This window comes from Phyllostomus discolor, chromosome 6 (assembly GCF_004126475.2).
Source record: "Phyllostomus discolor isolate MPI-MPIP mPhyDis1 chromosome 6, mPhyDis1.pri.v3, whole genome shotgun sequence".
In the NCBI taxonomy this organism is placed as follows: domain Eukaryota; kingdom Metazoa; phylum Chordata; class Mammalia; order Chiroptera; family Phyllostomidae; genus Phyllostomus; species Phyllostomus discolor.
Window position 1 is genome coordinate 126,415,488 of NC_040908.2, and position 288,358 is coordinate 126,703,845.

Consider the following 288,358-nt stretch of genomic DNA (forward strand, 5'->3'; position numbering starts at 1 on the left):
CACCAGAAAGCCAGAATATAAAGTATTTAAACTAGGGTTTTAAAATTATTTATTTTCATTATTATACCTATTTATTACTGGAGTTGCCTTCAAGTGAAGTTTAGTAATATGTCTTTCATACCTTCCTAAATTTTCAACAATTTTTCAGACTCCAAAGGGAAAAGGTGCCATATGATAACAGCCGGGATTACAGAACGTGGATACAGGCTGCTTTGTGGTTGGGTAGGACACATGAAGTTGAGTCATTTTTTATCGTAAAGCTTTTCTTGTTACATCACGAGACTTTCCATTCTCCATCTGCTATATTGATACCAATTATTTTTTATCCTCAAAGACATTTTTTTCATTGTTTTTATTTATTTTTCTGTTTTTTTTTATTGTATCTTTCCTGTTACCATTTATCCCCCTAATACCTTCTTCTGCCTCAACTCCGTTTTCCCCACCCTTCATTACTTTTAGAGAGAGAGGAAGGGAGAGACAGAAACATTGATGCGAGAGAGAAACATTGATTAGTTTCCCCCCATGTATGCTCCCAACCAGGGTTTGAACCTGCAACCTAGGTATGTGCCCTGACCAGGAATTGAACCTACAACCTTTCAGTTTGCGGGATGTTTCAACTAACTGAGCCGCACCGACCAGGGCAATACTAATTTTTGACACTTGATATCTTTTCCAGAAACAACTTACTCTTTACATTTTAGATAACAGTATTTGACCAGTGTTCATGATACATAATACAGGTCTAGTCTAAGATTTTCTATTTTCTTTACAATTGTAAATGTAAGGTATGAAGATACTGTTATATTGACCAAGGAATCAGAATCAAAAGCCCACAAATAGATCCAAGCAAGTATGGAAACTTAATTCATTGCAGAACTGGCTTTACTAATCAGTGGGGGGAAATGAGGGGTGACTGAATATATTAAGCAAGGATAATTGGTTACCCATATAAAAGTGAGCTCATTATCTCACATATACATAAAATAAGTAAGTTCCTGGTGCATTAAATTCTAACTGTTAAAAACAAAACTTTGAAATTTTGAAAAAACAAATATAACATTGGATAGGAAAGGATTTCTCAATATATGGCACAAATACACACATAATAAATATTACTGACATATTTATGTGTATTAAAATTTAAAAATGTCCACAACATTAAACCCTATGGGCAAACTTAACTTTTGTTGAATGAGTTGGACTCCACAGAATGAAAATAGAAGCAATCTTACACAAGTACACTTTCAAACCTGTATTTTAACTGATTTCCACGTCTCTGAATAAAATTTCAATGAGTTCTCATAGTTTTTGTTCACTATATAATAATTTTTTTCTTATTCTTGGCATTTAAAATTCTAGTTCTTTACACTGTAAAACTTTAAATTCAATTAAATGTAATATTTTAAGTATAGTTGGTGTAGTTGGTATACAATCTTCTATTGGTTGTACTAGTTTTGGGTGTACAATACAGTGATTTGACATTTTATACATTACAATGTGATCACCCCACTAATTCTAGTAATCATATGGCATTGTGTAAACTTAACACAATACTATAGACTAAATTCCTCTTCCCATTTCCACCCATTCTCAACCTCCACCCCTCCCTTCTTGTAAGCATCCCTTTGGTCTCTGTTTCTATGAGTTTGTTTTGTTTTGTTTTTACATTTCACATATAAATCAAACCATATCATATTTGTCTTTCTCTGCCTGGCTTATTTCACTTAGCGTAATAGCCTCTAGGTCTATCTATGTTGTTCCAAATGGCAGAGTTCATCTTTTTTTATTGCTGTGTAATATTCCATTGTGTATATATACCACAGTTTTTTTATCCATTCATCTATGGATGAACACCTAGGTTGTGTTTATAAATGCAATTACTTTTCTTTCCCAAACTGAGTTTTGTTTCCAACTAAGAAGTCTGTGTTGGTGGAGGGTGCATACTTGATTTCTCATTTTTCCTGTCTCCTCCATCTCCTTTGTTGATTCTCAGATGATATTTCTGGTCTCTCCAGAGCAAAGTGTGGAGAAAAGTGGGGTGGATAAAGGCCCAATGTTTTAATTTGACTTGCAAAGTTAGAGCTGAAGTTAGTGCTTCTAAGTGTGGCAGATATCTGAAGCTGACTCCTCATGGGACTTTCAGAGGCTACCTTATCCCCCTCCCCTTGGGAAACACCTGCTTCCTTGTTGTAATCCATACCCAGGTTGGCTCTTTTGATTCTTTCTTGCAGCCTCTAGGCCTCTGGCAGTCACACTTATTTTTGGATCAGAAGTGCATGCATTAATGTTTATTGATTTATTATACTTATAGGGCAGAAACCTGGAGTAGTATTACAAATATTGAGTACAACTATGTGAGAGTTTTTAATTTTTATTATTTTTACTTCCCAATTCATCAGATCTCATTTTAATGGACCTGACAGATTTTGTCATGCAGTAAATCCAATGAAATGGCACACAGAATTTCTACTGACATTTTGAGTGGTGTGAGAAATGGCCTGAAGGAACAAGTACTTTCATGATTAAACTCCTACATCTTTTCATCAATAAGTTGATGTGATCAGTATAGGAAAATAAACTAATTTTACAATTATATAGCTCAACACAGCAGAGCAGCAACTTAAAAACCTTTTGAATTGACCTGTGTATCTTAATTTTAGAATGATTTTGTATGATTTTTTTTCAGAATAATTGATCATACAGATTTCAGTTATAATAGGAAGTATAATGGGAAGAGAAGCCAAAACTATATAATTTGATTGAAAGAGAGAGGAAACTTTATAATGTCTAAATTATCAACTATAATTTATAAATACAAAACAAATGTTGATAACCATGCTGAATGGTTATAATGAAAACATGGAAATACTGAACCATTTTCCCTAAATCTGGGGCTCACTACTCTTTTACCCAAAGCACAAAGACACAGTGTGGGAGAAAGTATTATCACATAGACAACTGACAAGTGTAATACACAGAGCATGTATAAATGCCTAGAAAATCTGTGTTCTCAAAGCCATCATAGGAATACAATAAAACTTTTTTTCTGTTTCCAGTATGTCAGTAATAAAACATAGAACAATATTTTAGAATATTTTCTTGAAACTGTTCCCAATGCTAATTAATTATATATACTGTTAAAAAGGCTAGTTAAATGTATGTTCAGATAATGTAGTCCATGCAAAAAATAGTGACAGATTTCTAGTCTTTGAGTTGTATATAAGATGCCAGAAAAATACATACATTTCATTATTAGGCATCAGAGTAAAAAGTAGTGGTGAATGATTGGTAATAAATCAATGTAATTTACCAGATAAAAAACACTCATATGTTAGGGCACCAACTCTTCTCAAAAATAAAACTGGGTAAGAATCACCAAAAGAAGAATCCTTGCAATGTCTAAATCTTCAAACTTCTAAGCAAAAAATAGGGGTTGCCCCAGAGGTGCTACTAAAAAAATCTGAAATAAGCACAGTCCCCCGAATACAGATAATCCTTAGCTAATTTGTTGAAAATCTAAGAGGTGCGTTTTAAGGAAATCCAGACAAGACCCCATATAGAGTTAACTTGGTATAGCAGTGCCCCCTTGTCCACAGTTTCCCTTCTGCAGTTTCAGTTACCCACAGTCAACCATGGACCGAAAACATTACATGGAAAATCCCAGAAATAATTTATAAGTTTTAAATTGTTTGCCATTTTGAGTAGTGTGGTGAAATCTTGCGCCATTTTGATCCATCCTGCAGGGGACGTGAGTCTTCCTTTTGTCCAACATACATGTTCCTGCTTGTTAGTCACCTACGAGCCATCTGGGTTGTCAGGTTGACTGTTACAGTATCTCAGTGCTTATTCAAATTGTCCTTATTTATTTAAGAATGGCCCCAACACACAAGAGTAGCAATGCTAGCAATTCAGATAAGCCAAAGATAAGGCATAACCTGCTCTCTTTAAGTGAAAAGGTACACACGTTTAGGAAAAAACAATATACATAGGATTCTGTACTATTCGCAGTTTCAGGTGTCCACTGGGGTTCATGAAATGTATTCCCTGCAAATAGGGGGTACTGCTGTAACTCAGTTCTAGTTAGTGAGATATAAGCAGACTTTGTTGAGTGTAGCTTCTGAGAAAACTCCTCAAGGTTGGCATGTTCAGCTGAAACACACCTTCCATGCCTTTTGCCCTGCCCACTGTCCAGTCTGCAGTACAGTAGAGATAACCAGTGATAGAGCAATTGTTGTGTGCCCATGAGTTGATACACTCATGCTAAGGATGTCTGAGTAGACAGAAGGAGCAGGGGCTTGATGTACTTGAGGCGACACTGAATGAGCCTGGGATTAGCCATTGTAGCAGAAAGAAATGTTTAAGCCACGTTTGTTTTCAGAGACAGGAGGGGAGAGAAGGAGGGGAGAGAAGGAGGGAAAAAGGAAGAGTGGGAAGGAAAGAGGGAGAGCTTTATGATTCTTCCTTTTCCATATATGTTTGTACCCATAAAACATGCAATATTGCTTTAGATAATTTAACATTTTATATTAGATATTCTTTTTTGGCAATTTTGGTGCTTATTTGGCAGTTTTTAAAAAATTCAGTATTATGATTTCAAAATTAATCCACAATGATACATGTAGACCTAGATCACTCATTTAAACTACTGTATCACAGTCTATTGTTTGAAAGTGTTATAGTTCGGTGGTTATTTCATACATTTTCCCTACTGATGGACATGTAGATCACTTACTGTTTTTCATTTTACAGTGCTGCAGTTAAGATCCTGTCATATGTCTCCTTGTGCATGTTTGCTAGAGTAGGAAAGGACATAATTTACTGTAACAACTGAAAAACCACCAGTTGTTTATAACACAAATAATGAAATGTATAACATTATAAGGTTTTACCAAGGACTGTAACTAAATAGGCCTGTGTTGTTTTAGGATCGAAAGACTTTGTATGTAAAGAAAGAGGTCCTAGCCTGTGTCTTTGTACATATTCAGTGCAGTTCCAACAGAAAGTCCAACAGAACTTGCTTCAGCTTCACAATTAAAATAATAAACAAGTGAAAATACTAAAAAATTCTGAGAAAGACTAATGAGAGCAGATTGCTTTAGTGGATATTAAAGTGCATTATAAAGTTAAAACAATTAAAATTTATATGTTACTGATACAAAAACAGAACTATGAAAAGAACTATGTGTATATGGGGAGTTTATGTCTGGAGAGGTATCTTTTACAATTACATTAGTTTATGAGGTTAAAGCAATTAGCTAGCCATTTGAAAATAGAAAGACCTGCTTACTTACTATACCAAAATAAATTCTTGCTAAAACTATAAAATACTAAACCATTGGTGATTATATAATCTTGGCTTGGGGGAGACATTTCTAAGTTTCTGTCAGCATCAAAAAAACACAATAGGAAAGATTGGTAAACTTGACTATTAAAAAATAAAAACTCTATGTAAAAATAAACACCATAAAATGTTGAAGTCAAATTAGAAAATTATTTTCAAAATATTAGACAAAGAATTAATAACCCAGATAGAGAAGAACTCTTGAAAATCTATAGGGGAAATTTTCAATGTTTTAATGAAGAATTGGCAAACTACTTTAAGGCAAGTTACTAAAGAAACACAAAGACATCTGAAAAATGTTTAGCCTCACAAATAATAAAGGAAATACTAGTAAAATGTGAATAATCTTTTTCCCTTCATCAAGCCAGCAAAGATTAAAATGACTTCTGACCTCAAATTTGCAATTGTGAGGGGCAGAGAGTCTTCTGAACGATTGTTGAGAGTAGAAAACAGTTGCATCACCTTAAGAAAAAAGGGCAGCAGTATATGCTAAAATGTAAAATATTTCCTTCTGCAGCACACTTCTGGGAATTTACCCTAAGAAGATGAATGCACATTACTGCTCTATTTACAATATTGAAAATGTGAAACAGTCTTAATGTCCATCAGTAATGGACTGGTAAAGTAAATTATGAGGTAGGAATTTCATAGAGCTCTTGAAAGTGAATGCTATATTTATTGACTGGAAAGAGCTTATTGAATGAAAAATGAAAGTTTCAGAATACAGGTTATATAAAATTGTGATAATAGATTTGTGTGTCTATTGATGAATAGAGAGATGCTGGAAAGGATGCTCACCCTCTGCCCCAGAAGAAAAGTAATGAAAAATAATGCATGTTTCGTGATAAACAAATTAAGTGCTACAAAAATATAAAAAGTAAAAGGTGAAAGTTCTTCTGTCACTTTTATCGTGGACTCCCCACAACATATGTCCCCAGGGAGAAGCAGTGTTAACAAATTGAGTTCTAAACCTAAGATCTTAAAATCCATATATATACATCATATCCTTATATAGAATGAACTAGCCAAATCAACTTTCTGTGGCCTGACTGCCCTCCTCTTCATTTGTTTTGTTTGTTTGTTTGTTTGTTAGTATGACTCTATGATCTCTTCACTGGTGGTTTAATTCAAAGAATATGTCCTCTTTCATTTCTCTGAAAAGGCAGAGAAAGTTTTGATTTCAAGTTTTTCCTTTTTGTGGTTTCTATCCATGTGTCTCATGTTATTTTCTTTATGCTAATTGTGTCATCTAGAATGGGAGAACAGGGCCACCTGTATGATTCTGCACTCTACAACTCTCAGGGGCATCCTTTACATAGTTGTAGTACAGATTTTGCCAAACTGTTATACGGGAAGCCTAGAGCTCAGTTATATGGGAACTGGTATTTACTCAAGGATAGCATGCATTAATTCTCCTTGATTCTTCTCTCTGATAACCTGAACACTATTTTAATTGTGCTAGTATACATTGAGTGAAAGAATCATTTATATCACAGTTTATAATTCCTGTACAATATTTCAGATACTGTCAGGGGACAGCAAGCAAGGATGGGAGCAAACAGTATACTAAGGCAACATTAAATGAGAAAAGTTGTGTCAGGGCACTGAAGCAGAGACTCCTACCTGAGCACACACCTGCCCTATACTGTTCAGCTCCCATTGCCCTTAGGTGTGACCACATGGCAAGTTCTCACCAAGGGAATGTAAGCTCAGGTCATGGAGTGGTTAAGTGGCAGAAATGCCTTCCCCACAGTGGTTTAATGAAATTATATATTTAGTCTTTGTCTTAGGTTCCTGACACAGAAGTCCTAAAACCCTTGGAATCTCTAGAGTGAAGAATGTCTCGATTCCTGGCCAGAGAGGGTAGAGGCAGGCAGGGATAGTTTAGCTTCAGGATGAGGGCTGGTGGCTTCAAAAACCAAACCAGGATTAGAAGGTTTGGGTTTTTAGCTCTATCTCCTGATCTCTAGGGAGAGGAGGGCTGGAGATTGAGTTAATCACCAATGACCAGTCAGTTACTCAATCATGTCTTGGTAATGAAACTTTCATAAAAACCCTTAAAGGAAAGGGTTCAGAGAGCATCTGGTTTGGTGAACACACTGAGGTGCTGAGAGGGTGATGTACCTGGAGAAGGCATGGGTGTGGATGGTGTGGACCTGCAGGGGCATGGGAGTCAGAGACCACGTGGGGTGGGGAGGGCATCATCCACACCAAGGGGCTTCCTGACCTGAGATTATGGAACTAGAGTAAGTACAGGTAGGTGAGCATCCATGTAGGGAAAAAGGTAAGCAGAGAGATGGAAGATTGGTTCCTTACCATGGAGTTGATAAAAATAAATAAATACATTAAAGGTACTTTCTATTATATTTCACACTGTCACAGATGAGAGATACAATCATGGATGAACCTGTGGTGTCAGATGGGAATTAGAAATATCAGTGTGAGCTAATGGACTTCTATAAATATAGAAAGATATGGAAATAAATGTAGATGTAAATGGTGTGAATGTTCGGTTGACTGAGAGGGCTTCAAAACTTTGCCTCAATAGCACACACAGCACCCAGATTTTGGCTTCTAGATAGCATTTTCCAATAGAAGAAGCCAGTGCTCCTTGGAGAAATGGCAGGTCCCAAGGCTGGGGCAGGGAAACTGCAAAATGAGCCCAGAACATCTTTTATACCAGAAAGCAAGAAAGCACTAAAAGAATGACAAGCCTGTCAAAAGTACATCAGAGCCATCTTTAAAGCCATCACCTTTGAGCAACAACATAAGTCACGAGAGTGAAGGATTACAGTTGACCCTTGAACAACACAGGTGTGAACTGCATGGCTGCACTTACATGTGGATGTTTTCCTGTTGACCTGCTCAGTTCAGTTGACCCACACCATTCAAACCCTCCTTGTGCAGGGTCACCTGGAGGTTGGGAGTCTCTGTATTTGGGGGATGGACCTAGATTAATCACAGATTTTTTACTGTGGGCGGTAGGCACTACAAACCCCAGAGTTGTTTAAGGGTCAACTGAATAAGCCATGAAATAAAATAGGAAACAATAGTCCATTCTGATATATCTAAATTATTAAGAAATTTTGATGAACAATGGGATATATTCATAGTTTCAAAGAACTCCCTCACAAAACACTTAATTTCAAAGGGATAAAAGGTGACCTCATGGTAAAGAAGTGTGGCATAAGGGACCTTAAACAAATAGTGAAAATGAACATCATCAATGATGGGAAAAATTGAAATCTTCTGTCACCTAATAGGATGCATGACAAGAACACAGCATTATTCTCTGGTGTACCTGCTAAACTGCATAACCTGATTGTAGTCACAAGGAAACACCAGACACCACCAAATGGAGAAGTGGTGCAAAATAACTGGCCTGTAATCTTCAGAAGTCACAAATACAACACGTAATTCCTACTACTAAAATACAACGCATAACTATAAACTGGATCTTCTTGTTATGAAGAACATTATTGGGAAAAGTGTAAAAATTTAAATGGGGTCTGAGGCTTAGATATATTAATATGCCACATTTGTTTGCTGATTTTGATGTCCATATTATGATTATTAAGACAATGTCCTTGCTTGTAGGAAACACACACTAAGGTATTGAAGGAGTAATGGGCACCAGGTCAGCAATTTACACTCAAAATGGTTTTTTTTTGTACTATACATACTACTATTCTGTAAGTTTGAGATTGTTTCAAAACAAAATTTATGCCAAAGAAAGAATAAGATGGTTTGTGGGATTTCCTATTATCCTAAATTCAGCAACAGAACTTCCATACCCAGTCCCAAATATGTTTTCCTGCAGGGCGTGATCACCTCCACAGCCTGAGCAGCCTCTTTTCCCCAATGGCTCACATGTCACTGGCCATGCCCATCACTCCTGTTGCCTCATCACTGGACCTTCTCTGGACTTAGGATGTGCTTATTTTTAGGATCTAGATTTTAACCACCAGAAGGGAGGTGTAAATGCCTTAGGCCCATTTCCACACATCCAGTGTTCATGTGGAATGAAATGTGAGGTTAGGTTGTCCGAGCTCTTAGTAGATAGCATATTATAACTTTTTTTGTCCCAGTGCCTTAGATTTGATTCTCATGAAAACTTCTATCTATGATAAAAAACCAAATTACATTATACTAGGTAATTTCCTCACAAATACACAGCTATAAAAGTTTACATATATAAGAATATATTTTACCTTATTTTGATCATCAAAACTTGAAAATTATCAATAATATCTTTAAAGTTTACAAAATATATTTATCCTTGAGAGATAAAATACAAATTGCAATGTATTGGTATAAACATAGTCAATTCTGTGTGTAGGAAACTAAATAATCTGTCAGGGAAAACACAATATGTTTACTGCCATCTGCCTAGATAAGTAGAAAATATATAAGTCAAGTAACTGAAGGAAAATAAAAAATCAAAGATATTCCCTCATATGCATTGGAAAAAATAATATGATTGCTCAACCATTTGAGTATTTCTTTTGGAATGAAGGGACTTATTAATTTAAATATGTACCTTATAACTCAACTTCAACTAAATGTAATATTATTAGTATTGCTGTGGTTGTTTAATACAGGAGCTAGAGAGATACATTCTGGGCCACTTGAAATCTCCCTCAAAATGTCTCAGAGGCACCTTAAGTCAACACATGCATCTCCTAGAAATCAAGAAATTGCCTGAATTCCTCCTCTCTCTCCCTGCTACACCTGCTCACACATCCAGTTCTCCCTTTAATGCAGGGTGGGGCAAAAGTGGGTTTGTAGAAGTGAGTATGTGAAACAGAGTTTATTGTATTAATTTTTATTGTTTTTTTTAATTTTCCATATGAACAACTGTAAACCAATTTTTGCCCCACTTGGGATGTATTGTCCTTGCCAATTCCTTAGGTCAGTGATTACTTTTTCACCTGAGTTATTGCTAATGTCTCATCCTTTGTTTCCTTATTTCAGATTTGTTTCCCTTTCATCAGAATGGTTTTTCTAAAGTACTGATCTAATCAGATTATGATGTGGACGCCGGCCAGTGGAGTCTGTGTGTTGTGGCTGCAACGAACAAATTCACATGGACTACAGAAGTCCTGTGGATAAAAAGGGACAGCATGTCCACTCTCTGAGAGAGGGCTCTGACTGTTGCCTGGACAGGCTTTTCTTGCTTCTCTGGGCACATTACATCAAGGAGGGTCCTCATTTACTATGCACAGGTTCACTGTAGGTGATTACCTTTTACAGATGACAAAGGAGTATATGTTGCTAATTACTTCAAAGAAAAGAATGTTGCAGATGCAAGGGGAAAAGTGGTTAAACTGGTTACACTCCATACTTGGGAGGTTTAGCAGAGACTTTAGGAAGTTAAAGACATGCAATAAACATTTGCTGCCTCAATTCAGAGTAAGGGAGTTTTAGCAAAAAGCAAGCCTCAAAGCAGTCTAGGTACAATGCAGGCTTGATTCCCCACAGGAAAACGGATCCATGGGACTGGGTCCTGTGTGCCGACTCACTCTGCCGGTTTTCCCAAATCAGGGACTGGGCTACATTTGCCACTGGCACGTGGCCCAGTTCCCTATAAGATTACATCTCTTAAAGTTCTAAAACTATATCTTAAGGATATAGTGTAATATTTAGTAGAAACACAAATGCATTATGAATATGTTAATCATAGTGTAATATTAGTGAAAAATGAAAATAACATAAATTTTCAACAATAAGAGAATGGGTAAGTTGGCCATAATGTATCCATTCAATGGAGTTTCCTGAAGCCCATAGTAATAATTTTCTAGGAAACTAGAACAGACTAAATCTGAGGCATGCATATTGGAACTAGTGCAAGTTTATGTTCCTGTTTTTTCTACAACCTACTCAGACTTATGCTGACATAATACTCCAAGAAAATTGTTTCATGCTCATGGAAGCCAGAAGAAGCTTCAGTAGATTTCAGAAACCCTGCAAGGTTTATCCCAATTAAACTGTAAGCAGTCTCATAATAGCAATCACCAACTTCAATAACTACTACTCTTGCTTTCTTTATCCCTGACTTTTGTCTCCAGGATGCACACCCCAAATTTAACATGTGACACTAGTCCCATTGTATTCGAACAAATTTAGGACAAATCCTTCTGCTTCTCTTCAGAGTTTGTGTCTGCACCTGGGCTTTATGCATGCTTTTGTTTTTGGTGCCCTAAGCCTCTACTTAAAAAAAAAATTTAAATCACTTTATTTTTCAATCACAGTTGATATACAATATTGTATTAGTTTGAGGTGTATATCCCAGTGTTTAGACATTATATAACTTACTGTCAATCATCCTGACAAATCTAATACCCATCTGACACCATACATAGTCATTAGAATATTATTGACTGCATTTCCTAAGCTGTACTTTACCTCCCTGTGACTATTCTGTAACAACCAATTTGTACTTCTTAATTCCTTCACCCTTTTTTACCCATCCTCTCAACTCCCCTCCGATCTGGCAACCATCAAAATGCTCTCTGTATCTGTGAGTCTGTTTCTGTTCTTCTTCTTCATTTATTTTTTTAAATTCACTTGTTTATAGATATGTATTTATTGTCATTTTATTGTTCATATTTTTCTCTTTTTTTCTTCTTTTTGGAGAAGACCCTTTAGCATTTCATTTAATACTGATTTGGTGGTGATGAACTTCTTTAGCTTTTCCTTGTCTGAAAAGCTCTTTATCTGTCCTTCAATTTGAAATAATATCTTAGAAAAGGACATTGAAACCATAAAAAAGAACCAGTCAGAAATGAAGAATACAGTAACTGAAATGAAGATTAATTTACAGGAAATCAACAGTAAAGTAGATGAGCTCAAGAATCAAAACAGTGATTTGGAATATAAGGAACCAAAACGACCCAATCAAAACAGCAAAAAGAAAAAGAATCCTCCCCCCACCCCCCACAAAAATGGAGATAGTGTAAGGAGCCTTTAGGACAACTTCAAATGTACCAATATTTGCATCATGGGGGTGCCAGAAGGAGAATAGAGAGTGTCCCTACTTTTTTGAATAAAGATTTCCTTGCTCTTTTCTGTAGTCCTATAACATAGTCCATCTTCAGAATTTATGTGTGGAATTCTGAATTCCCAGTCTCCCATCAGTCACTCAAGGCAATTGATGAAAAATGCTCATTCTGCTTCCCAACAAAAGGAAATACAACACAGTTGTATGAAAATGTGAAGTTACACAGACAGGAAACTGCTACCAGTACACAACCAACAACTATGAAGCTTGAATTTGTGGTATAATATTCACAAGAACTGTGAGAAAAGGTATTACCTGAACCTTCCTTAATCTCCTTCCTAACATTGATTTGAGATGGATTGGGTGGTGGGAGGGGAACGGATGTCCAAAACAAGTGCCCAGTCTGTCTCCTGCATAAGTCACCTGTAGTTTGTAGGGATCCCTGAAAAATAGGCTGTTCTTCCTGTCTACTTATCTAAGAAGAATGAAATATAAGTGGGTGCTCTTCATCTCCAGTTAAAGGGAGTGAGCCCCTTTTAATGGGATGCACAAGATTCTGGGGCTTAAAGAATAATATAGTTGACAGTCTATATCCCATACATATTTTAAATATCCTATATTCAGGGCATACTGAATACTGATGAAAATGTAGTTTCCTCAAAAAACTAAAAATGGAACTGCCATTTGACCCAGTGATCCCACTCCTGCGATTATGTCCTGAGAATCCAGAAACACCAATCAGAAAGAATACATGCACCCCTATGTTCATAGCAGCATTACTTAGAGTAGCCAAAATCTGGAAACAGCCCAAATGCCCATGAACAGATGAGTAGATATAAAAGATGTGGTATATTTATACAATGGAATACTATGTGGCTATGAAATGAAGAAACTCTTCCTTTGCGATACCATGGGCAGACCTAGAAAATATTATGCTAAGCAAAATATGCCCATTGGAGAAAGACAAATACCATATGATTTCACTCATGTGGAATCTAATGAACAGTATAAAGAGGGGAAGGGGATATGGGGAATTGGAAAGAAATTAGCCAAAGAACATATATGCATGTATGCATAGCCCATGGACACAGACAACAATGTGTTGAAGGCCAGGTGTGGGGGCAGGGGCTGGGTGGAGGAGGACAAAGGGGGGGAATGGGGAACATCTGTAATACTGTCAGTAATAAAAAAAAAAGAAAAGGAAAAGGAATGTCTCTCTCTGGCAAGGTAAAGAAAGGAGCTGGAGCCTCCTGGTATCCCAGCATTTATCTAGCTGATTTAACATGTTGAAAGAAGCCCCTTCTTTCAACCTGACTCTTGTGGGTTGAGGAAAGACTTAATTTTTTTTCATGGCTGTGGACTGTATCCCCAGAGTCTAGCACAGCATCTGGCACATAGGTGTCAAATAGATATGAATGAAATGATGACTGCCTCTTTGCCTCAGGGCCTGCATTCTGGTCCTAGAATATGATTTCATGTGTGAAGGTTTCTACTTCTGCACAGACACAGGTATATTCTTCTCTGAGTGTAGCATTTCCCAGTTAGTGTGATTAAATCTAACCATCTGATTCTGCCTGTTGCCAGGCACCAATTACCTCTTCAGTCTGCTGTGGTCAGGGTAGTTCTCACCAAGTTACCAGTGAGCTCCTGGTGGCCAAATCAAACTATTTCATCAGACCTTTCTGCCACACATTATCTTAGTCTCCCTCCTTGAAATCCTCTCATGTTTTAATTACATCTGTAAATTCTATTTTCAAAAATATATGCCCCTGATCCATACCTCTCTCTTAAATTGAGTTCCAGATGTTCAATTAACCTGTCAAAGAAGAATCTCAAAATGTGTTGTGTCCAAAATTGGATTCATCATAATTCCCTCAGAGTAGCTACTGGTCCTGTATTTGTCATCTTGACTAATTAGCTGGATTAATCAGATTGTGTTTGTTCCCTTTTCAATTGATGTAGAAGTTCTATAACCTCTTTCAAGTTTTCTATTGATTTTCTTAATTTAAATAAACATTTGAACCTTTGCTTTTTTCTAGGTGTAAGAATAAAAGAGCAAGTATGTTTCTACCCTCTCAAAGATATGCTACTAATAATAGCAATGGTGATGATGATGAAGAAAGATGATGTTTAGTAAGCACTTACCAAATGCTGAATATGCACTCTTCTAAGCCTTTCTTATGTACTGATTTATTTATTCTTCAAGAGAACCCTATGAAGCAGATGCTATTATCAATCTCATTATATTAAGCAGGAAACCAAGGCTCAAGAGGTTAAATAATTTGCTCTTGATTATAATAGCTAGAAAATGATAACAGTAGCAGTTAAGTTTGAGAATTTGCACTCTTGGACTTATTCTTACACTGTTATTCATATTTTTCTTACATTATTTCAAGAATTCTTCCTTAATAGTTCCCACATATTTTAGGACTATAGTACCAACTGTTATTTAGATTGAACCACCAGTACTCTCATTGATTGCCATCGTTTCTTGTATATTAAATTTTCACCATCTTGAGATCTTTATGCTAATGAAATTTTCATTTGGCTAGAGTACTTTTATGGGGATCTGTATTCAGAAAGGAAATATGGACGAGTTACTTTCTAAGCACTTGCATGTCTAAAAATTTCTTGCCATCCCAAAAGAACAAAATTTGACTGTATACAGTCATGCAGACTTACTTTTTCTTAAAACTCCACAGATATTGCTCCATTGATACTGTATATTCAGTATTCACTTGAAGATATTGGCATCAATCTGATTATGATTTTTTTCTTAGGTAACTGCTGTTTTCTATGTGGAAGCATTTAGGACTTTATCTTTTGATCCCAAAATGTCACTAAATGCATATATATAGATATTTTAAAATAATCTTGACCAGTATTTGGTTTCTTAACTCAGAGACATTTTCTTCCAGTTCAACTTTTATTGCCATTTCTCCTCCATCAGCTCTTTCCTCTCCTTTCAACTCTCTCATTTTTCAGATAGGAGCACCTGGATTTATCCTCCAATATTTTCTCATATTTTCTATCTCTTTGTCTTCTTGCTCTACATTCTGGGAGGATTATTTGTTTCAATAATTGAACTCTTTAATTCAGTGTTTGGTAGCATACATTCTTCTGTTCATTGCTTCTATTGAATTTTTATTTTGGTAAATATGATTTTTACATAGAAAAATAGCTTCTTACTATCAAATGGCTCCTTAGCATAGCAGCCTGCTGTGTTTTTATCAATGCATTATCCCATTAACAGAGAACAGGATTTAGAATTCTTTCAAGTCTTCTCTTACTTTTTATATTAATTCTTATGTAAAATGCTGGCCTATTTGCCCTGGTTACTCTGTTTTGACATGCTAATTTGTTTTGTTTGCTATGTGATTTTTTTTTCCCCCTTGAAGAGTTACACTGGGGTGGGTTCCTTCAAATCCTATGTAATTCTGGCATCTGTAGGCCTAGAGAAGCAGCAGCTGGATCTATTTCCTAAAAGATCATAGATGGGAGGTAGGCAGGCCCTCCCGTGCAAGGCAGATGGATGGATATGTCTTCACTTTGGGTAGACTTCTTCTTAGAGGTAAATTACTGTAAAATCCTTAGATGATACAAGTGACTATGAGAATTCCATCCATGTTAATTCCTTGGAAGGTTACAGGATGGAAGTGCCAGAAATAGGACTGCCAAGTAGAACCCTTTGATGTGGGCAGGCAGCTATGGGCAGTTTTGGCTCACAGCTTTTTCCAGGAAGGCCCAGTGACTACAGTTAGGGAGCATAGACCTGCCACCTGGCCAGCTTCTACTTGCATGTAGTGACTACTGGTAGATAGTAGGAACATGGATGTCCTTTAATCCATCTTCTTATGAACTTTTTTTTTATGAACCTAAAGTTGCCAGTATGTTGGTCTGGTCTCTATTTTCCAGTAATAATAATTTGGCTGCATTTTCTTGGTAGCAAATAGAATTTACAGAATTGCAAACATCCTTTATACTTTATTTTTTTCCTAGCTTCATTTTTGCAGTGAGGGAGGTACATTTCTTTATCTCTAGGAATTGACCATAGTTTCCATTCATCTCCAGTCTTCAATTGTAGGTGCCATAGGATGCTCAGGTAAAACTTACCAACTGGCCCTCACCCCATAATTCTTGTCCTGGACAATGTGGTTGGAAGAGAAATGCCGTGAAAACATAACTCACTTCTGAAAAGTCTCCTTACATGGAGAATGATATTGCAAATGAGTCAGCAGAAGTAAGACATGGTGATATGAGAAGCATAATAGATTCTGGAAATTACAAAAGGTCTGGCATGTTTGTAGTGAAGTGTAGAAGAGGTAAGACTAAGGAGCTGGGTAAGAGCCAGATTGAGTCTTATTTTTTTAATGCCCTACAAAGAGTTTGAACATTATCCAGAAGGCAATAGAAGTTGAAGGCTTTTAAGGAAGAGAGAAACAAGATAAGATGAGTGTTTTAAGTAGATCATTCTGGTAGCAGTGTGAAAATGAATTGGATGAGAGGAGAATGGAGTGAAGAAACCCATTAGGAAGCTATTAAAGAGGTTTAGGTGAGAATTTATGAAGCGTCTACCAGGGCAAGTAGCAATATGGAGAATTGCGGAGAAATTAAAAGCTACTTAGCAAGCAGGAGAAACAGACTTGATGTTTGAATATATGTGGAGTGAGGAGAAGCCAGAACCTAGAATGCCTTGGTGATGGTTGTGTCTCATGATACCTTACTTGAGGCAGAGAATACAGGAGGAGAATTGTGTTTAGGGAAAAAGGGGACATATTGTTTATAACTTGTCTAAGATATTTGAATGTAAATGTCCAAATATGTCCAGTATGTACACTCACATATCACACATACACAGCAAAATTGTTCAGTCAGGACATATGAGCCAGCCAGATTTCTAGATACTGGTATTAACAGCATGTGGCTGATGTGTAAAGGAAAAATAATAAAAGTAAATACAATTCTTGGGTTATTAGTGGGGTCTAGATGGCATACTGGTGCTTTAAGGATGGACAGAAGAGAGAAGCCTAGAATCTCAGAGATTAAAGCCAGAGGAGTAAACTGAGTATGAAGAGAATGTGAGGTAAAAAAACAAACAAACAAACAAACAAACCATGGGGGAGGGAGAGAAGGGAGTTTCAAAGTCATATTTTAGAAATGTCAAACAAGTTGATGGTTTAAAAAATGTCCTTTGACTTTGACAATTAGGAACTCAGTGAAATTCTAATAAAAGGGTATGGAAGAGTTCCAGTATCTTTCCCTAGAATTGCATTTGATTTTGATGGGTTACCTTTCGAACAAGTTGTAAAGGAAGTGCCCAAGATTACAAGGAAGTCTCAGAAGAAGTATGGTTGTGTTTGCTTATTGTTGGGAGTGAATGGAGCCAAATTCCTGGAGAGGGAGAGAAAGGATGAAACAAATCCCACCCCCACAGAGCAGGTTAAGGCAAATGAACAAAATCACCTCAGCATTCCAAGAATCCCACCATACCTATGCTTCAGAAGGGATGGGCAAGGCTCCGGCAACTGAATAGGCTTGAGTAAGGTGACTTGGAGGAAGGATGACTATACTAGATGCAGGGGCCTGTCCTCTAAATCCCTCTTCAAGGAAGGGTTCATTCCAGGAGGCACTCATTCTTCCAGTTGTCAGGCAGGTTGACTGCTGGTTGGCAATTCCCTGTGCAGAAATTGTCCTATTGAAAGCTATGCTGTCTCCCCAGGGGCAGCTCACATTCAATGATGGTTGATGCAGGGATATTAGAACTCAATCCCCCCACCCCAGCTGGCGTAGCTCAGTGGATTGAGCTTGGGCTGCGAACCAAAGTGTCGCAGGTTCGATTCCCAGTCAGGGTACATGCCTGGGTTGAAGGCCATGACCCCCAGCAACCACACATTGATGTTTCTCTCTCTCTCTCTATCTCCCTCCCTTCCCTCTCTAAAAATAAATAAATAAAATCTTAAAAAAAAAAACAAAACAAAACTCAATCCCCTTGCTTTAATTCAGGACATCTCTGAAGGGCCATCGCAGCTCCAGAGCTCCCATGAGATTGGCTGAAACCTTAGTGCAGCCACATACCACTTTAACCTCTTTCTTACCAGAATCCAATTTCTCTAACTCATTCATACACACTGTGCTTAAGAACAGTCTTTTTTTTTTTTTCTTCAACAACACTACACTAATTTTTTTTTTATTTCAATCATTGTTCAAGTACAGTTTTCTCCCCCTACTCCCGTTCCAGCCCCTCCCCCCAACCCTCCCCCCTTCCCCCCATTACCCCCCACCCTTAGTTTTTGTCCATGTGTCCTCCAAATTTGTTCCTGTAATCCCTACCCATTCCCCCCTGAAATTCCCTCTTCTCTCCCCTCTGAATAACAGTCTTCAGTAAACCTTCTGCATCAAATCTTGGTTGAAGTGTCTGTTCTGGGGAACCCAACCTAAGGGAGTGAGCATAAGTTTATAGTCAGCTTTATGTCTCCTAGATTTGGATCTAACAGGAACAGCGTTTTCATTTCATCATGCAAAGGACTGGCTGATCAAAGGACCCCGAAATGAGAAATTAATGTGACATAATTCTAAAGCAAAAGTTCTCAACTGGGAGAGAGGATAAAGGCAGAGAGGATAAAGTTAAGGAGGGATATCCTGTGGCTTTGCCCATACTTGATAATTTTCTTCCCCAAGTTCTGAACCCCACACTGATCCCACCACCTCCTTGAGAAACGTTCTAGCACAGTAGAACTGTGTGCACATTGGGGTGGGCCTGAACCCAGGGAGGGGGGCAGCACTGCAGATAGAAAGCCTGTGGGTGACATAGGTGGTCACTAGAGCAGAAGGGAAGAGCAGAGAGTTGATTTTGTTTTTTAAAAGATTTTATTTATTTATTTTTAGACAGAGGGGAAGGGAGGGAGGAAGAAAGGGAGAGAAACATCAGTGTGTGGTTGCCTCTTGTACACCCCCTACTGGGGATCTGGCCTGCAACCCAGGCATGTGCCCTGACTGGAAATCAAACGAGTGACCATTTGGTTTTCAGGCTGGCACTCAATCCATTGAGCCACACCAGCCAGGACTATTTTGTTTTGTTTTTTAATGGAGATACGTTAGTATGTTTATATTCTGGATGAAAAAGACCAATGGAGAAGCAAGAAGTGAATACAGGAGAAAGAAGAAAAAATTAGTAGAATTTTCCTGATAGGATTCTATACCAACCAGTCCCTGTAAGTTTTTCTCCAGTAGTCTCATTTCCACATTCATAATGCTGAATGAACTCTTATTCTGCATACTTACAGTTCCCATCTCCAAATTCCCAAGCCCCTAACATTGTAGGTGGGTAGTATTTGATAGAAACTTTCAATGATGTTTTTCTTTTTTTTATAACAAAGAGAAAACAGCCTTAGGTATTGCCCTATTTTGTGTGTGTTGGGGGGGGGGGGTTGTCTTGTGTTTTTATTGAAGTATAATTGACCTATAAATTTATATTAGTTCCAGGTATACATATAATGATTTGATATTTGTATACAATGTGACATGATCACCGCAATAAGTGTAGTTAACATCCATCACCTCACATAGTCACACATTTCTTTTTTTCTTGTGATGAGAACTTTTATGGTCTATTCTCTTAGCAACTTTCAAATATGCGATGCAGTGGTATTGACTAGTTACCATAGTATGCGTTATATACCCATGCCACATTTACTTTGTAACCGGATGCTCGTACCTTTTGACCCCCTTTACCCATTTTGCCCACTCAATGTTCTTCTGACTCATTTCTAAATGACTTGGTCACAGTGCCTCTCAACTGCTGGGGGTCATCATGAGAACAGCAAGTTTCAGCCTTTGGAGATCTATTTATGACTTTGCTTTTTGCTTATATCTCTTCTGATGGGCTGGGTAATTATGCAGTGGCCATCCTTCCCCTTGAATTAAAACCCAAAGGTTAATCAGTCCCTTCATATCTAACAGCTAATAGAAGCTATAATTATAATGAAACAAAACTGGGAGTCCAGGTAAATGTCTTACCACTGAAGGAAGTGTGTGTTTAGGAGCAGTCATGCGATAAGGCTTCACAGCAATTAGAAATCACTCCTAGATGTTGACACCTCCCTCTGAGTTTCAGCAGGAGAATAAATTGGGTAAGAGGAAGGCACAAGGCATGCGAGAGGAGAAAAGGATTTTAAAAGATGTCCGACAAATTACAGCTTGAAGGGTGAACTTATTTTTTTTAACTGCTTCAGGGTATGAAAGCAAATTTCTCTGGTAAGAAACTAGCTTTACAGGATGGCTTGGGGGTATTAACAAGATATGATCTGAGTGCAGTGCTTCCCGTGGGTCATAAAGATGACTGTATTCAGGAGTCGATCATTAGAAAAATGATAAAGGCTATTATTAACCTATTACTCAATTACTTATTAATTACTCTAAAATGTGGCTAGAAATGAGGCAATTAGGAGTTTGCAATTCTAATTGGTATTTGAAGTCACAGAGGGTGAATTGATGGGCACCAGCTGCTCTGACATTTTGCCTGGTGATGGGCTGCAGAGGAGGAGCAGGCTGTGGAACAATCCTCTATAATCTCTCTCTTCACAGCGTGACCACTCTCAGGGAGGGCAGATGTTTCCCCTGGGAGGGTAGAAAAGCACTAACACTTCCATTTGACTAGAGAGATGGGCAGTCAGGATCAGGCTAACGCATGCAGCCCTCATAGAAAGTAGAAGGAAATCTGTGCCCTGGTTTCTCCCATAATGGACGTTGGAACTAAAGCTGCCTCCAGGAAATGTGGGGTACCTGTGGCATGGCTGAGTTCAAAATTAAAGTTCTGACACAAGTGGCTTCTTAGCCAGCCAGCCACAGTATAAATAGCAGTGCTGTAGCCTTCAGAGTCCTCTTGCTTGGTGAGAGTGGGTGGGCTAATCACTCAAAATACTCTGTTCTTCATTCTCCATCACATTTATCCTGCTACTACCATGCTGACCCCAATACAAGCATGATTCAGAAAAGGTCATGTTCTTCAGAATTCCATCTAAATTCTTCAGAGAGCCACCAATGGAATGAAGTTTTATGTAACTGAAAGTTTAAGGGTAAGTAGAAAGAATTTTAGTGGCCTTGTGGTACCAAAAAGTTTTGCTGCCCAGAATCATTTCCTCTTTGTCTGGTTGTAGCACCCTTCCTTTGGGAAACCCCTCCAGTTCCATTCCACTGGGTTTCTGGTAGGGTGTCGTCACAGTGCCCACACGTCATCACAACACTAATTGGTCCAAATGAGGAAATTGGAACCCTTCCTTCGGACTGATACATGGACTCTGAGAAAAACCATTTATCTTTTCACTAGGGTTACCAAGGTCAGACAGAGGGAGCCTGGAGCTGCTGGCAATCATCTTCCCTAACTGCATGGGAAAAGGTCATCTACAGTAAGAGAAATGGCAAACAACAGAATTAAAAAAAATTAGGAGGGACACAAGGAAGAGGAAGAATCAGATTATTTAAGTCCCTTAGTCCAGGTGGGTGAGCCAGTATGTTTCATTTGACTTGAGGTTCTGTTATTTGCAATCTAAAGTCGTTGGATTAATACCAGCATTGGTGCCGAGGTTGGAGGGTTACAACCGACAGACTTCTAATTACAGAATGAGCAGCAAATTTGCATGTTGGATAGTGAGGCCCGTTGCTGAGAAGATGACAGTCTTGGTGGAGTAGTTGTCAAACACCTGGTTAAAATGCCTTCTATTGACACTTAGTTTTCAAGTCCCATTCTGTGCCGACTGTAATACTGGGATTTCAGGGACCTTGTGCAAAAATGGAGGGTGCTGAAGTATTTTTGCTACTTCTGATGCCCTTCATAAATATCCTCTAATAAAAGAAATAAGCTTTGGTTCAAGATGGTCCATCTGAAAATAGTAAATAAAAAAATAAAACTGCATATGGCTTTGTAAAGAGATTCCTTCAGCCCTAGAACCAACAATCCAAGCCCATGGAGGGCAGGAGAGGTGTCAAATGATATCAATCTTTTGAAAATGCAAAAGCTTGATTATATGTCTCTATACAATCAGGGAGTGGCAAAAAATAGGAAATAGTATTGGAATCTGAGAAACTTAGGGCATCTTGTGGGATTTGTGCTTTCTTTCTCAAGATAGGAAGAACTGTCCTTTCCTTTTTTCTAAGAAATTTTAAAGATCGGGAGAACACAAAGAATAATTAGGACAAACCTTTTCTCCCACCACCCAGAATTAACAGTGGTTAATGGCTTATAGATGTAGATAAACCATATGTAGCTCAAAATTTTTATTCACTGTAAAGTATTTTATAATATGACTATAAACATAAGTTTTGTGTATTCCCTTTGTAATAGACGTTTTGGTGGTTGTCAGCTTTACACTATGACAAAAATAGATTAATTACTTTCATTATACATGTTTTGTGGTGCATACATATGAGAATTTTTTCTAGTTTGTATATCTAGAAGTGGACTGCTGGATCAGACAGTATGCATAGTTTTAATTTTGCTAGTGCCACCAATTACTCTCAAAAATTGCTATGCCATTTTATATTCTTCCCACTAATGTATGAATAAGTATTTGGTTTTCCCCAAATCCTTAAAAATAATTGATATTGTCAGACTTTTCATTACTTGCCTAGTTAATGAGAGAAAATGGCATCAGGGTGTTGCTTTACTCTCTGTTTGGCAAAATCCAAATGAGATTGACATCTTTTTGCATATTTATTGCTCATTCAGATTCCTTCTTCTATGAACTTTATAACCGGTGACTATTTTTCTGTGTTTTCTCTTCTTTTGTATATTCTGCATATGCATCCTTTGTTTGCCTAGTAATTGTAGAATATAGGCTTTGACCTAATTTGCCTCTGCAAATTCTGGCTTATTACTAACCAGCAAGTTGATGATCCACTATGCGCTTCAGTTTTCTTACCTGTAAACTAGAAATGATAGTAGTTCCTCCTTCATACTGTTTTCCTGAGGATTTATTGAATTAGTAACTATAAAAAGGATATAGCACAGTGTTTGATAATGTGCCAGAATGGGAAGCAGAGAAAATACAGCGAGAAAAACACAAGGAGCTCACATTCTTTCCAGTTCTTTTACAGCAGCAGAAACAAAACAACCATTAGTAGTCAATAAAGTATCCTGGTACACACTACTGTATAGAGCCTTTGCCAGTTTCCTTAAATTTTCACATGCCCTTTCTTTGCTTGTCCCATTCTGTGTGCCATTCAAGCTTCTACACATCTTTGCAAATTTAGCATAAATATCATATGTTTAACAGAATGTGTTAGATGGTCTCTCCTTTGGTTCTCAAAGCTTCTTCAACATACCTTGCACATAGCCGTTAGGTCATTGTATCATAGTATTTTCTACACCCCTGCTCAACCTTGCTGGAGAGTTAAGGGTAAAAGACTGCTTCATTCTTCTCACTATCCTCAGTGGCAGGGTCATTACTGCCACTTAGAAAGGAATGTTGAACAACTGCCTGACAGAAGCTGTTTCCAACTAGAATAGTAATATTGCTTTAAAATTTGTGCCTAGCTAATCAGTAATTAAAAGTGCTGTACCATTAGTGAAGGTTAACTTTAGAATTATTTATTAAATGCAGTTTTTAGAAATTTTAAAGTTTTTGTTTGGGAAATCTAGTACATGTGTTATGTATGTAGCACCTATCACTAGCATACCATGAGCATATACCCCCCACACACACATACCCACACACACTATATTGTAGAAATAACAGCAAAATCTTGGAGAAAATGCAGCTTACCATATTGCTCTTCCTAAAGCTCATCTTAGAGCATATTAAAAAAAATATATTCCTTTTGGGACCCCAGCATGGAACTCTGCTAAACTGAGTTTCTGGGCTGCTAACACATCAGAGAGAAAGGAAGGTGTCATTTGGCAATTTGGCTGCTGCTAATGACACAGTCATCTTTCAGGAAAAAGAGTTAGCTCCAGGGGAGGGCTGCCTATTAAAGCAAAAGGATAGTAAGTTAAGAGAATTGGTTGCTAGGTTTTCTTTGTGGAAAAGCAAGCCTATTTTTATTTGCTGAGTATGAGAAAAATGCAATGTATTTATTCTGATGGAGATAATACTAGAAAAAGGCAAGCCAAAAATCAGGAATACAGATCATGAGAAGCACAGGGACTATAAAATCCCTGGGGGAAGGAAACTTGCCTGTTTTGTTCACCCTTAGTGTTACAAGGACTTAACACAGTATCTAGCACTAGTAGACACATGATGAATATTTGTTACATGAGTGTATGAATGTCTACCAAGATTTTAGAAGTACCCCACTATTTTTTCTCAACAATTCTTGAGTTATTGTAAAAATATAATATTCTCAGTATATTCAAAATTACAAAAAATAAGGAATAAAAGAAAACAAATATATAATCCACCCATAAAGACAGATTAGGTTTTGGGTATTTCCCTGTCATCTTTATATGTGCACATGTTGGTATTTGCACGTTGCATGCATGGAGATGCACACATTTATGATCATGTCATGCAAACAATTTTCCATCCTAATATTTTATTCATATTATGAATCTTTTCCAATTCTGTTATGTAATTTCTTTCAGAATATTATTTATAATTGCTACAAATATATTATTAATCTATTAACATTTAACTATTCTTTCATATTATTAGAAAATTAAACTATTTTTAAAGTTTCAATTTTAAAAACATAAATTCTGATTAACAAGGAGACTTTAGCCAAATGATATTAATACTTAACTACTTTGATATACTTTTCAAAAATTATTTCCAGACAGGATTATACTTAATGCTAGTATTCATTCACCCCGAATATCATAGCTTTTAAAGATTTCTTTTACATTTAGAATCAGGAAAATATTACTTCATTGTTATTTTAACACACATGTCTTTCATAACTAAAAAGATGAAACTTTTTAAAAAATATTTTTTTATTCTTTATGTTTCTTTTTCAAATTATCTGTCCACGAGGTAATAGAGTGTTTCTTCCTGATTTGACAACAGTTTTTAAAAATATTTTAAGAAGACCAAGCCTTGCAGGATGATAGCTGTGAGGGTGGGGAGTGGAGGGATTGAGTGAAAAGGAAAAAGGACTCATGGACGTGGACCACAGGATTGCTGCATGGACCCCAGCATGGTGATTGCTGGGGGGTGGGGGTACAAGGGGACTAAATGGTAATGGAAGAAAATACAATAAAGATTAAATAAAAAAAGAAATTAAAAGTTTTGTGGGCCCTGGGGGGGAAAAGTCTAAGACTTTATTTACTAATAATTTCCCAGTTTGTCAAATTTCTTAGAACATTATTTTATGGTAACTTAAGAATGGGTTTTAGATTTTTGAGTAATTAAACTACTTTTTTGTTTGTTTATTCTTTGTGATTTCTTCTATGTCATTCATTTGTAGTAAAAATTTTTCCTCCCTGAAGTCTACAATGCTCATTTACAATTTTTCTAGTTTACTTTGGTTTAGTTTTATTTTGTCTTAATTTTAAGCACATCACTAAGTCATTTCAATGTACCTTTATTTTTTTCTAAATACCTAACCAATTGTTCCAGCATCATTTATTGAATACCCCTTCCTTTACACATTGATTTATGATGGAAACTTAGCTATATATTAAATTCTTACATATAAGAGTATTGGTTTCTAAAATGTTTATATTGCCCCATTGATCAAACTGTCAATTCTTGCCCTAGATACACAGCATTTTAATAATTCAAAGTTTATTGTAGGCTTTGTTATCTTGTAAGACAAATCTCTCTTCATTGCTCTTTTTATCTTATTTTATTTTATCTTTTTGGAAATTTTTCACTAAACAAAACTACATACTGTTAAAATGAACTATATTGGCACTCTATCAAGAAAAATTAGAACTTTTTTAGAAAATTTTTATTGGAATCACATTAAACCTTTAAATTATTTAAGAAGAATTAAATAGTTACCATTATAATGTTTAGTATTCTCACTGAGGAACATGGGTGTATCTCTTTAATTTCCTGTTATATCTTTGCTTATGTTTTCCAATTCTCTCAATATAGATGACACAATTTTCTAAATCATTTCTTACAGATTTGTTATTAGAGTTATTTGTAAGTTAGCTTTATTATTTTTGATGATATAGAATAAAAAAGTTCACCATTCTGATTTTGACTAGATTATTGCTGGCAAAAAGAAAGCAACCATCAATATTTTATATTTAAGTTTGCATCTGATCATTTTCCTAACTTTTCTAATTTGTTTCAATAATTTTTGTTATACTTCCTTGGGTCTTCTAGATCAACAAATCAATAGTTTGTAAAATGTTTTTCTTCTTGTGTTAATTGCTATATCTTATTTCCCATATGGCAAGGAACTGCAAGAGGTCTCCAACTAATAGTTAGTAAAACCTCAGGCCCTCAGTTCAACAGACTGTGAGGAACTGAAGCAGCAGACAACCATGTGAGTGATGTTAGAAGAGGATTCTCTGCCAGTCAAGCCTTCAGATGAGACCACAGGCCTGACTTACGGCTTAACTACAACCTCTTGACAAACCTTGAGTCAGAGTCTAGCTAAGCACACCTGAATTCCTGACCCACAGAGACTTTGTGAAAATACATGTTTGTCACTTGAAGTTTCTAAGTTTTAGGGTAGTTTGTTAGGCAACAGCAGATCATTAATTCCGGAGGGAAATAATCAATTGTATGTTACAGATAGTTGATAAATTTGGGATTCTGAATGGAATGAATGGAATCAACTATGTAATAGAGTCAGAGTGTAGGAAATATAATAATAGATGTTCAAGGATGCATCATCATATAAAGCAACATGCCTCAGGAGATACCAAACTGTCCATTTTCATAATTCCACTTGATTCATATTTAAATCTGTTTTAGAAGAGATAACACAAAGGCTCAGGTGGAGCCTAGTGAGGCACCTGACTTGTCTTCCCTTCTTTTCCAATGAAAATAAAAAGTTACATGGGAATATTGGTCAAAAATCTGGTAGAGCCCAAGGGAAAAAACACCCACCAGAGTGTAGAGGGGACCTTCAGTGAGGAGAATGCTGAGAGGTCCAGTCCAGGACTTTCAACTACCCAAGGCTGCAGGGAGAGCCACTCTCCTGGTGCCCCCCCCCCCCCCCCCCCCCCCCCCCGCCTGCAACCCCCCCCCCCCCAAACACACACAGTCTCTTCATTAGTAAGTCTCTTCCTGTGAGCTTTTAGGGAGTTCAATTCCCAGGATTCAACATAGCTGAGGGCATATATAGGCAGATGGTAAAACAAGCTGATGGTATAAAAGAATAGAAGCAGAGAAAGCTTTGAAGCCTCCTTGCTCTTGTCAGTACATTTTTTATCACACCCATGGGCTGTTACAAATTCTCAGTGTTTCCCATCCTTATATTTGCCTTATTATAATCCTACAAATGGATCAAGTCTAAATACATAATTGCCAAAGTTCTGTTCTATTTTAAACTGTGATTTTATTTAATATACACATTATGAGTCCATTTCTAAACCTGTCTACAACAGGGGCCTGGCCAGCCAAGTAATGTGGTCTGGTGGTTAGTAAAACTGTTTCCAGGCAGATTGCCTGGGTCCGAACCCCAACTCCTCCACCTTTCTGGCTGTGTCACCGTGTGCAAGTGACTTAACCTCCCCAGGCTTCAACTTCCTTACTTATATGATAATAACACCTACCAGATAGTATTGTTTTGAAGATTCAATAAATTAATGCTTGCAAAGTGCTTAGAACAGCAACAGCTCCACAAATGGGTTTTCTCTGTGTTAGCCATTAGTTTTGCAATAGAACAGCAAATGCAGGGGAGGAGGGGATGGCTATTGGTGGAAAAGAAAAGAAACCTTAAAGCTTCTCCAGTACAGAGAAGTTCCTTTTGCCTCAGGAGTCATCCTGACCCAGAAACAGTGTTAGTGATGTGACATAGGCTGTTTTGTGTTCCCTGAAAATCCCAGATTAGTATTAATACTCATGGGATAGTCTCAGGAGGCCTGGACTTGGACTTGCTTATACCTTATCCCTGTTGGGCCTTTACTCCTACATATTTACTCAGACAAGTTTGGCTTAAACTGAGGAAAAAATCAGCTTATTGGGCCTTTGCTTTTTATTTTATGGTTCTACCTTTTCTTTTGGAAAACAAATGATTTATTCTCTTACCCCTCTGGGGGCAGAGCAGGTCATAAGCTGAAAACAGCTATCTGTGGAAAAAAGTTTGCAGACAACATTTCTTCTAACAGACAGAACATCATCCATTCAGTAGAGAAAGCCAAGCTTGCTTGCTTGCTCTTTTTTAATACTGTGGGGAAAAAAAAACATCACCAAAACTGTGAGACTGGTAGCTTTTCCATGGTCATCTCTATCTAAAACTTCACTGTGAACAGAATTCTCCACTCAGGATTAGGAAATGGAGGCCCACGGATTAACAGGCAAGAGGCACGAGGCTCCTCGGGTTCATTCTCTGGAATAAACTCTAACTTGGAGGATGTCTTCTGGTTTAAGGTTGTGCTGGGAACTCTGTGGGGCATAAAAGAAGCCCCTTCCTGTCACTGGACTAATCAAGGCAAACAAGTGCTCACTCAGAGAGTCTCTCCCATACATCTTTCAGGCCCATGCTACTAAATTCCACATTTGCCCTCTTACATTTTGTGCGTGTGTATGCGTGTGCACAGGGGCACACACACACACTACTCACCTATAAATGCTCACATCTCAAGACACATCTGCATATATGGGCACATGGTGGTCATGACCTGAGGTGTTAAGAGTTCGAGGGGATCCTGGAAGGGTGAGGGCCTTACCTCAGTTCAGGAACAGGAGCTTTTTGATAGATTACTAGCAAAGTGAACTGAGATATAGAGCCCTTCTGAAGCCCTTCAGTGGGATTCCTGAGGGTAAGATTCTAGTCCAGCAACAGCTCCTTGCAGATATTTAATATTTAACTTTGAAGTCAGTTATTTGAAGTCTCTGTTTCAGGCAAGGAATTCCACCTGATTCTGAGAAGTTAGAAAAAAAGAGAAAAATGAATCTCAGTAATCAACTCATCAACATGTACTTAACTAATGCCCATGATAGGCCAGGCAGTGCCCTGCACTCTGGGACAGAGGGACATTGGGGACGTGATTCCTACCCCATTGAAGTCTAACAGTGAAGATGAGACTAACATTCATGAAACAGACAATTTCAAGATCAGTGTTACACTGTCAACATCAAAAAGGACCTTGTCTTGTCAAACGTGTTCATTTTGGCAATGGGACACCGATAGCTAGAGAGTTACTTTCTTATGGCCACACAACCACATACTAGACAGATGCTTCTTTTTTATTGATTTGAGGGGGTGGGGAGAGAGAGAGAGAGAGAGAGAGAGAGGGAGAGAGAAACATCACCTTGCTGTTCCACTTATTTAAGCACTCATTGGTTGATTTTTGTATGTACCTTAATTGGGGATTGAACCCACAACCTTGGTGTATTGGGACAATAACCAACTTCTTGATAGAATTACTCTCTCCATCCCCCTGCAATTTTTTTTAAATTTTATAAAAAATGTTAAGGGCCTGTGATTTAATTAGGTACCACCCTTCCATCTTTACTTCAGGATTGTGTTGTCCTGCAAGGCAAGAACCTGATCTTATACATTTTCAAAGCCCATGGTGATCAACACAGTCCTAATTATCCAGGAAATGCTCATTTCATTAGCCTGAACTGACCTGTAATAGTCCAGGTAACTTTGCTCAGGGCTCTATTCATTATACAAGGAAGCAGCACAAGTAGTGAAGGACTAAATCTTGAATATAAATATAAATAAAATATTTCACACTTGGCATAAAAATTACAGATACATTTTAAGCCCTTCTGTTTTCTTATCCATTTTGACCTCAGCTCTTGTATAATTTTACAGACAAAGGTAATGCATTTTCATTTCAGCAGCAGGAAAAGGTCAGGTTACTCTGGTGCTTTGGACTCTGCATAGTCACAGTCAGAGTCACTGAAACATTTTGATATATTTCTCCTAAGGGTTTTTATGAAATCATACTGGGTCACCCAATCATCAAACATTTATTACAACAAGAATTTTAAAACTCATCTCCTCTGTGCCAAATACAGGACAGGTTGTTGGCTACAAACTTGCCTGGCTTAATACTTGCTTCATGCCCAGAAAAAAAAAATGATAGATAACAGCATAGCTGTTATATTATTTACTGAGGGCTGCTATAACAAGTTACCATAACCTTGGTGGCTTAAAACAACAGAAGTGTATTTTCTCACAATTCTGGGGGCTGGAAGTGTGAAATCAAGGTGTTGCAGGGCTACACTCTTTCTGGAGGCCCTAGGGAGGAATCCCTCCATGCCTTTTCCTAGCTTCTGGTGGCCCCTAGCAGTTCCTGGCATTCCCTGGGCTGTAGGTGCATTACTCCAATCTCCGCTTCAGTCTTCTTCTCTGTGTATCTGTCTATATCCCCTCCTCTTCTTAGAAGAAACCCACCCTAAATCTAGGATGATATTATCTCTAGATCCTTAGCAAACACCATGTTTCCAAGTAAGGTCACATTCTTGAGGTTCCAGGTATATATGAATTTTTTGAGGGGGGGACACTATTCAATAGCTGTCAGTGCATTTGCACTTGACTGGCTTGGATCTGTGATGATAAGACTGACAGTAAAAGAGGTGAGACTGGAGGGAAGCTTACCTTTGTTTCCATGAATGAGTTCCTCCCACATTGCTTGTGGTCTTACTCCCTGTCCTGCATATATCCCCATCCAGATTGCTCACCTGGATTCTGAACTCCTGATCCACATGACTCTCTGACACTGGACTCTGGTTCTTAAGTATTTGTCAAGTTACTGATGCCATGCTGTCACAAGTACCCTGGCCCATCCAGATTTCAGTGCTGCCCTTCATTATCTACCGTCTTTCATTCAACAAATACTGGACACTTCCTACATGTCAGATACTGTACTGGATGTTCGATTGTCAGCAATGACAGACAAGGTCCCTTCCCTCATGGGGAAAGATGTGAGGGAATAAGTAAAAAATAAGCAGAGACATGTTTGGCTCCTGAACAGCTTCTGACTCATAGTAAGTGCTTACTGAATATTTGTGATCTGAAATAATAAGCAAGATCATTTCTGATAGTGATAAGTGATACAAAGGAAATGGATTAACATTAAATAGAGCATTTAATAGGGGCAGTAAGGGAAGACCTTTCTAAGAAGGTGACATTTAGGCAAATATGAAGGAAAGGAAGGAGCCAGCAGAAGGTGTGTGTCTAAGGTAGAGGAACAGAGTGGGTAAAACATCAGCGAATGGGGAACACACTGTATTTGGGTACAGAATGAGAACAATGCAACTGAGACAAATTGAGCAAGTACAAGTTGGTGTCAGAAAGGTAGAGGGAAGCTCAATTATGCTGGACACTATAGATCAAACAAAGGAGTTTGGGCTTCATTTCTAGTGTAATTGGAAGCCATCTGAGGTTTAAGCAGTGAACCAATGTGATTTAACTCGTTAATTAAAAGATCACTATAGCAGCTCTTAGGAGCAAAGATTATAGGAGGCAAGGATAAAGAAGGAAGACTGTTTCGGAAATGCATCAGTTAGAATGGTTTAGCACATAAATAAGTTATAGGTGTAAAAGTCATTAATTCCTTCGGTCCTTGTGTAACCAAGAGAGGACTGGGCTGGCCAAAGCCATAGGGTTGGTTTGTCTCCAAATAGACTCATCCTTTAACATGAGCCTGCTGAATAAAGAGCATAATTTTCCATGTCTGCCACAAGGTGAATAAGATGGGAAAGCACTGTGCTAATGAATGTTTTTCATGCTTTCTGGTCATTCAGCTCCTTTCACACCTCTTCCTACATCTGGCAAATTTCTCACTGTGGAAACCAGCCTCCAAGATGGTTTCCACCAATCCCCACACCCTGGTATTCACACCCTTGAGTAGTCCCCTCTCACACTGTGCCAGGATTTAGTCTGCATGACTAATAGAACCCAGCCAAAGTGATGGTACATCACTTCTAAGATTAGGTTATAAAAGACGGTGGCTTATGTCTGGGGCTCTTATCTCTCTTTAGTATCACTCACTCTAGTAGCCAGCTGTCATGTCTTGAACATCCAAGTATCCCTGTGGAAAGGCCCACAGGGCAAGGAACTGATGCTTCTAGCATCAGCCAGCCACAAGCCTTCTTGAAAGCATCCCCAGTCAAGCCTTCAGATGATGTGGCCCTGGCTCACAACTCCACAACTTGACTCATGAGAGCCCTGAACCAGAACCACACACTAAGCTGCTCTCAGATTCCTGATGGTCAGAAACTGTGAAATAACAAATGTTTGTTGGTTTAAGTTGCTGAGTTTAGGGTAATTTTTCATATGGCAGTAGATGACTAACACATCCCATTTTTTAAAAAGATTATTTATTTATTTTAGAAAGAGGGGACGTTGAGGAGAAAGAGAGGAAGAGAAACATTGGTATGTGAGAGAAACATTGACCAGCCACCCCAGTGGGGACCAGGCCTGCAACCCAGGCATGTGCCCTGACCAGGAATTGAACCAGCAACGTCCAACCAACTGAGCCATGCTGGCGAGGTCACTGAAGCATCCCATTTTGAGCCCTGCCACCTCAAAGTGGAAGCAGGAAGAAACTCTGCCTGTTAGCTTCCCTTGCAGCTAGGGTAAAGTCAAATGGCCTAAGCTTTGCCAATTGAACCCATGTGCCTGGGACTTCAATTCAGGAAATAAGGCCACAAAGAAGGGGGTGCTTCAGAGAACTGATCCTGGAGAAGGTGGTGCAGGGAGATTCAGCTTTCACAGGAGACAGAGGTTAAGTGGCTAGTGGTGACTCTCATGCCCAACCTGAACCTCTGCTGGTGGTGGGAGTGGTAATGTCTTTGGCTCTGTCTACTGATGCAACATGATATTGTTCCTAGATTCCAAACCTGATTCACTCCAGGGCAGTCTTTCAAAATTTGCTTAAACTATCTAGTAGGCTTTATCGTTGGCAACTAGGAATTTAAGACTGACAAAGAAGCCTTTGAAAGAAAGTAACAGAAAACACTGCCTCAAAGTGGCTTAAGTAATATGGAAATGAACCCCTCCCATAACAAGAAGCACAGAGGAAGGAGCCTGCGAGGCTGCTTTGCCATCAAGACTCTTGACTCTGCTTTCCTAGAGCTTTCAAGGCTGTGTCCTTCTCTGTGGGTTTGTCCCCTCCTCTCTGGCTGGATTCAGTTTAGCCATGACAGTTCCAGGTATCAGATTAGATATGACAATGTGCAGAGGTGGGAGGTCTATATTCTGTGTATTCCTTTGTAAGAGTGAGGAGACTTACTCAAGAGCCCTACATAAACTTTCCCTCATGTCTCGGCCATAATTTGGTCAGAAGTTCCTTCCTAAGCAGTCACTAGGAAGGAGAATGGTATTGGCATAGTTGCCTTGTACCAGTTAGGTACTCACCTCTGGGATCTGGGGTTGGAGCCAGACTCCTCTGAAACACCTGACCAGGTGGAAGAAGGTGGCTATAAGAAAAAATTAGGGTTCTCCTAGAAATGAATAGATGCTGTGTAAATAACAAAATACAGTCTACTATAGTAGGTAATTGCAGGACCCAGGCAGAAGATAATAGTTGTTTTTATTGAGGTAATGGAGTGGGAACAGAGAAGGAAACAGATTGCAAATATACTGCACATCTAAAAACAAGATTTGTTGGTGGATTGAATTAGGAGGGAGAGAAAAAAGAACAGGACAAAGGGAATGATGCATTAGTGTAGACCTGAGCATTTAAACCACTAATTTACTTAAATCGGGAGGGTTGGGAACAAACAGGTTGCAGTGAAGGTGAAGTTTCACTTTTAAATGGTTATCAAGCAGGCAGTTTAACATGAGTTTAGAGGGAAATTATGATTGGAGATATAGACTTGAAAGTCATCAGTATGTAGAGGGAATTTAAAATCCTAGCACTGAATGAAATGCCTTAGGGAAAAGTATAGCAAGACAGGAGCAGAGGTCCGAAAACCAAGCTCAGGACATCCACCAATTAGAGGTCAGATCGAAGAGAAGTCAGCAAAGGAGAACAAGGGAGGATGCCTGTTATAAAAGAAAACCAGGACCTCAGAGGGCAAGAGATGGTTGTTCTCCAACCCCTCCGGTCCTAATTTCTCTCCATGTCCCCCACTCCATCACTAGGTGTCTGTGAAGGTAACCATCTCTGGCATTTTAAGTCAAATCTGTGTTTGAAGTTGCACATAACAGATTTGCTTCAAGTGATTTCACCCTCTGTTGACCCTAAATACCACCGGTGACTGAAGACAAGTAGGAACATAATTGAGGAGGGAAAACACTTTAGAAAACTTGTCTACATTTTCTTTCTTAAATAATATATGCAAGACATTTCCCTCATAAATGTCATATTAAAAGGCTTTAAAAAATCCCTCAAGCCAAGCTTTGGTTATATCTTTTAGTATCCCAAACATCTTAAAACAAGAAGTGAACAAGACCACGTGTTCCTGTTTTATTGAGGCTGTCCCCTTAAAGCAGTTCACAGATAACATTGTGTTGTTTTAAATAGAACTATTTCAAGTAGGACAGCTGAAATATAATCTCTTATTTGAAGATCTAAAAGAAAATTAAGGGATGTGCTTTTATTTTAATCGATGGGAGTTCAAGTTATAGTTTAAAAGGTACACCTCTTCTTATTATTAAACTCTCAAAGTAAGACAGTTGTCTACAGTTTATTGAAGTTCAGATGTTGCATAAAACCTTCATTATCTAAACTTGATGAGTTAGTTTCCCTTCCTTTCAGTACCTGCACTCTCTCAGAAGAGGCCAGAACTCAAAAGACCCTCCAAAAAGAGTGAAGTAAGCCCTCAGCCTGGCTCACTGCTGTGCCCTGAGGAACCCCAGAAAACTCTAACTCTCCTTGGAAACAGTTATTCTTCCACAGGGAATAAAATGATTCAGAGAAGAGTAATTGCTCACGTGCTACATCCATGTGAGCCCAGGGAAGTTGTGTTGTATTGCAAGAGACAGACTCCATCATTGCTTCCTACACTGGCCAAAAGTGTGGTTTTTTTTCCAACAAAAAGGCAGAGGTTATTCAAAACACACACACGTACACATACACACAGAGTAAAAGAATATTGTGTGGTAAAGGGCAGCAGTTGTCTAGTTAGTGGAAACTCTGTATGTAAAATCTGAACTTTGATAAGTAGTCGATGGAGAAATTGAGGTCTCTGGATGGGAGGAAGGCAATTCCAATGCCCATGCCAAAGGCAGGAGAGCAGAAGAGGGCACGCTAGGAGAAACCAGCCGAGAGGATCCAGACCACAGCGGGATTGCCAGGCTTTTAGTCAGGTGGGACTGGGTTAGCAGAATAATAGGAACATAGAGTGTTTTGCTTGTAGTTTATTGTATAACTGCCTAGGCTTTAATAAATTTTTCAGTAAGCTGTATATAATTCATTTTAGAGTGTGGATTTGGTTTTCCTGTGATTGTCCAGGGGGATCATAAGAGTCTCCAAGAATGCATATAAAACTTGAAAAGTCCTGCCAGGCAACTCATATGAAATTTATGGGGAGGCATACTGTGGAACAGTTAGATTTCAGACTCTAGAGTCTCCACAACATGGATTTGAGTCTGTTCCATTGCACGCTGGATGACCTTGGGCAGGTGACTTAGGACTCAGAGTTTCAGCGTTCTCATCTATAAAGTCAGGATGATAATAACATTATCTATTTCAGACTGTTGTGGTAATGAATCACTTAAGCCAAGCACAGCATACAGTACGTGGTACAGAGAAATTGCTCAGTAAATGTCGGTTACAAATGAACACTTAGGCCAGTCTGGAAAGACCACACAGGACTTAAATGCACATTGGTCAGACCCTACCCATCTTCAAATGCAGAAAACAAAATTAAAGCTTAGATATTATTTCATCCACTAGAGTTGGTGAAGGCACAATGCCGGTGCTGCTCTTTGGACCATTTGGGCTCATTTGGCTTTGGCTTCAGGGTGTGGGGTCTCTGCTTTCGCCTGGACCCACGATACCCACCTACAAAGGAGGGCAGGGCTCAGGAGTCACACAAGCCATTACAACCTCTGACTAGCTGTGTGACCTGGGGCAGGCTATTTAAATTCTGTGCTTATGTTTCCTCAATTGGAAAGTAGAGATAATTAATAGCAACATGCTCTTCATAGGGTTGATATGGAGATAATGTGAGCTAATATATGTAGAGCATTTTTAGAGTGTCTGGCACATTGCATGAGCTAAAAAAACTATAATAAAAATAATAGAAACATAATAATTATGATAATAAGTTTGAGAAAGACCTCTAGGATTCCAAATTCTACTCTGCTTCTAACAAAAGCTTTGCAGAATGGATTTATGGAAAGAAAATCAGAAAGAAGGAAGTTAGGAAGCAGGTTGGTTAAAGGTGGGAATGAAAAGTCAAGAAGATTTGCAATAGGGGTAATTCAAAATATAAGCAATAATGAGCAGATAAAGTTTTGAATAACGAATGCAAGATATAAGAAGAAGAAAGCTTAAGTATTGAAATTTCATATTCAACCCAGAAGTTACATAAAAAAATCCTCATCTAGTGAACACTCAATAGTGTTGGGGAGGGGGAATTCCCCCCCTCCATCCCTCCCAAATTCTTATGAGTGAATGAATAATAAAATTGGCACAAGGCCAGATTAATAGGAGAAAAAACAAATTTAATATGTGCATATGGGAGATCATGAATGATGCTCAGAGAAATGATTGAGCCAGCCCAGCTTTTCACACTTTTTAGACAAACAATACATTTCTGAAGATTTGACAGGACAAAGAAATTTAGGTTTGGGTGCTCATCAGTGAGGAATCTAAGCAAAGTTAGGGCTTGGGTAAAAAATTAGTACAGTCGTTACAAGGTTGGTTTATACAGGCTGATCCTTCTGAGTAAGGCTAGAGGGCAATAAAAGGGATGCCTCTCTGTCTGTCTCTGTCTATACCCAGAGATTTCGGTCAAAGCCATTTGTTGCCAAACAAAAGATTAAAAAAAGAGATTATTGAAATTCTTTTTTTTAAATTTTATTTTAATCATTGTTCAAGTACAGTTTTCTCCCTTTACTCCCAATCCAGCCCACAGATTATTGAAATTCTCATTTAAGTACTTAATACCTAAATATCCTTACCCAATAGCGTGCATTCTGACCTCTTCTCTTAATAAGCAAGCACCTGAGGGCAGATCAAGCTGCTCTACACCCATTTTTAGCCTTGAGGATAGAGGGCAGCTTGCTCTGGAAGCTGAGGAAAGGTGTTGGTTATTTGGAATCTTCAAGATGCTCTTTAGCTAGTTGAATATTCCATGACCACTGTGACACAGTCTAGCAATTTGGGACTTCATCATCCTTTCTCTTTCCAGCAGCCAGAGTGACATCAGCAGTTTCCCAAACCTATCCCAGGCCAGGGACATGACCTGCTTTGAAAGGAAGCTCCAGGGATATCAAAAGTATCTTAAAAAAAAAAACAACAACAAATAAAGCTGCTGTGGCTGCTGTGGCTCAGTTGGTTCCAGTGGTGTTCTGTACACTGAAGGGTTGCAGGTTCAATTCCCAGTCAGGGAACATGCCTGGGTTGTGGGTTCTGTCCCTGTTGGGGTACGTATGAGAGGCAACCAATTGATGTCTGTCTGTATGTCTGTCTGTCTGTCTCTCTTTCCCTCCCTCCCTCCCTCCACAGCTTCCCTCTAAAAGCAGTAAGCATGTCCTCTGGTGAGGATTAAAAAAAGTTACTTGGTAGCAGAGCTTCTGGAGTTCCAGGTTTTTCTCAGTCAGCAGAAATCTGACCTCTGCTCTCTCCTCTGGCCTCATTCTGAAAAGATGAGCAAATGTGGAATCATGAGTGTCTTCTAAGAAGAGACAGTGGAGGAGTGCCAGGCCTTCTGACCTGGAACATCGCCTTCTGTTCCTCTCAGTATACTTCTTTTATTGGGGTATCTTTTAAATATTAAAGTTAATAAATCCTACTCTTTAAAGTCAAAGAAATTGGAGTTATAACCTTGTAATTGGCAATGATGAAACTTGGGAGTGACACAGCCCAGGAAGGAAGAATAAAGATTTTGAACATCCCAGAACAATTTGCTGCCTGGTATCATAACAGACACCTGGGAAAAGTGGAGCTATCCAATCCCAAATCTGCCTTTATTTTATCTCTCAAAAAACTACTCCAAACAGGGAAGGCCAAGCTAGTCTTCTGGTCCAGGTGAATTATGTTCAAGGCTCTAAATCAAGTGTGAGGTTGAAAACCTGATTGGGATAATGAGGCAGGAGGCTTATGGGTATTCGTCAGAGTGCCAATCACTGGGAGATAGTTTGAGCTCATGAAAAACAAGTCATGTGAGTTGAACCTTTCTTTTGTTAAAGGCATCTGGCAAGGAACTGAATCAAGCAAAATGCCAATACAAAGTTCTGCCATTAGGAATCTCGAACCATCTCTGAAGGATGGAATCAGGGTCTTGGGACCAGGAGTGAGGATATGATCTAAGAGCAGCATGAAAGACTCAAGGGATTCCTTTTATTATTTTTCTATTTTTCAGCTTTACTGAGGAATAATTGGCAAAATTGTATATATTTAAAGTGCCTTTTGACCTACATCTCACCATTTCCCCCACCCTCAGCCCTTGGCAGCCACTGTTTCTATGAGATCAGCTCTTAAATTTTTTTTTAAGTTTCTGCACATAAATGATATTATGGATTATTCCATTGTTTCACTTCGCATAATGCCCTCCATGTTCACCCATGTTGTCTCAAACACTAGCATTTCCTTCTTTTTGTGTCTGTATGTGTATAGCATACCCCCCCAACACATTTTCCCTCTCCACTGTCTGTAAATGGGCACCTAGGTTGTGAGCAGTGCTGCAGTGAATGTGGTGCAGGGTTTTTTTGATATATTGATTTCATTTGCTTTAGATATAGACTGAGATGTGGGGTAGCTGGACCAAATAAAAATAGTTCTATTTTTAATTGTGTAAGAAATCTCCATCCTGTTTTCCATAGAGGCTGTACAAATTTACATTTCCAACAGTACGCCTGGATTCCCTTTTCTCCACATCCTAGCCAACCACCATTCTGACACCAGAATATCACTTCCACACATCGTGTTGGTTAAAGTAAGCTGCAGGGCCAGCCCAGAGTTAGGGGGAAGGGAGACAGACTTGACTTCTTGGTGGAAGGAGTAGTAAAGTCACATTGCAAAAGGACATGCGGGACGGGAGGGACGGTTGTGGCTGTCTCTGGAAACAATCTACCAATTTGTCCTTGGGGAAGTTACTTAAACACATGATTTCACTTTCTTCTCCTGTAAAATAGAAAAGAATGACATTGACCACTCAGGGAAGTTGTGTTTAGCACCTAGCACACTGTAGTAGACACACAACAGCAACAACAAAAAATATATTGATTGAGCCCATGCTGTGTGGCAGTCCTGTGCTAGCTCCTTTATGTAATCTTATAACAACCCAGTGACGCACATATTAGTATGATCTAATGAAAACCTTAGGCACAAAAATGTTAAGTAACTTCCACAGAGTATGTTGCACAGTAACTATTCTCTGTAAATTTTGTGTGTCTTATTGTCTGCTACATCCAAAGGACAGTTTTGGGTTTATTTTAAAGATTTTATTTATTTATTTTTAAACAGAGAAGGGGAGAGAAACATTGGTACAAGAGAGAAACATCGATCAGTTGCCTCTCCTAAGCACTCCCCACACACCCCAACCAGGAACCAAACCTGCAACCCAGGCATGTGCCCTGACTGGGAATCGAGGTGGTGACCTCTTGCTTTGTAGGCTGATGCCCAACTAACTGAGTCACATCAGTTAGCGAAAAGGACAGCTTTTTTCTCTTTTAAACTCCAGTGACAGCTGATGCTGTTGATCACTCCTCTATCCACTCTGCTCCTCTTCCTTTGGCCCCCATGACTCCCCTCTGAGTTCTCCTTCTTTGATTGCTGCTTATCATTCTTGTCCTTGTTAAGCCACGTTTTACATGACAACGTTATCTCCCATTTTTCCAGCCCTTCTTTCCTGGAGGAAGTTACACAATGTGGTAACTCAATCTCTACCTTTCTATGGATGATTGCCAGTCTCCCTCATGAACCCTGAGAAGGAATGTATCTGCCATAAAGGACTCTTGGTGGTTAATTAGGCCCCCAAATCATAGCCAGAGTCTAGCAGCCATTGCTGACCAAGTCCTGTCACACACACTGAATTTCAGGGGAAAGCCACAAACTGAGCTTCTAAGCCCCCTGCATTATGTTCCTGCCATCTGAACCTTATAAAGGAGTTCCTAGAGCCGGCTGGTTTCCGTCAGTGGATTGAGTGCTGGCCTGCAAACCAAAGTGTCCCTGATTTGACTCCCAGATCAGGTCACATGCCTGGGTTGCAGGCCAGGTCCCTAGTAGGGGGTAGGTGAGAGGCAACCACACATTGATGTTTCTCTCTTTCTCTTTATCCCTCCCTTTCTCTCAGTCTTAAAAATAAATAAATCTAAATCTGGAATCATCTTTCAACCAGTGGGCTCAGACCTCCCCCAACCAATTGGAACTAAGCAGCTATATCCTCATTTGCATCTATATTGACCAATCAGAGAGGCTCCATAACAACCAATCAAAACACTCAAAGCTGACCAGTCAGGAGAACTGCTATTCCAGCCAATCAAACTGTGCAAATTTGGATTTCTCATTTGCATAAAAATGGACCAATCAGGCCCCCAAGTTGCAACTTCCTCTATAAAAGCAGGCCTCCCCTTCCTCTTTATGGAGTGCACATTTTCTCTCTTCTAGGCTGTGTTTTCTTGTTTTCAAACTGTTCATTTGAATAAACTTTCTCCCTTTACCACACCCAGGGTGGGGACTCTTGTGGGCAGTAGATTGGTAGCAGTCACCTTTTGTTGACACCCATCTCTCCTAAATCCTAGGCATGCCATTCAGGGTATCATCTGGGACCAACCACATATGACCCCAGTTTCTGAAACTTTGTCTTTTCTTTCTCATTCCATTGGTCACAATTTTGTCAAATAATATTTGAAATATTTTTCAAATGCAGATGTTTCTGGAAATCGGCCAATGCCTTTAGCCCAATCTAGACCCTCATTCATATCTTGCCTGAATTAGCAAAGTAATTTCTTAATTTTTAAAATTAAAGTGACAGTTGACATAAAATATTGCATTTGTTTCAGGTATACCATATAGTGATTACAGATTTATATGCCTTATAATGTGATCACTATAAGTCTAGTAACCACCTGTCATTATACAATTATTGATATTATAGACTATATTCTGTATACTGTACATGATAGCCTCATGACTTATTTATTGATTTGAGACAGAGGGAGAAAGAGAAAGAGAAAGAGGCAGAAACATTGATTTGTTGTTCCACTTATTTATGCATTCATTGGTTGCTTCTTGTATGTGCCCTGACCAGGGATGGAACGCATAACCTTGGAATATCAAGACGACACTCTAACCAACTGAGTATCCCACCAGGGCTTATTTATTTTATAACTGGAAGTTTATACCTGTTATTCTCCTTCACCTTTTCACCCATCCTCTCATACCCCACCCATTTGGCAACCATCAGTTCTTTATATCTATGGGTTTCTTTGTTTTGTTTTGTTTGTTCATTTGTTTTTTTCAGCTTCCACATACATATAAGTGAAATCATGGTACTTGTCTTTTTCTGTCTGGCTTACTTCACTTAACATAATGGCCTCTAGGTCCATCCCTGTTGTCACTCAAACCAATTTCTTACTGTCTTCAGTTTCTCTCTGACAAAATCACATCAGTATTGGACTTCTACATGCTTTAACACAGCTCCTTCCCACCATTACTACACCAGCCCTAGCACCACTCTCTCTGATTCGCTTTCCACCTTTTGTGTCTTTCCCTCCTTTCAAGGGCCTGCTTCTGTTCTACCTCCTCCACAAGCTCCCTCTCAGCACTTTCTCCCTCGCCCCTGCCATAATTTCTTGGGGCAGAGAGTCTACTTGCCTTTTCACAACTCTCTGGAGTTATCTTTACCTTTACAATTCCTCATTTTCTCTGCTATTCCAATGGAACAGTGATTTTCATCTGGTGTGCTGCAAGAATTTTTAAAACATGCAATACCTGACTATTTAGTCAGGGGTACTGACCTCTTTTCTTTTCTCTTAGACTATCAAGTAAAAAAAAATGACAACAGCCAACACAACAATAGGCAATGGTGTGAATAAATCAAAATTATACCTGTTTTTGTCAGATGGGCAAAAAATGTATTTTTGGTGTGCTGCAAAATTTTAGTAACAAGTTTATGTGTGCCACAAGATGAAAAGGTTGAAAATCACTGCAACAGGAGGTCTTTCAGGCCCTAGCAGAATTCACAGCAGAATTTCAAAACTTGTCCTGAAGTACCTTTTTGCACAGCATGGTTTTTTATGAGATGTCCCTAGCAACAATACACCTTATGGCTAAGATGCCAGTTGTAGAGCTTCTACTCTAATTGTTGTAGAGTGGGGGTGGGGCCCAGATACTAGTATGTAAAAGCAAAAAAAAAAAAAAAAAGAGTCAAGGTTACTTTGCCTCCCTACATATGAACTTGGGCAGGTGACATTTTTCTGAGTCTCAGATATTTCATTGGTAAAACAGGGATAACAGTTATACAGACCTTGCTGGGCTATCCAGGGAATTAAATGAGATTATGTATCTAAAAGGTTTGTGGCACGGTGCCCACACATATAAACAAAAGAGCTCAGTACTCCGTAGTTGTTTCTGGGCTTATTGCCTGAAAGGCTGAGGAGGTGGGTGTATGAGACGTGCCCTGTGTTCCCTTCCAAAAATTCAGAATTTAGTAATACTCTCCTTTCGTGGGTGCTGGAAACACGTTGGCAATCTTCGGGTTTCCAATCAGTTGCTTAGAAAACGAGCTAGGACCTACGAAGTTCCAGGTGCGTCCCATTGTTTTTCTCAGGTGCCAGTTATTTGACCTTAGTTCTGATAGGAAAGCCTCGACCTTCTCCCAATCACCAGGGTGGTGGAAAAGGCCCTGCGCTTGGGAAATCTTTCCTTTGATGGCGAATCTTGACCCCAAATCCCACATTTGGGCATCTAGCACTCTTAGGCCCGTGGTTTAGGGACAGACGGTGCTTTTCAAGTTTGAAGCCGGCGCTCTGTTCTCCAGTTCTGGCGGGTGTGGTCCAGATTGCACCTTTTCCGCAACGCACCCCAAAATGTGCTTTGGACGTACGAGGCTGAGGTTGATTTTCCTCAGGTCGGAGGGGTGCGGTGGCGAGAACGCTCGGAGCGCGCGTCCGCTCACACTCTCCAAGCCTGGGCACGACCGCTCCGAGCGCAAGGTCCGGAGCCGAGTTCCGCGCTCCCCTAGGAGCCGGCAAGCGCCCCGTTTCCCACTGACGCCCAAGTAGGGACCACTGAGATCCCACTCTACCGCGCGCACCCCTGACCCGGCCCCGCCCCGGGCGGCCGCCAGTGGCGGGCGGAGCGCTAGGAGCGAGGCGCGCTGGGCTTTGCGGCACCGCCTCTCCTGGTGCCGGGGGAGGGACGGAGGGGCCGGAAGGGAGAGAGAGAGAGAAAGCGCGAACGACCGACGACCGGCTGGCAAAGAGCTGCATGCAACCGGTGGGAGGCCGGGCCGGCTGGGGCTGGGGCTCGGGCCGGTTCTCGGCTTGTCCCTGGTGGCGAGCGCGGACGGCCCGGAGGCGGCGGCTCTGAGCTGGCAGGCGGAGGGTTGTCTCCCGCGCCCGCCTGCCCGGAGCGGTCCGAGGATGCGGGGGGGCGATGCCCGGGGCCAGGGACGCGCTCTGTCACCAGGCGCTGCAGCTGCTGGCCGAGCTCTGTGCCCGTGGGGCCCTGGAGCACGACAGCTGCCAGGATTTTATCTACCACCTGCGGGACCGCGCCAGACCTCGTCTCCGCGACCCAGGTGAGTGCCACTGACACTGCCCAGCCCGACCGGTGGGCCCTGGGCTGGGAGTTGGGGCCGCGCGGGGCCCTGAAGCAGAAGAGCAACGCGGACTGGAGGAAAGAGGTGCGGGGTGGGGGTGGGGGCTTGCCACCGAGCTAGGGGAGGGGATAGGAAACCAGCGCACCGGGGCCTGATGCTGGAACCGGGCGAGGAGCCCGGTGGAGGATGCTGCGCGGAGGCCGTTTCCGGGTGGGCTGGGTTAAGGTTGGAGGGACCACGCCCGCCACCTGCGCTACCTACGCTTTGGCTCCTTGGGGAGGCTCGGGAGCTCAGAGCTCCGCGCTCCACTTCCCAGGTTCTGCGCTCCGGGCGAGGGGAGGCCTCGGCGGCCTTAGGAGCGGTGGGAAAGGGGAGGAGGCTGGAGGAAAACTCCGGGAAGTTGGGAGTTGGGGACGGCTCCGGGCTGCAACTGAATCCCACTGGGCACGCCTCATCCTCGCGCCGGAGCGCCTATTTCCCTTCCTAGGTCTGGGGTGGGAAGGGCGGGAAGGGATGTGGTGTTGGGCCGGGGGAGGGAGCCCCGGGCCCTGGGCAGCCGGGCCTGAACCTGTTCCCTGCGGGTCCTTTGGCGTGGAGGCGGCCTGGGCCTGGCACGACCAGCTGCCACCCCTGGGCACACCTTTGTCAGTGGTCTCACTGGTCATGGCTTGTGCACCTGCAGTTATTCCTAGTGAAAGTTGCGAAGCTCCTAACTTTGGAAAGTTCATTTATTTTGGCATTTGTCCAACTAAGGTTGGTGGAAGCAGTTTTGGTGGAGTCATTTGCTTTCCTATAGGGCCCTGGGTCTCCCACTTCCGTCTTCTCATCCACTACTGGTTGCTAGAAGACAAGTTCCTTTTAAATATTTACTTGGGAGTCTGCTCACCTGGAGAAATTATTTTTTTCGAATATTCTCTTAGCCTTAGTGCTAAAAAAAAAGAGAAAAGTGTATTGTGGTTGGATTGTTAAAGATGGGGTGAAAAAATGGCCTTCCCCTGGCATTCCTGTGTGTAAATACTGGAAATGAGCCACTGCTGTGCAAATTATCCAGCACGAATCTACCTCATTTTAAAGCAATCTATTATGTAAAAATCTATTTACCCAGAGGATAAATTAGAGAATTATTTGGTTCATAAAGCGGTACACACTAAGCCTGTCTAAAACAGCATTTCCTTGATAGTATGTCCACAATGGGTCTGTAGGGTGAAGAGAATTCATCTGTTAAAAGTTTACAGCAGATTTTCTCTACTCAAAGGTTTTTTTTCTATTGAAGAAGGAAGATGATTGTTCCCCATTGCCTGTGGTTATGTTAATTAAGTTTATCAGATGATCAGTAATGTGTTACTCATAGTGGAGAATTAAGCCAAGAAATACTGTTGGTCCCAAATGATTTCCCCAGAGTTTTAATGTCCAGCCTTTGTGAGTCTTGTTGCTGAATGTGATGGCTGCACAGACTGCAGACTCAAGTGAGCGTGCTTCATTTCATGAATTAATTGGGGGCCCAGGATGATGTCCCAAGTGCAGAGAGTTCTGTCTTTTAGCAGCGGGAACAAGAAAATTATTAACATGCTTCCTCCAAAGCAAACGTTAGTGTTGTTGAGTCCCACTTTCTTCCTGTGACTGTGCCACAGTTCCCATTGTTGTCCCCAATAAGCAGTCGCCTTTGACTTTTGTACAAGAGAAGATGGATGAGGTCTCTTGCTGAGTTGCATGTTTAACGTCTTTTTGGCCGATTTTATGTCTCCGTTCTTTGTAAGCCACAAGCTGGCTCCCATGTTCTTAGGTCTTGGTCAGCCCCTGTACTGGGCAGACTTTGAGAAAGAATCACAGAGGAGGCTCCTTACGAAAGACGAATCTTATTCCTTGGCTAAGAAAGTCATAGATAAGAATGTGCCTTGATACTCGGAGTTCCTGAAAGCACTGCTCTGCTTTCTTAAACTAGGGCATAGGGGTTTTGAGGCAGCCCCCTACAATTGTAGGTTTGCATCCAGAAGTATTCTGCTTTTGAGGAAGGAGCTGTGGGGAGGCTGTGAATGCAAGATGAGAGGAACTGAGGCTGAAGCTGACATCCAGCGTGCACCCTCTCTTCCAGGACACTTCAGCTCAGGCCAGAATTCATCTTCACTTTCCTCTTTCACCTCCTTGCCCATATTAATTCTTATATCAGATGCATTTATCTCCATCCCTCTGAAGCTGTTTGTGCAAGCCAAGAGTGGCTTTAATTTCTGAGCCCTAAAAGCTGAGGGGCTGGAGGAGCTGCAGAGCAAAATTGCGAAGGGTGCCTGTGCTGTTATGTAGTATGAACTGGAACCACCATGCACAGCAGCCCTGGACACGAGTCCCTAGAGAGAGTTGGCTCTCTAAAAGTGTGACTTCCTTTTCTTAAAAAAACAAAAACAAAAACCACCTGGATGGCATGCTCCAATTTTCTCTATCCATTGTCCATCCATGGCTACCTAGGGGTGGCTAGGTTTTCTCCAGCTCAGTTGAGGAACTTTGGTTTTAAAAGGAGAAAACATATATAATTCCTTGTGGACAGCAGAATGACATTGAATCTAGGATATCTGTTCATTTTGTTAGTGGTGGGATAAGCCTGGGTTACAGACCAGAGGGCCTCAGAAGGGTGATTCTTTGCCCAGGTAGTTGGCAGTACTCTGATGTAGGAACATAGCACCTCATCTTCCTTAACTTGGTGTTAAGACAGGATTTTCTAAAGTGTGATTTGCCTCACCTAGTCCTTTATCTGTACCAACTATGGAAAGTAAAATGCTGACCTTTAAGCTAAGTGCGAGCATTTTTTCCCCCATGGAAAGTAATCAAAATATTTCTGCTAAATGTTTTTAGGTTGTTTCACATACAGAGTGGGGTAAAAGTAGGTTTACAGTTGTGAGTACATGAAACACAGAGTCTATTCTTGTATGTATTAATTGTATTATTTATTAATTGTTGTATTATTTTCCATGAACATAACTGTAAACCTACTTTTGCTCCACACTGTATTGGCAATGTGGGGCATAAACTTGCAAATCCCAGAGAATAACCTTCATGGCCAAGGGAAGAGCAAGTGCAAAGATCCTGAGGTAGAAGCATCCTTAATGTGATTCAAGGAACTGTGAGTTCAAAGGCATCTGAAGCAGAGTGAAAAAGACAGAGAATAACAAGAAATCTGATCAAGAATTTGAGGAGGAAGATCATGTTGGACTTGTAAACTATTATATAGTCTTTGATTTTTACTCTGAATGAGATATGAAACCATCGGAATGAGTTGAACAGAGAAGTGGCCATACACTGGCTGCTGTGTTGAGAAAAGATCATAGCTGAAGAGGCAGAGAGACTTGTAGGAGGTTATTGTAGTAACTCAAACAGAAATCATGGCTTGGACCAGGTTGGTTTTAATGCAGGTGATGAGAAGTAATTGGACTACGGACAGTTTGAAGGTACAACATTAGGATTTGTTGATGGAAAGGATGTGAGGCATGAGAGAACAGAAGTTAAGGTTGACTCCAAAGCTTTTTGACTTAAGCATCTCAATTCACTATAAAGGAGAAGACTTCAGGGGGAGTTGAGCTGGGGTGAGGAGAGGAATAAGGAAGTTTCTGTTTTATTTTTTTTTAACTGTATTAATTGTGTAGTGTCCCTTAGATATTCACAGTGACCCAAATCATGTCTTTAATGTCATCAGATGGTCTGTGCTCATTCTGGGGCTTCCTTCTTATTCCTAACGAGGGCCCGTTGATTATAGGACAGCACTTACTGTTAAAACGTGTTTCCTTGTATGGCGTGAAAACCTCTTTAACTTCTACTCGTTGATCTTGATTGTACTTTCTGCCATCAAAGAGAATGTCTCTTCTCATTACACACCTTTGGCTATTAGGAACTGGAGATTTTAGCTTTTCTCAACCTGTTGTTTCCCCATCTAGAAAAGAAAAGAGGATTAGATCATGGGACTTCTAGGTTTTCACCATGTTTTATTATTTCCCTCACAAGTCTTTTCTTCTGTAGGGTGCCAGCCATGTCTGTGCCAAGGGTTTTATGTAGGTCATTTAATTTAATCATCATAATGTTTTCTAAGACCTTGCTGCTCAAAATGCTTGTCTGTGGATAAGCACTGTGAGCATCATCTGGGAGATTTTTGGAAATGCAGACTCTCAGGCCTCACCCTGGACCTACTGCATATGATTCTGTGTATTAATAGGAGCCTCAGGTGATTCATAGAGACGTTAAGGCTTGAGGAGCATTGCTAGAAAATTGGTGAACAAAAGCTCGGAAAGCCAAATTAGCCCAAGGCCATGGGTTCCATTTAAGAAAAGGGTCGAGTCTAAATTAAAGTAAATCTGAGGCAAACACATCACATGTACCAAGACTATAGGTGTTGTGAGTGAAAACTTCCTAGGTACTTTCCATCAGAGCCATCTTCAGACCTACTTTCTTCATTCGGTACTTCTATATTGGATTTAATCTCTAAGCGTAGGTTAAATTCTATGCAGTTTTAAGGATTCAGCTCAGTTTCTTGGTATGAATTTTTGAATTACATGAATTTGAATGATATGAAATCGTTGAGTTTTATGAATTATTCAGGATACTGGTTTTCCATTGACATTCTAGCTTTGTATTTCTAGAGACTTTTCCTCATTTTCTGCTTTACCTGGTCAGCAGGTGAAGCAGGGCCTCATGACACGTCACTGATGACTCCTCTTTCTAGGTGGATGTTAACCCTACTCAGGAAAAGCTTTTTCTAGACCAGTGGCTTTCACCATTAGAAACAATTTAGGGAGCTTGAACAAACAAACAAAATTAAAACATTAAATTGGAACCTCTGGGGCCAGGGCCTAGTTTCAGTATTGTTTGAGTTCCTCGGCTGACGGCAGTGTGCAGCCATGTGGAGGACAGCCGTTACGGCCCTCGGTGAAGAATGAATCCACAGGACTCTGCTCAGCTCCCATGTCTTTCTTGCAAAATCAGGAGAGTTGGTATCAGATGTCTGGGGTTTTGACTGTTACTCTTATACTGTTACTACCTAAGTCAACTGATTCTTAACTTTCTTTGACATTATTACCCCAAGCTTTTATTTCATGAGCTCTTTAAAAATATCATGAGAATCTATTATGTTCATTCAATGCGGGGGGTGGAGGGGGACAAATTGAGAAAATCATGTCCAACTGCTATTTCATTAAAAGGCCAGAATGTGGAAATTTTATTAATGTCACATTATATTGAATTAGAGTGAAGTAACTCATTAGAAGAGTACATGTAAAATAATAATTGAATATAGTTTCTAAGGAAAAGTTCCCAAAATAATCAAGATTAAATATTATCCTTAGATCACATTTTCAAAGATAGTCAAATGAGAACCAACCTGAAAACACTGGATTTTTACGCACAGACATTGATGTGATTATGCACAATGGGATTAATTTTAAAAATTAATGTTAATTGCAATCAGAAAATAGTCTCTTAAGGAATGAGTGACATATTGGATGCATAATATGTGAAGATCTAATTTGCATTTACTTCAGTGACATTTTGGGACTTCTTCATAAATGTTTTATTTAAACAAGTGTGTTTTCATCTCTGTAGGATTTCTCTACATGGACCAGTGAGTGGTTTAGTCATGAGGTAATTATCAAGAGGGAAAAACAAAAGCAAACTGTGGTAAAGGCATCACAGGCAGCCCTGTGGCCAGCTGCCTCTTCGAGAATAAACAATCAAAAGCACCAACTTTTTGATGTGGGCTTAAACTCGAGTGGAAAAATTAAGCTGACACCTCAGGGAAACCACCCTGAAATTTGCTATTCTGTGGAGAGGATGGGCGTTGCTTTCACTGTAAAAGCATACTGGCATTTCTGTGTCTGCATGTGTACATGTGCTTTCCCATATGTTTGGCTTAGAAAAAATTCCTAGTCCCTTTTTAACTGATTTCCTTGAAGGCTCAAGCCATTTCACATGCTGATGAGTTAGAGAAAGGGGAGGAGCTTAGTGAGAGGCAGAAATGGGAGAGCAGCCTCATTTTTTAATGAGTAAGTTAGAGTATGTATTTCTCCTTTCAAAATGAAATCACAGTTTCTGCCATAAAAGTGCATCGTGGCTTTTTCTTTTAAGTGTTTTATTGGTTGGATGTAGCAATGGCTTTAAACGAAAGTAATTCCCAACGACAGGGTTTTTCAGGTCTCTTGAAATATTCATCCTGTGCTTGTATTTTATCACACGAAAACTTTTATATCAACATTGATAGAACTGCAGCGAAAAGAAAAATAAATGAACTCACCCAGGAAAACCAAAAGGACAAAGTGGAATAGGCGAGAGCTCTGTAGTCAGAATCTGAACCTGTACCTACTTAGCTTTATGACCTTGAGGAAAACGTTTAACTCTTCACTGTATTCATCTGTAAAAAGGGAGTGGGAAGCTGTTGCAGCACTGTGCCTGGGTGATGCGCTCAGTAAATGGATTTTGGTGGTAGTAGCATCCCCTGTCCCTGTGTCCTCTCAGCCATGTCCATGAGCATGCCTGCTGCACCTGTTTGTAATCATTCATGGACAAATATTTCTATTCTGCCTTTTTGTAAACTTAACCATTTTACTACAACTTTTTGCTTAATGTCCCTGGGTAACAATCCTTGTATTCTTGTTTTCTCATCAGTAAAGTGGATTGCTATTATCCAGATAAAATACAGGATGCCCAGTTCAATTTGAATTTCAGATAAGCAACAGATGTTACTACATGAGACATACTTACCCTAACCAATTATAGTTGTTTATCTGAAATCCAAATTGTACTGTGCATCTTTTATTTCTATTTGCTAAATCTGGTAACCCTCTATTGGTACCTATCTCATAATGCATGTGAAATACCATAGTACCCAGCACATAGCAAATGCTCACTAAATATTAGCTATTATTCCTATTATTACTATAATTTTTCCATAGTGAACAATCATTATTGTGCAATTATTGTGATGACAATGTATGTTCCATAGAGTAGACACACCTTTTTAACTTAAATATTCTTTCTGGGCATTTCTAGATTCTAATTTTTCATTGTTATAAATAATATATATAGTATCCCACTCCCTTTTGGGAAAATTTCTTAATGATAAATTATTGGCAGTGTGCTCAAATTGCTTTCCAAGAGATCTATTCCATTAAGCCCTGATACATGCCAACAGTGAATCTACTAGCATTAGGTGGTATAATGTGAACTCAAGGTTGCTAATTTAACAGGGTGTACAGATGCCCGTTTAACTGTATTTCTCAAAGTAGCTAGCTCGTCATTTCAATTTGTACTTCTTGTTAGTAGAGTTCAATATTTTAAATCTACTTATATTTCCTCTTATATAAATTTCCGGTATTTATTCTTTACCATGTGACAGTTTATTTTTTGAGAATCTTAATGTTTTTCTTACCAATTTGCATTATTTAAAAAATAAATATCCTGTTAAGGTAGCTCATAGAAGGAGCACCATATAGTGAGTGAACTCAGGTTATCTGACTATAATCAATCCATTACACTAACGAGACTACCTTTAAAAATTATGTTGTAACATTCATTTTGGGGGGGTAGTGGCTAAGCTTTAATTGAACAGAATTTTTCATTTTCTGTCTACAATGGCAAAGAGATGAAAACAGACATGTTGTAAGATCCTTTCCAATACAAAGGGCTGCTTTTCTTTATGAGGAACATGGAAACAATTGGTTGTTACGTAACTTGGGTATCTTTTTCTTCATGTTTTCCTTCACTCTTTCCAAATTCCCTACCCTCCCAGTACTTATGTAGCCTTTACTCAAGCCATACGGATATAATCAGTCTTTTGTAATTATAATTAAGTTAAATTTTTTTAAAAATTGAATGCTTCTTAAGGGCCAGTACTAGATTAGGCATCAGTAATTCAGAGATACATGAGATATGGTTATTGCCTCTATGGAACTGAGATAAAACAATAATTACAACAAATGAAATAAAGACAAGAAGGGAGATATGTGCTGGATACAGTGCAGGAAAGGAGAGAAATAATTAGCTGACTTGAGCTGGTCTGCAGAGGATTCCCAGAAAAATTGATTTTTGGGTGGAGCACTTTGCCTAGAAAGGACCACCTAGGAATTTACAAAAGTCCTAAGACAGTAGAGAGTGAATCTTTGGTAAAAGTAAATGGAATGTGTATTGGAAATGTTGTCCGTTTCTAGTAAACACTGTTAGTTCACGCAAGTTCTTGTATGCCATTGTCCAAGTCCCACAGAGAACTTTGGCTAGAGTACTCTGAATCAGAAATCTTGAAAGAAGTGCAGTGTACAGTAACAAGCCCAAAGGACCCATTCTCAGCCAAGTACTGCAGGAGATATCAGGATGGGGGAAGTTCTGTGAGTGCACTCAAGTCTTTCTGGTTCTTCATGGGAAAGAAGCTCAAGGGGATGGCAAGGATGTTCTTCTCGTCCAAGGTATGGTCCCGGCAGATTGAAATCACTGAATGGAGGCTTACCTATTTTAGATTACCCAATCATGTCACCCTGAAATGCAACTATAATACCTCATGCAGTTGTGAAAACTGCCTTTAGCAACTTTAGTCATCTGGTTCACATGTGTGGGCTCCAGATAATAATTTCAGACTATGCCAACAGTGACACGTTGCTTCCTTGCCTGGTTATTTAATAATGACAAAGCAGTGTGTTCAGCTGCATTGTAACTGCTCAGTTTGTGGATATGCAGAGTCTGTATTTTTCTGATTTTATAGGGCCCAGGAGGGAGAAAGCATGGCAAGTCTGCCTAGTGCCTACCAAGCTATGCTGTGGAGATGGTGCTTTATTTTGTATACAAGGGGTGCCAAGTAGCCAGCAAAAGTAATTGAACTGAATGTTTTTAGGTGGATCATGCACTCTCCATTTTTCATATCTACCCCACCACCATATCCCACACACACAAACTCTACTTAACCACATTTATGGGGTATGCCTGCAATAGAGACAGTTCACTTTGTATCAACTATAGCCCTGAAGACCCATTGAAGAGTTTTAAGGTGAAAATTGAGGTGAACAGATTTATCTCTTAATTAGATCACTTGGGAGGCAGGATGAAGTCGGTTGGATAGATTATGACTTAGTGATGTATTTCATTTACTCATCAAATATTTATTGAGGGCTTCTGGTCAAGATGGAGGTGTAGGTAGACACTCTTCACTTCCTTACACAACCACAAAAAGAATTACAACTAACTCTCAAAACAAATAACACCCAGAACTGTCAGAAAATCGAACTGTATGGAAGTTCAAAAACCAAGGATTTAAAGAAGCCACATTCATCCAGACTGGTAGGAGGGGAAGAGACACAGAGATAGGCAGAGAGGTGTGGTGTAGCATGGAGAGGTGGAGGCTGCTGAATAGGTAGGTGCAGGTGGTCCCACATTCACATATGATGGATAAAAATGAAGAGGCGTACCTTGGGAACAAGCGATCGCAGACTGCACTGCACAGCCCAGGGTTCCAGCACTGGGAAGATAAATCCCCATAAATTCTGGTTGTAAAAAACCACTGGGGGTTGGGGTAGCGGAAGGAACTGCTGGATTTTCAGGAAATTCCACTGCTGGAATTATAACCTAAGAACCCTGAAATACCAATTCAGAAGATCCTATGAACCCCAATGTTCAAAGCAGCACAATTTACAGTGGTCACATGCTGGAAGCAAACTAAATGTCCATCAGTAAATGAATGTATCAAAAAACTGGGGTACATTTACACAGTGGAATACTATGTAGCAGAAAGAAAGAAGGAGCTCCTACCCTCTGCAACAGCATGGATGGAGCTGGAGAGCATTATGCTAAGTGAAATAAGCCAGGCGATGAAAAACAAATATCATATGATCTCACCTGTAAGTGAAACCTAATCAACAAAACAAACAAGCAAGCAAAATATAACCAGAGACACTGAAATTAAGAAAAAGACTGACAGTAACCAGAGGGAAGGAAGGGGGGAAATAAGGGGAAAGAAGGGAAAGGGTGATCAAAGAACATGTATAAAGGACCCATGGACAAAGCCAAAGGGGGTAGGATTGAAGGTAGAGGGATGGTGCAAAGTGGTGGTGGGAAAATGGAGACAACTGTACTTGAAAAACAATAAAAGAAAGAAAAAAGTGCCAAAGATGAAAGATGAAGAGAGAACCTTAAAAACAGCAAGAGAAAAGCGAAGAGTTACCTACAAAGGAGTACCCATAAAACTATGAGCTGATTTCTAAAAAGAAACTGCCAGCAAGAAGTATTCAAAGTGATGAAAAGCAAGGACCTACATCTTAGATTACTCTGTCCAGCAAAGTTATCATTTAGAATAGAAGGGCAGATCAAATGTTTCCCAGACAAGATAAAGCTAGAGGAATTCATCATCACCAAGCCATATTACATGAAATATTAAAGGAACTTATTTAAGAAAAAGAAGATCAAAACTATGAACATTAAAAGAGGCAACAAATTCACAACTATCAAAAACTGCAAATTAAAAAAAAAAAAGAAACCCTACACAAACCATAACAGGAACAGAATCATAGTTATGGAGACCATTTGGAGGGTTATCAACTGGGAGGGATAAGGGGAATGGGGGAGAATGTGCAGGGATTGAAAAGCATAATTGCTAGGTACAGCATAGACAGGAGGAGGTTAAGAACAGTATAGAAAATGGAGAAACCAAGAACTTAGAGGCATGACCCATGGACGTGAACTAAGCTGGGGGGAGATTGTTAGTGGGAAGAGAGGTACCAGGTGGAGGAGGGCAAAAGGGGAAAAATTGGGACAACTGTAATAACATAATCAAGAAAATATACTTAAAAATGTTTATTGAGCATCTCCTTTGTGCAAGGCTCTGTTCTAGGTATTGTACATACCATAGACCTAGATACGGTGTTATACATACAGTAGGGAATCAAACAAAATGCTTGCCCTCATGAAATGTACATGTTGGTGAGAAGAAAATGATAATACATAAATAAGTGAACTAAATACATAGTATATTAGACAGTAATAAAAAAATGAAGCCTGGGAAGAGATGTGTGGGAAATAAAATGGCATCACTGAAAAGTTTATGTGTGAATAGAGGTCAAAGGGAGATGCAGTAACAGGCATGCACATATGAAGAGGAAGAGCGTTCCAGGCAGGGCAATAGCAGGTATAAAGGTCCTGAGGCAGGAACATGCCTGCCATGTTCATGTATTAGCCAAGGACGGTGGTACTGTAGTGGAATTGACAAGAGAGAGAGAAGTAGTAGGTGAGGTCAAAGCGGTGATGGAAGGCTGATCTTAGGGCCCTATAAGTTGTCTTACTCAGAGTAAGATGGGAAGCTGCTAGAAAGTTTTAAGCAGAGAAATGAAAATACCCAGATTGGGAAGAGTAAGGATCACTCTGGCCAGCATACAGAAAACAGACTCTAGGAGTGTACGGGTGGAGTCAAGACAAGCAGTGATGTGGCTGGTGTGGGAGATGGTGACTTGGCTCAGAGTGAGGGCAGCAGCAGAAGTGAGAAGTGGTCAGATTCCAGGTAGCTTGAAGGTAGAGCTGACAGGATTTATTGACGGATGGATGGATGGATGTAGGGTGTAAAAGACAGAGAGGGGTCAATAATGACTGCAAGATTTTGGCACGAGCAAGAACATAGAGTTGTAAGAGAGGTAAGTTTGAGGAAAATGGTTAGGTGCTTAGTTTTAGATGTGTTATGTTGGAGATGCTTATTAGTTAGTGAGCCAAGTGGGGAACAGATTGGGAGGCTGGATATATGAGAGTCTGGAGTTTGGGAAACATGGCTGGACAAGAGATACAAATGTGAGAGTTGCAGGCATAGAGCTAATTTAAAATGAGTCTGGCTGAAGTCATTTAAGAAGGCGGTGTGATTAGAGGAGAGAAAAAGACCAGGACTGAGTTCTAGAACTCACCAACACTAAACAGTGGAGAGAAGTTGAAGAACCAGTGAGAGAAGACTATTATAATAAAAGAGGGACCAGAAAATTCAAGCCAGACCTTTGACCTGAAAGCCAAGATGAAGAAAGTGTATCAAAGATGAAAGAATAAACAACTGTGTCAGATGCTACCATGAGAGCTGGTACAATAAGAATGAGCACTGAGTACTGACCCCTACAGTTGATAATGTAGGGGCCACTGGAAGTGATGTTGACGGGCAGTTTTGGGAAAGAGGTGGGAACAACAGCTTGACTGGAGTGGCCTTAAGAGAAATTGACCGAAGGGGCATTGGGGGCAATGAGTACAGACTACTCTAAGCTTTTCGGCAAGCAAGTAGAAAAGTGCATTAGTAGTTGCAGGTGAGATCAAGGGTTTTGGTTTTTGCTTTAAATTGTAAGAGATAACAGCACTAATGTGATGGGAGTGATATAGTAGAGAACAAAAACGCATGATGTAGGATAAGGAGAGAGGATTGCTGGAGCAATATCCTTGAGTGACTATTGGGATATCCTTCATTGGCATTCAAGAAACAAGTCTAGTCTGCACATGTACATTTAGGAAGCATCAGCATAAAGATGACATTTAAAGCTGAGAAACTAGATCACCAACAGGCAAATGAAGATTTAAAAGAAGAGAAGTCAAACAACTAATTAGAGGTTCCGGAGCAACAAAGGAAAGAGAAAAGATCATCAGCAAGTACAGTGGATGGAAGATCGGGATTGTGGTGTCCCAGATGTGAAGAAAGTATTCCTGGAAGAATGAGGGAGCCCTTGTGTGAAATGCAGCTGATGATCAAGTAAGAATGAGGACCAAGAACTGCCTGTTGCATTTAGCAACACAGAGGTTCATTGGTGACCTTGAACTGAGTGATTTTGGAGGAGTGTTGGGTGAGTTGAGTTAATGAAAGTCTGACTAGAATCTCTTTAAAAGAGAACAAGAGAAGTTGAAGAGAGAATTACATTGCTTTTCTTGTTGTAAAAGAAAAGAATAATTCAAAAGATGGTTTTCAAAGAAAGGAAAAAAACTGCAAATGTTTGTATGCTAGAGAGAACTTAAAAACGATACAGAAGATTGAACTGCCTGAGTGACATGCTTGAGTGGGTGGGTTTTTCAACAGCTTGTTCATTGTCAGGGAGTCAGTCAGTGCAGAGTATATGGGCCCAGGTGCGTGGATGTGGTTTGAGGATGTTACAGAAGTTTGTCTTCTGATTGCTCTTCCATTATGGGTGAAAAAGGAAGCAGCAAGGTATCAGCTGAAAGTGAGGATGAAGTAGGAAGTGATGGAGGCTTAAAAAGCAGGAAAGGTATAAATGATAGTCCAGGAGATGGGACAGTAAATGGATTGGGAAGGTGGAGTATGCTTGCCAGGCAACATGAAGAGCCCACTTGAGGTTGATGATCATGAATGGAAAGTGATATCCACCACCATTGGTGTGAAATTGTCTTCCATGCAGCTCTGTTTGTGCAGGCATGAAGAGACAGGTGTTTGTATTTGAGCAGGGTCGTGCTTATCTGTGACAATCAAAGAGTGACAGAATTGAGGGTCTGTAGAATGGGGTGATTGACTGAAATTTCATCTGAGTAAGGAGAGTCAAGTGGACATGTGAGAGGTTAAGGACTGAAGAGGTGAAAGGGTTAGGAGATTGTAGGTGCTCTGGGGTGGGAGGCTTACTGAGAGTGCAGTGAAGGGGAGGGAGCCAGAGGTTGCAGAGGGGCTGCAGTGGCTGGGTGGCTAATCTTGGGTGTGATCCTGGGAGTGAGGTCCTAAGGTCAGGTGGAGGACAAATTATTGTAGGAGACAAGGAGAAGAATGGAAATACCACTGTTTTGGAGGTATTGAATAAACCAAAAATTAAGACAAAAGTAGTGATGGAGAGAGTGACAACCAGCCAGAAATGGGGGGGGGCATGACCCGAAGACTGGTGGGTGTCCATGACAAGGATGGGTAGCTGTGGTGCAGTAGTGCACAGGCAACCAGAGATTCAGAGCTGGGGTGTTTAGAGAAAACACCAGAAGTAGTAGACTCTTAGTGTTTATTAGGCAGCAGTGTTGAAGAAATGCTCTTAAAAAATGGAGTTGAAGAAGAGGGGATAGATTTGAAAAATATTCAAAGGTAAAGTTGTCAGTACACTGAAAGGAAGTAGAGGGATCCTGATTCCCATATTTTTGGCATAAGTGCCTGGGAAGGATGGTCATGTGATTTGTCAGGTTTACTGCGGGATCTCAAGCATGTTTTGTGGGAAAGTAATAAAATTAATTTTGAATGCTTTATGTGTGAGGATGTGTATGAGATCTGATGCAGATGTTCAGGGAAGTTAACTGGTAGAGCCCTTGGAAAGAAGTTACTGGAAATCAAAGAGAGTGAGAACTGGCTGAATTCTGAGGCCACTTTTAAATTGAAGGGTTTTGAAAAGTGACTCTCAGTTCTGGTTATGCATCAGAATCACTTGAGGAACTTTTGAAGATGCAACTGCCCTATCCCTAGATGGACTAAATCAGAATCTTCTGGGCTGACACCTAAAACACCTCAACACATGAGTCCCGTGTGCAGCCCTGGCTGCAGAGGATATGCATTCATGGCCTTAATGATTGAAATCGCTTTTTACAACCCCATTGTCAAAATAAATGCTCTAACCATTTGTATAAAATGGTTATAAAATATTAGGCAAGGGAATCCAAGCACAAAAGTGCATTTACTATCTGTCATTGATACTTTTTTTTTCTTACCACAGTGGGAGTTATCTCAAAGTATTGTAAGTATGACTGCTGTTGGTGCAGCTAATAATAAATTCTGTGTACAATTTAGCTGTAGGATGTAACTATAGCATTCTGGCAGTAAACTCATGGTCTTCTCTATTTCTAGGCATGTAGTACTATGATTATCATTTATTTTTAATTCAGGAAAACCATGCTGTAAATGAACTCTGTAAAAATCCTAAGTAGGCTGTGAACTTAGAAAAGAACATGGTTTCTTGATTCCTGTAGACTGTCACTCATGCTTGCCAGCATGTTCACTTCCTGTCAGAAAAACCTGGAAAACAAAGAGGGGCCACATTAGAACCACACTTAACACTTTTCAGAAAGTCATAAGGTCGAACATATTTTCAGTTCTGAATTTCTCAGATAACAGAGGTGCCAATGGATGGCATAGATGTGCTGGCTCTGAAGGCTTCCCAAATTACTTCAGAGGGAAAGAGAAAACTGTTGTTTGGTTTTCTTTAATCTGCTGCACTGTGGCTGCTACTTTAGATTTAATGTCACTGTAATATCCTGATTTTATAGGTCATCCTTCTTCTAGGGCTTTAAAGTGCTTCGTGTGAATTACTTTAATTTCCAAAGAGCTAAAATTCATCATATTACAGAATGTATTTCAGAGAGAGTGTACAAAGTGTTTCTTTTTTCCTTTCCACTCCTATTGGTAGGTTATTGATTCTAACTCCACATTGCTTTGAAGCCCATTTTTGTGTGGATTACTGTAGGCTTCTCTAGGGGGAATATAATCCCCGTAGGTTCAATTTGAGAGGATCCACTCTGCAGGCCGATAAAGATTAAAATAGCAGCTCTTTTCCATTACATTGGCTTTATGATCTTTTAATTTTTATATTGTCTAATGCTTCAGCGACTCAATCACAAGTGTCCTACCAGTGCCTTAGTACGTGGGAATTGGGAAGTTCCATTGGACAAATTCATAAAACAAGAGCTCTCTGTAATGCATGCCTTTATGGTAAGGGGTGATGGTTGAGAGCTGTGGACACGGGGCTATGACGGTCAGATTTAATCGGGGAAGCTCCTGGAGAGCAGTAGGTATTAAACGGTGGCCTTAATAATGCAGCTGAGAACATGGGGGAAATGTCAGGAGGATTAGAGTTGGCTTTACACTACTTGATTCTTTAAATGTTCAGGAAATAGTTTCATTAAATATATTAAAATAACAAGTGCAAAATATCTGTGGATTTTATATTGTCTTTATCTGCTCTTTTTGCAAAGCCTCATGCTAATTAAACTAACATTTCTATAATAAACATACTGAAATGACATAGAAGTGATTAAGTAAAACTTATTTTATGCTGATAAGTAGGACAATGAACAATGAAGACTTAGCAGCTTTAAACTTTTATTTTTAAGGAACAGAGCAATATTTAAATATATAGAAACAAGTTTGTTAAGACTTCAGAAGTTAGAAAAATCAGAATTATAGTGGGAGACTACCGTACTTCACTAATAATGTGACACTTCAAATAGATAAAATAAATGCATAAACAGAGAATAGAAAAATGTGGTTAAAAGTTTGATTTATACGAAATGCTTATGGAATTTTCTACTCACCAAAAGAAAAATAATGTTCATAGAATATTTCATTAAAAGGAAACTGGTCAGGCCATAAAAAGGGACATTAGGCCCAAGGGATCAGAAGTGTATGGGCCATATTTACTGACTGTGATGCAGTAAAATGATCAGTGAAGGAGCAACAAGAAACAATAACACCAAAACCCTAAACACCTAAAAATCAAACTCAGAGATACTTCAGGGAAAAAAAAAGGTCAGAAATGGAAACTAAAATTATAGACATAAAAAATACAATGGAAATATTAGTACATATATCAAAACTGGAGTCCAGCCAAAGCTATATTCAGATGAAAATTCATAACTTTAGCTTGTTATAGTAAATAAATAGAACAATAGAAAAGAAATAAACCAACCATTAAATTGTAGAACCTAGAAATGGAAAATTATAGTAAACCAAAAAAAAAAAAATGGAGCAAAGCATTAGTGAAACTAAAAAAGAAAAAGAAAAAAGAAATTAATGAATTAGAAAGAGGGAGGGGGAGGGAATTTCAGGGGAGAATGGGAAGGGTTTACAGGAACAAATAAATATAAAGGACACATGGACAAAAACTAGGTGGGATGGAAATGGGAGGGAGGTGGGGAGGGATCAGTGGGTGGGCTGGAATGGGAGTAAAGGACAGAAAAATGTACTTGAACAATGATTAAAATAAAATTAAAAAAAGAAAGTGGGAAAAAGAAACAAAGAAAAAGTCATATTAATAAACAAAAGCAAGGTTTGTTTCTTTGAATTAAAAATAAGTAAATATTTTGCTATTCTGACCAAAAATATATATGAGAAAACAGAAATATAAAGCAAAAGGAATGAGGAAAGGGAGTTGATAACTGATGTAGAAGAGATTAAAAAACTTATGTAAGAAAATGCCATATATGCAATAATGTAGAAATACAAATTAGGTGCAAGTTATAAACATCTCAAGCATGTATAAAAATATCTAGAGGCCATTATAAGAACTACTACCCATAAAAAGCTATAGGCCCAGGTATTTGTATAGGTTAGTCTATCAAAATATCAAGTAATATGTTTTTCTTTTGTTGGAACCATAATAGTTATTGCAAATTTGTTTTAAATTCTCATTGAAAAAAAAACAACTAACATTTTAAATTAGCACAGGAAATAAGGAAAGGTCACAAGCACTTCCATTATCCAGAAAGAATCACTGTTATTTACTTAAAAAAAAAAAATCAAACTAGCATTGGAATTGCTACATGTAGACTTGTATACATTGACTATGTGGATACAAAATTATCAAGTTTTTCTCTGGAGAGGCTTAACAAAACTATTCCAGAGTGGAGTCATGTGAGTTCTTTATATATTTTGGAGATCAAACCCTTGTCCAATGTATCATTGACAAAATATATTTTCCCATAAGGTTGGTCCCCTTTTCATTTTGCTGATGTTTTCTTTAGCTATGCAAAAGCTTTTTATTTCGATGAAGTCCCATTTGTTTATTTTTTCCTTTATGTCCCTTGCTCTAGGGGACATATTGGTGAAAATATTGCTATGTGGGATATCTGAGATTTTCCTGCCTATGTTCTCCCCTAGGACTTTTATGGTGTGGTGACTTAAATATAAAGTTTTATCCAATCTGAGTTCATCTCTGGTGTATAGTGTAAATTGGTAGTCGAGTTTCATTTTTTTTGCATATATCTGTCCAGCTCTCCCAACACCATTTGTTGAAGAGGCTATTTTTGCTCCATTTTATGCTTCTGCCCCCTTTGTCAAATATTAATTGACCACAGAGACATGGGTTTATTTCTGGGCTTTCTATTCTGTTCCATTGATATATGTGCCTGTTCTTAAGCCGGTACCAGACTGTTTTGTTTACAGTGGTCTTGTAATGTAGTTTGATATCAGGTATTGTGATCCCTCCTACTTTTATGAGGCTAATATCATAGCAATATTAAATCTGACAAAGTCAGTAGGAAAAATATTTTTTAAAAATACTTATGCACATAAAAAATTCTCAGGCACATAAATACCCAAATTATTTTTTTATAGCAGAAAGAGGGAGAGCAGATTTATTAAGTGACAGCACACTCCACAAAACATGGGAGCAGGTCACCTCTGAGTAGAGATTATCTCTCAGTGGCTGGAAGAATTCTATTCTTTAAAAAAAAAACTTTTTTATTGATATTCCATCATAGTGTCCCCATTTTCCCCCATTACTCTCCCCTATCCTCCTACCTTCCCCACAGTCAGTCCTCCCCACCATTGTCTTTGTCCATGGGTCTTGTATACATGTTCTTTGATCCTTCTCCTTCTTTCCCCCATTATCTCCGTCCCCTCCACTTTAGTCACTGTTAGTTTATTCTTTGTTTCCATGTCTCTGGTTATATTTTGCTTGCTTCTTTGTTTTGTTGATTAGGTTCCACTTATAGGTGAGATCATTTGTCTTTCACCACCTGGCTAATGCTTAGCATAATGCTCTCCAGTTCCATCCATGCTGTTTCAAATCGTAGGAGCTCCTTGTTTCTGCTGCATAGTATTCCATTGTGTTAATGTACCACAGTTTTTTGATCCATTCATTTATTGATGGGTACTTAGGTTGCTTCTAGCACTTGGCAGTTGTAAATTGTGCTGCTATGAACATTGGGGTGCATAATTTATTATGGATTGGTGTTTCAGTGTTATTAGGGTATAATCCCAGAAGTGGAATTGCCAGGTCAAAAGGCAGTTACGTTTTTAGTTTTATGAGAAAATTCCATACTGTTTTTCATAGTGGTTATACCAGTCTGCATTCCCACCAACAGTGCACTAGGGTCCCCTTTTCTCCACATCCTCTCCAACTCTTGTTGTTTGTTGATTCGGTTATGATGGCCATTCTGACCAGTGTGAAGTAGAAATACCCAAATTTATGGTAAATAATAGTAAAGTAAATGTCTTTCTATTAAAATAATGATATTCTGTAACCTAGTAGGGTTTATTTCAATAATACAAGAATGATAAAGTCCTAGGAAACCTATTATTACAATGATAAGTTTTGTTTTGTTGTTGATATATGTGTTTTAATTTAAGTTTTACCATGTTTATACAAAATAACATAAGCTTTGAACAATTTCCTTAATCTCCAGGCACTCCCTTATTTTTCACAAAAGAACACTTCAAGGCATATTTTATGTCATATAATCCACCCACTGTAAGTGCATAGTGTAGTGGTTGTTTAGTGAATCTGTGAAGTTGCACCAGCATCACTGTAATTCAGCTTTAGGACTTTGGGTTCCTTGTGCTCATTTGCTGTTAATCCTGGTTCCAGAAGGCCACTAGTCTACTTTCTGTCTCCATAGATTTGCCTTTTCTGGTCATTGCATACAGCTGCCATCATACGACATGTGATCTCTCTTGCGACCATCTTCTTTCACTTCGCATACAGTTTTTGAGGCCCGGCCATGTTGTAGCATGTGTTGTTAGTTCTTTTCTTTTTAATACTGATTGGTGTTTCATCATGTGGGTATGTCACATTATTTATCCATTCACCAGTTCATGAATATTTGAGTTTTCATTTTTGGGCCATTATGAAAAATTGCTTCTAAGAGCATTCAGGTGCAAGTTTTCGAATGGATATAGGTTTTAATTTCTTTTGGGTTCATACCTATATGTGGAATTGCTCAGTCAAATGGTAACTATAATTTGGACATTTTGATGAACTGCCAAACTGTTTTCTCCAATGGCTACACTATTTTACATTCCCATCAGTAGTGTATGAGGGTTCCTATTTCTCTGTATCCTCACTGACATTTGTTATTACCTGCCTTTTGTATTATAGCCCTTCTAGTGGGTGTAAAATGGAGTCTCATTCAAAATATTAGGTTTTTAGAGAAACAAACATCATCATCTCAGGTGATGCCCAAAAATCATCTGATAAAATTTAACATTATTCTTGATAATACCATATGAAACAAAACACTTGTCACCTTAATAGTAAGAATGCTGGTGTAGTGATGATGATGACAATGATGATATTGGCAATGACAGTAACAGTTACATTATAACTATTAATAATGATGATGGTTCATAATAGAACTTAATGCCAAATACTGTTCTAAGCTTTTAATATAATAACACATTTAACACAGCAACCTTAAGGTAGGTTCTAAAACAGGGGTGTCAAACTCATTTTCACTGGGGGCCACATCAGCCTCACAGTTGCCTTCCAAGGGTCAAATGTATTTTTAGAGCTGTATAAATGTAACTACTCCTTAACTAGGGACAAGGAGCTCCAAAGTGGAGAGCCGGATTCGGCCCACAGGCCTTGTGTTTGCCACCTGTGTTCTAAAGGGTTATCTCAATTTTATCAAGGAGGAATCTAAAGTGTACATGGATAAAGTGATTTGTCTGACTCACAGCTAGTAAATCATGGAGGCAGAACCTGAATGCAGGCAGTGGGGGTGCAGAGTCCAGCCTGGAGAGTTAACCCTTCTGCTGTAACCTGGAGACGCTCATCTCAGCTGAGCCCTCAGTGCTCCTTGAACGTTCCCTTCTCCCACTTCTCTTTAGCTCTTCTTCCACTTTCAGCTTTCTGCAGATAACTGGACTTCTCATTTTTTAGAGAAAATAAAGACTATACCTATTCCCCCCCACACACTCAATGCTAATGGAACAAAAACAAAGTGACATGGTGGTATAGTATTTGGAAAAGGCAGCATGTCAAATCAGTGGGGGAGAAAGTGGGTTATTCAGTGAATGGTGTTGGGATAATTGGCTAACTGACTAATTATTGCATTTCTGCTCCACTTGCCAAAATTTTCATGTGTTTTGAATTTTACAAAAAATAAAACTATTAAAATTCTAAAAGACATAATAAGATAATTTACAAGCAGCATTCTCTATGTGTGACAGAAAAACATTAATAACAGTGGCTTAATACAGAAGGCACATTTTTAAAATTCTCTCATGTAAGTACAAGATCTAGAGATAGTCTGTCCAGGTCTGGGAGGCTCCAGGTAGTCATAAGACCCTGGTTCCTGCAACTTTCCAGTTTGCCTTCTTGAATGCATGGCTTCTAATTCAAAGTCACCCCATGGGCTGGGATGGCTGCTGGGTTCCAGCACTCACATTTACATTTCTGAGAAAGACAAAAGGCCCGCCTCCAACCTGAGTCGGCTCTTAAGTAACCTTTCTGGAAGTCCTAGTCGACACATTAATCAGAATTTAATCACATGACCATACGCATATAAAAAGAAAGTTGGGAAACATCTTTTGGCTTGATATCTTGTCATTCCAAACACAACTAAAATTTCAGGTGTGTTTTTTTTTAAATTTGGAAAAAGGACAATGTAGATATTGGGTGGCAACTCCCTGTTTCTGTCATATTTCAGGTAGGTGAAGCATTCTTTGGCATGACCCCAAAGCCAAAAACCATAATAGACAAGCGTGATGGATTTTGACAAACACAATAGTTCTTCTTTTTCCTTTTTCAAAAGGCATTATAAGCAAAATGAAGGCAAACCACAAATGGAACAGAATAGTTGCCACAAATGACATATAATTAATATTCTTAAAGTGCAAAGAAATACACTAATCAGTAAGAAACTTGATTATGCCTTTTGAAGAGAAAGTATCAATTCTTTGTTTTTTCCTTAAATGTATACAATATGGACAATACTTAACCTTATATGTACTTTTAAAAGAAAAACCATGTTGACCTTTTAGCAAGGGGGAGCATTTTTTGTTTTGGGTGTACACACTGTAGGCTCCTCTGTTTAATGCTACCCTATATTAATGCAGGTACCGTGGTGGGCTGTTTGATTTAGGAGAGATTCAGCTAGATTACCTGAATGCTCAGTTAACTGCCATGCTGAGAATCATCTGCTTTCAGATTGATAAGAAGATCAAATCAGTAGCCATTCTCAGTTCAGTGCTTTATCAGGAAGTGAATTAAAGTGAAACCATTAGCGGTCATTTTTCTAAATACTAATCACTGAATTTCAAATCCTAGAAAAAGCTTTGCATGTTTTTAGTGGTTATTATAGCCTGGGATGTTTTTAATGAGTTCAGGACTTGGGGATATTGGGTTGGGGGGAGCATTGTTTCTGGCCTGATTACTTAGACAGCAGTAATTCTTCACAGCTTTTTGTTAGTATCTTTTGATTAACAAGCAAGTTGGAGCCAAATGATTTTAGCTATTTGGTATCCTTGGTAACCACTGTTAGATGATGAATCGGATCAGTTAAAATTAATTTCTTGTGAAAATCTGTTTCCATAAGAAAGTCTTGGCTTTGATATTTAGACGCACAAGAAGTGTATGTATGTGTATATCATCATATGTGGAGAATATTTGTAGATTTAAAACCACAAAGCCCAGTAAATTAAAAAAATGGGGATGCATGTAGGCTGCAGGGGCTCTGCCTTTAAGGACCCTATTTCTACCTGAAAAGGGAGGACTTCTATAACCGAAGGAACCTGAGGCACAATAGCCACTGTGTGAGCTTTTGTTCAGCCAGAGGAGCAGCTGTTCCTCCCTTGCATCTGTGAAAGTGGTCACAACAAAGCTATTTTATTGTTGTAGAAGTTTGAAAAAAGACAGACAACAGTTTTTTTCCCCATTACAAAAAATTACAAAATTTTTAATTTCCCCATTGTAAAATTTCCAGTATATATTTTAGCTTCAAGAACATTTTTGATGTCAGTTTAGGAGCATTTTCCTTATGGTCCTTAGATGAGGCCCACAACTACTACAAACTATGCACTTCTGGAAATTTACACTTTGGGGGTATTGCTAGGACCTGCCTGTGTAGCATGGGCTAGGGCTGCAGTTGGTGAGATGGCAGTACTCCCATCCCCACATTTGGAGCCTGTGGCAAAGTGTAAAAATAACCCCATTGTACACAGGTGCCCTGGGTCCCTGCAACCACAAATTTCCCTAGAGGGGGCCAGTGAGGTGCTGATTTCAGTTGCATGTAGGATTTTGGCTATTGCTGACTTCAAGATATTCTCTGTGCTCTCAGAGCAGCTATAATATAGAAATTAAAACTGAGCATCATCCTGATATGCTAAGGTTGTGGGTTCAATCCCTGGTCAGGACATATAAAAGAAGCAACCAATGAATGCCTAAATAAGCGGAACAACAAAATTAATGTTCTCTTTCTCTCCTTCGCCCCTCTCCCTTTCTCTCCCTCTAAAGTGAATCAATATTTTTAAAAAGAAAGAAAAAGCAGGATCTGAACTATAACGAGGTAATAAAATAGTATCATTTATAAGATTAGCTGCTTAGAATTTTTTACCATCAAATTTGTCTTGTTCTGCAGTTAAATACTCCCTAAATGAACATTTTCCAGGAAAAGCACATATCCTGGGCAGCCCATGTAAAATGAGTTCAAAGACTGCTTCACCACCTCATGTTTGTATAACTTGGGGCTATTTACCTAACTTCTTGGTGTCTCAATTTTTTAATCTGAAAAATGAGGATAATAATGTTTATAGGGGAACAGCAAGGTGGAAATGAAATGAATTTGGGACAAGGCCTGGCACTTAGAACTCAATAAACATTAGTTCCCTTATTATGCCCCTTGGGGAAAGATTTTTCTGAGTTTCACAGAAGTCTGTACAAGTGGCTCTTACTCCATCCTGTATTTTTTTTTGCTTTCTTTTTCTTCCATTAACCTCTCTTGTTGTTTTCCACTCACCTTCTGGTTCCCTACTACATTATTGTTTTCTTTTTTCTTACTTCATCCTATCCCTTCTTGCTTCGTTTTATCCACCAAACTTGTTATTAGCGCTTTTCTGCTGCTTTTCATGAATGAGAATGAGAATGAGATGTAATCTAGCTATATTAATTCACTGTATTTAACTGGAAACGAACAAGTACTGGTGCTGTCCTTGGTGCTGAAGTTGTTGTGATGAGAAAAGAATGGTTCCTGTCCTCAAGATTACCATTTTATGCAGGGTACAGATAAGTGAACAGGCCATTATAATTTAGTGCTGTAAGGGAAAGTGTGGTGCATTATGGAAGCTCATAGGAAGGGCACCAAACTTAAACTTGGTAAAGGTGGTATCAAAGGCCGCTTCCTCACAGAAGAAATAAATAAACTGGCATGTTATAGAAGTAGAAATCCAAGCAAAGCATTCAGACAAAGACTTTTCAGAAAGAAACATGCACAAATGCTTGAATACATGAAATGGTGCTGATCTTAGGTAGCCTGAATAAACTTAGGGTAGGTGGAATTGAATTTGGAAGTTAGAGTGGCGGATGTTTTTGTAATGAGAGATAGTCAGAAAGGTATGTAGGGGTCTTATAGGCCATGTTAAGAATTTGAATTTTGCCCTGGCTGATGTGGCTCAGCAGACTGAGTGCCAGCCTGCGAAGCAAGGGGTCGCTGGTTCAGTCCCCAGTCAGGGCACATGACTGGGTTGTGGGCCAGGTCCCCAGTAGGGGGTGTGCAAGAGGCAACCACACATTGATGTTTCTCTCCTTCTCTTTGTCTCTCATTTCCCCTCTAAAAATAAATAAAATAAAATCTTTTTTAAAAGAATTTGAATTTTATTCTAAAGGTAATAGTGATCTATTTTGTGGTACAATCCATAAGGTAAGGAGTACAGCAGGAGGGAGGTGTAAAGGAAGTTTGATGTTTCTGACTTAGGCAGCTACATCATACAGAGTATTGAAGAAGGAGCAGGTTGAGGGAGTGAAACGGTGTTGGGTTTTAGAAATGTGTGGCTGTGACATATAGTAGTTGTAAATATGTGAAATGTGAAAGCAATTTCAAATTTTATTTTGAAATTATGATAGTGATTGCCTGTGTTATTCCCAGTGGTTTTGTTTGTTTGTTGGATTTTTGCAAGATTCTGGCCCTTCTGCCTGTTCTTATATTTTGGTGTGCATGGCTGGATAATGATGGCTCAATTACATGTATCCAAGAGATATCAAAGTGTAAGAAGAACATAGTTGAGGTTGAGGAGAGAACCCAGGATGCATTTTCTGTGAAGGCAATTAGAATAAAATAGAGCAAGGGTCCTGCCGGTTGAGGAATCCCTGCTTGCCTGAGCTCCACCTCCACGGCAGGTGAGCAAGTGAAGCTCACCTGAGCTCCACTCTGCCTGTTGCAGCCCCCCATCCACAGAGGGTGAGCAAGTGAAAGTGAAGCTCACCTGGGCTCTGCCTCCTGTCCCCACCCCCCACCTTGTCTTCCACAAAACCGGTCCCTGGTGCCAAAAAAGGTTGTGGACTGCTGAAATAGATTGTTTAGCCTGTGGTCTCACAGGAATTGTTTCCTGGAACTCGGATGTTGGCTTCCTTCCAAGAAGCAGAAGTGCCCTTCTAAGTGGGTCCTTTGCTGGAAACATGGGCGGATGGTGATCCTGAGAGAGTGTATGAATGAGGGTTTGAGGGGTAAGGGATAGGTAGGGTCTTATCCTGCCTGACTCAGTCCCCAAGATGAGATGTGTCTCTAAATCAGCTAATTTCATTTATGAAACAACCATGGTTCTGTTATTGATGAAGTCATAGAAAAGTGTTTGGAGTCTATTTTTGCTTCTGGCTTTCATGCCCTTTGAGATGCAGTCCTATGATGATGAGTGTGTCAGCTGTGGGACTGCAGAGCTGCCTTCAATCCACCAGACCACGACTTCTCTTTGCGCCCAGTGGAGCCGCCTCGTTCTGGTATTTCAGGATTTGTTACCAAGTCCAAGCTTCTGTAGTTTACACCAGTCAATGTATAGTCTTTTGTCTCACCTCTGTTAAGTTCATATTTTCACCACGTAAGTTGGTTTGGTCAGATTCTCCCCATACAGCTGGGCTCTTGCCTTCATCACTATTCATGTTTTCCATTTCCTCACCTCTCACAGCCCACCCGATGCATGGAACTAGACCTGACTTTGAACCTCTGGGGCTGATGCCTTAAGTATAAATGGAGGAACGAGAAATCTTCCCTTGCAGGACGCAGCAGCCACACATAAGGCCACCTCCTCAGGAAACCTAGCAGTGGTTTCTCAGGCCCCTTCTCATGGCCAGGCCCCTCAACTAACAGACATCACTGGTTTTATTTGGCTTACATCTCCTGTTACACCTGGTCCCTCACATGAATTTGGGAGAGCTTCTCAAAGGTTTTTGCAATCCCCCGGAGTGAGGAATGCTAGGTGATCTAACAGCTTCGTCCGGGCCCTGAGAAGTTCAGGTCATGGGCTGGAATTAGTTCTTGAGAGACAGGGCTGCGCAAAGCCACCTGGCGAAGTATGCACGGCTTCTGCTGCAGTGCAGGGCACGCCTCTTGCCTGCCAGCACCGCTCCAGATTTCTCCTGATTCGCCAGACTCTGGCCTTTGCCAGTGTAGATGTTCTCTCTGCTGCCCTCACCTTTCCAAACGACCTCTCTCTTATAGCCACACTGCTCACAAGGTATCTTACCCTCGCTGGGTTTCATCCTCGTCTTCCTTAGTCCCCATACCCACCACTCCTCGGAGGCTGCTATAACTGTACTCATCAGTGACCTGCTGATTGCTAACCCCAGTGGCCACATTTCAATTATTGGAGTGCTGCTGCTTTTGAAATGGTGATCACTGATTCCTACTCTCTTGGATTTTGCAAGAGTGAATCAAGTTCTGTTTCTCTTTCATGGGTTTCTTTTCTTTCGCTTGCCTCTTAAGTGTCAGTGTTTCCTAATTACCTAGCGTGGCCACGACTGTTCTCACTTTTTGCACTTTCCCCCACATCTTTCACTCCATTCTCAAGATTCACCAGCCTCCAATAGGCTGATATGTTCGAATCCATATTTCTACTCAGACTGTGCTGAGCTTTAAGGCTTATGTGTTTAACTGCCTCCTGCCTGTCTCCCTTCAGATAGACAAAAGTCACCTCAAATTCAGCATGTCCAAAACTGGAGTCATCATTTGGCCTTTACACTTGATGCTCTCCTGCCTGAAATATTCTTCCCACAGGTCCCCCAGGCTCAGCACACTCCTCAATGAGTCTCCTTGCTCAGTCAGCACCTTTTAGAAAGGCCTCATATGAACCTGTTTCTTCCCTGGATTTACTTTATTTCAGAACTCATATATCTAAATCTATATCATAGAATTTTTCTTGTTTACTGTTTGCTTCCCCCCCCCCCCACTAGAATGTAAGCTCTGTTTACCTGTCTAGTTCATTATTATGTTTGTAGCACTAGACCAGTTTATGGAACATAGTGGTGCCCAAATGTTAAGTGAATAAATAAATCACCTCCCCAACCGAAGACTGATTTCTGTATTTTTTTATCTTGATGGGTAACAGCACCCTGTTCTCAGTCACTCAGAAACCACGTCATTCCAGAAACTTCCATTACCCTCCTCACATCTCAACCTCCCTTCACCCAGCAGTCACCACTTCCAGCCAGTTTCATCTCACAATTTTTTTTTTCTCATCTCTGTCTCCCAGCTTCCATTCCTGTGACCACCACCTTATTTCAGGCCCACAGCTCTGTCTCCTGTGTTATCGAAGCTACTAATGTGCTTCCTGCCTCTGTGCTTAGCCACCAAAATTGAGCCTCCACAGACGCCAGAGTGGTCTTTCCACAAAAACAGATCTGACCCTGCTGCTTTGCCTTGTAAAACTCTTCCCAGTTCCAGTTAGCCACAGGATCAGTCCAAGCTCCTCAGTGTGACGTATGAGAGATTAATCTGGCGACACAACCTGCCTTCCCTTGCGCTACTGCAGCAGTAACGTGTGCTGTGCAGTTGCTGGTCTCTGTACTGAAACTGCCCGCTCAGCCTGGAATGACTCTCCTCGCACCCCTGCCCCCTCTCTTCTGGTGCATTCTTCCTAATCATCCTTTTAACATTAAGCTTTGACTTTCTTTCACCTGGATTCTCTGTACTCTTTTTCCTATCATTGTATCTACACTTAAAATGTTATCTGTCCATGTGTCTACTTCCTTCATTAGATTGCGAACTCTAATGAAAGAACTCATTCATTTGATAGAAAGGACTGTGTTTTATTCATCTTTCTATTCCCTTCATCTAATCCAGTGACTGGAGCAAAAATACGCGATAAATGTTTGAATAGGTGGAAGAATGAGTGAATAACCCATCTAGAAGGGTGTTTCTGGCTGAAATCTGGTCATTGCCCAGTTACAGCACAAAATTGCCTTTCCCAGACCTGAAAGATGTTAGTACAGCCTGCAAAACGGGGTCCTCTGTGTGCTCTCTTACAGAACCTCCTCCTTGTACTTGTTAGAAAGTGCCCATTCCTTGCCTTCCCTGTTGTCCTTTTAAAACCAAAAGTCAGCTTAACAATAACTGAAAAAAGAAAACAGGAAAGGACTGTTGGCAGATTACATCCATGAGTTTCTGTGTCTTATGAATCTGAAGTGTTTTCTCCAACGAGAACTAAAGGTCATTTTTTGCAATAGTGAAGTGATTGTATTGTTATAATAATACCTATTGTGTCAGACACACGGACAGCATGGCTTAGTGGATAATTTCTTAAGGATTTAGGGTATGCTTAGTTAAAAGCTGCTTCTCCTTCCTCTAGGGTGTGTACGGGATTTGAGTGTTCAATGTGAAAACAAATGTTTCTGTTGCAGTGCTTTATCATCAACTTGTTGGAATTCATGCCCAGAATATTTTGAGTTAACAGTTCTGTCTCGGTGGCATGTAAAGATTCACTAAGAAAGGCATTGTGCCAGTGATGCTATAAACTTGTCAAAAGCTAGGAAAGCTGCGCATTACTTAAATGGCAGAGAACAGGCAGCCTGAGACTGAGGTGGTTGCATCTGCACAGTGGTTTTACAACTCCATTTTACTGAGCTCTGAGATTCTGCAGCATTGTCTCAGCTCCAATACAGTTGGACCAAAGGAGCAAAACAAGCCACACTTCACTCCCTCTGCAACTAGGGAAACAACACCGGTATCTGGTTTATGGAGGGGGGTTCTTCATCATGGTTCACGTGATACTGTATTTTACTGGGTTTGGCTCAGTAGAGCTGGGCATGTGTTCTGTTACATTGGAGAATTTTAAGTGAAAAAATAGGTAATTCTTTCATGTAATCAAATTCCAAATGGCTCAAGAGAAATGAAAAACATAAAGAGTCTCTCGGATTCTCACATTCTAACTCTTAAAAGTCGGGGGTGGAGATACCGCACTATCTCAGAGACTGTTGATGCTGATGAGCACAAATTTAAGGGTTATGGGCACACACATGAAGGAGGCAGGCAGATACAGACTTGGGACCTTTAAGGGGGCACATGCCACAAAGGTGTTTCTAGGAATGCTGACGGCAAGAATGAATTGGTGTTCTGGAAACACCTATAGAATAATTAGAGGTGTATTACTTTAATTTATATTCAAACCAAGAGGGAAGCTATCTCCCTGCTTGGGGGGAGGGAGTAATAACAGATGCCAGGAGACACCCAGTAGAGGCAGGAGCGATGCCAGCAGGCGGAGTCGGGCTGGTGGCCCAGTCCTCACAGCGGAGGACATGTGGACTCTAGAAAGTCAAGGCTCAGGAGATTGGTGCTCATCGCTGGCGAAGCCCTAAACCAATTTAGCAGATGGTTTGTGGGCACCTAGAAGAGAAAAGGTTCCGAAAGTAGGCTTATTAAAATCCAGTCACGGTAAACTTGCCATGCTCCCTTTATTGGTAGAGTCACTCATGACTTCAGCAAGATTTTTCATGAGGCTGCTTAACTAACAATAACCAACACAAGTGGTTTTTTCACTGGGAACAAAAACACCGAGCTGGGTGGGTGGGGTGAGGCTCCTGTCAGCTAAAGAGTAAAGCCAGAGAGGTGGGAAGATGCCTCCTTCTGGCCAGCTTGAAGGAGCCAGTTAGGATCTGCTTAAGAAAGGAGCTTAGATAAGCCACTCCGCTTATGTTCAGAGAGTCCCATAATACACATTTCTCAAACTGTGAGCCATGAGCCACCTGCCTTTAGAAGAAGTACTTGGGGGTGTTTAGGTACAATGTGGATTCCTGAGCCTCACTCAGAATCCAGATCTCTGGAGGCATAGCCCAGGAATCTCTACTTTTGACAAGCTTCCTAGGCAATTGCCAAGCACACACAAATTTCAGAGTTATTACTTTAAAGATAAAATCATCTGCTATGAAGAAAGTTACCCAGTTATAGAAGCATAAGAATTCTTTAGTTGTTTTATAAGCAGATTCACTTAAAATTTTTTTAATTTATTTTTTTAGAGAGAGAGAGAGAGAGAGGAAGGAACAGAGAAACATTGATTTGTTGTTCCATTTATTTATGCATTCACTGGTTGATTCTTGTATGTGCCCTGACCAGAGATTGAACCTGCAACCTCAGCATACTGGGATGATGCTCTGACCAACCAAGCTATTCAGCCAGGGCTTACTTTTTTGTGATTGTGACCCAGACATTTCTGACCTTCCTTAGTATCTAATTGCTCAGGGTTACGCCCAGCTGTTGCCATCTGGTGACAGCCACTTATGTTGGAAAAGCAGGGCAGATGGGGCAAATCTTTGAGCACTAAAATGGGAATTCTGCATCAGGTAAAGACCTTATGGAGAGCAAGGGGCATAGAAACTTAGGTCTTTATACTTGCTTGAGAAAGTCTGTCTCAGTGCTGCCTGAATGGGGTGCAGCAGTGTGCTGCAGCTTGTGTAGCAGCTAGCCGTGCAGAATTGAAAATGTGTGCATAAACATATACAGAAAGTTTCATTATAAATTTTACTGATATAAAGGATGTGCAGTACACAATTCATAATAAAATACACTTTATTGATTGCATTACAATTGATTCTTACAGAACGCATGCCTTGGTTTTTGTCAGACTTCTGTAGCCATAGCAACCTTTGGTGGCAATTGACAAATGAGTGTGGGTTCAGCATGCATAGTGGTTGAGAGTTTCAGTCATGTTAACAAGTTAAGATAAAAGTGAAACAACAAGGACATATGTCTTAACTTCAGTCATTTGTCAATAATAATGTGAGTGGCCTCTTTGTTGAATCAGACAATAGCTTTTGAATGCTGGAAGAATTTATCTTCAATCTTTTTTGCCAGTCACAATGTAATCACTGCAGACATAACACGCTTTTAATCGGCATTATTGACATTTTCTCCATCACTTTCTTAAGACTACTAGTCCATCAACAAAATAATGTGTCCAGCCTGGATTTGTGGTGTGGGGATTTTCCACGGTGCAAAGGCTCCCACCGTGGCCTGTTTCAGCCTACCAACATGACATCACTGAGTGCAGAGATGGGAGGAGACACGCAGTAGCACATCATTCTGTAGGATTTCTGCCACACAGATACAATACACGCCAATAACCCTGAGAACATAGATAATAGTAAAAGGAGTAGAAAAGGATGACTTTTGAATACTGATTACCATTGTTATCCATATAATTTATATAGGTGTAAGTTTATATAATTTAATTTTGAAGTAATTGGCTATGTTTAATAACTGGCCCCCAGAATTCCTGGAAATTTAACAATTGCTTCTGAGCTGTTGTGAGCTGGCTTCAGCCCACTACTGAGTAGGGGTGAGTTTTCTGAACTTACTTAGAAGAGCTGCATTTCATATGCATATGAGGCTCTGTCTCATCTGAAGAGTTGCATTTCATGCACAAGAGCTGCATTTCACATGCATGAAATTGTACCTGATACTCAGGTACAATTGGTGCTCCTGCCTAAAAGCGGACACATAACCCAATCATCTGTCTGCAAGAACATGGCAGTAACATACCTGACAAATGTGTCCTGCCCCTGGGCATCAGAATGAAGAGGAATTCCTAAACAGATGAGGTCAGATCCTGTAGAACAGATTTCCTGTCGTGTCTGGGAAACTATTTATGACTCATGCTCTTTGGCAGCTCTGGGTTTGCATCAGTAGATATTCTGACTTGTGAAACTACCTGTCTTGTGTTGCCTCCTACTGATTTCAGCAAAACTGTTTTTGCACTTTGACACCCTCCAGTCAAGAAACCCTTCTGAATGCAATCATCATAGTATTGTTACTTTTCTATTTTCTTCCACGTCCTACTGTGAAAGGGCAGTCAGATTGTAATTAAAGTCTGATGACAGCCTGGCTGTGGCCACTAGAGTAGATTTTTGGACTCCTCTGCTCAAAGCCAGATGTTGAATTAATCTGCAGTTCTTATGTTTTTGGAGCTGGAAGTTTGAAGCTGTCTGCCACATGCAAAGATATTAGGATTTGAGCCCCACCTTTATGTAAATTCGTATTAAAAACAGTGCTGACAGTGCTGTGGGGTGTTGTCTCTTTGATAGAGTTTTTGAATAGTCAGGGAGTTAGGACTGTGCCTCCAATGTGCAATCACATTCTTTTTTTCCTTTTTTCTCACTGTTTTGTTAGAAGGAAATTGTTAAATAATTTTGTTCTTCCCCTCAAGAGCATTTCCTGAAGTGTGTTTGAATTTCCTACTGTAGGGACCTGGGATCTATCAATATTTTCTCTACTGACCCTTGTAATTAGGGCACAGGGGCCAACTTAAACAGAACTTTGCTTGCCAAAAGAATATAAACACAAAATTGCTTTAAGTTGCTAATTATTTTTTTCAGCTGTGAGTATTGGCTATATAATCCAGCAACTCGGCTGCTATTTCAGTCACAAAAGATCTCTACAGGCTCTCAAACACTCAAGTTAAAATTCTTGGTGTCCACTGATTCTTACTTAGGGTAAGGAAATTTCTCTCTTAAGATATTACCTTTGTAAAATGAAAAAAGCAACCTTTCTTATTTAAAAACAACAATAACAACAACAACAAAGGGAAGGCAAACCATCTTTTGCCTGGAGGGAGACCCGGAACCATTTCACAGCATCACTGCCATCTTCCCGTTTCTCTCTTCAAGCCAAGTCCATGAACACAGAAGTGTGTGCTCAGTGTATGCCCAGCTGATTCCGTGGATCTTGCTTAGGGCAAAAAAGGAATCACAGCCCAGGGCTTCTACAAAATACTCTCTGACTAGGTAGGCAGGTATGTAGGTGTGAGTTCACAGAAACAGGCAGGTAGACAGATGGCAAGCTAGGTACCCCGGGCTTCACGTGCCGATGAGAAGCAGAGTCTAATTACAGCTCAGCCCTTGCGCACCTCCCAGGGCACTGTGCGCAGGCTCAGACCCAGGGTGTCTTGGGCCACCATCTGGGTGGGTTCTTCAGTGCAGAGCAGCCTGTAGGCCGCCTGCTGGGAAGTTTCTGGGAGCGGAAACCTTCCCAGGTGCTTTTGGGTGCTTTTTGGCATCTGTTCCAGTTGAGACAGAGCCTCTTGTGGGCCCTTGAAGATCCTTTTTAGTCAGTGTTGGGAATTTTCAGCTTCCTAATTTAAAACATGTTTTAAAAAATTATATTTAACTTCTTTACCTTTTATTTACAAATTTTAATTATACAAGTTATATATATATATACACACACACACACACACAAGTTTTTTAAAAAAGTATACAATACTAAAAAAAGAGAAAGAAAAGCTTTAATTCTTACCTGTGGCTCCACTCTCAGGGGCAACTGTTTTCATTTAATCTTTTCTAGTTGTGGGTTTCTGATAATTTCCTCCATAGAGTAAATAATATCCTTGTACTTCAATTTTATTTACCAACTATAGAAAATATATAAATAAGATGAGAAAGTTTCTCATTCCCAATTTATATTTATGTTATTTTGGATTCTTTTATTGGTTACATTTTTAGACTCTAAAATTTTGTTTTAATTTCCATTTCCTTTTGTATTGACTTTTGACACTATTTCAGGATCCTCCACTTTGTAAAAGGAGGCTATTGGTAGGCTACTATGCTACTATTTGATGGTAAAATATTTACTTTCTGCATTATAATTATAAAGTCATTCATGTTTTGTTTGTATGTTAATTTTAAACATTACATACCAACAAAAAGTGTTTTATGGTACATTTGAAACTTTCTTAACCTTCTTGCAGTTCTCTAACTGGCCAGAATGATCAGGGTTTACCATTTATTCTAGAAAGAATTTCAATAAATACGATGACAGGCTGAATTCTCACGACGGCAGGCTATTCACTTCTATCCCTGTTTGTTTCTGCTCCCATAAGTTAAGTTGGGTGCTTACTAAGAAGTGGTTATTTTTGTTCCAAAACTTGTTTACTAAGGTTCTGCTTGTTATTCAATTGTGTAATTTATTTAAATAGTATATATAGTGATGAAATGTGAATGCTAAAAGAGAATGGTTTCTGTGAAAACTGTATTGAATGCTAAGACTTAGTAATGTTATTTTTAATTACGTTGATTTTATTTATTTATTTTTAGAGAGAGGGGCAGGGAAGGAGAAAGAGGGAGATAAACATCAGTGTGTGAAACACTGATAGGCTGCCTCTTGCATGCCCCCAACTGGGCAACCTGCCTGCAACCCAGGCATGTGCCTTTGTTACAGAACACAGGGCCAAGGGGGGTATGATATACTATTACCGAAAGGACCCCCCTTTAGGTTCACTTGTCTGCAGCCAGAGGAAAGACATCTCGCAATGCCAGAGATTTGTGAAAAGGAAATGTTTATTCAAAGCTATACAGAATTAAAGTAGTGATCTAATGTCTTCATTAAAATATCAAAGTCCTTTAGGATACCCACAGATGCACACAGTCTTTCGTTCTCCCTCTGCCCTAATTTGGGGCACCATATCTCAGGAAAAGAAGTAGATTCAGGTTCCCGACACCATCAGCTGTGTCGTTGGCCAGGATCAAGCCGAGTGGTTCTCCTCTGCAAAGCTGCGTGGTTCTCCCTTCCACCAAAGCTTCGGGGGTCTGCACTCTGACAAAACCATGTGGTTCTTCCTTAATGGCTACCGAGTCTCAGTTTAAATCCCCACACCAGGCTTCCTCTGCATTTCCATTGCCTACTCCTCCCACAATCGGCTACACTTGCCAGCACTCCCATATCCTTCCATCTTTACGGGACTGCCATAGTGGGTCTGGGCAGGTGTGACCCCATGACATGGAGCCAATCATCTCACGCAGGCACTGTAATCAGGGGGACCTGTCCCCCAGTTACATCTTGGGTGGAAGTCACTTCCATCCCCCTGGCTCAAAGCAGGGCCACAACTATTTAACATATCTATGAAACCAGTTAAAGGTTATAGATATGTTAAACGACCATGCCAGAGATTAGCTGCAAAGCTGTTGCTATGCAAAACAGCTCTCAATGGCCCTGCTCCATGTGTCCTTTCCCCCAACTCACACCTGTCGGGGGAAGGGGTGAGAATATTCTATAGATCTTTCTAATATTTCCTGAACATCTTGAGTCTTGGACCCCATTCCAAATCCCTTCTTGGGGCACCCCCCTCTTGGCTGCACCCTGTTACACCCTGACCCAGAATTGAACCGTTTGGTTCATGGGACCACACTCAAGCCACTGAGCTACACCAGCCAGACGGTTAGTTATTTTTTTAAATGGTGCTGAATTTCAAAGTGGAGGATTGAAAACAATGATAATAATCTAGAAGGATTTTTCTCTCAGACTGCTTCACAAGTATCTTTAATTTTTTATTGTACTTTAAATAAACCCAAGTTGAACACACCCTGCATTATGGGTATTTCTGATGTAAGAAAGGCAACACAAAACTAAAATCAGAGGGCCCATATTCAAAGAAAAAATCTTCACCCTTTATCATAAGATTGATGAATTAATATTTTAAGTCAAAATAAAGTGTTTATAGTAAAATAAAATATTTAAGGATTAAAGGTGTTGATTTTTTCCTTTAACTGACATTTTCAATTAACTGGTGCCAACCACATTTGCTAAGAGTGTTAGCAGCTTTTAATAACAGGACAGTGATTAAGAGTAGACTTCAGCAAGTTATTTCACCTTCCTGTGCTTAGGTTTCCTCATATGGTAAATTGTGGTAATCTGAGGGTTTTAATGATCAGTGCATTAGCACATAGATGATGCTTATTGCAGCACTGGTACTTGTTAGGCACTCAAATGTGGAGCTACTGTCATTGGTTTTGCAACATTGTGACTTCATAAGAGTTAGTGAGTGCTGAGCCATGAAGTATGATTGGTCCTTGGGAAAAGGAAGCATAGTTTTATGTTGTTACCCTTGGGCAACTTGAAGGATTCAGTTCTTTGCATCCAAATCTTCAGTTATATGCCATCAGTTGTTAAAATCTTGTCATATTTTAATTGCCTTTATACTTGACCATTACTTTTATGGCATTTTGTGTGACTTAGGCTATTTTAGAATATTTTTATAATAAAATACTTAGGATATTTTGTAAAAAAACAAGCACATTTCTTTTTTTTTGTGGTCTTTTTTTTTTTTTAATATATTTTATTGATTATGCTATTACAGTTGTCCCATTTCCCCCTTCACTTCCCTCCCCCCTGTAGCCCCTCTCTCACCCACATTCCCCCCCTTTAGGCCATGTCCATGTGTCATACTTATGCGTTCTTTAGCTTCTACTTTTCCCGTACTATTCTTGCCCTCCCCCTATCTATTTTCAACCTACATTCTATGCTACTTATTCTCTGTACCTTTTCCCCCTCTCTCCTCCTCCCACCCCTACTGCTAGCCCCCCATGTGCCCTCCATTTCTGTGGTTCTGTTCCTATTCTAGTTGTTTGCTTAGTTTCTTTTGGTTTTGCTTTAGGTGTGGTTGTTAATAATTGTGAGTTTGTTGTCCTTTTACTATACATGTCTTTTCTTTATCTTCTTTTCTTAGATAAGTCCCTTTAGCATTTCATAAAGTAAGGGCTTGGTGATGATGAACTCCTTTAATTTGACCTTATCTGAAAAGCACTTTATCTTCTCTTCCATTCTAAATGAGAGCTTTGCTGGATAGAGCAATCTGGGATGTAGGTCCTTGTCTTTCATGACTTGGAATATTTCTTTCCAGCCCCTTCTTGCCTGTAAGGTCTCTTTTGAAAAATCAGCTGACAGTCTGATAGGAACTCCTTTGTAGGTGACTGTCCCCTTATCTCTTGCTGCTTCTAGGATTCTCTCCTTCGTTTTTACCTTGGGTAAAGTAATTATGATGTGCCTTGGTGTGTTTCTTTTTGGGTCCAACTTCTTTGGGGCTCTCTGCGCTCCTTGGATTTCTTGGAAGACTGTTCCCTTTGCCAGTTTAGGGAAGTTCTCCTTTATTATTTGTTCAAATAACTTTTCCACTTGTTGGTCCTCCCCTTCTGGTACCCCTATAATTCGGATGTTGGAACGTTTAAAGGTATCCTCGATGGTCTTAAGCTTTTCTTCGATTTTTTGAATTCTTATTTCATCATGCTTTCCTGCTTGGTTGATTCTATCTTCCTTCTTGTCCACTGTGTTGTTTTGAGACTCAGATTTCTTCCTTTCACTATTGGCTCTCCTCCGTGTATCTTCCTGCATCCCTTTTATGGTAATCTGCATTTTTTCATGTAATTTGCATCCAAAATCAACCAGTTCCGTGAGCTTCCTGATCACCAGTGTTTTGAACTGTGCATCTGATAGATTGGCTATTTCTTGGTCACTCAAAAGGATGAGTCCTGGGGGACTGATCTGTTCTGCTGGAAACATATCTTATGTCTTTCCCTGTCTCTCCTATTATTTTATTTATTTATTTTTTCTCCGGTCTGGTCGCTCTTGTTATGGTAGGGGTCGGAGCCTTAGGTGTTCACCGGGCTGGGCGCCCCAGTCGCTAGATTGTGACGTTATATGTGGGGGCAGGGGCGGGAGCGGGGGCAGGAGGGATCAATGGCGACCGTTCCGTAGTCCTGGAGCCAGACACTTCCCTGGGCTTCTGGGCCGTGAGCTCTGCCCTGGTCCACAATCGCTGCCCCACTGATTCCCCCAGCTGCTGCTTGCGTACTCAGGGCTCACTGCTGCACCGCTGCGCTCCCGCGCCCCGGATTGCTGTCGCGCCGATTTTGCGCCAAATTTCCCCCGACCTCCGCGCGCCTGCGACCCGCGCCAGCCCCGCGCCCGCTCGCTCGGCTCGTCGTCCCCTACCAGTCTGGATGTACGGGTCTACTTCAACTTCTAGGCTGTCCGACTTCCATTTAGATAAATCCTCTGACAGTTCTGATATTATGACTGCAAATCATTGTTGTAAATTATTGTTGTTCTGTTCTTGGTTGTGCGAGGAGGTACGGTGCGTCCACCTATTCCTCCATCTTGCTGGAAGTCCTAGCACATTTCTTCACTGTACTATTATTAAATTCATTCATTTGGCAGTGGTTTTCTTCTTGACAGTATTCCTCACAGGAGTTTCTGGTCTCATCGAGAAATATTCTCATACAGACCTGGTGTTCGGGACCCCATGTCATGTGTACTTGTGGGTTAAGTGAACTGTTTATTAGTTTTCCTAATAAATAAATTAGTTTTCTCTTTCTTGAATTCCTTTCTTTTTCATTTAGAGTACATCTTCAAGCAAAAATTTTCAGAAATGCATTTCTAAAAATGCTTTTATTGTGCTCTCATTTTTATGGATGGTTTGGCTGAGCATACATCCTATAATGAAAATAATCCTCTCTTGGAATTTTAAAGGTATTATTCCATGGTCTTGCTGTATAGAATTGCTTAAAAGAAGTCTGCAGGCAGCTTACTTCTACATCTTTTATGGTATTCTCTCTAGCCTTGGGGTTTTGAAATTTCATAGCAGCATGTTTGGGTGTATGCCCTTTTTCATTCATCTTGCTCAGCATTTGCTGGGATAGTTAATTAAAAATCTTATGTCTTTCACTCTTGGAAATTTTATTTTTATGAGAATATCTTGGGGGAGGGGGTTGCTGCTAGGTTAATCTGCTGTTTCCTAGCTCCTCTGCTGCTCTCTGCCTTTTTGCTTTATATTCTTGGTATCTTAGAAGACAAAAGGTCACCTCAGAATACTTACATGAATCTTTTGTTCTCACCTCTCATTTCGCACACTTTTTTCCCTTTACATGACTCTTTCATCATCGTTTCTTCCCCTTCCCCTCATCTAACTATGGAGTTTGGGCTTTGAGAAACAAGAGATAATTCATTATGCGTTTGCTCAAGCCATTCACTTATAATCCCACCTCCCCACAGGACCAACTGTCTTAGCCTGTTTGGGATGCTATAATGTAGCAAACTACCATAGACTGGGTGGCTTATAAACAACAGAAATTCATTTCTCATGGCTCTGGAGGCTGTGAATTTTAAGATCAAGGTGTAAGCAGATTTTTGCCTTCTCTTGGTGTTCCCACATGATGGAAAGGAGGAGGGAACTCTCTCAGCCTCTTTTATGAGGGAACTAATCCTATTCAGAAGGGCTGTATCCTCAGGACCTAATCTCCTCCCAAAGGCCCCACCTCCTGATACCATCAGGTTGGATATTAGCATATAAGATAGGAATTTGTGCTATAGTACAAGCCATCTGTAGACCCTATTTTGGAGGAATTTTGAGGCTAAAAATCAGGTGAGCTTCTCTCTTCTTTCAATGCCCATGTGAAATTAACGGTTCTTTTTATAAGTTCATGAGTGTAAGGTTCAGAACTCAGCAACCAACATCATTAGTCAGAGGGGATTTTTAGCAAAGTCCGCTTCTTTCAAGATAACATTAAGTAATAATTGGATGTAATTTACTGGCACTGACTTCTCAGTTCACTGGTGGTTGTGGTCTCTATACTTCACTCTTCAAAGATCTGAGTAGAAATTGAGTCATTCTCTATCTTAGAAGGAGGTCAAGCTCCTTGCTCACAACCTGGTCAGTGCTTCTTCCCCTTGGGATAACATGCATGCCTATTTTAAACCTAACTTGATAAATAGTAATGACATTTAGTTGCAACTTCTTCTTTCTCATTTTGGGAGTGAGATAGGAGCTCCCTGCCAGCTTCTAACAAATTTTAAACCAGCGAACCATCCAGAAGTTCCCAAGGCCATATTCAAGTTATAAAGACTATCAAACACCATATGCATTCATCCCATTTCTTTGTTGGATATCTTTTGTTATCTTACGGAAGTGGAATTTTTTGAGCTTTGATGTACGATGTTTTCCAGGGGACATATACCAGCCCATATGGTCACAGTAGAAAGAAGCATCATGACATCCCGGCGAACAGCAAAGATGCTCCCTAGACTTAATTTTGCAGGATTATGCAAGGGTCTTCTGATAGACTCCCAGAGTCAACACAGTGAGGAATAGTATGTGACTATTAGCATCCTAGAAATCCCTAGCAGGAATCCCAAACTCTGGGGAGGGCGGCACTCCATTAGGAGTACTTTGGCAGAACAGTTTAAGAGGGGCTGTTACTGATATTTAGTAAAGCTGTGGAATTAAGTGTATTTCTTAAAAATCTAACACTTCATCAGTCTTTCCCTTGGTTAGTAATTCTCTTGTGTTTTTATGATAATAATGTCTCATCCTTTCCAATAGTTTTAATACCTTTTATTTCTTTTTATTTTTTAAAATTTTATTGTTCAAGTACAGCTGTCTGCATTCCCCACCCCCTACTCACCCACCACCTCAGCCATCCCCACCTCCTTCCCTTGATTCTACCCCCGACCTTGGTTTTGTCCATGTGTCCTTTATAGTTGTTCCTGAAAACCCTTCTACCCTTTCCCCCCATTATCCCTTTTAAGTGGAACCTAATCCACAAAACAAACAAGCAAGCAAAATATAACCAGAGACATTGAAATTAAGAACAATCTGATAGCCTTTCCAAGGACAGTCACTGAGTCCTCAAAGCTGCCCCAGGAACTGGAACTCTCCTATCCTTGCCTTTTTCATTCCTGTTTGTAACCAAAAATGGCCATTCGTGACAATGTTTAAAAAAACAAACAATCTGACAGTAACCAGAGGGGAGGTGGGAAGGGTCAGTACCTTTTATTTCATGGGCTAGGTGAGGCTACTTTAGCATCTATGCCTAAGCCTGCTGGACCATTAGCATTTACTTGCAAAGTGCTGGGAAGCTCCCTTGCCATTCCAGTTCCTATGTTTTTCTATGAGTCCCTCGTGGGAGATGAGGTGGATAAAAATACCCAAATGACATGAGCCACTTCTTTAGCTTTGCCTTCTGGCAGCTGAGCCTGCCTACTGCCTTTGTCATCCCTTTACTCCATACTTGCTGTCCTTGCTCTATCTTTCCTTGGATGCTGCTCACGTTCTTCTTGCCTTGGCTGCCTGCTCATCTCTGCACTGTAGGCCCCTGCCCGATCTACCACGGTGATCCAGCCTCTGTGTCTTCTACCTCTTTAACTGTAAGAACCCTTCCCTTGGTACCGTTGCTGTTTGGAGTCTTCATTACCCCTGTTGTCAGTGCTCCCATTCTTGGTATTTAGGGAAACACTTCTTATCTGAAGGCCAGCTTGTACAGAGTGTCCCATTGCAAGGCTGGTTGGTCCCCTAGTGATACAGGATGCTGAGGAGTGCCCAGAAAAATGAGAGGAGGTCTGCACATCTTCAGGAGAGTGCATTTCCATCCAGGGTCAGGAGATATGGAGAATGTTAGAAAGACACCTGTTGTGGCCCCCTTTCCACCTCAATCTCCAAAGCAGCCCTTGGGCTGTGGCCCACACATCCTTCCTTTACTCAGCATTCACGTAACAGCCTGCCTGTGCTCTTTGGCTGGGGTCCTTTCCAGTTCCTCCTGTGCGCTTTTGGGAGGTGAAGAGTCTATCTAGTGACCAACTTTCATGACAGCCAGTTTATCACGAAGGCAGAAAGTAGAGCAGTGGTTGCCAGGGACAAGGCTGGCTGGGAGGAAGAAGGGGGGGGGTTGGCTGGTTATTGTTTAGTGGGTGTGGAATTTCAGTATGGGATCATGAAAATGCCCTGGAGGTGGATGGTGGGGATGGTTGCACAACAAGGCAAATGACCTTAATTTAATGTCCCTGAACTGTACACCTAAAAATGGTTAAAATGGTAGTTTGTCATGTAGATTTTTACCCCAAATTTTAAAAAGTGGGGAAAAACCTACCCTGTTTAAAGAGAAATGTCTTAGGAAAAAAAGTCAGTGCCTGCTCTTGGCTGTAGCTCTGTCCACTGCCTGTCGTAAAGAATTTCTGTGACTTGAGGAGGGGCAGGTCTAAGGAGAACACTTAAGAAAAAGTAGTTAATATATGCAAGGAGAGGACTTCCGGCAAGATGGAGGAATAGGTGGACGCACCGTACCTCCTCGCACAACCAAGAACAGAACCACAATAATTTACAACAATGATTTGCAGTCATAATATCAGAACTGTCAGAGGATTTATCTAAATGGAAGTCGGACAGCCAAGAAGTTGAAGTAGACCCGTACATCCAGACTGGTAGGGGACGACGAGCCGAGCGAGCGGGCGCGGGGCTGGCGCGGGTCGCAGGCGTGCGTAGGTCAGGGGAAATTTGGTGCAAAATTGGTGCGACAGCCATCCGGGGTGCACGAGTGCAGCGGTGCAGCGGTGATTCCTGAGTACGCAAGCAGCGGCTGAGGGAATCATTGGGGCAGCGACTGTGGACCAGGGCAGAGCTCATGGCCCAGAAGCCCAGGGAAGTGTCTGACTCCAGGAGAACGGAAGAGTCGCCATTGATCCCTCCTGTCCCCGCTCCCGCCCCTGCCCCCACATATAACGTCACAATCTAGCGACTGGGGCGCCCAGCCCCGGTGAACACCTAAGGCTCCGACCCCCACGGTAACAAGAGCGACCAGACCAGAGAAAAAATACATAAATAAATAAAATAATAGGAGAGACAGGGAAAGACATAAGACATGTTTCCAGCAGAACAGATCAGTCCCCCAGGACTCATCCTTTTGAGTGACCAAGAAATAGCCAATCTATCAGATGTACAGTTCAAAACACTGGTGATCAGGAAGCTCACGGAACTGGTTGATTTTGGATGCAAATTACATGAAAAAATGCAGATTACCATAAAAGGGATGCAGGAAGACATACGGAGGAGAGCCAATTGTGAAAGGAAGGAACCTGAGTCTCAAAACAACACAGTGGACCAGAAGGAAGATAGAATCAACCAAGCAGGAAAGCATAATGAAGTAAGAATTCAAAAAATCGAAGAAAAGCTTAAGACCATCGAGGACACCTTTAAACGTTCCAACATCCGAATTATAGGGGTACCAGAAGGGGAGGACCAACAAGTGGAAAAGTTATTTGAACAAATAATAAAGGAGAACTTCCCCAAACTGGCAAAGGGAACAGTCTTCCAAGAAATCCAAGGAGCGCAGAGAGCCCCAAAGAAGTTGGACCCAAGAAGAAACACACCAAGGCACATCATAATTACATCAGCCAAGGTAAAAACGAAGGAGAGAATCCTAGAAGCAGCAAGAGATAAGGGGACAGTCACCTACAAAGGAGTTCCCATCAGACTGTCAGCTGATTTCTCCAAAGAGACCTTACAGGCAAGAAGGGGCTGGAAAGAAATATTCCAAGTCATGAAAGACAAGGACCTACATCCCAGATTACTCTATCCAGCAAAGCTCTCATTTAGAATGGAAGAGAAGATAAAGTGCTTTTCAGATAAGGTCAAATTAAAGGAGTTCATCATCACCAAGCCCTTACTTTATGAAATGCTAAAGGGACTTATCTAAGAAAAGAAGATAAAGAAAAGACATGTATAGTAAAAGGACAGCAAACTCACAATTATTAACAACCACACCTAAAGCAAAACCAAAAGAAACTAAGTAAACAACTAGAATAGGAACAGAACCAGAGAAATGGAGGGCACATGGCGGGGCTAGCAGTAGGGGTGGGAGGAGGAGAGAGGGGGAAAAGGTATAAAGAATAAGAAGCATAGAATGTAGGTTGAAAATAGATAGGGGTAGGGCAAGAATAGTACAGGAAATGTAGAAGCTAAAGAATTCATAAGTGTGACACATGGACATGGACTAAAGGGGGGGAACGTGGGTGGGAGAGGGGGCACAGGGTGGAGGGTTTTAAAAAAATATTAAAAAAAAAAAAAAGAAAAAGTAGTATTTCTTGTCTCTCCCCGTTAGAGTTGAGCGATTTGTATTAAAATCTAAAGTATTTTTTCTTTATAATCAATGCTTTTTAGAACAATTACTACATTTCTTGGTCATGTACTGCTATTATTAATCATTCTGATGATAAATAAATGCCAATTTCTGTGCATGACTAATGATAAAAATTAGGGAATTAAAAGGAACCATCCTCATTTCAGCAACATTAAATATTTACTGAAAGGAAATTGACTTACAAACATGAGTTTGTAGAAAATTGACAGGTAAATACAAAGATACAGGAAGCCATGCTTTTAATCAGTTGCCAATAATCTAAGCCCGATTGTGCTTTTAGCACAGGAAGATCCATGGCTTGGGGGTACATTAGGGTTTTGGGTACAGCAGTCCAGGCTAGTAAGAGGTTATATGTTGGAAGAGAGTCTGTGGTATGAGTTATGGACCAAGGTCTGCACCAGACAGAAGAGAAAAAAATATGGAAGAGTTTGAGCTAGGAGTCCACTCTCTTCTGACTTTAAACAACCTCCTGGCTTGGAACTTTCTCCATAGAGGTACTTGTAGGGTTAGTGTTGGCCATAAAACGTGACTATGGAGATATCATCTGGCTATAAGGGTGTCTCCTGAAAACTTAGAGTGAATAGGTCACTCTACCCTCAATTATATTATATCTTCATCAAGTCAGCTCAGTTCAGTGTGTTATAAAGTGAATCCAGTAAATAATGACTGTCGCCAGAGCCCACGCCTTCCACTGCAGTGCACTGAACTGCCTCCATGGAGTCCTTGGTGTTTAGAGAAGCATGAAATATTGTATCATTTTTTTTTAATCAGGTGGAAAAGGTAATCCTAATACTCTCTATATATACACTTGAAAACACAGCTTCTTTGGCAATTCCTTTCCCTGAAGCACATTTTTTTTTGAGTGGATATAAAAGTAGAAATGATACCTAGCTTAGAATTTTATAATTCATCAAACATTGAGTGCCCCTGTGTACCAGACATCACACTGAGTTGCAGAAGATAGTTCAGATGTAAAATTTCTCTCACTCAAGAAGATACAATCTGGAAGGGCCCTTTCATTCCATCCCATTTCATTCTGTCTATTAGGAAACTCAGGCTCAGACATGAGTGTCTGTTCCCTGAGGTTATGCAGGTGACTAGAGGTAGGGCCCAAAATAGAAAACAACTCATTCTACGGCAAATCTATGTGAGTCCCAGTGGAAACAGGCAGCACAGTCAAACTAGGTAATTTGGGGGAGTGCTTATTACAGGAATTTTTTACAAAGGTATGGTCAGGATTCAGGGAAATCAGCAAAAGACAGCGAAGCACTCCAGGCCTAGGAACAGTAGGGAGGGAGCCATTGCTACCCATAGGCCCGAAAGAACCCAGAAAAGGAGCCGTGGCTTTCAATAGAGGGACATATACAACATGGGTGACCTAGCTGGAAGAAAGCTGGAGGAGTAAATACCATAACTTCATTCTTTTACCACCCTCTAATATCCCACTAAGGCCTCCTATTGGCTGAACTCAACAAGTTAAAGGCACGGGAGCCCCTTGATGTAGTCCACATGGGTCTGCCCCCAAGGCCCAAAGCAGAGCAGAGAGGGAAGGAGAGTGGCTTTGTAGTGCTAAGTGGAAAATGAACACATCATTCCCTCTTAGAAGACTTAGTGTGCATCTGGTGCCCAAATGTTAAGACATAGTTTCAGGGTTGATCAGGCGTTGGAGGATCTTTGACTCTCTTATAAATGGCATCACATACAAATGCTGAGTTATTTGAGTATAGGATTTTAAAACTTTCTAATTTGAAAGAGAAAATAATTGTTTTAGAATCATAGAATTCTAATAACTGAAATGCCTAGAACCTCAGCATCCACTGGCCCATTTCCCCCAGTAGCCCACCAAGGTGTACCAGGTCTTTGGATATTTCTTGCAAGAATTACTGGGAGACTCTGAGGAATGTCTCACATGTATTTATAAACAAGTCTGTACTCAGACTCTGGACCGTTTCCTCATATATCCTGTGTGTCACCCAATTGCTATGCTATGAAAAAAAAATCCCATCATGTAACTCCCTTCGTGTTAATAGAAGCCTGGAAGTCCTCTGCCCACACCTGTACAGGCACAACGAACCGAGTGCACCTGCACAGGACTGCCCTCAACCAGGCCCTGTGTTTAAGGGTCTAGGCCCTGTGTGTAGGGGTCCAGCTGTCCCTGAAGAAAAACCAAGAGAGAAAGTCTGCCTACTTCTAGGAGCGAGAGCAATTAACAGACTTCCCAGTACTGTACTATGCCCCATGCAGGTAGCCAGATGTCAAGTGGAAGGGAGAGGTAGAGCTACCCTGAGCTTTCTAATCAAGCAACCCACTTACTCTCTGAACGGAGAAGTAGAGGTAGGGAAAGTGGTCACAAGCATTTGGAGAAAAGTCACTCTTTGTGGGAGCCAGGAATAGGAAGAAGCAGCCCTACTCTTACATCACACATTTCTTTGAGATTTTTCTAAATGCTCGTTCACAAAGGTGGTTGTCAGCAACCTTTTGATCTTGTTCCACAGGGTAAATGAGAGATTTAAATGCGAGTTGGATCAAAGCAAAGCCAGATCAGCCTAGGAAATGACTCGGACTGACAGAGTTTGGAAAGGAGTCCTGTGGGAGGTATGAGTTATTGGGTCAGTGCTGCAGCGTGCTGGCTTCAAAAGAACGTCCAGCTGTGCAGTGAAAGCACCATGGCAGGCTTTTAGACATATGCAAGTGCACCTAATTTTCAAACGAGCCAGCAAGGCAGAATTTCTCCCCTGAGGTGAGAAATGGCTCGGGAGAGGTGTGGGCTACCCAAAGTCTCATAGGAGGTCGTAGAGCTGGACACCAGATCTCCAGTGGCCAACACCCCCTGCCTTCGCAGGCCCAGCTCCCATTTCCTGCACACACACCAAGGAGTGTTACTGGCCTTTTTGGCCTGTGTCCAGTCTCTGCATGTTCTTGAGTTTTGTTTCAAGGTATTCTCTTCTGGCAAAAAGTCCCCATTGTCTGAAGCCCTGCACATCCGATTTTCTATTATTTTGTAAGAATCTTGGCACTTCTGAATGTTTCCATCCACTCTGCACAGGCCAGAATCCCATGACAGATAAAACAGTATCGATTTTACAAGCACCCACAGGGAAGCTGCAGTGGGTGGTAAAATATTTTTTAAATGGATTTTTTCCAATTAAATAATTTTTGTAGAGAATGAGTACAAAGAGATTGGAAATCCAATAGCAAACTGGATGATAATTCCTGAGCCTTTGTCTTATGAAGACAAAGGTATGCAGGAGCTCAGGTGCATGAGGATTGGGAAGTCAGGGGTTATAGACACAAGAGCTAAAACCCAGCTCTTAGTGTTTGTAGCTGCAGCCACTGTGTCGCCTCTGCAGACCCTGCTGCATCTGATCGAGACAGAGAGGGTGATGCCACTGTGAGGAGGAGCTGGTCACACTGATGAGGCTGCACTTTGCAAATAGAAGGTGCAACAGAAAGTGTTCTCTCATCACTAATTTTAGACGACTTGCTCAGTTCATGCAGGTAGATCACCTGGTCAGCCTTCTGAGGAAAGGATCTGAGAGCTGGAGACACAGTCCTATTAGAGGTGCTCCTCCCTGTATGTCAATCACAGTGAAATACAGCTGATGCCAATTTCTGTGTTCTGATTCACTGTACTAGTCCAGGGGCTTCTTAGAGCCAGTAGAGCATTCTGTTTACCTGGGTCAATACCTTAATAATGGTATGGTCCTTGCAGATCCAAGTTAATGCTTTCTTAATCCTTATAATTTGTACCATGAGCCAGTGCTAAGAGAGCCTCCTGTGCGCTATAAGAATAAAAGGCAAGAGTGGTCCTAAAGCATAGTGTCTAGTTAGATAGTGCCCATTGCCTTGGAGTCATTAATAGGAATTATTATAATGGTTTTAGCCTTAGAACTAGGCATTGCTGTGAACACAAGGTCATTTGGCAGTTTCATAAGAACCACAGAATGTGAGAGCTATGTCCCAGCCCAAAGGATGGAGGAGAAACACCATAGAGGGATAATGGCTTACCCAAGGTCATAAAATATAAATGGTGGCAAAGCTGGTCTTCAAGCCCTTACTACATGTGAGTTCTTCCCTGGGGCTTGCAAATATAGTTGAGCACATTGTGTCTTACGCAACATGCCTGAGCACACAGAGAAACCCTAGCCTTCCTTTTCTCCTGGTGTAGTTTATTGACCACACAGCCAAATGACCTGAGTTTGGTCTTTGTATAAGAGAAGTGGTTATAAGTAGGACTTGGCTCACCCCGCTTTTATGGGAAGCCTTCTCCAAACCCACTTCTGGGTTCCTGTAGTACTCCATGAATTGTGAATAGGCTTACTGGGCTATTTTTGAGGGCAAGGTCTCGTTCTATTTACTTTGTACCTCTGGTTGAGTCTTTAGCAAATATCAGGTGCTCAATAGGAGCTCCTCCTGCTGTCCTCAGAAAGCTCAGTAAATACCTACATGGCACCTGGCATGCATTCACTCATTGCCAGCTCACTTCATAAAGCTTCAGGAGGACTCACTATTTATTCACCAAGGTGATCGCTTTGTAGCAGGAAGAACAAGACTAGATATGGAGGGGCTGAATACTGAGCTACCTCATGAAAAAACAAAACACGAACACTTGCTTTTATTGAACTCCAATACCTTTCTAAGCACCCTCTACAACCCCAAGAAGTGAATGCTATTTTTATCCCAATGTTAGTATGAGAAAACAAAATATGGAGATCTTAGGCTGAACAGCAGATGTTGGCTGCCGACCTTGACTGTGTGATTCTAGAACTTGTATTCCTAACTATTGGGCTACAATCTACAGCGTAATTAAAGAGAAGGTCTCTGCAAGATTGTATTTCTCAGACAATTTAAGTTTAATCTTTTAAACACCTAAGCATCTAATTTTAGCCTAAAATCTATTACATGCTCCTTATCCAAAATACCTCAGGGTCACCATTCCAAAGATGTCCTTTGGTGTCTATGGGCCTAAGTTCCCCTTCACTGGCTAACTCCAGGATGCTGTGATTTTTTTTAAATGCAATAATTGTATTATTATTGCATTTTTTTTTACTTGCAAAGTAATACATGTTCATTGTATTAAGTTTAAAAAATACAGAAAATAAAGTATTCAAACAGAGGCCTCATGGTCACATGGAGGAGATTGTTGATGAGGGAATCAGCCCCCTGAGGTTTCTCTTCATGCAGTTTCCACACAGGTTCAGTTCCCAGAAACACCTAACATCTCATCGTCAGAGCTGTCTGATCTGATCGTGCCTGATTCCTCTATCTAATCACATCATCACTTTCCCTGCGAGGCACCATGTGATGTCCTCAAGTTCCCCATGACCTAATGGTCTTAACTAAATTTCCCAGTATTATCTTTATTAGGCCTCCAAGACACAGTGTTTTAGGATTAGGAAAGGGTTTTCATTGTGAACCACAACATAAATATATTTACTTGATCAAGTTTATGCAGTGTTATTTATTTATAGACCATCTGCATTACATTAATCTGAAATCTGAGGTGCTTGTAAAAATGGGGGTTCAGGGTCCTCACCCAAGACCTATTAATAAATAAACTTGTCTAAGATTGAAGTCAGGGACCAGCAGTTTAGGAAATTGTCAAACATAGAGAAAAGTAGAGAAAATAATGTAATGAACTCTACATACTCATTACTCAGTTTCAACAATCATTAACCCGTGGTCAACCTTGTTTCATTCGTAATTTGAAGCAGAGACTAGACATATCATTCGACTGTTTCCACATGCATCTACTCAACATAACCACAACACAATGATCATATCTAAACGCAGTCAGTAATCTTTAATATCATTATGTGTCTAGTTCAGATGTTCCTTGTCTCATAAATGTTTACTGATTGTGTTTTGTTTTAGACGTTGAACCTTGTAATAGGCCATGTTTCTGCCTTTTGTATGATAAGTGGGATGCTGGGAGCCCGTTTGTCACTGCCTCTGGCGACTTCCCCAAACCTCAAGCATGTGCTTTGGCTATTTACCTTGCCCCTAACTTCATCTTCATTTTGCCTTTATTTTCCTTTGGCCCTGATTGCCTCACAAAGTTTATTTCATCCCACTGTGCTGTATTCATTATTAAAGCTGCCTCAGATCCTTTTGCAAAATAGTAAGTCATATGTAAACAAGCATCAGTGGTCTCGAGCCAAGTACTTGACTCACTTCATTTTGCTCCAGACCTTTAAACCAATTCCTATCATCACAGCTTCTGGCCATGAAGTGTCCTCTTCGTGTTTGTGTCCCACCCTCAGTCTCAGTGCTCAGCACCACCTGTCCAGGTCTGGTCTCTTTTCACTTCCTTCCTCAATTGTGATTCCAAGGTTCCTTCGCCTGCTCCACCCTGGAAACTCCACATTTCATTCATCCTGAGCATTCCCGCGGTCAAGACACAGATACAAAATCTTTAGGTTCCAACATAATCCCTTTGAAAATTCCAATTCTCTGGGACAACAAGAGGTGGGGAGGGCAGCTGAAGGAGAAGAGCTCAGGATAGGAAGTCTGGGATGGGTGTCACGTGACCTCTATTTCCCAGTTTTGCTCTGAGCTGTATTTGTTGCTGTAAGAAGTAGAGATGGGGCAGAACTGACTTGCAAGGGACTAGGACAGTGACTCCCAATCTCTGGCACCTTGTTCATTCATTGCAAGGTTCCTACAAGTCTGAAGCAAACTGACAAGGGGCTCTAGTCATAAAGCTCAATGTAGTATTTTAAGGAAATGATATTTGTTTTGTGACATTAAATATCTTTCCTTGTATGAAATGAACGTGAAAGTAAATAAGTTGTATGTTTTACTATTGGTATTCACAAAGTAAAAAGTTATAGCCTGTGCTAGTCTCCTGATAGTTTGATCATGAATCCAAAAGTCAAACAAAGATGAATAGACAAGGATGGAGATCTTTTAGAGGTTTGCCTTGGAAGGAAAACTGTCCTGGGAGACGGAAGTTATCATCATTGTTCTGGTTGTCATTTATTTGTGCCTTATAAACCAAGGAGTAGGATTAAATAAGGACTGTTTCCAGAAATGTTTTGGGATTATAGACTCATGTTTGCCACAGTGTACTAAATAAACCACGTATACGTCACATACTACAGTAGTTTTTAAAATGTTTAATTTTTCTCAATTAAAGTGGTTTACTGTAGCTCTATGTGGTTTTGAATATAAAAATAAATATTTTAAGCCTGAAAACATTAAGATATACATAGTGTCATCTATTGGTGATAGATGTTATCTCTTGTTCCCTCAATTCAGTAGTCAACCTGTAGTCTTTCCTTTAACTTCTATATTTCTTCTTTTTTACCTCTTAACTTAAACTGTTGAAGTAGAAGACATTTATATTCTGTTCTATAGCCATACTTAAGCCTTCCATTCTTTGCCTATGTCTTGATTCTAAAAGTTGAGAATCAATAAATGGTGTTTATGTGATAATAGATTTAATTTTTTTTTCTCGAAAACATTGTTCTCCTGGAATTCCTCATTTCTCTTTCTCCCTCTTTCTTTTAAATGCTATTAGAAGACAATTAAAAATGTCATTAACAAGTAAACTCTCCATTATGTCATTTGTTTCTTTGCAAATCCTTTGTCTGAGGAGAACGCCTCCCTGAGCCCAGCCTTCCTACTTGTGCTGGGCTGGCTGCTCTTCAGCTCCGCAGCTCAGCTCTCTCACCCCGGGCTGCTTTGCTGGGTTTCTGTGTGGAATGCAATTTGTCGGTTTGTTGTTGTTGAGGGTTTTTTTGGTGTGTGTGTGTGCACTGTATGTTCTTCTGTTTCATTTTAATGTCATACATTTACCCTCAAGTAGCTTCCTGTGATAGGTGGAAGAAAAGTAATCTTTCTGACTTCTTGTAGGTCTGAAAATGGCTCTCTCAGCCCTCACACTTCATTGATAGTGGTGTTTGGGTATCGACTTCTAAGGTGAACCTTGTTTTCCCTCGGGAGTTTGCAGGCAATATTCCATTATCTAGCGTTTGGGTTTCTTTTTTTTTTTTCTTTTTAAAGATTTTATTTATTTATTTTTAGAGAGGGAAGGGAGGAAGATAGAGAAAGAGAAACATCAATGTGCAGTTGCTAGGGGTTATGGCCTGCAACCCAGGAATGTACCCTGGCTGGGAATCGAACCTGGGACACTTTGGTTCCCAGCCCACGCTCAATCCACTGAGCTACGCCAGCCAGGGCGCGTTTGGGTTTCTTTAATGAGAAGTCCAATGCCTATGTGGTCCTAATTTCTTTGCATTCATATTATTTTTGTCTCTTGAGCTTTTGCAATTTTCTCTAATTTTTAATGCTTCAAAATTTCACAACAATGTGTCCAAGATAGAGTTGTTTTATTATTATAAGTACTCCATGGAACCCTATCAATTTGTCCTCCAATTCATGGGAATTAAATTTTTTTTTTTCCTTTGATGACTTTACCTTCATCTTCTCTATTCTAAACTTCTGGAGAACTTAGACCTCTTGGATGCACACTCTATATTTTATATCTTTTGCTTAAATTGCCTGGATCTTTGGTTCACAGGTAACTGTTTCTTGTCTCTACCATGTATTGAACTTTTTGTTTTAGCAGCCATGCTATTTTACGTCTAAGAACATTGCCTTATTCTCCATTCCATTTAGTAGTTTACTCTTGTTTTATAGATGGAATACATTCTGGAATCTTCCTGTGAATGAAATGTTTTTTAAGTTTTGTTTACTCTCTGATTTATCCTATTTTCTCTGGGAATATCTTTTTTTGCTTCTATACATTGGTCTTGGTTGCTGTAAGATTTACTTACATGACTGGTAATTCTTTTCAGCTTAGCCATATCTAATAGTGAAGCAACAGAAAAGCTGGCTATGAGGCTGTATATCTGAGATTTTAACATACACAATTTACTTTGAGGGGATTTAAAATGTTCCATTTTTTTTGCATGAGTATAGAGAATTCTGCTCTTGGTCACTAATTCTCACACTAATTGCTTTGGTTTCTCCCTAGAGAGACTGGACAATGTTTTGGTGGAGATTTTTGGTCCACGCCTGTGTTTACAGCCTGACATGTCAGTCTTAGCCACCACCAGGCGGGAAACGATTGTTTTGATTCTGTCTGAATTCGGTAGGTCAGATTGCCTGCCCCTCAGAGGTATCCCCCTCTGCATTTTCTTTCTCTGGGATGGGGAGCATGGCATCCTCTACTATGCCTCCATCCACATACTGTCTTCCAGAAAAGAAATTAAAATCCCATTTGCTGATAGACGCATGCTGTTTTCTTTGTGATTGTGGGTTTATACTTTGTATTTATTTTGAATGACAATTTGGGGGGTCTCAAGAAGGAGACAATATATAAATATATACACAGGTATACCATTATGAATCACATTCTCCTTAAATATTTGCTATACCTATGTGCACCTATATTTACTTACTAGCATTGAGTTGAGGTGTCTGTCATCTCCTCTTGCTAACAATATAGGGCATTTCATTTGTTTTTCCTTCCTCCCTCCTTCTGTTTCCCCTGTGTTGTTGAAATTTTTGGACTGTAAGTGTTTCTATGGTTATTATTCCTTTGCTCTTTTAAGCAATTTTCCCTTAACTGTTTCATTGAACTTTATAATCTCATAACTAGTAATTATTTAGATTTAATATACTTCTTACTGTTTTTGCTTATCACTAATTCTTGTGATACACAGTGTGTAAGTATATATATCATGTAGTACTCTCCTTTTTGGGTTCTCTGTTCTGACATAGATGTCTGTTTGGGGAATTTTGGGGTTTTATGCAGGAGATAGTACATGAATAGTGTATTTTATGAGTCACCAACTGCTGAGAATGCCTTTCCTTTCCTCTTGTGATAAGGTGGCTAGCCGTGCAATGCTAGGGCTACAACCTCCTTTCCTTGGCTCGGGCGGGGTCTCACAGGTATCTGCTTGTGGTCACTGCTGCAGCCATACTTCTCACTCGTACCCATTGTTTTAAACATCTCACTGAGCATATGGTTAACTTGCTTCTTGCATTAATTTGTTTTATGTCAAGAGCCATTTATTCTGATGGCTCAGTTTGGTAGGTCTCTTGTAAGTTGCTGTTTGTCCCATTTGTCTCCAGACCTTTCTTTGGTTGTCCATTTGTGTGTTCTCTCTGGCCCTTCACAGTGTAGCAGGACGACTGCTGTTCCCCTGTCCAGTGCCAGAGTGAAGAGCCCAGTGCCCGAGCTCTTCACTCACTGGACAGTGACATTTGCCATTCCAGAGTCAGTGTTTAGGCGTGCAGGGATCCCATAGAAGTATGGATATCCAGCTGGGATGTCTGCTGGGTTAGAAATGCCACTATATGTTGTATCTGCTGTCCAGGGATGTTACTGCAATATGTCATGTCCTATAGCAAGGACTAACAGCCCGTGGAAGAGGGTTCTGATGCTCAGGCTGATGCAGGGCACTCCATGCTGCTCCTTCCCTGGGAGAACGCTCTTTGTTGGCATCTGGGTGGTTTCATGCATAGTCACTCCCAAGCAGCCACCCCTCCCTGACCTGATCACAATTTGGTTACCATTTATTTTGTTTTACCCAGGAATCTCCATCTGGTTATTCTCTGGAGCCCTGGACAAAAAGACCAATTAGAAAAATTATCTTTCAAATAATAATTTTAATAGCACTGTCTTTCACAATTTTTATTATGAAATATACCATGATGGTCAAAGAGTATGCGTAGTGAATACACATAGTTTCAAGATCAATAATAAAACAAATGGCTGTATACCTACCACCTAACTGAAGAACAACTCCTGTTCTTCTAAATAAAGCTATTTTGTGATTCTAAGCAGATTCTCCCTCTCCCTCCCGAGGTCTTAGGGTATGAGGTCGGTAATATGTGTGGCCTTAGTGACTCCATAGCAGTTTTCTCAGCACTTCTTTCTGAAAAAAAAGAGAGAATGTACAAGCATACTGTGTAGAGAGCACCCTGAGCTGTTTGCAGACAGAATCCAGATGGTCCGAGTAGTGGTGGGTATGGCTATGTAAGGCGCCATGGTTTCTTTGGGCAGTGTTCCCTGCCCACTGCTGACCTACATGGTACTTTCTGTGAATAAGAAAAAAACCACTCTTGCCACTTGCCAGAAATCTTTTGTAATAAAGCTGTGCACAAAGACCTGTAATAACTATGAATGTGACTGTCACCTCCAGGAGTTTACAAGCCACACTACAATTCATGGTAAATTCAGGAGGTGTCTGCTGGGTTCCACAGGTGGGCCTCATCAAATACTTACTGAATCCCTACTAGGTGCCAGGCACTCTTTTAGATGCTGGGGATCCTATGCGGAGATAGACAGAAAGGTGCTATGTTCTCATGGATCCTACCCCCACCCCTCATGACTGAACTTGTGAGCAAGCTGTTTTTTTGGGTACAAGAGCTGAGAGTCAACTAAAAAGCTAAAGTTGCTTTTGAACTGGGTCAGGGCCCTGTGATTTCTAGCATGAGTGAGCCCAGGCTTTAATTTTATTTGGCATGTTTTTGCTGCCAAGTAAACCCTGGGGGGCCATGCTGTACCACATTGGTAGGTTCCAAGTTTGGGTGGGATTCTTAAATCCAGGGTGACCGTATGACCTGGTTTACCTAGGACAGTCCTGGGTGAAGTCTCTTGTCCCATGTGATTATTTGTGGGGGGCAGAGAGGGGGCTGTGCCCGCAGGGCCCCCCCCATCCTCAGATGAGAGTAAGTCTCCCAAGACATGATCTTCTTGGGGAGGAAAGGTGGCTGATCTCTCAAGGGAGAAGGGCCAAAAGCCTTTTCCTCAATGGGCTTTTATTGAGTTCAATTTGCACAGGAATACAGGTAAGGCTCATCAGTCATTGTCAGGCAGTAAGGATCAAACAATAGATAATATTCAAAGAACTACAAGGGCTTATTCTGAGTCAGGGTCTGTTAGCTAAAGGGCTACAAAACTTTGGGAAACAAACTCATATTCTGCTCAGACTCTTATCAGAAAATTGAGAGCATTCTTAGCAAAGCAGGTTTCACAGGACTTTATGTATTCTTTCTTAGGCCTGATCACCCCAGGGAACCTGCCCTTTCCAGCACAGGGCTGCACAGCCCTCTGTCATTGTTTCAGGCTTAAGTCAGGCAGGGAAGTAAAGCAACCAAGAGATTAGGAGACTTCTTGCAGACATAATGAGGACTCAGGTTATATCAAAGCCAAGGGGTGAGGGTCCATCACCTCATCTTTCTATAGCCCCCCAAGTCCTTCCATGGGGACCCCTGTGATCATGCCTGTCTTAGGTCATCCCTCCCTTGAGGAATCTTACCCATCTTTGGCTAACCGATCATGCATTGGGGGCCAGGCATGGTGAAGTAAAAGGGGCAGAGGCGGTGCCCCTGCTAGGGAGATAAGCTTTGTCTCCTTAGTGGTTTATGGTCCCAAGGTTACTCACTCAACTTTAGCCATGGGGGGTTACAGCTTCTGAAACCAGGCAGGGCGGTTCCCAACAATGATTTATATCACCTCTTTTCCTTCTTAAAAGTGTCCCAACCCTGGATAATAAATTATATGGTCATTTATATTAGTGAGCTTTTTGTCATGGTAACAAATACCTTCAAAATCTTAGCGATTTCAAACATCAGCCACTTAGGTTTTGCTCATGAATCTTGGATCAGCTACAGCCTCTGCTCCATCCGTGGGTCAGGTTTCAGTTTGCTCCTCATTCTGGAGTTTGTGCCTATGATGACACACAGGCTGGAAGATCAGCCCGCACATGAGACCTGTCTTCTCTTGGCACAAGGTAAGAGCCCAAGAGTTCTGAGGTTTGTGGTGGCATGGGCCGTATCTACCCATATTTCATGGGCTTTGCTACCAGATTTCATGAGAGCAAGTCACATGGCCAAGGCCAACATCAGGGTATAGCAGGTTATGCTCCTCCCTCAGAGGGGTGCTGTGGTGGGGAAGAGTAAATACTGGATAAATAATACAAGTAACCCTACTGGCTTCCCAAGTACCCCTCCTCTAGCTGTGGCTGGTGGTCCACTAGTGGTGTCTGTGTCAGGACAGTACTGGAGTTGCTAACAGGAATGGGAAAGGAGTTTGGTCTCCATTTGGATGACAGAATGTATTAAGGGCTTTCACTGTGGTGTGAAACCTCTTTTGTTTTTAGATTCATTGGAGGGAGTGAAGGTCAATGTTGCTGTGACAGCCTGATTAACTGGAAGGGTTCTCCTTCCCTAGGCCCCCAGCTCTACCACCTATTGTAGAAGTTGCACCAGCAAATTTTTCGCTCTGCTGTGGAAGCTGGAGCTTGCAGCCAAACCATGCTCCCCCTGCCCATATCGGGGCTCTGTGAGGGTGGTTTCAGATGCTCTTCACTTTGCCCCACTGACTACTCCCTCTTCCTCATCCCTGCCCTTGTTGCTCTGCATCCCAAGTGGGCGGGATATTTTTCTTTTTCTCTTAGTGTCCTGTGTTTTCATTGGCCCATGTTCAGTGTCCAGCACTGATAAGCTTTTCCTTTAAAACAATTTCAGAAAGTCCTCACTGTTGCTGGTTCACTGATGGATTGGCAATACCCATCCTTGTTTTCCATTGTTGTGTAGTCTGTCTGCTTGTCACGTTCCAGTGGTACTTGAACAGAAAAACTGGCCAAGATTCGAGCTCAGTTACCCATTCAGAAATTGGAGCCCAGTGTTTTCAGACACAGATATCATATTGTTTCGCCACCGTGACAAAGATTGATTGGGAGTCACAAAGGAGGTACACTAGATCCATCACCAACCCTGGCAGCTGGCTTTCTGTCAAGAGCAATTTTTCATGAAGAAACTCTTTTATCATTTCCTAAGAATGATCAGGTACTTTCTGAGTCATGTTGAAAAGCACATGGACGCTAGGAGGTCAGCTTGACCCCATAGGTAAGAGGTTTGCAGGAAGGGTTCATAGGCATGCCTAAGCAGAAATACAGGTTCTCATGTATCATGGATTGTTGCTGTGCTGTGGATAGTGGAATTTGTGAATATTAAATAATGTATTCCTAATTTTCTTCTTTATCATTGTGTCTCCAAAGCTTAGCTCAGTACCTGGCACCTATGGATATTCAGAAAACTTTGGCTAAAGCAGTAAATGTTAATGATGGGGAGACTCCTTGTAGCACAGTAGAGGCAGTAGGGGTGTCCTTTAAAGTGAGAATTTACAGCCACCTCTGTGCTAGGAATGAGCTCAGGTTGATGCTTCAGCCTCCTTGGCTCTGCTAGAAGGTGGGATAGGAGCAAGGATGGGTTTGGGCTTTGTTCTGAGAGTCAGAAGCACAGCCACTGGACAGTGCACTGCCATGGACCCAACCTAAAGTCATGGGGCCCCAGTCCACATAGCAGATGCTGCCATGGCCCTGCCATATCCCCTCTCCCTTACATCTGAGCACATGCCTCCTGAGTTCCAAAGGCCAGCCTGTGTGTTTATCTGAACAGGGGATTTTTCTGGCCACTGCAGCTTACTTTACCACCCATGCTGCAGGTTGGAAATGCCCCTTGAGAGCTTCCTTCAAATCAGTGACTGAAGGGAGTTGATGTTATCAATACCTCATGCCCCCACCCCCAGGTCTTTGGGGGGGACTCCAGGTATATGGAGCCTCCCCAGCAGGCTTACCCTGCAGTTTCTCACTGTGGTACTGGCTTGACAAAGCCTCCTTTACTGGCTTCCTTCCCTAGATCACTTCCCTGTTCCTCCACCTGTATTACCTTCATCTCAGTAACCCACTTGCCTGAGAACCTTGTCTCAGGTCTGCTACTGGAAACATCCGAACTAGAACCACTGTCCCTGGGTCCTGGGTACCCTGACCACCAGGGTGTGGGTATTCTTGAGGCTTCAGAGGACTTGAGCTTCATTTTGCTAAGACCCTTAGAAGTTAATATCAAAAATAGAAAAAAACTGTAATTTTTTAAAAAGTTGTTATTTAAACAATTCACAAGTTTTATTATACAGCCCTCTGAGATGACAGAGGGATTTTTGGGGACAGCCGAAACCGCTCTGCTCATCCACTAGCAATGATCTGTGTGGCCACGGGACAGGGTAAATGATAATACGGCTGTGCTGGCCTGCAGGGCCTTCCTCGCCCCTCTGAATAGCCCGTCTCACGCTGTGGCTGCCTGTATCTCGTTTCTAAACATGGCCCGCATGTTACCTCCTCCGCGCTGTGTCCAAGTCCTCCCTGTCTGTGCCTCAGAATCAGATGACCCAACGGTGTCCCCGGCCAGGCCTTCCTCAGATGGCGTCTGAGGGTGAATGGATGCCAGGGTCATTCTGCCCACCCTGTACAATGGATGGGCACAGGGGATCCGGGAGCAACAGTCATACTGACCTTTAATCTTTGCTTCTTTGCAGATATCTCAGTCAGCCTACTGACCCTTGTGGTCACTGCCTGTGGCCTCGCTCTCTTTGGCGTGTCTCTCTTCGTGTCTTGGAAACTCTGCTGGGTTCCGTGGCGAGAACGAGGCCTGTTCTCTGGTAGCAAAGACAACAACCAGGAGCCTCTTAACTACACAGACACAGAGACGAATGAGCAGGAGAACAGTGAGGGCTTCCTAGACCCTCCCAGCCCCTGCCCTGACTCCTCCATGAAGATCAGCCACACCTCCCCCGACATCCCCCTCTCCACCCAGGTGGGGGGCCAGGAGCACTGTGCCCAGGGCGTCCGCATGAAGCGCCAAGTCACAGAGCCAGCCTCGTCAACTCGGTCAGTAACACCTCCTTTCTTTCTGAGTACAAGGCAAGGACCACCCACTCATTTCCCTGTCTTGGCAGCAATGGCACTGAGTAGACAAGAAGCCTGTGACCTTCCACATGTCCATTTAGTGTCATGGACATGAATATGGGAAAAGTTGATGCTTCCAGTGTTCCAGTGAGGTGCCTGAGCTCTGCATAGTCTCTGCTTAGTCTAGATATAATAGTAGTTACCGGGACTAAGACTTACCATGTCATGTACTAAGAACTTTATCTGTATTACTACAGCTGACAGCTTGATGTGAGATGGATCCTATTATCATATTCATTTCACAGAAGAAACTTAATTCAAGGAGATTAAGTAACAAAGTCATACATTGGTAAGCACGCAGGTCAGGTTTGAACCCTGGTTCAGCCAGTGCCAGAGCCTAAGTTTTTAACCACTGCTGGTGCTGTGGAGCTTATTCCCCGTGCCTCGGACCAAGCCTATCTGTCACACACAGGCTGTCTTTACACTCCACAGAGTGGCAGGTGGTCTTTGTCTGTCTCCAGCCTTTGCAAGGCCTACAGAGTGCCCAGGCCTAGGGTCACTCTCTTTCTGTGGCTGGATGCTTTGTGCACTTCAGCAGTGGCGAAATAATATAATGTAGTCACAGATGCAAGGTTCCAGGGCCCAGTGAACTGCTTTACTTATGTGTGTGATATGGGACCCCTTAATCTCTGCATGCTTCCATTTCCTCTTCTGTAAGAGAGGAATAGCGATAGCAGACGTATGGGTGGTTTTGGGAATGAGATGATAACATGGACACCATGGGCTTTGCACAGACCCATACCTGGCAGGTACTGCAGGCGTGAGCTGCCTTTTTTGCTTTCAGGGTTGCTATTATCAGCATCGCTATCACAGAGACAGGCCTCTCCCAAAAGACTCAGATGTTGCATAAAGGTGGCTTTGAGGTCACACAGCCAATTTTGAATCACTGGATATAAAAATTCACTCTCAGTAAGAGACTGTAGGAAAAGAGACTCAGGAAGCAGCTTTCTTTAAAATGAAACTATTTGCTTGAGCGATAGCCAGAGGAAAAGCTTGTGCTGTTATTTGGAAAGTAGGAGCAGTTTGGGGATAATTTTTAAAAATCTTTCGTTATTTGTTCTCTAGAAACAGAAATAAGATTTTATCCTTTTTTATGTTAATCGAGTTTATCCTAGAGGCTCTGCTTATTCACATTAAGTGGGATGGAATATGACAGTTTATAATTTAATTTTTTCAGAAACCTATTTTAGCATCATTTCCAATTCTGAATCAAAGAGCTAAACCTAAAATATTCCTCTGTGAGGAAATGGATGGTTGTTTGCCATTTGATTTAGAAGAAATCCTCGGATTTTGTCACCAGAATTTCTCTTCGGATTTAACACTTAAATATAACTGGAGCTCTTTTTGATGCTTCTGTGGAGTTCATGCAGTGGTGCAGATGCAAAATAAAGTCTCTCACTGCTTGAATAACTGGAGCCTTGCAGATGGAGTTTCCATTGAGATTGTCTCCTTTTTGGTTTTACTCTGCCTGTTAATTTTTCTGGTCTGGATTCCATCAATACAGGGGGACAAGGTTATGTTTTTTATTAGATTATAGATCTGAGGACTCTGCCATAATTCTAATGAATTGATAGCAATCACATCACTATAATTATCACAATATTTATTCTAAAAAAATGTGTAACTACTCTGCATGTCAAAAATATTTTTTATTTAAAAATAAAAACTACAGATATTGTCACTGCTGATTCATGGAAAATAGAAGGAAAAAATGAAAGGAAAATAGAGAAGAAATTATTCCTGTCAAATATATTTTGCATTTAGATTTATTTTAGTTTGGAGTCATGCAATTAAGTTATCTTTTCTTTTCTTTTTTTAGATTTTATTTATTTATTTTTAGAGAGGGAAAGAGGACAGAAACATCAATGTGTGGTTGCCTTTCATGCACCCCCTACTGGAGACCTGGCCCACAACCCAGACATGTACCAGGATTAGGAATCAAACCAATGACCCTTTGGTTCACAGGCCGGCTCTCAATCTACTGCGCCACGCCAGCCAGGGCTAAATTACCTTTTTTGGTGGCCAAAACAAGTTTAGTTATATCTGAACTATAGTAAGAAAACTAATAATTCTTTCCATCTGCATTTGACTTAATACTGACAATTTGCATCATTATGCATTTAAAACATTCTTATCCAAGTTACTAATGCCCTCGTCTTATGGGTTATGTCTGGAAATACATATCTCTGCTGATGGTGTTACCATGAGAATGGTATATGGTCTTATAATTGTTTAGGAATTGTGTTGTATTATAAACACACATACACATAAAGCATTTTTACTGACAAAATGGGAAACATTAGTGAAATTTCCTTCATGCTCCAAAACGTTTTTGACATTCTTTTTTCACTAACATAGTTGGCGAGGGGAAGGTAGTCTGCTCCTTACTACTGTTTCTGCCTTCTTTCTCATTATGTCCTTTACCTTCTCACTGCTGTCACTTTCTCTCTTACTGCTTCCCTCCTGTGGATGTTGTCACTTGTCCCAAAATCCCCAGGACACTCCTTGGCCAGAGCACGTAAGGCTCAGACTCCCAGTTGGGGCATCCCCACTGTCACTGCAGTCGGCATCACTTCTCCTGAAGATGAGCTCTGTTGCATCTTCGCAGAACGTTTCTGGTCAGGATGACTTTCTGTTGTCTTCCAAGATCAAACACGTTAGCGTTCTGTTTCTAGTTAGCTCCATTCCTATTAGAACCCTCCAAAATTCTTGTTGATTCTTTTTTTAAAAAGATTGTATTTAGTTTTAGCGAGAAACTAAATTTAGTTTTAGTTTCAGTTACCCCACCACAGACTCCTTATGAGGTCTCTTAAGGCTCTGTGTGATACTGCCACAGTCTGCTTCTGCCAGGTGTCAGCTCACCCTCAGCCAGGGCCCATGGGCCACAACCCCAGAGGACACTGTTAACATGGACTCAGTGGAAGGCTTTATGTGAAAAAACACACCACACTCCAACTACACCAGCCTCTCTCTTAGCTCCTTCAGTGTCTCTAGCTCTTTCCTGCCTTGGAGCCTTCACACCTGCTATTCCTTCAGCCTGAAATGCTTTGCCCTCTTCTTTGCCATCCCTGGCTCCTTTGCAGCCTTCATTCCCACCTAAAATGTCACCTCCTCAGAAAGGCCTCCCTGATCACCCTGTCTGAAGTATGTGTTGTTCCCTCCACACCCTCCCACTCTTAATTCTCTGTGTAAGAGAATTCATTTCTTCACAGGGATTGAACTCTATTTTTAACTAAATGACTCTTGATTGTTTCCTACTGTCTTTAGACTACTTTAGACTACTATGAGTTCTGTGAGCTCAAAGGCCAGCCACATCCACTTTGTTTCTCCCTTGACTGTGTAACCACTAGCCCAGCCTCTGACACATAGCAGACTTTTTTCATGAATGACTGACAACACATTTGTCAGTATCAGGCCATTTTGCTCATGTTCTGCTGACAGGAATGGCAAAAGGCCTACAGTACAATGTAAACTGAGTAGGGCCTAGAATGGTGTGAGGCTGGCGTGAGGCCATTTGTACAGGTCTCAGATTCATTAAGGGCCTCACTTTCAGACTTTAGTCCTTATCTCTGAACTAAGCAATTCTTAGAGTCATAGAAATAAATACACTGACCAAACTCAGAGAAGTCAATGAGTACACTTTAAATGGCCCCATTATTTGCTGCCACTCCAATAACTGGTGCACTAGGAGTAGGTGTGGTAATTAGACTTTAAGTAGCACAGTTCTATTAAGCTAGACTATTTTATGTTGAGAGCATCAGTTCGATAGAAACATGAGACAGTTTTTTAATGCTTTTTTTAGTTACTTCTTCAGATTTTAATATACTGACAGCTGCAAAATTGGAAATTGTCTAGACCTCTCTCAACTAAACGTAAATGTCTATTTTCTCTACTGGGATTTAATTATAGTAAGCTATTATGTCCATGGCATTCATATCTTTACTCCAGACACATGCATGAAGCATCTGCTATGTGCACCATTCTATGTTATATGCCAATGATAAAGAGAAAAAAGATACAGCTCTGGCCTGGAAAGGTCCACAGACTAGTTGATGACATGTACGAATTACATACATTTAATGCTCCAGTTGTTGGATGTGGCAGGAGTGGGTAAGATGCCCCACCGTGGGACACGGTGACAACTGGGTACGGGGGACCAGTTCAGGCCTGCAGTGATGAGGGTCTGGACTCTTTTGGGAGCTGTGGGAAGGGAAAGGGGTATGAGATGTGAGCTCCTTAGACAAAGGCCAGTCTTAGTGATGGGGACATAGGCTCGTCTTAGTAACAAGGGATGCAATAGTTAAAGATGACACCCAGGTTTTAAATCTGTTTCACTTGGGAGGGGGTCAGAAGCATTGGGTTATGCTTTAGTGTATCTGACTGCATTGCCCACACACCTCCACTGGACAAGGCCTACATCCTAATTATCCCACTCACCGTAGAAGTCTCTGAATCCCATTACAAGGAAGCCTCACAGAAGTGGAGAACAGACTGACACCTGTCAGAGGTGAGGGTGAGGGGGGTTGCAGGGCAGGGCGGAAAAGGTGAAGAGATTAAACAAAACAACAGAAAACTCATAGAGTTAGACTACGGTATGGTGGTGACTAGAGGAAAAGGGGTGGGGGAGGTAGAAGAGGGTAAAGGAGGGATAAATGGTGATGGAAGGAGACTTGATTTAGGGTGGTGAACACAATACAACGTGCAGATGATGTATTATAGAATTGTACACCTGAAACCTGTATAATTTTATTAACCAGTGTCACCCCAATAAAGTCAATAAAAAGGAAAAAACTAACGAAAACAAACAAAAAAGCCTCCAATTCCCCTGCCCTGCCCTTGTAGCCGTTGGACTGCATCTGTCCCCGTCTGCGACTCCACCTTCCTCTGCGTCTGCCTGCCGGCCGGGCCAATGCAGCTCTTCTATCTCCACAGCCAGGGGCATTTCAGGAAAAGAAATGTAAGAATCCTGTCTCCACTGTTTCCAAAGTTCCCTGTTTTGACTTGAACCTAGTCAAGAAACCCATGATGGTTCTGAAATCAGTTTACTTATTTCTCCTTCCTGTCCATGGACCCCGAAGCCTTGTCAACATGAACGCCCCAGAACCAGGGAAAAGATTGGCCAACTTTCACCTCTGAAATGAGGTCCCTGAGGTGAGGGAGAGTGTCCCCTCGTCCATGTCTGCCCAGAGGAAACCCAGCAATAGGAAGGCTGCCGGACGTTCTGGGCACTGGGTGTTCGGAGAAGCTGCTGGGGCAGAAGAGCTGAAGGCCTCGTCCTGCTGGAGAGCTGGGGCTGAGATGGAAACTTCATTTCCCTCTTGAGTTCTAGAGCCTCGGTGTGGAGGCTGGTAAGTATGAGGCCAAGTTAGTAAGAAAGCTCAGCTCAAGTACCACCTCCTCTATGACAGTTTCCCAAGCCAGAGGCACGTTTTCCCCTCTGCCTCTGCCTCTGTGGCTCTCTAACCTCAAGATGTTTTTTCATTCCCCTCTGCCCCCATGTCTATATAGTTCGTGTATGACTATCTCACCACCCACCTGGGAGTCATTTTCTCGGAGGCACTGACTAGGCTTTTCCTCTCTCTTGCTTCCACCCTACCTGACCCCTTGCTTTTACACATTCACATTTGTTGAATTGCAGTAATGTTCTCTTTCTTAGGATCCAGCGGAGGTAGTTGGCTTTTTAGGTGATGACTCAGGGACCAAGACTTAGGGGGCTCAAAGTGGGGTGCTGGACCTAGTTAATTCAAATTTGAGAAAAGGAGAGGAGGAAAAGCCTTTTATACCTGGGCCCCGGCCTCTCCTGACCCTTGGCTGCAGCTCGACACCAGGCTCAGGTTTCTTCAGGCATGGAAGTATGTTTCTGGGTGTGTTATGGAGAGTCTGCCTTTTGGATTTTGTTAGTCATGTTTGAAATTAGGCTTTCTTCAGGCTCGACCATGAATCTCCCAGCTCAGGCCTAGATAAAGTTCTCATCCTGGCCTCTCTCAGACAGGAAAATGGCCTCTGTGGGAAGTGGAGGAAGTTGAGTTTCAGCTCCAGGGGCCAGCTTCTCTCAGACGGCATTAGGGTATGACTTACATACAGAGAACACTCTCTTCCCTTATCACACCCGTCCTTGGGGCTCACCTCCTCTCCTTCCATCCATTGTACACCGTAAGTCCCGAGAACACCAGAATACAGGACTCCCCAGACCTTCTCAGAGGACTGTCTGCTTCAGACACAGATCCCCACTTACTACGCTCACTCAGTGTCACTCCATAACCTTGACATTCTGCTCCTTTGGTGGGGCAGCTCTTCCAGCTTAACTGCAGTCATGAACCACCTCCATAGACCTCCTTAGAGCTGACCCCTCATCTGGCGTGCTGGGAGCCAGGTCACATCTGTTTTGTCTTTCCTCTGCCTTGCTTTTGACTTGCTTATCTACCTACCTCCATTTGAATAGCCTATGAGAACTAGGGAATATTTATTTTCCATTTCCTCTACCCTCCCCCTTAATGACCCTGGGGCAGGTACCCTGCTCTACTTTCTCATTTCTCAGCCCAGGGAGCTGCAAAGGTGGTGAGTTAGTTACCTGGGTTCTTGGGCAGCCCTGAGCTTCTCTAGTCCATGCCTGCAACCCCAGGAATTGCTGACTCTCTCCTGAAAGGAAATTGAAAGCGACTGAAAGAGAGCCCCAGGGAGTGAGAACTGTCCTGACCTGTTACAGCCTCGCTCTCTGCTTTAAGCCACTACCTTACAGTTGGATGCAACTGTTTTCCCCATAGTAAGTGGGATTCTGAATCCCAGTGGGGGTAGGGTAAGTGTTGGGAATAAAACTCATCATGTAAAACATTTGGGTGGATAATAGTATTCGCATGTGTACCTGGTTTTTAAAAAAACAATCTTCAGCTGTGTTGGAATTTTGAATGGAGGTGTCTGTGCATTTGTTTTTTGAGGGAATGTTTTGGCCTTTGAATCACACACACACACTCTGTAATGCCCTCCCTGATCCACTCCCTCTACCCCCTGGCAATCCACTGTGGTTGGGAACAGCAGAACATGTAGGACTGACTTATTTCTCTTCAGATTTTGTGTCTTAACAAAAATGTACAAGGAAAACAGAATATGTTCTATTGCTAAAAAGCCAAAGTTGTGCAGTTTTAAGTTAAAATTTACATGGCAGGCTTAGTCCTACAGATAAGGGTTAAGACAAAATCTTGCTGTGATGAATCTAAGGCTAGCACTCTCCAAAAAATTGAAGGTGTGTTGTTATACACCAGGAGTCTGCTCAGCAACCAGCTCGGAAGAAACGTGACAGCAGAGTGGCAGGGTCTGGGGATGGTGTGGACACAGAAGTGGTCCTCTCACAGGTGCTGGTGCAGAGAAGGCACATCCAGTGAGTCTCAGTGGAGCACTTCTAGTATTTAAACAGCCTCACTAACAGCTCCCAGAATGGCCCATCATAGGTGGGAACTGACTCCAGACCCCAATATGGCTCTTGTTTGAATCCAGCCTCGAGACAGAAATCAATAGCAGAAGAAGCCAGAGCTGGTACCAGCCCCTGGTGGCCTCTGCATGGGGCTGGATACTTGCTGCTCTCTGCCTGTCCTTTCTGCCCAGAGAGCCCAACAGAGCAAGACCAAAGCTTTGTTCCAGAGGCTCAGCATCTCGACAAGGGGAGGACTTGGCTATACTTGCACAGAGAGCCCGTCTGGGTGCTCCAGAGTGTCCCCTCACTCTCTTCCTACCCCTGAACAATCAGAAGATACCGAGAGAACTTCTGCTGGGGAATTTCTCTGTAAGAAATTAAAATCTCACAACAGAAACTTTCAGACCACACAATTGTTTGCTCACGTGGAAATGTGTGTGCCTGGGGTGTGTCTGCTTGTGGTGAACAGTGTTGTCTGTGACAGGTGCAGGTGACAGCCTTGTGACTGTGCCTGTTTTGTACTTACTATGTGGGTGATTAGTGACTAGGGATGTATCTTAGGATGAAGAAGAATGTTCAGCATAACATCTGTATGACAAGGCAGGATGATTTCAAACATGTTTCAGGGGTCATTAATCCCATTTTTATATCTTTATACAGTAGTCTCAAGAAAGGAAAAGAAGATAAATGTTTGCTCTGCCTCTCCAACTATGTACAAATCCTTTAGATACAGCCCAGCCATACCCTTTGAGCTGGCGGAGAGAGGCTGTTTTAATTAAGGTTGTTGAGAGACTACAGAAAATGCCATGTCATGACTAAACTCTGAGCTAAAAACAAACAAAAGCAGCCTTCGAAACAGCCTTGTATGTAATGACTGCTCCTTTCAATTTGTGAAGATTCACACAGTAATGCACGTTTCAAGGAGAATTTCAGGGAAACTTTTTACCCGAACCCATACGCTTAGAGGGTGAAGATTAGATTGTGTTAGCAAATGTTTCATTTGCAAATATCTGTATCCAGCCTTCTCTAACTGAATCCTTGTATACATGTGCAGTAGCTTTCCTTGCCTTGGTACCCACAATGTTTAGTTCAGACATAAGCCCCTTCCTGCTGCTCAGGCATTACCCACATGGTATCACAGAAACACGCTCCCAGAGCCATCACCAGACCTGGCAGCCAACGCAGTCCACTGCAAGCGGAGACACCCTGTCACATACATTCTCACAAAAGCAAAAATTGTGTTCTTGTAACTGAATGATGTGATTTGAACCAATAAGAATATACATCCATATAAAGCTGTAAGCCTGTGACAGGATATTCTGTTTAATTTAAAGAGAGATTCATTCTTCTAAGATACACAGCTAACTATTTCAATGCCAGGATGATATTATATATAAAAGTGAATACTTCTATTTTTAAAGCAGTCTGAACAAATCTTTAAATTCCACTAGTCAAATGACCTTTTTTATGGCATATTAGTTTAGGAAGTGCATTAAACCTTTAAAGCTGCAAGGTCACATGTGATTAAGTTCATTTCCTGATACCAGCCCTCAAATTTGGGTTTCAAGTATTGGGGATCAGCTTACTCACATTGATGAGCCTAGTGAATTTAGACCCACAGATCTAAGCTTTTGACAGTGTGTAGCAGTCTGCCTACATCCCAGGCACAAGTTTCTGAAAGACTCGTAGCTAATGAGGTTTTAACTTTGTCCTCTCTTGCTCTTCACTCAAGGCATAATTCAATCCGAAGACAACTCAACCTGTCAAACCCGGACTTCAATATCCAGCAGCTTCAAAAACAGGAACACTTGGCTGGAATTGGCCGAATTAAGCCAGAGTTATATAAGCAGAGGTCGTTGGATAATGACGACGGGAGAAGGAATAACAGCAAAGCCTGTGGGAGACTGAACTTTATTTTAAAATATGACTGTGACTTAGAACAGCTCATAGTGAAGATTCATAAAGCTGTCAATTTGCCCGCCAAGGACTTTTCTGGGACTTCAGATCCTTATGTCAAGATCTATTTGCTTCCTGATCGGAAAACAAAACACCAGACTAAAGTTCACAGAAAGACCCTGAACCCTGTGTTTGATGAAGTGTTTTTGTTTCCTGTTCCCTACAACGAACTTGCAGCCCGGAAGCTTCACTTCTCTGTGTACGACTTTGACAGGTTCTCCCGCCATGACTTAATCGGCCAAGTGGTGGTGGATCACTTCCTAGACTTGGCTGATTTCCCCAGGGAGTGCATCCTTTGGAAGGACATCGAATATGTCACCAATGTAAGTCCAGCATTTCTTCTTTCTGGGGGCAGGAGTGCTTCTCGGTCAGAATGCAAACAAATTACTTATACCTTATTGTATTTGAGGGACAAAGTATAAATTTCATGTCAATATACATGTATTGTAGCTGTGGCTTCAGAACCTCCTTGTACCTTTCTAGAGACGGTACTTTAAAAGGTCTTTAACGATATTCATTTGAAATGTCCAAGGATTATTGATGAAAACAATATTCAAGAATAACCTTCGCTCTTTTCTACTTTGTAATCCTTAGCTATCCTCTCTAGTAGACACTACATATTATCTTCTCTCCTTACCCAATTTTCTTTAAAGATTTCTTAGCTCATTTGTGCTAAATGGGTCCCGGCATCCTATTGACCGTAATCTGCAGCTAAGAGTATTAAGTTCTTACCCATGTTCTCAGGTCAGCTCAGCTCAGTAGCATTTCTCATGATGGGATCTTCACCCTTAACCTCAGAAGTGAGAATGGTTGGGAAGAGTTGGTGCCACATTTTAAAATATTGACTCAAGGTTAAAAGAAAAGCAGTCTGAAAATATGTACATGTACTGGCAACACTGATGTATAGAAGGCCAGACCCAGTTTAGAGCTCAGGAGAGAGAGAGCAGGAGTGCCACGTGGCGATGCCATATATCCACGCGTACATTTTCAGCCCAGGACTGCGGTGGTGATTATTTTTACTCCATCTACATCCTCTCCATTAGCCTGCAGAGGTTCAGTGACACTCCCGAGATGGAAAGTGGAATTGGACTTGTTTAGGTAACTGATATTTTCTTTAGGTTTTAAAACTTTTTATTTGCATATTAAAAAATTGTGCATTCCAATAATTAAAATCATTTTAACAAAAAACGGCACTCTGATTAAACTGCACTGATATGTTAATGCTACTTGTTTCTTTCACCTGTCCAAATTCCCTCAGGTAACTTTGTTAGCTTGTGGTCGGGAGTATGGGCCCTTCTGAGGCCTTTCCCTTTCCCTTTTTTGAATCCAAAGACATCAAGCACCAAATCCTTACTCAGCCAAGACCACGATCCAGCTTGAGTTGGAGCCCATCTAGTGAAAGGCTCTCACCCTGCTCAGGAATCAAACAAACAAATTCTCTGCCCGATGACCAGGTAACCACCCTAGTTCTTTGTCATCCTCAGCCTGTGAACTGGGGACTAGAACACACTTGGACACCTTCTCTTCACATGCCACTAGGACCCAGTGCCAGCTTTGCCCTGCTGCTCCGATGAGTGAAGTGTGGCATGGGTTTTGCTGGCCTTGATGATAATGTTGAGGAAAGAAAAGGTACAGAGAGCATCATGTGATGAAACTGAAGTGATTTGAGAGATTAGGAAAGGAACAGATCTCTTCAATCCTGAAAGGTTGCAATATCTATAAAGTCAAAAATTGATGCAAGACGAAGCAAGGATTATACTTATTCCCAAATCAGTAGGCAGCATGAGAAGCTCTAAAGAAACAAGATGAGCAGGCTGCTTATAATGTATGAACAGCCCAAGAGCGAACACTCTCAATGGAGTGTCTGCAAAGTCCCCTTGGGTATAAGCTGAGATGCTGCTGCCAACAGTGATGGGCCTTGGTAGAGGGAGGTTGGCCATACCATGTAGTATGACATCAACTTACACTTTTTGATAAACGAATTCCATAAAATAGCTGGAATGGTTATTAAAAAGCTCAACAGGGATCCTGCTGTGAGTGGCCTTCCAGGGACTTTGTGGAGAGAGCAACACTGATTGGACAGTGGCTGATAAAAATCTGGATAAGGCTGCTCCCTGGTGGGAATGGTTTCTAGTTTCCCATGGGATAAGAACAGAGAAGGGCAGCCTGCACAGCCTTCAGGCCCGGGGATCACTGTCATTTGAGCACCTTCCTAGGACTGAGTTCCCCATCCACTGCTGGGGAAGTCTTTATTTGCAACGAATTTGTGAAGAATGTTAAATTTTTTATCAAAGAGGAAACCCAAAAAGACCAATGGCCTCAAAATGAATGGATGAATGAATGAATATTCTAAGCCCTGATTGAGGCCTTTGGATGGTCAGCAGGAGAGAGGATATTCTGAAAATGGAAATACAGATCATTTTATAATCCATATAATTTTAAAATTTCATTTAAAAATTATTATTTGGGACTGTGTTGAATGTGCTTTTTTGAATGTGACTTTGTATAGAGACTGAGATTTGCCAAGGTTTTATCTTTATAATAGCATATCTGGAACTCAGTGTGTATGATGGACACGTACTGAGGAATAAGGATAATTAAATCAATAGGCATGAACCTGCCGCTCAAGTGGACAATGGAACATCACCAGCACTTTGGTGACTTCTGGATTCTCTCTCATCACTGCTCAGAGAAAACCACTATCTTGATTTTTATTTATTGTGACATGTTTGTAAGACCATGTATTATTTGGTTTTGTCTCTTCCTGATTTTCATAGCTCTTCTTTGACTTTTTTTTTCCAGTTCACATTGATTTTGACATTTAAAATAGAGACGAACAGAGATGCAGTTCATGTATTTTCATTACTATAGAACATCCCATTGTGTTATGTATGGCAGATTAGCTTTCTTGTATTGATGTCATTTGGGTTTGTATTAGTTTTTTACAATTCTGAATAATACAGCACATAACACTTTTGTGCACATTTCCTGGTTCATATACACAATAATTTCTCTAGGGTGTGTCCCTAGTAGAGGTAAAGTAGACATGTGTTGAGCTTTTCTAGGCAACGCCGAGTTCTTTTCCACAGCGGCTGTACAAATTGATCCCCCCACTGGTGAGATATGATAGTTCCTGATGCTTCACATTCTCACCAACTCTTGCAGTTGTCGCACTGTTCAATATGTGTGCCACACATGCATGGAAAATAGTATGTAATTCGTACTCTGTGGTTGTCCATCTTTTATATGTTTATTGGCCATTTATGTTTCTTTTCTTGCAAAATGCTTGTTCAGCATTGTTTTCTGTTTCCTTTTCCTTATTCATTCATATTGTTCTTTATATAGCCTGTATGCAAATTCTTGGTGATGCGTATTGCAAACATCATCTCTCCACTTATGGCTGGCTACCTTTGTACTCATGTTATGGTAGCTTTTGATCAATAGAGGTTCTTATGTTTAATATAGTAAAATATGTCAATATTTTTCATTGAAAGTTAGGACTTTTGTGTCCTGTTTAAGAAATCTTTCTTTACTCTATGGATTTCTTCTATATTTTCTGTTAGAAATCTTAACACTTTGACTTTCCTAATTATGATTTTAATCTACCCAGAATGAAACTGTTTATATAGAGAATACAGGCATTCTGTATTAGTCAGCTCAGGCCGACAAGACAAACCCCATAAACTGTTAAAACAACAGGAATTTATTTCTCACAGTTTAGGAAGCAGGGAAGTGCGAAATCAAGGTGCTAGCGCATTCAGTTCCTGGTGAGGGTACGTTTCCTGGTTTGTAGACAGCCGCCTTCTCACTGTGGCCTCACATGGCAAAGAGCGAGGGAGCTTTGGTTGCTCATCCTCTTCTTACAAGGACACTAGTTCTGTCATGGGGATGCCGTCCACATGACCTCATCTAGACCTAATCACTTCCCAAAGGACTCACTTCCAAATACCATCACACTGGCATTTGGCTTCACCATGTGAATTGGTGGTGACATAAATATTCACTCCATAATGCATCCACATTTCGTTTTCTGTTATATTTTCTCAGTAATCTGCTGTGCATGCTCTGTCCTATACAGGTTTTGATATAAGAGTCTGTTCTGGCTTCTCTTTTTTTATCCATTGTTCTATCTCTACTATCATTCTATGATAAGCTTTAATATCTGAAAGAGCAATTTATTCATTTCCCTGCTTTTTCTCCAGTTCAGTCTTGACTGGTACTTGACTTTTCCCATAAATTTTAGAATCTAATGGTCAAGTTACCCAAAATATTTTCTTTTATCTGTTTGCACTTGTGTGAAGTCTGTAGGTTAATTTAGGGAAGTTTTACATCTTTTATGATATTGAGTCTTCCTGCTCATGACCATTGTGCATTTCTCCATTTGTTTAGTCCTTTAAAGTTTTTATTCAAGTCCTATAATTTTCTACATGAGGATCTTTCATCTCTCTTGTTAGATTTATTGGCAGGAGTCTTTCTGGTTATTTTAAGTAGTATCTTTTCTGAAATTGCACTTCCCAACTAGTGCTGCTGTATAGTAATAAGTTTAAATTTTGAATATTTATCTTCTATTTTTTAATCTTGCAAAACTTTGTCAATTCTCTATTTGGATTGTGGGTGCTTCTTAATTTTCTTTGTAGATGTGAGTCATGTGGACTATGATAGTTTGTTTCTTTCTAATTTGTATACCTTTTATTCTTTTAAAAAACATTTAGTGTGGGGAGACAAGGAATTCCAAAACAATGCTGAATGATAATTACGATAGTAGTCACCCTTGACTTTTTCCTTATTTTAAATGGAATGTTTTTAACATTTACATTGATACAAATTTTGCTATAGATAGTTTGTGGATGTCTTCATAATATTAAGGATGTATCCCTCTAGTCCTAGTTGACAAAAAATTTTATCACAAACAGTTTTTACCAAATGCTATGAAACTCTGAGTTTTCCCCCTTTGATATGCCCCTCTGGTCAATGACATTAATCAATTTTCTCATTTTGAGCCAATCTTAGATCACTAGTGTAATCCCAATTGGCCTTGATGCAGTCAGTACCTGTTTTATGCATTGCTGAGTTCAGTTGGCTAATACTTTGTTTAGCGTTTTTGACATCTGTGCTCTGAGTGATGCCTGTTATCTACTTTCTTGTATGGTCCTTATCTGGGTTGGGAGTAACGTGATCATGTTCCATTTGTTTCTGCTCAGTCCCCTGGAGGCTTTGGGGTTTTTGTCTCTTTTTCTTCAAACTGAAAAGATCTCCCTCAGTCTATTGCTTCTAATTAGGTCCAGACAATGAGGAAGGGAGGAGAATGAAGTTGGGATAGTTATTTCTCTACATATCTTCTTTGGGGTCTCCATAGGCTGGCAGTAATCTTCAGCTAACAGCCACAGCTCCTGAACGTCTTTGTTTTGCTCTTGTTCTCCGAAGATTGTTATTCTAGGTACAAAAACTGGGGGTTGTAAAACTCTTCAGTTACGCTGATTTCAGTATTGTAAACCTACCATTCCACAGTCTGCTGACCTCTAATTGCTTTTGAGAAGTAAACGTTCAGTCTCATATTTATTCCTTTGTATGTAATTTTCCTTTTCTTTCTTGCTGCTTTCAAGATCTTGCTTTCCTATTTAGTGTTCTGTACTTTAACTATAATATTGCTAAGTGGGCATTTCATTTTATTTATCCTGACTGAGATTTATTGGGTTTCTTGGATCTGAAGTTGTTTCTTTTTATCAGTTCTGGAAAATTTTCAGCCATTTTCTTCTTTCTATTTGTAGAAGTTTTATTTGATGTGTTTTCACATTTGCTTAATATATATGATAGTTTCTTTTTTTCAACATACTTTCAGTTCCCTTTTCTATTTCTTTTACCCTTTCAAGCATATGTATGTTCATAAACATGTATATAGGTGTATAAACATACATACATGTACATAAACATACATATAAGCACACATATGCATACATATACATATATATTCTGTTGCTCATAACCTTTGCAGCTCTGATTCTTTTGCTTGGCATTTCCATCTACTGTGTAACTTACCATCCCTTGTAGTTGCTTGTATTTAGTGATTTAGGATTGTGAGCTCATCTGTTTTGGAACTTGGTCAGTACAGTCATCCTTGGTTATTGTGGGGAATTGGTTCTAGGATTCCCATGGATACCAAGATCTGCAGATTCTCAGCTCCCTTAGTCAGCCCTCAGTATCCATGGGTCCCACATCCTTGGATTCAACCAAGGGCAGATTGATATGGAATGTGCAGATGGAGACATCGTGAACGAGGGGGGCCACTGAAGTTTTCAAGCCCTGGGTTTAAAGTATATCCCTTCAGAGATGATTTGTGATAGCTTCTACCAGATACCTAGGTGAACTACCAACATGCAACCACTTTAAACTGAATTTTGAGCTGGAGGGGTTTTGGACAACAGAGGTCAGGTAAATATAGGCTCCAAATGTGTAACTGTAGGCTGGTACTAGTGGTTAGAAACTGGCATGGGGGATTTTTTTTCTTGCTTTACCCAGAGCAAGTTCAAGACAGAATGGATCTCCAATGTCTACTTATGCAAAGCAGATGTTCTGTTTTGTTTGTCTGTTAAAAATGGGACCCTTAGGCCTGGGTGGTATGGCTCAGTGGATTGAGTGCCAGCATGCAAACCAAAGGGTTGCTGGTTCCATTCCCAGTCAAGGTACATGCCTGGGTTGCTGGCCAGGTCCCCAGTAGGGGGCATGCGAGAGGCAACCACACATTGATGTTTCTCTCCCTCTCTTTCTCTCTTCCTCTCTTTCTCCCTCCATTCCCCCTCTCTAAAAATAAACAAATTAACTAATTAATTAAAATAAAAAAGATAACCCTTAATCTTTAGGACTCCAGATACATGCAGGATTTTCCAACAGCCCTCAAACCGAGGCATTAAACCACAAGAGATTCACAATTTCCTCCATTTAAGCTCCAGCTCTAGAGCTTACTTACTTCTGTGGATTTATGCTTTTTTTTTTTTTTAACTGTTTCTGTCCCATCAGCTTTGCTCTGCATTAAAAAGGATTTTATAATCCAGTATTTTTATCTGAAGCAGTCTCTGTGAACATCCAACCTATTACCAGAAACATTCTATACCATATTGCTCCAAGCCTGTTCAAAAAGCAGTTTTTACTTACACTAACTGAATAGTAACCTGTGTGTTCATTCTATGTTGCCTTGTGACTGAATAGCCACGAAGAGCCTCAGAGGTCCTGTAATCTAAAAATCCTCATTTAGCACATACACCCGAGTGGAGGGCCATCAGGAGATTCAACCAAGGTCACACAGCTGGACAATGGCCAGATGGCAATGAGGACTAAGTTTTTCAACAGCCGACTCTGTTCATGAAAAGTTGCCTCAAAATTATCATGCATGCTTGTTTTCTTTTTCTCTTTCCCTTCTTTCCCTGACTAACTTGTATGAAGCTTAGATCCCAGCTTAAATGCCACTTCCTCAGAGAACTCTTACCCGAGCCCTGGACTAGGATAGGCGTTTCTGGGCTTCGCTTCCATGACACTCTCTACTTCTGCCATTCCTTATCATACCTTCTTTTCTGTTATTTGGCGATTTCTTTCTTCTCCTTGGACAGCTCTGTGAGTGCAAAGACCATGTCTGGCTGGTATGCTACTGTGTGCCCGGCCTCTAGAATGGTGTTTGGAAGTGAAATAGTTAGTGAACACTAGCTGAATAAAATGAGGCTCCTTAGGAGGGGCTGCTTTGGTGAGGCTTTGGGCCTGATTTGGTTGGGAGCTATTATGCAGAGCAGAACCTATAAACTAGTTTTTAAAAATTTTGTTCTTTATTTCTCCAGGGAGATTATGAGTTTTGTAAGTGTTAACAGTCAAATAAAAGTTAATTCTCGGACCTTCCTGTGAAGAAAAAAATAGCAATTATTGAACGTAAAGATGATAGTTTAATTAAACCTCTGACCTAGTGAAGCAAGAGCATCTGATAATGGTATAATGCACCTTTGTGGGGCGTGGGGCGGCCGACGAGAGAGAGAGCAGCGTCTGGGGGAAGGTCTCAGAAAAGGGTGAGGTGAGTGATCTGGGCGAATGTTGGCTGCCACGCCTGTACTCCCGGCTCATTTATTCATCTGTTTTATTTTACTTAACCCCTAAGCACTTCATTTTTTAAAGTCAGTCTTTATGATAAGCAGCAAAATCTTACCTGACAATGATGTACAGAGTAACCTCTTAAAATCATGCAAATCAATTTTGATCCAACAGTTTTATTTTTTAGTTTTACTATTTTTTCTCTCAATTTTATTTTGCATTGGTTTCAGGTGTACAGCATAGTGTGGTCAGACGATCATATGCTTTCTTTAATGTTCCCCACAATATGCCCAGTACTACAACTGGCACCATACAGCATTGTTGCAATATTATCGAGGATATTCCCCGTGCTTTACCTACGTCCCTGTGACCATTTTGTAACAACCAATTTGTGCTTCCTAATCTCTTCACCGTTTCGCCCAGCCCCCCAACCATGCTGATTGACCCCCGTCCTCTGATAACCACCAGTTTTCTCTCTGTGTCTTTGTTTCAATTTTATTTGTTTGTTTATTTTGTCCATTAGATTCCACATGTAAGTGAGATCATTTGGTACTTGTCTTTCTCTGACTTATTTCACTGAGCAATAATGCCCTCTAGGTCCACCCATGCTGTCACAAATGGTAAGATTTCATTCTTTTTTATGGGCTCCTGGCATTTTTAATATACCCCACTCATCGCTGGCTCTCTGGCAAGCAGGCAGTGAGCACTTCAGGAGTCTGTCATGGTGGCTGTGGTAGAACCTGGTTCGGGACTTTCTCGGGGACCTGTGATCATCTCCACTTGACTCTGACGTGGAGGAGACGCCAGCCTCCTCTCACGGTAACACGGCAGTCGTGAGGTTCTCTCTGCGCCCATAGGGGTCAACGTTCAGGAAAGGGAATGGTATGGCTTACCACAGCATACACTTTATTTTAATGTCAGGGATTTAAAAAGCTTACACTTCCATCAAAATTTGACTTTTTGAGTCCTTGCCAAGTCCAGTGTATTATAGTGGCTGATTTAGGAATTTCTCTGTTCTGTCTCCAGGCCCCTAGGGCCATTTCTAGACCTGATGGCGGTAGACACCTGGAGCCACTCAGGGGACCATGCAAGTTTTCAGGGAAGCCCAGGACGCTCGACCCTCACCACTGACTATGTGTGGCCGTGTCACATTCACTGGTGTGCTGGTAGCAGTGTAACAACTGGCTGGGGCAGGAGGGATGGAAAGGGGACCTGATTGCCAGCATTGGTTCACTTCCGTGGTGTCAGTCCTGCCAGCAGGGCTGGTTTGGGTCTGTCTACCAGTGTGTCACCACTGAAGGCAGGGTTGGCAGAAGATGCTTACACGGGCTCTCGCCAGCTGGTGCCGGTGGTGGAAACAGCTCTGGTTTACCACTGGATGTGGCGCTGGACACACGAAGGCTGGTTGGATAACGGGCCCTAAGGGACCGACAACTTGAGGAGCCCGACAGGGAGCCCTGGTGTCTGGCTGATGACAGCAAAACCGGGTTCCTTCTATAACGTGGGTGTGCGTGGCGTGGGCCATCGCTGGAGTGTAACGAGCCGTGTCTGTCTCCATGAGAGCCCCCCAAACCCTACCCTCAGACACATTATCTGCCCTTCATGCCTAGATTGTTCAGAGGGAGTGAAAAGGGGTAGAACTGTGGAACAGAACGTCCGAAAGAAGGAATTAATAAAGCTACAGGTCTCTGGCAAAGAAACTTGGATAGCTTTTCCTCCCAGTGTAGGTGCCAGGACAAAGCATTTGCTTTTTTAATTGAAATATAGGACACATACAAGAGTATGTGTAACATATAGGTATGATTTAAAAATAGCAAAATGCACATCAGTCAATCCAGAATGTAACTGAAAAGAACATTGTCTGTATCCCTGAAGCTTCGTGTGTTCCTTCTCCATCCCACAGCCCCCCAGAGATAATCAGTATACTGAAGTTCGTATCTGTGACTCTTGGGGTTCACAAGAGCAGGACAGGGCAGAAGGCTGAGAACGCAGGCTGGCTCTGTTAGGGTTTCTGTGTGCAGAGACGGAGGCATCCTGCAGCTCAGAAAAGAGAACAGGGGTGCTGATACTCTTCTCTATACAGTCTCCCCACATTTTGATCATTTTAGATGAAATTTGATAAGCAGTAAATTTACAAGAGAACTAAAAACACACTTATTGTAAAAGTCTCTATGAACATATTTGGGATTGTTTAAAGCAGTTTTGTTCATAATTACCAAAAAGCAGAAGCAACGTCAGCATCCTTCAATGGGCAAATGGATAGACTGCTACATTTATTCAGTGGAATACTATTCAGCAATGAAGGAAACAATGTGTGCGTGACATACACACACTGAAATGAATCAATCTCAGGTGCATTATGCTAAGTGAAGGAAGCCAGACTGAAAAGGCTACATACTGCATCGTTCTATTTGTTCTATTTATGTCGGGGGTCCTCAACCTGCCGGCTGCAGACTGGTACTGGTCCGGGCCTGTTAGGATCCCGGCCACACAGCAGGAGGTGAGCTTGAGTATAATGCCCTTGAATCACTCCCCCCTACATTTGTCTGTGGAAAACTTGTGTTCCACAAAACTGCTCCCTGGTGCCAAAAATGTTGGGGACCATTGATTTATATGATAATTATGAAAAAGGCAACATTTTAGAGAAAGAGAACAAACCAGTGGTTCCCAGGAGTTGGGGGTGGGGAGATGAGTTGACAAAGGGCCAGTGAGAGGCGGTTTTAGGGGAGTGAGGGACTTGTTCACTCTTGCAGTCGCAGTGGTTACATGCACTTGTCAACACTCGTAAAACAGTGTAACAAAACTGAATTTTGCTGTACGTACATGAAAAATAAATTAATAACTAAAAAACCACCTTTAAGGGATAAATGGAAACTTAATTGAATGAGAAGAATATCTGATGAAGAGAGTCAGCGCATGTAGAGTGTGACGGTATAGATACAGGGTGTGCAATAATCAACAGGGCAAGCTCCCAGAAAAGGTAGGAGACAGGCTGTGAGGTGCAGGTAGACTGCTGGCTTTAGATACGCATTTCCTTTGTCATGGGAATTGTTTAGAAAAGTGTGGGAGCAGATGCAGGAAAGTTTGGAGATTTGTGTTCGAAGATAAACAGAAACGTTTGGGCAAAAGGTATGGCAAAGGGTTTTGATCTTGACCAGTTCTAATCAACTGATGCTAGCTAATTAGTGGGCTTGTTAAGAAGAATTAGGGCTTAGCAAATGAGAAGGCCAGGGTCCAATAGCCATGTCTGGCATAGGTTTCGGACGACCAGTTCCCTCTGTTACTCCATCTAATGCCCTCTAACCGCTCACTTGTATATTTGTTCTGTACACACTTTCTTCTCTGTCTGCAGTGGCCTTTTTATTTCCACTTCTCTTCTCTGGTCACTTAAATGTTACTCTTCTCCAAGTCCTACGCTTCACCATCATCACCTTAAGCAAGCCCTTCCTGTCTATATTCACCAGGAACAGATTAGGTGTCCCTGTGAGCTCATACAGGATCCTCTACGTACCCCTTCATAGCAGGTACCACATTCAATGGTGAGGTCCTGTCCTGCCTATCCCACTAGACTAGGTGTTCCTTGAAGAGAAAGTCTGTGATTTCAGTACTTAACCTAAGAGGTAGACAATAAATGTTTTTCTGAGTTGAACGAATGAATGAATGAGCAGATGGATGAATGAAATGAAGATGGCGCTAATATAGTGTGTGTCTCTTCACTAGGATTCCCTGGAAGCGGAGGCTAAGAGGGACTCTTGTGCAGGTGGTTTATTGAGGAACTGCTTTGAAGTAAAACTTGTAAGGAAGTAAGGGCCGCAGGACAGGCAAAGATGGGGCTTCAGCAAAGCCCTGAGCCCGAGCCCACAGGCAGCTGTGGCACATGGAAGGCACCACAGAGGTATCCTGCTCTGAGACAGGGACTCCCTCTTTACCCTGCCTTTGTCATTGTCTGTGGCCACCCCTGGAGAGAGGGTGTAACTTGCCAGTTACTTTTAAGGTGGTGCCCAGCAGCCAAGGTGCATTGTCCCAACAAGGATGCATCAATGAGCTGTGAGCAGCCAGCGCTCACAGCAGCCAAGATGGGTGCGCTGGCCTGGACACAATGAGTATTCTGCGGTGTGACAGAACAGGACGATGGGAAAGGGGTGATGGGGACACAGAGAGACCTTGGATCAGCTGACTTCTGAGACAGAGGGAAATGATGAAGAAAGAGAAAAGGGACCTTCTTTCTCCCAACCCCCTAACCCCGACCCTACACGCTCCTTTCCTAGGCAAGCGTTGGCTGCGCCTTGGTATGGGTACCACAGGGAGGTGTGTGCATGGCCAGCTGGGTGCCCCTGAAGAGGGGGGCTGGCTTTATAGGGAGCCAGAGTGGGCCCCACTTGGTCCCTCTCTTATGCAGTCAAATGTCTTCAACAGTGGAACACATGGAGAAAATATAGCTCAACAAAAAATACCTCCTGCAAACCTAGAACAACTGAAGGAGACTTAATAGAGTTGCCAAGGACGGCACTTTTGTCTCTGAAGAAAGGTGAGGCTGGGCAGGTAGAATGACCCCCTGAGACCACTTTTAATAATCTTCTACCTGTGGAGGCATAACTCCAAAACAGAGAGCCAGTTTCCTGACAGAAAGCCCAGCCCGGTCCCCTGGACTGGCATTTGCTTGCTCAGAAAATGAGTTTTGAGCCTTTGGACGATCGAAGCAGGCGGTGGTATTTACAACCCAGCCTTACTGTCCAGTGGCTAAGTGTAGTCTAATTCTGACAGATGGCTCTCAGGGGAAATTTTCTTTCAGATTGGATTATGCTTCCATGCTGAAATGCTCTAATTAAGGGGAGTCTATAAACAAAATGGGGGAGTGAAAGGGAGGGGAAGGTAGGCTGTTTCTTAGGAGGCTGTTCTGGAAAATGGCCATGTTGGCGATCTTGATCTCCCCAGCCCCACACATGCAGCCTCACTGAGAATCTAGGCCACCACTTTGCTGGAATCACGGCCGTGCTGGGTGAGCCGTCCACTCTCAGCAGGGAGTCCACTCTCAGCAGGGAGCAGTGCCTTGTTTTCCTAGGTGGTTCTGCCTCTCTAGTCTCCCCTCCAGTCAGTTTCTTTCTTTGTTAATTGTCTTATTAATTAACTTTGTAACTCTCTTGGGGTGTAACTTCCAGAATAATTGTATCATTAAAATGAGCATGACTGATTTTTTTTAAACCCAGTTCAACTGTGTTTCACATTGCTAAGCTTTCTTTCCTAAGTCCAATACTTTGGTTTTTTAAAATATTTAATACTTAAGATACGGCTCTAGAACATTTCTTAATTCTTACCAGTTTGAGGTGTAAGTAGCTATAGGAAAAAGACGTTTCGTTGTCAGATACAGAAGGATGGATTCTGCAAGAATAGATTGAGAAAAATGTAATTTGAAAGTCAGGGAGTGAGTGCCAGTTTTGTCTCCATCAGTTATTCAACAAATATTTGAAAACCTACTATGTGCTAGGCAGTGTACTAGGCATCAGTATATAATGATCCCTACTCTCCTCAAATTATGGTCTTGGGAGATGGGCAGTCACAAAGAAGGGACAGATAGAAAACAAAAAACTGCACTGATAGTTACGTGTGCGGTTGGTGCTGTGAAGGAGACATAGGCGAGACCTAACCTAGCCTGGTGCATCAGAAGATGCTTGGAGGAGGGAACACTGGAGCTGAGACTAAAGGAATGTTAGAAGTTCATGTGGAAGGGCAAAGTCCCAGGCAAGAGAAATTGGCATGTGCAAAGGCCCCACAACAGAAACAATTTCTGCAAGTTCCAAGAGTAGAAAGAAGGTTTAAAAGGGGGGAAACAAGATGGAAAAGAGAGTAGGATTTGGGCAGGAGCAAGAATACATAGAGTGTTGAAGGTGAGAATAAGTCTTTGGGTCTTTATTTTATGGGTAAATTTGAAGAATTTTGAGCAGTGAAACAACACAAATAGATTTATGTTCTCAGAAGATCACTTTGGCTGTCGTGCGGAGAATGGAAAAGAGGGGACAGCAAGGAAGGGTCAGGCCAGGCTGGGGGTGATTTTTCTCACCAGGATAGTGGTCATAGGAAAGGAGAACAGCAGATTCCAGAAAATTTTTAAGTTTTATTGAGGAATAATTGGTATACAAGGAGGCCTCCCAAAAAGGAATTTATTTATAAAAAAATTGTGCATTTATTCTTACATTTTTAAACTTTAGTCACCTTCAAAGTATTCTCCATCTGATGCAATACATCTACTGAGACATTTTTCCACTGCTCAGAAGTTTTTGAACTCATTGATTTTGATGCCTTTTAATGCTTCTGCTGTTTTTAGTTTCACCTCTTCCACATTGGCAAAATGTTTCCCTTTGAGGACTTTTTTTTTTATCTGGGGAAACAACCAAAAAATGTCCCTTGAGGTGAGAGCTGGTGAATAGGGAGGGTGAGGCACGGGGGTCATGCCATTTTGGACAAAAATTGCTTAACGCTCAGCATTGTGTGGGCAGGTGTGCTCATAAATCACCCATCATGAAATGGACAGGCACATTGAAAAAGTCTTCAAACAATTTTGCTGAAGCCAAGCGCAGCCTCTCACAACAATGCGAGCTGGTACACTGGTACAAAAGGATTCTTAGAACACTCAGCTAGCAGGGAAGCCTGTACTACAAGGGGCCTGCCCTCCAGAAGATAATTCCATTCTTTGGGAGGGTCCCTCCTTGTTTAATAAACTGCATATGTTTAGGTTATGCAGTTTGACGGTATTTGACAAGTGTACGTTTGTGAAACCATCACCACAATCAAAATAACAAACAAATCCAAAACTTGTTATGTGCCCCTGTGTAATCTTTTCCTATCTGCCTTCCCTGCTGCCCATCATCCAACCATTAGCAACTATTGATCTGGATTACATCACTATAGGTTAGTTGGAATTTTTCTAGAATTTTATATACATAAGAATCATATAGTATGTTCTCTGTTTTGCTTGGCTCTGTCCATTAAAATAATTATTTTGAGATTCATCCATGTTTCTGTGTGTATTAATAGTTCAGTACTTGTATTGCTGAGTACTGTATCATTGCATGGATATACCACTGTTTGTTTATCTAGTGCATATTTTGATTATTTTTTAATTTTATTTTTTGATTATTTTTATTTTATGGCAAATGCCTGTATTATTTTTATTTTTATTAAGTTTATTGAGGTGACATTGGTTAATAAAATTATTAGATTATTTTCACTGTAGAACTATTACAAATAAAGCTGCTGTCAGCATTTATGTGCTTTGTATGAGTGTATGCTTTCATTTTTCTTACGTAATTACCTGGGAGTGGAACAGCTGGATCACAGGGCAGGTGCATGTTTACCTTTCTAGGGAGCCACCCTGTGGTTTGCCGAGATGGTCCTGGTGATTCTACATCCATGCCGGCCATGTGTGAGAGTTCTCACTCTGCATTCTCGCCAGCACTTGGCAGGGCCCGTCTTCAATTTTAGATATTCTAAGAGGTATAAAGTGGACTTTCATTGAGGTTTAAAAAATTTGCATTTCCCTGCTGACTTAGATGTTGAGCATCTTTTCCTGTGCTTATCTGCCAACTGTTCTCTGTTGAAGTGTCCATTCATATCTTTCATCCATTTTAATTGGGTTACTTGTTTTTTAATTACTGTGTGGTGAGAATTGTTTATGTATTCTGGATGCCAGTCCTTTATTGAATATATGAAATGCAAATGCTTTCTCCCAAGCTATGGTGTGCATTTTTATTCTCTTAACAAGGGAGTTCTTAATTTTAAGTCCATTTTATCAATTTTATCTTTAGTATACATTTAGGAGTATATATGCCTCATTCAAATTTACACAATATGATTTTATCCTGTTGTCATTTAGAAGTTTTATACTTTTAGCTTTTACATTTGTGACTATGATCTACTTTGTGTGATTTTTATCTGTACTATGAAGCATGGGTTAGAGTTTTTTTATTGGCATTGAATTGTTCCAACACCATTGTTGAAAAGAATATCTTTTATCTAACCGTCTTTTGTACTTTGGAAGAAAATCAAGTGATCACATATATGGGTCTGTTTCTGGACTCTATTCTTACTCATTGTTCTTACTGTGTATCTGTACTCCAGAACCACAGTGTCTTGATTATTGTAGATTTATAATAATTCCTGAAATCAGGTAATGTAATTGCTCCAACTTTGTCCTACTTTTTCAAAGTGATTTTGGTTATTCTAGGTCCTTCAAATTTCTATATTAATTTTAAAATCAACTTATCTATTTTTATACACACACACACCCCCGTTGGAATTTTGCTTAGGGTTGCATTGACAGTAAAATCAATTTGGGAAGAGTAGACATCTTAAAAACATTAAGCCTTCCCAATCACAAACAATGTATATCTTTCCATTCAATATATCTTTGATTTATTTCAGCATTGTTTTATGCTACAGATCTCTAGAACTCTCTCAACGTTCATCTCTCCCCTCTCTGGTGATCTGCCTAGCAAACTCTAACCAGTGGCCTTTGCAAACTGCCAAGTTCATTTCCTCAACTCAGGGAACCCACTAGACTCCGCATGGGTTCCCACCTCTCTGTGCTGTGTCTTGAAAGTTCTTTTCGGGGTAGTGAGCAGGGACAGTTGTAGAAGTCACCTCAGTTGTTTCCTGTCACTCAAATATCACTTTTCTTCATGGTCTGATGTCCAGTGTCTTGGAAACTGTTGTTTCATATACTTTGTCCAGATTTTTAGTTGTTTAAAACATGAGGATAAATTCATTTCCTGTATCTATATCATTGTCAGAAGTGATTCATTTTCTATGAGACTTGAATAATGGAAGTAGTCAAAGATTTTCTGGTTTCCAGCATGAGCAGCTTCAAGGAAGGTGTTGGTATTCACTGAGGTAGAAAGAATTAGGTGAAGAATAGAGGAGTTTGTTGTTGTTATATATAAGATCATGTATTCTGTTTTTAATATATTCTGTTGTATTTTCAATGAAACATTAAAGTGTAAAAAATAAAAGCAATTGGATATACGAGGCTGGAGTTCAGAGGTAGGGTCTCAGTTGGAAATATTAATTTATGAATTGTCAACATATACTGTTTATGGTATTTAAATCATAGAGACTGATGAAGTTACTTAAAGGTAGAATCTAGAGCAAAGAAAGAGGAGAGTGTGGGGCCAATTGCTGAGACTTTAACTTGAAATGGGATAACAATGAGGCAAAAGGGAAATGGTTGACTGTGTCATGGAAGGTACCAGAATAGTGCTTCAAGGAACTGTGAGTGGCCAGGTGGGTCAAAAGCTAAACCGATGTCAATTAAGAAAGGACTGGAAAGAAACCACTGGATTCTGTGACATGTGAGTCTCGGGTGGCTCCAGTCAGGGAAGTTAGCAATAAGGACAGAAGCCAGATTGGAGAAGACTGAAAAGCAGATGAAAGGCAGAATGTTTAAATAGTTCTGTGACACCTTTGGCTGCGAAGAGGAAGAGAGGGGTTGGATAGGGAGGGCTTTGTCAAGATGGGGGAGGGGCAGACAGTTTAAATGCTGACAGGTAAGAGCCAGTGGAGTGGGGAGGCTTAAAGATGGATGGAAGAGGGGCTGAGCAGTAGAGGGCACCCCGGGGCTGGGAGCCCATTGGAAGGTGAGCATGGTTGGGAGCCAGAAGAGAAGTGGTGAATCGCCTTGGGATAGGCCCTTTCCTCCCAAGTCACCCCTGGGAAGGAGAGGCCCGCAGAGACAGGAAGTTAAGTGTAGCCCCTGTGGTGGCTCTGTTTTCTCTATGGAGTGTGAGACAGAGCTGTGTGCGGGGAGTGCCTGTGAAATAGCCTCTGTCCTCAGGGAGTGCAGGGCGCTTTAGGGTCTACTAGTCTGGTGATTCCTTTTCCAGTAGCTACAAAATACAACTTGTGAAATTCAGTCTCACTTTATTTTTGGTCTGTTTTAAACTTTAGAACATATCTTTTCAAAAATAATTCATTGGTGTTTTTTCTTCAATAGGTAGTTTGTGCAATACAGAAAACTTGAGTAGAAACACAAGGGTAGATAATCGTGAGTACAAAGTCACCCAGCATCCCTCTGCCCAGAGACATCACCATTAAAGTTTGGACATGTCTTTCCTGTATAATCTCTGTCCATGGCTCTTCACTTGAGATTTTGATATGGCTGTGACACATTCTGGCCAGCTTCTTTTCGTTAGTTTAAGGAAAGAAGCACACCACACAGGTGTGTATCTCAGAGAAACTCCTCTGTGGGAGGTTGGGGCTCCTGTCCCTGAAGAGCCAGATAGGGCTTTGTTCCCTGCATCCACCTTTCCTGAGGTCAAGGCCTATGGAGCCGCCAGACAGCCCTGGGCAAACTCAAGTCCAGTGTGCCGCCTTCAGAGGGCACTTGTCCAACTTCTTCATTCTGTGCAGGCATAGTCAGTGTGTCCAAAAGAGAAGCTGGCACTGATCAGTTAACCAATCCTACTGTCAAACAATTCTTATGAAAATATTCCAATCCGAGTAGGGAAATGCTGCAGGTGCAGCCCCAGGGGTCTTGGAGCCAGCATCCCTGCACTGAAGGATGCCGCTGGCTCTGGGGAGTAAGGAATTGTGCAGATATGAAATGCTTCTGTAGGAGGGTGCAGCCAGGGGGGCCCCAAAAGAAAGATTTGTAATAGGGCCAGAACTCGAGGTGTCCAGGAAATACTAGAAAGATCTATAGGATGTTCTCACCCCCACCCCACAGGTGTGAGTTGGGGGAAGGGATACATGGAACAGGGCCATTGAGAGCTGTTTTGTATAGCAATAGCTTTGTAGTCTGGCATGGTCATTTAACATATCTATAACCTTTAACTGGTTGCATAGATATCTTAAATAGCTGTGGCCATGCTTTGAGCCAGGGAACAGGGAGTGACTTCCACCCTGGACTTAACTGGGAAGCAACTCCCCCTGGTTACAGTGCCTGCGTGAGAGCTTGGAGATGATTGGCTCCACGCCATGGGGCCACACCTGCCCGGACCCACTATGGCAGCCCAGTAAAGCTGGAAGGATATGGGAGTGCTGGCAAGTATAGCTGATCGTGAAAGGAGTCGGAAATGGGGCTGCAGAGGAAGATTGGCACGGGGATCTAAACCCAGATGCAGCAGCCATGCGAAGGAGAACCACACACTTTTGGCAGAGTGGGGGCCCCGTAGCCTTGGTGAGGGAGAACCACATGGCTTTGGCCAGAGTGGGGACCCCCCCCACTGCAGCCATGAGAAGAATTACCATGCGGCTTTAGCAAAGAATCACCATGCACCTTTAGCAGAGAACCACCACTCAGCTTTAGCTGGAGATCCCGGCAACACAGCCAATGGTGCCGGGAACCTAGGGAGGCCTACCAGCTGGGCAAGGATTACTGGGAAGAACCGGGGGCTGCCTGAGCCACAGACTTCTATTTGTTTTCCTGAGATACGGTACCCCAGACTGGGCACGGGGGGAAGGAAGGACTGTGTGTGTTTGTGGGTATTTTAAGGGACTTTGGGATTTTGATGAAGACATTAAATCATTACTCTTAAGTCTATATAACTTGAATAAATAAATCCTTTCCTTTTCACCAACCTCTAACATGGAGAACTATAATTCTCTAGCAGAGGGAAAGGTGAACCTATTACAGGGGGACCCCAGGAGAAGGAGGGGGTCAATTCAGTAGCATTGTTGGGACCCTCTTCCCTGGTAGCCAATCAGGGAAAATCATGGGCGACCACATGAGCAGTAGCCTTAAAGTTATACAACTACTTGTACATGCGCAGTAAAGGCCCACCAAAACTAGCCAGGAAGGATCTTCCCTTTAAAAATAGAGTCCCTCCAGCCCATGAGGTCAATCTCTGCTGGAGTTGGCTTGCTCCCATATTCTCTGATATAAATTCTGCATCTTCAGTTCCATTCTTTGTCCTGATTACAAAGAACCTGGTTACCTGTGCCCACCTGTGACACTTCCACTTTGGCCTTGAGGGGAGAGTCTCACTATTCACAACAGGCCGTGGACAACAGTGTGTTGAGGGGATGGGAAGCCAGAAGAAATTTGGGCATTTTGCCATATTGAGAAAGAGATCAACAACTCAGGAAAAGCAGAGCATAATGGTATGGTCAAGGCCCAGTGAAGAATTTGTTCTTTCAACAGACAGTGCCAGTCAGGGTGTCTGCTAGACGCTGGGGTGCCCACAGAAACTGAAGGAGGAGACTGCAAGCTGGCTAGGTCTGTGGCATCTGAGCAGGAAGCAATTCCAAGAATAAGGAACTCACCTGGCTGGCGTAGCTCAGTGGATTGAGCGTGGGCTGGGAACCAAAGTGTCCCAGGTTCGATTCCCAGCCAGGGTACATTCCTGGGTTGCAGGCCATAACCCCTAGCAACCGCACATTGATGTTTCTCTCTCTCTCTCTCTCTCTCCCCCCCTCCCCTCTCTAAAAATAAATAAATAAATAAAACCTTAAAAAAAAATCTTTCTTTAAAAAAAAAAAGAATAAGGAACTCGTCTCTACCTGCATTTATTCCCTCTCACTCAGGAAGAGGGAGGGGAGGGAAGAGAGAACAGTTCCTAGTAAGCGACTTTCCCTGATCCCTGGGTTTCATATTCATAGAAGCTTCCATCATGAAAAGGAGTAATTTCAGCACAGGATCTATCCATGAGGTCATGGAATGTTTAGTAACGATAGTTTGACCACACTCTTCTAGAACAAAAATAGGGGATCCCCCTTCAAAGATGGGCTCCAGGAAACCACCTGAGAACCTTGTGTTGGCCACTGTACCTACCTCATCACCCTCCCCAGTCTCTATGAATCTGTTCCCAAAAAGAAATGTCACCAGATGGCCCTGCAAATGTTACCTGGCCATCATCAGCACGGCTTCAACCAAAAAACAGAGACAAGAGAGAATCTAATTCGTAGTTCATTGCCTTCGTTTCAAGACAGTGTAGGATACTTCCCTGGGCCTTTAGTTCTTTCTTAAGACAATGGACTGGCCAGTAAGGTACACTAATTGTACTAAAGAAGATGACTTTCACATCTAATGGAGGAGGGTCCCAGCGGCTCAGAACTCCTCCCTTGTTGGCATTTAGTTAGTGTTCATTCTACTGCCCCGGTCTTCCTGCACTGAGCACTCCCAGGGCATTCTGGGCACCTAGAGCTATTTTTAGCATTTAATCCCTTCCAAGTATCAGAGCCAGCGACCTTGTTTTTGTTTGTTTTTAAAGGATAATCCTTCTGTATTTTCAGATTGTAGATGGGTAGTTTTTAGGGATGGGTAGTTTTAAAAAGATGGTCCTTTTTAAAAAATGGGCTTTCCTTCTACTGTCTCTCAAATTTCACTCAGGCGTGGGCCTCAGGTCTGCCCCTGGCTCCAGTCTGTGTATTTCTCCATTGCAGCAGTGACAGGAAGGAGCAGAGGTCCGTCCGATCCTGAAGAAAGAGAGGGAAGGGGCCCTCCACAAGCTGAGGAGCGTACTGGACCAGAGCCAGGGGTGGGATGGGGAGGGCTGTGCCGGGCTCCCAGGCCGCGAGGCCACACACCCTGATGTGGTTGTGAGCTCCCCACTGCGTTTTGAGTTGTGGGTTTAGAAATGGGTTTGGAATAGGAATGCTCTTGTCACTGGAGCTTAAAAACCATCACTGGAGCTTAAAAACTGGGGCTGCTGGGGGCTGGGAGAGGGGAATTGGGGAGTTCCAGCTTACGTACGGATAGTGTCTGGGATGAGGCAGAAGCTCTGGTCATGGCTAGTGGTGGTGCTCGCACCACATTGTGAGTGTTCTTAATTCTATGGAATTACTACAATTACAGATGGCGAAAGTGGCAAATTTTGTGTAATGTGTATTGTACTCTAATTTGAAAAATATACACAAAAACAAAAATCGCCTGCCAGGATGCGAAAGAGCCTTGGAGCCAGCAGAGGACAGCCAGACCAGAGTGCGCAGAGCCGGCTGCCCTGCCTCAGCTGGGGCCAAACAAGGATGCTGAGATGGCTCCTCCTCAGCTCAGAATGAGGAGGCAGCGAGGGCTGGTCTGGCCTCAGCTCCCGGGGACCTGGGCCATCACCCCACCAACACCTGTCCTAAGAAAATTCCCCCATTTCTTTTTCCACTCTCTTCCCCCATTTCTCATTTCCCACACCGTCCCTCTGCCAGGTTCTCTCCTGGGTGCTGGGTATACCCAGGGGAGATGCAAAACAAAACTCTTGTTTAAAAAAGGTTTCACTCCTCTGTAAAAACATCAGTGTGGTCAAGGAACAGCTGCATTGTGGTTGAGCCCTCCAGACTCTGAGTGCTGCCTGGGGTGGAGTCCTGGCCAGTGTCCCCCGAGGAAGGAGGGGTCTCAGGAATGACACACACTTCCTACGTGCCAGACTCCGGGCTCAATGACTTATTTCCCAATCATCACAAAAGTGAAGTAGGTATTGTACCCATTTTACATAAGAAGAAATTGAGGTATAGTGGGGTTTATTACTTTTACTTTTAGAGAGGGGAAGGGAGGGAGAAAGAGGAGAGAAATGTCCATGCAAGAGAAACACCAGTTGGCTACCTCCCACATGCACCTTAACTGGGAATTGAACTAAAACCCAGGTACATGCCCTGACCAGGAATTGAACTGGCAACCTCTTGCTCTGGGATAACACCGAACCAACTGAGCCACACCTGTCAGGGTGGGGTTCATTACTTGCCTAAGATCACACAAGTAGTAAGGGGCAAAACAAAGTTTGAATGTCAGCCTGTTTAAAGCCTATACCAGAACCATTATACTACTTCAGAATATCTTCCCTAGTATAAAAATATGTTTGGAATAATGCCCTCGCCAACTCTGGAATAGAAATGAGTTCATGTTATGATTGGTGTCTATCTAGCTTGCTCATCAGAGGTGGATCCCTGCACCCTGAGAGTCACTCATGCCAGTGAGACCACCCACAACCCCTTTCCCCACTGTGTGTTTTCCGATGAATAGATGTTCCATCAGAGCCAGAACAAGGAACAGGCTGGCCAGACAGATGTCCAGAGAACTAATCAATAAAGGAGGCTGAAACACTGAGGAAGAGGAAACTATTAATCAGTACTTCTCTCCAGGAAAATATTACATTCAGATGGAAATAATACTTTAATAAGCCATGAAGGAGAGCAGTGGCATTCCCAAGTAGCTCAGGCTGCAGCGAATGCTCACTGAGCTGTCTTCTGAAGATCTGGGCCCAGTTCACTGTGGGCTTTGGACTTGATGGTTCCGATGATAGTGGGGAGCCCATTACCGCCTCCCACTACCTGCTTTCTTGACCCAACAGAGTGGTCAGCTTCTCTTCTAGTAAACACGGAACAGGCATTTGAAGAATACCAGTTTGAAGGATGGCCACAGTCAGCTCCTGCCTGAGCTGCCCACATGCACTGGTCCATCCTGCAGGCCACAAGCCTCCATTCCCGTCTGCTCCCTTCTGCGTCGTGGACACGTACCTCCAAAATGCAGGGCTGTGGCCTGTGCCGACTTCCTCCATCTCCCTTATCTCGAGGCTTATTGGCTAAGGCCTCACTCTGTCTCCCTACAGGTCTGGGGCTCTCAGCTCTCAGTGCCCACTCCCAGCTCTTCCTTTCCTAACTGGCATTACTGTTGCTGCCCCGCCCATTTTCAACCCGGGAGCATGATGGTGCCCAAAGAGATGAGGGCTACATGCATTTCCATGCTGCCTAAAAGCAAACAGAGAAACTTCCACCTTTTACCAGCACTGTAACTAATGTATAAAACCACTGTTTTCAGTGAGTGTTTTCCCTGACACCATCACTAACCCTCTGCCTATTTGTGATTGATGGTCACGTCCATAGTGGCGAAGGGTGAGCATCAGCTCGGTAATGAAACCAGTGATTTGTATATGATATGCTTCTCAAAAATATCCAGAACAAAGTTACCACCTTTGGAAAGCCCTACTTTTTATATAAATAGGTAGGGTCTTAAAAATAATTTTTAGTGATCATTGTTTTGTACCTTGAAAAAAAAATGAAATGGTAAGTATTGCCTATTTATGGTCAAATATCATGAACTTTTGATGAAGGAACTAAAGGCCCGATAGTTTCTAAGATCTTCAGTACAAGTAAAGTATGACCTGTGTGTTGTTTGGGGTAGTGGCTCTATTTTCGAAAGCCTGGACCCATTGACCAGAGAGGTGGCTAGCTAGGAGCAAGCTCCCACAGTCAACACAAGAAGGCCCCGGGGCTTAGAGCAGCCTGTCTGACGGCAGTGACATAATGCCCAGTGCAGTGGGGGTGCTGGCCTACTTTTAAGAGCATCTCCTGAGCTACAGGCTCCCCACATGGGAGCGGCATAACAGACTGGAGCTGCAGACTGCTCCTTCCCTGCCCAGAGCCTTGGCCTGTCATCATTGATTTTTATGGGGAAAGAAAGCATTCCCTTTTGTAAACACCACACCAGCATCTTCAATAAGGTGATGTAATGGAATTAATGATGTACTTTCCAGAATCCTCATCGATTCAGAAGATGGAAGTGGAAACTTGAGATGAGGCTAAGCTCTGTTTTGTCAACATTCAGCTGCTCTCCTAAGCAAACTACCCTCAGACAGTAGGCTTACTTGAAAGATATGCTGGTATTTGAATACCCAGGGCTGCCAGGAAGGACTCCATCTGTGTTACAGACATCCCCAGGAGTGTGACAGGCCTGAGAGGGAGGAGAAAGGGGAAAAAAATAATAATGAGCAACCAACTACTTGGTATCAGAGCCTGCTGTTTGAGAGAGCTGGTGGTGATTGGTTTGTGAGTGTATTCTCCAGGGAATAAACCCCCCAGGAGTAATGGGCCCAGGATGGGGTGAGGGGAGCAGAAGGACCACCAGACCTGGCGTTTCTTTGCAGGTGTCACCTGGAGGTGGAATTGGAATTCCAGGATTGTACTGTGTGTGTTTCTTGTGCTGTGTCTTCTCTCCCCAGGAGCAATGTGGGGGCCTGTTCTTGTCCTTACTGACTTGTGTCTGGCACAGTGAGCCTGGCCCAGGGCCTTGTACAAATAGGAGCTCATAAAAATGTTTCTTATTTGAACCTGATTGCTTTCTCCTTAAATTTCATTTGAGAGTCATTCAAATCATTCCAGCAAGATGAGAGTTTCTCGTGTGTTCCTTAGCTATCTCAGGTTTAGGCTGAGGTGACTGTGTCTGAGCCTGTCCAGGAGCTGAGACTGGTCACTGTGGTTAAAGTCAGCAAATGACAATGAGCTTGTCGAAGGATGGACGAGGCGGTTCCCAGAGGTTAACTCTCTGGATCCTAGTTGTAGCCATAGCACAGAAAGAAAGCCTGAAAGCTGGTGAGCCTACTGTTAGCATCTTCAGACTCGCGTCATCTTCCTCATTTGTGAAATTTAATTTCAGCAATTTTCTGGCAACTGACATTCAGCATCTAGATTCTCCTTTGGCAGAAGTGGCTACTTCTGTAGTTCAGTGTCGTAAATTGTGAAGCGTTAGCATCAAGGCCGTAACCTAAGCAACCCTGGCCTGGTTCAGGGGCTCTGCCTCTTCCGCTCTTTCCTCTCCCTCCCAACAGGACTTGGACTCTGTAACACAAGCCCCCAGTGAGGGAGGAGAGGCAGAGGCGGGCCTGCTGAACATTCCCCCTCTGTACTCCGCTAATGCTCCTTTCCCCTGGTGATTTACTCACTTAATCCTCCGACTTGAGAGCATTTGAGAAAGTACAAAAAACCACTTTCTGAACTGTATAGTTCTTTACAGACAACTGTCACATTTTACAGCAAATGCAATTAAAAGTAATTGTGATCATCAGTAATTGAAGCTCCATGTGCAGGTTCTGGTATTTGGAGAACAATGACTTTTACTTCATTTTTTCTAGTTGTGATGTTATTGCATGATAATTCATGTGTTTCACAATTCCATGTTGATGGGTTGCCAGGTGCCAGGTACTCTGCTGCTGTGTCCTAGGGTTGGTGAAACACCAACTTCATGGTGTTTCAACTGGGAGGGGTAGCAAATATTTAATAAATAATCACACAAATTTTTATTTAATTAAAATTGTGAGACATTATACAAGAAAATTACCAGGTACTCCAAGAACCTGTAACACATGGGCCAGACTTGGCCTGAGGAGTCGGGGGACATCTCCCCAGAGAAGCGGTGTTTCTGTGTGGGCCGGAGTGTTAATAAAAGGTGACCTGAGGAAGCGCACTAAAGAGAAGTTGGGGAGAGCGCTTTTCTTGATGGAATACAAGCCATCCTAACTGTCTGGGATTTTTTTTTCTTCCGAAACAACAGCGGAAACCTTTTTTTTGTTTCTTCCTAAACAACAGTGGAAACCTAGTGAAGGATTTTTAGGAAGAGAATGACATGAAATTATTTGCATTTTAAAAATAATCAGCCCTGGCTGGCGTAGCTCAGTGGATTGAGCGTGGGCTGCGAACAAAGTGTCGCAGGTTCGATTCCCAGTCAGGGTACATGCCTGGGTTGCAGGCCATGACCCCCAGCAACCGCACATTGATGTTTTTCTCCCTCCCCTCCCTCTCTAAAAATAAACAAATTTTAAAAAATCTTAAAAAAAAAATAATCCTCAGCCCTGACCAGTGTGGGTGAGTTGGTTGCTGGTTCTATTCCTGGTTCTATGCCTGAGTTGTGGGTAGGGTCCCTGGTCAAGACACATACAAGAAGCAGCCAGTCGATACTTCTCTCTCTCATTGATGTTTCCCTCCCTTTCTTTCTCCCTCCTGTCCCCTCTTTCTAAAAGATAAATAAAATCTTTTTAAAAATAACCCTCAGACTTATGTGAAGAAGAGATTGTAAGGTGTCTAGGAAAATTCTCAAAGGCTATGTTGGTATTATCTTACGTTGAGAGATTAAGAAGGAGCTGATGTCTAGTTGTGGGAAGTACAGGATAGAGATACCAGCATAAGACAAAAATAATGTTGTTTACACCGATCTTCAGGATCCGATAATAAAAATGTTTTAAATTGCCCTGGCTGATGTGGCTCAGTGGACTGAATGCCAGTCTGCGAACCAAAGGGTTGCTAGATCAATTCCCAGTCAGGGCACATGTCTGGGTTGAGATCCAGGTCTCCAGTGGGGGGTGCTCAAGAGGCAACCACACATTGATGTTTCTCTCCCTCTCTTCCCCTCTTTCTGAAAATAAATAAATGAAATCTTTTAAAAATGTTTTAAATTATTGGTATTGCTAAATTTTGTCTCCCCAAGCAAAGTAATACAGATGAACCAGTCATAATTAAACACCACCTTCTCTGAATTTGTCCTAAAGATAGTGAGGCAATGAGAAGTAAACCCTGATAGAATAATTTTTGGATAAATGGATAACCAGATACTTCAAATCTACTTCTCCTATTTTTCCTAATAGGCAGGTTGGCAGGAGCCTAACAAAATCAAGACATAATCCAAAATAGAATTCCTGAGGAAGGATAAAAAAGAAATGCTAAAGATAAACACTAGCAGAAATAAAGAATGTCTTTGATGGGCTCATTAATATATTGGACACAGCTGAGGAAAAAAATCTTTAAGTTTGAGGATATTTCAATAGAAAACTCCAAAACTGAAATATAGGAAAGAGAACAAAAAGACTTGGGGTTGGGGGAAACACCAAGAATATCTAAGGGCTCTGGAACAACTATAAAAGCCATCATACATTCATAATTAGGAATACCCAAAAGGGAAAAAAAGAATAGAAAAAATATTTGAAACAGTAATAACTGAGAATCTCCCCCAAATTAGTTCCATACACCAAGCCACAGATCCAGGTAGTTGAGAGAACACCAAGCAGAATAAATTCCCAAACAACTACACCTGTGCATATCATTTTTAAACTACAGAAAAACAAAGATAAAGAAAATATCCTGAAAGAAGGCAGTTAAAAAAAAAACACCTAACCCATAGAGTACCAAACATAAGAATTACATTTGACTTCTCTTAAGAAAGCAGGCAAGCAGATGGGAGGGTGACCTGGCTGTAACATCTGTCACCCCATTGCTCGCCAGGGTTGATTCGGCTGATGTGGCTGGCTAGGTGGGTGTCCCCTTCCTCCCTCACCGATCCACGTGCATCCCTCCTGGAGCTGTGCACTCAGTCAAAGAGGACAACCTTCCCAACTGGAGGAGAGGACCAGTCTTCAGTCAAGGGTATCTGAGTAGCTGCGCTCCCCTGCTAGAACCTCCAAACAAGCTCTCTAGAAAGCAAGCAAGCAACAAGAGAGTGGAGTGACGTATTTAAAGAGTTGATTGAAAAAATCACCAACCTAGAACTTTGTACTCTATGAAATTATCCTACAAAAGTGAAAGAGAAATACTCCCCCATACAAAAACTGGTGGAATTTTTTGCCAGAAGACTTGCCCTGCAAAAAAATTTTTAAAGAAATTTTTTAGAGAAAAGGAAAATAATATGTCAGAAACATGAATCTACATAAAGCATCAAAGAAGAATTAAGTGAAAGTAAAATAAAAACTTTTATTTTTCTTACTCTTAATTGACCCAAGAAATAACTATTCAAAATAACAATATATTATTATTAATATTATTAATACTCACAAAACCCCAGTAAGTGCTATTTTTGTCACTCTACAGATGTGTAAACAAATGTTAAATTACTTGCGCAAACTCAAGTATTTAAACCCCAGGTCTGTTTGACACTTTAATTTAAAGAAAATGAGAAGAGTATGGTAAAGGCAAAAATGATCTCCTCCCGTTTTTTACTGACTTGTTGGAAATCATACGCCAGTCCTTCCCTGGACTTTCTACAGTTCATATGGATATGTAACATCCTTTGTGACCCAGTTGAAAACTCTCACCTGTGTGAGCAGAGTTAGTTGTCTTCCATGTAACATTTATTTTGATGAAATGTAAGGCATCACTAGGTCTAAAATAGAATTTGGGGTCAGGTTCCTTCATGGCTGCAGAACTCCGCAGCTGTGACAGATGGATGAGAATGCAAATGCTCGAGGGAGAAAAGGAAGAAGAAGAATCTGTCCCAGACTGAGCCTTCTATCCAGACAGTGATGACTTGCCTCCCAGGACAGGTTTTCTAGGTTGTTAAGGGTCTTTGTTTTGTGTCTTGGGCTCTTAGACAATGAACATGTTCCTCGGCCATCCTGCTCCCTTTCCCAGACTTCCTCTGCCCTTGTGCTACCCTTACTTCCTGGGCATTGAAACCCTCAATGCCCAGGAAGTGAGGCAATAACAAGAAGGCTGAAAAATGAAAGCTGTGATAGTGGAGTATAAGCATTTTTGTCTTTGTGACTGTGAGGAGAAAAAACACTGAAGAAATAACTTAGAAACCCATAAAAGGGAGTGGCAGAATGGGAACAGGAGATTTTTCAGGTATATAGACACCCTGGTTTAAAATGTATATCTTTTATTCTCTTCCCAGTTTATGGAAGAAAGCATGTTTTATATTTTTTTTTCTCAGCCAAAAATGAAAAAAAAACCCCACATTTTCTGTTTTTGCAAAGCTAAAAATATTTTTTTAAGACTTTATAGTTGGTCATGTTCTGGTAATGTTTTGCATTGTTTAAATGTAGGTTGTATTTCATTTGCATTTCTGAGCAAACTGGCTTGAAGTTCCATGGGTCAGAGAACGCTTTCATTCATCTTTGCTTACCCCAGACTCTGGCTTCTCGTGCTGTGCATGACAGCTCCTGAGTGACGACTTCTTTTTAAAATAAGTGAGTGAATGGCTGATTAAACTTTCTTCACGGAATATTCTCGCCAGGTTTTCATTGGCTTCTGGTGCTCATTGCTTTTCCTTTACTGTTATTCTCAGGGGACTTCTCACCTGTGTTAACTTTTTATTTTTCTCATTGTTGTAGGTATTGTTTCAGTGTGGACTTCCCGCATTTTTTGTTATCATAATTTTACTGTTTTCTAATCTAATAGGCAAACAAAACATGACATGATGGGTTTGACATTTGTGTTTCTTATAATATTAATGAAGATAAACATTTTTATGTGTTTATTGACTATTTGTTTTTCTTTGGTGACTTATCTATTTCTTTGTTTTTGTATTAGTGTTTATTTTTTTCCTTAGAAATTTTTAAGATCTCTCTGAAGTTAAGAGTCTTTGTTTGCTTTGTTTGCTTTCAGTCTTTGTTTGCTTTGTGACTTTGGTAAATGTTTATGCATTCGCACACATAATGTTCTGTCATTGGAGATTATGCCTTTGGATTGTGCTTAGAAAGTCCCTCCTCCTCCACCCTCATACCTGAGGTTACAAAAATTACCTGTATTAACAACAAAACCAACATCGAGCACTAACAGTTACTGAGTACTTTTTGCTGGGCCCTGTTCTAAGAGCTTTTTGCACGTGGTGTCTTTTTTATCACAAAAATCCTATGAGGCATATGATATTATTATAACTCATTTCACAAGTGAAGCAACTGAGACACAAAAAGGTGAAGTGATTTGCTCAAGGTCACATAGAGGGGGGTGGAGCCTGAAATCAAACCTGGGTAGTCTGATTTCAGAATCTGAATACAATTGGAATGAATTTGGTGTATATATATATGCTAGTGATCCTAAATAATTTCTCCGACTTATCAGTTACATCAACCCCACCTGAATAACCTAGCATTTGTAAACTACCAATGTTGTCATATATGACAACTAATCATTTTAAATTTCTGTGCATTTTGCACTGTTGAGCCTTATACGTCATCATTAAACCACCTTTTCTAACCCAGTTCTGAAATCTGAAGCATCAGCTGGTGATTTGAAACCTATTTCAAGTTGCTAAAATAGATCAGTTTCAGTAGAATCTTCATCATCATTTGGTTAGAAGTGTTTATATAATTGATTAAAAATTATATGTCATGCCTGGGTTGCAGGTTCGATCCCTGGTTGGGGCACATACAAGAGGCAACAATTGATGCCTCTCACATCATGTCTCTCTCCCTCTCACATCTATGTCTCTCTCCCTCTCTTTTTCTCTCCCTTACCTTCTCTCTAAAAATAAATAAATAAGTAGATAGATAGATAGATAGATAGATAGATAAAATTTTTGAAATTGTCATTTTATTATGTTTAAGCCAGACACAGTAGAACACAGTGTATGAGTTCATTGGTGTAGAATGTCTAGAAAAGGCACACCTGCCGATGCAGAGCAGATTGGTGGCTGTGCAGGACTGGGGGTGGGGGTAGGAGTGGGGAGTGACTGCAAATGGACGTAAGGTTTCTTTTTAGGGTGATGGAAATGTTCTGAAATTAGACTAGGATGATGGTTGTAAAATTCTGTAAATGTACTAAAAGTCATTGAATTTTACTCTTAAAGCAGGTGAATTGTATGGGATGTAAATTATGTCTCAGCGAGGCAATTTAAAAATCCAACCTATATCCCACTCAGACACATCCAGGTACACACAGAAGGTGGGAACTTGGAAAGTGCTGATAGGGGCCATAAAGTATAAGCATTAAAGAAGTAATGAGATGGTGATAAGTATGGAAATAATTAGAATTTGAAAGCAGTTCCCTGTTCCCCTCAAACAGATGTGCTGTTACACTTAGCCTGTTAATTCTAGGCTCTATTGTGAAGGAAAGAAAATGTTGGGAACATATTGTTAAAACTTGTGTGATTAGTGTTTTAATAGAATTCTTAGTTCTTAGAGAATAGAAACCCCTTTATAATTTCTAAGTGTGTTTTTCAGTTTTATACATTTGTATTCTGTATGTTTTTACGAGATAATTATGTACCAAAATAGGGGACTGTCTGTATGCTTTGGTCTATTTTTGTACTTAATGGTTTTTTTTCCTTCTAATTTTTCTCACTTTTCTGGTAGCAGTATGCTGATATTATAATTACAGCCTCTTAATAATACATTTTACTATCAAGTAAGACAGATTTCCCATCTTATTTTTATAAATGATAAAAAGATTGGTTGTTTCATCCACTTAAGCTTGCAAGTAAAACCTTTATATCATTTAGGAAAGATGTTTAAAAATGAACTGTGACATTATTCTGGGAATCACTTATATTTAATACAACTTTGCTATGAATGAGTACCTTTACAATATTAAATATTCCCTTCTGGGAACATAAAATATTTCCATTTCACAATTCCATTTTTTAAAAAACAAAGTCATTTGATAACATTTTGTAAAATTTCTTTATATGGATTCATAACATTTCCGTTTAAGGTTTTTCTTGTATACTTTGTATTTTTGCTGCCATTGGGAATGGGGTATTTTTCATTTTTAAAATGTTTTATTCACTGGTATATATAGAAAAGACTGTTTTTACATTGAGATAACTTAGTTTTGATGAAGCGCATGTCTTGAGTGCTCAGTATGGTGAGCTTTGACATTGGCGTCCACCAATGTCACTGCCGTCTAAGGCCAGGTGTAGAGCATTTCCATCACCCCAGCAGGCTGCCCCCCACCCTGTTCTGGTCAGTCCCTCCGCTCCTGCCCCAACAGCGGCCGATTTCTGATGCCTCTTACCGTGACTTCCTGTTCTTACACTTCATACTTTTGTGGGGGGGTGGAATTCTTGGCTCAACAAAATTTTTTGATATCCATCCATGATATAGAGTATATTAGTAGCTTGTTCCTTTCATTACTGAGTAGTATTTACAGTGCATGAGTACACCAGAATGTGTTTATCCATTCTCCTGCCTTTGGACACATGGATTGTTTCTAGTTTAGGGTTTGTTCTGCTTTTATTTTTGGCTGATATGAATACAGCTGTTACAGACATTGTTATACAAGTCTATGAGTGGACAAATGTTTTTTATTTCTCTTGGATAAATACCTAGGAGTAAAATTCCTTGGTTATAGGATAGGTACATGTTTATAGGAAACACAAATAGCTTTTCAGAGTGGCTGCACTATTTTACATTCCAACCAGCAGGGCATTTTGCGCTCCGGTTGCCGCATACCCCTGCCAGTGTCTAGTGTTGTCATCTTTTTATTTTAACCATTTTAGTGGTGGCATTCTGTTGTGGTTTTTTCCTTCATGATTACTGACATTAGGCACCTTTTCTTGCTTGTCATATACCTTCTTTTATAAAGCTAATGTTTTAGCTTTTTGCCCATTTTTATTGGGTTATCTTTTGATTTATGATTTGTAGGACTTCTCTATTTTTACATACTCATACTTAGCTACTTGTTTCATTAGTTCCCATAGTTATTCACTTGGTTATCAACAATGATATCTTCTGTGCAGAATTATATTTTTGCTTCTTTTTTGTTATAATTTTACATTTTATACACTTTTCTTATTTTGTGTGTGTGTGTGTGTGTGTGTTGGCTAGAACTTCACAAACTGTCAAATAATAGGAGTGATAGCAAGGATTCTTGTCCTGATCCTGAATTTAATGACAATGATCTTGGCATTACCTTATTATTTTACTAGGAATGGATGTCAAATTTGATCTAATATCTTTTCCGTTGAAATGTTTACAGTATTTTTCTTCTTTAATCTACTATTGTGATTTACTAATTTGGAAACATCCATGTCTCTTGGAATAAATCCTATTTGCTCAAGGTGTATTACTAATATGGATAGATTTTGTGTGCTCATGTATTTATAGGCTTTTTCAACGAAATTCGTGTAAGAATTGGCCTATAGTTTTGCTTGCTTTCTTGTTTGTTGTTTTTGTGGAGGTGCTTGCTTCTTTTGTACATCTTCATCTGCTGTTGGTTTCAGGATTATACTAAACTCAATATGAGAGTTATATTGTTTTTTCCTCTGGAATACATTTTTAAATAAATCAATTACCTGTGTCACTTTTTCATTCCTATCCCTGTATCAGTTTTACCACTGAGTGATTCCCTTCATCTCACACCTCCTCTTCCTGTATTGTTGCTGGCCGATGCTGAGCTCCAGAGGCTCCCAGGTGTCCTGCTCTGCTGCTCTGGGTCCCACTGCTGCAGGTGTAGGTGTTGTCAGCATCCTCAACTGCCCTGAGTTGTTGAGGTTTGCATTTTACCTTGGAGTGAGTTCTCATGTACTACGTCAGAAGGTACTTAATGAGGACATCTAGGCCAGCAGCAAAATCAGCTCACACTGACCTGAGCCATGAAGTAGGTTAAACTCCATGAAATTGCTGATAGTCCCCCATTTTTTACCTGCAAGAGTGACTGTTGCACAGAAGCACCTGGAGTCTGGGGAAGCATTCACTTCTCTGTTAGAGATGGTGGGAAGATACCTGCAGTGGGTGTGATCAGGGCCCCTTGGTGTGGGGAAAGGGCTTCCTGATGAACACTTTCAGCATTCTTTTTACATTTTTCTAGATTGCCCAGAAGGTTTTGCTCTGATATCCCACCATTCCTGGGGAGAATCTTCAGTTAGGCCCCTATTGTAAATTTTCCGGGACACAAGGAGCACTCTACCACCCATTACAGAATCTGACTAGATGACTAGCAGAAACATGTCTACAGTGGGAGCAATGGTTAATGCAATGCCCAATTAAAATACTTCTTCATGATTAAGCAGACCTTGTAAAAATCCAGTCTTAAGAAATTAGCTAAAAATAGTCAAAGCTTGACTAGCATAGGTTGCAAGTTTATTGCCTGGTCCCCTAATTGGTTATCCTGATCCTATTTTGCCTCTCTGACCTTTAGTCTGTTCTCCACACAAAAGCTTGAGTGTGATCCCTTTGTCTTTTTGATTGATTCTTGTCACTGCTTTGTTCCAAATCTCCTGATGACTCTCCTTCATTAGAATAAAAGCCAAAGTCCTCCAGGATTTGGGCACTTTCCCCCATTACCTGTGACATCACCCCCCACTACTCTTGCAAACACTTTCTCCCCGACAAGCACACTGGAGCCTCCTTTCGGATGCTCAGACACACTCCTGCCTCAGTGCATGTTCTCTGCTTGAGCCACTCCTAGATTTCTATGTGCCTGGCTTCCTCACTCCCGTTAGGTCTTCTTTTAAATGCTATCATCTTTGGGGTCTTCCCTGACCATCCAATTTAAAATGGCATTTCCTCCCACCACCTCCTATCTCCCTGTAATTTTTTTAGTGACACTTAGCACCATTTAATATACAACATGGTTTACTTATTTAATTCGTTTATTGTCTGAGTTCAAGAATGTCAGCTACAATGGCAACTCCATTACTGCAAGGATTCTTATCCTTGTTTCCCCCTTTTTATTCTCAGCACTTAGTATAGTGCCTTGTACTTGTTGAACAAGTGAATGAATACATTTAAAGTGAAGACTTTTTTCTGAGACATGCCCTGCCTTCGCTCTTGTCCTAGGAGAGTGAGAACTATGCCTTTGTGGAGAGAAGAGAGAATTCCAACATGACACAGATTGAGTTGTGACTGCAGGGAGTCAGGGAATTCCTCAGATGGTTGGGGCAACCTCAGTGCCCAGATTTGTCACCCAAACCAACCCAACATACAGAATAACCTTGGGCGTCACCAAAGAGGCTCTGTAACGGTTAGTTGACTTACTCTTCCTAGAAATGCCTGTGAGCCTCAACTGGACCATTGGATGGAGAAAACTGAAGACCCTCTCTGAGCCCTGGGAGTGGGAGAGGGACGTTTGTTCTAAAATTCTAACCTCTCTGACCCAAGGTCGTAGTAAGTTTGATTGACGCATTCTAAAAATCCCTACCTATGAATAGAGACTTAGGGTCAGAGATAGCACATGGAGATGGAAAGTATCTTCAAACCTATTTTTTAAAAGATTTTATTTATTTTATTTTTAGAAGGGAAAGGAGGGAGAATGAGAGGGAGAGAAATATCAGTGTGTGGTTGCCTCTTGTGCGCCCCCTACTGGGGATCTGTCCCACGACCCAGGTATGTGCCCTAACTGAGAATTGAACTCGCGAACCTTCTCAGGTCAGGCGCTCAATCCACTGAGCCACACCAATCAGGGCTCAAACCTATTTTTTTTAAATATTATTTTGTATTAGTTTTAAGTATATAGCACAACAGTTACAAAATCGTATACTTTACGAAGTGTTCTCCCTGATATTTCTGGTACCCACCTAACACCATACATAGTCATTACAATATTATTGACTATATTCCCAATGCTGAACTTTACTTCCCCATGATTATTGTGTAACTACCAATTTGTACTTCTTAATCCCTTCACCTTTTTCACCCAGTCCTCCAGATCTCTTCCCTCTGGCAGCCATCAGCCTGTTCTCTGTATCTGTGAGTCTGTTTCAGTTTTTCCAAAGCCGTTTTGGCACTGGTGCAGATTATGACCACGGGCAAGTGGCTCAGCCTCTCTAATGCTATCTGATAACCGTCTGGAGGTCCCAGGGCATATCATTTAAAAAGTACATCTTATTTGCTTTTTTTCCTATATAATTCTATCCATGGCCTAGGAAATTTTGTAGTACCTGTATGTCTCCTTTATCTGGCGTATAGATCAGGAAGTGAGAGTGTTTTCAAATGTGGGTCGAGCTGGTGGAGAGGAGTCCTTGCTTGGTGCACTCTCTGATCTGTGGGTCTTAACCTTTCTGTAGAGCACAGGTGGCAAACGAGGCCCATGGGCCAAATCCGGCCCTCCACCTTGTTTTATCCAGCCCAGCACCGGCGGCAGCGCTGAGCTCTGGCTTAACAGTTAAGGAGTAGTTACATTTCTACAGTCCTCAAATAACATTTGGCCCTTTGAAGGCAACCATGAGGTTGATGTGGCCCCTGGTGAAAATGAGTTTGAGCCACCCCTGCTGTAGAGACTAGTGCTGTTCATTCACTAATGCATTGCATTTAATAATTATGGACCGACCCTGAGCCAGGCACTGCTCTCAGAGGTGTGGGAGCAGCACTGGTAATGGGTTAACACATATATTTCAGATACGATGCTTAATGCTTTACATATATTGATTTATTTAATTTTTGAGAGAGAAAGAAAAAGAGGTAGACTATTACTATTGTCTTTACTGGAAGTGCATCTGAGGTGCCACTGAGTACACTTATACTGCCCTTCATTGTAACATAATCTCTTATTTCCCTAAAGAGCATTAGGAAATTTTAGTGAATTCAGAAGGAAATGGTCTGAAGTTGGTGCGTGAAGGAAAGGCAGATCTTCTTTTGCTAAAGCCCCATTTGCCCTAGTTCTTAAATAGGATTTAGTCAAGTTAGTTTCTCTTTCTTTTCCTCTTTTCCCCACTAACTTCAGAGGCAAAAGCAATTTGAGCAGATAAAAGCTGTCAGGTCAGCCGTGAAGGTGGAAATATTGTGTGATAGAGGGAAAGGTCTGGAGACTTGTAGTTTCCAGTTCAGCTCCTCCAAGATTCCTCAAGTCTCTACCACACACGAAAAGGGGAAATTTGGCCGCTTTCCTCTTAACCGTCACCTAAGATCCCCTTGGGCTATACTAGGGCTTCGCACTTGGCAGTGCCACAGGCTTTGTGGTCAGACTTTCTTGTTGAGGTGTGGCTCTAGCGCTAACTAGCTGTGTGACCTTAGGCAGGTTGCTCAACCTCTCTGACCCGGGGCTTTCTTCTGTAAATGGCCAGGGCCCTGAAAAAAGGTTCCAAAAGGAGGAAGATACAGCTCCTGCCTTTGGCATCTCACAGTCAAACACAAATATCTATCATTTCATTTGTAATAGAAGTATGGACACAGGGTTGCCAGAGCAGAGAGTACAGGCGTGGGCAGACTTGAAGGCTACATGGAGAGAATAACTTGCAAGCTGGGTCTTCAAAGATACAAAAGAACATTTTGCCAGCAGAGAAGTGAGCAGAGTCATTCAGGAAGAAGAAACAGCGCAGAAAGGATTAGAAGGGCAAGGCATGCAGAGGGAGTTAAAAATAGTTCCAACTGATTGGGGAATTAGACGTGTTAGAGAAATAAAAAGATAAGTTAGGAGAATAACAGTGGGAGAAGTCATCTTTTATAGGATATGCTAAGAGGTTCACATTTTAACCTAAGAGCACCCGAGATCTATTGAAGGATTTAAGCAAGGAGTGAGGAGATCAGATCCGTGTTTATATGGAGCATGGCTTAGAAGAGGTAGGTTGGCTCCCAAATAATCTTTCGGACACTGATGCAAAGGGCATGGAGAGGAATAGTTGTAATCAAGATGCATTTTGGAGGTCGAATGAAATGACGTGCTGATTAATGTACTGCTGAGCTCTAAGAGTTAATAATAGGGGTGGAAGAACAGTTGGGGACAGAAGAGGTGGGATGCCTGGTGTTTGTCCCCAATAAAAGGTTAAAAACACCCTGTGTTTGCCCTGGCTAGTGTGGCTCAGTGGATTGAGTGCTGGCCTGCAAACCAAAGTGTCCCTGGTTTGAGTCCCAATCAGGGCACATGCCTGGGTTGCAGGCCAGGTCCCTAGTAGGGGGCGCTCCTGATGCAACCATACATTGATGTTTCTCTCCCTCTCTTCCCCTCTCTAAAAGTAAATAAGTAAAACCCTAAAACAAAAACAAACAAAAAAAAATACCCTGTGTTCTGTGACTATCTTTGAAGCAGATATCCATCCATGGTTGAATAAAAATAATGTGTTTTTCGTGCTTGTTCATACCACTGAGCATGTTATTTATTTCATTTACTGCCATGCTTCTCTTTAGAAGACATCTTCACTAAAGTATTTCATCCTTCCATCTCCTGTAAACTGTGAATTCTTAGTTTTGATGGAAATTTTCAGGATGGCAATGATGCTTACAATACAGGGTGAATCCCAATTACTTCCAGCTCACCTTGATGTTTTCTTTTCTTTGGGTGGAACACATAGCAGTCAGAGCCAGCAGACAGTGCCCAAGGTTCTAAGGATGCTCTGATATTCCCAAACAATATGTGTGCTTTAAATAAGAACACATTTTTATTTCCAATAACTTCTGTTTTTCTCTACATTGAGAACTGATAGATCCATAATGCTCTCCAGTTCCATCCACGCTGCTGCAAAGGGTAGGAGCTCCTTCTTTCTCTCTGCTGCATAGAATTCCATTGTGTAAATGTACCATAGTTTTTTGATCCATTCATTTACTGATGGGCACCTAGGTTGCTTCTAGCACTTGGTTATTATCAATTGTGCTGCTATGAACATTGGGGTGCATAGGTTCTTTTGGATTGGTGTTTCAGGGCTCTTAGAGTATAATCCCAGTAGTGGAACTGCTGGGTCAAAAGGCAGATCCATTTTTAGTTTTCTGAGGAAATTCCAGGCTGTTTTCCGCAGTGGCTGCACCAGTCAGCAATCCCACCATCAATGCACTAGGGTCCCCTTTTCTCCACAACCTCTCCAACACTTGTTGTTTGTTGCTTTGTTTATGATGGCCATTCTCACTGGTGTGAAGTGGTGTCTCATTGTGGTTTCAGTTTGCATCTCTCTGATAGCTAGTGACACTGAGCTTCTTTTCACATGTCTCTGGACCCTCTGTGTGTCCTCCTTGGAGAAGTGTCTGTTCAAGTCCTTTGCCCATTTTTTAATTGGGTTGGTTGTCTTTTTAGAGTGGCATTGTGTAAGTTCTTTGTATATTTTGGAGATCAAACCTTTGTCTGAGGTATCATTGGCAAATATGTTTTCCTATACAGTTGGTTCTCTTTTCATTTTAATGCTGTTTTCTTTAGTCATGCAGAAGCTTTTATTTTGATGAGATCTCATTTGTTTATTCTTTATGTCTCTTTCTGTAGGGGACATATCAGTGAAAATATTGCTGAGTGTAATATCTGAGATTTTCCTGCCTATGTTCTCCTCTAGGACTTTAATGATGTCACAACTTATATTTAAGTCTTTTATCCACCTTGAATTCATTTTAGTGTGTGGTGTAAGTTGTTGCTTGAGTTTCATTTTTTTTGCATGGAGCATCCAGATCTGCCAGCACCATTTGTTGAAGAGGCTATTTTTGCTCTATTTTATGCTGCTGCCCCCTTTGTTGAATACTAATTGACTGTAGAGTCTTGGATTTATTTCTGGGCTGTTTATTCTGTTCCATTGGTCTATGTGTCTGTTCTTATGCCAGTACCAGGCTGTTTTGATTAGAGTGGCCTTATAATACAGTTTGATATCAGGTATTGTGATCCCTCCTACTTTGCTCTTCTTTCTCAACATTGCTGCAGCTATTCAGGGTTGTTTATAGTTCCATACAAATTTTTGAAGTGTTTGTTGAAAGAAAGACAAATACCATATGATCTCACCATTAACAGGAACCTAATCAAGAAAATGAACAAACAAGCAAAGTATAGCCAAAGACATTGAAATTGAGAGCAGGCTGGCAGTCACCAGAGGGTAGAGGGGAGGGGATAATGGAGGGAAAGGGTGAAAAGTTTACAGAAACATTTATAAAGGACACATGGACAATAACAAGGGGGGGATGGAAATGGCAGGGGGACGTGGGGAGGGCTCGTATGGTGGGGAGGGGTGGGGGGAAAGGCAGAAAACTGTACCTGAACAACAATTTAAAAAAGAGAATTGATAGATCTATAAAAAGTCTTTTTAGAAGATTATTTACCTTCAAATTAAATATTAAAGCCTCTTCTATAGCCCTTTAACTTATGAGATTTTCTCTCTTTGTTTTCACTGAACACTCTTTCTCTAGAGATAGGAAAAACAGGAGCTTTACAAAAGTCATGTGTGAATCTCAGTTTATCTATTAGGGAAGACTAAGAAGGTCCAGGGAGACTTCAATATTCAAAATTTCTATGCGAAGAGCACCAAGACTTGGAATTCACCTTTTTCCCATGTCCCCCTTTAAAGTATACACTGTCCTAGGATGCTGAGTTCAGCGTTATGTCGATAGCCCTCATCGTCTGACCTCCCAGTCTCCAGATCTTCCCCGGAAATACAATTGCACAGTCCACCAAATCCTGTCTCCTTAATCACACTTCTGATAACACAACTGTCTTGCTCTAAAACTTAGTTTTCTCCTGCCCACAAGTTACTGTCTGAGATCGGGAAATTGCAGGATATCAGAGCTGGGGCAGGCTTTACATTTGTTCAGCTCCTTCCTTGATGCTGGATTCTTCTCTGAAGAAGAGAAAGACCTGCCAAACAGACCTGGAACTTACCACCTTCAGAGGCAGACTGTGGTTTGGGACTGAAAAAGAAGATTATTCTATTTTTTAAAGTATATCTTATTGATTATGCTATTTCCTCCCCTCTGCCCTGCACCCCCTTCCCAACAGCATCCTACCCCACCCCCACCGCCATTAGTTCATGTCCATGGGTTGTACATGTAAGTTCTTTAGCTTCTACATTTCCCATACTATTCTTAACCTCCCCCTGTCTATTTTCTACCTACCATTTATGCTTCTTATTCCCTGTACCTTTTCCCCTATTCTCCCCTCTGCCTCCCCACTGATAACCCTTCATGTGATCTCCATTTCTGTGATTCTGTTCCTGTTCTAGTTGTTTGCTTAGTTTGTTTCTGAGTTGTTTTTTTTTTTAGGTTCAGTTGTTGATAGCTGTGACTTTCTTTTCATTTTACTGTTCGTATTTTTTTATTATCTTCTTCGGTAAGTCCCTTTACAATTCATATAATAGGAGCTTGGTGATGAGGAACTCCTTTAACTTGATCTTATCTGAGAAGCACTTTATCTGCCCTTCCATTCTAAATGATAGCTTTGCAGGATAGAGTAATCTTGGATGTAGATCCTTGCCTTTCATGACTTGGAATACTTCTTTCCAGCCCCTTCTTGCCCATAAGGTTTCTTTTGAGAAATCAGCCAACAGTCTCCTGGGAACTCCCTGTCTCCTTTTCTCTTGCTGCTTTTAAGAGTCTCTCCTTATCTTTAATCTTGGGTAATGTAATTACCTTGTGCCTTGGTGTGTGCTTCCTTAGGTCTAACTTCTTTGGGACTCTGAGCTTCCTGGAAGTCTATTTCCTTTGCCAGATTTTGCTGCATTGTGGCGCTTATGTGGGTGAGGTATCAAAGAGGGAATAATAACACTTGCTTGGCTCTCTCAGTTGGCTTTTAGTCACTTTCCCTGTTACCCACAAGCAAATTGGGCCCTTCTGGTGCTGATTCCCAGGTGGGTGGGTTTGTGTACTTTCTAGGACCCGGTGGGTCTCTCCAACAGACTCTCCTGTGAAACTGGGAGTTTTTCCCACCACCACCTCAACCCCCACAGGTTCTGACAGCCAGAAGTTTTGAGGCTTTCTTTTCCTGCGCTGGAACCCTGGGTTGCATGATCTATCTTTCTCCCCAGTTGTTCCTCCCGGTTTATCCACATGCAAATATAGGACTGCCCACTCTGCCGGCTGCCACCTGGCCTGCCCAGTCCTCCACCCGCTGCCTTGCCTTCGTCCTATCCACCCCTGCTGCCCGTCTCCACCCCTCTTACCGGTCTGGTTGAATGTTTCTTCTTTAACAACTTGGTCATCGAACTTAAATACAGTTCAATTTTCTGGCAGTTCTTTTTGTTTTTATTTTAATTGTTGTTCAAGTACAGTTTTCTGCTTTTTTTTTTTTATGGGGCTATGCTTTATTTTTTTTAATATATATTTTATTGATTACGCTATTACAGTTGTCCCATTTCCCCCTTCACTCCCCTCCACCCTGTGCCCCCTCTCCCACCCACCTTCCCCCCCTTTAGTCCATGTCCATATGTCATACTTATGAGTTCTTTAGCTTCTACATTTCCCGTACTATTTTTGCCCTCCCCCTATCTATTTTCAACCTACATTCTATGCTACTTATTCTCTATACCTTTTCCCCCTCTCTCCTCCTCCCACCCCTACTGCTAGCGCCCCCTTGTGCCCTCTATTTCTGTGGTTCTGTTCCTATTCTAGTTGTTTAGTTTTCTGATTTTTAACCCCATCCCAGCCCACCCCCCAGCCCTCCCCACCTCTCTGCCATTTCCACCCCCCTCCTTGTTATTATCCATGTGTCCTTTATACTTGTTTCTGCAAACCCTTCCCTTTTTCCCCTGAAATTCCCTCCCCTCCCCGCTCTGGTCACTGTCAGCCTGTTCTCTATTTTAGTGCCTTTGGTTATATTTTGCTTGTTTGTTTTGTTGATTAGGTTCCTGTTAAAGGTGAGATCGTATGGTAGTTGTCTTTTACCACCTGGCATTTTGTTTTTAAATTTGTTGTTGTCCTTTTTTTGGTTGTGCAAGGAGGCAAAGTGTATGTACCTATGCCTCCATCTTAGCTGAAAGTTCAAGAAGATTATTCTAAATCTTCCTGTTACAGGATAGGGGGCCAGGCCCTGAGTAAGTTTGCCTAGGGCTAGACTTCAGTGTGTGGGTTCTTGACTTCACATAGGAAAGATTTCACAGCATGAGTCCAGGTAACTGGCAGGGTACGTTTATTAAAGCTGGGGACAGTGAAACAAGGGAGGACTCAGCGTGGAAAAAGCAACAAGAGAGCCCAGGCTGGGCTGCCTTAGCCCCCAAGGGAGTCAGAGAAAAGGGGCCTTGGAAACAGGTTTACAGGGTTAGCCTGGGACGAGTTGCTACTGCCCATTTCTCACCTGGTTGCAAGACTCGAGGTCCCCAAGAGTTTAGGATATGGTTGCCTGTGGGGGAAGAAGTGAGGAAAGAAGAGGAGAAGGGAATAGTGCAGGCTGCTCCCCAGAGGGAGAGTGCACCCTAGATCCATTGTCAAGAGGGAAGGTCTCAGAAGAGAGTTTTGACAGAATATTCATCAGTTCTCCAGGTGTGCCCTTTTAGGGTCATGGCCTCCTCTGATTGGTCAGTGCCAGAGCAGGGGATCATTAGTCATTGCAGCTGGTCCAGGTGTTGCCCACCTGGTTTTGCTGCTTTTCTGGGTCTGTAGCTGAAATACAACTAAAGCCTAAATGTTACCTCTAGGGAGGTGACCTTTGTATCTGGATGTAAGTCACTCAGCCTGTTTGTTCAGCTGTCTGTCTCAGTTTCCCTATTCCACTTGCCAGGGAATTTTCCTAGCTTCCAGGTCTAATCCTTGGAACCATTAATGTTACCAAAGAGCAGCTGGGGTCCAGCTGCCTGCTGCCACCCTCTAGGCAAAATTCCACAGGCAAAGGTTTGGTGATAAAGGAAAGGAGTCTTTATTCAAAAGCTTTACAATTTTGGAATAAGCGCTTTCCACATGCATTAGTCACTTTAGACTGTCAGTTAAGGCTAAACTCTTTAACACCTGAGCTCTCCTAGCATTTCCCATTAGTCTTAATTATCTTATTTCTATAGGGTTAGTTTACAAACTAAAACAACTTAAAATACAAACGCTGCACAATTTTGGAAGACTGTCAGGCTTCTGCCTTCAAGTTCTTCCCCTCTGAGACACCCAAAGAATAACCCTGCCACCCTCTGCCAGGCCAGCCTGATATTATCCTTCAGGGAATGCAGGCAGCTGCAGCACAATCAAGGAAGGCATCCTCAAGGAAGAAGAGGAAGAAGAGCCGGAGAGAGCCAGCAACCCTCCAAGAGAGCCGGAGAAAGTTCTTCTTTTATTCGAAATCTTTTCATGCATAATTCCTTGTGCTCTGGAGGCATTCAGCTTCTCAGCCAATCCCATCCTAGACTGTTTACCATTGCCTCAGGCAGCCTCCTCCTATAGCCCCTCCCTTCCCAGTGATCTGATCCAATCTCTCCCTGTTGTTAAGAACAAGTTTAGCACCTTCTCTGTGTTGCACTACTTCAAGTATGTGCTGACAAGAAATTTGTCTTTCTTGAATCTTTTCCATAAAGCTTAATAGCTCTTCACGGCTCCTCATTAATCCTGCCCCTCTTCCATGGTGGGTGCTCTTCTCACTGTCTTCCAGCTGATCACAGGTCTCCAAAATGGAGATGCCCAGGGTCGGATTAATGTGTTGTGGCTGCTGTGCACCCTCCCTCTCTAGATTATACCTCTATTGATGCAGCTTAATTAGCTGCAAAATTAGTTTCTGGTAGCTATATCACATTTTGGTTGAAAATAATATTGAACCATAAAGTCTTCTATTTTTTCACATGCATTAGATTGCATCTACTTAAGAGGTTGCATCAATGATGTTTTAGGCCCTCAAATAATTTATCTCGATACATTTACATTGTTAGGCTTTATTCATGTCACCTTCCTGTCAGGATGTTCTACGGATGTTGATTCTGGACTCCAGTGTACTTATGCCTCTTATGTCATGCCCAAATTTTATGTCTTCCTCTAAATTATTGATAAAATTACAGAACTGGATAATACCCAACTATCCTTTAGTTATGATTGTCCAACTAGATAAGAATTCACCTTGGTTTACCGTCATTCAGTCTCAGTTTTCTAGATCCGCTCCAAGATGGTCAGGAGAGGGCTCCCCCAGTGCCGTGCCGGGGCCTACACTTCCTGTGCCCACAAAAGTGCCCTGACGTGTGTCACGTGGCCCAGACCAAAAACAGAAGTTGTTAGTCTAGTATCACCTGTTTGTAATGAAGCCATGAAGACTCAATGATTGTTTTTTTAGGGCCTCTAAAACCACACTTTTAAAATAATCAGGGTTGATAGTGTGTCTGAGGTGAGCACTGCGCATAGTTTCCCCGGAAAAGGGCTCAGTTCTTTACTTTCAGCCCATGGTTCCCTCTCTGCCAGTCAGGGCCCCGCCCGCGGCCAGTGGTGAGGCTCTGCCTGTCATCCTAGACAGTCCGGTCCTCTGGGACCTGTCTCCAAACTTTCCCTTCACCCTCTAGTGCTGAGAAAAGCTGAGTACCTAGTAATTCCTCCATGAGACATACCATTCTTGCCATTAAGTTCTTCTTGGTGTTACTATTATTAGCAATCCTACCTGCCATTGCAACTCTAGGATACATCCGGTTTCCTGAGTGGTGGAGATGGGATAGGCACTCTGCAGCCACGGGGCCACACTCTAGAAGTGTTTGTGGGAAAGCCCCAATCACGTGGGGTCCTAGAGGACTGCCGTGTCCTCTGCAGGGACTGAACCAGCCCTTTCCTGAAGCTTTCTCTGGGTATGTGCCAGTGCACCAGACCAGACTGGGAATCCCACACTCAGAGTCGTGCGGCAGTGCAGGCATGAGGACATGTAAGCCGTCAGCAGAGGCTTCCCTCTACCTTGAGCAGCTGTGACCCACACAGAATCGTGTGCAATGAGCATAGCATAGCAGCTGTCTTACTTCATGGGCTCACTTCTCCTTTTGCCTTAACTGTTCTGCCATAGTTCGTGTGAGGGAGGCGATGGTATCTGGAATAGGGTAGCACTATAGAGAAGAAACAATTTGGACAGACAGATATTTCTGGAGAGAGAAATAACATGACTTTCAGATGTGGGAGGGTGAGAGACGAGGAGGAATGTAGCTGTGATGACTACCAGATTTTGGGCTTCAGCCTTTGGCAGGATGTTTTCATCAAACAGAGATGAAGAAGACATGTTTAGGAAGGATGGGGGTAGGGGGCGGAATCAGCTCCATTTTTGAAATATTAAGATTGAGATGCCTATGAAACAAGTTGGGTATATGAGTCTATAATGCAGGGAAGAGACTGGGGTGGAGATGTAGATGATGGCATCCTCCATACATAAGTGGCATTTTAAACCAGGGAACTGGATCAGATCAGATAAGATAGTGATGTGAATGTTTCTGGTCAACCACAAAGTGCTTTGCACATATGTGATGTTATTCTCCTGTCCATTCCCGGCTGAACATAATCATTAGTCAGTGTAAATACTTTCTAATGTAGGGCCAGTCCTATGGAATTAGACCTGGAATCATCTGAGGGAGCAATTCAGAAAAGGAAAACCAGTGGGCTGATGGCAGCCCCTCCCAATACCCTGTGAGGGCTGCTGGGCTCACTTGTGCCCCAGCACCAGCTCAGAAAGTGTCATCCACCAGGCATGCTTCCAATGCAATTAATCATGTTAATTCCTATAAATAAAGTGTAACCAGCAGTTACATTAACAGAGCATGCTAATTACTGCTAGGCTCTGTCGCTGAAAGGGGGTGTTTTTGCCAATTTTGTCATGTCTGGGGTAAGTATCAGGAATACAGCTGGAGTTTCTGAGAAAACAATGATAAAATCATTAATGGCTTCCGTGTTACAGGTAGGCCAAGTTTGGGCCATCAGTGTGATTATTACAGGTGACAATCCATGACACTTGGGAGAAAGGTTGCAACCAAGACTTCTTCTCCACTTGTGAAATCACAATTTCTTGCTGCTGTATCTCACAGGGTTTTGTTTTTGAAAGAGACTTTGTTATTACAGCATTTCTGAGTGAGTCAGAAGATTGTGAGTGGTCATGACCAGCTGTCCCGCTGTGTGGCATCTCCCTGGAAATTTGACCCAAAGTCCCCAGGAAGCTGAGTTACTGAGGCTGCAGCTAATGTCCAAGGATGCTTGCACCTGCTCTTCATTTGTGCATCAGTTCATTAACTCAAAAAATATTGACTGAGCTACTCCTAAGTGTCAGCCACTGGGAGAAGAGGGTAAGTGGGACTTGGCCTTGAAGAGTACACAGACTGGGGAGACTGAGAAACGTGTAATCATGCATTCATAATAATAGTTACCGTGTATTTGGTAGTTACTGCATATGTATGTTTTCTCATTTAATCTTTTAACCCTATGCTGTAGCTATTACTTTCCAGTTTCCAGATGAAACAGAACAGAGAACAGAAAAACTGAGAAAGTGTGTAGATTATCTAAGTTTGCATAATAGTAAGTGAGGGGCTAAGACTTGAACTCAGCTTCAATTAGTTGCACGGTGTATCCAGACTTCAGGTCCTTAAAATACCAATGAAGTCATCTTCCTGTTCATACCCCCAACCTCAGTTCCCACCCATCAGAAGCAATACCTTCAACTGCTTTAACTTTCTTTTAAACCCATGCACTGTTGGTGGGAATGCAGATGGATGTAGCCACTGTGGGAAATAGTATGGAGGTTCCTGAAAAAATTTAAAATGAGCCCCAACTGGGGTGGCTCAGTGGGTCGGCCGTTGTTTCACAGACCAAAAGGCCACCAGTTCACTTCCCAGTCAGGGCACGTGTCTGGGTTGCAGGCCAGGTACCCTGTCAGGGTGTGCAAGAGGCAACCCACTGTTTCTCTCTCTCTCTCTTCCCCGCCCCTTCTCCCTTCCCTTCTCTCTAAAAATAAATAAATAAAATCTTTTTACAAAAATTGAAAATGAAACTGCCTTATGACCCAGCTATTCCAATTCTGGTTATATATCCAAAGAAACCTCCATATATATTTTTAATGCTTTATTTATTTTTAGTTTTAGATTTTCATTGAATTTTATTATGGAAGATGAGGATTTAACTCATAAGTTCAACTGCACACACTTCCCTCTCCCAGCTTCTCAGAACAGTTGTGTCATAAATTTGTGGAGATAATGAATCATGTCTATATCAGTATTAAGTAAACTTAGTTTTAGCTGAACCGTGCAGTGTGCTATGATTACATTGTCTCTTTGCCCCCAAGAGTGGGTGTTTCTATCTCTAGCCTGGCTCTTTCTGCTGATCTTTGTACTGTCATTGGCTGCCTGACTTCCCCATTTGGATCTCGCTTAATGTGGGCAAAGCTGAGTTCCCAATCTCTCCCATAGCCTGATGCCTTCTTCCTTTTCTATTTAGAAAGGAGGGTTATTGGCAATTCTTCCTTTCTATTAACTCAGGCCAAAAATACTGAGTCTTCCTTCACTCCTCTCTTTCTGTCATTTGAAGTATTAGAAAATCCTGTTTTATCTTCAAAATTTGATGACTTCTCACTCTCCTGCTTTCTCTGGACCAAGTCACATCACCTCTCACCGAGTTCATTGCAGCAGTCTCCTGACTGATGTTGCCTCTGCTTCTGCCCTGACTCCTCAGACTTTCTCAACACAACAGCCCGTCTGATCCTATTAAAGTCAAGTCACATTGTGCTGCTTTTCTACTTCAGTTCTTTAATGGCTTCCATTCCTGCTCAGAGCATAAGCCAAAATCCTTTCGATAAGCTACATTACCTGGTCTCTCACCTCATTATTTTTATGCTTTTCTTTTTTCACTGCCTCCTTTCCCTTCCTCGGATATAGCGGCTCACTCCCACCTCAGGCACCTGCACTTGCCCCTTGGCCTGTGTGGAATGGTCCCCAGTGAATGGTCTGCAGCACTAGCTGCCTCCTCACCTCATTGCTCCAGGCCCTCGCTCAAAAGGCACTCTCTTGGGAAAACTCCCCTTTGACATTTTGTTTACTGCCCCCCCAGCACTCTTAGCCCCATTCTCTACTTTTATCTTCCCCTCTCCATTTCTTATACATGTGTGTTTTATGTGTATTTATGTGTAATTAATTTTATGAATTATCTTGGTTTTATTTGTTGCATGTGGGTGTGTGTCCATGCACCTGTCACTAATTCTTCCCACACTGTGTCAGGTGGTTAAGTTGCTTAGTAAATCTGTAGAGGACAGCCTTTTAGAGCATACAGTAGTGACTGGTGTGGACGGGCAAATGAAGAGAACCAGTACATGAGACAAACATTCATACACGCATGAGTCCATTTCTGAGAGCTACGTACAACCCCATTGGTCTGTTTGCCCCGCCGACAGTTCAGTCCAAGCCGGACACTAGTCCGTGGCGCTCTAGCAGGTCTTCCTGTCCAGTGAAGTGGGGGCTGCTAGTTTGTTCTTCAGGAGAATCTTGACCGTTTTTGGTACATTGCAGGTTCAAATAAAATTTTAGAATCAATTTGTCAAGTTGTCATGTGATTGGAATTACATTTAGCATGTAGATCAGTTTGGAGAATATCTTTATATTCTTTGTAATAGAGCCTTTCGTTCTAGGGATATGGTGTATCTTTTCATTTATTTAGACCTTCCTTAACTTTACTCAATAATGCTTTTTTTCTGTAAAGAAATATTGGACATTTTTTATTATATTTCTTCCAAGGTATTTGATGTTTTTGATGCTATTATAAGTGAGTTCTTATTCTATTTTTTCTACCTTTTTTTCTGGTATATAAAAGTGAAATTTATTTTTGTTCACAGATTGCATACTCATCAACCCATCAGTCATCAATAAACATACTTATTCCAATAATTTATTTGTAGAGTTTTTGGATTGTTTTTTACACAGCATATCATCTAACAATAGCATAATGATTCTTCATTCAACACTTTATACCTTTTATTTCTTTTTGTACCTGATTTCACTCACCAGGACATCACGTACAGCAGTAATGTGCCTTCTTGCTGGCACTGACTGAGAAGCTTCCCACATCTCACCGTCAGGTCCACCACGGCTCCAGCCTTCTTTTTAGTTTGCCTCCGTCAGATGAGCAAGTATGACTTCCATATCCGATTCGTTAAAAACTTTTATCATAAATAAATACTTGATATTCTCATTTTTCTATACTTATTTAATCATATGATTTTTCTCTCTATTTTTTTATTATAGACAATTATGTTTTTAAATTTTCATGTTAAGTCACCCTGGTAAGCTTGAGATAAAACACATCTGTTAGTACTATATTATCATGTTTTTCTGCATTCAGTTTCCTAACATTCTGTTTCATTTTTAAATTTCAGTTCAAATATAATTGGTCTGTAATTTTGCCTTTCTTGTAATGTCCATCTCAGATTTTGGTACCCAAAATATGATGGCTTCAAAAAATGAATTGGGGAATGTTCCCTATTTTTTTTCTCTTTTCTAATAGTGTTTGCATAACATTGGCTTTATTTCTTCCCTAAATATTTAATAGAATTCTCCAGTGAACCTTACTGGGTCTGAAATTTTCTTCATGGTGAGGTGTTTAATGTACAGATTCAATGTTTTAATGAACTATATAAAGTTCAGTTATTAACTCTTACATCAATTTTATTAGCTTTATGTCTTAAAATGTATGTTTTGTCTAATTTTAAAATATGTGGGCATAAAGTGTCTTTTTAATGCTTTTAGTAAAGATCTACAGTGATGGTGCATTTTCAACCATGACATAGTTATCTGTGCCTTTCTGCCCCCGCCTCTTCTTTTCCATCTGTCTTGGAAGAAGGTTAGCAATTTTCATTAGCCTTTCCAAAGCTAATTTTTGGCTTTGTTAATTCTCTCTCTATATATTTGTTCACTATTTCATTAATTTCAGCTCTTATATTTATTCTTTCCTTCCTTCTACTTACTTTGGGTTTAATTTGTTTTTTTTTCCAAGCTCTTGAGATAGATGCTTTGATCACTGATAATCAGCCTCATTTTGTTACATTATGCATTTAAAGCTCAATTTTTCCCCTTAATCAGATTTTTAATTAATCTTTTAATTTTGCTCTGCGTGTTTCTCCCTTATTGTCATGCTACTGCCATACTCACAATACATGTGACACCACACATGTGGAAGTCATTCCCCCACCAGGCAGTTCTGTGACACCAGCTGGGTGTCCTCCAATGTAAGTCAGTCCTGACACTTTCTACCAGGAGATGGTGTCAGATCCCACGGGTTAAGGGCTCAGTCTCACAAGACTGCCCCCCACTTCAGATTTCAGTTGCAAGTAGTAGGTCCCCAGGAAACTTTGGTGTGACTTGTCTACAAATCAGAGCTCCTCATGACCTCCTCCCCCTTGGATTTGATTATTTGCTAGAACAGCTACAGGACTCAGTGAAATGCTTGCTTATGTTTACCAGTTTATTAAAGGATACAGATGAACAGCCAGATGATGAGAGACATTGAACAAGGTCTGAGAGGGTCCCAAGCACAGGAGATATTTGTCCCTGTGGGGTTGGAGTCCATCCCCCTCCTGATAATGTTGATGTATTCACCAACCTGGAAGCTCTCCAAACCCAATACTATGGGGATTTTATGGAGGCTTCTTCATGTAGGCGTGATCTATTATGGACTCTGTTTCCAGCCCCACCCACTCAGAGTCACCTCAACAGAACAAAAGATGCTCCTGGTGCTATTATCACTTGGGAATTTACAATGTTTTCAAGAACCCTATGTCAGGAACAGGCAAAAAGATAAATATGTATTTCTTTTTTTTTAATCCTCACCCAAGGATATATTCACTGATTTTAGAAAGGGAGGGAGCGGGGGAGTGAGGGAGGGAGAAAGAGACATTGATCGGCCGTCTTCCATATATACCCCGACAGGGAATTGAACCTGCAACCTTGGCATGTGCCCTGACTGGGAACCGAACCCACAACCTTTTGGTATATGAGATGACACTCAAACCAAATGAGCCACCTGGCTAGGGCTCAAATGTGTATTTCTTATTATAAATCACCATATATAGCATTCTACTTGTTTTAAAATATTTTTATCATCCAATTTAATATGTTTATAATTTTCATTATGATATTTACTTAGGCCCATGGTTTATTTGAAAGTGTATTTCTTAGTTTCCACACATATGAAAACCTTCTAGTTATCTTTTTGTTATATATTTCTGGTGTAATTGCATGATGCTCATTCCCCCCCCCCCCCAATCTAACATCTCTGCTGCCTAACCTCCTTCTGGAACATCTTCCATGACACCAACTGTTGACCTCCAGGTGAGAATGTGTGATGGCTGGGTACACGAGCATATGGACCACAGCCACCAGGGCCAGTTGAAATGAGCACATTGTGTGCATGCAGAAAAGTGTTAAGTCTGCAAGCGTGGGGTGCCCAAACCCTGCACATTCCAAAGAAAGGACTGGCCCTTGACTGGCTCCTGACAGATAGCCTCTAAACCCTTAAAACAGCCTGCTAACCACACCAGACCACTACCACACCAGATATTTTGTGCTAACGACATGGTTTGTGGTGAACCCCTGTTTTCTGTACCTTGGCTCAGCCATGCTGTTTGACCCCTGATGAGGGAAATGAAGCCTGAGCAGTTAAGGCCAGTCGTGTGGGCACTCCTTGTCACCTGCAATTAGAACCTTGGACATCAGGTTTGGCTGAGCTTCCCTGGCTGGCAGTACTTCACATGTGTTGTCACACACCACTGCCGGGAAGAGTAAGTGCTGTCTGTGAGACTCCATTTGGAGGGGACAACTGGAAGCTCGTCCTAGTTTCCCCTGGACCGCGCCCTGTGTACCTTTTTCTTTGCTTACTTTAATCGGTGTCCTTTGGCTGTCATAAACTGTAACTACAAGTATAACTTTTCTGGGTCCTGTGGGTCCTTCTGGTGAGTCATAAAACCTGTGGGTGATCCTGGGGACCCCCCCATATAGTGGTACTCAAAAAATATTGAAGAGATGAGAGTATCTAAAGTCTTTTGATAATGATTCTCTTTACCTAACTTGTGTAACTTTCTATAAAGCCAAAACTCAATAATTTTGGTGATGTTAGTACCACAAGTAGTATTAGAGAATAGTTTATCAGAACTTCCAGTTAAATACATCAGATGAAATCCATGAGTCTCACCTCCTGAGGTTCTTCAGAAAATAATAGGAAAAGAACTACACACAGCATAGACAAAAGACTTTTGCTTTGACCCTTCAGTTATAAATCTAGACAATTAGGGATGTACTGGAATCAGAGGAAAATCAACACCGTGAAAGAGAATGTCCAAAGTAAATAGATCACCTGATCACTGGAAAAAGAGATTAAAGCAAGAGAAAGAATTCTAACATTGATCACTGAGGACCAAGCAACATCAGTGAGAACAAGGTATGTAAATACCTTTTGGGGAAATTTCAGAAGGTACAAATACAAAGGAAAAGTACAAAGAGACAATCTTAAAATCTCCTTGAGAGAAAAAAAATACCAAAGAATGGCATCAAACATCCCTGCTGGAACATAAAGTACTAGGAGACATTGTGACAATATAAAGTGATTCTAAGATAAAATTATTTGAACCTACAGTCTGTGCCCTGCCAAATTTCTTTTAAGAATTAGAGCACAATGGCCCTGGCTGGTGTAGCTCAGTGGATTCAATACTAGCCTGTGACCAAAGGGTACCCGGTTCAATTCCCAGTCAGGGCACATGCCTGGGTTGCCGGCTAGGTCCTCAGTGCGGGGCATGCTAGAGGCAACCACACATTGATGTTTCTCTTCCTCTCTTTCTCCCTTCCTTCCTCTCTCTCTAAAAATAAATAAATTAAACCTTTAAAAAATCAGAGCACAATAAAGATTATTTTAACTACCTCTGAGTAGTTAAACTCTCACTGGGAGAAAAGGTACTCAAGGACATAGTGAAGAAAAATGAAAATTGTATCTAAAAAGTGGGGATGATGTGGATGTTAAGAAACTGCAATGAGCCAAGAAATTAGAATATCTTAACCATAGTTTAAATATTTGTTAATAATTTGTCAGTGAAACAGAGCAGTAAAAAAACCACATTTTAAAAGACAAAAGCATAATAAATTCTAGGAAGAAAAATATTTGGATACAAAATTAACAAGTCTGGTTTAATAGACATGTAAAAATATGTCCCCTACAAATAGAGAATTCCCATTATTTTCAGAGGCATTTGAGCACAAGTGAATGGGATGGGATAGGATAGGGTAGGATAGGATAGGGTAGGATAGGATAGGATAGGATAGGATAATTCTGGACTAAAGGCCATAAAACTAGAAAACAAAAATATAGTCCCTTTGCAAAGTCTTCTCAGAATTTTCAAATACCCACTATGAATTAAACATAAAATGAAATTAACTAGTTTTAAGCACACAGGTTTTGTCATGTGTGTAGTCCTGGTCCACAACCGTACCCATGACACAGAACGTGTCCGTCATCCCCAGAGTCTTCCCAGTGCCCCTCTACAGTCCATCTGCTCTTCCCAGTCCTGGTTCCTACTTCCTGCAGATCACTTTCTGCCTCTGTCACTTTGCCTTTTCTCGAATTTTATACAGCCTGCTGTCTTTGTGTGTGACTGCTTTTACTCAGCGTAATACTTTTAAGATTATTCATGTTGTTTCTTTTATTAGTAGTGTATTTCATTTGGTTGCTGAGTAGTATTCCATTATGTGAACATGCCATATTTTGTTTATCTCTTCACCATGTGATGCTACATTGGTGTTTCTTTTCAGTTGGGCCTCAGGAAAATTGCATACAAGTCTTGGGACGGATGTGTGATTTTATTTCCCTTAGGTAAAGAAGTAGGCGTGGGATTTCTGGGTCACTTGGCAAGTGTATGTGTAACCTGAAGAGAAGCTGCCAAACTGTTTTTCTAAAATGGCTTTAACATTTTGCATTTCCAGCAGCCACTTATCAGATCAGTTGCTTTGCATTGGGGGCCAGTCTTTCATTTTAATGATTCTAGTAGGTGTATAGTGGTGTCTCACTGATGTTTAATGTAATTTTGATGAAGTGTCTGTTCAGGTTTTTTGCCCATATTTTTGCCAGGTTGTTTCTCTGATTTGTAGTTCTTTCTGTATTCTGGATGGAAAGCCTTTAATTAGCTATATGTTTTGCAGGTATGATCCTTCAACCTAGTAGATAAACCTTTCCCTTTCCTAACAATGTGTTTTGAGGAGCAAAAGTTTTTAACTTAAATGAAGCACAATTTATTGTTTTTTCTCTATTATGCTTTGTGCTTTTTGTGTCCATTTAAGAAATCTTTGTCTAACCGGAAGTCACATTTTCTCCTATGCTTTTTCCTACAAGTTTCATAGTTTTAGTTCTTACGTGATTCATGATCCTTTTCCAGTAAATGCTTTCACAGCATGTGAAGGAAAGGTCGTGTGTGTGTGTGTGTGTGTGTGTGTGTGTGTGTTGCAAATATGAGGAGAGGGGACCAAAAAAACCCCTGGAATTATCTTCTGCAGTGCGGGCACCTTGTAGTACAGCCTTCTCCCACCAGGTGAACATTCTAGGAACCTATCTGTTATCAGTGTACCAGCTGGCATTGTTGTGAGAGGCTGCCTTTGGCTTCAGTGAAAAATTTTTTTGAAGACTTTCTACGTGTTTGCCCATTTCATGATGGGTAATTTACAAGCGCACCTGCACACCTGCCCACACCATGCTCAGTGTTCAGCAATTTCTGACCAAAACTGCATGGCCCCTGTTTCCCACCCTCCCTGTTCACCCAGTTTCTCCCTAAGAGACCTTTTTTTATTTCCCCAGATGAAAAAAGTCCTCAAAGGAAAATGTTTTGTCATTGTAGAAGAGGTGAAACAAAAAAATGGCAGAAGCATTAAAAAATATCAAAATTGACAAGTTCAAAAACTGTTTTGAGCAGCGGAAAAAAAGTCTCCGTAAGTGTATTGCATCAAATGGAGAATACTTTGATGGTGACTGAAGTTTAAACATGTAAGAATAAATACACAATTTCTTAATAAATAAATTCCATTTTGCTCCCCCCATAGATAGCCGACTATTTCATCACTCTTTATTGAAAAGAGTATCTTTTCCTCATTAAATTATGTGGCACCTTTCTAGAAAATCACTTGACCATACAAATGAGGGTTTATTTCTGGCCTCGTCATTCTGTTTCATTGATCATTATGTCTGTCCTTTTGCCAGCACCTCACCATCTCGATGACTGTAATTTTATTCCACATTTCGTAATCAGGTAGTGTTAAGTGCTCCAATTTTGTATTTTTTGAACTGGTTTTGAACATTCTAGGTTTTTTGCATTGCCATGTAATATTAATATCAGTTTGTCACCATCTACAAAAGGTATGTTGGGCTTTTCGTTAAAATTGTATTGATTCCTGGCTGGGTGGCTCAGTTGGTCAGAATGTTGTCCCATGCACCAAAGGTTGTGGGTTCAGTCCCAGACCAGGTGCATATGGGAAGCAACCGATAGATATTTCTCTCTTATCCTCTATTTCTCTCTTTCTCTCTCTCTCTCTCTCTACCTCTCTCCTTCTCTGCCTTTCTCCCCCTCTCTCTCTCCCTCTTCCTTCCTCTCTCTCTAATGAACATATCCTTGGGTGAGGATGAAAAAAATAAAATAAATTTTATTTTTAAAAATTGTATTGAATTTATAGGAATTCAATACAATTAGGGAAGAATTGATATCAACAAGGCTGAGTCTCTTGATCCATGAATGTTCTCCATTTATTTCAGTTTTATCTAATTTTTGTCAGCAGTGTTTTGTAGCTTCCAGTGTACAGGTCCTGTACATAATTTGCTAAATTTATCTGAAAGTATAAATGTGAATTACATTTTAAATTTCAATTTTCAGTTGTTTCATTTCTAATATGTAGAAATAATGTTGCTTTTGTATTGCCTTTGTTGGCCTTGCTAAACTTATTTTAGTACCTTTTTATAGATTCCTCCAGATTTTCTCCATAAACAATAATTGTATCAGCAAATAAGACAGTTTTGCTTCTTCCTTTTCAATGTGTATGTATTTTATTGCTGCCTCTTTTCACTGGATGGAACCTCTAGTACAATGTTGAACAGAAGTGGTGAGAACAGACATCCTAGCCATGTTGGCTGATGTTGGGGGGGAAGTGCTCATTCTTTCACCATTGAGTATAGTATTAACTGCAGTATTATACAGATGCCTCTCCTAATAGAAGAAAATCCCCTTCCATTCCTGGTTTGCTGAGAGTTTCTACCCTGAATTGGGTATTGACTTTTGTCAAATGATCATTTTGTATCTATTGTTATGGTTTTTCTTGTTTAGTATGTAGATACAGTGATTTACCTTATTAAGATTTTCAAATGTTAAGCCAAACTTTCATTCCCAAAATAAACCCCACTTTAAAATACACATCTTTTTTAACGTATTTCTGGGTTTGATTTGCTAAAATGTCATTAAGTCTAATCATGCCAATGTCCATGAGGACACTGGTTTCTAGTTTTCTTAGATCTTTATCTAGTTTTAGCATTAGGATATAATGCTCTCCTCATTAGGATATGTTTTCCTCATGTAATAAGTTAGGAAATGTTCCCACCTCTTCTGTTTTCTGGAAAAGCTTGTGTAGAATTGGTGCTATTTCTTTCTAAAATGGGATGGAGTTGTCTTTGTGAGAAAGTTTTTAACTGTGACTTCATTTATTTAGTGGGTGTGAGACGATTTCAGTAATTGCTTTTTTTCCTTAGTTTGATATGGTGGGGTCTTTCTTCAATAATTTTCTGTCTTATTAGGTTTTTATTTTGAAAAGTATAATTTCAAAATTATTTTTTCATGTGTGCTTTGTTGGCTGCTCTAATGTTTAATAAATTACCTAGATAAAATATTATAGTATAACATACTGTATTTCTTGTCCAGCATTTTTAGTACATTTGAAATCTATATGATCTTATTAACCAATGTCACCTGAATAAATTTAATTTTTTTTTGAAAATGTGAAGTCTGTAATAATATATATTCTCAGTTAATGTTTTTTTATCATAAATTTCATGGCTTTTTGTCTCTCAAGTAATTTGTTCATTTTATCTAAGTTGTCAGATGTCTTGGGATAAAATTGTTCTGTAATGTCCCCTTATTATTTCAGTGTCTGTGGTGTCTATACGAACGTGCCTACTTCCTTCTGATGTTGATGGTTGATATTATCTCACTTTTTTTTCCTCATCAGTCTTGCCAGGATGTTGGTTTTCCTGATTTTCTCTAGCGCTTCCATTTTTACATTTTATTGTTTTCTACTCCTTTAGTATTTGCTTCCTTTCATCTACTTTGTGTTTGATTTTCTCTTGTTTTTCCGTGGTCCTAAATGGAAGCTCAGGTAATTGGTTTTAGATGATACTTCCTTTTAAATGTTAGCATTTAATGCTATAAGTTTCTCTATAAGCATTGCTTTGGCTGTGTCCTACAAATTTTGATATTTTGTGTCTTCATTTTCATTCAGTCAAAATAATTTTTAACATCCCTTGTGATGTTTTTTTCTTTAACCTGTGTGTAATGTAGACAAGTATTGTTTAATTTCCGAATATTTGGGGATTTTCCAGATATCTATGATCAAATTCTAGTTTTAATTTTATTCTTGTTAAAGAATGTTCTTTGTAAGATTTCAGTCTTTTTTAATTTAATGAGGACTTTTTATGGACCAGAATATGCTTTATTTTGGTGAGTGTTTGGCATATACTTGAAAAAATGTCCATTTTGCTATCATTGGGTGAAGTATTGATGGGCAGAGTAAATACCTATCAGGTCAAGCTGCCTTATAGTATTGTTCAAGCCTTTTATACACTCACGTGTTTTCTGCTTGCTTCTTCAGTCCGTTACTGATGAAGTGTTGGAGTCTCTTACTGTGTTCGTGGGTTTGCCTATTTCTCCTCCTACTTCTAGCAGCTTTGTTTAATATATATTGAAGTTCTGATATTAGGTACATACTCATTTAGGATTATGTCCTCTCGATGATTTGACCCTTTATTGATGAAATGTCTCCTTCTTCCTGGTAATATTCCTCAGTCTAAAATCTTCTTTGATATCAATATGGCCACTACAACTTCCTTTTGGTTGACATTTACATCACCTAAGTTTTCATCCCCTTTTCATCTCATAGCCTCTCATTGCCATGGCATTTGATGTGGGTTTCCTGTAGACAGCACATGTGGTTAAGTGTTACTCTGTTATTCTGTCTGACCAATTGAGGTTATTAGGTGTATATATTTAATGTAATTATCCATATGGTAGTGTCTAAAGCTGCCTTTTCTGTTTGTTTCATCTGTACTTTTCTTTTTTCTTGCCTTTTTTGCATTGAGTATTTTTATGATTCCATTTTATCTTCAATACTAGCTTGGTGAAGAACATACACCTATTAGTTCTTTAGGAGTTACTCGATTCTTTAAAATATACATCCTTATGTTATTTTATCTAATCTTTATTATTTCCATTCTTCTGATTACTTTGCTTTTCATTTATTTTTATTTTTTGGTTTCCTAGGGTAGAAGCTGAGGTCATTGACTTGAGAGTGTTTTTCTTGTGTAATATAGACATATTAGTGTGATAAATCTCCTTTTAGGGCTGTATTCCACAAACTTTAATATGTTGGGTTTTCATATCAATTCAGGTTAAAATACTTTCTAATTTCTCATTTGATTTCTTCTTTGATCCATGGATTATTTACAAGTGAGTTATTTAGTTCTCAAGTATTTGGAGATTTTCCAGATAACTCTTTGTTATTTCTAAATCATTTGATCTCTAATTCATTTTTATTACAGCCAGAAAATATGCTTTGAATCTTCTCAAATTTAATTGAGAGTTGTTTAATAGCCCAGGATATGGTCTATCTTGCTTAGTGTTCTGGGTGCACTTTGGTAAGAATGGGTATTCTACTGTTAATTGGTAGAGTGTTTGGGGGGGGATTGTTTTTGTTTTGTTTTTGGTTGTGGGGTGTTTTTTGTTTGTTTGTTTGTTGCTACCAGATAGTTGGTAGTGTTGTACAGGTATTCAAATTTACGACTATAACTTGTGTATTCTCACAAGGATAAATATGTATTTTGAAGGTGTGTAGTGGATGTTTAGAGTCATGTGCTTTTGATGAATTGAACCTTTTGTCATAATTAAATGACCCTGTTTGTCCCTAGTAATATTCATTGCTCTGACATATACTTTATCTGGTATTAATTTAGCTATTCCTGATTTCTTTTTATTAGTGTGAGTATGACATATCTTTTTTATATCTTTCTATTGGTTGATTTTTTTTTGAGAGAGAGAGGAAAAAAACATCAATTTGCTATTTTACTTATTTATGCATTCATTGGTTGATTCTTGTATGTACCTGACTGGGGGTCAAATGCTTAATCTTGGTGTATCAGGACGACACTCAGACCACCTGAGCACCCAACCAGGACCTATTACTTTACTTTTATAGTTAAAGGAAACTTTTTGTAGAGAGCATAAAATTGAATGTTGCTTTTTATTGAATCAGACAATCTTTGCCTTTTATTTGGATGCTTATATTATTTACACTAATATAATTATTAAACTAGGTTTAAATTTACCATTGTACTATTTTTTTTATTTCTTTGAGAATTATCTCTTCTGATCTTATTCCTTTCCATTCTTTCTTCCTTCTTTTGGATTAATTTAATATTTTAAAGCATTCATTATATCTCCTTTTTTAGCTTATTACCTATAAATCCTTGTATTTTAGTCATTTCTTTCGGGTTCATAGTACACATCTTTAACATGCACATCCTATCCTAACTTGAAGTTATACTGTACCACTTTTACTATATATTACAAGAACCTTACAACAGTTCTGGTTTCATCCCCTCCTAGTGAATACCCCAGTGGAATGAGAATTTCTCAGTATTGATTTTCCAGTCTCGGAGAGGACTCCACATGGCTCTGCTTGGGCCACACAACTCACCCTGAACAGACAACGGTAGACTGTGACATAAATATTTTGGTGAGCCTGGATTCCTGTGGCAGCCCTCCTAGACCTTTATGGAATTGAGAGAGAGCCCGCCAGTAGAATTTAGCAAGAGGAATGCAAAAGTGTCCAGGTTAGACAAAAACTAGAGCTATCACAGCCCATTATAGGCAAGCAAATCACTGAAACAATTTATAGATTGGCAGGTGGAGAATTCACACATAGTTGCTATGTATTCCCCATATATCTTGCCAACAGTACTGAAATTGGCCACACAAAGCAAGAGCAAATGAAGCATTTCTCTGTGTGACATTTTCCTTCCCCCTTGGACCCCACCCCCCACCCCCTAGGGCACTCAGCCAGCAGTGACACGTCTGCTATTTGGATCCTGTCAAGCTGAAAAGAAATCAAGTGCTTCACTACCCTCTTATGTTTGACTTTTATCAGCATTCTGGAAAATTTTTGACTAGTAACATGGACACTTCAGCATGTATAATGCAGAGTTTCTCAACTTTGGGACCACTAACATTTGAACCAGATTTTTCTATGTCGTGGAGGACTGCCCTGCATATTACAGGATGTTTAGCAGCATCCCTGGACTTGACCCACTAGATGTCAGTAAGATACTCACGTCCCCAGTTTTGACAACCAGATATTTCTCCAGCTGGTAGCAAATGTCCCCTGAGGAAGCACAATTGCTCGCAGTTGAGAACCACTGGTTTAAGGGAATGTTTACAAACATCAGAATCTGTAGCTTCTTGACCTCTAATTAGCATCAGCTGACAGGGAGAAAGCAGAGGGAGCAGTAGGTGCCACCAACTCCTGTTCCCTCTCCTGGCAAGTCTACCTCTCATCAAGGGACCGTGTCTGTTCTTCTCCACCGTAAATACAGCTCCAAGTTCTTGACAAAAAGTGATGCTCAACAACCACAACCACTGCAAATGTTAACACAATGAGTGAGTGGATAGATGGACAGATGGATGGATTTATGTATGTATGTATGGAGGGATATAAAGAAAAATATGGATGATTATCCACAGTGTTACTCTGCAGAAATGAGTAATATAGGTGGTATGTACATAAAAAAGGGAATGTTTTACTTTTTACTTAAAAATTTCTGCATTTAAATTTTATTATTTTTACTCTCACAACATAGAAATTGTTTAATGATTTATTTGTAAAGCACCTGGAAATCAAAGCAGGCATTTTCTCCTTGATACCTATTTCTTTAATTTGCTGAATTTTTTCAAGTACGAATGTGGACATTAGCCCTAGTTGCCCTTTTGAAGTATCACCAGGTCTGAAGCTCTGATTTTTTTCTTTTTACTCATGAGCAAACAGTCATATAATATAAATATTTGTGAATGGAGTTTATGTTAGACAAAAATGTGCTTAGCACAAAAGTAACCTGGCATAGTACATTCAGTTCTGTGTAGTGGCCCTGAGGTGCCACATCGTGACCCTGTAGACGTGTGCAGTGTGGGCCCTTGGGGATAGTATGCTGAAAAGGCAGGTGGCAGTGAAGCTCCATAGGCATGATTTTGGTCACTCCCGTTCCACTTTGCGTAACCTAGGTTTTCTGTGCGGGAGAGGAGAGGAGTGGGCTAGATGCTTTGAGGCCCACTGAGGGGAGAACTGTGTCTGGGCCAGGAATCTGGACCTTTCTACTTAAGGCAGACAGAGAGCAAAGGAATAGGCCAGGGAGTAAGGGAGGAAAAAGATAATTTGTGGGGACAGCTGTTGCTTCTCTTCTGTGCCACCAGCAGGCAGCTGGGTCAGATCCTCCCTCTTCAGTGAGACAGACACTCCTCCTGCAGTGCAGAACCCAGTAGCACACAAGCAGGCCAGCGCCTGCCTGTGTGACACCCCCACTCCTGTAGAATTCTCATCCCTCCTCCTCACCTCTGCCCCAGAGGGACAGGCCCAGGCACCTGCATCTCCTGAGGTCAGGGTTCCAGGAGAGCCTGTTTTGCAATGTGAGGTCATTTATTTACATGAAGCCAGCGGTGCATGAAGATACAGAGCAATCCATCTGCCTTAGCGACCAAACAGATTCCCTGCACCTCATCCCCCAGCAGAAGCAGTCAAGGCTGGGAGGTTGGGCGAGGTGACCTTCCAGAGCTGATTCTGTGCTTCCAAAAATAGAAGCATCCTTGGAGAATTGAGAAGGGGAGGGGAGGCTGTGGATGTTGAGGGCAAAGACTGAACTCCCCAGAGCTTTGTCAGTATGAAATTGTTTTAATTAGACACGTGCACCCAGCTCGGTAACCTCAGGTATCACAGAAATTGAAGATAAATGAACAGGATTCTTTATTTTCCTTTCTGGTTACACTCTCCCTGGGCTAAAAATGAGAAAGACAAGCATGTCAGCATGTCTTCTGACTTATTTGAATGGCTGTGTACTGCCCGAGGAGATGTCTTCCCCCACAGAGGGAAATGGGGGCTCCTTAGAGACACACCAAGAGATGGCAAGCCCTGCAGCGAAGTGAGAGTCCCCGAGACCGGCCATAGGGGCCTGTGGGGTCTGGGTCCCAGGTCTCAGCCATCGCTCCCTGCATGGAGACTGCTCAGGGCTATCTATAGCCCATGTGTCCGGGGCTGTGCTGTGTGGGGTTACTGGGGCTTCTGAAAGGTCCTTGTTCAAGGCCACATAGGGACTAGATGTGTGCAGTGCTCTGGTGGGTGGAGGAGTGTGTGTGTGTGTGTGTGTGTGTGTGTTGGGGTGTGGGCATGTTTGCAGGGGTATACAGGGGTATAGTGGCAAACTTGGGGTGTACTGTGTAGCAGAGTGTGTGGGCAAGGGTGCATATGGACGGTGGCTATTTGGAGGATTTCGTGGGCCTATGTGAGGCCTCTGGGGAAAACTGGGAGGCCATGTAGGAAACAGGAGTGGGACAGTCCCCAGGAGCTGGGTGGGGACCTGTGTGAGAGGCTGCATGAGGCTGCATGGGGCTGTGCACAGAGCACGCATGTGTGCAGGGCTGGGTTTGGGGTTGCACAGTGCTGTAGTGCCTCTCGGGGTAGCTGTGCCCTGTGGGCTCTGTGTGGGTGGTGATGGCAGTATGAATGGACCCACATGGGGGACTCCATGCAGAATAGTTAATGCTGTGGGGGCTACTGCTCTGGGGGCTACTTGTTGGACCACAGGAACTTGGGTGAGGCTGTGCAGGGCTGCATGTGGCTGGGTAGAAGGTGGCAGAGGCTCTGGGTGGCCTCCACAGCTTTGTGATTTGAAGGTGGGCTGGGCTTCCTTGCGGCGAAGGGTTCCCGAAGTGCAGGTGAGAGGCCCCAGGGATTTGCGAGCCCCACAAAGAGACCAGTGGCAGCCGGTCCTTTCGCACACCAGGCTGAAGACGCTTCCTCATGCTTCAGTTTGTGCTTTCTCAACAGGACAATGTGGATCTTGGAGAGCTGATGTTTTCCCTCTGCTACCTGCCAACGGCTGGCAGGCTGACCATCACTGTCATCAAAGCAAGGAATCTAAAGGCGATGGACATAACAGGAGCATCAGGTGGGACATTCTAGTTCAGACTTTCTCACACAGTTCTGTTGTATCTTATGAAGTTTCTAGTACAGTAATAAACACATGGACTCTGGAACCAAACTACCTGGGTTTAATCCCTGCTTAGACCTAATAGCTGTGTGACCTTGGGCAAATCACTTACCCTGTCTGGGCTTCAGATTCCCCATCTGTACAATGAGGGTAATAGTAGTAACTGGCTCTGTTGGGTTGTTATAAGATTAAATGAGTTAATACATTAACAAACCATAAGAATATGCCTGGTACACACTAAGTGCTATTTGTCATTAGCTATCGTCATTGTTATTATTCTAAGTCTTCTTCACCATAATTGTGAACTCGGTCTGCAGTTAACATAGGATGATACAGCTTATCCTATTGAGTCTTTCCTCAGATACAACAATTGTCGTCTCAGGCTTACTAAAGATTGAGGAATTCTATGTCCTTATGAAAGGCTCATTAGTGAACTATGCAGTTTGGTTTTTCCAGTAAATCAAACATGTACCTTAAATTCTAAACCCTAAAAAAAGTCCCAGTATGCAGTTCCTAATATGCAGCTTCACAAGCAGCCTCTGTAGGGGCTCCTGAAATGTGGCCGTAACGTACCCAGTCCACAGGCTGCTCACCGCTGACGTCAGAGGATGTCAGACACATCACTTTCTGCTGCCAGTACTGCAGTGGTTTTCCAAGCAGAAAGAAGAGGTGGCCCCTTCTGGCCAAATCCCTCCATGACGGTGTACGGGAGTCAGGGCAATGCACTGCTATGCAGGTGAAGAGAGAAGAACTCCCCACTGAGCAGTAGGGTAGTGAGGGGGAACGAGGGAAGTCCCACCTGAGGCAGAAACCAGCCTTATCACCTGTCGCCCCATCCCAGCGTCGCACCCACGCAAGCCCGTGTCCTTGCTCTTCCTGACGTGCTGAACGGCTTGCCTCTTTGCAGCCTGACTGCAGGGAGCTCTGGGGGCTTACGGCCCCTGCACCTAGGAAATCCACCCCTGAAATTCTCCCTCTCCTGCAGACCTGATGTCTAGGAGACGACTGTCCCGAGCGGCTCAGAGTCAGGGCCTGCAGCCCGAGTCTCCACGCTTCGAAAGTGCCTCTGCATTTCCTTTCCTGTCACACTGCCAGGCAGGCCTGAATTCTAGCTGGAACGGTTTCTAATTTGGTAACAGGTGTTTTTTCACACTATTTTTAAATTCCACACATTCTGAGGAGACAGTGTCCTGTGCTTTTTCGTGAATGAAAGACTCAGTTATCCTAACTCTAGTCACTGCCCGGGCATCATATTAATTAAACTCCAACTCCAGTTGGCAGGCAGGTAAAGGAGTTCCGCATGCAGTCCATGAACCTCCACAGCGAGGAAACTGCCGGCCTGAGTCCGAGTGCATCCTCACATACCCCTGCTTCTCGTGGTCTCTGCAGATCCCTACGTGAAGGTCTCCCTGATGTGCGATGGCAGACGGCTGAAGAAGAGGAAAACATCCACCAAGAGGAACACCCTGAATCCTGTTTACAACGAAGCCATAGTCTTTGATGTCCCTCCCGACAACATTGACCAAATCCACTTGTCCATAGCAGTCATGGACTACGACCGGTGAGATACCTGGAGGTCTTTCTCAGTGCAAGTCCTTTGTGTCCCCAGCAAGGAAGGGGGAGGCGGTGCGGTCACAGATACTTAGCTGGTGTCCCTGTAGCAGGCAGTGACTCCAGTGAGCAGCCCGTGGAAAGCTGACTGTCAAGGAGTCCAAACCGTGCTGTAGAGCCGGGTTATGAAAGTGCCTGTAGCTCTCGCATTCTTTCCTCCCCCTTTTCAGTCCTTTCCCCTTCTCCATCCTTCCCTACCCCCACCTCTTCCCGTCTCCACCCCTGCACACCCCCTAGAACCTCAGCCAGAGAACTGTGGCCCCACAGGTCTGGATCTCCTCTTGGGTGATCCTGCCTGGCCTTCGTGGGAAGGTGCCACTCAAAACAGCAAAGCGGTTACTTTAGCCAGACCGCCCACATTTCTAAGTCCATAACTACATTATTTTTTCCCTTCTCCCAGTGTGTTTAATAAAGATCATTTCCATCCACTTAAGTCTGAAAGCAAACACAGAAGTGTTCTCTTGAAAATGCTAGAATCAGTATGGGTGACAGGGTACATTAAAATGTATAAGATGCTCGACTTTCTAATTAATACAGCACAGAAGAGATATTTATAGCCTACATTGTAGCCAAGTGTGTATTTAAAGAACAGATTTGAAAAACAGTCACTTTAATATGCAGAGGAAGTACCAACAGGGAATTATATATGTTAAACCAGTCATTAGACTGAAATGAAAAGTCTCTTTTTAATTGGAAACCTCCCACGTGGTCTGGGCACAGTTTTGAAAGAAATCATTCTGACTTCTAATACAATCTTCCAAATATTATTTGTAGCTAAAAATTTTCCCACGTGCCCCCGAAATGTCAGTAAAGCAGCTGCAGTGCCCTGAACACTCTTTCCAGCGGATCCTGGGTGGAGCCTAGCCATCTGCCACCCTAGGGGCGCAGGGGGGCTGAGCTGCCCGGGGGTGTGCCGGGCCTTGCCGGTCAGTAGACCTCCGCCCACCTCTGCTGGACAGCACACAACACCAGTAGTGTCAGGCCACAGTGGGGGTCGCTGCCCACCAACCATGGAAAGCTAAGCCAGCATTTTTTCATGACGTTGCCAAGTTTCCCGCATTGACAAACCTGATTATGTGAGCTCTGCTCGGTGTAATTCTCAGTGAACTCGTGAATCTGGCCTGGAAAACTCCACGGCAGAATCCGCAGAGCTTCTGCATGCAACGGATTTCAGTGAGCATAGACTCAGATGCCCTTCACCCCACCGCCCCAGCTCGTCTCCCCCTTGCTCCCTCCACAAATAGGAAGAAAAAAGGAGAGAAAAAGTCTGTGTGTTTGGCTCCCTAAGAGTTAAAGGATGGGCCATGTTATTCTAGTTATGCAAAGCATTTCTCACCAAAATCTGCTGAGGGGAAAAAATGGGCTAAGGCAGGGACCTACCCAGGGAATGTTTCAGAAACATTAGCCCTAAAGTTAAAGGAGCTCAGAATCTTTTTACAGTAAGGAAATTAAATCAGGTCCAAGAAGCAAAGCTGGGTTTGGGAGGAAGAAGGATAGAGCATAAGAAAACATGTTCGAGAAAGAGAGGGGAAGCAGGAAGACCCTGGAGCCTCCTTGACTAGGCCCACTTTGTGAGTTCAAGGCTATGGCTGGCAGACACAGAACTGCCCCCTCTCAGTATTTGGTTGCCTCTTGCAGGAATTTGAGCAGCTGTTGTTGCAAGAAACTCCTTTCAGGTGTCCCCCTTTCATTCCATGGACTTGGAGGCCAGGAGGTCCACCTAGCTCCAAAACCAGACAGAGGTGGCGTCCTTAGCATACGTCAGGGAGCTTTTCAAGCATGGGGTTCTGGGGAACAAGCTAAGGCACGCCACATTCTTCTTGTTTCAAAAGCCTAGGTGCGTGAGGGCCAGACTCCGCTCTTCTTCTCTGTGCCCGTGAGCACAGTATTGGATCCCAATTCCTATTCTGTTAAACCCAGCATCTGGTTTTAAATTAGGGAATAAAAAGAACCACCCTTCCCCTAATTCCTTTATTGGTTTCATTGAGTAGTTGCTGTTCTTACATGCCACAACTTTAAGAAAAAACTATTGTGGGCCATTTTCACAGTATAGGTCACAATGAGATCATCGGCGTGTGTCAAGTAGGCAACAAAGCCGAGAGGCTGGGCAGAGACCACTGGAGTGAAATGTTGTCGTATCCTCGGAAGCCCATCGCACACTGGCATTCCCTGGTGGAGGTAAGACCCCCGCCCACATGCTCCGCTGTGTGGAAGCAGGAATGCTTGGCCATTGAAATCGAGGAACCACCAAAACCTCCAGTGTACTTTCCTGGGCTGTTAGGAATGACATTCAATCGGAGGCTGAGGCTGTGATCTCCGCCCACCTGGTGGGTTTTGAGCACAGATCAGAGGCCATCCCTCACTTTGATCGTCTTTAATAAAAGGTCAGGATTCCCTGACTCTGCGTTACAGCTTTGGGTTGACATTTGAAAGGCATCTGCGGGTTCTGGGTGACTGTGACATTTTCAGACCATCATATAGTGACTTATGATTGACATCAGAAAGAACTTGAGACTGGGAAAGAGGAGACCTGGATGCTAGGACTGGCTTTATCGTGAACTTGTGATTCTGGACAAGTTGGTTAGTATCAGATTCAACTACACGTGATAAAAATCTTAAGAAACAACAGACCACAAAACAAGTGAAATGAAAATTTATTTCTGTCTTCCATAATAAAGGTCCAGAGGAAGGTAGTCTGGATTGTTATAGTGATTCTGTGACCAACAGAGACCTAGACTTCTACTTCACTGACCTAGTGTGGCTTCTTTTTTTTTTTTTTTTTTTTTTGTGAGGTCTCCTCATTGTACATGATGGCTGCCAAGCTCTAGCCATCACATATCATCTTTGCCATAGCAAGGTGGCCAAAAGCACACACATTCCTTTTCCAAGGATTTTCCTTCATGTCTCATCAAGGAAACCTTGGCACTTACAGTTAACTTTGTCACAGAACTTAGTCACATAGACATGTAGGAAATGTATTTTTTTGTTAGGTGAAAATGTGCCCAATTAAAAACTAGGGTTTTGTTTGCAGAGAAGAGGCAGCGACTGCCTCTTGTACCCTCATTCATTCTCTCACTCCTCATGATTTACTTCTCTTTTACTCTCCTCCCATTCCTCTTTGCTCATTGACTCACTCTATATTTATGTACTAATTCACCCTCTCAAAAATAAATTGCACTCACTTGGTAACATTTAGAGTCAAATGCCATCCCTTCCTTCCACGGAAGAGCTCATACACCATAAGAGAGACAGAGTATGGTATGTAAACTACTCGTCGAAGTGCACACTCATAATCATTACCACCCACATCCAGTGCTGCAGAAGGACAAAGCCGGAAAGTGTTGGTCATGCTTAGGTGAGATTGTCCACGAAGCAGTTCTTCCTCCTGCCCCTGGTAGGCGAAGAGAACTGAGCCCCTGGGAATGGGAGCACCAGGGAACATGGGTTTCAGGCAGAAAATTTTCTCTTACCATCCCAGCTCAAACAGCTCTGCCCCCCATCAAAGCCAGCCTGAGAGGACCCCCCCCCCCCCCCCCCCCCCCCCCCGCCCCGTGCCAGAGCCTCACTCAGTGTGGGTGCTGCTGCCGGGCACAGTCAGGTCAGTCTGTGGAAGTCTACATGTAGGCAGTGTAGAGAGGCAGAGGGGCCCCCTATCTGGCCTGGGGACAGAGGAACAGTCTTCCTTTGTTGGAGATGGTGCCCCCCGAGGCGGGACAAGAACAGGACAGGATTTATGAATTGATTCTAAGCTTCAGGGTATTCAGGAGGAGCCTAAGGCCCCCGATTTGCAGGTCCAGGAGGACACCTCTGCCCCTAGGCCATGGAAACCAAGACTCTTTCTTTCTTGGACTCAAAATTAAGCCCCACAGGAGCCCTGCAGGTTCTATGAAGCACCTGAGACGTAACTGGAGAACTAATGCTGACCAAATGGCACCTCAGCTCTTCAGCTCCTGGTGCGGGTCTCCAAGGAGTCCACCTGTGGGCTCAGTAAACTGCCTGTGCCTGTTACTAGCTGTGGCCATTAGGGCAGTTGTGGTAGACTTTTTGCAGCCTTATGAAGTCACTGCTGACTTTAATTCTTTTTTTGTAATTTGGAGTGTCAAAGAGTGGCAAAGCTCTCTGCTTCTCAAGACACAGGACATGGAAAAGGATAAGGAAAAGGGGTATGGCGTGGGCTGAGACATGAGCCCTGTTTCAGTGTGCAAGCATTTCTTTCTCAGTGATCTTGCCAGGGAGTGACACAAGGAGGCACGTGCACCGGGGGCCCTGGGCAGCTGTGCCTGCATGGGACACAAAGGGACATGTAGACAGCGGACCTTAGAAGCTTCCTTCGCTGCCAAGGAAAAGACGCTGTGTGACTTTGGTTACTGGGAGATACTCCTTAACCCTAAGCACTTAGCTTTTTGCAAATCTGTGTTTGATGGTTATGTAAGTGAGAAATTAATGCTTTTAGGGTTAACCCACTGAGCCTTGGGAGTCGATTGTTCCAGCAGCTAAAATAACTTCGGCTAACACGGTGATTACTTCTCAACTGTTACAGCGGAACCTAGGAAATGAAACGCCTGTGCCCTCCCATGAAGGGCGGGCTGAGGGAGGCTGTCCCTGCCCTGTGGCCTTCTGTTCTTTGAAGCACATACCCAGGGCTCCAGATCCATCCTGAGGGAGGAAGTGATAATTTCAAAAATAAGTGTGCAACTAGCAGAATTGGGGCATTGGTACCAGAGGAGATGAAAGGCAGTATCAGACCGGTCACTGCACTTTGCTAACAGCCGTGAGGGTGGAGGAGGCTGGAGGCAGGGCGGTGGGATACGCACTCACTGTGGAGTTGGACAGACCCAGCAGATTCGAGTCCCTCCCTGCTGCCACTCGCAAGTTTTCCCCTCCTGAGTGTGAGTTTTCTCCTCTGTCAAGGGGCCACCACAGTGCCTATCACACAGGGTGGTAGTGAGGTTTCAACCATCTAATGTATGTGAAGCACAGTGGCCGACACATAATAAATGCTCAGGAAAGCCCTCAGTTATAGTCATTATTGTGTGTGTCCCACGCTCTGAGTGAGTACTGTGTGTCCTCATGTGACTGTCACATAAAGAAACATCATCCATAATGTCTGTCATGGAGGATCACAGGAAGGGAAGAAATCCCCTGCCCTATGCACCCCCACAAGCTGTTACCTCAGATTACGGGGAGGGGTCATTTGCAACTTTGCTGGACATAGATGCACATATATAGTTTCTGTTCCTTCTCCTTTCTTCTTCATCCATAAGGATAAGTTGCTGTTATACCCTTTTCCTTTAAATATCTGCTTTAAAACAAAAACAGTAATTAAGTCCCAGTTCTCGTGTGTGTGTGTGTGTGTGTGTGTACATAAGCATGTGTGTTTGAATGAGAGAGAGAGAAAGGGAAAAGAGAGAATATGGGATAGTTGGGATTAGGATGTAGTGTAAAGGGAGGCTGCCCTGGCAGAAGCTCTTACTGCCAGGGGCTGAGGGACTAAGTTAGGACTCAACCCTGATCCCTGCAGAGATCTGGCAACCTGCTCAGGGCTGCGTCCAAATTACCCTGACCTTGCCAGGGCAGGTGGCAGATGGAGTCTTCAAAGCCAAGGAGTTCAAAAACCCATTTCTTTGTCAGGGATTCTGGATGGCTTCACTGCACACTCAAAGGTCAGCCAGTCCCACTTCCTGTTCTGTGCATGGTGTCAGAGGCCTGGGAAGCTGTGCAGATACCCCAAGAGCAGGCTGCCTGAGAACCAGGGACAGGAGCACCTCTTCTGCAGGGCCTCAGGAGATGACAGAACTCTCAGAACTCCCACCACGGCCCCCTGCACCGAATTATCCGAGAGAAGATGGTGCTTGCCTGGCCCCACCCTGGCATCCTGCCCACCCTCCTGGGTGTGGAGCTGACCTACATCATGATCCCCGGGGAGAATCATAGAAATAGCTCCAGGTTTCCATCGCCTCCGTGTGTAGTGCTGTATACACCCTCTTCATTAACAGTTTGTAACCGGTTTGATGGGAAGGCCAGGCACAGACACTGTTTGGTTAAATCCAGTTTTACTTTTTGAAAAGAGAAGACAGAGGCTCTAATCAGAATTCACAGTGAAGATCAGCAGCACTGTCCTGACTGGCAGAGATGCAAGTTTCTAAATTCAAAGCTCTCCTCAGGGGCTGCCCAGGTGTGGACTGGTCTTCCTGTCTCCAAGCACAGCCTTTTCTATGTACGCCTGGAAGGCTAATGGGATTCTGCACCCAACTAGTCTTGGCAGAATGCTGGGACCACCTCAGGGAGCCCAATGTCCCCTGGGACTCAGGGTTCTACAATTCTCAGTATAACTAGGGGGCAGGTGCGGCATAGTGAACCCTGGCAGGCAGAGTCTTCATCTACCATCCTCTGCCTTGTGAACTTAGAGCTGTAGAACTAAAGCAAATAGCAGACTCCACAGGGAATTGCACTCTTGGGCCTTTTAAAGGGGCATAAGAGCCTACCAGGAGTCCTGGTTGCCCAGGTTGGGTTAGGTGTCCACCCTGGTCCAGTTCTCCTCAGGCTGTGGAAATGTGATCTGGTGCTCACTCCAGCAGGAATGTGGGAGCAGACTTCCCGAGAAGGGTCCTGGCGGGACAGAGTCATTGGCAGAAGTGAACACACTGCCACCCAGACTTTGAAGCGAGGGAGTCAGAGGCTTTAGCTCTCTGGGGAAACTGCTAGTCACAGCAGATGGAGGAAACAGGAGTGACGCTCCAGGAGGAGGGTGGGTGACTAGAAAACCCGAGCAAATCAGGTTCTCATCAAGGAGTTCGGATGAGTATTAGACCAGCAGAGAAGGGAACTGAGACAGAAAAACTATTTTGAAAAAGCGTGGCCTGAGGCATAGGACAGGGAAAGCCTTTGGAAGCATTGCCACTCAGCAAGCAGAAGGTTCGTGAGGTGCCCCTCAGCACCCCAGCTTGGGGGTCTGGAAACACCGCAAACTCTAGTCCCCGTTAGTAGGGAGTGAACCCTGGCAGGTGATCACATGCTTTGCCCATGTAGGCATGGTGCAAGCACAGAGCATGAAGGAGCCTAATGTGCGTGTCAGGGTAGTGATGGAGAAGATGAGTGGTGAGCACACGGAGGCCACACGTCATCACACCGTCTTCCTCCTGTCATGACAGGCTCCCCCACACGTGGTGCAGTGGTGTCTGTTCTGGGTGGGAACTGAGAGGACAAGAAACATTTAAAAGTACATGAAAATAGTGCAAAGAAATTTCTTTATCTAAAACAGATACCATCTTAGTAAAAAACAGGAAGGGAAGAATATAAACTTGATCTTGCCAAGTATTGCTTTTCAGTGATTTCCAGTTTATATCAGTCTCTTTGGGATAAATATTCAATCAAATGTAACATCTAGTTTTCCAACTAGAACTCTTTTCCTTCCTCTTAGAGATCTCCTGCCTCCTCCTTCCCAAGCTGGCGTGTAGGTGCAGGGAAGCCCAAAGCTTGTGGCAGGCGGGGGTTGGGGTACTTGCGGTTTGAGTGTGTTGTCCAGACACCTCCGTCACTGCCTGTGCTGCTGAGCGTCGCTGTGGGTGGAACGTGAGCCTGTCCTCGGCACCAGCCAGGCAAGAGGGCTGTTCCTTGGAGGAGCAGCCACTTTGGTCGCCCACTTTGAGGCTGACCAGACCCCATTTGCGCTGTTGATGGCCCTGAAGGTCTCGAGTCTGGCAGCCCATCCCATTGGGTGCCTGGACCAGGAGGTCTTCTTTGTAACCCTTGGTCCAGGGGCACTTCTCCACTTATTGGAGGCCCCCTGAAACTCTGTCACCAATACTGTCACCTCCTTTCCACATCCTGTGAGCATTCGAGGACACATGGGTGCTCCAGGAAACCTGGTGCCATTACACTACATGCTGCTGCTTAGCCGTTTCTACATTGTTCCTCTGGCCTTGTGTGGGCACAGGGGTCACCTGTGCCTTCAGCTGCCTCCTTAACCCACCTGAAACTCAGGGTTTCAAGCCTGAGGGTGAAACTAGGTCCTTACATCAGAGCCTCTTATCCTTCTCGCACCTATTTCCTCCACCAAAGGCTCTCTCCTTCCCTTCCTGGCTGGTGGACACTTCCTTTATATGTGTGGCATGTGTCCCCTCAACCCCTGTCTTGGCTCAGATAGCCAAAGTTTCATCTCAACATCTAAGGGAACATGTAGAAATTTCAGTGTGTCTCTTTTCAGACAAGGCCTGGCTCTTGCTTCATGAGGGACTAGCTGATCATTGACCTTATGTTATTTGCCTTTGATGTGCTGGAATATATGGCATTGATTATTAATTGCATGGAACAACACGGTTTACAGGGAATGGAAACACTATCTCTATTATATAGATATTGAGTTAGTATTTGATGATTGAATGAAAGAGTCATATAATGAAAGCGATTGGGTTCCTTTGGTTCTGAAGTTCCACAATTCCCCATTCAGTGGATCCCAAAGTAGAAGTCAGTTCGGGGCGATGTAAAAGATATTGAGACTGAGTTTGCAGTAGACTCTTCGAATGGAGATGGTCCTTATTAAGCTCCAGGCTTGAATTACCTTTTCTCCTTTTAGGAGGAGGACGTGAGACGAGGTCATTTGCTCCCCTGGCTCCCACGTACTGCCTTCTGATGATACCACTGGCTTCACATTTTGAGTGCACTTGAGGAATATTCAGAACTGTAACTAAGGCATCTTACCAAATCATGAAGGTTCCTCTTGAGCTTACGTGGATGGCCAGGCACTAAAGTGCTTCAGTGTCTGTTTTCATAAGAGACAGAGGAAACGGAAACACCACAGAGATCCCTGTGGTGAGGGCAGACCCTTGCCCCTTGAATGACAACTGGTCGGGAGGTGACAAGGATATTGGTCCTCCAGTTGGATTTCCTCACCAGGGAAACATTTTAGCAGCAGTTTTATGCAAGGTAATGATTCGCTCCACCTATATGTGAAGATGAGAAAGAGAAAAATAGTGGGATAGTCTTTTTTTGGACAAAATAAGGGACTTATAAACTGAGATTTCCCCTCCCTACCCCCCAAAGCTATTTTTATTGATGGGATTTAGCGTGCCAGTGTCCATAAATACCTGCAGGGCCACTGAAGCAAAACTGATTGCAAAGAACATAAAAATGCGCTCCATGTTTTGGGAATCTGAAAAGCATTAACAAGCCTGTTAGAACCCATGCCAGTTGCTGTAAGTGGCCAGAACGCAGTTGGGACAAGCAGGATGGTTCGTGCTAATGGGGTGTGTGTTTCTACCTGGTGGAGGGCGTGGTCAGCAAACAAAGCCAAGGGCATTTAAATTTCCCAAGCAAGTCTTTTTTCTTGTGTTATCTGTACAAAAAAGGATGCTAAACATTTTCTCATCTTCAGCCTGGATACAAAAACTAGTGACTCTTGCAAAGGTCTCGAGAGGTAGTAATCATACCCAACACGGGAGCATTAAGGTGAACACAGGAGGCGTGAGGGATAACGATATGTTCGAAAATAGCATTGCTGCCTGAACAGAAAGACAAGTGCATCTTGACTATTCTGTCATTCACAGATGCACCAGCAGTCACTGCCCTGGGCCGTTCCTGCGGCACACTTGAATAGTAATTAAGTAAGGAATGGTTAACAGTGGGCTTAAGTCTTAACAGTCTCTAGCTCCAGGAATGGCATTCAGAAGTGATTGCTAATATAATGGGCCCCTGGCTGATTCTTCCCCCTAGATGAAATGAACTAGAGTGGCGTATGCCAGCCTCTCAAAGAACCACACCTCCTTGGGGTTGTCTGTGGGGAGGAGAGCACTTCCTGGGTGAAAGGGTCCGGAGCCAGGGTGGAGCATCCTGGCAGCAGACCGCAGGAGGACCTCAGGAAGACCACTGCTCCTGGAAATGACCTTTCAGGGTATGTGCCTGTTGAATGCTCCCTCCCAAGTTCCACCAGAACAACCTGTTGATAAGACAGAATGGTTTATTGCTTGCCTGGTAATGGAAGGGGAGAGGCAAAGTCTGATTTATGAAGATTTTGAAGTTTAGTTTGAGGTTGCTCTTTCATTGTGGTAAGGGTTTTGAGACAGGGCCTGAGGGGCTTGGCTACAACTGGGTGAATATCATGATATGATAGTTTAGGTGGACAGAGAAAGGCAAGGATTTTGAGACCAGGGTTCAAAGAGTTTGGGGGTGTAAACTGTCGATGCTTTCTAAGGAAGAGTTGATCGTCTTTTGGGAGGTCCCCAAAATGCGCAATAAGTTTGTTTGCAATTTTTACTTAGTTTGGCAACTATTTTATTCTCTGGGAATAAAGTTGCTAATGAAGGCAATAGAATAGTAAAGTCAAGTTAATGAAGAGTGTATTCTGTAGTCAGCGATGTTGGGGGAGTTGGCTTTACTCTTATGCCCCAAATACAAAAAGCAGGATTGCTGGCAGGGGTCTGCCCCATTCTGCAGATACCCCCCCAGGACAGCATGAACATTTGCTTGTTACACCTCCCTGGCACCAGTGCCCTCTCTCTGATGACCCTGACTTCTCATTGGGGATGCTAGGAATCTTGGCTCCAGTAATGGAACTACAACCTAGTCCCAGGCTAAACCAGTCAAGCCAGCCGTGGGGATTAGCACTGCGTCGGCTGATTTAATCAGACAGTATTATAGACCTTTCTGTGCGGATGCTTGGACAAAGATGATCTTTCTTCCCTGTGATGTAAACAAGGAAGCCTATCTCCCAGGAGCAGCTGTAGCCCTGTAGGACCTCTGGAGAGGCCAGGCTTAGGGTGAGGCTAACTCCATGGGTGGCAGAATAGATAAAAAGTATCCTGACCCTCAGGCACATGGCTGAACGAGCCTCTCCTGAGTGTAGTGTTTGCTCAGGCCTTTATGAACATGTAAGCATGTAAGTTTCCTTTGTGGTGTAAGCAACTCGAGGTGGGATTTCTGTGCCTGAAACAGAAGACACCCTCTCAGGGACACAGAAAACCATTCCCAGAGCTGCCATGGGGTCAGCCCTTCTGTCTCGCTCACCACGTATGTACAATACCTAACGAAGTATGTGGCACGTGGTAGACAGTCAGTAAAGCGTTTTTAAAAAAACAAATTATTGATGTTCGGTTAATCAGCTTGTGTATTGAAACAGTTATGGCCAAAAGAAGGACTCTGCTGTTAATGACACACAATGTAAACAACGAGAAACTGCTTTCCTTTTGCTCTGTATCTTATTTACCAAAGGCAAATTCAAATCCTGCGTGGATTTGCAGGAGCCCTGGGCAGCTCTCCATCCTGTGCGGTTCCTCAGGGGCGAAGATCAGCAACATCCCTGTCCTTTCCTGGTTACATGTTCCCCATGTACTGCAATTCATTAGTTTAGAATGAAAATGAAAATCTATACTCATTTAATAATAATTTAATAATAGTACTTGAGCAACTTGAACATTCTCTTTTAATCCTGTATTTGTGTGTGTGCATGTGCTATTGTTATTCTATTACAGTTGTCCCAATTTTTCCCCTTTGCCCTCCTCCACCCAGTCCACCTGCCACTCCCACAGTCAATCCCCACACCATTGTCCATGTCCATGGGTCATTCATACACGTTCTCTGTCTAATCCCTTCCCCTTCTTTCCACCATTATCTCCCTACCACTCCCCTTTGGCTGCTGTCAGTCTGTTCCGTGTCTCCATGTCTCTTGTTCTGTTTTGCTCATTAGTTTATTTTGTTCATTAGATTCCTCTCATAAGTGAGATTATACGGTATTTGTCTTTCACCCTTGGCTTATTTCATTTAGCAAAATGCTCTCCATTTCCACACATGCTGTCGCAAAAGGTAGGAGTTCTTCTTTCTTTCTGCTGCATAGTATTCCATGGCGTAAATATGCCACAGTTTTTTGATCCACTCATTTACTGATGGACACCTAGGCTATTTCCAGCACTTGGCTATTGTAAGTAGCACCACTATGAACATAGGAGTGCCTAAGTTCTTTTAAACTGGTGACTCAGGATTCTTAGGGTGTATTCCCAGCAGTGGTCAAAAGGCAGTTCCATTTTTTATTTTTTGAGGAAATTCTGTACTGTTTTCCACAGTGGCTGCACCAGTCTGCATTCCTACCAACAGTGCACTAGGATTCCCTTTTCTCCACATCCTCATCAGCCCTCATTGTTTGTTGATTTGTTTATGATGGCCATTCTGACTGGTGTGAAGTAGTATCTCACTGTGGTTTTAATTTGCATCTCCCTGTGGCTAGTGATATTGAGCATCTCTTCATATGTCCATGGGCCCTCTGTATGTCCTCCTTGGAGAAGTGTCCATTCAGGTCCTTGGCCCATTTTTTTTTAACTGGATTGTTTGTTTTCCTGGTGTTGAGTCATATGAGCTCTTTATATACTTTGGAGATCAAACCCTTGTCCAAGGTATCATTGGCAAATATGTTCTCCCATACATTCAGTTGTCTTTTCCTTTTAATGATGATTTCTTTACCCATACAGACGCTTTTTAGTTTGATGTAGTCCCATCTGTTTCTTTTTTCCCCTTACTTCCCTTGCTCTAGGACTTATATTGGCAAAAATATTGGTGTAAGTGGGTGATAGAGTTTCAGTTTTTTGCATCTACTCATCCAAATCTCCCAACACCATTTATTGAAGAGCCTGTTTTTACTCCATTTTATGCCCCGTCCCTTTTGTCAAATATTAATTGATGATGGAGACATGGGTTTATTTCTGGGCTCTCTGTTCGGTTCCATTAGTCTGTGTGTCTGTTATGTTAGTACCATGTTATTTTGCCTACAGTGGCCTTGTAATACAGTTTGATATCAGGTATTGTGATCCCTCCAACTATATTCTTCTTTCTAAAGATTGCCAAGGCTATTCAGAGTCTTTTTTGGTTCCACATAAACTTTTGGAGTATTTGTTCTAGATCAGTGAAATGTGCCACTGTTATTTTGATAGGAATTGAGTTGTATCTATAGATTACTTTGAGTAATCCTATATTTTTTATTGTACACTAAAGCTTAATTGTATGTTAAAGTCTATGGCTAACAGTGCTAAAATTACATATTTTCCTCCACTTTAAATAAATTTCAGAATACAAAATGTGATGGTATTGATCATTGAAATGCTTAAAAATAAGGAATGGTGGGCAGTTCTAAAAAGCCAGGGGAGCTTTACAAATCACTAAACCCTTACGCAATGCAGTCTTAACTCCTAGGTACAGATGTGCTCTCAGGGGTTGTGCTCAGTCTGTCAGGAAGACCGCAGTTATGAAACGAAAGCAAAGGTGTGATTTTTCTCCTGTGTAGCTGAGGGATCTGAATGAAGCATGCTTCAATATTGTACGCATTGATAATAAGCATCCAGAGTGGGAAACTTTACTAGAGGGAGGTCATAAAACCAATCAAGAAAGCAAATGCCAGGCAAAGGGATTGAGACTGACTAAATGTAAACAATGTAAACATTCTAGAAGGGTCATGTGCTTTTCTAAAAAATATAGAGTATAGACATAGTGCTTTTTTTAAAAATGTTTTATTTATTTATTTTCAAGGAGAAGGGAGAGAGAAAGAAGGAGAGGAACATCAGTGTGTGGTTGCCCCTCACACATACCCTACTGGGGACCTGGCCTGCAACCCAGGGATGTGCCCTGACTGGGAATTGAACGAGCAACCCTTTGGTTTGAAGGCCAGTGCTTAATCCACACCAGCCAGGGCCCAGGCAGAGTGCTTTTGTTGGACCTTGTTCTCCTTCCTCGTTGACTGGAGTCAGGGTCACATCAAGGACAAAGCTGGATGAGAACAGTCCCCTCCTGCTCATAGGGGGAAAGTGGGCATGGGTGAATTGGGTGCAAAGGGGTTTGCAGAATCCAAAATCAACATATGAAAGCTGAGCATCTGGTGCTCTGATCCTTGTTCTAGAAGCTTCCATCCAGAGATCGAGGCTGGGCCCTTCCCTGTGTCACTGACTGTGGCCCCAGATCCAGCCTCTAACAAGGTACCCAAGAGTCAGGCAGGGGTCAGAGTGGGCTTCCAGTGTTAGAGTGATGGCAGAGGTCTTCATGGCAGACTTTTAGGGTTGAAGGAGCTCCAAGCAGGACCCCAGCTTGGCAGGCTGGGTCAGCCTGTTGGTGGAGGCCAAGGGTGTATGAGTTAGACTTCGGCACACAAAGCCGGGGAATGAGTTGACAACCAAGGCCCCTTGGCTATGAAAAATTGTATGAGAGGACCCCTCAGCATGGCAGGACAGCTGTCCGCCTGTGCACCTGGAACCTGCAAAGTCTACATTGTATTTGTAGGTGAGGATCTGAGGCTGAGAGAATCTGATCTTCACTTGCATTTGAAATTACAAGTTCCTAAAATTGCAGAATGCCCACTCCCAGGATTAGTACTAATAGCTCTAATCCTGCCACTTAAAAGTAATGTGGAACCAAAGAAGCATGCCATTGTGGGCTTACCTGGAACTAACTCTTATACCAGGAATAAGGATCCAGGGATCCTTGCAGAGAAAGAAATAGTGATGCAAGAAACCCTACAATCCCAGGATGAGGGGAAATCAGGAGCACTGCTGAGCCCAGCAGAATCTAAGCTTTCACACCCAGTGCCCATCTGCTCCACCTAGTCCTGCTCTCACACGTCAAAGGCCTTGAGAAAGCTGAGCTTTGTTACAGGGAAAGAGCTTTTAGCTCCAGCCTCAGCAGCCAACAGAGATGCTTGAAAGCAGGAAGGGGGATAATAGGAAAGAAGAGGATTTAGAATCACATGGGAGTCTTCAAGCACTTCTCAGTCCAGATGTTTCTCCTACTGCTGCAAGCCAGGGATTCTCTGAAGCCGGCAGCACAAATGTAGTTTCCTTCACAGTCTTTTCAGACTGTGTTTGAATTCATGGGAGCCCAGGAGACTTCTCTGCTGGGTAGGGGCTTCCTCAGTTGCAGGAACTAGGAACAGAACTAATAATAGCGATAGCCCTGGAAATGCAGCACTGAGTCTTGTGTTACAGATGAGGTGGGTGGCTCTGAGCTTTACAAGAGTCTTTGCGCAATTGCAGACAGATTGTTATCACTTTTGCTTAGCGCACCAGCTGCAAAGACCAGAAGGGGACTGACTCCGTGAGCCACAGAATGATGGGGAACCAAGGCTATGATAGAAGAGACAGATCTGGACCAGACTCAGGCCTTCGCTCATTCCCACCCAGAGAAGAGGGCTCTGGAGTTAAAGGCAGGGCCCCCTCCACTATTACCTCCCCTCTGTGATCAGAGAACATCTGGTGGCCTGTTTCTAATGCTCTGTGTTGCTCAGTGGGACATGCCTGCTGAGTAGCTGTTGAGTGGGGCGAGGTGGGAGGTTGTAAAAGGAGTTGTGGTTGAAGAATCGGAAGGCAGAGTAGGTTTGGGAGAGGGAGAAATGGTGGAGGGCAGGCAGCCACAGGGAAAGGAATTTGGTGGTTTGGCTGGGGAGAGTAGGGTAGGGAGATGAAAGATAATTAAAGGAGACTTGGAGTCAGTTTTGCTGGGAGGGGACAAGGTAACCTTCAAAGCTCCAGCAAGTTTTACAGTGGGATTAACGTGGATTTGAATTTGGATCATATTATGGAAACTTGCTGAGTCTGACTCCCAGGCTGAACGACCCATGAAGGTTTTACATAATTCTAAATCTTTTGCAATCTGCTCTTCATATGCATCTAGGTATGTACAAATGTAAGTTAATACTTAGGAAATTTAAGCACACACCCAAGGGCTTAAATTGTTTAACACAGTGGGGTGCAGTTTGCAGAGGGTTTTGTTGTTACTGTTGAACTCCTTCCTGAAGTCAGATCTAATTTGGAAACTGAATGTGTAAAAGAGATGAAAGCAAGAGCTACTGGGGTCGCAGCAGATGAAAATTGAAGGAGCCAAATGCATTCATCCAAGAGGTAGGTGTGAACCAGCAAAATTTCCTGGCAGACTAGCCCAGCTGTGTCATATTACTGTCTAACAGGGAGGGGGCGCTAATGCCAGCTCAGAGCTGAGAACTGTGCACTTGAGCAAACTCCCAAATCTCTGAGGATGAGCTTCCTCCTCCATGAAATGGGGTGGGTAGCACCTAGTTTTGAATGCTTATTGTGGTGGTTAAATGATACAATGTATATGAAAACATCCGGCATCATACCCACCTGGGAGAGATGCTCACCAATTTTGAAGAAGAGGAAAATAGAACGCCACCCAGCTTTCTGTCCCTGATTTTTGATGATGTTACTACAGTATTCAAAATAGATAACTTTTCTGGGGATGTTCCAAGTGTGTCATTTCTCTGGCTTCTGGAACTTCCGATGATTCACAGAGACTTCGATGTTAAGAATGTGAGGTGTAGAAGGCAGTAGTTCATTAAGCTCCTGATTATGCAGGGAATGGAGCAGTACGCCTCAAACAACATTGGCTGTGATTTACAGTGAGAAATACTGTGTACCTCATGACACGTGCAGACAGAAAATTGAAACAAAAGCCTCATGAAATAATACACATACATGTGATGCGTTTTTTGAAAAATTTTTACTTTGTTTAAAAAAAAACTGGTCACACCATTCAGTTGATTTCCAAACCCAATAGTGGGTCGTGATCCAGACTCTGAAAAGGGGGAGTGAAGGCCGTGCACACTTAGAGAGGCCGGGGTAGTTGTGCGGTTGTGAGGGAGGACTGAGAGGAATGTGGGCCCACAGCCAACTGCAGGCGTCTTTCGGGCCATCCAGAATACTTTCCCTCCAACAGACCAGGACTCCCAGCTCTTCATCCCGTCTCTTTGTCAGGAAACATCACCACCCCTTGGTTTTAGCTTCTCTGCATAAGATGCCGCGTACCTGAGTTTGTGTCCCCACATTTGCGTGAGCACAAATACATTATTTTTATCTCAAATATTTAACCGTCTGGTTTGGAGCTGGGCTCAGCCTTAGAATGCTTAAACATCCCAGAGACACCAACTGTGTGTTTATGATTGAAGGACAATGTTGGGTAAAGCCACAGAAGGAAGGCAGAGGCAATTCTTGCTGGATGACTGTGTCACTGTTACGAAAGAGTCCCCCAAGCGGACGGGACTGCTCTCCTGCCCGTGCTGTGCTGAGGACCTGCCCTGAAGGGCGTGGGGCCAGGGGGCATCTGACAGTAAATTGTACAGTCTGTGTCTTCAGAACTCGTGTGGCAGCACAGATGAGAGAGTTCCCAGCCACCCACTGGGGAAGGGTAGTGACTAGACATTGAACCTTTTGGGCAGGCTCTTGAAAATGAGTAGAAATCCTCCCGTTGAGCAAAGAGAAAAAAGGAATTTCGAGGAGAAAGGCAACACGTTCAAATGCAGGAAGGTATGAGAGAGGAGTGTGGAACCTGGGACACCAAGGAGTTGAGGGTGACTGAGACCCAGGGTACATGGAGGACAGACATGAGGCCAGAATGGAAGGGAAAGGCTCCTTCAGCTACAACGAGGCCTTAGAACTCTCTGCTGGGGCAGTGAGGGAGCTCTGGAATGATTTTAAGAAGAGCTTCAGCATGCTCAAATTTACGTTTTAAAAGGAACACCTGACCATCTGGAGGAGTGTGGGTGACAGGAAGGACAAGGAGAGAGGCAGAGGTCAGGATGCGCTGGGCTGCTCTGGCCAGGTGGCTTAATCGGTTGGAATGTCATGCTGTACACCAAAAGGTTCCAGGTTCAATTCCTGGTCAGGGCACATACATCCACATTGTAGGATCGAACCCTAGTCAGGGTACATGTGAAGGCAACCAAACCATCGAATGTGTTTCTCTCTCACATCTCTCTCTCTCTCTCACCTCTCTCTCTCTCTCTAAAATCAGTAAGCATATCCTTGGGTAAGGATGAAAAAAAAAGATGCACTGGGCTTGGCCTGAAGTGAGCAGACATAGAAGGGATGGGTGAGGAAGAAGGAACAAATGGCCTTGAGGAGGTTTGTGAGAAGTCAGGGAGAGGGAAGAGGCTGGGCTGAGAACCAGGCCTCTGTGTTGGCTGATGGTCCTGTCGTCTACCAAGCTACAGAATGGTAGAGAAGGGACAGGGTGTTTGGGACATGAGTGAGGGATTGAGGGATGGGGGAGCTGACCAGGAGAGAGGGAAGATCAAGAAGTTTCTGTGCCAAGAGCAGAGGAATTTGACAGAATGTACCATTCACTTATGACCTTGTGAAGCATGCTCTTCCTGGAAGATATATTGTGTTCACAACCAGCCTCCTAGCTTTCAACCACCCACCCCTCACACATCTGAGCACAAACAGCAGTCCTGCCTCGTACCCTTTTCTTAGCTGCCAGCCGGTCAGATTCTGTTCATGGCTCAAGGCCGTGTAAAGAAGGCAGGTGGGTTTTTAAATGAAGATGCCTATGCCCCAGATCTGCTGACAACTGTCTAATTGACAGCCTGAATTTTAAGGCCAGATCCATTGGGGAAAACATGTGGGAAAGCTCCAGGTTTTACTGACAAGAGCCATCCATGAATTCAGGAGGCTGCAGGTTTTCCCAGGTGGCCCACATGTCAGTAAGAAGAGTCCAGACTCAACTGTGACCCTACTGGGAAGAGAAGGGACCTTGACTCCAATAGGCGGATTCTTTGCATGGCACCCCTCTCCCTGCTGAGGCCGAGAGTGAGGACTGAAAAAAAGTCATCCAGGGAGCTCAGACAGATGGGGTGCCCTCCCAGCAAGCAGGAGAGGACGGGGCGAGGGTGGGACAGACAGCAGCACTGAGACAGCCAGCGCTGGGTCCCAGAGCAGGCCAGGACTGGAGGAAGGTTTAGCAACTCCGTCCGAGTCAACTCCACATTAAACTTAACATGTTTTTTCAACTACAGTCGACATTCAATATATTATTTTCAGGTACTGCATGATGGCTAGACATTTATGTACCTTGCAAAGTGACCCTCCAATATAAGTCCAGGACCCATCTGACACCATGCACAGTTCTTACAATATTGTTGACTATGTTCCCTGTGCTGAACTTGGCATCTCTGTGACTGTTCTGTAACTGCCAGTTTATACTTCTTAATCTCTTCACCCAGTCACTCAACCCCCTCCCCTCTGGCAACCATCAGCTTCTTCTCTGTGTGTGTAAGTCTGTTTCAGTTTTGTTTGTATATCTATTTTGTGTTTTGGATTCCACATATAAGTGAAATCATACAGCAATTGTCTTTCTCTGTCCAACTTACTGCACTTAACATAATACCTTCTAGGTCTATCCAGCCTGTCACAAATGGTAAGATGTCATTCTTTTTTCTTTTTCTTTTTTATAAATATGGCATCAATTTTACCTGAAGGCCAAACAGATTAAACTTACATTCCTTGAAATTAGTAACTTAGGGCATGCTATTATAACTTATTGGGGGCTTCATTATGATCGTAGCAGGTGATGTTACTTTTTTCTTTTGTCATACACCATCAGCAGTGTCTCCATATCTGGGCCAAACCCGGTAAGTAATTAGGTATATATTCAGTTCCCACTGGCCTGAAGAGATTACTTTTAATGAGGAAAAGGGATTTTTTTCTTGTTTATAAATGTCAGGGATGAGTATGATATGAGTGGGAAATGCCAGAAATTATTAAAGCCAAGAGAAGTTAGATTGGTTATGAGATATTTTGATAAGAGATAGTTCCAGAAAATTCTATATCAAGCCTCACAATGGAGAATCTTTGTTAGATAAGTTGTGACCACACTCAAAATATTTGATTTTATTCATCAAACACTTAGCGAGTGTTTATCATGTGCAAAATACTTTACTGAGTGTTGTGGGAACTTACAGCTTAGTTAGAGGGTCAGCAACCTTGGCCCTTGAGTTCTGGCTGAGAAAGGATTCAGAGTCAAGACTCAAAGTTTATTTAGAAAGCCACAGAGGTAAACAAAAAGAAAAAGTGAGCTGTAGAAGAAATGGGCTCAGGAAACAAGTTACAGAGTAGGGAAAAAGGGCCCTTGGAGCTTAGGAAAGAGGCAAGGGAAATGCACCTGGGGGAAGGGGCTAGGGAAAGGCATGGGCGTGCTCCATAGAGAGCCACAGATTTCATTCCTTTTTATGGACGAGCAATACTCCATCGTATGTATGTACCACCATTTCTCTATCCACTCATCTACTGATGAGTACCTCTCATCATTCAGAGCACAGACATGCACTGTGCCCTTTTGGCTCCAGTATCGTGGCTATTGCAAATAATACTGCCATTAGTAATATTTTAAAATCTTTCCTCAACACTACATCCAATCCCTTTGCTACTGTTCAAGTTTCTCAAATATCTTGAGAAAGAGAGAGCACGCCAGTGTTTCTGTGTGCACAGGGTGGTTGGGCTGGCAACCCTGAGTTGTCGTGTCTGTGTGTCCCCCTCCCCCAAGGACAGCGGTCTCAGACTGCAGTAGAATCTGATGGCATTCCAACTGGAGACAGACAAGGAGTGGGGAATTAGAGTTCATGATTACAGATGACTCCTTCAAGTTTCTGTCTGAAAGGGGAAGGCAAGAGTTAGGCCAACTGCTAAAAAAGGATGAAGGATTTTGACAGTGGGATCTTTTTTTTTCAAAAGCAAGATATCTGAGTGTTTTCTATGGGCTGAGGAAAAGGCTAATAGGGAAGGAAAGGTTGAAGATACAGGAGAAGGAGGGGATAATGTGTGTGGGGGGCTTTAACCTGGAGACCCCTGGCCCTGGCTATGGCCCAGTTCCTCTCACCAAGCACACAGGATGTTCCTCTCCTATTTCTGGCCACCATGGCCCTATCTCGCCTCTGTGGCCATGGAAGCAGAGGTTACCCCAGAGGATGGGGTTAAGGAGCAGTTGTGTGCCGCTCTTGGAACAAGGTAGAGCACCTGGCATTTATACGGTGAGGTCCATATGATCGCCTGCCTCCTCCCTTCCCACATCTCTAGCTCCCCAGGTTTTCTCTGCATAGCACTGCAGGCTCCCATGTCCTGGAAGCAGCCCTGCCCTGTTCCAACCTGGCTCAGCCTTGACGGGGCCCTTTTCCTTACCTGGATCCTCCGGGGCCTTTAGCCAGCATTCAGCCCTGCTCTTATCCTCTAGTCAGTTTTGATCACATCATCGGGAACAACCCAGCCTTTTCCCACTACTCCGCTCTGCACTTTGAATTCAGTTTGCACCCTTCGGATGAGAGCCTGCTCCCTGACCGGACCGTGCAGGGTCTGACACCACCCCCCGTCCCACTGCTGACCTGTGAATGGACACGCCACGCCTCTGCCTTGATCTCAGCTCTCGCTTCCTCACCAGCCCTGATGCAGGAGCATCTTCCTGCTAAGTCCTCGCCGCCCAGCTCTAATTCATAGCCCCATCTCTCTCTATTCAGCTCCAGCAAGTCCAGCTGTGGACAGTCTTTGAGCATTTATTCTAAAGTCCCACAGGGCCCAACGCTGGTGCAAGAGGCTCCCTCTCATCATTCCAAGTGCAAACACTCCCTGTGCCCATTTGGCTCCAGTCAGACAAACTGAAAGACATGTGGTGGCATGAAGTGGTCTGTACAGTGTTCCTAAACACCCAGCTTAGTGGCACAGCCAAAATTCCAGGCAAGAATGAAAAGAATTATACAAACTGGAATTATACATGCCAGTGGAGGCAAGGAGATGTGTACACGATATAGAAAAGAAAGAAAAGTCATTGGATCTGCTTCCGTGATGGTGTGAGACCTTCACTTAGAACCTGAATCTACACCTTCTGGGGAGGTTCTTTTGTTCCAGGAAACAGCGAAAAGGAGGCTATAGACAGTCAGCGTTAGAGCCGAGGGTGGGCTGAGAGCAAAGAGGTGCATGCTCTGGTGCCAGGTGGTACTTAGGTTTATAGGAGATCTCTTTATTGGGTATGTAAATGTCCAATCGCTGTGTTGTACACCTGAAACTAATATAATGCTTCATGTCAACTGCAATCGAACAAACTTTTTAAGAAAAAAAAAACAAGAGAGGAAATCCTAAACTATTCTAAATTATAAAACCAAAAGTGCTGGAGGGCGTTACACAATAGACATGGAAATTAAATGGACAGAATATATGGAGAGTCAAAGCAAAGCTTCTGCCCTTTGACACAGCCGTTTTTCTTCCTGGGGAGAAGTCAGAAATGCGTATGAATGTTTATGCACAAATACATTCATTGCCACGTTCTTTTTAAATGGCAAAAATGTGGGAATGGAATGTGTGCCAACATAAGTAAATTATGTTAAATAGAAATGATATGACACAGGCAGCCATTTAAAAATTGTTTTCAAAGACACGGAAAATTTGCCTCTTATAATTTTTAAAAAAGATATAAAGCTAAACATGTATATATACTTACAGTATTGTAAGAAAAAAAGGAGCGTGTTTGATCTCAAGTAACCTGTGCTGATACCACGACAGGCTTAGAATGACCCCACTAAGGGAGCATCGCAGGTGGGGGGCAATGCTGTCCTCAGGCAAAGCATAGCACTAGCATAGAGACAAAGTCTCTGAGGACGATGCTCTCCTGGGGGTCATTTCCTGGGAGTCTCCTTTAGTTGAAAACAGAGATCGGACAAGTCCTTGGGTCACTTTGCTGGCCAAATATATCAGTCAGAATACTTTCGATGTAAAGAACAGAGACCCTGACACAAACTGGTTGATGCAGTGAGAAAATGTGTCGTCTGGCTCAGGAATTGGAGTTAGGATGGAGTTCAGAGAGTGCAGCCTCAGCGGTTAATTCAGGGGCCAAGTACACCAGATCTCCTCAAGCTGCTGAGCCATCCATCCTTTTTGATTCATCCTCAGGTTGGTAGCAAGCTGGATGCGGTTCCAGGCATGTGTCCAAACATGAAAACAACCAAAGGACAATGCACTTCTGTAGCTTCCTCACACCCACAACAGATGTATGCCAATTTTTTTAATCCATCACTGACAAAAGGAATGTGATTTAGTGGGTCACACAGGTCCAACTCTAAAGATGGAGATGGTTCGACTCTAGAGACAGATCCCCTTCCCCTCAGCACGGAGTGGGGTGAACACCTGAGAGATTCAGGGTTCACTTGGAAGGCAGAGACAGGGGGAATGGTGCCAGGCAGGTTCTTAGAGTATAGTTTACCAGCTAGCTCCTGATTAATGTGGACAGTGAGGACAGGTAAGAGAATATACATGGTTGACCCTTGAGACACATGGGCTTGCACTGTGCAGGTTCCTTAAATGTGGGCTTTTTTTCAATAAATACTGTAAATGCATTTTTTCTTCCTTATGATTTTAATAACATTTTCTTTTCTGTGGTTTACTGTATTGTATGAATTCAATATATAGCACATACAGCACACAAAGTGCGTGTCAGTCGACTGTTTGTGTTATTGGGAAGGCTTCTGATCACAGTAGTTATTAGTAGTTATGGTTTGGGGGAGACAAAAGTTACCCGTCAGTTTTCAATTGTGCGGGAGAGGATCAGTGCCCCTAACACCTACATTGTTCAAGGGTCAGTTGTATATTAATATAAAAAGGAGAAAGACAAAGAAAGTGTGTATGAAAGCAAGAACTCTTTGGCAAAATAGTCATTAGGCCCTTAGGAATATCATCGTAGAGATCCTGGTAGCGAAAGGCATGTTTGGATCTGATCAGATTCCACCACCAGCTTTAGAATAAAGAGTTTCAAAAACCCAGAAGAAGAGGGGAAAAAAAGGTAGACATTTCCAATTGCTGGGAGCCTAGATGGAAACTCAGAATGTTTGAAAAGCTCCTTAAAGTGCTGTTGTGATGATGCAATCAGAGCGATGGTAAGGGAGGCGCTCGTAGAAACATGATTACTGATGTTTTACAAGAACAAATACAACAGCTGGAAACACCTGCCTTTCTCTCACCACCTGGTCTCTCAGCACCATCTGGCCCCTCGCTCATCCCTTTGCTTCTCTGAAACACATGCACTCTCTAGAAATACAGAGCTTTGCCTGTCTCTCCACTTCCTAGGAGGGGCCTCCTCCAGACCTGCCCCTAGAAATCTGGCTCTCTGTCTACACTGGGAAGCTGGGATTCTTCAAGGAGCCGAGCACTTGACACAGGGCCCTTGTTTTTCGCAATTGGGACACTGCGAGGCATCATACAGCAAATTTGCTTCCCTCAGAGCTTTGGTCACAAAACCTAAAGTTATGTGTCTCTCCTTATCATCTTGGGCAAAGGACCTCCCAAAGCTACTGGCACTCACAGCATCCCAAAAGGACATGTGTCCTCCTGCCTGGGTCAGGGGGCCACGTCACAGCCACCAAGGCCCAAAGGCCCTGATTTGGAGGACATTGTTTTCCAGCCTCCGGCAGAATCCCTTCTTCAGATTAATAAAAATACCATCTTCTTGTCCCCTAGTGATGTCTGTCTGACCTTGCAGCTGTCTCTCCCTGCATTCCCCTGATGCCTGCCCACAACACCTCTGGGCTCCATTATCTGCCCTCCTGGGAACAAACCATTTTCTAGCTAATTCTAAAAGGCTCAAGCCAACATCAGCTCCACAGGGCAGCAAATGAAGTCTGGAGCCCAGTTCGCCAGACCTGCAGCCCCCACAGAGACCCTCTCCAGGAGAGATGATCCTGGTAGGCAGCCAGCGGCCTGACCTCCACCTGCCTCCTGTCTCATCTCTGCACCTGCCATTTGCACTTTCAGCTCCAGAGAACATCGGCTGGGATAAGGAGCTCTTCTTCCAGTGGCCCAGCATTTTGCCAGTTCCCACACCCGGGGGGCACTTTGAGTGTGAGAGCATCCCTCCATGCAGCTCAGGGAGGGTCCCACCCTTTCTCCCACTGTTCCTAAGCCCAAGTCAGGAGGGAAGATGGCATCAGGCCTGACTTTCAGGACACCTGTCACTTTAAGAATGACAGGCAAAGCCCCAAGGGTAAGTTTAGAGCTCCCAGAGGCGCTCAACACTGTAGGGCCTGTGCTGCCAGCACGGTGACTCCAGACTACTTCACTTGGGATCCTGGACACACACCTCTACCCCAGCCGGGGCCGCCAGGCTCTCTAGTTCCCCACTCAAACTGATCACCCTCCTTAATGACACTGGGCTTCGTTGGACTTCTGCCAGCAATTTTCTTCGGTCTTCGTGCCCTCGGTGTCCCCAAATATTCACATGGATAATGGGATCCTTGCCTCAGTGCCACATGATCCCCACTGAGCAAATGGCCCTTTCCCCGAGGCCTCTGCCATCATCTCTGCTGCCCTTTGCTGCCTTCTGCTGGCCATCAACGTCAGTGCAGGTAACCTTTCTGGGCTCTGATGGCTTTCACGGATGTACTCATTCAACAAATATTTAGGGCCACTCAGTACTGCTTAATGTCTAGACACAGGTGATTCAGCAATAAAAATATATGGTTCTTGCCTGCCAGTAGCACAGTCCAGTGAGGAAAAGTGAAGAGGGAGGCGATGGGGAGAGGATATGAATGAATGGGAATGAAGGACTTCTAGAGAGCCCCTGTGGAAGCCTAGATTTGCTCGTCATTGCATAGACTTGGCCTCCGAGCACCTTCAACCCAACAACATCCTTGGAATTGAGCGCCCCTTCCTTCCCTGTTAGGGGGGAGTGTGCTAGTGACATCTGCCTGCTCCCTAGCATTGTGTGGTTTTTTAATTATAAATCAAATGTTTCTGGGCAGGTGTCAGTCATTCTACCAGGCACTGGACATAGACTAGGGAAATGGAGCTCCATCCCCCATGGCGCTTACAGTTAGTTAAGGGGTTAGACAAAAGTGAACAATCAGAGCGATTGCTTGATAACAATTATGGTGTTACCTGGGGCTGTGTTCTGTCTTGGTTATACCCAGTAAGAGCCCTGTACAGCATGGACTGGGCATGAGATCCATGATTTGGGGGTACAAGGAATGAACCACATTCCTACACACACAGTAGGCATCGTGGGAAGTGCTAAATGCATGATAGAGGCTGCAAAGCAGGCAAGGCCTGAGGGCCAAACCATGGTCTCCAACAAGCTTTGCTGAAATCAGCAGCTCGTGTGCCCTTCCCTCCCCTGCAGCTTGCCCACTCCATCCTGACACTCTCTCCTATCCAACTAACTCCTCTCCAGATGCAGATCCAGATGTGTGAGACTGTGCTGGCCAGGACCTTTGGCAAGTTGCAGTCAAGGATAATTCAAGAGCCCTGTCCACTCTGTTCACCAGAGGGTACCCAGTCCTTCGCGCAGTACTTGGCACATAGGAGGCACTCCATAATTCTGTGGTGATTCTTGAATGAACATGAATTTTGCATAATTATTCAGGCAGGATCTTAGCTTTGCAAGCAATTCAGTTGCGATTGGACTCATTTGATTGGTGGAGATAGCCATTCCAGTTCATTGTAGTCCGAAGTGGATTCATAACTTAATTTGGTGTATTGGCCACCAACAGGGTGTAGGCTCTGGGAGAGAGAGCAGCATGCAGTGAGGGTGCTGGCAGGGGTGCAGAGCGACCATGAGAACACATTCCTAAGGTCTGGGAGGCAGACCTCTGCAAGCGCTCTGCTCTCTTTGACAGTCCTAGTGGTCCCTGTGCTGGGAGTGGCCGACTTTTACTCAGAGATCCAGCAGGGGCGGCAACACATGTTGCTTAAATCTATAGCCAGTTTGTAATTTTGGCCTCAGACAGTAATTACAGCTGCCAGGGCTCCTTGGGGAGATAATTACGGAGAGGATTCAGCGCATTCATTTTATCTGCACACTTAACCGTCAATTAAATCATTACCGTCTGATCCTATTCCAGAGACTAGAAATGTTCTGAGAATGTATAATTTTGAAGGCACTGCAGTTTGTTTTCAGATGGTTTTAAGTGAGAAATTGCCCAATTTCCAGAGCGGAGGCCCATGTGCGTGCTTCCCCATGGCGGTAGTGCCAGGGATGTTCTGTGTCTTGAGCAGCCTGTTTCCCTGGAGGCCCACACCACAGGAGGGGCCAGGCCAAAGGGCTTACTTAGCAGGCAGTACTGGTTTTGCCTTTGATCTTCCATGGAGTTCATGCTTTTCCAGAGCAGAATTACTATTAGGCCCTAGAGGTCAGTGCCTGGGGACAGAAGGGAGGGTGGCTTGCTTTGCCAAGAAGCTTCCAAGGAGAGTCCTCCCCTGCCGGGATTTTGCAGGAGCCCTAGGCTACCTTCCAGTAACTCATGGTAAAAAATGTGGTCTTTCCACTATGGTATTTAAAAGCATGGGCTCTGGAGTCAGACCACTGGGCTCACATTTGGCTTCCCCACTTCTGCGCTGTGTGTTCTCGAGCACGTGTCTGAACTTCTCTCAGCCTCAGCTCCCCATCTTTGAAACAGCACAGTGGTAGGCCCCGCCGAACAGAGCTGTGCCAGGACCTGAATGAAAACACAAGGCAATGTGTTCAACACCATGTCTGGCACTTCATGGTTGCGAGGTAAACTTCAGTAACTGATGTTATATTTAACACATAGGTAAGTACAGGAGGAGAGAAGCAGAGGGGAAAACCAGAGTGTCCACACCAGCCCTCTGTACACGTTTTTTCCTGCACGTACATAACTATGATTAATGGTTAATTTATAGGCACAGTAAGAGATTAACCACAGTAACTAATAATAAAGTAGAATAATTATAACAATGTGCTATAATAAAAGCTATGTGAATGTGGTCTCTCACTCAAAATATCTTACTGTACTGTACTCATCTTTTCACTTAAATGAAGCACCCTGCGCCTTCTCTCTGGCGCATCCAAATTGCCAGCATCACTGTGTGGCCAATGTTAGGTAACATGGCGGTGGTCGCTTGAACACAAGCACAGTGATACCACAACAGTCAATCTGACAACCATGTTGGCTACTAAGTGACTGAGGGAGGGGAACATCTGCGGCGTGGATACGCTGGACAGAGAGATGGCTCATGTCCCCAGCTGCACAGAGCCGGACAGTGTGAGACTTCATTGTGCTACTCAGAGCAGTGAGCAGCTTAAAACTAAGGAATTGTTTGTTTCTGGAATTTGCCATTTGATATTTTCAGACTCCAGTCAACCACAGGTTACTGAAACCGTAGAAAGCAAAACCATGGATAAAGGGGGGACAACTGCACTTCTTTCCGTTGCAACTCAAGCGTAGCCTCCTGTCTGTACATATACCTTTGTGGTAGCTCCCATAAGGCTGCTTTGTAGTTTTGTGTTTGCTTTCTGAATGGACTTTGAGTCCTTGAGAATAGGGATTGTGTCTCCTTCATCTCTGATTCCCTGGGCCCTTGTCTGGGTCCCAGCAATGAGTAGGGGCTCAGTATTGGCTGAAGGAGAGAGAGATGGAGGGCAGGAAGGCAGGAGGCCTAGCTTCCCATGCGCTCAGCATGAAGTACTAAAGCCCCTTTCCTGACACACAGACTGGGGCCCTTCACCGACAATCATTGCATAATTTTGTCACATTTTCATGTTTAAACTCTTCCCGACCCTGCCCCCCTGCCCTGCCCACTGAAGAGTAGAATGGAAAAGCCCTCACTGACAACATCCATGACAACACAGAGACTCTCCCTCTCTGGGGGGACTTTTCGGAAACATCTGCATAGTCCACGAGGAGAGAAATGCAGCTGAGCTTTGAGGGCCCAGGGATGCTGGGATAGCTAACAATTTGAGGTGATTTGGTGACTTTGTGAGATGGAGAACATGCCAGATGGTGAGGCAGTAGGAAATGAAGACAGAGCATCAAGGAGGCTGTGGCCTCCAGGAGGGCATCAGCACCACCTGCTTTGTCTTGAATCTATTCTGAAAACAGCCTTTTGCAGTTTGAGGGTGCCGTACATCATGTATGGGGAACTGGTTCAAAACTTGGGGGGAACATCATTGCATTGATGGCTCCCGTGAAATGAGCAGGAGACACACAGGCATGTCATCGATCTTAGCTTCTGCACGCAACTCCAGTCCCCGCCGTGCTCAGCACAAGGCAGAGGCCAACGCAGCCGCACATACATCCTTCTCCAAAGAAGAAAGCATCCCATGCATGCCCTTGTGCTGGCTTCAACAAGCTAACCGCGCTTTATTTCTTGCAATTTCATGCTGTGATTATTCCACTTCAGTCTATGCTGAAAAGGGCAACTGTCCCCACTGTGTCTCCAGCATAGTGTGGTGCCTGGTTTTGTTTTCCAGACCTACTGAAATCATTTGATAAAGTGGCAAAAATCTCCTCTGCTGCATACACAAAGAATTATTTCAAAATAACTCCCTTTCATGGGCCCTTCATATAATTCTGCAGTGTATACTCAGAGTTAGATGCCCATCTCTACAGCCTCCACAGAGGCCTGAAACTCCCTCCTCACCCCACAGTCAGTCACCATGATGCTTGGCTGTGGTCTCATGGTGGGATGAATTGGCACCAAGATGAGACACTTACTGCCTTGGCCTGGTGATCAGTGCGGAGCAATGGCAGGGCTTGGTGAGGAAGGGAAAACCAGGAGCAGCAGGGGCCTTCATCTTCAGTGTTGAAGGGGGTGGCCAAGGATGTTACTGGTGGTTACAGGGAAGAGAGGTGTAAGGTAGATGGGCAGTTTTACAAGAAAGTGCAGAAGCAGAGGCATTGAGGAGCGAAAGAGACAATGCTACCACCCCACCTGAGATGCATGGGACACAAGGGATGGAACAGCTTTCTGGTGAGAGGGCTGCAGAGAGTGTTGAGCCTTCAAGAGAGAACCAGGATTCACTAAGGCAGAGGCATGGAAGGAGATTTCAATAAAGTCAAAGACATAGTGGATGGCAGATGGAGAGCACCAGGGGAGGATTGAAGATGGTTCGGATAGGGGGGTCTTTCAGGGAAGGGGAATACAGGACAGGATGTGGGTGACAGCAGGGAATAAACAGGCGACTGGGCAGTAGGGCAGAAGGCGAAGTCGGGGAGACCTGGTGAGTTGAGTCTCAAGGGTCAAAGCCTGCCTTACCTGCAGGAGGTAAGGTAACTGTTGTCCTGGGGTCGGGAAGATAAAGCCTCCGCCACTCTTAGACCAACTGCTCTCCCGGCATTGAGAGGCAGGCCAAGGTGTGTCTCCTCCATGCATCTGTTCATTCATTCACTACCCAGTGTTTGTAAACCTTGGGTCTAATAAGACCCTGGCCTTCCTACTACCTTAAACCCTTACCTGCCTGCTAGACCACCTCTCCTGCTGCCCTGCCCTGGACTGTGCCCATCTAACTTGTCAATCACTGCATCCTCCCTTCTCCTCAGTGCCACTTACTGTCCTCCCGACAAGCAGACATGCTTTCCCTATAACACGATACCTCAGATTAGTAATAATGTGCTGTTAGCTTTCCTGCATCAAACACCTGCTCTGTCCAGGGTACTGCACCAAGCACTGTACTTGCATCATCAAATTTAACCCTCACCCTGTGAGGTAAACAGTAGTATCTCCCTAGATGGGTAAAAAAAAAAAACTGAGGCTGGACTAACTCAGATATCTAACATCATGAGGCAAATAAGTGGTAGAGCTAGCATACTGATGTAGAGAGTTTTTCTGTTGTTCTATGCACACTCTTGCAAGAGTGTTCTATGCACACTCTTACACACCAGTGACTTGGGCCAATAGAATATGGGAAGGGTGACAGTTCCAAGTGATAGCTTTACAAGCATCACATGTTTCTACTCATCCTCTGGAGCTTTTGGCATCTGTCATGGGAGTTACCAAAGTCCTAGAACGAGAAGACCCAGAAGCACACCTCCACCTGTCTGGAACAAGGTGCAGCTGAGCCCAACAGAGCTGCAGCCAAGCGACAAATCCATGGGTAAGAAACATGTGGACTGTTGTAAACAACTAAAATTGAGTGGGGGATGTCACATGAGCTGACCAATACAGATGTAAACTGAGATCTTTCTGATTCCATACAGTGCTTTTATTTTTGTCTTTATTTTTATTGTCGACACTATTACAGATGTCCCCATTTTCCCCTTCTTTGCCCACCTCCACCCAGCCACCACCCCCCTTCCCTCTGTCCATCACCACACTGTCGGCTGTCTCTGAGTTATGCATGTATGTTCTTTAGCTACTCCCTTCACCTTCTATTATCCAGCATCCCCTTCCCCCACCCACAGCTGTCAGTCTGTTCCATGTATCCATGCCTCTGCTTCAAAATATCTGATCATAAATATGATTTATAGTTATAAAACTAGCTAGCAGGAGAGAGTAACTGGCATTAGTAAATATTGAAATTTACCAGCTGTGTCTTACCAAAAATTTTTGCATGATTATAGATGGATTTTTAAAAAATGAATATAATTGTTTTGCTATTTCCCAGTTCTATGAACTTGAGCATATATGTTCTCTGACTAATTCTTCACACAGTACTTTTAAAATCAGTGTCCGTCTATCTCTCAGTGCTTCTCAGGCAGACACCAGGGCTGTCTGGCCTGGGTCCAGATGTGGAACTCTCTTCACACCCTTAGGAGAGGCTCTCTTTCATCACCTCATCATCTGCTTGAAGGAGGCAGGCTCTACCTGCTCCAGTTATACTCTTCTTTCTCTTCCCCTGCCTCCTTGCTAGGAAAAAAAAAAGCTGCACATATCTGCGCCTCTCAGCAAATCTCCCAAACCTGCTTCTCGGCTGGTCAGGCCGCTCAGAAGAAAACACAGCTGTGTCTGTCACACCCAACCAGCTTCTCACTGGCCAGTCAACATAAGGGTCACACAGCTGTGCTGGTTCTAAAAGACTTTCCCTTCTGTGCTGTTATTATTCAGCCCAATTAAGAATGTAAAACTATAACAAGGCCTAAGAATGTTCTGGAAAGTCATTTTGTTTTCCTCCTGCTGGCGCTGATTCAGTATTCCTTATGAGCTTACATCCCCAAATGGCTTTTCATGTGAGCTTTTGGCTAATTTACTTTCAGTTGTTTTGCTTTTGCTGTTTCTTCCCCCACCTAATCAGCTGCTTCAACATAACCATAATTTTCGAAACCAGTAGGTGTGCAGTGCACAATAGGCAATAAAATTGATTAACTGGAAACCCTTTAAAAAAAATCCTTCAAGCTAATGGAATCCTTTTTTTTGTTTAAATTTTAGCAGTTATGTTCTGTGGGATTTTCCCACAAATGTGTTTTTAAATGCATTCTGATAAGACAATACTTTATAACTACAAGGGTTTGATTCTTTCAAATTGGAACCTGATTTTTCCTGGTTTTCCTAACCTGAAAAGTTTTGAGGTACAATCTTATGATTTTACTTATATGGCATTCCTTCCCTCCTCTTCTGATAAAAGAACCCCTTTTCCTCAAGGACCCACCCCTGCCTTCTCTCTGTCCGTGCGGTTTGGGTGGACCTAACTGCACCCTCAGTTCTAGGAGTGGCTCTGGGCCCCCAGGGCTGTGTCCAGTCAGCACATTCAGGCATTGGCTAAGGATGGGGACATGACCCAGTTTAGGCCCAGGAGTTCTGTAGGAACCATCAGGAAACATTACCTCTTTCCTCTGGACTTGGGGCTGTGAGATGCAAGTGTGGAGTCCTAGCTGCTACCTTGCCATCACTGTAGTAGAACCTGTGCCAGAATGGAGCGAATCAAAGGAAAGCAGAGTTGAAAGGGACAGAGGAGGGGAAAGGGATAATGAGTCCTAGTATCGTTGTCTGAACCTCTGGAGGGAGGAGAGACAACAGGCCACCGAGAGATTGTGAAGTAGCATTGATGGCATCACTTAGTATCTCAGCACTCAACAACTCAGGGTGGAACTGCCAGCCCCTGACCAACATGAGAAGGTGGAGAGAAAAGAGAGATTGGAGGGCTGGGGCTGGGAGGCCTCAGATAGTGATGCAGGCTACACAGGGCCTTTGCCAGGGACAGGTTTCAAGGCTGGCAGAGGCAGGCAGGGTGGCGTGACCTCCACAAAGTCAGTCGTGCAGAAGCTGTAGCCTGGGGCTGCAACCAGAAACTGAGACCGGTTAGGGCAGAGCCAATGTGGTGCACATAGGTGGCACTGTCATCTGCAGGTGACGAGAGTGACTCTGTAAGGTATGCTCAGCTCCAGGGTCTGCAAGAGTAACTCTCAGCCCTACCTAGCACAGGGCTGAGGCTTCTGCTGCGTGTGCGCCCTGACTCGGGAGGGCTGTGGAGGCCTCAGGAGGCTTGGGAGTCTTGGGCCTTGGGAATGGCATCGGGGAGTGTGGGGTGGCACCCATGCCCAGGGCCTCCTCTTGTAGCTTATTTTAATCATGGGTAACAGATACCAAATGGAACTCACTTGAGGTTTTTGTAAGGGTAGAGGAAATTTTCTTGAAATTCAAGGGCAGGAATATATCTAGGTTCCAGGAAGGACTGAAGCTGGCAACTGGAAACTTTTGGGAAGCCACATAATGTTTATTTTCTCTTTCACCCTGCTCTCTCCTTTCTTCATGTCTATCTCATAACTCTCTTCATATCTATCCATCTCTGTCTTTCTCTCTCCATATTCTTATTTCTCTGCCTCTTTTTCCCCTTTCTTCCCCTTCCCCATTTTCCCAAAACAGCACCTTTCATTCACCCATTTGGGTTGGGTGCCTGCCCTTAGTCCTAACAGCCAAGATAGTGGGTTGTGGAGGGAAGAGGACTACGAGAGAGCTCTGTCTTACAAAGTGACATCCAGGATGCATAGCTCTGGGTGGGGGCACTACAGACAACAGGGAAGGAGTGTTGTCACTGTGTGCTGGGAAGTCACTCCTAACCCCCAAGGGCTGGCCATCAGGATACTAGTCAGCAGTTCCCACAATAGTCTTCAGTGGTCCTGACCTCTGCATTCACACCTTTATTCAGCCAACATTCATAGAGCACCTGTCATGTGCCATGTTCTATTCTAGACCCTGGGAATACAGTGTGGAGCAAGGCAGGCAAAATTCCTGCCTCCGTGGAGCTTGCACTCTGGTGGAAGGGAATAGACCAATCACAAATGGCAAGAAAGTAGGTCACGATAAAGTCGAGGATGAAAATGCAACAGAGAGATATGTTTTAGAGTGACTGTGATGGTGGCTGGGGAGGTGATACTGAACAGAGGCCTGGAACAGGAAGCAGCTGAGCAAAGACCAAGGAAGGAGGGAGAGCAGGCAGGTGTGGCTGGGACACAAAGCCCTCTGGATTGGAGTTGGCACCGTGGCAAGGGGATGGCTGCCCCTGTTGTTCTGGTCCCCAGCCCCTCCTGAGCACCAGGGGAAAGGAGCTGAGCTCAGACTGTCCCCTGTGAAGGCTCATCTTGCCTAACAGGGGTTCCTACCAGAGCTATGAGAGTTCGGCTTCCCCACAGGTAACAGCAACACATAATTCATCAAAGAGGAACAGCCCTTTCCCAGTCTTTGCTGCACCCTCGTCACTTTTCTCCTTCACCCCTATTTGCAGCCCCTTGATGAAAACCCTAATACATAGAAACAAACACAGGGAGGCTGCCAAAAAAAGGAGACAGAGAAATATGGACCAAATGAAAGAATGGATCAAAACTCCAGGAAAAGAACTAAATGAAATGGAGATAAGCAATCTATCAGATGCAGAGTTCAAAACACTGTTTATAAGGATGCTCAAGGAATTTAGTGAGAACATCAGCAGCATAAAAAAGATCCAGTCAGAAATGAAGGATATACTAGTTGAAATAAAGAACAGTTTACAGGGAATCAACAGTAGAGTGGATGAAGCCAAGAATCAGATGAATGATTTGGAACACAAGGAAGCAAAAAAATAACCACACAGAACAACAAAATGAAAAAGAGAATCCAAAAAAAATGAGGATAGTATAAGCAGCCTCTGGGACAACTTGAAGAGGTTCAGCATTCATATCATAGGGATGCCAGGAAAACAAAAAGAGCAAGAAATTGGAAATCTATCTGAAAAAATAGTGAAAGAGAACTTCCCTAATTTGGTGAAGGAAATAGACATGCAAATCCAGGAATCACAGAGACTCCCAAACAAGATGAATGCAAAGAGGCCCACTCTAAGACATATCATAATTAAAAGGCCAAAAACTAAAGATAAAGAGAGACTCTTAAAAGCAGCAAGAGAAAAGAAGCTAGTTGCCAGATGGTTGCCAGATTGGGATGGTGGGGGGACAGTCAGGGAATGGGTGAAGAGGTGAGGGGATTAAGAAGTACAAATAGGTAATTACAGAACAGCCATGGGGATGCAAAGTGCAGTGTAGGAAATGGAGCAGCCAAAGAACTTACATGCATGACACATGGACATGAACAATGGTGGGGGGATGGCCTGAGGGAGTTGGAGGTGCTGGATGAAGGGAGTCAAAGGGGGGAAAATCAAGACAACTATAATAACATAATAAAATATAATTAAAGGAAAAAAGAAAATCCAGGAACTTCAATTTCTACCTGAGCTGAACCTCTACCATTTGTATCTGCCCTAAGATGATTGCCTCTCCCCACATGGCTCAACCATTCCCTGAAAAGTATTTGTCTGCATTGTATCCCAGATCCCAATTGTCATTTACCATTTCTGCTCCCAAGGGCCCAGAGATTCTCTTCTGCTCATCTCAAGGGGTCTCAGAACTGCTTCTCCCAGTTGCCATCTTTTCCTGTAGTGCTCACCCCAAGTGTGGACACAGCCCCTCTCAGCTCCCCAGAGCACCCTAGTGCCAGGCTGTAACATTTAATGAAAGTTTCCTAAGAGGTGGAGACGACATGAAGGATTACAAGACAAAACAGATCGTGTGAAACTGAAAAAGTCTGTAGCCAGGGATAGACACATCTACTTCACGATGTAATTGTCCCTGCCAACAGGAAACTGCCTGCGAGGAACACACTTCACATCATTATGCACAATAGCCTCTCATGGTCTCAGCCTCTCAGGCTAAGATAGCATCTGGACTTTACTTTTGATAATCTAAGTCCACCAATAGCCCCGCAAAGAGCTTCTCCCCCTCAGCCCTGGGCCCCACAAACTGTCCTATAAGTAGCTCCTTCCCCGGGGCACCAGGTGGAGGGGAGGCATGAAGCCGAAGTCAGTGTTCTTTCCACTCACCAAGTGGTACACGTGCCTGGAGGGGGTTCCTGTCTTTTTTATAATCCTCACCCGACAATATGTTTTTATTGATGTGAGAGACAAACATGGATGTGAGAGAGAAACATCAGTCAGTTGCCTCCTGTAAGCATCCTGGCTGAGGATGGAGTCCACAGTCTTTTGGTGCACAGCCCCACCCAGCTGAGGCACCCAGCCAGGGCAGGTTCCTGTTTCTGATTCACACAAAGGCCCAGCGTGAACAGCATTGTGCAGAGATACAGTTAGTGGCCTATTATCAGTCATATTTTTTAGAAGAGCAGATACTCAGATAAGAGAAAAGTAATTGTGCTGATAGGTTTTTTCAATATTGTGATACGAAAAGTTAGTAGTAGAAACAGTACCAAAAATGTTAATATTGTTAATAACATCAATATAAGCTTCAAAGTGTTTGAGAAGAAAATTTCTTACATCATACCCTCTTTCAAACAATGAACACCTTTAAGGATTTCTCTCTCTTATGCTCACTCTCATCTTTCAGAGAAAAGTAAGCTGCAAGACATAGTTTTAAAAATTACCACATAGTTTTGACTTTTCAAAATCAAGTTCTGTTTAGTCTATTAAGTGTGTTTATTCCATGCAACTACATCCTGATGTTTGAGTGAATTCTGAGGACTCCTCCCCGGGGAAGGAGAACACACCCACGGTCACGCCTGGAGGAAAGAAGGGGAGCATGAAAGGCCTGGGAGGGGGGCTGGAGAGCCCGGCTTAAGGCCAGCATGCAGTCGGTGTTTTATCCCTCATGGTACCACAGTGGGCTACAAATTCCACTCCCGTGCTCTTTGGTCTGTGTAAACTCTGGGAATCAGTGACCATCTCTGGGGCCAGATCTGCCGAAGTGAGTATCACCACCCAGTCGGAAGAGGCTGGTCCCAGCAGGTGCCCCAGAAGGAGGTTGCCCAGGGCCTGTCATCTGTCCTTCAGGTGGTCTACGGAATCGATTTCAGCAGCCCCTCTGTTGTTCCTTTCTCTTTCTAAGCCTCTCACTGTGGGGAGGAGAATCCGTATTTTACCAGCTCTCCCTCCTTCAAAAGTTTCTACTGGCTGGCCATACCTGTTAGTAGTTCCTAAATTAATTTTCTTTTTGTACTCTTTCTCCTGAGGCTTTCTCAGCCTAGAATACCTTTCCTCTGCATTCTTACCATATGAATCCTAAGAAATCCTCACGGTTCGGTTTAAGTGCCACCTCCGCTGCGAAGTCTCCAGTGACTACACCCCACTTAACACAAAGTGCTCCCGTGGTATTTCGGTTATGATTCACAGGGACCACATTCTGCCTCTAATTGTGGCTTTATAGTTAGTTAATTCATCTGTCTTCTCTCTTGACTGGGAACCCTTCAGGTCCAAGGCTGTGTTTTCTCCTCGTGGTATAAAGTAGGGTCTTTCACAGTCACTGTATTGATGTGTCTTGCTGATTTGGGCTCTTTGCTGACCTTTGCTACAGATGGTGACTGAGCCTCTCCTGTCTGGTCCACAGAGAAGCTCCAAGTATGTGATGGTCCGTTCATGTTCACCATGACAGGAGGGGACTGACTGGTCCGTGTGAGGGCGCCCAAGGGAGGGTTAGGGCAGATGCAGTCTGCACATTGCTCTTCACAGTGTCTGGAAGCACCCAAAGGAGACACGGAAGTACCCATACATGCAGCAGGCTGGGTGTACCTCCCTCCAGTGTCTCCCTCATGTCAGGCAAATGAGAAGTAGGGGACATTGGGGTCTTGCTTTTTATCCAGAAAATGCCCATTATTCGTAAGTGGTAATGGTGATATCCTGAAGTCAGGTTCATAGGTGAACAGATCTAGCATGCATTTTATTGTGCACTGATGTATAGAGTCTGCTGGTGATTGACAGGTAGATACATGAGTCTTCATTTACTGTCTCTTTGGTATTTATAGTTACAGCTCTTTGTTATTTTTCACAGCTCCATTTGTCCCTTTTCAGGAAATACTGAATTTAAACACTGTGGTGCTGTTTCATGACCAGCCAGATGCCACCTGCCCCCGGGCCCCTTCACAGACCAACACTTCCACGGGGCCAGGGCGGTGAGGACTGTCGAGGCCAGCAGGGTGCTTCAGCTGCTCCCAGAGGGTCACTCAACTCTGACTTCCCTGCTGCCCTGTGTGTCCTCCAGTCCCATCCACACTGCTTCCAGGGGCCCGCTCCCAAAACACTGGTCTGATTGGGCCCCTCCCCTACTTAAAATCCTTTAGTTACTGCCCTTTGTCCAGAGCTCCCAACCTGGGCATTCAAGGTCCTCTGTGACCCACCTCCATTTCCTCCTTGCACTTCACACTGAGGCCATGCCCAGTTACTGGTGATCCACACTGTGGTGTTTTCTACTCACACCATGCCCCTCTTTCTGCTTTCACGTTTTCTTGTGCTGCCTTGCTACCCTCTTTGCTTGGCTGGGTCCAGCTTCTCTTTTAAGCACCTGGGTCCATTGTCCTCTTCTGCAGGAAGCATTCTGAACACCGTCCGACTATGAGTTAAATGTCTCTTATCTGTTCTCTTCCAGGTACCCTGTGCCTACTCTTAACATAATATTTGGTGCCACTCGGTATCACCTGCATGTGTCCTCCACAGCACATCAACGGCTTTGTGAGGCTGTTAGTCATCATTGTATAACCAGTACCTGGAAAAATGCCAGGCCCAAAGTTGGCACTGAATGCATTCTTGTCAGATAGGATTCCAATTTCTTTTATCTTACAGTTTGGAAAATGATTGCTGATTTGTTAGATGGAGTCTTCATGTCCTATTTTCAAATCTATAAGTGTGGTGTTTCTCTTAATATATAAAAGTAACCTGGTGCTAGCTCTGAAAGTCAAAGAAACTTCATTTTTCTTGAGGATTAAATGAGGCCCACCTTTCTTCCAGCACCCAGTTCTCCAAGGACAAGGCGACACCCATGGGCGTTAAGACAGTGCAATTAAGTTCCCCATCATTGTCTCAGGTGAGATTTGTGGCAACACAAAAGCCCAGGCAGTTTCATAAAGGTTTCTGCTAAGTAGCATCTTAGTTTAACAACCAGCTGGGAGACCGACAACTAATTCTTCCATGATGCTCAGAATTCCATCATTCTTGGAATCGCCATACTGGCTGCTTATCTCAGCAACCTTTGAAGATGCCTCTTTGCATTACCTGCATCATTTATTATGTTCTGTTCAAGTAATGGTCAATCCAGTTTCCTTTAAAATGATCACCTTGCAGAGGGAAATGGGGGATGCAATCATTCATTTATTCATCAAAAATATTGATTGAATACCTAAAATAGATAAAAACTCTTGCCCTAGCAGAGCTTACATGCTAATAGGAAAAACAGAAAATAAACATTACATTGGGTTGGCCAAAAAGTCAGTATGTTTTTTTCCATAAAGTAAATGACACATTTTTCACTTTCACCAATAACTATTGATTTGGATATTTTGAGTATGTCAGCTATCTCCCATGTGGTATAACATTGATTGATTTCAATTAATGTCTCAATTTGATCACTGTCAACCTCAACTGGTCTACCTAACTGTGGAGCATCATCCAGTGAGAAATCTCCAGCATGAAACTTTGCAAACGACTTTTGACACACTCAGTAAGTCACAGCACCTACCTGGTACTTAGAAATGCTTGTTGAATGAATTAGTGAATAAATACCATGAATGTACACTTGGAGTAACAAATGCCAAACATCTTCTACTTAATTTCATCAGGTAACGTAAGATTTTCCTTGCAGTAATTCCATAACTTACCCCTTCATCTGAAAAGCTGTGACTTCCTCTTCTCGCCTCTTGAGTAGCATCTCACTCAGAGCCGTGCTTCTTGCTCGTCTCCAGTGAACCCCTCTCTCTCAGCAACAGTCTACGTGTCACATGTGCCACCATTCACCACCTTTCCTCTCAAGGTTGACTTGACGGTGGATCCTAATATACTTTTCTATGAAGACTGGACTGTTCTGAAGTCTGTTCTGAACTGAGAATCCTTTTTTAGAAAGGCGTCGTAATGGAGTTGGCAGCCAGGGTGCAGTAATTTGGTATCCTGAGCATAGTACTTAAAGAGCATACATTTGGGTCCATAAACCATGGTGGCAGGTCCTGGCCCTGTCATTTACTACCTTTGTTAGTTTGTCTTTCTCAGACTCAGTTACTTCTGTAAAAACGTAATGACAATATCTATCACAGAGAGCCAAGGTTGAATAGATAAGGTATGCAAAACTCTTGAGGTTAGAGCAGGGTGTTTCAGTGCTCAGTAAATAGCAGTTATTACCCAAATGGACTCTTTCATTTTCCATGCTATTGCCCCAGTCTCCTGGCTGGAAGTATAGTTACAGTCCTTCCGCTTTATGTCTTTAATATACTGATTCTTTAATGGGGGAAGGGGAGTGAAGAATAAAGGATTCCCTCTTTGCAGAAAGGGAGACGGGAAGAATTGGATTCTAAGTAGGCATCTATTTGCAAAGCTGTGGTACATAATAAATAGTCAACAAAATCCCGAGATTTTTATGCTCTTTTAAATAAATTTTTAAAATTTAAGTTTAACAATATTAAGTACATGTAAAATTGAATCATGTCATGAGTCACTTCAATTTTTGACAAGCTTCTTAGTTGAAAGCCCTCAGATACTTCCTGTAATCAAGGCCCATTTTCAAATTCACAGGAAGATATTATCTAATGACCCACTCAGCCTTTTCATGTTCTTAATTCAGGGTCAGTTTCAATGGCCTGCCTCACATCAGCTGTCATTTTTGTGATCAAAATGTCACTTCACATTACAGTTTCCATTGGGACAGTTCTCATCTTTGGTTTCAATTCAATGTAATTCAAAACAGATTCATATGTCTCAGGACAATTAAATTCGCCTAAAATCTCCTCTGTTCAGATAAGATTGTAACGACTACTCCTGCTGATGCCACTAAACTTCCTGGTACCTTCTAAGGCCCTAATGCTGCCTGGGAGGCCACTGGATCTGATAACAAGGTCATCTGTTTCTGCCACTGACGTGGGCCCAGGCCCGTGCTGCAAGCAGCCAGGCCAGCCTTGTGGCCACCAGTGCCGAGCACCATTGCCGTCTACAGTCTTGATGCCGCAGTCTCCACCCCATCCTGTTACCAGGTTCCTGCTGGGTCAGTATAGAAAACTATTTTCTTACACTTCATTTAACAGAAATCTTGACTGAGAAACAGCGGATTAGGTGATAAGAGTTTGGAAATGTGTTGTAATTTGCTTAATTTCGTTTTGCTTGGTTGGCTGAGTTGGTCCAGTCTTCTTTCCACAAGACTAACAAAAGGGGTTGCATCACAGCACAGTTCGCCCAGCCATACTCGACATTGCCCTTCTCCTGGAACAGCTGAACAACTTTCCTCACACCTGGCTCATATACCTGGCTTTCCCTAGGAGAACTTTGTTTTCAAGAACATTCTCTTGCAAGACCCCTGGTAGAGATGGCCCCTTCATTCACCAGACACATTGAAACTCTTTTACCTCATCATCTCACGGCTAGCGGACTGCAGTCTAGAATAAGAAAACAAAGGGTCCTGGGACCAGGCAGTATCAGGGCCCAGAAAACTTACTCAGCTGAAGGAGGAGGAAACCAGCAGTGTAGTCCACAGTGTTCTGGGGGCTGAGCTTGACTCCCTCTAATGGCACACAAGGAAACTCACTACATGAGCACAGCCCAGCTATGGAGGTCAGGTCGGAGCTTTACTATGATTTGGCCATTGGCAGCATGGCCTCTGCTGGTGGTATCCCTGGGCACGGGACAGGTAAAAGACTGACTGAGGCCATAGCCCAGCCCTCTCAGCAGGCTTCAGGTAAGGCCATAACAAATCAGAAAAAGAAATAGTCTCTAAGGCTGTGGCATTTGGGGAGAGCTGTACCTACCCAAAGCAGTCTGAAGGGGTTGCTCAGATGGAGAGGTGAAATTAAGGTCAGAACAGAGAAGAGTGGGGTCATACATGGAACTGAGGGGCAAATGAAGTACACACGCAGGTCACTAGCCAGGGGAATCCAGAGAAACAGAAAATAAGATAGGAACCCATAAGTGGGATATGGCACCAGCTGTGGGCTGCTAGAATGGACTAGAGTGTCTTAAAGTTATCTCCTCTGCCTAGAAAACCAAGGCAAAAGCTCAGATGTGTAGACTGGACTTCCAGATGAGTTGAGGAATCCTGTCATTGTTAAAGCTTAGACTTTGAAGTTAGAGGTCTTGGGTTCAAATTCCAGCTCTGACAGTAACAGTGTGGCTTTGGAGAAATTAATCTTTCTACTGCCTCTGTATCCTCCATAAAGAACCTTGTGGGACTCCTGTAAGGTGAAAAGTTTATACCATAGTGCCTGGCACACTACAGGTACTCAAAAGCTGAAGGAATGTGGCACAGCTGTCTAACAGCAGGGTCACTAATTCCGGATCGCGTTCATTGGTGGGGCTGAGCCTGTTGACACTCTGCCTTCCCTGATGAGGAAGGACTCAGACCAGCACCCTGGGCCCACAGGGATGGGTCTCCCAGCTGAGGGAAGGGGCCCTGGGAAGCAGGGCCTGTTGTGGGTGGTGGGGTGGGAAGTAGAGCAATTTGGAAGGTATTCTAGAGCATCTGCTGGTCTGGGAAGGTTGTATTTGAATCACAACATAAGGCAAATATCCATTCACATTGTCCTCCTAGACGCAGAAAAGAACATACGCTTTCCCAGGGGTATGGGTGTGCCCACCCCCACACACTGGCTTCAGAGCCAAGGGTCACAATCAGACACAGCTTCCCCTCTACAGCACATGCTCTGGCTTGCCTTACTTTCTCTGATTGCTTAACACGTGAACAGTTGCTCTTTGCAATTCCATCTATGTATTTCCAGTTTGTGAATATCTGTGGCTCTCCCATAGTTTATATGATATATGTTTTGTGTTACTGCTATGTCCATGGAAGTGACCCTGGCTTTTGTTCTCTCTGTGACTGCAGCTTTAACAGTAGAGTGCCCTTACTCTCTACTGGAAAGTGTCCTGAGTTTATAAATTAGGCCGACTGCTGGGCTGAGGGTGAAACAACAGATCGTGCTGCTCTAACTCTAGGCTCCACCAAAAGCCTGTCCCTTCAGAGACTGGAAACAAGGAAGGGAGCTTGCTCCACTCGGAGCCCCTCCCCTCTCCCCAGCCTCATTCCCTACAACTCCGCCCTCACACAAATTCTGACAACCCTTCCAGTGTGCCACCTGCCCTTTCCTGTTTTGGTGCCTTTGCACAGGCTCTTCCTCTGCCCAAGATGGCCCTCCTTCCTTCCTTCCTGATGGACTCCCCTTCAGCCTGATGCCCCAGCTCTAGCCTTATCTTTCCTTTTGCTTGTTCATTTGTTTTTGGTTTTTTAGATTCCTCTACATATAAATGAAACCACATGGTATTTGCCTTTGTGTCTGACTTACTTCACTTAGCAAAATACCCTCTAGGTCTATCCATGTTGTCGCAAATGGCAAACTTTTATTCTGTTTTATTGCTGAGTAATATTTCATTGTATATATGCACCACATCTTCTTTATTCATCCATCTAATAATGGACACCTAAGTTGCTTCAATATTTTGGCTGCTGTAAATAACAGCGAAATGAAGATAGAAGTACACATACATATCTTTTTTAATTAGTGTTTTTATTTTCTTTGGATAGATATCCAGAAGTAGAATTGCTGGGTCACATGGTAGTTCTATTTTTGTTTTTGGGGGGAATCTGCGTACTGTCGTAGGCAGCGGCTGCACTGATTTGCAGGCCCACCAGGGTGCACACAGGTGGCCTTTCCCGGAGGCATCCTCACCAGCACCTCTTTTGTTGATTTTTTGTCAATAGCTGTTCTGGCTGCTGTGAGGTGATACCTCACTGTGGATTTGACTTGCTTTCTTTGCAGACTCAGAAACAAAAATCAAACTGATGGTTGCCAGAGGGGAGAGTGTGGAGGGGCGGGGGAATGGAAAAGGTGAGAACAGTGTAATCAATAATAGTGTGATAAGTTTCTATGGTGACAGACAACTACCAGATTAATGCGGTAATCACATTGTAAGGCATATAAATGTCTAATCACTACATTGTATACCAAAAATTAATGTAATATATACCAACTATACTTAAATTTAAAAATATTTAAAAAGACTTATTGTTCAGCATTCTCTCTGTAGACTTCCTCAGTCCCCAGGAAGTCTGTCCCTCCCTCCTCTTTGCTCTTACGCATATTAGTGTGCACCTTGAAATCAGAGCATGTGTCTCACCCATGGAAATGTGTCCCCAGCATCCAGCACAGTGCCTGGCACATTACAAATATATGGATGAAAACCAAAGCATTCTTTTCGTCTCTTCTTCCTACAGAAACGATGACTGTGGTGAGAGGACTGCTTTGCCGAGGCACAGTGGGACAACCATCTTACAAAGATCTTAAGTAATGCTCCCTACCCAACAACACCCAGACGGCTCCAGTGACCAAATGCTCAGCTGTAACCACAGCAATAACTGGCCTTCTTTCCAGACGGGGTTTGGTGAACACGAATGGTCCAACTGTTGCGGGTGGTGTGCTCTAGGGGAAGCACATCTCTCATGGATGAGAACCAAGATCAGACTATGGAAGAAACCAGCTGATACAGTGAGAAGACCGAGAGTACCCTGAGTACCAGGACTCTTAGTGAGGGGGTCACAGCATCTGCCCTGGCAACATCATACTGACATGATGTTATTTGCTTGAACGCCCTGGAAGGACAGAATATTTTAAAATATATCCAGGTGCTAACTAGGCAGCAGATTTAATTCACCTTTGAGCTAACAACTGTCTCCAGAAAATAATTTCACCCAGAAAATGCTCCAGCTTTGCAAGGAATAGCCTCAGGAGTGTAATAGGATAAGCAGTCTGTTCCCCTGGAGAAAATCTCTTGCAAGGAGGGCAAGTTCACAGCAAATTCACTGCCCCCTCCCAGGCGCATAGTAGCGAGTACCAGTGGATTGTGGCCCTCTCTCCTGCTAAACCCATATTCCAAGGGGTCAGAATCCCCAACACTGTCTTCTAGATGGCCAGCAGCCACTTCCTTCCACCTGGTGTTGGCATTTGAAAGAAAGCTCATTGTCATTCCTGTTAAAGAGGCATCCATTGCAGTGGTGTAAACATTCTGAAATACCCTTTCCCAGGTACACTTGTCCACTGAGGGCACAGCCTCAGAGACAGATGTACCATTGTGTGAGCCAAGCTCAGAGAGAGATAATGCAGTGGTCCCCTGACTGAAGGCACAACTTTTGGGCCTTCTTGGCCTAAGTACCTTCTGGGGTATTTCCATATGCAACAGCCCAGAGGCATAGCCTTGGGTAGCCACAGACGGGTTTCCTTTTCACTTCCAGACACATATTATCACTTTCATAGCACTTGGGGAATAGAAATACCTACAAGAGTGAAGGTCAAGGGCTCTCCCCGGTATCTCATTCATTACTCAACTTCCTCTGTGACCATATCAGCCAACCCACTGCCAGCTGCGTTCCTCATATTCATTGCTTCTGCCGTCATATAAATGAAACCAAAGGCCTCTCAGCATGCCCTGGGAGGGGTGGTCCTGTCTCTCCCGTGATAGGTGCAAGGTACTCCATCCACACACATTTTCACCACTCTTCCAAGATAACATTTCCCTTTTCCTACAAGCCCTTTGCAGCAGAATCCAGAGTTGGATTGTAGTGTACCTTCCTCGGAAGCTCATTATCTTCATTTGAATTAACATGTCAATGTGGGACTAACTGGGTGGAAACAGAATCATCACAGGTCTTCAGAAAGTTAGCTGCCTGGTATTAGAAACTACCCTTGCCCTGGCCAGTGCAGCTTAGTTGGTTGGAACATCGTCCCATAAACCAAAGGGTCATGGGTTGGGTCTCAGTCAGGGCACATGCCTGGGTTGCAGGTTTGTCCCTGATCAGTGCATGTACGAGAGGCAACCAATCCATGTTTCTCTCTCGCATCAAATGTTTTTCTCCCTCTTTCCCTCCCTACTCCCTCTCTAAAATTTTCATCTTGTCCTGGAGTGAGGACTTAAAAAAAAAAAAAAAAGAAAAGAAACTACCCTGATGCCAGATCTAAAAAGGATGGAGGCTGCTGGCTGTGTGAGTCATCATGACCACACTCCAGTGTCACGAGTTCCCAGCCTGCCCAATTCATTTGTCTCTAATTGGCTTTCAACCTCCAGGACCCAAAGAGGATCCAAGTTTGTGCCAATGTCTGATGACATGAGAAACATGCAACTTTCTTTGCCAGCTCTCTCTGCCTATTCCTCCCCATTCAGATATCCATCACCATTATCAGTGTTTAGGACCAAAACATGGAAGACTAGTGCCAGCTGGATAGTTAGCAGAAATATTTTCTCCAGAGCCAGGCAGATAAGCCCAGAAGAATGGTCCCAGATTAACCAGACTGGCCCAGAGAGGTACCAGGCAGCCATCCTAGTAAACATTGACACGTCCATGGCACTGGGAGCCTGGGTAGGAGATCTTGTGGCAGCTGTGCCTATCGCTCCCCCTCCCAACCCTCCTGCCCAGGGAGCTAGCAGCCCTGGGGTACTAATGAGCATGCTTCTGGTTTGTTGGTATGAAACAGAAGGTGGCTCTGTAGGGCCCAGCAGGCAAAGAGGCCTGCCCGCATGGCAGCAGGTGGCTTTGTGTCTGGAAAGCTTTAACTAGCCAGTCCAGCTGTGGCCAGAGGCCAGTTATAAATTTGAACTACCTTAGCCCATCTGTAAGTCTCCCTTTGTTCTCTTGCATTCTGTTTGTTTCCCTTTAGTTTCCTAGTAAATGTTCCTTTTGGAAAATTCCAACCTTGTCTCATTGAACTTGGCGGGGAGAGTATTCTCCAATGCCTTTTCCAGAATGGAGAAGGAAATTAAAGTACCTTGTAAAAATAAAGATGCAATGGGAAGGGAAACACTGGTTAGATCTTAGGGAGAGGCCTTGGGGAAAGCTGGTTCCAAGACACGGGAAATTCCCCACCCACCTGGCACTGATTCTCAGCCCCTTCCCCTTGCTGCCTTTGTCTTCAACGAGTTCTGTCCTGAATGTGTGTTGCTGCAAGAGCACCTTCCTGGTCAGTGAACTGGGCGCATCCAGCAGGCAACGTGATGCCCAGGAAGCACACTGGTGTGTGACCAGGGGAGGAAGAGGGGAGGGGTGGGAAAGCAGTGGTTTTTATGATGTGCATGTTTTCAAAGTGTTCCAATGATCATGACTCTAAATGGAATGATTTAGTCCTCATGGCCATCATTAGAACTACTTTTCATGGGAGAGAACAAGTCACACTTGCATACATAAACCAAGAAGATGGATTTGGAAAATGTCTTGCTATCTTCATGGCCATTCTGTCCTGCAGTGGTGTTCCAGTTATCTATTGCTGCATAATGAAGCATCACAAATCTTTGTGGTTTATATAGAAGGTTCTTATCTCCCATGATTATGTGGGTGATTGCCGTCTCTTGGAGTCTCCTGGGGGCTTTCAGATGGCAGCTGAGTCTGGTATCCCCTGAATGCCTGACTGAGTGGGAGATCCATGAGGGATGTGTTGCTCACGTGTCGGGCCTCTCCTCTGGGATGACTGGAGCAGGTGCAGGCTGGCTGGGCATCTCTCAGTAGTCTCTTCACGTAGTTAGCTTGCGCTTCCTCACAACGCAGAGGTCTCAAAGCAGTCACACTTCTGACCGAGCAACTGGCTTCCCCCAGAGCTAACATCGCAAGAGGACCCAGTAGATGCTGCAGGGTTCTTCTAATAACCTCTGAAGTAACTCAGTCATCCCCACCACACGTTATTGGTCAAGAGCAGATCATAGGCCAACCTAGACTCAAGGGGAAGGGATTACACAAGAATGGAATACAAGAAGGTGTGGCTCAGGAGGGCCATTTTGGAGATAGTGGGGATGGAAGTTGGAGGGGAAGGTGTCACTAAATCAGAGGGCTTCCTGGATAGTTGTCAGTTTAAAAGCACGTGCAACACTTAACATGCATGAGGGTATAATAAGAGGTGAGTAATAAGGGGCAGAGGGTGGGGAAGGGATATCCATGGGCACTTAAGTAGAGCAAAGCTAAAGAAAGGCAACTGGTTATGATGGTTATAGAGCTTACGAAGTCACAAGAAACCCTGGAGGAAAGCCACAATTGTCATTCTGTGGACTGCTCCGATGCTTGAGTTGGATGCTTTCCCCTGCCTCATCTCAGAGCCAAAGTAAAAGTTCAAACAAGACATTCTTGGAAATGTGGTGATTAAAATGCTAAGTATGCTAATGGAGATTCTTCCTTTTCTGAAGACTTCAGAAAGAATTACTGCAGCTAATTAAGAGAGGGATTTTATCAAGTCTAGTTTGGATGAACATAATTCTGGCAGTTGTCCCCCTGCGCAAGGTCCCCACATCACTAGAGTTGCCATGGCACCTTCTCTAGTCTGTCCCTCCCTCTCTTGTAGGAGTCCTGCTGTATGGGGTAGCCTGCTGATCTTCCCCCTACCCTGGCCCCCATTTAACTCAGCCACTTGGCTAGGACTTTTGAAGTAAAGTTAAAGAAAGTGATTTAACAAACCGAGAAAAGGATGTAAAATACAGATATGCAAATGGCCACAGACAGTGTCTGCACCCTGTATGTGAATCCTGGGAATGCTGCAGGCCAGTCAGCTGCCCTTGGCCACTCGTTTCACTGGTGGCCACTGAGAACTGTTGGGAGTGTCCAGCTTGGAAGTGCCCTGGAATGACTACCTACACTGCAGTCAGAGAGAACACCCTTGCCTGTGGCTTTACTGTCCCATTTCGGATCCCTGCAAAGAGTGTATCTCTCATACACAGGGCTCCCAAGCTGGTCGCTGACATGGAGCACAGCCAGGGGCTATGAGAGGCCAGTGAGATTTCTCTGAGACTGAGGTTTTCTTGCTGATAGGCCTTCTGACTCTTTACCCCTCCAATCCTCTCTCTGGACCAAAGACAGGTGATCCCCTCAATAACCTTTAACAACCAACTGCAATTAATTCCCTAGCCATAGACCCAGCAATGCCAGCCAGAGAGGCTCAGCTTAGGACCTTATCTCCTACACCAGACAGAAGTCAGCGGCAGTGCTCAGAGAGTTGTAGTGTGTCTCTAAGATGCCCTTTCTAGAGGAGAGGCCCAAGTGAAGGGGGCCCTTTGTTGTAGCACATGCTATCCCACTTTCATCCAACTTCATGTGAAGTAGGCTGACCTTTATGGAAGAAGCGAAATAATAAAGCTAAGAAAAAGAAAATGATCAGAGGGAAATATTGCCCCATCAATTGAACCTCCCAGGGAAGACCTGTAGGGTAACTCCAAGGAAAACAGGAGAAGAGAGGGTCTGCTGGCATTCCAGGGGCTGTAGAAGGTGAGGCTTGGCCCTCAGCTTCCTGTAAGCCAGGTAGAAGGCAAAACTGAAGCTGTGAGCTGTGCCAGGGGCCCACCTCCTACGGTGACGATGTCAGGTGTAAGGCTCCCTTTGGTCTGTCTCCCGAGAAATCAGACCCAGGCTCTCCAAGGGCCATGGCAGAACCCACTTCCTTCTTCCACTCAAAAGGCTCACTTGTCACTTGCTGCCTGGGCTCCCTGAGCATACAGGCTGCAAAATTAAGCCAGCAGTATAATCACCTCTGTCCTCACACCCCCTGGTGTCTTTTCACCGTGTCCAGGAGCTCTGGGTCTGGGAAGGACCAAGAATCAAGTTGGAAGATGGCCCCCAAGGCCTCAGAGGCTCAGGAGCCAGGTGTGAAGTTGTCACCTTGTTTAAGTCTTAATGGCATCAGGGTCCCCGAGTTCAGCCACAGGCCAGCTGATGATTCTCATGTTCTCATTGGGAGAACAGACCAAAGGTACCCGGACCACAGAGGCTGTTCCCTTAAAAGTCATTGCTGCTGCCTCCCAAAGTCCCTGTAAGTTAAGAGTTCCCCGAAAAGGCTGAGTGGACATTGCCAGACCATTAAAAAAGTATATTTATCAATATAAAAGTAATTGATAATTAACAACACTCCATTATATAGTTTCCAATGTATGGTATCGTTTTTATCTTTTTTTTTTTTTTTGAAAAGTCAACTCGTGATTCCAAAGAGTAAAGTTAGGTTTTTAAAAAGTTAATATCCTCATGACTCAATACTAAGTTTATTATAGTTATTATTCCAATAATTATTCTTTGCATTAAAGCTATTTCCAGCCCTGGTCAGGTAGCCCAATTGGTTAGAGAATCATCCCATATGTCAAAGTTGTGGGTTCGATCCCCAGTCAGGGCACATATCAGAATCAACCAATGAATGCATGAATAAGTGGGACAACAAATTGATGTCTCTCTCTCTCCTCCTCCTCTAAAATCAAAAAATTTAAAGAAAAAAATATTTCTATGCCAACATATGACAGTAATATTCACAGTTTTTCCTATCAAATGAACATCAACTCCAAGACTCTGGGTTTTTGACAATTTTGATAAAGTTCTTCTGGCATGGTGACAGTATTCAGATTTGAATTCATCAAAGAAAACCAATTTCTCTAATTCACCAAACTCAAAGCTTTTAATAATAATAAAATCATTCCTTCAAATACCTGAAGATACTGTTTTCAGGGCTTTAGAGATGAGCTTAGGGACTGTATACACTGGTAAATAAACCTTCCAGAAACAAGTTTTGCCCTCATCTCAGAAAAATAATGATTTTTATAAACTATATTTTTTCCCTCAAGGAATTTTGGAAGTAAATTAAAATTTGAAGTCTCAGATAAAGTTTTCAAATTGCACAATCAAGTATAAGCTAGATAAGAACTCAAAAGCATTGCTATAAACTGCACATTTCTTAAAGAGAGCAAATTGCATTCCCCGTGCCTGCGTGTGCATAGGCTCAGGTTGGAATTCTGCTGAGAACTCTCAGGGCTGCTGCATCCAGCAGGTCTCAGGAACTTTCTTAAACAAGCAACAAATCTGCATTTTGACCCTTAATACTGCATTACGGTCATTATTTTTAAATTGTGTTTCCTGGCTGGAAAGAGTGAAGGTTTTATATACAGATTTTATTGAGAGTAAGACCTAGGCAGCCCTGGGCCAAGCCCCCTGAACAGAAGCACAGTGTCTGAGCTACCACATAAAATGCAAGTAGGTCAGCTCTTTGCCTTTTCCAAGTTAGAACACCTGGGGTTGAAAGTACTTCAACCAAAGTAAATATTTTTCTAAAATATGTATTGATTTTACGTCGTTCTTTCTGCAAAGTCTGTCCCACTGTCTTGGACAGCACTGATAAGTTTCGAAAGAATTGTGTTTGTTTTGAGTATAAGTAACAAGAAGACATTTAAACTTTGCCTCCCCATTTCCCACACTTGGAATCTACAGGAAGCTGCCTGCCTAACCTGCCAGACAGGTTATCAATATCATGGATCCAGCTTCCGCAAACCCTCCAGGTTTGTGGTCAAGATAATACCATTTGGGCAGCAATTATCCCTTGATTTTGGTTGTCTCCACGCTAAAAGGTGGTCCTTTCTCTCCCCCCACCACCAAAAAAAGAAAGCAGAGCAAAAGAGAATTAATCTACTTCACCAAATGGAATAAAAAAACAAGGACAACCTCTGTGCGTGCATGCGGGGGAGGGGGAACCACCTTGAGCCAACCCAAATGCATCATTCTTCGCTTTTTCCTACATTTGAAAACTTACTGATCTTGAATTTGTAAGGGACATAAAGACAGAATTTCAAAAAACATAAGCCATGGACTCAGAGAAAACCCAAGGGGTAAGTATGACTGTGACTTTAAAGAGTTCCATAAAAACAGAAAAGTAATAAAGTATTCAAATGCTTATTATATTTGGTAATATAAATATATTATTTGGTAATGTTGATATTTGGTTTACCAAATATTAGGTAATATAACATTTGACTTTATGTTCATTTCAGCAGCTCGTGTAAAAATAAAACATTACTCTTATGGGTGCCTCCCTAAAGGACTGTTCCTACACACGAAGCCTCAGCAGGCCCTTCCTGGCTTGGAAGAGAAGAGCAGATGCAGGGAACTAGCACAGTCTACATGTCTCCTGAGGCTTCTGTGGGGAGGGCAGGTCCTTGTGGAGGAAGGTGTTTATATAAACAAGGAGCGAACTCATGACCTTCTTTGACTCCAGGGGACAAGGTAAAATCACTAGTTTGGGAAAGTCAGATATCAGGCTTGAAGCTATAATTACCTAAGGGTTAAGGACTGGGAAGGAAGGTTAAACTTGTACCCACCACTCAAAACTATTCTAGTGCATTATCTCACCGCTTTGGGTTCTAGGCACAACACATTTACCTCATTCCGATAGATGGAAGCAGTGGGAGAGACCAGCTGGCCCTCGAAGATGTGGAAGGAGCTCCAAGCAGAGTGCTGGTTGGAAACAGCCCTGTCTGTGGCAGGCTAAGAACCTGCTCTGCCACCCACCAATGCTGTGATCTTCAGGCCTCATCTTCCTACTATTCCCCCACACTTAGGGGTCCCTGCCCAGGCTCTTGTTAATCCCTGTGCAACCAAATCACAAACATACCTTAGGGAGAACAGCAGTGAATCTGTGGCTGTACTTGGCTCACACTCTTCTGGGCCTAAGAGGACTTCAGCAATCCCCAAAGGTCTCAAGCACACAATAGAAGTGTAGAACTTCTTGCCTTGACCCAGCTTCTCACCAATCTTCCCTTAGTGTCACTTTGTATCCCCAGGCCACCGTACATGTGCACACAAACATAAATGCCATTACTGTGCAGGAACAGCTCAGAAGATTCAGGTGCAGGGCTCCCTGGACCTTCCAGGCAAGGGAAAATGATTGAGAACACAGCCTCACTCAGAGCTGGGAGACTTGACCTTGTGTGTCTCTTTACAGCAAGGAGCTATCCAGAAATTGCTGCATGGGAACTCCAAACACAAGATAAGGTTTTGTGAGTGCCCACCTGGCATAAGGAGCCTACTTCTTTCAGAAGCTTCTTCCTGTCTCCTTAGATACCTACGATCCTCAGTCATGGCAGCTCTCACCTCTCATTTTATGCAAGATTCTGATGCTCACCTCCAAACCCAGTCTGCAGCCAGGAAAGGTGTCCCTAGGGATGTCCTTCCCACTCTAGGGCCATGATATGAGAGTTGAGGACAGGATCATGTCAGATCCTGTGTAGGTTTTCTTAGGGCTGCTGCTTTGGAGGAATGTTGCCATTCACACATAGTATCTGCAACTGGATTGCTAGCCTGAGAAATATGGAGCAAAGACCGAGAAGTAGTGTGTTGTAATGGACGGCACCACAGACGGGGGCTGGGCCCGGAGCTCTGCTCCTGCCTCTGCAGCTGAGACCACCCCGTGGCTCCCAGCTTCTCACATGGGGAGGGTTACAGCCTTGTGCATTCTGTGCTCTTCTACCTTTGATGTCTGTGTCTCAGAATCTAGGGACTGGCCATGCCTATCTTGGGAAAGCCATGTAGCTTCGTGGCGGGGAGGGGGGTGGCCTTTGTAGTCCTGGACCCCTACTGCTGAGAAAACCAAGTGCAGACTAACTCTGAAGGAGGCTTTTTTTTATGATTTCCGGAGGACATTGGCTCTCTCCCCATCCCTCCCCGTGATCTTCAATGGGTTTTTATTTTTAACTATTGATTATATATGATCTTGTGTTTATTAAATTTATTGGGGTGGCATTGGTTAATAAGATTATATAAGCTTCAAGTGTACAAGTCTATGATATGTCATCTGCGTATTGCGTTGTGTATTCACCACCCAAAGTCAATCTTCTGTCACCATATATTTGACCCCCTTATAGCTTTTACTACCTCCCACCCCTTCCCTCTGGTAACCGCCACACTGTCTCTGTGTCTGCAAGTTTTTGTTTGTTTGCCTTGTTTGCTCATTTCTCGCTTTCAGTTTTATATCCCACATGTGATTATACATGATCTTAAAGGGGGTTGATTTTGAAACTTTCCTGGAAGCTGTTTTAACTCTCAGCGATGTCTGCTGTGCATCAGAAAGAGGCACTCTCAGCAGAGGAATTTCCGTTTTTAATTAAATACCTTGACAGGTTCTCTCAATATACCCTCAAGAGCTCACAGCGGTCCCGCAAGTAAGTGGGAGGAGGGAGGAGGGAGGAGGGCGGCAGCCCAGAGAGGCCTCTGTAAGCAGGGTTTCTGATGAAGAAAAGAGAGAAAGACGGCCTTTGTGGCTGGCTCACAGTCAGGGGCAAGGGAGAGGGGGACACTGTGGGGCTCTTTCCCGACCCACTTCTTCACCAACCGCCTACAGTCCCTGCCCTCGGGCTGCGGTAGAAAACTTTATCCCAGGAAGCTCGTGCTGCTCAGCCCTGTGCTCCAGTAACATCAAGTCGGAGATATCAGGTACCAAGAGCAAGTGCGTTCCTTCTCCAAACTGCGTGGCTCACACAAGCCAGCACAGCCCGCCCACCAGGCCTACATGTGCCCTGTTTGGAAATGTGGATTTCTAGGGCCTGATGCTCTATTGACTGCAAGAACGTGTTTGAAAATAAAACCACTCAGTCTCCTGTTCTATTTAGTCAATCTAATAGATAAACCGATAAATTGGGGAATGAGGGAGAGAAGAGAGGGGGTTTGTGGGCACTTCTGGTAGATGGAATATATTCCCATTCAAATCTCAAAAGGCAAATCTCATAAAGACTACCACCTTAGCCACAGTCAGGTAACACCTGAAAAGTCTCTGCCCTCTAGTGGCTGAAGGCTCAAACAAATGTTCTGCACAGATCAACAATGGGGGCCAGGAACATTGATCTGAGACCTCCCAAGCAGGTACTTTCTCTGGGTGGGGTTACCCTCTTGGCTTTAAGTCCTGGTGCTCTGTTCCCAGTGGGCTAAGTGGTCCTAGGTCCCCAGAGGCCTCATGCACTTGGGAGCCTGTGCAGCAGAGGCCAAGGATAGCCTTATGGGAAGCCACGGAGCCTGTGTGAGACCCAGCTTCCCTCCCATACTGACCAGCCCTGGCCCAAGGGCCTCCCTAGGAAGGAGCCCTATGCAGGTGAGCATCAGGCAATATGACATCATGTGCTGACCAGTTGATCTTCTCTAGCTGCAGCCACACTCTTCCCATCCCCAGATGTCACTGGTCACGTCCCATCCCCATCAGCGTCTCATTAGTCCGATCCCTCACCACAGTCTATCCACCCTCCATTCCAAAGTCCTCCCCAAGCTTCAGAAGCTCTTGGCAGAGTTGTGGTTACCAGGTGTGGAAGGACCAGGAATTCCAAATAGGCCACCTGAGCCCACCCAGCACACCTGGCATGTCCAGCATTTGACTAGGGCCACTCAAGACCAGACACTCAGCCTCCGAGAGAATCATCTCATGGAAAACTGCCCAGGTGGGTTTCAAAAGTCAAGCCAGAATGATTTCAATGAGAGGTTTTGAGAGTTCTAGGGGCTCTGGTGTACATGGTTTTTTATTTCAAAGAGCAGCTGAGACTGTTTCACCAAGTAAATGCTGGGCAGGCAGCTGTCCATCCTGGGGGGGCGGGGAGACAGGGCCAGGCTCTGGGCTGCAGTCAGGGAACAGTGCCACCACCAACCACTCAAGAGGTTTCTCCCCTATTCAAGGTTATATACCTCCCTCCTCAGGAACAGCCCTCAGCCATGACTGCCTGATGCAGGGGCACCAAGGTGGGGTCCCCTTGCCTCAATTGGGGACATGTATGCCTCATTCACTCCCAACAGGCATTGTTTCAGAGAACTCACCCTCAAAAGGCCTTGCATGAGTGTTGCTCTCACAGACTGTTTTCTGAGGGCCCTGATCTACAATACTCTCCCAGAACCATCGCTCGGTCATTGAAAGTTCATACAGAACTTTGATCAGTTCATCAAGCCCACTAAGCTCTCTCTGGTTTATGTGTACAAACTATTGCTTCTGCATAAAGCCTTTCCCCCTCCCTACTCCTCCCTGCTGTCCACTTCATAGAGCTAACTCCTCTTCATCCTTCAAGCCTCAGCTAAGGTGTCACTTCCTTTGGAAAGTCTTCCCTGATTCACTGAGCTCAGATGCCCTACCTCTGTGCTGTCACTGCATTCAGTACTGGCTCTGTCACTGCATAATTAAGTTATGCATCCATGTGATTGCTTCCCCTACTAGACTATATCCTCTATGAGGGCAAGGACTGTGTCTCTCCTGTCTGTAATTGTATTGCTAGTGCATAGTGCAAGACCTGGAACACAATAGGTATGCCAAAATATTTGTTAAATAACTGAATAAAAAGTAAGAAATAAAGAAGCCCTAAGTAAGGAAGCAGCAGCAGGATAAAAGAGAAGAAAGCATATTATATATATATTTAGGTGCTGTATATACATATATATTTAGGTGTTAGAATTAATATATATATAGATTTAGGTGCTAGAATTAATAGGTTTTGATGACTGATTAATTGATTAACCATAAGAATAAGATTGAGGAAGCTCTAGAATAAGTCCCAGGTTTCTGCATTTATAAGTAGGTAGGAGATGGTGCTGTTTGCTGAGAGAGTGAATACAGGAGGAAGTGTAAGGTGGCTTGAACAACAGCAATTTATTCCTGACAGGTCTGAAGGCTAAAGGTTCAGGATTGAGGTACCAACAGGTCTGCTATCTTCTAAGGCTTCTCTCCTTGGCTTGCAGGTGGCTGCCTTCTCGCTGTGTCCTCACATGGTCCTTTCTTCGTGCACCCACACTCTTGCCATCTGTGTGTCCAAATCCCCTCTCTTTATAAGGATACCAGTCACAGTAGATTTGGGACCAATTTAATGTCCTCATTTTAACTTAATCACCTTTTTAAAGACCATGTGTCCAAATACAGTCACATATGAGGTACAGGGGGGTAGGACTCCAACATTTGGATTTTGCAGGAGGTACAATTTGGCTCATAAGAGGTCTACATTTCTCCTCATCCTCCTTCCACACCACTGCCCCAAAGACAGCCAGTGCATGCCTCTTGCCACAGCACCGACGTCCAGATGGGCTTCTGCCTCAGATTTCCAAGATTCAGACTTCAACGTGTTAAGAAAACAATGATAGAAGAGGTTATTCTGCCTGGGATAGGGGTAAGGAAATGGCAGGAAGACATTTCCTTACTCCCCCAAAGCATGAGTAACAATTCACTGGTTCCAAAAGAGAGGAACACTCTAAGCCAAGAGACCTACATAAACAAAGATACCACGACGTTAAATTTCCTGGGGAGTCCGGGGACAATTAGATGTGGCTGTTGTGGCAGTGGCATGTGGGGGATGGTAAGAGCTAAAGCAAGATGGGGTGGCTGAGATCATTGTAAAGAGCTTTCCTTTTGGCATAAAATCAGCTAGTGTTTTATCTAGACATGTAAACAGGGAATTAGAGGCTGCTCCAATCTCTCAGGCAGAAAACAATATAATTATTGTAAAAGGTTGGAACATTGGAGGATGACGTTAAGACAAAGAGCTATTAGGTTGGGGGTAGGGACCAGAGCGGTGAATCAAAGATAAAGAGAGGAAAAAAAGATAAAAACAGAGAAAAAGAGAGGAGAAAGAAAGAGAAGACAAAAAGAAGAGAAGCCTTGTTCGGATCTAAATGACGAATGCTAGTATCCCAGGTGGGATTCTGTTGAGTTGGGCTCTGTCTCCTCAGGAAAATAGTCTTCTGACAGACTTTCGGGAGTTGGCAAGCACCTCCAAAAAGTGGAGGATCCTGGGATCAGAGGGAGATCTAGAAATCAGGGGGTCAGTTCCCATGGAGGTACAGCAGAAAAAGGACTGCCAGTGAGGAAGGTGGCAAAGAAGTCCAAGAGAGCCTGGCAGGCTGGATGAGATGGGCCTCTGTGGACTGATTGGCTGGGCGTTGATAAGTCCACTTCTGATTGGTCATTTAGGGAACACAGTCAACTCAAGACAGGGCTTATAGATCAAGGACCAGTTACCTGGATCCAAGCACACTGAGGACATCGTGGTGGCTCTCAAAAGGCTTAAGTTTTCTCTTTCAGGTACTGCAGCAAGAAAGCAGAAGGATCAGAAGAGAAAGGGGAGATCACTACACTTGGTCACTGTTGTCTCTAGTGAGCTTATATCGGTGGTCAAGGCCAGAGGTTAAATGTAAGGAAGGCAAAAGAACCAAGTGAGGGGTTTTATCCCAACTGCAGGCTAAGCGAGCCATCTTCTCCTTTCCATGAGTGAGGCTTGCTCTGAATGAAGATGGCCAGAGTTGGCAATTGTATGTCAGTCAAAGTTGTGGCTATCTCCAAAATGAGTTTAATTTTTCTTCATGAAAACTCCAGTCACAAGAACATGAGGGTTTCAGCCCTGGCCGGGTGGTTCAGTTGATTGAAGTTTTGTCCCATACACCAAAAAGTTGCAGGTTCGATTCCTGGTCAGGGCACATGCCTAGGCTGCAGTTTCAATTCCTGGTACGGGAGGCAACAGATAGATGTTTCTTCCTTCCTCTCTCTCTAAAATCAATAAAAATATATCTTTGTGTATGGATTTAAAAAAGAATAAGAACATTAGGGTTTCCACTTGGGGTCGGCCCCAGGGCTCATCAACCCTAAGGGGTTAGGGAAGCCATCTGTGGGGCTTTGTTACCTCTGGGCTCAGAAGAGTAAAGCTCTCTAAGACCACGTGGGGACAGTTAGAGCAGTTAGGGCCTGGCTTGTCCCTATGCAGCTGGTGACTGACGAGAGATTGGTGTGGGCATGAATCACTAGCAGGCAGAGGGAGAGGCTGCCAAAGTGGGCAAAAGGGCTCTGAGGCCGAGCTCTCTGGAGCACACCCCATACACAACCAGGCACAGCCGCCCTGGAGGCAGCCCGAAGCCTTCCACTGTGTTCTCACCCACTCTCCGATAATTCTTTAGAGTTTACTAATATTGACTGTATCTTTCATTGTAAAAATAGTGTAAGCATGCTATAGAAAACCAAGAAAAAGTTTATCCACAACACTGCCCCCCAAAGTTAATTGTGATACAATCATAGATTTCCTCCACTGGACCTTACCCACCTGAGTTCACAGTCTCAGACTTAGGACTTGAGGCACTGGTGGAAGAAAATCAACTACAGCACCTTTAGCCTAAGACTTCATTCAAAAATGTCTGGCATGAGAAGGTTCCAAAAGAGCATTCTCACTTGGGCAAGGAGGCTGAATCGAGCAGCATTTTTTACAAGGATTTAAGAGGAAGGACCAGCTGAAGTTCAGCTAGTCTGGGGAATAGTTCAAAGATGGCTCTCAGAAGCAGGAGGAATTGTTCCTTAGGATGAGGAGCCCTAGTCTGCGACTTTACCCAGGGCATGGGGAGGGGCAGCTAGGAGCTGGGCTCACGTGGGAGAGAGGTAAGAGGAACGTCTAACGGGTGCAAGGACAGGGAAGGCCCGCACTGGGAATTGTCTTTTAGTGTCTCTTGCAGGGATCGAACGCAAACCCAAGTCTTCTGACTCCTGGCCAGAGTTCTTGCCCCAGCCCACAGAGGTCCCAACCTTCCCTACTTTGGTGGATGATTGAGAAAGAATCGTGGGTATCCTGGACCCACTCATGGAAGGAGAGGTTCAGATACGTAAAGGCTTGGATAGCAAAGGCAAAAATTGGAAGATTTTGTCCTAAGAATGTGACTTATCTTCAACAGCACTGGAGCCTACAGGAGTTCTGATGTGTTCTGGCCTGCAGCTATAGGTGAAGGGAATTCTGCCACTAGTGACTACACAGTCAAGGGCTCCCTTATTTGCTGATGATTTGGCTCTGGAAGCACCACTGTATTAATCATTGTTGCTGTGCTGCTTAATAAAACTCCCCTGTGCTCGATCCTCAGATTTTTTAGCTATCAGCCTGGGTGGCCAGGCCTGCAGCCCATAGTATCTCTGTCCCCTAGGGGCAATCAGCCCTGTGTATATCAGAGCTTCTTTTCCTTGCTGTGCCTTTAAGAGCTGCAGGAATGCAAAGAGAGTCTGGAGGAGGGGTGGGGTCTCCCAACAGGACTTCTGGGAAAGGATCCTGGGAATTTTTACCAGAAACAAAGCTGAGTTCCAACTCTGAGAAGTTGGGAGTGGTGTGTGTTAGGTCTGGGCTGGGATTGGACTGTAGAATCCCCATGGGAAGGAAAGCAAAAGGAAAAAGTTTGGGAGAGGGGAGAAGCCCTTCCTGCACTCACCCCGATGCACATTCACCTAGGCCTAGAAGCAGGGTGCAGCCACTAGGCTGGGGAGGGTCTGTGTGTGTCAAGGGTGATGTCAACAGATGCTGGACCCAGGAAGCTCTCTACCCCAAGTCAGCCTGCAGGGCCTCCAGGGACCGGCTTGCCAACAGCTGGACTTGATCACCAGCTTTCAAAGTGAGGTCACACATCTGGTGGAATAACAAGCAAACTTTGCTTTCCGGCTGTTTTTAGAGGATTTTCACAGCAGCGGCTTGAAACCGGGAAGCCACCACCTGGACCCTTGACTCTTCTTGGAGAGGCACAGCATAGGAGAGTCCACCTGTGGGTGGTTTGCAGGACGATGCTGGCCCTTCGGCGAGCTTCCGCTTTCCTGGTTCTGCTCCTCTCAGCTTTTCTGCCCCCGCCACAGTGTGCTCAGGACCCAGGCATGGTGCACTACATCTACCAGCGCTTTCGAGTCATGGAGGTAGGTGGCATCTGTGCACCTGATATGGGAACATGCCTCCCGGAAGTCGCCTTATCTTACCCACGCTTCCCTATCTACTTGGGTTTGTTTTCCCAGATAGTAAATGATAAATACATTGCTAAAGTTACACTTGAAACTTTTTATGCTCTAGTGGTTTACAGCACCAGAGTCCGGACTGCACCACTCCCCGACCTGGAGCAGGGCCTGCCTCTGTGCGGTTTTCTCTGTAAAATGGGGATGATAATGGAATGTACCTCATAAAGCTATTCTGAAGATTTAATAAATTATTCTGTTAGAACATGGCCTGGCACACTGGGAACTGTCCAAATGTTATTATTCAATAGCTCTACTTTTAAAATATGAAAATTGAAGTTGGGGGTCATTTTTTCTTCATTTTCACAATATCAGGATAATAGCTAATTTTAGCTTTTCCTCTTGTCTTTTCATGATAAACCATTAGGTCATGGTAACAAGTCATAACACTGTTGTGCCAAGAAGCTGTTATAGATTCCTTTGCCAAACTGGGTTCAGATTTAGAAATGAGCAGATTTCAGCAATGTTAGGCAGAGAGAAAGTATCTGGGCCCTCTTCTCCATATGTTGCAGCCACCACGTCATTAAACTTTGCAAAACCCAACATTTTTGCAGCATGACGAGGCTCCCAGGGACAAATGTAACACTCTGACCTACCTAGCCTTTGACATAGCCCTGGTCTTGACATTGACTATTTCATACTTAATTGCCCTGCTTTTGCACAAGTTAAATGATAAATTATCTTCTTTCAAAGACATTCTTATCTCCAATATTTATTTTCAATGTTTTTCCGAAAAATCTTAAAGTCCAAATTATTTGCTCATCTAGTTACAGTCAGGATTAAATAATTCCACAGAGCAAGCCCAGCACATTTCCTAATGTTGTCAGGACAACAGGCTGGAGTCTGGAGGCGGCTGCGGATGGAATGTCCCCAGGCCACTGGCCTCATGCTGCTTCTTCACTTGCTCTCTCCTCAGACACCTCCTCCCCACTCTCACCTCTTGAAAGTGCTGGAATTATACTCAACCACTACATGTAGCACCCACTTGCCCAACATTTTAAGATATACGTTTATATATCTATGACTAAATGCACAAAAAAGTTAAAAATTGATTCCTTAAAGTGTCAATAGTACTTTGAATTAAGAAAATAAGGGGGTGATTTTTATTTCCCCCTTTCTGATTATTTGTATTTTAAAAATCTTTTTTCTATGAACAATAGCTATTTATGTTACTTGGGTAACTTCAATAACTAGTAGTAATTTGGGAATTTATTTTCTGACTGAAGCAAGGACTGCAAAAATGTACCCAAGCAACGAGGGCATACATTCAAGACTTCCGCGAGTTCTCGAAAAACATATCCATTATGCTGGGGCAATGTCAGACCCACACGAGTGAATATAAGAGTGCAGTGGACAACCTGGCACTGAGGGTTGAACGTGCCCAACGGGAGATTGACTACCTAGAGTACCTGCGAGAAGCTGACTTGTGCGTAGAATCAGAGGACAAGATGCTGGCAGAAAAGCTAGTCCAAGAAGCTGAAGAAGAGAAAAAGATCCAGACTCTGCTGAATGCAAGTAAGAGAGCTGTGTCTTTTACACTGTCCTAGGGACTGTCACTCAGAGGTGCAGACATCGTGGGGGGTGCTGACTGAGTGTGAGAGTAATAGCTGCATGTGCACCCTTGTGTGCTATGCTGGGGGTGGGGCAGCCTTAGCAGGGAGCAGGTGTCCAGAGGAAAACCCGTTCTTAGAAAGCAGCTTTTTCTTTCACATGGCATTCCTAAGGGCCCCATGGAAGGTCAGGGCTACAGTGTCAGAGGTCAGCCCAGGTAGGGCATCTCCTGATAGACCTTGGTTTGATGGAGGCATGTGGTTATAGATCCTTCCAGGGAGAGGGACAGGTTGGTGGATTCTCCTAGAGCTCTGGGAGTAGGGAGAGGCTGCCAATGTGCTGGGCATCCCTCAGGGTCGGGGTCTGCAGTGAATGATTATTGTGTGTGCTGTTGGGATGGTGATATCTAGGGGATTCGCCTCCTATCTCGTGATGCATCAGAATGACTTCCAGGCCATTAAGAATAATGTTTAGGTGCTCAAATTAAAATAACAAGTAGCAAGCAACAAAACATTAAAAAAAAGGAAAATGTCCTACACATGAGTCCATTTTGTTAAAACCATGAGGGACACAGTTCCCCCAACAGCCTGTATTATGAGATGGTTTTATTGCAAATGGGAAAACTTTATTTATAGGCCAAGTGTGTGTGCCCCAAGTGTGAGAAACCCCATTAGGGAAGTAAGATGGAAGCTGAATGCCATCATTGTGCTAAGGGTGTCACACACCTTCTCAATGTAACCTGCATAAGACCTTCATGATTCTTCCTAAATGAGGGGACTTGTGATGTGAGTTTTGAACAAAGAAATCAGAGAAGAATGTGCAGAGGGCACATGTCACAGGTATGAGGGATTGTCCACTTTCCCACACAGATCTGCAGAAATGGCCAAGTGGCCCTGTACGGGACAGGTGAATGCGGAAGTAAGATTGAAGAGTTCAGTAGGATCCAGATAATGAAAGACCTTGCATGCTAAGGGGGTTGAATTTGACTTGAGAAACTACAGAAACCACTGAGCAATTTTAAGCAGTGACACGACATGAAGGAAGAAGGCAAGGCTAGAGAGAGGCCTGTCAGGGGAATGCTGCAGTAATTTGGGCAACAGTGATTGATGGTGCCCGCATTAAGTGTCAGTGAGATGGAGAACAGATGGGTTTGAAAGTCACTGAAAGTTGGAATCCACATGGCTCAGTGACTGATAATTAAAAGTGAAAAGAGAAGCCCTGGCTGGCATAGCTCAGTGGATTGAGCACGGGCTGGGAATCAAAGTGTTCCAGGTTCGATTCCCAGCCAGGGTACATTCCTGGGTTACAGGCCATAACCCCCAGCAACCGCACATTGATGTTTCTCTCTCTTTCTATCTCCCTCCCTTCCCTCCCTAAAAATAAATAAATAAAATCTTTAAAAAAAAAAGTGAAAAGAGAGTGAGAAGGATGCATCCAGGATGTTGAGACAGGAGACCCAAGAGGAGTTTTGGAGCTCTTATTACTCTACTATCTTGGGGGAGAGCACTTACTACTCTGAAATCTTCTAGATCGTTTATTTGCTCACTGCTTATTTTCTGCCTCCACATCTAGAACATCATCTCAATGAGAGCCTACATCCAGCATTTCATATCAGTGTTGGGTGCCAGTGCCTACAATAGTGTTAATGTTCAACAACTCTTTGTTAGTGAATAACTAAGAGAACAAATGAATGAATGCATGGAAGGTTCTCAGCACAGACAGTGGGGCTATTAGGCTTTGAAAGAAAAGATAACATGTTATCTCAGAGTCAGAAGACAGAGAGGAGGGTGTCTTATCTGTAATAGGAAGCAGTTGATCCAGGTGGTCAAATGAGTAATCCTTTTTGGCTCTGACACTGCCTTGAGATGAACTGTCCTCTGAAAGGGAAAAACTGGGCCTAAGCATGGGATGAGGGAAAGGGGGAAAGGGTAAGGATGAGCCAGCAGAGCATGAACAGAGGCTGCCCAAAATGCCAATGGGTAAGATTGGGTGCTAATGTGGCCTGAGCTAGAATGTGCCTGAACTTTTGTGCCAGGGATCAGGCGGGACTCCAACCCTGAACAGTTGTACTGAATTGGATCCCTGAGCTGCTCCTGGTCCCTGAATATCCTGAGCCCCTCAGGCCTTGAAGTTGCCCCTTGCCACTACACCTTATGCGCAGCAAGGGTCCTGAGTCTGGACTTGCTGCTTATTCAACTCTCATCCTCTACCTCATCCCTCAGACACTGGAGGCTGAAATATTCTCTCTCCTGGTTCCGTGGTGAGTGAAAACTTCTCTTTCAGCTTTCCAGAGATTGCTCCTTTCATGCCTGTTGCCTCTGGGGCCCTCATTTGGTGACTCGGTTTATGATTAACAGCCATGTTTCCCCCCTCTATTGGATGGGCCCTGTCTACATACACAGTGGGGACAGAGGAGAGAGTTGAACACACTATGTCCTGAACTAGCTCTCTTACTGCTTCTTTACTCTGGTTTTGCCTCCTACAATCCAACTGCTGTCACGCAGGGCTTCCCACCACACAAAATGGATCACATTTCTCCTCTGAGTAGAATTTTTTTTTTATCATTCACTATCCATTATCATCAACAATAAAAAAGTCCATTAGAATCTGCACTAGTCTTATATAGAGAAGACCTCTCACAAAGTGGCCCAAGCTCATGTCCAGCTTCTTAGGTTCCTATAATTTATCCAATGCAGTTGCAATTGAAAATACAAATATTGTTTTCCCCCTTTATGACTCAGAAATGCTGTGGATTCTCCGGGAAGACTTGTTGGTGGTAGGGAGGGGCAGAGGCATGAGACTCCAGGCAGTTTGGCCCGCAGAACTCCTGTAGCACCTCACTCAGTCCTCCAAGGGAGTGCTAGTACTTTCAACAATACGTGTCTATGTGTAGTTGACTGCTCAACCAGACTACGAGCCTATCACATCCCTACTTCTGTATTCCCAGGGTCTGGCTCAGGGCCTCCCATTGAGGAAGCTATAAAAATTGTCTATAAAAGAGCCCAGTTTAGGGAAAGGAAAACGTATAAACAATCACAACTGTGTGATTAGTGTTCCTTGGCCTATTATTTTCAGAGGTTCTCTGCCCAAACATAGACTTTGGAATGCCAGTTTATTCCCCTACCTTACACTGTTTTGTATTTTATATACTGTGCCCACCCTTCACTTTTTTCTTTTTCTTTTTTGCCATTTCTGTTAGTAACTATGCCTATCTTGGTTTTCTAATGCCGTGTAACAAATTGCCACTGATTTAGCAGCTTAAAGCAATACACATTTATTCTCTCAGAGTTTCTGGGGTCAGGAGTCCAGACACAGCCCAGAGCCTTTCTTCAAGGTCGCAGGAGGGAACAATCAAGGTGCTGGCTGGGCTTTGTTCTCACAGGGGGCTCAGGGCTTTTTTCCAGGCTCACGGAGGTTGTTGGCAGAATTACCACAACTTTTTCTGGGTGTAGGACTGGGGCCCTCAGCTTCTGGAGGCTACCCTTTCTGTGGGCAGCTCACAACATGGCTAGTTGCTGCTTCAAGGCCAGGAGGAGAGGGCCTGTCTTCAGGAAGTACCCAGTCCCTCTTTTAAGAGTTTATCTGATGTAAGACAGTCCCACCCATAATAATCTTCCTTTTGATTAACTCAAAATCAAGTGATTTGGCACCTTAATTGTGTCTGCAAAATCCCTTCAGCTTTATCTTATACTATAATCCTATCATATTGCCAGGTCCTGCCCTCACTGAAGGGAAGGGGATTGTGTAGGGCAAGGATGTCAAATCCATTTTCACCGGGGGCCACATCAGTGTTGCAGTTGCCTTCAAAGGGCTGAAATAGTTTTAGGACTGTATAAATGTAACTACTCCTTAACTATTAAGGAGTTGAAATTACATTCGGCCCTTTGAAGGCAACCACAAGGCTGATGTGGCCCCCAGTGAAAATGAGTTTGACACCCCTGATGTAGGGCATGCCCACTAGATGGTGGGAATCTTGGGAATTGTCTTAATAGACTTTTGCCTACCATCCTGGCTGGTATGGCTCATTGAACTGAGCGCTGGCCTGTGAACAGGTTCCATTGCTGGTCAGGGCACATGCTTGGGTTGCAGGCATTGGGGGCATGTGGGAAACAACCGATCCATGTATCTATAGCACATCAGATATTTCCCTCCCTTCCTTTCTCCCTCCACTCTCCTCTTTCTAAGAAATAAATAAATAAAACCGGACCCACCTTCTTCCTATAAGTCTTTGATCTTCCTATCTTCTAATCTTAGACTGCAGGGACTAAGCCAGCTATGGAATTTACACTAAAGTTTCTGAGACTGAAGTCTGAAGACACCTTGGGATTATGGGCTGGGGAAGAATCACCAGAGGTCACATCACAGGGTTTTGTTCATAGATACATTCTTGGCTTTTTTTTTTTTTTTTTTTTTTCCAGAAAATCTGTAGGGACAGGACAATACAACTTCCTTGGAAAAATTCAATCTTGTATCTCAAGAGATTTCAAGAAAATCCTAACATCAGTCTAAATGGTTCTTATTTATTCTGGAAATGTTTCTTGGGCAACTCTGAAGGACCAGAGACTGGGGATAATAAGATCGAGTTGCTCTGTAATGAAGCCATTCCCCATAGAGCAGTTCCTGGTCTTCAACCTTTATTTAGAAAAGATCCCCGAAGATGTTCTCATGAGTGCTACCTGAGTACATCCCGGGGATGTTTAGGGGTTATATAAAATTTTGAGAATCTTAACCTTAACAAACGCTCTATTTCTCTTTCTCCCCCTCTCCCTTCCTCTTTCTCTTCCTCTGCTACACATTCTTATACATGTGTATGTGCACATGTGGCCAGACAAAACCAAAAACACACACTTTAGAATTCAGTGAGTGAAAGTTAATTGAATACAATCTAACTTACATTTGGAAATCATTCCAAGTCTTTGATTATTTAACTCTTATTAGTACAAAGAGATTTTGCATTGCAGTTGGCAGTTTATGGCAAAGCACGTTGCCTCAGATACCCAACCAAAAGTCTTCAGCCAGTTCCACTTGGCTGCATTCTTGTGTGGATAAGAGTATTAACCTCTTGTAAATAGCTTGTAAAGGAAAATTCTCCAGGCAGTCAAAACAAGGCATTATAAAAGGTTTTATATTATTTCCTGTTTTAGTCCAACTCCTTTTATTACAAGGGTGGGCACAAGTTACCTCAAGTAACCCTCTCCCTGCTGAATTAAATAATTCATATCTTTTGTTAGATCTTCTTTGAAAGAAGAAAGTCTTTTGCTGTAAATTTAAATACCTCTGGGATCCATTCAGGTAGTATAAATGTGTGTGCCTCATATTCAAAGCCGTTAAAAACAAAATCAAAATCAAAACAAGTAAGCAAACAAAAACCCCACTGGAAGCCAAATAAAACATATCTGTGAGCCAAGTCCCAGGGCCAGTTAGTTTGCGATGAATGGAAAGAAACATTAAGATGTGTAACTCTAATTTGCAACAGATATATTGACCACAAAGGAGGAGATTGAGAGTATATACATGAGTGTGAGCAGAGGAGTGTGAGAGTGCTCTCACACACACAGGCTCTTCACCCAGAAATTGCTGCCTCTGTGGGGCCAGCAGCACTGGACGTACGTGTGCAGCTTATCCTGTGCTGTCTCCCGGAGAGTATATTAGGTCACTGTGCTGCATCCAGAAAGGCCCGTGTACACAGCACTTCTTCTGTCCATCCATCTGGAAGGCCTGTGGTCTGTGAGGATACCTCCATTCTCAACACTACAGATACTAACAGAAGGTCCCCAAGCCGATGGCTTTGGCTCCAGATTCAGTGAACATCTATTTATTCTCTCTATGACTCACTCATTTATTCATTCATTCAACAAATATCTAACTGAAGTACAGATATATGTTGGCATTGTGCCTGGTATTAGAGATGGAACATTGAATAGTGCAATACAACACCTTGTCCTCAAAGAGCTCACTGCCAGGTGAGGTAGCCACCTCAGCAAATAGGGCAACAGCCGGAATGTGACTGTTCTGATAGAGGTGGCACAGAAGCCCAAGGGGCAGGCATTAAGTAATTAAGCAAGGCCAGAGTTGCTGTGGAGATGGGGGAGACTGTGGAAGGTAGAAAGTAACCCTCAAGCTCAGTTTTAATAATAAAAAGAACCAATCAAATGGAGAAAAAAGGGCCCTTTAAGCAAATGGAACAGTAAATGGAGGCACAGAGTCCTAACTGGACTTAGGGTTGAGTAGATCTCAGATGAAGGGGGCAGTCTTGGAGCAGAGATGAAAGAACCAGACAAGAGCTCAGGTCCTTTGCGCTAAATCAGGTCAAACTTTCAAGCTATGGGAAATGAAAATGATGTAAATAATAGTAGCTAGCATTTATTAAATGCATACTGTATAGCAGGTACTCTTTAAGCATTTTTTATATTGAGCTATATCATCTAATTCTCACAACAGCTCTGTGAGATAGATTTTATAATTATCCCCACCTATGGGGAAGGAAGTCAAAGCACTGAGATGATAAGCAATTATTGCCCCCAAGGTCTCAGAGCTAACTGGTGCCAGAACTGGGATTTAAACTAAGGCAGGCTGGCTCCCACAGTACACCTCTCCCATCATCTGTTCTGTTTGATAGTGGTAAGCATGGGGGTGTCAGGACTCAGAAGGAGGTTTTTGGAGGGTCATTCTGGTCGCAGTGTACAGAACAGACTGTGGTAGGGGAGGTTGAGTGTGCACATAAGGGCTAGAGAGGTCATCTCCAGGCCTGCCACTGAAGCACTCAAGATGGGAGCCCTCTGTTCTGAGACTAGATGTCTGCACCCACAAGGCTCAGCTGCTTCTGATTTTATTGAGGGACACATATGAATGTTACTGAACAGCAAATGGGGTCCTGCTGCTCGCCGCCGCCCTCTAGGCAAAATTCGGGAAGAAAAGCTTTGGCAATAAAGGAAAGGAGTCTTTATTCAAAAGCTACACAATTTTGGAATAATGACTTCCCACATGTATTAGTCACTTAAGCCTATCCATTAAGGCTAAACTCTTTAACATCTGAGTTCTCCTATCATTCCGCCTGTTGGTTTTTAATTATATTATTTCTGTAGGGTTAGTTTACAGACTAAAACAACATAAGATACAAAAGCTACACAATTTTGGAAGAATGGCAGGCTTCTGCCTCAGACCTCATCCCCTCTAGGGCACCCAAAGAAGAATAACCCTGCCACCCTCTCCCAGGCCAGCCCAATCCTAGGCTGCACCTGGAGTTTCTTCTCCTATCCAAAACCTATCCAAATTATCATCCTTTGGAAAACACAAGAAGCTGTAGCATGATCAAACAGGCATTCTTGAGGAATCGAGACTGAGAGACAGTCTCTGCCCTCTTCTTATCTTAAACCTTCTGGCCCATAATTCCATGGGCTGTAGAGGTATTCAGCTTCTCGGCCAATCCCATCCTAGACCATTTATCATTGCCTTGGGCAACCTCCTCCTACAGCCCCTCCCTGCTCCTCCCCAGTGATCTGATCAGATCTCTCTATATTAGGAATACCATGTCAATCCTCTTGGTTGCTATTTGATGATGAGTCCTACTCCCAAACAGCTTGGTTTAAATTATTCCTTTAAAACCTGTTCTAGAAGGGTCAATTTTCTTCCCCCACCTTCCTTATTTTTAACTCTTGACTTTTCTTCATTTACTGTTAAACAACACTCCTTCGCTTTCCTCTGGTGTTCTTCGTTAGCAGAAGAGTTGCACACATTTTCCTGTGCTAGAAATCTCAGGGGCATCTCTTTTGCCCTTATCTGACCAGGTACCATATCAAGTAGATTCTTCCTTCTGAATACCTCTTAAATGTAATCTTTCCATCTGTACCACTCTCTCATCATCATCCCTGCTCTTGATGACTGTAAGAGCCTCCTAACTGATCTTCTGGCTTCCAGGCTCTTGCTGGTCCAGAGCTGGCTTCCTCCTATACTGCCATCAGTATTATCTTGCTAGAGTTACTTCATCATTGCCTTATCAACTTTGATGGCAACCACAACCTACAAACTAAAGCAAACCCCATAAAATAACATAAAGAAAGCCCTTACAACCTGACTTAGCTTTCTTTAAACAATTTGTCACGTTATTCTCTATGAAAGTAATACCTACTGATTAAATAAAAACTGAATATTGTATATACTATATTTATTGTATTTACTTTTATTGTAAAAGTACATAGCAAGCCAACCTGAATACAGCAACTTTGAACATTTTGTCTTCGTCTTTTACCATTGCTTTCTTTCTCCATCTGTGCTCTATGCTGGGTCTGATCTGCTATTCTGAAAACATGAAATATACCCTGTGCATGCCTGCATTATTCATGCTGTGTTCCCCAAGTCTATTGTAGTGCATGGAACAGAGTAGAAATCAGTACTTTTTACCTTGAGTAGTTTATTAGATAGTGGAAGAAACTATTCATATTTTCCAGAGATTGCATTAAGTACTTTTTATCTGTTATTTTTTCCAAGCCCATGACAACCCTGCTGTATAGAGACCATTATGACTTCTTTTCAGATGAAGAAACTGTGGCTCAGAGTGTTTCATGCAGTTCATGTTCCTCCCACTTCCCTGCTGCATCCAGAGCATCCATCACCCCTGAGACACACTAGATTCATCTCAGCCTTCATCTCTGCTCACCATCCCTTCACCATCCCCCGAGCCAGTTACCTGTTGCCACAATGATGCTGCATAACAAAACACTCTGAAAGTGACCAGTCAAAACAAAAATCACTTGTTATTTCTCAGGAGTCTACAGGGCAGCTGGATAGCCCTGTTGGTCTGGGCCAGGCTTGGCCACTCTCGTCTGTGTTTCCTAGTGGCACATTGCCTAGGGATGGTTGGTTGAGGATGGCTTCAGCAGGGATGGCTTGGAGCTCCACGTGATCTCTAATATTTGAGAAGGTGAGCCTGGGCTTGTTCTCATGGTAGAGACAGACGTTTCAGAGAGGGGGCACGGGCACACCAAGATGTGGTCACTTTTACCAATTTTTTTTGCCCAGAGCAAGTTCCATGTCTGGCTCCAGAGCCCACCCTTCCCCTGGAACCTCTAGTAGCATTTACAAGGCTTTTGGTCTTGACACTCTGCCAACAGGCAGTAATCAAGATGAGTTTTTAAGTTTACAAACTTCTCCATGAGAGCAGTGAATCGGGCATTGGTGTGATTGATGGTTTTGAGAGGAGATCAAAGAACCAAGTGAGAAGACTACTGTAAAGTTCAGGTTCAGGAGAGCAGGCCCTAGACTTTGAGAAAGGATGGCAAGAACAGAATGAAATCAGATTGATCTCACAGGAAGAATCCCTGGTGAATGTCAAAATGACCTTGTTTTCTAATAAGGCAAATGGGAGAATGTCAGTACCATAACTAGAAATTGAGGACATTTCTATCCTTTTTAGTTTACTCTTTGATTACAGGAGGAAAAAACACTATGCAAAAAAAAAAAGAAAAAGCTCAGTTTTTAAATGAAAAATAAATAAAAGCATAATTATAATCATAATATAATTCTTGTAATGCTTAAATGTTGCAACTGTCAGGTATTTGGTATGAGCAGGAGCCGTGTGATCAGACATTCCCCAGAGCACGGCCCCCTCCCGTGCATCACTTCCCATCAGCGTGCACCAGCCTGGATGCTCTCGGACAGTATCCTCCAACTTTCAGTCTTGGGACCCTTTACATTTTAGAAGTTATCAGAACCATAAAGAGTTTCTTTGAATTGAAGTTATATCTGTTAATATTTACCTTATTCATCCTTAAAATATAGAAATTGCAACATGTGGCAGATGGCGTTCTAATACAAGACATACAGCAGTGAGTATAACAAGTTAGCCAAAGCCCTGCCCTCCTGGGGTTTACTTTCTGTTGAGGGGAGTCAAACAGTAAAGGTGTTAAAGACAAACGTATAACCTGTCAGGTAGGGGATAGTAAACACTCTGGAGGAAAATCAGTTAAGGTAAGGAGTTATGAAGAGCGGGCCTCTTCCAGAAGAGGCATGCGAAGGAGGTCGGCTGTGTGGGCTCCAGCTCTGGGGCCCCAGGGCGGAAGCAGGCAGGACTCAGATGGCACCACTTTCAGTTTCCGTGCTCCCGCATGGGTTCTCAACTCAGGGCTGTCGAGCAACACGCAGCCATGCAAGCAACTTTTCTTCCTCATAATCTATGCTAATCACCAATAAAGAGAAGCTGTCAGGGCTCTGTACTGGGTGCCATGGAATACTTTGAATTTAGTGCTGGGCACCTAGAAAAGCCTCTAATGTGGATTTACCAAAGAGTTCTTATAACTCACCAACACCTAGGGCGTTTATTGTATTCCAGGCCTTGTTTAAGCCCTGGGTTCACAGCCCTGCAAAGCCACCCCCTGTGGCGCACTGAGACCCATTTCCTATCACCCAGGCACTCAGATCATGCAATAAGACCTGCTTATGTCCACACACACCTCTTGCTATTCAAATGAATTTTATTTCTAAGTTGGCATCGCAGGAGCTGGGGTGGCAGATTTAGACACTAACTAATGCTGTGCTGTCTGAATTGAATTAATTCCAGAATTTGGGTGCTAAGACTGAATAGGAGAGAGATATGTATTGTGTCCCAGGCACTGTGGATAAAAACACAAATAAGACACGGTCTCTGCCTGAAGTGCTTGCAAGGAGACAAAGTGAATAAGCAATTCCAAGTCGGTATGATGGACGCCCTGGAAGAGAAAGGGCTGCACAGAATGCCTTGGACACAGGAGGCACAACCAACTGCCCTGCGGGGGTCTGCGAGTTTGGGTTCAAGGACAAATAGATGTAGCCCAAGGTGGCAAAGGTGAGCTGAGGGCAAGTCCAGGCAAAGTCTAAAACTTCTGAGAGGCCACAGCAAGTATGGTGACTAGTGACTTGTCTAGTGTGGTGGGGAAGTGACAAAAGAAGTCAGATGAAGGACCTTGAGTGCCATGCTGAGATATCTGGAACTTATTCTGTGGGGGAAAAGCATGAAATGGCCCTAATTTCTAGAACAAGTAAGTTCACGTTGACAATGTCACTGTAACTGCTTGAAGCAGTGTAATTGACTAGTCACCCCAAAGCTGTCATCTTCCTCATCCCAGTTTCTAACATCACACCTGTCATTTGATGGGCATTAACAACTGTTTATTAACAGGAATACAATTCAGGTGCTTGAAAAAGTCAAGTTTGATAACAGGTTTTCAGGAAGCAGTCAAAATGTTTATGGTTTTATAGCAATTCTCTCCTTTTTAATAAGTGCAGCCCTCTTCTTCCCAAGCAAACAAGTCCTCCCTTCCCTGTCACTATCTCACACAATCTGTCACCCTGTCCTTGAGTTTGGTTTATTACCCTGTTCCCTCCGATCTAATCATTATTAAGACCTGACTTCTCTTTTTCTGTTTCTTGAATCTATACTCCTTGTCCTATGTCATTGTTATTTAGATACCTCTCATCCGGATTATACTTACAGATGCTCCACCTGTCCTTCCGTGACTCCTCCCCCACCACTGCCCCCAGTCCGTTCTCTACCAACATCCAGACTAATGTCCTAAAACAACTCCTACTGAGTCACTTCCCTGTGGAAGGACAAGTCTCACCAGGTCTGGAGAGTGTTGTCATTAAATAAGGGGGAAAGTATTTTTTAAAAATTCAAATAAGTGATCTTCGTATATGAATTCACTGTGAGGGCTTGGGCCAAATTCTATCCTAATTGCTCGTCTGCAATTCTGCCTGAGGGAGAAAGGACAGCGTTTCATTCTTTGGTTTGCAGGTAGAACCTTACATGTCATTGTCTCTGTTAAATAATTTGCATCTTGGCTGGACTCAAAGGTTTTACATTTATTTCCTATCCTTCCTTTTCCTGCAGCTAATTATCTCTTCTCAAGGGCAGCACAGCAGAGTCTCGACCTACCCTTTCACTCAAACACTGGAAGTATATTCTCCCCAAATTCCACAAAGAGGAATGTATAAAAATCATAAACTATATGCCCTGAAAAAAACTATAGACAGCATCCAGCCTAAACCCCTCCTTCTACTGCTGGAAAAGCTCAGCTAAGGCTGATTGACAAGGGACTTTCAGGGAGACACAGAGAGAACCCAAGACCGAGTTCAGACCCCTCAGGGCTCTGATTGTGTCGTGGGCTCCATCTACCAAGGACGGGATAGGAGAACAGAGGGAGCAAGCACATGGGGAAAACTGTTCTTTTTTCCCCCAGAACTCTTTCCCTGATCTAATTCATCCATCAACACTCTCTTTGTTTTGCTGTTTCTCCAGGGACTCTGCATTAGCATGGAGGCATAGAAGGAGAACAGATTTCTGTGCTAGTTTCTGATGTATTTTTTTTTAAATTTCTCAATTACAGTTAACACCCAGAATTATATTAGTTTTAGGTGTACAGCATAGTGGTTAGACATTCCTAAGCCTTATGAGGTGATCCCCTTGATAAGTCCAGTACCCACCTGGTGCCATATATAGTTGTTACATTATTGATTATATTCCCTATGCTGTATGTTACATCCCTGTGACTAGTTTGTAACTGCCAACTTGTACTTCTGCATTTTAAATGAACATTTTCTTATGGGTGAGACATTGAACGTGCCTTGCTCTTAGACATAATCCCTCTCAGCTGTGCTGCAAGCCTGCAGACTTTCCTCCCAGAAGGATGGGCAGGCTGGGTGCTTCCTTGACCAGGCAGGTATCATTGCCCTGTGAATAGGTCCCAGGGAGGCTACTGCCCTCACCCACCCCTCCCCTGGCATATCCAGACTCACCTACTCTCCATTCCTTCCCCCCCCCCCCCCCCCCCACACACCCTTCTACCATGTCCCTGGGGCTGGCTGGAGATGTCCTGGCTGGTCCTGCCTCCTGGCTCAGATTGAGCCCAAGGGCCCATAGCTCTGTGGCATATCCAAGAAACTTATCCAAGTAACTTATCCAAGTTTTAGTTTTTTTTCACTTGGGAAAAAGAGATTAAAATATCTACCACTTGGGCTTATTGGAAGAATTGGATACATTATTCTAAATAAAGTACCTATCACAGTACTAGGCACATTGTATGTATTTATAGATATTTATTAACTTCTCAAGCCTTTGTGCTTTTCAATAGGGGACAGTTTCTAAACTTCTCTAATATTTCTCTTCTTCCCCATTAAAGGTATCTGTGATGCAGGCTTTAACCCTCATTCATTCACACCCTGTGAGCACCAGAGAATATGGGAGGAACAGACCATTTACATAAGACAACATGAGCTTGTAAAACTGAAAAACTGGGGTCTGGCAGGGAGGGGCTCTGGTCAATAGAAGTCTACTCCTCCTCCACGCCACAGCCTGCAGCCCCCTGAGCTCAGTGTGGCTGAGGATCCCCCATTGGCTCCTCATCGAGTGCATAGGTTCCCAGCTAGCCCAGGCTTCCCTGCCTTCCTCTGGGGGTTGGCTTCCTCTAATGCAGGCCGGCTGGGACCAAGATGACCCAGAGGCCACAGGGAAGCAACCCCTAAAGCTGGCAAATATATCAGCTGGGGGGCAGAGTAGCAACTGATGGCTGAGAGACTCCTACAGCTCTGTCCCAAAGTCAGGCTTTGGCCACACTGGGGGCCGGGCAAGTTCTCTGGTCATCTGGGAGCACACAGTGACAACGTGGCCACTGAAAGGACTGACGTCCCTGGGACCTGGCTTTCCCACCTAAGGTTGCTCCTTGTCTCTACTCCTACCAGAGGTTCCTTTGATGAGAACCTTGTGTCAGATTTTTAAATGAAATAATGGATTTGAAAGTATCTTAAAAGCTTTAAAGTACTTTACAAATAGTATTTACTTAAGACAGGACTTATGATCACAGTTCCGGATATGCAGCACTAGAATAGATCCTAGAAAAACATCTATTTGAATGAAGTGATTTTCCTCATTAATTCAATAGATAGTTATTGAACCCATTAAACGCTGAGTTGGGCAGTAGGGTACCATAGTAAACACTAAGACAAAGGCCCTGCTTTTGTGGAGCTTGCAGTGTAGTGGGGAGAAGGGCAGTAAGCTAATAAATAAAACAGATAACATAATTACAGAATGTGATAACTGATCTCAAGAAAATAGGAAAAGATGCTATAGGCTATAGAACATCATCTTAAATTTAGATGCAGTAGTCTCCGGAAGCTTCTTAAAGAGATGATATTGAAACTGTGACTTGAAAGATGAGTAGGAACAGACTGTGGAAGGATCAAGAAAAACATCATTCCGGGCAGAAAGAATTGCAAATGCAAGAGCCCTGAAGCAGAAACAAATTTGACATCCTCCCAGAATAGCAAGAAAGCCAATGCAGTCCCAAAGCACTGAGCAAGGGGGAGATGAGTAGATGATGAAGTCCCAGAAATAGGCAGCAGCCACATCACATAGGTCCTTTAAGACAGTGTTCCCCAATCCCCAGGCCACAGACCAGTCCCAATCAGTGACCTGTTAGGAACCGAACCATGAAGGAAGCTTGTGTGAGCCTCCCACCTCCAGCCTGAGCTCTGCCTCCTGCCCCTGCCCCCCCCCCCGCCCCACTCCCGCCAGTGGGAAAACTGGTCCCTGGTGCCAAGAAGGTTGGAGACTGCTGCTTTAGGACAGGGTCAAGGGTTAGAATGTTCTTGTAAAAGTGACAGGAGAGAGGATTTAGTAAGTCGGTCACATAATTCATGCTTTTAAGCAAATCACTCCTACTGTCTTGTGGAGAAGATACTGTAGTTAAACAAGAGTAAAATCAGGAAGAGAAGTTAGAGACTATTTTCATGATCTAGGAGGAGAATATTCAAGGAATACAAAGGAAGAGGAGGTGGGAAGATGGGGAGAGAGATGCATTTGAGCATTTTAATTAATATTTAACATCATATCTTAAAGATAAGCTTTACTATCAGAACTTGCTGGTGGTGGGGAAATGGAGGAAAAGAAATGAACCATGACTTCTAGAAAAGAAACTTGTTTGATGGTTCTTGCCAGAAATGGGAAGAATAAAATAAAGGAAATTTGTGGCATAAAAGCAGGGGTTCTACTTTAGACAGGGTAAATGGAAAGATATCCAAGTAGGGACATTGAATAGGCAGTTGAATAAATGCGTCTGAGACTAAGTAGACATCAAAATAGGATATTATTCCAGATACAAATTTGGAATTCATTGTTATTTAGAATTCATATGGAATTCAGAGCCATGAGATAAAACAAGGTGACTTGGGAAGTGATGGCAGATAAAGAAAAGAAGAGATATGAGGACAGAGCACTTAAAGGTAGAAGATGAGGAAGAACCAGCCATGGATGCCAAGAAAGAAATCCAGAAAGATGGGAGGACAAACAAAAGGAGGGGTGCTCCAAAGTCAAGAAAAGAAGGAGTTTCAAGTGGGAGATGGTGGTCAAGTAATGAAATTTTGCTGAGAATTTGAGTAGGTTGAAGACTGAGAATTGACCCTTGGATTTGTCAATGTGAAGCTTGTCAACTGACAACCTTGACAAGAACTGATTCAGTGGGGTGGGCAGGGAACTTCAGATCACTGATGAACTGAAGTTTAAAGTAGCTGAGAAGATAATTGGAGGTGAAGTGAAGGAAGTCCTCTTTTTTTTTTTTAAAGATTTTATTTATTTATTTTTTAGAGAGGGAAGGGAGAGAAATAGAGAGAGAGAGAGAGAAACATCAATGTGCGGTTGCTGGGGGTTATGGCCTGCAACCCAGGCATGTACCCTGGCTGGGAATCGAACCTGGGACACTTTGGTTCTCAGCCCACGCTCAATCCACTGAGCTACGCCAGCTAGAGCTGGAAGTCCTCTTTTAAGGGGTTTTATTGTAAAGTGGAGCAGAGAAATGGAGCCACACTAAAAGTTCTGTTTACTGAGGGGAATGATCTAATAGGGAGGGGGGACTATTGTCATAGGGGTGGGGAGATAATTTTAGGTGCTAAATCCTTGAGTAGTAGAGAGGGGATTAGATCCACTGAAAATGTACTGAGTAGGAGGGAAGACAGAAAGTATGGGTTTAGGTGCAATTGGTAGATTTGGTGGTCGGTAAATTCATTCATTCATTTATTTGTTCATCCCTTCCTTCAGTAAATAGTGGCCAATGTGTTAGTTGCTATCCAAGGGGCAAGACATGCAGTGATGAATGGGCAGTAAGACAAAGCTCCTGTCCTTATGGAGTTTACACTCTATTGATGGCAGTCAAGCAATAAATGTAAACATTAATGTATGATAGGTCAGATAGAAGATAAGAAGCACTCTTGAGAAAAATTAACTAGAGCAAAGGGGCTATGTATGGAGAGCTAGAGAAAAGGTTGCCATTTTTTTTATCAGGTTGTCAGAAAAAGCTTCAATGATCAGGGAACATTTGAGAACAGCTGTAAAGGAAGCAAGAGAGGAAGTCATGTAGATGTCTCGGGGAAGATAGCTAAGTTGCAAGCAGAGGGAACAAAAAGTGTCTACTTTCTGAGGCAGGAGAGAGCTTGACACAATTTGAGGAACAGTAAGGAGGCCAGTGTGGCTGAACAAAATGAACAAGGCAGTAGAGTTGTAGGAGACAAGATAAGAGAGGCAGTGAGGGGAATAGCTCACAAATGCCCCTGAAGGCAAAACCTTGAGCATTACTCTCCGTGAGATGGGAAGTCACTTGTGAGTTTTGAGCAGACATGTGACATGATGTGACTTACAGTTTTACAAAACTCCCTTTGGCTGGAAATGGACAATGGGGGTCAAGAATGGAGGTGTGGTCACCATGTGGGAGTCTATTGCAGTAACTTAGGTAAGAGATGTAGTTCTCAGATTGCTCCTATTTTTGCAGTAAAATAAGAGGCAAGAACTTCATGAGAGCAAGAAGGGAATGATGGAGGCTTAAGGAAAGAGAAAGTATGATAATGGAGGATGATGATTTGATTAAGGAAGTATGGTAGAATTTTTACCCAAACATCTGACAGTAACAAATAGTTTGCTTAAAATTCTTACTTACCTCAGAACCTGTACTGTGGGACTTCTCTGTGCACCTTTCTTTCTTGTGTCCAGTTTCTCTCCCTTCACCTGTTTTTTGTCCTCTAGCTCTAGACAACCTCCAGTTGGCCTATAGAACCCAAGCATTTATTAAGCAGAAAATGACAACCTACTGTCACATCCAGCTTTTTATACCAAAGCCTATGGAAGGACTTCAGGAGACCCCATTTTTCTTAAGAGATGGTTATACAAGTCTATCATGCTACCACCTCACCCTCTAGTCAGTGAGGGAGTCCCATAGAGTTCCATGCTCTTGTTCAGACCATCTTCTCCTGTCCACAGTACAGACCTCATCAGGATTTCAGGGAGACCACAGGATTCTTCATGCTCTCTAGAAAGACCAGGACTCCCTGTTTCCATGACATCACTCACCTCACAATAGACTGCCTAACAGAGCAGTCCCAACGTCAAGTCCTTAATTAGAACTGATGACCCAGTTTTCCTGAAATGATCAGTAGAACTCATCTTGACCCAAAATTCTAAGACTCTAAGGTCTTCTGGAAAATAACATGTTTAGGGCCAGGTGGAAATGGCTTACACCACTTCTGTCCACATCTTGCTGGACAGAACGCCAGTCAGTGGGTGCAGCCTAAAAACAAGGAAGCTGCAAATATGTAACTAGGGATGAGGAAAATGAAGTGGCATTTGATGAACACATACAGACATTGTCTCTGCCAGGAGCAGACAGAGAAAAGACAAGTAGGCACACAGAGACAGTGGTGACACAAAGCTCAAGGAGAAAGAAATCTTCAGAAAGGAGGAACTGATCATGATGTCATGCTTCAGAAAGGTCAAATAGGATATAGACATAAAAGGTCTGATTTTTCAGCTGGGAAGTGCCTGGGAACATTATGAAGGGTTTCTGTGAAGTTATGGTGACATGAAAGAATGGGAGGTGAGGAAGTAGGTACAGAGAGTACAGGCTATTCTGTAAGATAATCTAGTGAAGTAACCAGAAGAGGGTGCCTATTGAGGGAGAATTGTTTTTAATGCAGGCAAGATGTTTATAAGCTAAAGTACTTGTAGTGAAGGAAAAAGTCAAGATAACAGGAAGGTGTTAATCATCAAGGAGGTCTAGGAAAAACTAGGAAAGGGCAAGGCCAGAGCACAGTGAATATATTAGTCTTGGACAGGAGGAATGACATGGCCTCTTCTGAGACATGTGGGAGGGTAACAAGGGTAGGAACAACTAGAGAAAAGTTTGTAAGTGAGAGAAAGGAAGTGAAGGGAGTTCATGTCTAATGGTGTTTATTTTTCAAAGCGTTAATCTGTTGTTTTGAAAGGAATGATGGGGTGGTCATAGGGGGGATTTATCAATAAGATAGCTGTTATATGGTGATTATAGTGGGGAGGAAGGTCAGCGGAAGTGGGAGAGGGTATAAAGGGGATAAATGGTAATGGAAAAAATACAATTAAGAAAAGATAGCTGCTATGTGGAAGATGGGGAGGCAAGGGCTAACCATGAAAAGCAGTATTGTGTTTAGGGCTCAGCTGAGGTTGGAGACCCCTAATGTGTAGTGGTACCAATATGCACCATTGTGAGGTTTTCTCCACCAACACACAGCTCTTCAGAGCAGAGGCAGATGTCTGAACTGAATTTTGTAGAGTGAATATGGTGGAATAACTAGGGATTGGCAGGTGATAGGGCTGCTTAGAGAGCTGTTACAGAGGTCTAGGATGCATAGGAAAGGAAGTGACGCCAAGAGAGGGCTGATGGCCTGGGAGAGAGTAGAGGTCAAGGGATGGGGCGGCATGAGGAAATGGAAGAGCAGAAGAGGTGAGAGCAAAGGAGTGAGAAATGAAAGGATTAGATGTTATTGTTGCAGAAGGTAGGATGTTAGAGTTTTAGATGGATAATATGGAGCAGCTCTGGGGGTGGGGGGATCCAGAGTATGACCACGGGAGAAGGTTACTGAAGCGGTTTGAAAGTAAGGTGCTGTGGAGTTGAAGAAGTTGAGGTGCTCAGAGGCTCTTCACACATATGGGGGAGTGTCCTGGAAAATACTCAATGATTTAGACTAGAAGGAGTTGATAGCATGAGATACAAAGACAGAAGGTTTTTTGCATCAAAGTGGAAGGATAATAGTCTGAATAGTGGAAGTGGCAAGGAGGAGCTAGGAAAATATGAACCTCTCTTTTCATTTCATCTTCCTCAATGTAGTTTATGCCCTAATCATCCTGTTTGAACTTTTGAAATATTCTTCTAATTGGTTTCCCTGATTTTTGCCTCTCTCGTGTACCCAGCATACATGACTGCCAACTTAATTAATCTTGTTGAACAGCCTTGACCATTGCTCACTCTTGCTCAAAATCTGCAGTAGCTCCCTATGTGCCAGTAGAATAAAATCCATCTTCCTTAGCCCCACCCTTGAGATTCCAGGCACAGAGCTGGTTTCAATCTATTGTACTGCTTTGATTTATGCATTTAATTTGAGGCAGTATCAAGTACTTAGTTGGTATGGGTTTAAATTTGATGTTACCTTATTAATACTAATCTTGGAGGACTTTCCCAGATATGTTTTTTTTTAACTGTCAGGAATGTTCTTCCCACTATCTCAGAATGTCATCCTTCAAGGGCCAATTCAAATGAAGGTTAACCTCTGCCTCAAATGACATCTCTGTTCTCTGTTCTTCTTGTGCAAGAAATTTCACATTAAGCTTTATATTCTAGTTAGTAATAGTAAGCAAGAACCAATCCTAATTTATCATTGTACCTCAGCCCATTGCACCCCCAGCTCATAACACCTGGGTCAGTATCTTGCCTTTGTAGGTATCCAATGTCTACTGACTAAATGCATGAATACATTCATGAATAAATAAACAAATGGATGAATAGAGCTCTTATGATGCTATAGTAGTTTAAGGGCCAGAATCCTTCACCAGAAGATGATCTCCTGAAGGTATAGGGTTGATTTTATATAATATATGGTGGGGCAAAAGTAGGTTTATCTGGAAAACCTACTTTTGTATTATATGGAAAATACATATGTATGAAAAAGTTGTTTGTATGGAAAATAATACAACAATTAATAAATAATAATGTAAGAATAAATGCTTGTGTCTCACGCACTCACAATTGTAAACCTGCTTTTGCCCCATCCTGTATGTGCATGTATATACACAGAGAGAGAGAGAGAGACAGAGAGGGACACAGAGAGAGACAGAGAGAGATTTTGCATAGAGTAGAAAAGAGATCTGTTGCTTCTAAAATACTGTGGAACAAATACCCCCCAAACTGAGTGACTTAAAACAATAATCATTTATTCTCATGGATCTGTGATTGAGGGTTTGAATGAGGGATTGAATAGATCTGTGATCTAGGCTGGGCTTATTTGGGGTGATTTGGTTTTGTTTCAAATGTCTCTTATCCTAACTGAGGCATGATTTTTTTTTCATGGCAGTGTCAGAAATATAGTTTTTTACCCTCAATATTTAGCACTGTTCTGGGAGCATTACACACTAAGAACACAGAGATTTAGATACACAATAAAATCTTGGCAAGTGGAGTTGAAATAGGCAGCTTCACACCTAAGTTACACCTGTGTCAACCTCAAAGCGCTCCAGGCAGGGGTGTCCAACCCCTGGCCCAGGGACCACATGCAGCCCAGGATGGCTATGAATGCAGCCCAACACAAAATCGTAAATTTACTTACAACATTATGAGATTTTGTGTGTGTGTGATTATGTGTCACAGTGTATTTAATATGTGGCCTAAGACAACTCTTCTTCCAGTGTGGCCCAGAGATGCCAAAAGGTTGGACACCCCTGCCTGAACAGGGCCTCTGACAGCAAATAGCTGTCCTGATGAGTAACAGGCTGACTCTTCTAGGTGTGCAGCCACTCACTTAGCAGAGATCTGTTTGGTGATTTAATTCTTTGATTCTTGAATCATACCATAAATTGTCATTGATCTATATGTGATAACTTCATTCTAGACATTAAAGGGGGTAGAAAACCATCTGTAGGAAAAGCAGACACCTCATGTTTGTAAAGTAACCTCCCTTTTCTCCTGTTTGGCCAGGCTGTGACAACATGCTAACAGGCATAAAGTCTCTGAAAATAGTGAAGAAGACTGTGGACACACATGGCTCTTGGATGAAAGATGCTGTCAGCAACTCTCCCAAGGTTTATCTCTTAATTGGATCCAGAAACAACACTGTTTGGGAATTTGCAAACATGCGGGCGCTCATGGAGGATAGTACCAAGCCAGGCCCCCGGAAGCTCATCTTAACACATTCCTGGCAGGGAACAGGCCAAGTGATTTACCAAGGCTTCCTATTTTTTCATAACCAAGGGACTCCCAATGAGATAATCAAATACAATCTGCAGAAGAGGACTGTGGAAGACCGAATGCTGCTCCCGGGAGGAGCAGGCCGAGCACTGGTCTACCAGCACTCCCCATCAACTTACATTGACTTGGCTGTGGATGAGCATGGGCTCTGGGCCATCCACTCAGGGCCAGGCATCCATGGCCATTTGGTTCTCACCAAAATTGAGCCTGGCACACTGGGAGTGGAACACTCATGGGACACTCCATGTGGAAGCCAGGATGCCGAAGCTGCGTTCCTCTTGTGTGGGGTTCTTTACGTGGTCTATAGTTCTGGTGGCCATGGCCTGCATCGCATCACCTGTGTCTATGACCCACGAGGCACTATCAGAGAGGAAGATCTGCCCAACTTGTTCTTTCCCAGGCGGCCAAGAAGTCACTCCATGATCCATTACAATGCCAGAGATAAGCAGCTCTATGCCTGGAATGATGGAAACCAGATCATTTACAAGCTCCAGACAAAGAGAAAGCAGCCTCTAAAGTAATGCATTACTTCCAGGAGGGAGAGGCCTTGGCCCTGGAAGCTGCTCTTGAGGACATAAATGCCACAGCCCCTTTTACAATATTGTATCCCTCTAATCACATACAGTGATAAGGTCCAGAAGTCAAAATGCATGTGTATTCTCCCTGATGTTACTGCCTTAGAGACCTTCCAAGAGCTTGAATGAGAGTCTGTCATTCAGAAATTTCAACAAATTCTAACCCATCCAAACCTCCTGGCACTCAAAGCCTTCTGCATTCTGATCCAGCTTACTTCCAGCCTTTTCTTTTACTAGCATTTACTCTAACTCCACCCACCCCACCCCTCCAAGCAGTTAGAAATGTGGGTCACCCCTACTACTCCTGGCGTTTCTCTCCTCTGGCCTTTGCTCAAACTCTTTCCTCTTTTACAAATGCCTTTTGATATTCTTCTATTTTTACTCCCCAAGTAAAGTACTATTTTTTATTGATGTTTAATCTCAATTTTCCCTAGCTCTGCCTCTCCATCAAGCTAGATAGGTATAATAATAAGGTAACTACATTAACATTTGAAAACCACTTTCCAGGCATGAAGTGTTTGTACCTATGTTACATCACTTAATTCTTACCTTAGTCTTGTATGTGGAGCAAATCTTTGTAGTTGCCATTTTAGAGATGAGGCAAGCTTAGGTGAGCCATTCAAAGTAACATAGCTACAAAATAAAAGTTAGAGCTAAATACTGCAAATCCCATCATTTTTTCATTGCCCAAGGAAGCATCAAATACAAGGGAGGACCCCCCCAAAACAGGAATTATCTTCTGGAGGGCTGGCCCCTTGTAGTACATGCTTCACCCCACTAGGTAGATGTTCTAGGAATCCATCTGTATCAGTGTACCAATTGGCGTTGTTGTTAGAGGCTATGTTTGGCTTCAGGGAATTTTTCTGAAGACCCTGTCAATGGGTTTATCTATTTCATGATGAGTGATTTATCAGCACACTGGCCCACACCACACTGAGTATTCAGCAGTTTTTTGACCTAAGATGGCATGACCATGGTGCCCCACCCTCCCTATTCACCCTATCTCACCCCAAGGGACTTTTTTTTTGTTTCTCCAGATGAAACAAGATCTCGAAGGGAAATGTTTTGCCAATGTGGAAGAGGTGAAACAAACAAATGGCAGAAGCATTAAAAAGCATCAAAATCAAGGAGTTCAAAAACTGTTTTGAGCAGTGGAAAAATGTCTCAATAGGTGTATTGTATCAAATGGAGAGTACTTTGAAGGTGCCTGAAGTTTAAACATGTAAGAATAAATACACAACTTTTTATAAATAAATTGCAGTTTTTGGGGTCCCTCCTTATATGTATGTTTGTTAATCAAAACTTTTATAAACAATATGTTCATTATTTTATACTAAAAATAGTGGTCTGCCCCTTTAACTACTTTTCATGTCCACATAAGACCTTCCTATAGGATTTCAAAAGCTACTTGCTCCAGAATACCAGCCTGAGGGTGAGGACCCTACCTCTAGCCTCCTCTTGTCTAACTTTCCCTGCATCTCTCTTCTTGCTTGAGATACAATAAAACTGACACTAAGCAAACAAATCTGATCAGGGTGTATTTGCCTACATATCTTCAAGCAAAGCAGTTTCAGGGCCTGGGCTTACCGTGAGCAATTCCCGACACACTGAGTCCCTTGGTAAATATTCTGACTCTGGATGGAAGCCAGAGAGCCTCCAAGTGACTCCCTGCCACAGCAGGCGTGCCATGTGCCACAGGGGATGGAGGGCAGCTGTGCTGGGCCAGCGGGACTCCTTCAAAATCTTTCCCACACGTTCGTCCAATTCAGCCGGGTTTGGGTCACAAGTGCGGGCTGTGGTGCCAGTCTGTGTCATGTGCTGAGGCCTCTGTCTTTCCAGGTTGGTCACATGAGAGGGCTTGCTTTGTACACTTGCAGCTGTTTCCAGACTCTGCCAGGCTCAGGCCAGGGCCACAAGCAGTGAAGAGAGGTTTCCCCCCAGCTTTAGTATTTGAGTAGATCTTTGACAGAATAGAATTACTCACTTCATGGATAGAGTACAATTACCCACCATGCTAATAGAGCAATACAGCAAGCCAAATCCACTGTGGAATGAAGCAGCTATGAATAAACATGATGGTATTATCCTCTCCAAGAGTTTGGGGACATTACCTACCCTATAGGTAAAAGAAGATTACCTATTTCACAGGGATAAAGAATGTGAGCTGCCTCACAGAGGAGGGTAGAGCATAGTTATTAGCGAGTGGAGTCATGTGCGAGTCCCAGGCACATTGTTCCTTTGGAGGCACAGAGAAGTTGACTTTCATTTGTGATATGCTTTGAATGAATAGTTTTTTAGGGTGCACTTTTCACTAACAATGCACTCTGGCACCTTAAAGTCCTGCAGCTAGAATCACTCTTTTAGGTCAAAACATTTTTCTCCAGGAAGCTCCTGTTAATGTGCCATTTTTGTATACTTTTTGGAGCTACCTTTCAGCTCTGGGGTTTTTGTTGGATTTTAGTCTGGATCAAAGTCCGTATGACCCATACTGATGGTCCTTAAACTTTACTGCACATAAGAATCACCTGAGGAGCTTTTTAAAATCCTAATGACAGGCCATAACTCCAGACCATCGAATCAGAACCTCTGGAGGTGGGACCCAGATGCATTTTTAAGTCCCCTCCTCCAAAGTGGTTTCAAAGTGCAAATAAGCTGAAGAGCCAGTGACTTAAAAAGTGATTGTAAAAAATTAATTGCATCATTCTGAGAACGGATCAGCATTTTCTGGGGTCTAGTGTCTGGGCAGTGGGTCCACTGGAACAGTGAAGTGGGATTTGGGAATACCCAAGAACTCATGTGAACTGTGGCTGCCTCATCTACAAAAGCCTCTGCTGCTATTTTAAGGAAGTGAAAGAGAACTGAAGGGTGTCCTGTTGTAACACAACTCTTGTGGGCCCCAGCCTTCCTCAGCTGGCTTTGCCCTTAGTCTGCTTCTGGCCAGGTTCCCACAGTGACCAGAGTCTCATATTTGCCAGGGTGGCTTAAGTTCTGTTCACATGTAAAAGACTTCTGAGCACACTGGTAATTTCAGACCACCAGGGTAATTTGGAAAAAAAAGATGTGTCTTGTGGAGTTTGTCAACACTTCAGCCTGAAGAAACGTAGAGAAAAAAACTGAGGCCAGGGCTGTAATGACTCCTGCCAGAGCTGGGGACTAGGCCAGAGTCCCCGATGAGGATGCCATCTGAGGCCCACAGGGATTTTAATTAGCTGAAATGAGCAACTAGTCCTTGGAGGCCTAGGTGGGGCAACAACTAGCAGTACAACCAAAAGGGATTCGGGCCACGCACTGGCGGAAGGCATTGGACTAGGTCTTCAAGGCCCAGTCCTGCCCAGATTCTAGAATTCATTCCTGTGGTTGGACCGGTAAAGCTTTTCTTGGGGCTATGTACTCCAGCCTTGGTACCGCGCACAGGGAAGTGCTTCTGGTGCTCGGCTGTTCATAAGATTGGGGACCAGTGCCTTCAGTTGGCGCTGACCACTAGAGGGACCTCCACCCCAGCTAGAGGGGTTCAAGCGGGCAGACCCTAGGTTGCCTCAGAGCCTTCCATATTGAGGGGCCAGGATAGGGCGGTGGGGGTGGGGTGGGAAGTCAAAGACGAGGAACGAGCCTTCCCGTTGCCAACCTCAATTTGGACAGAATTGCACGGGTCCGGGAGTCCAGATATCCAAAGGGTTGCTGCGCTGAGTGTGCCTCTAATTGGTGTTTTTATGGCTTCTCTCTTTCTGCACTTCGCGACTCAAATTTTCTATTTCCCTGTTTTCATTCCTTTCCGCCAATGAATGGTACTGAAGAGCCGGAGAAGCCCAGGGGACTGAGAGCGGGAACTGCTCCACTGCCTCCCCGGGGCGAGAAGGGTGCGGGATAGGGAGGTGACAGCAGCCGAGGCCGGCTCCAGGGGGCGTGGCTTTAAGAGGGGGCGGGGCTTGGAAACCTGGAGCACTGTTTAGAGGGCGGGGTCTGGGCCAGCCGGACTAGGGCTAACGCAGGTTCGAAGGGGCGGGGTTGACCAGGTCGGTCCCTGAGGAACCGGAACCTGGGGCGGACCGGTCCCTGCGGTTCACTACGGGGTCGGAGGGGTCCGGGAGCGACCGAGGGCGGTCCCAGGGGAAGAGAGGCGGGGGAAGCGGGTGCTCCGGGACGAGCCTCCCGTGGGTCCCCGCCCCCGTCACGTGGGCTCCAGACCCGGCCGCCGCCGGTCGGTCCGCCCGTTGGTCGGTCGGTCAGTTGGTCGGTGGGTCAGTGGCCTGCAGTTCTGCTCTCAACTCTCATGTTCGGAAGTGGGAGGGACCCGGGAGTGGTCCGCACACCTGAGCCGCCCGGAGAGGAACCCTTCACGCAGGTCAGTGGGCTCTCCCAAGGCTCCCAGGCCCTCTGCGCTGTCCGGTCTGGGAGCGCCCGTAGGGGCGCTGCGTGGATACGGAGAGCCCCCAGATCCTAGAACCACCGCGGGAGGAGAGGTCAGTGACAGTACAGGTCCCAGAGCGTGTTCCGGGCACGAGGGCGGGGAGCCACTTCTCTTTCTCTGTCCAGAAGACTGGGTGGAGGGTATAATTCCTATAGATTTCTACCGAATCTCTTGGGATCTACGGACAGGCTGCGCTCCTACAGGTGCTAGGATGCCCCGGATATGCTCTGGGTGGTTGGTCACTTAAATTCTGTGTGGTATGTCAGAGCTCTGCCCTGTCCCCTGGAGCAGCAGCGTAATCTAGAGAGCTCAAGGTGGTTAGGAATTTTATGGTCTGTTTGCTCAAGCAAATCCGTGTTCGACGGAGCATGTGTCCAGATGCAAAGCCTTGGCTGAAACTAACTCTATACTGTAATTGCAAAAATGCAACATGCCTTTGAAACTCTCAAACCTTGCCCCCCCAGTAAACTGTAAGAAGGGGTGGTCCTATTTGAAAGTGGGCTCCTCTTCTCTCCCCTGACATCCTGACTCTAGACTCTACAATTTGTCCGCAGATAAAAATAAAATTATGTGTCTAAAGATCAGAACTTTCAAAGTTTGGGTAGGATTAAAACAGGCATTCTAGTCAGTGTTTAATCCTTAAAAAAAAAATCCAGAGCATTGTATTTTTACATTTTCATCCGCTGGATGTTTGGTATAGATTGGTCTCCATTTCCAATTTTGATCTGCTTCTGTCTTTCTCTTCTTCTCCTTCCTCTCCCAGTTCCTTAATTGATGATAATACAAATCTGAAGTGTGTCCAAGTTTTATGTTGCATTTTGTGAATTTAAATGACCAACTCCAGAAAGCTAGTTGGCGGTAAACATAATTAATTCATCTTCACCATGTTCAGCCTTTGGTTATTATTGTATATGGGAAACACGTAATGTTATTTGATTTAGAGACTGTGTTTCTCTTTGGGGCTTAAGAGAGGCAACCCATTTGTATTTTGCTTGTATTCATGTTTAAATGACTTTGAAGTGGGCAATGATTTAACACATAATTATTATGACTGAGATGTGATGATGTGCCAGTTATGGTTTATTGCTCCTGGGGAGACACACAGCATCGTGGTCTCTTCTTTACTGGGGTAGCTATCCCAGGTTCCACGAAGGAGGTATGAACAGAGTTGTGGGAATTCCCATCTTTCACTTGAGCAGGGAAAATCTGGGGTAATTTCAGGAAGGGGGTGACATGCCCTGAGAAGTGGCAAGTTGCCCCGGTGGGCCCCTAAGGCTAGAGGTAAACAATAAAGTTGACAAGGATGAAAAACATGGTCCCAGCAGGAGATGAAGTTCAGGTGCAGAGTCTGGACATTGTCTGAAAGCACAGAAGCCAATAACAGGTTTTAGACAGGGGAAGGATGGATGTCTCTGTGAGCTTAAAGTCAAGGCCCTTCACCCTACACCCTCCCACCTTCCCAAGCCCTGCTGTGATGTGGAGAAAATCCAGTAAATATTTTGGCGTGAATGGTCAGACAACACTTACAAGCAGTGCTTCTCAACTTAACAAGCTTAAGAATCACCTGGGGATCTTGTTCAAATGCAGATTCTGATCACTGGGTCAGGGGTGCGACCTGACAGCCTGCATTTCTAACCTGTTCCTGGGTTGTGTGATTCCTTCACTATCTGTAACAAAGATTTAGAGCAGTAGTTTGTAAACCTGGTATGCCTCAGAATTGCCTGAGGGGCTTTTAAACTATTCAGACTAAGTAGGTTTGGGATGTTTTAAACCAAGTTTTCCCCAGGTGATTTGATGAAGGTTGAGTGGGAAGGCTGTCATGGCAGTGCCGAGGGAAGCAGTGACCAGAGGGCAAAGACACTGGGGGTGGAGAGCCCAGATAGGAGGCTGGAAAGTCACTCAGGACAGAAGTGATGAGGCCTTATATTCAGTCTGAGAGAGCAGGCCATTGAGACAGGAGAGACTCCAGAGAGAGAGATTTTTTTTTTCTTTTTCTTTTTTTTAAATTTTAATCATTGTTCAAGTAAATGGGTTTACTCCCATTCCAGCCCACCCACCCAACCTTCCCCTCCTCCCTCCCATTTCCACCCTCCCCCTTGTTTTTGTCCATGTGTCCTTTAAATTTGTTCCTGTAAACCCTACCCATTCTGAGAGATTCTATAGGACAGGGGTCAAGGAAGTGGGCCATGTTGGTCTCTTGACTGGCCACAGGTTAAGTAGGAGGGGAGAAGTAGGAGGGAATGATTCTGAGAGAATCCAGCTTTGGAGGAGGAATGACATGCACTTAGGACTATAACAATTTGGGGTAAGATTTAAAGTTATGTTTTACCTGGCCATCAGAAATTTGTTTGCTATGAACAAATCTGTTATTGATATTCCTCTGCTTAAAATCCTCTGGTGGATTCTCTTTTGGGAAACATGAAAAGGGAGAGCTAATATGAACACATTTATGAGGCATATAAGCATTTATTAAGTTCCCAGACTACACCCCCATTCAAGAGGTTACACTCAGAAAAAAATAAAAAAGATGTCACGCATGGTGTAGGCACAACTAGGCTAACACTTTGGCAGTTTTGTGCTGTCCTGAGTTAGTATTTTTCCTGCTTCCTCCTTCCTCAGAGCAGTTCCACTTTATTCCTTGGTCTCATCCTTGGGTTTCAACACTGGATGGCACCTGTGTGTCAGCTTTCACAGAATATACAGGTCAACTCAGAGGGGTGGGCTGTATCCTTCATAGACTCTGAAGGCCAGGTCCTATTCAACTTTGTGCCTCTTCAGGAGGTCCATTCTTACCTCTCACACACCAGGTAAATAATCTGGGAGGTGCTATCCTAGAGTATCTCTTTAGTTTTAGACCCAGATTGCACCAAGGACTTTCAAGATCCAGGGGACTGCTAATTCTTAGGAAATTTATATGATTAGTGCTTCTAGGTAAGTCCTAAGTTGGTGCTCCTTGGTGATTCTTACTTCCATTTCCTCTTGTCACATACATAGTTATGCACACTGACAACTGAGCATTCACTGGGTGCAATGCTTTTAATCACCATGTGCCCTGTTGTGTAGTAATCTTGACCTCTAGCACATCTGTAGATGGAAAGGCTAGACATACATGGGTTAGGATTGCCTCTCTGAAAGGATAAAGTATAACATCCTGGTACGGCATTCAGGGCTCTGTGGAGGCTGGCCATAATTTAGCTCACCAGCTGCATCTCCACTGTTCCCCAAACTGAGTACCTCACCAGTTTCTGTCCTTCGTGCCTCTCTGTCTTTGCATACACCATTTCCTCTTCCTGAAAGCCCTTTGTTCTCTGCTCTTCGAGATGAATGCACTCCTATTAATCCTTCAGGATGCAGATCAAACTCTTAAAACACCTCTCCTTTCCCCAATGCCAAGTCATGTTTACTCTACTCTCTAATACTACATATGTACAGGATCAACTACAGATCTCTGTTGTGGTGCTTAGGCACTTTATTTGCATATCTCTGTCTACAAGCCCTGCAGACTCTGAGCTGCTCTAGGGCTGCATCAGCCCTTGTGTGTGGCCTACTCATGGCAGATATTCAGGAAGAGTTTGTGACAGTCAGGAGCCTTGAGCTAGCTGGTTTTGCAATGTTTGCTCAGTAAAGGGGGAAAGAGGCAGGTTATTTTGTGGAGGAGATGAGGGAAGGGACAGGAGCAGAACCTGAAAAACTAGGACAAGCCCAATGAAGAGTGGCCCACATGGCTAGAGTTATGGAGTGACGTAGGGAGGGGACACCAGGAGAGGTGAGACTGTAGTCTTAGGCAGGGAAGAGATCACAGAAGGCCTTAGAAGTTGAAGCTGGAGAATTTAAATTTTATTCTGATGACATCAAATGTCCTTGAGTATGGAAAAGACATGGTGAAAGCTGTGCTTTGTGAAGGATTCAGGGCTGGGAAGGGCAGATTGGAGGGGGAGAGGAACTCCTGGTGAGCACGCACTGTTGGACTAACCCACTGGCGTGGATTAGGACCTAAATCAAGGCAATGGCAATAGGGATGGAGTGGAGGAAATAGAGGTGAGTGAGCTTGCCAAGAAATCCTGCAGGATTTGGTGACTGACTGGATTTGAGGGAGGGATAAAAGAGTCAAATTGGACACTGACATTTTGTGCTAGTTTGCTGGGAAAAGAATGAGGCAATTGTTAGCAGCATGAGAGCATGGAGGGGCATGGAGCGGAGAAGGCAAAGGAAGGTGGTTGATTCCCTTTGGAATCAGGGGAGCCATAGGTAGTTTCTTGCATGCCCCTTATATCCTTACACAGGAGAATGGTAAAGTCCAAATGAAGGCTCAGTCACTGGTGGCAGAATCCAGGCCTCCTGGTCGTCTGCCCTGGGCCTCTTATCCTGTGCCTCTGGAGCACAGTGGGTTTGGCCAGAGGGGAGTTGCCAGAAGGTCCAGCTGGAGATTCCATTTAGGCAATAAAAAATGGGAAAGAGACCAGATTTGGGGTAAATTCAGCCTGTAGGGCAGCTAAGGCTGGAGCCTTATAGATCAAGAACTCAGAGGGGAAGTGTCTGCCGGCAGCCAATGTCAGCGAGGGTGTGAAGGCTCATAAGTCCTCCTTTCTGTCCTGTTGCCTGGTTTGTGGGCTTATAGGAAGTGGGGAGATCCTTTATGGAATCGGCACTCATACTTGCTAGTGCTTGGTGTGGGTACATGTGTAATAAATGGTTTTTCTGGGACTGCAATCACCAATCTGTAGTTCTTTGGAAAGATGTATTCCAAGATCCAAGCACCTTGTCTTTTTCTAGAAAAACTTGAGGGACACATCCAGCCAGTCATGAGAAGTTGCCTATGTAGTATTGGAGTGGGGGTGATGGAGGAGGCACCCCTCTGGGGAAGGCAACCAACCCTAAGTGAGTGTAGGGCCAGTATCAGGGATCCAGATAGTTGGGGGAGGGCCAAAGCTGTCAGATGAGTGGGAGGACTTTATCTAGAATCTTTACCATGGCCAAGAGACTCAGTGACTTGAGGCTGGATTTCCTCCCCTCCTTACCCCTCCCTTCCACGCCTCTCAGCTCAGTCTCCAGCCTCTTAGGATGGGCCCTGCCTTTGCCATGGCACAGTGTTCACCCCAGTTTGATAAGGCCAAGCTAGGTTAATGCATGTAAAACATTTAGATCATTGCTGGGCATGTGGTAATTGCCAAATAAAAACAAAGACGTAGGGAATGCTGGGATTTGACTCTGAGGGAAAGCTTGTCAAGCCTCTTGGCTCTTTTCAGCTACATAACTGGGTCTGGCAAGTTACTACTGCATATTGTTTTGAGTTTTTCTGTTTATGCTTTTTTTTTTAAACTGATACCAGAATGTATGCACGAGCTTGCTCACCCATACTAAAGACTTGAGATTTGGGTTGTTTACGTCTCAGGGAGGACTTATGCAGAAGTGAGTAGGTGGAGTGCCTGCTACTAACAAATCTTTAGGAAGAGATTTTCACCCAGGTGTAGATCGCATCCTGGCCTCTCCTTGGGCCTACAGCTGTTGCAGTGTTCCCAGGTGGCTCTGATTTGGGTACACAGGCATACCTCATTTTATTGAGCTTTGCTTTATTGTGCTTCACAGATGTTGTGTTTTTGAAGGTAGACCTTTGGCTAACAAAAAGGTTACAACTAGCTTTATTGCAATACTCACTTGATTGCAGTGGCCTGGAACCAAACCCGCCTGTATCTGTCTCCTCCTTGAGTACAGGCATAGTGAAGGAGGTGATCCAAATCTCAGGGTTTTTGTGCCTGCTTAGAGATTGCCAGTGCTTGCTGGACCCTGGGAGTGTGTTGTAGTAGCATAGTCAGAACTCCTGCCCTGACTCCCAGGTAAAGCATAAATCTATAGTGACTTAGGAGCATGGTGGAATGCACCAGTCAGATGTAGCTGGGCCTCTCATCTGGGCAGGGACTACTCTGGCCTGGAGAACCACTCCTGTGACTGTACTGGGGTGTCCTGAGAAGCCTCAGCAAACTTCTCCCACCTGCTTCTGACAGAAAGGCCCAGAGGGCCCTACCAGAAGGAACTCCTTGGGTTGACGTGTGTGTGCACGCGCGTGCACATGAGAGAGGGAGGGAGAGAGAGAGAGAGACAGAGAGACAGAGACAGACAGAGAGAGGGGGAGAGAAGAAAGACAAAGTTATGTAGGAGCTAAAACATCTATTTTAGGGGTTAAGCCACTGGCCATCTGGTAAGACCAAACCTGGGCTACCTTTGTTCCTTGCATGCATATGTGGCAACTCCTTTCTGTTCAGGGGCCAATTTCCTTCTCCCAACACAAGACCTAGTTTCCCCTGAATCAAAGAGGTTTTCTCATGAATAGTTAACTCCATGGTGGGCTGACCACTTTATGGAGACAACAGAGGTATAGACAGGTCCCTCAGAAAGCTGCCTCCAGACAGAAGGCTAGAGTGGAGCTTGGGCTTTGGCAGATTTTACAAGGGGCTTGCCTCATGAGGTAGTGTTATTCCTATTAATAGGGAAACTCTAGAGTTAGAGATTTTAACTGTAGTTATAGTTGATAAGCTTAAGTGATTAATGCTTGTGGAAAGCTGTTATTCCTAGAATGGAATGCATGACTTATATGACTCCAGGAGGTCTGCAAACAATGAAAATAGTATCTGAACCATTGTGTTCCAGGGAGGATGCAGATAAAAAATTGTTTATTAGCAGATTACAACTCTTATCTGATTAACCTTTTCCCCAAACCTTTTACTTACCCTTTTTGTCTCCTTATAAAAAGATTGGTTTGAAATGAGATGTTAAGATGATTTATTAGGGTATATAACCCTCTGTCTTCTCACATCACTGGCATCTGAATGAAACACCCATAAAGATTCAATCCTTGTCTCTACTTAGTGGTTTTGGTAGTGACAGGCAACAGGAATGCCAACTTTCCCTGTTTTACTATTTTATGGGAGGGAAACAGGTATTAGAGAAATAAAGTGATTTTTTTAAGGTCCCAGAATATTAGACTTAATTTATTGTCCAATCAGGGACTCTTCTGAGAGTGAAAGGAGATGAACATATGCTGAATTAGATGGGACCCTGGGATGACAGGAATGTCCCAGGCACAGTGGCATGTGTGGTATCAAACTCCAAATTCAATAAGGAACCAGGACGTGTAAGGGGAGGAGGGACTGGGGAGAATGAATTGCAACAGAGAGAGGGGAGAAATTAGAATTTGAATTTGGGTGGGAAAGGTAGATGCTTCTAATTCAGCAGTTTGCTAAAGCAAAGGAATAGTTCTTGGCTCTGACACCTGACTTGACTAGATGTCATGAAAAATTGTATTATATAAGCTCTTCCTGCAACCAGCCAAAACATCTGGTTCTTCAATAAAAAACTGCTCACTTGGTAACAACCACCACCACCCTGTGTGTTTGTCTAGGTTTCTCTGAGCCTGTGCATTGTAGCCGCACAGTGTCTCAGGCTAGGATTATTGTGCTGTTTCTGAAGATGAGGGAACTGACTCCCACACCACCTCCCTCCTTGCCCAGCTTTATTCCAGCGTGGCAGGCAGCAGGTTTTCTCTACCATGAGGACTTGGCCTCCCTAATCTCTGAGGATCCTGGTCACTCTAGAATATGGACTTCCAACCAAACAGGCCTCCATTTAAATTCCAGCTCTGCACAGACTTGCTGTTGCTACTTTGAGCAAGTATCTACCTCTCTGAACTTGAAGTTCCTCATCTGCCAAGTGAGAACAGGGCTATTTTATTTGGCTATTGTAAAGACAAAATGAGATGATGCACAGAAAATGTTGGCTGCAGTGCTTGGTACATCGTAAGTAGTCAATAAAAGGTATTATCATTTTTATATTCTCAGGGAGCCTGGGAAAAATCCTTTGTCAAGAGGAGTGAGTTATATCACCCAGATAGAAGCTTATACTGAAATTTCAGGGGGAAGTAGCATTTTTGGGCCTCCAGGTGTGACAAAAAGGACAACCATGGTAGAGGTGAGCAGGAAGACCAGGAGGCAAAAGTACGTGGCAGGATGGGGAACAGCCTGGTTTCTGATGACCGGTCACCAAAGTTCAGGACAAGGGCAGCAAACAGAGGGAGTTCAGAGCCCAAACCAGCTCAGTGAGACGTGGCAGGGGTAAGTGCAAAGTCCTGTCTTTAGGCTCCGATATCAGTTGGTGTGAGTATCCTACCTGACCATGTGGAAAAACCCACATAAGTTGTCTTAGCCTGGGTGCATTATTAGAAGTCCCGGAGTTAGACCTTGCTAGAGGATCATCCCCTTTTCTCAGCACTAGCCAAGACTGGACACACCTACAGGTAGGACCCTGGACAGCACACTTCGGGAGCAGGTGGCAGAGGGACCTTAAATGCTGCAAAGTTGGAGTCCTGACCATAAGCTTTGGAAGGACCCAGGGAACAGTCTGGAAGGCACCAGGCTATGATTACTATTTTCAGGTGGGTGGGGGAGCCACCATGTTCTGTGTTGCTCAGAGGGTAAAGTTGAGGGTCAGTGTGGGTGACGGTAAAGGGAAGAAGAGGAGGTGGATTTCAGTTTGAGATGATGTAAGAAATTCCAAATAACTCAAGCTCATCTCTAGGGCCAGGCAGCTGCCTGAAAGCATGCATTCGAGTCTACCTGAAGAGGGTATTGTCCAAGCAGTACTGACTAGAGAGAAGTTTGTGAAATAACAGGAGGGGCAGTGTTTGCTGAAAGGTTAAAGGTCTAACTAAAAGTGCTGTAGGATTTGGGGGTGGGGGCAGTAATTGGTGGCTTCTGAGCAGAGATGACTTGTAGAAAATGTAGGGTGGAACGAGGGTGGGAGCCTGGGGAAGGGCAGCCTTAAAGCTGTGCAGAAGCTTCTCTGTCTCATGTCACAGGCTAATGCTCCACTCAGTAACAGGGGTTGGGAGAGAGGAAATGCTCTGAGGAACTGCCTTTGTGGGCTGAAACTGAGGCTATGATCTCAAAGAAGTGGTTATATTGTGTATATTCTCTGCCAATGGTCACCTTGGCCCATCTGCTTGATAGGGGTATGAAGGCTCTTATACCATCATGGGTCACCCCTTGAAGATTTTGAGGACACAATGTCCTGGTCCCAAAGAACTAGAGGAATGTGGCTGGGGCACTGGGCTCACAGCATCCAAGACACTGGGAATTCTGACTTGTCTGCAGCCTGGGCCACAGAACATGCTTCCTGCCCCAAGGGGAGGTGGGAAGGGCTGTGGGCAGCAGGGCCTTATTCACGTCGGCTGAGGTTTTGGGTGGGGTACATGGGAGGAGGATGGAGAGTGCTGTGGTTAAGCAACGTGGATGTCTGAGGACCACACTCTCCTGGCCTGGGTGGCAGGGAGCCTGGCTAGGCTGTAGGAGTTGGCCCACTGGATCTAGGGGAATGCTCACCCTTTTAGGAGCTGAGGTAGAGTGTATTCTTAAGTACTCTAGAGTCAATGGATTCATGACCTCATTTATGATTTCAGTTACCAAATGATTTTTGACCACCCTCTGTGCTGAATACTGAGATGGCGGGAGCATGCAATGAGTAAAACATACCTTTCTAGATGAAATTTAAGGAATGTACTCTTGATTCAAAATAGGCAGTAATACCTGCAGAGAAAACACAGTGAACATAGAAAGGAGAAGTTGGGGCACCTGGCTTGCTGAGGAGGTGGCACTGGATGTGTGTGTGGAAGGAAAGACAGGGACCAGAGACATCCCTTTCTGCGGGAATGAAGGGCATTTGTAGCAGAGGGAACAGCAATGTGCAAAGAAAGGCATGGGGACAGTAAATTATGGGGCACACATGGGAAACAGACAGTGGTCTGGTTTGACTGGAACGGAGTGGTAAGTGAGGTTAAAGAGGGAACCAGGGATTGAAGTTATCAGCTATTAAGTCCCCACCACGCATAGGCACTGAGCCCAGAGGCATCTGCGCCTACCTCTCACAGGAGCCTTTCAGGGCTTTAACCGAGGAGGGAACTGACTCAGGATAACTGACTTTCCTATGGTTCCTTAATTGATGATTGGCTGAAATAAGACTTTTGCTCTGTCTACCCGGTCCCCAAATACATATTCTTTCCATAGTGTCTTGCCACCACAGTGAGAGTCTAGATTACAGTTATACCTCAGTACTTTTGGCTTCAGAGCCCGTCAAACCCTGTACTCATTGCATTTTGATGAGAGAAAAATGTGTTGGCACTTGGCAGCTGCTCGCCACTCGGAGCCCCTCTCTCATGATGAAACAGAGGTCAGTGTGTCAGTCTTATGAACAGTTCAGTACTGGTCGGTTTTGGCACTCATCACACGTTCTGGAATGAATTAACGATAAATACTGAGGTACCACTGTATTTAGTTTTAAGTTTACTGTGAAGGTCAGCTCTTCATGTTGAGGCAGGAAGGTGGCTGGTGTGCACATATCAGATGACATTAACCTTTGAGAAGCATTTGGTGGACGTGGCCAGATCATTATGATGCACACCTGACCCCAGGGAATATATGCATAAAAACACGTGCATATTTAGGAATTCAACCTCGAACACAGTAGGAATTGCACTGTTGTTCATGGCATCATAGAAACTTACTCCCTGGTACTACAGGCAATTGCTGATTTCTTGGCCAAATTCCTCTATTTTCTCTCCCACCCAAGAAAATATATTAGAATGGGGCAAGGTTATCCAGAATCTTCTCTAATTTATACAAGAAGATTCTTGGCTTTAGCTACTTTATCATACAACCTACCTCACCTATGGGGAATCGTGAAGAGATGGTAAGCAAGATGATGCTCTGGAGCCAGTGGAGGGGTGGGGGAGGTGTGGGAGTCAGGGAAACCTGGGCAGTGACCCAGGTGGGGCTGTGGGGTGGAAAGGAGCAGTCAGTGCAGTTCCGTGACATGTTCCAGGAGCCTGCCCATGCAGGGGAGTGGAGTGGGTGTGGGGATACCTGTGTGAAAGGAGAGCATTGTTTCCACAGTGACATGTTCAGGTTCTGAACAAGTGGGTGCTGGGGGTGGCCGCCTGCTGAAGTTGGGGTTCTTTCTTATTCTGTGTCCTGAGAACCTTATTGTTGAATAAGTCCACCCAAGGCCCCATCCTCTGTCCAGCCTGGCCTCCCTTCTGGAGCTCAACCCAGATCCAGGCCTGGCCCCTGCACCTTGCTTCTGACCTCAGGGAGGACCTGGGTTCCTTCAGCCTTCCTAAAGGCAAAGTTTCCCTCAGCCAAGAGAGAAAGCCTAAGACCACTTGGGAAAGCTGGGGGGCTACAGAGGAAGTATTTGGGCTGCAGTGTCTTAGGATCTCATGTTCACAGGGGACTTCAGGTAGGACAAAACTCGACCTTCATGTTCTGCCTACTAATCCTGACTACTTTGAAAGTTTAAGAGCTACTCCAGGGTCACAAATCCACTCCTCAAGTGTCACGATTAATTACTTTTGAAAGAGAATTTTAAGTAAACACAGTGACAACTGAATAAAGACTAGTGTTCAGGGGAAGGACCCTGCAGGTTGCACGAGACACGCACCTCACAGCATCTGTTACACACTGTGCATGGAAACCTTTCTTCAGCAACTCCAGGCGTGCTCACCTGTTTGGCTGTAGGTGTTCTACATGAGTGTGATGTCCACTAGGACCAATTGTGGGGCCTCTCTGAATCACAAGTACAATCTAGCTGTCATCTCTCAGGGCCACCGCTGAGTTAAATGGGCCTCCTGAGACAAGTGCTGGGGGACACCTCCTGCTCGTAGGCTAAAGCCTTTCACAAATGTGGTCAGGGTCTGGTCCTTCCTCTCCCCACTCCTAAAGTCCTATTTCAGTTGCAGCCTCCATGTTTGGGGTCTCCCAAATCCATCTCCCCATCTCTCTCTGCCAGGTGTCTCCTTGATCATCATAAACTCTGCTCATGGTCACTCAGCCAGGCACTGGGTGAGGCTGGTGGAATGACTGAGGAAGGGGCGGTGAGGGTCTGGTCGCCCACTGTCCTGTCACACACTGCTGCAGAGAGACAGAAAGCTCAGAGCATGTGCCCTGTGGTTGTTCCCCTGAGATCTGCCTAACTGGGGGCTGGCTTCAAGAGATTTGGCAAATTCTTGAAGTCATATTTTCCCCTCCTGATCTCAACGTTTAGGCCCTGTTAAGGGGTCTTGGACTTGGCTAAACCCATCTTTGGGGACAGCGCAGTTAGGGACATGTTCTCCAAGAGAGGAGAGGTGGGGGGTTACATATTCACTGGCCAGGCACTGAGCGGGTCATTTACTCTATCCTCTCTCTTAAGCCTCTGATCTGTGGAGCACCTATTCTTATCTCCATTCCATAGTAACCTGAGACATTAATATGCATTACCCAAGCCCAGGATTTAAACCCAAGTCATCTGACTCCAAAGCTTGGACCCTTTCTTCTTCCCCCTGCTCCTCTCCTTCTTCAGGGACATGAGAAAGGAGTCGCAGAAGGCTTTGGGTTGGGCTGGGCTGGCAGTGTGGGCTCTGGTATCAGCACTGTCTTCCCCTTCTGTGGCCCTTGTAAATCACACTGGCTTCTCCACGTTTCACTTTGAGTCTGAGGCACTATTCAGGTTTCTCCCATGGAAAATAGTGGCCCAGCTTTATGGACAACAAGAGGTAAGAAAAGGGAGAGGCCCCCAGGAAATTCTGCAGAGGTGTCTCTCCTCTGGGGTCAGACTGACAGACTTCCAGGAGCAAGACCCCAGGGCCCCCAGGGAGGGAAGACCTAGGGCCCAGAAGTTCTCCAGCCAGCTTCTCTTTGATCTGCAAGATTGCGTGCAAATGGGGGATTCCTGGAACACTTTTCCTGGGAAAGTCCCTGAACCTCTCTCTGGCCTAAGTGCTCTTAGGGGAGGGAAGTGATCCCAGTGGCAAGTGTCTTATGACTGCTGAGCTGAGGGTAGGGGCCCAGCGCTGCCCCACCCCTCCCTCCATCAGCCTGCTCTGGAGTTGTTGACTTGGCTTAAGGAGAAGAGGGCTGGGCCCAGGGCTCTTGGCTCCTTGAAGGCAGCTTGACAGCTGGGCAGCTGGGGTTTCCTTCTGCAGCATGCCCAAGTCTGGCCTTGCTAAATGGTCTTGGTTCTCAGGTGTGACTGCCTCAGAGCCGGCTTACAAATTGTCTTTCTCTGGGTGTTGTGTAAGGTTTGAAGATGTGAAGCAAAGTCTACTTTAGACTAAGAGGGAAGGGGCATGAGTGGATGAGAACAGCGGCCCAGCTCCAGAGAGTTTTACCTTTTTCTGATAGCCTTGCCGTGTTTCCAAGATCAGTTTGCTGGGAATGCCAAAACAAAGTACCACAGACTGGGTAAACAACAGACATTTTTTTCCTCACAATTCTGGAGGCTAGAAGTCCAAGATCAAGGTGTTGGCAGGGTTGGTTTTTCTGAGGCTGCTCTCCTCGACTTCTAGAGGTCCATCTGCTCCCTGAGTCTTCACACGGTCTTCCCTCTGTACCCACCTGTGTCCTTCTAAGGATACCAGTCCTATTGGATAAGGGCCCACCCTAATGTCCTCATTTTAACTTTATTACCTCTTTAAAGATCTCATTTCTTTTGAATTTTAATCATTGTTCAAGTACAGTTTTCTCCCTTTTACTCCCATTCCAGCCCACCCACCCTAAAGATCTTATTTCTAAATACAGTCATATTCTGAGGTACTGAGGGTTGGAACTTCAACATATGAATTTGGGGAATGGGTATATAATTTAGCCCATAACAGTATATTTCCAAAATCCTCATTGGGCAAGACTCATGGTGAGGGAGAGGTCTCACTGCTGGTCCTGCCAAAGACGAAGGGGGACCCAGCCCAGGAAAGTCCAGGCAGAGCCGATCCCCTGCAGTCTGGGCTGTCTGGTTGCACTGGTTCTGTGTGGTGTCTCCATTTGGCTCCCATGTGTCCCTCGGCCCCCAGTGGAGACAGGGCTGCTAATCAGTTCCCTGCTAACAACATCCAGCCCAGGCCCGCAGAGGAAACCCCCTTCTCCTCGCACTGAGGCAGGAGCCAGGCTGTTGTTGACAGTGCACACAGCCTGTCTTTAAGGAAAATTCTTTGGTCTCCCCACTGGTTTAAACTTTTCTTAATGCAAAAGGAAAACTATTGCATTGGTTCAAAATTAAAATGTTTAACAAATGTTGAACTGAACATTCAAAATACAGAATAAATTTTGCTTAATTCAATTACTATTTGCCTAGAGCCTGCCAAATTCCGGTGCCTGTGCCCCTCCCCAGGCAGCATGGGAAGCTTGTGGGAGGTAGCTGGCTGCAGGCTGAGGTTACACCGGAGAGTCCTGAACACTCTAGATGATAGAGAAAATGTGCTAACTCAGATCTGTTTTTTTTGTTGTTGTTGTTGCTTAGCATTCTAAAATAATAGAATGAGGCGAAATGCCTGCTTTTATCATCCGTTAGGGGAAGTCACATCCTCGTCTTCTGTTGGTCCTTTGGGAGTATAATTGCATTCATCTATTATGTATCTTGTCCATGCCAGGCCCAAGCATGGCCAAGTTCCTCTCATGGTAGAGCTGCCTGCACCTCAGAATATCAGGCTGCAAAGAGAGGGGCCTCAGGTATGGAGAAAGTGAGAGTGGAGAGGCTGCTATGGACAACTCCCCGCCCTTATTTCAGGAAGCTGGCCATGTCTGTCTGTGTGTCTGTCTGTTGGTCTGTCTCTTTCTCCTCTTCTCCCTTTTCTTGACACTCAGATACACATGCCTTTAACATTTTGTGTCCGCCCACATTTACCGAGTGTCCACTTGAATGAGGTTCATTGGTAGGCTCTGTAGATAAAAAGGTGAATAGCATGTACTCCTTGCTCTTAAGCTTCTTAACTTAGAAGGGGAGACAGACATATTGAGGAACTGTGTCAACAGCACTCTAAGTGAGATGATAAAGGTGGGTACCACGTATGGCAGGAGCAGAGTGGAGAAGTAGTGGTGTTAGGAAAGGTTTCCTGGGGTTAATGCATTTGGATAAAGCTTTAGAATGGGTGGGATAGAGACAACCATCCTCCCCCCCCCAAAAAAAAAAAAAAGAAATAGAGAAAACGGGAAAATCTTTCTGGATTTAGGGATTTATGGAGTGACCCCTTATGATTGGACCTGAGCATATGACTTGCAACTAGGAGGGTGGATCTTGCTGGAGAAATTTGATGGCCAAGCTACAGAATACAGCTTTGTTCCTGAAGCAGTGGGGAGCTGTGGAACATTTGAGAGCAGGGGAGTAATATTATGAGCTTTATGGACATATCCTGTTTGCACTGGGAAAGAGATAGGTCGAAGAAGAGTCAGCTAGAAGTAAGAAGCTGGAAGGAGGCAGCTTTGTCAATCCAGGTGAGAGATGATGAGGGTCTGAAGAAGTTTGGTTAGGTGTTAGGGCCTTCAGGGAGTCTGAGTGGCACTGTAGAAAGAACACCGTATGAGTCATCAGGAATTTAGGTTCATTTCTCAGCTCTGCTGGCCCCTAGCAAGGGAAGGTGGGATCCTGTGCCTCCCTCTGGAAAAGCCCAGCTCCCCTAAGTAGTGTGTGTGTGTATGTTTAATTTTTTCACTATAAAAAATTCCAGCATACATAGAAGTAGAAGGAATGGTACAACTCTCGTTACCTATCACTCAACTTAAGCAATGATCCATGGCCGGTTATAATTTTTAGGTGGTAGTTTCTGAGATGAAACTTTTTGGAAGTATTCAAGTTGAGGTTACATTTGAAACATTTCTCTGAATCTGTCTCTCTTCAGGTTGAGGCAGGGAAATGACTTGATGTCCATTTGTTCCTCCCTGGAGGTCAATCTGTGTGTGTGTGTGTGTGTGTGTGTGTGTGTGTGCACGTGTGTGTGTGTGTGCACGCGTGCGCGCACATTCTCTGCTGTGAGAAGGAGGATGATGGTAGCTTTCTTTGAAGGGTGCATTCTTTCTTTGGGGGGATTGATGAGGCACACTGCCAGCAGGTTCCTGTCAGTGGGGTGACATTCCCTCTGCCATGGGGGCAGGCAGGTGTGGCCAGAGCAGAGAGTAGAGGTAAAGATGGCTTGGGAGGGTGGTTGTAGGATCAGACTCCCTCTTGATCCATTCACTGAAGGGTGCGTGTGGCCTGGGAGCCTGATTCACGCCAACCAAACTGACAAGGCTAATCTGTAAACCAGACACCAGTGGACTAATTCACTTTGGCAGGCATTGTCCAGTGGCCACAATACGAACGCCTGCCCTCCCAGACTGTCTTCCTGGCATTATCCTACCTGGGAAAGTGAATTACAGGGGCATGTGCAGGTTGTGGGGGAGCCGGGCTCCCAGACAGAGGCGCCATGTGGATGGTAGGGCTATCACTCAGGATTCTGTGGGGCCTCCTTGCTGCTAGTGATCACTCCTCGACCCCCAGAGATTCCTTATCGGTCACCAGTGTGCCACACAGAGCAACACTGACTAGTTCTTGTTTTACTGGGAGTGACACAGGTCTGGTGGGGAATGTGGTTATTATTTATTCTACTTAAAAGTCCTCTGAGTTCAGCATCAATTGAAAAAGTAGGACCAGAATCAGGCAGATGGAGACCAAAATATCTATTCAAAAGCTGATAAAGGTGTTCGAGAATGTGGCTAGTAGGGTTCCTAGTGCATCCCTTTACTGCTGAGTTACTGCTCACCTCTCTCAGGGCCCTAAATGAATACAGGCCTCCTGCTGTCAAGGCAGCTCTGGAAAAAGAGAGGGAAGGATGGGGCTGGGCCACACATGCTCAGTTCCTCCTCTCATTCCCACCAGTCAGATACTTAGCTGTCCCCAGGTGAGGAGGTCCAGGAAAGAGAGAATGTCAGTGTCCTCCCATTGGATATCCCCATGGCACTGTGAAATAAATTAAATGCAGGTGTAAGCTCATGTTGTGGGTCTCAGCAGAGGCTCTCTTGGACAGGTAGGAGTGGAGATGCTGTCATCAGGAAGGAGAATCATCTGGGCCTTGCAAAAGTAATTTTGATGGACAGAGACTGGAAAAGAGACCTTTAGCTTGAGGGGACAGCATGAAGAAAGCACAACGAAGTGAGAATGCACTCCTGTGGCTGGAGTATCAGGAACTCAGAAGATTGTGGTTGGAGGTAGCCAAGGCTTAGTGAGGAAGTGCTATATAGTGGTTAAGAACATAACCTTGGAGTCAGAGAGTCTGGGTTCAAATCCCATTTCTACTTCTTCCTGGATGTGTGATTTGACTAAGATATTTAACACCTCTAAGGTTCATTTTCCTTGTCTGTAAAATTTAGACAATAACAATTATGAATATTGATGTATGAGATACATATAAACACTTGACTGAGTGCCAGGAGACTGCCTAGTAAGTGGCAGCCACTATTGTTACCATCATGAGTCCAGAGCAGTTTGGGGTCAACTGAGAAATGCCTGGAATGCCAGATCATGAGTTTGGATGCTGTGAGAGAGGCAGGTATTGCTCAGGTGAGAGGAGGTGCTCAATGCCTAGGTTCTGAATACCTAAACCCAGGATGGAGCAGGTGGAGTAGAGAGGGTGAGATGGAGGAGAACATCCTTGCAAGAAGCCATCCACAAGGACCTGTCCACTGTTGGAAGGTGAGGGAGGGGGTCCTAGAGGAGGCTGGGTATGTATAGTTTAAGGAGGTCCCAGGAACTACCAGGCAAAGGCAGGACCATGCTGGCAGTTTCTGAGAATGCTGAATCTCAGGGGCTGCTAGGAAATACTCACTAAGTTGATGAGTATTTGAATATTTTGATCTGGAGCTCACAAAATCAGTCTAGTTTTGTCAGTCATGAACATGGAGACAAAATCTGGATTTTCCAGAGACTACAGAAAGAAAAGAGAAGGGACTGAGCATAGAACCTGCCCCAGGACAGTGAGTGGAAGCCAAGATAGGACATTTGGTGAAGTGGAGGATCTGAAAGAACTCAAAGAGCACTTCGTCCCAAATGCCAATGAAGGAGACTGTCTCAGGGCTTTCAGCACTGATGAGATGCCAAGGAAAGAAATCCCAGCCGACCCTAACCGATCGCTGGTCTCAGTGTGCTAGATGTATTAACTCATTGAACCTTCACCACCACCTATGGGTTGGGTACTTCTTTCTGCTCAGCTTATAAATGAGGAACCTGAGGTACAGAGGGTACATGTCTTATTCTAGGACACATTGTGAGTAGTGTCAGAAACGGGGTTCTAACCCAAGTAGTCTGACCCTCCAGCTTGCACTTTAAGCCCACCCTAGACTGTCTCTAGGAATCAGAACCAAAGGAGCTCAGTAGATGAGGGAGCAGCAGCAGTGTATGTGGGTGGAAATCTTATTGCACAAGGTGTCAGAGAGAATGGGAGATGAACCACGAAGTGATAGCTGGGGATGTGGGCCAAAGGAAGGCTTTTGGGATAGCCAAGGCTTTAATATTTGTGGGCTGAGAGGAAGGAGCAGGAGAGGGGGAAAGATGCAGATTCAGCTTAGAGAGGGAACAATTGAGAGGCTGGACCCCAGTGATAAGAGATTAGGGGATCTGAGAGCAGAAAGAAAATTTGGGGTGTAGAGAAAGGGAATTGCAGGATTCCATTTCTCACCAAAGAAAGATACACAGTTTGTTGAGGAAGAGTCTCATGATAAGAAGGAAACATGAGATTAAAGGTCTGGGTGCACGAATGTCTGATGAAGCTGTATGCATTGTTAAGCATCCTGGAGCAGAAGGAAGGAGACACCTGAGCTTGCCTCCCCAGGCAGAGGGAGAGTCAGGGCAAGTTGTGACCGGAGAGGCAGAGTGAGTTGGGAGCAGGTTCAGTGAGAGCTGGGGAGGTGGCTGGAGAGAGGTAGGCAGAGTTTCAGGGGATGATCCTGCATGCTGACTACTGACGTGCACAGGGCTGACGGGTCTTGGAGTAGGGAGGCCCCATCCTCTCTGTTCGGAATGAGAAGTGGTGAAAGAAAAGCGTGGGAGGGTGTGGCAGGGTTCTTGAAGTAGGCAGGCAGCGGGGACAGGCTGCCAAGGTCTGGTTATGCTCAGAGAAGGGGAGTTCTGAGAGCCCTGCAAGCCCCTCTGAGAAGGATCCTGCCCTCTGGTCCTTCTCCATTATTGTTGGAGAAGAAGGCAGCCTTCAGGCAGCTCCTTTCACTGGTTCCCTATTGCCCAGTGGATGAAGGTCAAGTTCTAGGGTGAATGAGGTGTGGGACACTTCACAGGCTGTTTCTAGCCTCATTTGCTGCCGTTCTGCCCCAGTTCTCTGACCACACAGAGCCACATGCACAGCCCCTCTCCGCCAAGACTTTCATACCATGGGATGCGCTCTTTGCTCCTCTTGCAGTGCATTTATGCCTGCTGTTGACCTGTAGAAGTCTCACTTGCTCCATGAAGCCTTCTAGAAGTGCCCACACTGTACTGTTTCTCCTTCCTCCTGCTGCCCTGCCCTGGGCATGCTGAACTTTTCTCCCCTGGGCATGCACATTGTGCTGGGTTGTAGCCAGGCGTGCCTCTTTCTCCCTCAGGATCCCTGGGGCCTCTGTGGTGTCTGGCACCTGCGATCTTCCCCTAGAATTTTCATTATCTTGAATGAATGGATGATGAGGTGAGCCTTATTATCTGTGAAATGATCAGGCAAATGATCCACTTTTGAAACTCAGCTCATCTTTGAAACTAACTTCTATGTGCTGTTTTGCGTGTTAATAACATTAGCAGCTAACTGCCATCTGAACTTAATTTTACAGATGATGGGAATTTCAGGGAAATGCTGTTTTTCTTCTCACAAAGGAATATCATGACTGCTTTAAACTTAGATCATTAATTAATTTATGAATTTGAAGTCTAAATTGGAAAAAACCAAAGTTTGTTGGCTTTGGCTCATGGATTCCAGACAGAGGCCCAATTCTACATGCAACCTTCATGTTCTAATTGACATGGATGAGAGATGAAAGATTTTTGGCCCTTGGTAGATAAATAACTTAGTCTTAACATTTATTCCCCCCTCCCCCGCCATAGCATCTGCTAGCATAGGTTTTTACTGATAATGGGACAAATTGTATTTGTAAAATAGATAAACAAATCTAAAAAATAGTAATAGATTGATAGTTGTGAGTCATGCATTTTTATGACAGTTCTTTTCTGGTCTACATATCTGTTTTCAAGTAAAATACTATCTGTAACAGGGTCTAAGGGGGTTAGCAGTGGGTGGGGACCCCATGAAGGTAAGGTAGGTACACAAGGGGGTGGGTAGCAAGCAGTAAGCCTCTTGGTCTCATGTGTTTTGAGTTCTGTTTCATTGAAAGATGGAAGCCAGCTTCTCTGTCACACAGCTCTTCACTGCTTCGGGCCATTCAGCAGGGCAAGGTAGTGAGGGGGGATAGCAAGCAGGGACTTAGGTGACAGACAGACTGGGCTCCACTGAGGACTTTCAGCAGCTTGTGACCTCATTAGTATCTTCATATCTTTGTTTTGCTGCCTCTGGCTCTTCCATATAAAACCTAGCCCAGCTCCTGTCACATGTCACTGCTCCCTCACCAGCCGCATTTGGGGCTTGTAATTATAT

General features: G+C 43.0%; 3 protein-coding genes and 1 long non-coding RNA gene across 11 annotated transcripts in view; all 4 read left to right on the forward strand.

Annotated features, from left to right (window-relative positions):
• The first annotated feature begins 43,889 nt into the window (after positions 1-43,889).
• SYT9 (synaptotagmin 9) lies at positions 43,890-226,247 on the forward strand. Of its 3 annotated transcripts, none has more exons than XM_028517552.2 (7): positions 43,890-44,278; positions 103,715-104,066; positions 113,285-113,831; positions 177,848-177,968; positions 179,400-179,571; positions 181,670-181,799; positions 223,783-226,247. In XM_028517552.2, exons 1-7 carry the CDS (start codon positions 44,134-44,136, stop codon positions 223,789-223,791), a joined length of 1,476 nt encoding a protein of 491 aa, XP_028373353.1. In that variant the 5' UTR covers positions 43,890-44,133; the 3' UTR covers positions 223,792-226,247. The 3 variants fall into 3 exon arrangements, 2 of the variants coding, with proteins under 2 accessions (XP_028373353.1, XP_035884841.1); XR_004903904.1 differs by having other exon boundaries at positions 43,941-44,278; positions 181,675-181,799; positions 223,783-224,018; XM_036028948.1 differs by lacking the exon at positions 223,783-226,247 and adding an exon at positions 188,197-191,048 and having other exon boundaries at positions 43,941-44,278.
• LOC118501279 lies at positions 86,231-90,371 on the forward strand. The gene is made up of 2 exons (XR_004903905.1): positions 86,231-86,468; positions 88,319-90,371. It is a non-coding gene; the product is annotated as an uncharacterized LOC118501279 (long non-coding RNA).
• A 13,121-nt stretch (positions 226,248-239,368) lies between the features above and the next one.
• OLFML1 (olfactomedin like 1) lies at positions 239,369-264,214 on the forward strand. The gene is made up of 3 exons (XM_028514590.2): positions 239,369-239,995; positions 241,315-241,603; positions 262,651-264,214. Exons 1-3 carry the CDS (start codon positions 239,870-239,872, stop codon positions 263,439-263,441), a joined length of 1,206 nt encoding a protein of 401 aa, XP_028370391.1. The 5' UTR covers positions 239,369-239,869; the 3' UTR covers positions 263,442-264,214.
• A 3,394-nt stretch (positions 264,215-267,608) lies between these two features.
• Positions 267,609-288,358, forward strand: part of PPFIBP2 (PPFIA binding protein 2) — a 131,056-nt gene continuing 110,306 nt past the window's right edge. For 2 of the 6 annotated variants that reach the window (XM_036028949.1, XM_028514585.2), the window contains exon 1: positions 267,609-267,837. The gene's annotated coding sequence lies outside the window, so the exon portion shown is untranslated. The remainder of the gene's footprint in view (positions 267,838-288,358) is intronic. The other 4 variants (XM_028514587.2, XM_036028951.1, XM_036028952.1 and 1 more) reach the window with 3 other exon arrangements.

Excerpts from the sequence above, each read along its gene's own strand:
- SYT9 (XM_036028948.1), top strand. The coding sequence starts at position 44,134 with ATGCCCGGGGCCAGGGACGCGCTCTGTCACCAGGCGCTGCAGCTGCTG. Across the intron at positions 44,279-103,714 it reads ACCTCGTCTCCGCGACCCAG|ATATCTCAGTCAGCCTACTG; the intron begins GTGAGTGCCACT and ends GCTTCTTTGCAG. Across the intron at positions 177,969-179,399 it reads GGACATAACAGGAGCATCAG|ATCCCTACGTGAAGGTCTCC; the intron begins GTGGGACATTCT and ends TGGTCTCTGCAG.
- OLFML1 (XM_028514590.2), top strand. The coding sequence starts at position 239,870 with ATGCTGGCCCTTCGGCGAGCTTCCGCTTTCCTGGTTCTGCTCCTCTCA. Across the intron at positions 239,996-241,314 it reads AGCGCTTTCGAGTCATGGAG|CAAGGACTGCAAAAATGTAC; the intron begins GTAGGTGGCATC and ends TTCTGACTGAAG. Across the intron at positions 241,604-262,650 it reads CCAGACTCTGCTGAATGCAA|GCTGTGACAACATGCTAACA; the intron begins GTAAGAGAGCTG and ends CTGTTTGGCCAG.